General features: G+C 41.6%; 1 protein-coding gene and 1 pseudogene across 2 annotated transcripts; one reads left to right on the top strand and one right to left on the bottom strand.

The window, feature by feature from the left end:
• Positions 1 to 50344: 50344 nt before the first annotated feature.
• LOC144693734 (SPRY domain-containing SOCS box protein 1-like) lies at positions 50345 to 280258 on the top strand. Of its 2 annotated transcripts, XM_078563680.1 has the most exons (4): positions 50484 to 50501; positions 144752 to 144921; positions 160311 to 161149; positions 279073 to 280258. In XM_078563680.1, the coding sequence occupies exons 3-4, from the start codon at positions 160456 to 160458 to the stop codon at positions 279198 to 279200; spliced, it is 822 nt and encodes a 273-aa protein (XP_078419806.1). In that variant the 5' UTR covers positions 50484 to 50501; positions 144752 to 144921; positions 160311 to 160455; the 3' UTR covers positions 279201 to 280258. The 2 variants fall into 2 exon arrangements, with proteins under 2 accessions (XP_078419807.1, XP_078419806.1); XM_078563681.1 differs by lacking the exon at positions 144752 to 144921 and having other exon boundaries at positions 50345 to 50501.
• On the bottom strand, positions 103886 to 112675 carry LOC144694067 (histone H2B type 1-H-like; annotated as a pseudogene).
• Positions 280259 to 288358: the final 8100 nt, after the last annotated feature.

Below are 288358 nucleotides of genomic sequence, written 5' to 3'. Positions count from 1 at the left end.
AGATTCTGGACCATGGCACCCAGACAGTTTTTATTTATGTGAGCTTCAACAAGAAGTTCTCAGCAGACTATCTTGACAACATGAGGGTAGAAGGGGGCATCATTAGCTGACCACTGAGCCTATTTCATCTAATACCCACAAATGTATGTATTTCAGAGAAACCCTGGTTGATTTCTGAGTTCTGACTCTCAAAAGATTACATGATCTAAATTTTGCATGGCGTACCTCATGATGCAACTTTAAGTGAAATCCCCAAGTGCGTACAATCTGCTATTTGAAAGACGCTGCTAATTTCCAAAGGCATTTCTCAAAATGGTCATTAACCTATTGACCTTGTTTATTGTGCTCTTCATTTAATATTCTCAATAACATTTCTCAGTCTTTTGTGCTACAGCCTGTGTAAACTTTAGCCTGAGATTAGCATTCTGTCCAATTGAAGGGAGCAATGGCATGACATAATTTTTAATCCCGTGCACAAATAAACACTAAAATGACAATTAATGTTCCTACAGGACAAGATCGACAAGGCCTGATTATTGAAATTTCAGAATTATGGGAGAGAATGAGTGTAAAATAATTCAATAATATATTCAAAAATATATAAAGACAAATCATATTACCAAAATAATTGGATGGAGAATGGGATATAATTACAAAGTAAGACAAGATATTTCATATAATGATTTTTAAAAAATGAAGTTATTGTAAATTCTGGCTCTATCTCTCAGAGGTGAACTTTCAATTGTGAATAATACTTAGGCCCGGGTTGATTGCAGGCTCTGGAATTAATGTAAGTAAATTCACCTTGCAGGCTATAAAAAACTAAAAAAAAAATCAAACATTCTACAAGATGTAATTTAGTTGACTCAAGAGTTATGCCTGTACATAGCTCTTTTACATACCGTCACATGATCCTGTCCAGCCTCAAATGTTTTCTATCTAAAAAAAAAGTTTTAAAGGCAATTTAAGTGGAGGTTTTGTTATGTGTCATACTTCCCAGATGATTACTCATTATTGCAGAGCTACTCAACATGATTCTCTGAATTGCTGCTGAGAGCATTTTCCCGTAGTAGCGGGATTTCATGAAGTATTTGGAAATCAAGGTTGTGCCCTCAAATGCTTGAGTCATACAGATCAAAAATGTCTGTTATAAGTTAGCTAATCACAGAGGAGCCATTGTAGAAGCAACGTAATTGGCTTCAGTGCTCTCCATTTTGCCTGTGGTGAACTTTGGCCTTTGCTTTTCCTTTTTTGGCCCAGATTTTTGTTGAGTTGTGGATACTCCATGCCTTATCCAAAATGCTACCAGGACCCCAGATCCGGAAGTCCCGTCCTCATTTCTGACAAATCCTATTCTTAACGGTGGGGGAAAGAGGGCAGGATGAGATTCACACATGGGCAAAACCCAATCACAGCAGGGCTATTTGAACTCATTGCTGAGTTCATTTTCACTGGAGCGAGGTCTATTCCCCAGTGTGTGTGACAGTGTGTGTGATTTTTAAGAGTAGATGTGAATGCTCAAAAAAGGTGAAAAAGATCTGAGGAATTGTCAAGCTGTCAAGTTATTTAAATCCCCTGCCCTTTAAATTTTGAAGTAAACAGCCTGCTGTGTCTTTGAGTTGAAAAGAAAATCGGTACTTGCAACTTCAATACATATTTGTTGACATAAGCTTGAAGAATATCATTATGGTATTATTACTGCTTGACTGCTTACACAACCTATCATTATCATAGCAATGGAGGGGAGAGGGAGGTGGTGGGGGGTGGGGGGTATGGGGGTGGAAGAGGCTGTAAGTTCATAGTTTGACTGAGAGCTCCAAAAAGTTAACTGTCTTTGATGTGGGGCCATGAATACAGTTTTTTTTAAATAAAGAATTAAGTACTTGAAGGGATTTAAAAGTATTTAATGGGCTTTTATCAATGAGCACAGAAACATACATACGAACATACAAATTAGGAAGAGTAGGCCACTTGGCCCTTCAAGCCTGCTCCGCCATTCAATAAGATCATGGCTGATCTGATTTCAACCTCAATTCCACATACCCACCTAGCCTGAAGAATCTATCTACCTCTGCCTTAAAAATATTCAAGGTCTCCGCTTCCACTGCCTTTTGAGGAAGGGAGTTCCAAAGACTCTCAATCCTCAAAAAAAAAATCTCCTCACATCTGAGCTAATTGGGTGACCCCTTATCTTTAAACAGTGTCCCCTAGTACTAGATTCTCCCACAAGAGGAAACATCCTTTTCACATTGACCCTGTCAAGACCCTTCGAGGTCTTATGTTTCAATTCGGTTGCCTTTTACTCTTCTAGACTCCAGCAGATACCAAACTAGCCTGCCCATCCTTTCCTCATATGACTTCTCTGAACTGCTTCCAATGCATTTACATCCTTCCTTAAAGAAGACCAATACTGTAAACAGTACTCCAGGTGTGTTCTCACCACTGCCTTATATAACTGAAGCATAACCTTTCTACCTTTGTATTCAATTTCCCTCGCAATAAATGATAACACTATTAGCTTTCCTAATTACGTCCTGTACCTGCATACTATCCTTTTGCGTTTCATACACTAGGACACCTAATCCCTTTGCATCTCAGAGCTCTGCAATTTCTCGCCATTTAGATTATATGCTTCATTTTAATTTTTCCTGCAAAAATAGACAATTTCACCTTTCCCACATTATTCTCCATTTGCCAGGTCTTTGCTTACTCACTTTATATCCCTTTGTAGCCTCCTTTTGTCCTCTTCACATCGTACTATTCTAACTATCTTTGTGTCATCAGCAAATTTATCAAGCATACTTTCGGTCCCTTCTTCCAAATCATTTATATAAATTCTAAAAAGTTGAGGCCCCAGCACACCACTCATCATATCTTGCCAATCAGAAAATGACCCATTTATGCCTATCCTGTTTCCTGTCAGCTAGCCAATCTTCTAGCCATGCCAATATGTTACCCCCTACACCATGAACTTTTATTTTTCACAATAACCTTTGATGTGGCATCTTATCAAATGCCTTCTGGAAATCTAAATACAATACATCCACTGCTGTCCCTTTATCCACAGCATATGTTACTTCTTCAAAGAACTCCAAAAAGTTGATTAAACATGATTTCCCTTGCACAAAACCATGTTGATTCTGCCTGATTACCCTGAATTGTTACATGTGCCCTGCTATAATATCTTTAGTAATATCTTCTGACATATTCCCTATGACAGATGTTAAGCTAACTAGCCTGTAATTTTGTACTTTCTGTCTCCCTCCCATTTTGACTAAAGGAGTCACATTTGCTATTTTCCAATCTAATAAAACCTTACCCGAATCTCAGGAAAATTAAAATCAATGCATCAATTATCTTATTAGTCACTTCTTTTAAGACCCTAGGATAAAATCCATCAGGACTTTTTTTTAATATAGTTTTTTTTATATACATGCATGTTTTTTTAATATAGTGAAGCCTGGAGTAGATGCTTAGAACTTTAGTTATTTCATCTCAGCATGGATCCTAAGGTCTGTCCGTAGAGGATACTGGGTGAGTTGGTATGGTGAGTGTAAGGGCAAAGAGTGGTAGGTGGGGGGCATGGGTTGACATGAGTTGGCACTAAATTGGCATAGGGTCTGTAAAGGGGCATGGGGATGAGGGGGGAGCACAGGTTGGCATGAAAGGTATAAGGGTAATGGGGGTGAGTAGAGCAGCATGGGTTAGCCTGGAGAGTATGAGGGGCCATTGAGGGTGGATGGAGTGGCATGGGTTGTCATGGAGGGCATGAAGGACCATTGCGGGTGGTTGTGGTGGGCACAGCTTAGCATGTATGAGGGGCCATTGTGGATGGGTGGGGCATGGGTCAGCATGAGTTGGCACATATGGGGCATGGGTTGTGGGTGGGGAGATGAGGGGGTGTGAGGTTTAGGGGGCCTAATTTTCAACCATACAACAGGGAAGAAATCCCAGAGCACTAAGGCTGGCCTTTTAGCCAGCCTACCTTAGCACTCAGCAGCCCCTGTGGCTGCCTCCAAACTGTTTTCTGGGTTGGCAGGGGGTTATAGGCCCTACTCCAGTATGCACCACCACCCTCCACTGCCACTCCATCCCCAGAACAAAGATCCCATTATTTGGGGCATTTTTTCCCTAGGCAGGCATGGCAAGTCAGGAACTTTCCGACTTTGCACCTCAGGAGCAAAAACCCGGGCCTTTATCTCCTTAGTCACTCTCACATTCATTCACACACAGACTTATGCTACAGCAGAATCCCAACATGGTCTCCCAGAATTGAAGTACTTTTATTGGATAGAAATCTACGTGTGTGGTAGTAGCAGGAAAGGAAATTGGGGTAGCACCCATTTCTAGCAGCCTTACTTCCTACCATAAAGAATTGAGATTGAAGGGGAACACAGTCACTACTTCTCTCTCTATCCCGATACCGCTTTGACGACATATGTGGGAAATCTTGGACTCCTTCAGAAATACAGCCAGGTCCAACAATAAAACCAACAACTTGCATTTATGTAGCACCTTCGATATAGTAAAATGTCCCAAGGTGCTTCACAGGAGTTTAATCAAACAAAATTTGACATTGAGGCACATTATTAGGACAGTGGAGGAGGTAGATTTTAAGGAGTGTATTAAAGAAGGGAAATGAGGCAAAAAGGTTTAGAAGAGAATTCCAGAGCTTATGGGCACTGGTAGCTGAAAGCACTGTTGGTGGAGCAATTAAATTGGAGAGCTGCAAGAGGCCAGATTTAGAGGAGCATAGATATGATGGAAGGTTGTAAGGCTAGAGGAGATAACAGATAGGAATGGGCGAGGTCATGGAAAGGAATTGAAAACCAGGCTGAGAATGTTAAAAATCTAGCCATTGCTCAACCTGGAGCAAATGCAGGTCAGCAAGTACAGGGATGATATATGAACAGGACTCAGTGCAAGCTGGGATATGAGCAGCTGAGTTTTCAATGAGCTCAAGTTTGTGGAGTGTGAAAGATAGGATGTTGCCAGGAATGCATTGGATTAGTTAAGTCTAGAGGCAGGGATGAAGTTTTCAGCAGCACATGAGCTGAGGCAGGGGCAGAGTTAGGTGATGTTATGTAGGTGGAAGTAAATGATCTTAGTGATGGTGCAGACATGCATGGCTGGAAGTTCAACTCGGGGTCAACTACGACGCCAAGTTTGTGAACAGTCGGTTCAACTTTAGACAGTTGCCAGGGAGAGAGTGACTAGGAATTAGGCTTGGTGGTGGGGACTAAAAATATTGGTTATGGTTTTCCCACGAAGTTGGACAAAAATTCTGCTCAATCAGTACTCAATGTTGGACAAACAGTCAGGCAGTTGGAAGACAGTTGAGTAATCGAGAGAGGTGGTGCTGAGGTAGAGTTGGGTGTCATCAGTGTACATGTGGAAACCGATGCTGTGATTTTGGATGATGTCACCAAGGAACAGCTTGTAAGTGAGAAATAGGAGGGGTCAAGACTAAATCTTTGTGGGACAGTGAAGAGAAGTTATTGCAGGTGATTCTCAGGTTATGAGTAATAGCTAAGAATGGGACCAGGTGAATGTGGTCCCATTCAGCTCAAGGGGTGTTGGAGGAGATTGGTGTGGTCAACCATGTCAAAGGTTGCAGATAGGCTGAGGAGAAGGAGGGCTAGTTTATCTTTGTCACAGTCACATGGGATGTTGTTTGTGACTTTGATATGGGCCGTTTCAGTACTGTGCTCCCAGTTAAGTTCACCGAGTGTAGGAGTCACAGTTGTGTAATTACCTCTTTGGGGAATTGTAATTTCTACATGTAGATTATTGGACATGTCCAGACATCACTGTCTGACCACGCACATGGCTGGCAGTATATGGTTTAATCCTAAGTGATCTCCTAAATTACTTGAGAGTGAAGTTGATCTATGGTAGCCATGTGAAACAGGCTTGTAGTGAATTGGCAGCTGATTTTCCATGCAGGCTTTATTTCCATTGACTTGGAAAATATTGCAGGATTTTTAATTTCAAACCAAGTAAAGGTGACGGCCAGACCGGAAGCTGGATTTTATGGGGGGCATAGTGCTCCCTCCACCCCATTACAAAACTAGGCCTCAAACTGAGTAACTTAAAAATAAAGGCCACCCCGCAGTGATAACACGCTGACAGCAGCCTAAGTAAGCCTCTCATTGGGAGAAAATCCCAGCCTTGACTTGCAAGCAGTTCCACAGTGAAGTGAGCAATGGATCCCAGAGTCAGGTTAGGGTTAGGATTTTTAGGCGGGGAGTGACCAGGCACCCTAGGGATGGGTTGAGGGCAGGCTTTGAAGGCCAGTTGGGAGGCACAAAGAGGGAGGTAACATCTTGGTGGGGGTGTGTCACCAATATCCGATAGGAACCTCCCACAGGATGTACCACTCCTTCCGGCCTACTTTTTCACCTCCCCACTCTCCCCTGCCTGCATATGCCAGCCACATTATGACATGGACAGTAAAATATTTGGGTCAATAGGCTTAGTAACAAGCTCAATTGCCTGTTAATGATTTTTAAAAAGATAGCAGTCAGGCTGTCAACTTCAACACCCGCCCCCACCTACTGTATTATGGGAAACCATCATATTGGCATGGGGTCACAGCTCAACATCATCATGTCAGATTTTAAGGTATGCGTATGATGGCAGCAGTCCTGATTTGCAAATATAAAGTTCCAGTCTAGGAAATAAGCCTCCAGTGTATCAAAATTGTACAGCATTGCTCTTAAATGTCTAAACTTCAATGGAAAGAAGAGCGGTGTGGTGAAAATTCTGCTGCCAATTCACCAAGAGCATGTTTTATACTGCTGGCATAGACCAAATTCATCTCCTTTGTCTATCATGCATCCTCCTCCTCGACAGCCTGGAAACACAAAGGGATGCCCAAAGAAAATCTGCAGCTATGTAGAAATTACATAATAAAATATCCTGGTGGAAATGGACACAGCTGGGGTAGATGTCCAGCTTTAAATTTTCATTAATTTATTGTAAAATAGTAAAGAAGTTAGGTAAATGGCAAAATAACAAAGAAGAACTAAAATATGTACAAACAAACAAACAGCATCCACTGGCAGCAAGTTTGCTTTCTTTAACAAAAGGACCCAACATATGGGAAGGGTTTCCTATATAGCACCTGTTTCAAAACAGGTGCTGAGCATCTGAAGTGCTAGTCAGGCAATTGAAGTACATTATTGAACCATTCCTAAATTAAAATGAAATTCAGGCCCATAATGAGCCTAGTGCACAACAGATGTTCAGGCTGTCACTGGCACAAGCACTTCACGGTTGCATCATTGCTTAAAAGGCTTCAGTGCCCTATAATGCAGTTCACAACTTTACTGGCTCCAAAGCCTCTGCGAAAGGGTGAGGCAAGCTAAAAGACCAATTCAAAATAGTTTAAACACCTCACAGAATATTTTATAAAGGGAACCAGTACATGCAGGCCGGGGTCAAATCTTCAGCAGACCCATCGACCATCCTTAAATTTAAAAATATTCCAGTAGATACAACATATGTCCATGGTAAATTCTATTGATCCACCAAATAAGCACTTCATTTTTTTTTCAAGCGGTCGTCGCATCCCCACCTACTCAACACTTCCATTTTTCATGTTGTCTGGTTTAATTTTCCTGCTGTGCAAATTCACTTCATTATCAGAATGGAAACACTGAAAAATGATGGCTGTAGTGTGAGAAAACGATTTCACACTTCAAATAAAAATTATTCCCTTTTTTCCTGACTTGCGAATTTTGCTGCTGACATTTTTTTCTCCTGAAGGCGTTTGTTTACCTCAGCAGAAGTTATCATGGATGCCTGAAGTCCTCGGATTCTTCACATGACCATGCGTGAGCGTGGACAGCAAGTCTTGGTAGGCTATTTAACTAAGAAGCAAATCACAGCTGAACTCCTACCAGTTCACACATACCCTGGCATGTACACATGGTGACTTTTCAGCAGAGCTCTTTGGATAGCTTTCATGGAAAGGAGCCCAGGCCAATTTTTCTCAGTGGCATTGAGGCCTTTCAGTCATCAAGAGGGGAGGTGGAATTTTACAGCCTCCTGCCAGTGTATTTGCAGGTGGGGGGGCATATAAAGTGGAATGGGTGGCTAGCCCACTGCCTTTGAGCTGTCCCCCATAATAACGTGGGTGGATAAGGCGTCAGTGAGCCCACCCATCTTTGGGCTTATTGCAGCCCTTAATTGGCCAATTATTGGCCAGTAAGGGCTTGTTTCCACATCTGCTGCAAAAGCCACGCATATGGAGCACCGTAGTGAGCACTATGCGTTGTGGCCACAGCAAGCTCAGTTTGAATCCAAGTCATGGTGGAGCATGTTGTGCTCTCCAAGTTCTGCTCAAAGAGAACAGCTGAGCACATTATAATATGTGCAGCTGGAGAAGGTGGAATGAAGGAGGCCGGCCCACTACTTCATCACCTCAGGTGAAAATGCAGGAAGGAAGGGGGATACTTTGTTGGCTGGGGGGGGGGGGGGGGTGGGGGGCTGCGCTGATTCTCTCCTCCCCCCTCCAAAGTGGTATCCCCCTAGTGCCACCCCTGCTGGCCTCCAAACTCCAATTCCCCCATCCACCTCCCCCTCCCCCTCCCCCTCCCCCTGTCCCTAGGGTGCCCAATCCCTCGCCAATCCAAAACCATAGACATCTAGGTTTTAGCCTCCTGATATTTGGATTAAAATGCCTCATGACTATTGCCATACCTTTCGGAAAAGCTCCCATTATTTCTTTGTTTATACCCTGTCCTACCATGTAGTTACTCTTAGGGGGTCTGTACACCACTTCCACAAGTGACTTCTTGCCTTTATCATTTCTCATCTCTACCCAAACTGCTTCTACATCCTAGTTTCCTGAACTTAGGTCATCCACCTCTGCTGTGCTAACACCATTATTAATTAACAGAGCCACCCCTCCACCTTTTCCTAGCTTCTGGCCCTTCTTAAATGTCATGGCCTTTCAATATTCAGGTCCCAATCTATGTCACCCTGCAGCCACGTCTCTGTAATAGCTATCAGATCGCACATATTATCTCTATTTGCGCCAACAGTTTATCTGTTTTATTTTGAATACTACGTGCATTCAGATACAGAGTCTTTAGTTTTGTCCTTTATTTTTTCTTTGTAACATCTAGCCTCATCTGCTGATTTACTCTTAGATCTCCAGAAGCGTGGTGAAAGTGACTGCCCTTGAAAGTGACCAAGTGTGGCATCAAGGAGCCCAAGCAAAACTGGAGTCAATAGGAATCAGGGGAAAACTCTCTGCTGGTTGGAGTCAAACCGAGCACAGAGGAAGATGGTTGTGGTTATTGGAGGTCAATTATCTCAGTTCCAGCACATCACTGCAGGAGTTCCTTAGGATAGTGCCCGCAGCCTAGCCATCTTCACTTAATTCATCAATGACCATCCTTCCATCATAAGGTCAGAAGTGGGGATGTTCGCTGATGATTGCACAATGTTCTGCACCATTTGTGACCCCTCAGATACTGAAGTAGTCCATGTCCAGTGACCTGGACAATATCCAGGCTTGGGCTGACAAGTAGCAAGTAACATTCACACCACACAAATGCCAGGCAATGATGAACTCCAACAAGAGAGAATCTAACCATTGCCCCTTGACATTCAATGGCATTACCATCGCTGAATCCCCCACTATCAACATCCTGAAATTACCATTGGCCAGAAACTGAACTGGACTAGCCATATCAATACTGTAGCTACAAGAGCCAGTCAGAGGCTCTGAATCCTGTGGCGAGTAACTCACCTCCTGACTCCCCAAAGACTGTCCAACATCTACAAGGAGTGTGATGGAATACTCTCCACTTATCTGGATGAGTGCAGCTCCAACAACACTCAAGAAGCTGGACACCATCCAGGACAAAGCAGCCCACTTGATGGGCACTACATCCACTCCCTCCACCAACAATGCATAGCAGCAGTGGTGTACCAGCTACAAAATGCACTGCAGCAACTCACCAAGGCTCCTTGGACAGCACCTTCCAAACACACAACCACTACCATGAAGAAGGACAAGAGCAGCAGACACATGGGAACACCACCACCTCAAAGTTCCCCTCCAAGCCACTCACCATCCTGACTTGGAAATATAATTGCCATTCCTTCACTATCACTGGATGAAAATCCTAGAACCCACTCCCTAAAAGCACTATGGGTGTATCCACATGTGCTGTAGCAGTTCAAGAAGACAACTCACCACCATCTTCTTGAAAGCAATTAGGGATGGGCAATAAATGCTGGCCTAGCCAGCAACACCCACATCCCATGAAGAATTAATGAAAAAAAATAATTTTTACTCTGTCCTTTCCTGTCACAGTCTGTTTATCATTTCCCATATTAATACATTTGTCTCTTGTCTTGTCTCTACTCTTTGATTCACCACATCTTCCCAAATTTGATCTCTTGCCCCCCACTATTTAGTTTAAATCCCTCTACTTCCCTAGCTATGCAGCTCACTCAAACTCTGATCCTAGCACAGTGCAGGTGTAGACCAGCACAACAGTACAGCCCCCACTTTCCCCAGTATTGATGCCAGTGTCCCACAAACTAGAATCGACTTCTCCCACACCAGTCTTTGAGCCACACATTAGTCTCTCTACTTATATTTCCCCTATGCCAATTTGCATGTGGCAGACAACAATTCAGAGATTATTACCTTTGAGGTTCCACTTTTTAATTTAGTGCCTAGCTCCTCATATTCTCTATGCAGGATCTCTTTCCTAGTTCTACCTATGTCATTGGTACCTATATGGACCCTGACAACTGGATCTTTCCCTTCCCACTGCAAGTTCCTTTCCAGCTCTGAGCAGATATCCCAAACTCTGGCACCAGGTAGAGAACACAGCTTTCTGGATTCTTATTCTTGGCTGCAGAGAACATTGCCTATCCTCCTGATTATACCACCCCCTACTACCACTACATTCCTTTTAACCACCCCACCCACCCAACTTGGATGGTTTCCTGCACCATAGTGCCATGGACAGCCTGCACATCCACACTACAGCCCTTGGTCTTGTCCAACAAACTGCAAGAACCTCAAACTTATTGATCAGTTCCAAGGGCTGAGGCTCCTCCACCCCCCACCTTCTTGATCCCCTTATCTGCCTGTGTCACATTCATACCTTCCTTCCTGTTCCTGACCAAATCAGATGATGCTATCCTAAGGAGTGTGACTGCCTTCTGGAACAAAATATCCAGGTAACTTCCTCACCCCATCCCTGATGAGTCACAATGTCTACCTGTTACTCCAAACAGCTGTACTGAAGAACCCCTGTTTTTATACCTCCTTTAAAAACGGTCAAGCTCTGAAAACTAGTTCAAGCTAGCTACCTAATTAACTAGCTGCAGCTGCACTCAGAGAGCTTGTATATCCTTGTTTAAGGCTGGAAAACACTTAACTTCCCTTAACTTAAAGAATAATTTTTAGTTTATTGCTAAATTAAAGAAAAAAACTGGACTTTCAAGAGAAATTAACCCTTAAAACTCACTCATTTACCAGACTCAGTAGCACTCAGTGCATCCCCAAACCAGCACTGAGGAACCCCTGTTCTTACACTTTCTGCAAAACATTTCTTCTCATTGCTTTCATAATTCTTTACTATCCTTTTATCTGATCTAATAGCAGCCTTCATTTTCTTTTCCTGCCCCTTATACACAATTCTGTTCGGTACGAGATGTCTTTCACTTATAGGAACATTTCTGTTTACATGCTAATTGGTTTTGTATATAACTCATCAATCACCTTGGCTTTTTCTTACCACACTTCTTTCTTTTGACTTTGAGTATGTATGTCTTTTTTCATGTTGCTCTTAAAAACTTCCCATTAGTAATCTATAATCAGTCACAGCACCCAGAAAGTTAGCCAATTTACCTATTCCAAATTGTCTGCCATTTGAGTGAAGTTATTACATTTAACAGTTATTTATGCAGTCCATGTTACATTTTGAAGAAAATATAAAGTAAAGATTCTCATCCTGTTTACAGTAAACAATTGGAATAGTACTGTGCTGTTAAAATTACAATAATCACATCTGAATGCAGAATCACAATATGGGAGAAACTTAAAACCTTTCAGTTGCATGAATATGAATAAATATCCAGTTATTTATAAGATATTTATACTGGAAATTAAATTAGCATTTATACAATTATATGTAAGCATGAAGAAATTGATAGGAAATAGTTGAGAAATTTTAGTATACAGTATTGGAAATGTGATTAGCACCATCAATGGCTCAGCAAGTGTATTGGGCAAATTGCTGATCTACAAAAGACCAAGAAAGTCTCAGATTTAATCCCTATTTGTTTTAACTTAGTTAAACAGGCTTTTAAGAGAGCCATAATTGGTCTCATGCCCTTAGGGACATAAATGGGGAGAATTGGCTGGGATTCCTACTTCCAATTACTATCTTGTGTCCTCTGCTGAAAGTGTGTGTCTGGACACTGAATGAGGACTGAATCAAACCCAGCTGTGGTGCTCCTTTTGAATAAATAGCCCATGAATGCTCATTGTTAAGGCTCACATATGGATAATGGCAATTTTGTCAAGTTAATGAAAGATGACAGTGTCTGTGAAATTGTATCCCAGCAAAGAGTCAATGCTTTTAGTAATAAAATGGCAACAGTTGCAAAGTATGGTTCGCTACAGGCCCATCATTGTACCTGTCACTTATTTAATTGTTCAGTATATGCAAACACAACATATCTTGATTTTGGTTCTCATTCTTACAGCTAGCCATATGGTTAATCTTTCCACAGTGGATATTTAATTTGCCATACTCCTCAATTTACACAGAAGTGCAGCTTTCTGCTCTGTTCAATAATTTCCAAAAGGATATACTGAATCCATTGTATTTTTGGGATACCAAAGACTATTATACACTGGAGAAGTATAGGGGTTAAAAGACAAGTAATTCGCTGTTGTTGGTTTCACTCCCAAGGAATAAATGGCTGGACCTGCAGAACCTGCAATCAAAACAAATGCATCTTTTCATGCAAGCTAAATGAAAAAAACTGCTCTGATACATCTTGTATAGTGGGCAGGCAATTGGCTTTATAATCCTTACCTAAATCCATTAACCTAATATATAGTTTTCTAGCACAGTGGGTAAATGTACCATGTGGTGTAAACTGGCATTTGCAGAGCAAGAAGCTCCCAGTTTCAATGCCTGATCAATGCTGGGTTGACTGATCTCTTCAGGGTGTGCTACAATTGGGAGAATATCACAGAATCACAGAATTGTTACAGTGTAGAAGGGGGCCATTCAGCCCATCATGTCTGCACCAGTTCTCTGAGCATTTTAATTTAGTGCAAATCTCCTGCCTTTTCCCCATAACCCTGCACGTTGTTTCTATTTAAATAACAATCTAATGCCCTCTTGAATGCCCCAACTGAACCTGCCTCCACCACACTTCCAGGCAGTGCATTCCAAAACCCTAACCACTCGCTGTGTGAAAAAGTTTTTTCTCAACTCACATTTGCTTCTTTTACAAAACACTTTTAAACTGTTCCTTAAGATAAAAGCGAATACTGCGGATGCTGGAAATCTGAAACAAAAACAGAAAATGCTGGAAAAACTCAGCAGTCAGTGAGAGTCATATGGACTCAAAACATTAACTCTGTTTTTCTCTCCAAAGATGCTGTTAGACCTGCTGAGTTTTTCCAGCATTTTCTGTTTTTGTTTAAAACTGTGCGTTCTGGTTCTCAATTCGGTTACGAGCGGGAACAGTTTCTCCCTATCTGCTCTGTCCAGACCCCTCATGATTTTGAAAACTTCTTTGAAGTCTCCTCTGTAAGGAAAACAGTCCCAACTTCTCCAATCTTTCCTCATAACTGAAGTGTCTCATCCCTGGAACCATTCTCATAAACCTCTTCTGCACTCTCTCCAATGCATTTACATAATTCCTATAGTGTGGCGCCCAAAACTGTACACAATACTCCAGCTGAGGTCGAACCAGTGTCTTACATAAGTTCATCATAACCTCCCTGTCTTGTACTCTATGGCCCTATTAATGAAGCCTAGAATACTGTATGCTTTAAAAACAGCTCTCTCTACCTGTCCTGCCACCTTTAATAACTTAAGTACATACACACCCAGGTCTCTCTGCTCCTGCACACCATTTAGAAAAGTATCCTTTATTTTATACTGTCTCTTCATGTTCTTAGTACCAAAGTGTATCACCTTTTAGTAGCAGTCCCATTTCATTTCACTACCCTCTGATTCTTCTTGAAAGTGCTTGCACTTGGATGTCAAGAACTTTGGGCTCCATTGCAATGCATTAATGGTTGAACAGTCTGTTCATACTTGCTGTCTAATCTCTCAGATGAAGATGTGATTGACTTAATTGCTTTATTAAACTGAGGACTGGGTAAAAGATAAAAAGATTGAACATTAATCTCCTCTGGTAAACTTATATATGAAACATTACCTGACTGAACAAATGCTATTTAGCTAAAAGTTGAGTTGAAGCTGTTTGCAGATAGTGGGCAGAATGTAATTTGTGTCTTCAATGATGTCACTGAAATGTGATTTGGAGCAGTGGTGGTTTCATAAGCTAAATATTTAATAAAGAGCAAAGTATAAATAGTAACCCAACTGCTGATCTTTTAATGATTCAGCCAGTTCATACAGTGAGTAGCTGAGTCACAAGGACAAGAAAGGTCCAAGGTCCTGTTCCTTATGTGTACTGGGATAGCTGATTAGAGCTGCAGCAGTGGTAGGGCTTCTACAATTCACCTGAATGCCATTGAGTTAAGGAGGACAAGGGTGGCAAGAATTTACACCCCTGATTGCTATCCAGTACCCACTAATCAAATAACCTACTAAAAGTTGCTATTGTAGCTCATCAATAAATAACTGCAATGTAGGCAAGATATCACATTGGCATCCATGAAATCTAACTCAGGAAGAAGCCTATAAATTCAAGGGAGGGAGAGTGTTGACAGATCAAAAGAAACAACATTGTTTGGGTTGCAGAAAAATACTAGAGAGTATTACAATTGGATAATTGGTAGTCTGGTGCAATAACCATGCTGTCAGCAAACATTAATGGCTTTAATGTTTACTATTCGATTAAAGTTACAGGGTTGTATCACCAAATATGAGACCAGTGGGAAGAGCCTAAAGTGGAGTCTTTTCCACATAACTATCAATCACAGCATGGAATTGTTCTGAAATTCTGTTGGAGTTCTATTTTTCTCCACTATAACTCTGGCATAATGCACCAGAAAATGACACAAGAGGTTAAAAATGGCCATTTGTGTCATTTCCCAAGGTGCAATGGTGAGAGTCCAGTAAGCCCAACAGAATTGTAGGATTTGTCCTTTTATGGTAGAGCTTCCCTTTGTTCTACAACATTTGTCTGGCCTTGATTGTTCAAGAACAGCTCCTAACTAATTGGTCTGTTGTTCATGAGTGCTGAAATTCCATTAAATGTAAAGACTTGCCCTAATGTCTCATGTGGCTCAGTGTCAAATTTTGTTTGATTATGCTTCGGTGAAGGGCCCTGGGATCTTTTACAATGTTAAATATACATTATTTAGATGCAAGTTGCTGTTGAATGGCATAATGAGTTTGTCATCTAACAGCGTACAGTTCCAGTAATGACTTTTTAACTGGGTAAAGGATAAAAGAAAGTATGGCAGGTGTTTAACGGAGAGGTAGTAGCCCTCCCCACCAGCTGGAATGTCAGGCAAGAGCCTCCTTCCACTGGCCCTGGAAGCCACAATGCTATTTTGCACGGCTCAGGCAATCAGTTGCCCGAAGTCCTGTTTGCTGCCCCTCTGAGGCAGGATGTCCAACTCCAAGAGTTGGCAGCCAATCAGAGGGCCGGCAGCTCTTCAGTCCCAGCACCGCCAGTAGGGTGCGGTAGTCAATGCTGGAAATGCAAAGTTCTCAAACTCAGCCAGCGTTGGTGGCCAGAGAAGAAGGCAGGTGGGGTGGGCTTGCTGGGGCCAGTAGGCAAGGTCCGGCAAAGGGGAGGCAATCAAGAGGCCAGGGGATAGGGGTCTTCGAGTGGGTTGGCCCTTTCCACAGAAGGGGCCCTCCTTAGAGCTCAGGGGGCCTGATAGAGGAACTTTCCCAAGCCACAGACAGGCAACCAGGGTATAACTGGGGCTGAATTTTGCAGGGAGCAGAGAGTTCATTGCTCACGTTGTTCCATCTCCACCCCCCCCAACCCACACACACACACACCCTGCACCCCGCCCCCAGAAGGAAAGTCAATGCCACACTGACAGACACTCAACAAGCCCACTCCGCAGCAATAACATGCTGCCGGAGGCCTTAAGCAGGTGAAGGTTGGACTTCTGCCCCTCAGTGGTAGGAAGTCCTGTCCTCAAGAGCTGCTGGCCAATCTGATTGCCAGAACTCAGTAGTGAGCATTGCCGGACCATGAGGAAGAGTGATGGCATCCAGAGTGAGGTAAGCGCTGGGCTTTTAGGGCGATAAGAAATTGGGAACCCTACAGAGGGGTTGATGTGGGCGGGAGGGTGTGTTTTGGAGGCCAGGCGGGAATGAATAAAGGGGGTGGTAACCTCTTGGGGGGGTGAGAGTGCCTCTGATGTGCATAAGACACCCTCCAAAGGACGTATTCCCCCTCGCCCCCATTCCCTTCCCACCTTTTAATCAGCTGGGTTAAAAAAAAGGTCTACCCACACGTGCCCGCCTTATGGCATGGGCAGCGTAATATAGGGTCAATTGGCTTGTTAACAAGCTCAATTGCCTGCTAACTATCTTTTTAAAAATGGTGGGTGGGCTGCTGATTTTGGTGTCCGCCCCCCTACCATATTATGGGGAATAGGTCAGGGGTAGGTGGGGAGGCAGTGGTTAACATGCATCCCACCCCCTTGAAAATGGGTAGGCGCTGGGCACTGTGCTTCCCCCACCTTCCTACCTGATTTTATGCACCCCTGCCTGCCAACCTGCTCCCAATGGGAGCATAAAATTCCAACCTGAGAACCAAAAGGTCTAATTCTGGAGGCAATGGTATCAATGTGAAACCTGGATATTAACTTACCTGAAAGAAAGGATGAAGTGAAGAGTAATGTAGGGGTAGGGAGATGCATTTACTGGAGTTACACTGGATCGGTGTGAAGGCCATAAATGTTTTTGATCTACATAGCAATCTAGGTTCAGAGTCCTGAAGTAGAGCAGCAGATACTGGCGAAGCAAGAAATTACAGACCATAGACAGATCTATCAAATTCAATATGGATAAGGCCCAAGGTATACATTCAAAGTAAAAACACACTTGCTCCTTGAATTGTGTCAAACGAGCAGAGAAAGAGTCTTAGAAATTTGCGAGTGTTAAACTTAATACATTACTGCTCAGCTGTACATCTCTGAATGGCATCAGCAGAATATTGAGTTACATTATCAAATCAATAGCATTCACTTTTCAGGCTGTTATGCTATTCCAGAAGACTGAATTAACAGGATAAGTTACCAAAATTCCAACTTTAAATAGGAGAGAGCTTTTAGAAAAGAGAGAAGTATATTAAATACTAAGCTGAATAGAAAAGGTAAATATGACAAGACAAAAGGCTGCCAGTACAAGTTGGTAAAAAACAATTAGTTGTCAGGAAAATCTCTTCCACACACACTGAACATAAGAACAGGAGTGTGCCATTCATCCCCGCCAGCCTGTTCCACCATTCAGTTAGGTCATGGCTGATCTGTGTCTCAACTTCATCAACCTCCCATGAGTCAATAACCCTTAATACCTATGCCTAACAAAAAAATATCAATCTCAGTTTTGAAATTTTCTGTTGACCTAGCCTCAACAGCTTTATTGTGTGGTGGGGGTGGTGGGGGGGGGTGGAGAACCGGACTTCAGATTTTGTGTAAAGAACACCATGGACAACACCATGGAACAGCCTCATTCTAATTTTACGATCATAACCCTTTGTTCTCAACTCCCTCACCAGTGGAAATAGTTTCCATCGATCATATAAAATCCTTTATTCATCTTAAACATCTCAATTAGGTCACACCTCAACCTTCTATAACCATGGGAATGCAATATTAGTCTATGCAACCTGTCCTTATCATTTAACCCTTTTAGCACCAACATCATTCTGGTGAATCTGCACTGCAACTCTCCAAGGCCTGAGGCATGGTTACCCCAAACCTATATTTTATTCATTCACAGGATATGGGGTCAATACTTAAGGCCTATCCCTATACAACTGAGTGGCTTGCTAGGCCATTTTAGAGGACAGTTAGGAGTCAGTAACATTGCAATGGTTCTGTAGGTATGTAGGCTAGTGTGGGTATGAGCAGCAAATTCCCTTCTCCAAAGGGCATTAGTCAATCAGATGGGTTTTTACAACAATTCAGTAGTTTCATGGTCACCATTACCGATATTAGCTTTATATCACAGGTTTGTTTAACTAACTGAATTTAAATTCCCCAGCTGCCATGGTGGAATTCAACCTCATGTCTCTGGACCATTAGTCCAGGCCTCTGGATTAGTAGTCCAGTAATAACCACTATTCTATTCTAGCTGTTGAATGCAATACTCCAAATCACTCTGTCCAGCTGAATGTAACTTTCACACTTTTGTATCCAGCCCCTTGAGATAAAGACCAATGTTTTATAGCCTTTTAAATTATTTTTTGGACCTGCCACTAGCTTTTAGTGATTTCTGTACTTGAATACCTAGATCTCTTTGCTCATCAATAGTTCCTAGCTTCTCACTATTTTAAAAATAGTCCTGTCTATCTTTCTTTGGGCAGAAGTGGACGACCTCATACTTTACCCACGCTGAATTCCATCTAGCACAGTTTTACCACTCACTTATTCTATCAATATCCTTTTGCAACTTTCTGTTTCCATCTAACCATTTATTAAGCCACCTTTAACTTCACATAATTAGCAAAGTTAGATGGTATGGCTCTCTATCCTTTCACCCAATTCATCTATAAATATAGTGGAAAGCTGAGGACCCAGTACAGATTCCTGGGGACACCACTTGTCACATTATCCCTACTCTCTGTCTCCTACTTTCTATTCAAGCCAATAGTTGTCTTCAATTCCATGAGGTCTTATTTTTGCTATCTCTTTTAGAGTAGACATACAGGAGGGAATTCTAACCAAATAAAGCCAGGTTTTGGCCCATCTCTCCCATCCTTCTTAATGGTGGAGTGACATTGACAATTTTACAATCCAAAGGGACAAGTCCTGAAATAAGAATGTTTTGGAAAATTTTGGGTAAAGCATCAACTATTTCCTCACCTACTTATTTTGATACCCTGGGATTTAAATAATTGGATCCTGGAGGTTTGTTTATTTTTAATCTCATTGCAATCTCCATCACTTTTTGTAACAAATAATGAATCTTGTCAGTTCTTCGCTTTGATTTATTTTTTATTTTCCCTTGTACCTCTGGTAATTTGTAGTCATTGTCTATTATAAACGATATCAACAACAACAATAATTTGCATTCATATAACACATTTAGCACAGTCCCAAGGTGTTAGCTGCAGCTTTTAAGCATTAAATTACTTTGATCTGATCTTAATCATCACAGTATCTCCTAATGAAAAAGGGCAAAGTAAGCCAAAGATCTTGTTCCTAAGTATCACCGAATCACAATCACAGAATCACACAGTGCAGAAGAGGCCCTTCGGCCCATCGAGTCTGCACTGACATGTGAGAAACACCTGACCTACCTGCCTAACCCCATTTACCAGTAGTTGGCCCACAGCCTTGAATGTTATGACGTGCCAAGTGCTCATCCAGGTACTTTTTAAAGGATGTGAGGTAACCTGCCTCCACCACCCTCCCAGGCAGCACATTCCAGACCGTCACCACCCTCTGGGTAAAAAAGTTTTTCCTCACATCCCCGCTAAACCTCCTGCCCCTCACCTTGAACTTGTGTCCCTTCATGACTGACCTTTCAACTAAGGGGAACAGCTGCTCCCTATCCACCCTGTCCATGCCCCTCATAATCTTGTACACCTCGATCAGGTCACCCCTCAGTCTTCTCTACTCCAACGAAAACAACCCACGTCTATCCAACCTCTCTTAATAACTTAAATGTTTCATCCCAGGGAACATCCTGGTGAATCTTCTCTGCACTCCCTCCAGTGCAATCACATCCAACATGACCTCCCTACTTTTGTAATCTATGCCTCAATTGATAAAGGCAAGTGTCCCATATGCCTTTTTCACCACCCCACTAACATGCTCCTCCACCTTCAGAGATCTATGGACACACATGCCAAGGTCCCTTTGTTCCTCAGAACTTCCTAGTATCATGCCGGTCATTGAATACTTCCTTGTCACACTTTTACTACTACTGAATAATTTGTTTGTGAATATCGGTAAGAACAGGTTTAAGCCAACTACTGTCTTTCATATCCTGCAGACACCCTCTTGTTTAGAGACATGCATAATGAATGGCCATTGGGTAAGATACTGGAAGTCTGCTAATGGCATGTAACTGTTTGACAGCACAAGTGATTATCATCCAGCATAGATGACAGAATAAGGGATGAAATTGGAAAGAAATGTAGTTTTCACTGTAAGCTCTGGAAGTATAATTGACTGATGAAATGACTTGAACTAGCAGAACATAGAAGATAACTGAGATTATATATTGCCTCTATAAGTACTGCAGATTACATCTGTCGCAAGCTGGATTTTCAACAAGATGATTCTGGCATAACATTAAAGAATAACACAAAGGCAGTCAATGTAATGCCTTGCTTTGAACTCTTTGGCTTCAGGGCTAAATCCTAAAAGAGGAACAGTGCTAAAGTGAGTTTGTAAATTAAACTATTATTGCAGAAGCAGATCAGAGGAAAGGGATAAATGGGTCATCAGCACTGGCCAGTATTGGTATGGTGGGGTTGACCATATGACTTTACAAATTTGGGACTATTTTTGAATACACCGAATGACAGACTGCTCATTGTGCATGTTTTTGTCCATTGAACACTAGGAAATATTCTAATGCATAAAAATTGGGTGCAGATGACTTTCACCACCACTGGCAGTGTTATAACTGTGCTGGAGCTTGACTGGAGGACTGCCTGCAGTGAGTGACATAACTGTCACAGCTGTCACTGCAGTGCTGCCTCCAGATGTACTGTTCTTCAAACAAACTCTGATACAATTGCTTCTGGTTTTATTTTACGGTTTGGGAATGAGTTACAAGGTGTGGTAAATTCTCCTGTGGTGTAATGAGACCTACCTAGTATTCTTCCTTTATTCACCTTCTTTCTGCTGGGAACTTTAGTACAGTGGGATTCTCGGTAGAAAGAATTGAGGAATTGAGCTTTAACAAAATGTACGTTCAAGTGCCTGTACTGTTCATCACCATAATAAATATGAACATATTCTACAGTGGACCAGAAGTGGTCAGGCAGCATAAAAGAGTAAGAAAATCAGTGTTCCTGATTTCCAACCATCCTTCCAGTCTCTCAACATTGACTTCAGGCACCACTTCTGGCTTAAAACAGTGGAAAATAAAAGCTTTAGTGTCTAATGGTGGAATCTTCTGCTCTCCCTGGTGGTGAGCTTGGAGGTCAGAAGGGCATGTCATTCAGTGGAATGATGGCGTACCTAAACCCTGCTGCCTTCTTGCCTCCACCCAAATTAAGTTCTGCCTGCGAAGATCCATGGTCTATCTTTCCACCCTGCCACGAATTGAGGCCCTTAAGTGGCCAATTAATGACCACTTAATGGCCTCATCCAGCCGCTGCTGGTATTAACCCAACTGCAGGCAGGACTGTCGTCATGTGGCTTGCCAGCAACTAAAACCATGCAGCCAGCTTATCATGTCCGAGGTGGTTGGTCCCTTGAGCAGAGTGCCTTTGATTGAGGGTCTGGACACGGGAAGGGGGGCCTGCTGAGAAGCACCTTGCTTCTGACCCCACTACATTCCTTTCCCCATGACCCCCACCCCATGAAACCCCACTCCCCTAATGGTTCACTAATGTCCTTCAGGGAAGGAAATCTGCCGTCCTTAATGGTCTGGCCTACATGTGACTCCAGACACACAGAAATATGGTTGACTCTTAAATGCCCTATGAAGTGACCTAGCGAGTCACTCAGTTCTCAAGGGCAATTAGGGATGGGCAACAAAAGCTGGCCTAGCCAGCGACACCCCCATCCCATGAACAAGTAAAAAAAAATACTTATCTGTGGCCTGGGTTGCTCCACGATCCTGGGACTCTGGTGCCTGTCCTTCCAGCAGCAGCGCCAGTGGTGCTGTTCAGCACAGGAACTGCTGGCCTCTGATTGGCACCGGGCCTTGATTCCAAGGGAAGGCCCACCGCTGGCTTTGCCATTGCCTGATTGGCTTGTGGTTCGGCGGGTCTTCCAGAAAAGAGGCAGGACAGGTTTCTCGCTGTCTCTCCAGCCGGCAGGCAAGACCCCCAATGCCTCAACAAGATTCTGACCCAGAATGCAAAGCATTCCATTCCCCAATACTAATATTCCTCACTTTAATAATTTTCATAAAACCCACGGTAACTGGGTAAATTCCATTATGTAGGTAATGTGCCATCTTGTAGTTAATTCTGATGTGGACTTTACAGTTGAATAAATGATCATGCAGTTATTGTTTGCGCCAAATGCAGCATGAATATGAAAAGGCAAAAACAAGAATGTGTTTCCGAAAAATGAATGTTACAGATATGGCTTTCAAATTTCGAAAGTATCTTTTGCATTAAACAGAAACAATAAACATAAAAACTGAACCCCTCCCTTCTATACCATCTGTTGTTCCATAAATTGATCTGCCTAATCTGTCATTCACTGACAAGTCCAGTACATGGCACTGAGTCATTCATGAAATTACAACATGGCTTGAGGTCGGTGGACCTTTGCACTTTTGCCTTGGTTTGTGAATTTCACTTTTGTAGGACATCTATTCTAAACCTATCTGTATTCTCTTCAGAGCCATGACTCTGGTTTCTTCTTTATCCATCTACTTAGCGAAGGAACCAAACCTCAAACACCAAGAAGGGAAACATCACTTAGGATTCCTGGTCACACTTACAGCAGATTCTATCAGCTCTCTAACCCTGGAGTTCCATATAACTAATGTTCATTGTCTCCTTCAGCTAACATTTTCTACTCTTTGCAGCTGGGCTGCTCATTATTATCAGCCCCTATCTTGGCCAAATACAGTGCTGAAAATCTGTTGGATAACTCGTTCTACAAGTTTCCTTTGTCTCTCCCTACTCTTTTTACATGCCCTAGGGTTGCTTCCTGATGCTGCTCCTGTTTAAGCGTAATGTTCAGTGTAACTAGTTCACCCATAAACCCAAATTTGTTGTACTCCCTGAAAGCATACACCCTCAGGATACTTTGAAGATACATACCATAAACTCACTGTCCACAATATCTACCCCAATTTAGGCTTTACTTATACTTTTTACATAATTCCCCCCCATCTCTATCTGCCTCAATTCCAAATCTTAAATAAGAAGAACATGTCTTGTTGTGCCAAAAAAAATTCCTTTGCTGTAAGGCTTATTTATTAATGTCAGTTTGGCTCTTTTTTTGATATTTTAAAAACTTATCTGATCATTCCTACTTTACACTTCCTGTTCATTTGCACATCCTTAAACCATACAAATTCAGTGTCCTGTTCTTATGAGCTCTAATGTTCATAACAACCTATTGTGTGGCACCTTGTCAAATGCTTTCTGAAAATTCAAATATACTGCATCCACAGATTCCCCTTTAACTCCCCAGCTGGTCACACTCTCAAAAAAAACACTAATAGACTTGTCAAACTCAACTTTCCTTTCATAAAACCGTGCTGGCTCTGCCTGAACCATATTGTGGCCTATTCCTGGCCCTATTTTTTGTGTTTTGATCAAATGTTACAGGTGGAAGAGAGACAATGGATAACCTTTGCCCCTTTCTCCTCACATTTCAGTTGTCCCCAACAAGTTGTGTGCTTAGAGGCAGTGTTTTAAGCCTTATAAGTGTTGTAACATTTAGTAATAGACACGGAGCAGACGTTCAGGTAAGTTGAAATCAGAAGAAAAGATAATGTTTCTTCACACAATACCCCAAAATGTAAATGCAACAAAAAACACTCAATCACTCATGAACGCAGACACATAAAGACACATACATGTGTAAAGTTGGATTCTAGAGATGAAGCATGTATTTCAGTTATTACAGAAATGTAAGAAGAAAATCGCATGTTTAAATTTAGTTTTTTAAGATGCATGTGTTGCAAACCTGGATAGGTTCTCTCTCATGGTTCTCTAGGTGAATGGAAGTTGGAAGCCTCTGGGCTACCAGACCAAGTTGTGGCCAAGTTTCTGTAGAGATGATCTTTGTAGGTAAAGACAAATTGGCCTTTCTCTATCACTGCCATGTTTGACCAGTTGTTCAGGCAGGGGTCTATTCTACTTGCTGGAGGAATGGTCCCTCTTGTCCTGCTGGTTTCCAGGCTGCCTTCTTTCTGGCTGATTCTTGGAGTAATAAGATTTGTTATCTGAAGTCAGTTTCAATCATGTAACCACATGATCAAAACTTCTATTGTCCACACAAATGATTTGAAGTTAGAAGAAATTGCTACACAATGGGGGATGAATGGTGGCTGTTCACACCTGCTTGTGATAAATTGGTTTCTCTGCATCTCTCTTTGTTAAGTGTCGAGTTCGCAGACACTGAGTCTGGGGGAGACCATTGATTTTGAGTTTCTGGGTAAATACACAGACTATAGGAGGTATAAATTCACAAGGGTTTTTTTGTCCTCTCCAGCATGCATATTCAAGGAACAGCACCCCACCCACGGTCTTTTAGATTTTAAGAACTTTCTGGAGACCTGAGCTAATTCTTTTTCTATGCAGAAATCACAAAGGGTCACATGACACTCAGCAGCCATTTTTGCAGCACATTGTCCACTTTTGAAGTCAATTTCAAGGCGTCCAGATTGACTAAAGTCAGTATCTTGAAATTCAGGAATATGATGGCCCAGATCTTTCAGTCTCCGGATCATTGGAGACCAGACGGATGACCCAAGATGCACATCAGGACCCCATGGAAGTCCTGAAGTGCTGACCTCTATGGAAATTCACCAGGAAGTTTGAACTTCCGACGGGAAATCCCCTGCTACCCGGAGCCCTCTGCGAATGTCTCCAACTCTGAGTTAGAGTTGAAGACTTCAGACAGTTCCATGAACTTACCTGGATAGTTGCCCAGGGAATATTAGACAGAAAAATCCTAGCTGAACTCCTGGGTAACTACAGAACTGACTCCTCAAACACGGACATTGACCCCCTGACTGCCCCCACCCCCCCATCCCCTGACTACTTCCCTCAACCTGATTCACCTAACTACTCCCAACCTGACCAACTCACCCACCTCACCTGTCACCCTATCTATCTACCACCCTACCCACCTGCCACCCTACCCACATACTACCTCACCTACCTGCCACCTTACCCACCTGCTATCCTACCCACTTACCACCCTAACCACCTGCCATCAACCCATCCATCACACTACCCAGCCACCAACCTACCTACCTACTACTCTACTGACCTGCTACCTTGCCCATCTGCCACCTCTCTGACCTGCCACCCTACCCTCTTTCAGACTTACCTCACCGACCTACCCATCCTACCACCTTACCATTTTATTCATTCAGCCACTCGCGCATTCACCCATTCACTAACATTCAAACTGGTCTTTTAAACTTATTACATGACAGATAGTGTCGTACAATGGAGTGGGGGGGGGGGGGTGGGGGGGACTGTCTAGTCTTCCCCCAGACACTACAGCACTGTGATGCAGTTCTTTGATGGATGCTGTGCTCTGCATTTCTGGAGAAGCCGGGCTCAGAAGACCCAGCAAGAAATGTAGAGCAGCGCCGGGGCACGGAAAAGTTCGAGCAAAGCAACAATCTGATGATGATTACTGCTTCCTTGATGAGTCAATATCTTTACTGGACATGACACCAATAAGTTTAAAGAATGACAATACAGTAAGGTGTATTGCAACTCATTATAACATTAGGATTTGGTTTTTCAAGAGGTAGGGCAGCAGCCAATTCAACTATAGTGAGTCTTGCGGTTAAGCCTGGTCCTGTTATAACCCAACATCAGTGTACAGCTGATGTAGCTGCATAGCTATTGGTTGCAGAAACCCTGGTTTACAGTCCTTCTGTCTATTCCATTGGTTTTGAGGCTAATTGTAGTGACATTACAACCATCCAATCTGAGATCAGCTAATTCAGCATTGATCAGACATTGAGCCTTTGGCCATATGACTCAGTTCCACCTACGATTACAAATTTCATCACTAATCTTTAAAATAATATACTAAAAGGTAATACCCATCATTAAATTTTTAATCTAGACCCATGTAATGGTAGATTAATGATAGATTCCTCTGCCAAGAGTAGTGCATCCAAACCGGATTTCATTAGAGTATGCCACTGAATAAATGTTATCCCTTTTCATAATGGAACAATATATATGGTATATCTTTGCACTTTTCCATGTCATAGAACTCTCATGAATTCTACATATTGGTGGAGCATCCAAATTATCAAATGCTGTGACTCTGTGATTGATTTAATAAGTCTCTGTACTAAACTTTCATATAGAAGATTCTACATTGTAAAAATATGTACATTTCTGCTCTGTTGGTTCCAAAGAGTTCAACCAGCCATTAAAATTAAATGTCATCTGCAGAACAATCTTCGCTGTCCAAATAATAGCTCCAATTTTTTCATTAGACCTCTAGGGCTCCCCCACAGACACATTTGAATGTTATTGTTTAAAGCAGTTTCATGAGATTAATTTCCATTCTACATTTTCTAAGGATACTCTAATATTTTACCAGAATCTACTTACTGCAAGATTTTTTTTTTTGTCTCATTGTAAAGGCCTTGAGACTATTGACACCGGAGAATGGATTTCAGAATATCTTTTAAGATCTATTCATTTAAATATTATTTTTGCATTCAGTGTTCAGATTGGACATTGTGCAGACAGTATGGGCAGAATTTTTCACTCGTTGGGTGGGCGTGCACCCAACCCGAATGATCGTAAAATGACGCGCAATGACATCGGGCGAATGTCCCAACATCATCGCGCACTCACACGCACTAACCCTATTAAGGCCATTAACAATCCAATTGATTTAAATTTTTCACTGCCCGTCTAACCTTATGGTTGGCGGGCAGACGAAAAGGCCAGGCAGCCTTTGTATTTTTTGCAAAACCTCATTCACGGGCAGGACGAGGTTTCGATTCGTCATTTAAAAAAAAATTTAAATTTTCATACTAATTTCTGACAAGCTCGAGCATAAGATGATGTCAGGCGAGCATCCCGACGTCATCGCGCACTTGCGCGACATTCCGGTTGGCAGGCACGCATGGGAGTCAGAGCCGCGCCCGCCATCAATTATGAGGCCAATTAAGGCTATTAAAAAGGCAATTAAGCTAGATTTTATGTTGCCCATGCAATTTCGCGCTCATCGCACGGGCAAAATGAGCAGGAAGGCAGCTGACAATTTGCCAAACCTCACCCAAGGGCGGGATAAAAAGGATCAGCAGCATTGTCAGTGTGGATAGTGAGGAGTTTTGGAGATGGTTTGCTGCTGCTTTCTTGTTGGTACTTGGCAACTTCATCTCTGTTTTAGGCTTCATTGTTAGTATTTCCAGGCTTCGTGTCAGGACTCATTGTTGTCTGCCAGGCCCTTGGAGGATTCAGACTATGGGGACCCTTCCAGGTATCAGACAGCCTTCCGTTACCCTGGTAATGGGGATTGTGGTCTCCGCTGGTGGCACCTCCTCTGAGGAGGAAGAGAGGGGCAGAAGGGAGAGGAGGCCAGGTGTCCCTATGCAGCTTCCAAGGGAGGGACCTGTTGGGGGGAGAGACGCAGGTACAAGGGGCGCAGGGCCAGCAGGAAGCCCAAGGTGAAAGGAGCTGCAGAAGACACCACTATCCTGCTGCCAGGGTTTACAGGCAGCGATGCAGCTACCTCAATTTGTCTGAGGTGCAATGCCGAAGGAGGCTCCGCCTCTCAAGGAAGACAGTGGCCTCCATTTGTCAGATGATTGGGCCTGAGATCAGCTCCAAATGTGTGGGTGGACACCCTATGCCAGTGGCTCTGAAGGTCACAGTGGCCCTCAACTTCTACGCCTCCGGCTCTTTCCAGAAGTTAGTGGGGATCTGTGTGGAGTCTCCCGATCAGCTGTGCACAGTTGCGTGAAGCTGATGACAGAAACTGGGTATTGACCTTTATTCTTTACTGTATGGACGAGGCCAGTCAGGCTGAGCAAACCAGAGGCTTTTCAGCGATTGCTGGGTTCCCCCACGTCCAGGGTGAATTGACTTCACACATGTGGCCATAAAGGGTGCCTTCATCAACAGGGATTCCACTCCATGAATGTGCAGATAGTGTGTGACCATAGGATGCAGATTCTGCAAGTCTGTGCAAGGTGCCCTGGCAACTCCCATGACACTTACATCCCGAGACAATTCCAGGTGCCGAGGCTCTTTAGTACTCCAGCCTGACTGGATGGATGGCTGCTGGGTGATAAGGGCTGTCCGTTGAAAAGGTGGCTTATGATGCCTCTCCGCCACCCAAGAACAGAGGCAGAGCAGCGTTATGGTAGGAGTCATGCCTCCACAAGGACGGTGGTAGAGAGGACTATAGGTCTTCTCAAGATGCACTTCCAATGCCTGGACCATTCAGGGGTTGCACTACAATACCCCCCCAGAGCAGGTGTCACTTACAGTGGTTGCATGCTGCGGTCTCCCCAAACTGGCACTGACAAGGGGGGACCCACTGGAGGAAGAGGATGTTGACACAGCTGTACAGGCCACAGATGATCAATCCAGTAGTGAGTCAACAGAGGAGCACGGTGAGGAGGACGCTGAGGGCGTAGAGGCAGACCTCGGTAACCTCCAGGGAGACAGGGGCACCAGGGATGCCTTGATCCAACACTCCTTCAGCTAGGCCGCCAAAGATCTGCTTCCAGCCAGGGCTGCCACCTCCATCCCAGATGTCTGAAATGACTCTTTCATTTGAACCCAAAGTCCACCCAGTGCCTGTGCAGTAAAGTATAGAGCCACTCACGTCCAGCATTACATACTGGCGTGCCCTGCACCAAAAAAACAAGATGAAGTACTCTCAGGCCATCAGAACCAAAGCAAATTTAATGTTATTGTCACATTGAATGCATAACGACATTACCATTACTGGTGTTGATGTCCACACCAGCAGACATATAAACCAAACATAAATTAACAGAAAATTGCCCGTGAATTGTTCCTCTTGTGCTCATAGTGCCTTTAACTTACATTTCCAAGTGCTTCGTCTTGGTGCCTCCCCCAGCTCATTGACAGTGGCACTGTAGACAGCCTGCTGGCTCTGCTGTTTTGTTGGCCTTGATGACCTTGGCGGTCGTCCTCTGGCCATCGAAGCCTGTGCTGGCTCCGCCTGGGAGGGAGCAGCCAGTGCCACGGCTGGCATCACCTCAGTCGCCGCAGCCTCTTCAGATGCCACGGTCACTGGAGAAGGGGCAGAGGAGCTGTTGCCATCATCCAAAGCTGAAACTCTCACCTCTGTGCATTGCACTCTTACCTTCATCTGGCACCCCCGACTCTCCACACCCAGTTGCATGTGGACCGTGCCAGCTCCCTAGCTCGACGGCATCCTGCTCAATTCTGGTGAGCAGCAGCAGGTTGGACTGGCCTCCGACTGTATATGACCTGTCTGATTGGTTAGGGCTCAACTTCTCCTGAAAGGACATAGGAGCATTGACTAGTCCACTCTCTACCTGAAGCACCATTGCAGCCTGGCCAACCCCAGCCGAGGAACACCTCCTAGGGCACAACCGAGTCGTAGCCCTCAAGCTGCAAGGCACTTAGCCCAAGCAGCCAGGGCTCACCCCCTTGGCCAGCTCCAGTAACATTGACAGTTGGCACTCAGACTCTAGCACCCCTGAGGTCCACACCTTAACGCTTTTGCACACTGACCCATGCCAACACAGTACTCATCCTTCCTGAGCACACCAGGTCACTGAACCTCTCCTGGCACTGCACCCATGTGTGCTGCACCACGTTATAGCTGCTAACCTGCGCTGCAACCTCCTCCCATGCCCTCTTTGTGAGGCACGGTGGCTTCCTCCTCCCATCTCTGGGGACAAGGCTCTCCCTCCTGACAGCTGCCTACTCCAGGAGGACCACGAGGCACTGACCTGAAAAGCAGAGGACAGAGTACCCACTTGACCTGCCCTCCCACCTGGCGTCTCCAGCCGCACTCGACTCCATCAGGTTAGGTGATAAGAGACAGAAGAGATGTTCTTCCATGTCAGCCTTCAAGGGGCTGCCTGTGCCATTCTTAAACCGGCCACCGTGTCGCCATTGGACCTGGCGGCTGATAGATCCCAGCCCCCGCCCAGCCCTTCCCAACCTGTGGGGAGACACGTTTCATGCTGGGCGGGCCTTAACTGACCCACCAGCGTGAAATCACGGTCAGGGGCCGATCACGGGCGGTGGCCTGTTTCCCGGCTGATCCCAGGCCTGCCGACTGCGCCCGCCGGACTGAAAATTCTGCTCATGGCCAATGAAGTGCAAGCAAACAGGGCAGAAGGGAGATTTCTCCATTTACAGAAAGGGCACTGCAAGCGATGCTGTGGCAGCTGTTGAGATGTGCTCTCCAAAGTGGAGTTTAGGGAAGGAATCTGCAAATGGATCCAACTGCTCGAGGCAAACATCAGTAGCACAGTTTCAATCAATGGGTGGGAATCGAAAAACTTTCCGATTAAATCTGGAGTCAGGCAGGACTGCCCTCTCTCCCCTATCCTGTTCGTGTGTTGCATAGAACCTTTTGCCGAATCCATCAGGAAGAATTCAAGCATAAGAGGTTTGACGATCCCCAGCAGCGGAGGCATTCCTCCCTCTACATGGACGATGACTCAGTCTTCTGCCTGGATCCACTGTCAATGAGCAGACTGAGGAACATCTGCGATCAGTTCGAACTGGCCTCTGATGCCAAGATAAATCATCACAAGAGTGAGGCCATGTTCTTTGGGAACTGGACTGACTGATCCTTTGTCCCCTTCACCGTCAGGTCAGACTACCTGAAGGTGCTGGGGTTATGGTTCAGAGATTCTGAGGCATGTGCCAAAAACTGGGAGGAGTGTACAGCCAAGGTGAGACAGAAACTGGGCATGTGGGAGCGACGTTCCCTCTCCATTGTGGATAAGAACCTGGTCATCAGGTGTGAGGCTCTCTTGGTGTTGTTGTACATGAAGCAGATGTGACCCATACCCCGAACCTGTGCTACAGCAACCATTCGAGCCATTTTCTACTTCATCTGGAGGTCAAAGGTGGATGGTGTCTGCAGAGACACCATGTACAAAGCTCTAGATAGAGGAAGGGAAAATGTACACAACATTGCCCTCATCCTGATGGCCACCTTTGTGTGTGGCTGCAACAAGCTGTGCATAGACCCTCGATACACAAACATTAAGTGTCACTACGTGCTGAGGTTCTACCTGTCCCCAGTGTTGCAAAGGATGGGTCTGGCCACACTGCCACAGACTGCTCCAAGTATTTGGACCGTGCCGTATCACCTGTCCCTCATGGAAAAGTTTATGCAGAGAAACACCTTTGACAACAAGTCCATCAGGCAGTGGTCTGCACGTTACATCCTCAAGGCTCTGCAGGAAAAAGACATGGTGGATCCTGTCTGATGGTTCTCTGAGCAGACAGTCAAAGTCATTTGGTAGAATGCCTCATTGCCAGAACTTTCAAACAAGTGCCAAGACCTAGCTTGGCTGGTGGTGAGAAAGGCACTTCCTGTCAGACCCTTTATGCGTGCCCGAAAGTCTCTGTGCCTCTGCATGCTGCCCGCAAAGCAGCTGCAGTAGGGAAGAGACAATTGTACACTTCCTCCTGGATTAGGCCTTTGCAAAGCAGCTCTGGAAAGAGATGCAGTGTTTTTTGTTGAAGTCCATCCCAAGCAGCTCCGTGACTCAGGACTCTGTGCTCTATGGCTCTTCCCAGCCACGCATATTGAGACAAACATCAGCTGCAGCTGGAGGATCATCAACTCAGTGAAAGGCGCCCTTTGGTTTGCCCGAAGATTGTTGGCCTTCCAGTGCAAAGTCTTGTCCTCAGCCGAGTGTTGCAGACTGGCACATTCCAAGGTCCAGGACTACATGCTGAGGGACTCATTCAAGCTCAGCGCAGTCCCCCCAAAGGTGCAATGGGGAAAGACCAGTGTGTAAAGCCTTTCAGCCATAGTACACCAAGGGGCTGGTAACGGTGTTGTGAGCCCCTCGAGATATAAGCTCATTCTTGAATGTATATAGATGTATCTAGAATGTATATAGGTGTCTTAAGGCACCTCAAAGCGCAACATGCTCTGTGGAAAAAGTTGATTGTTTATCGCACTCCCTGTTATGACAATTTGAAATGTATTTTGTAATGTTCTTTGAGTTTTTTTTTAATAAAGTATATTTTTAAAAAAGAAAAGTTGTCATATTTGGATCTGAAAGCTGCCCTCCTCAAATGTCTATGGCAAGGCACATGTGGAAGAAGGTCACTGTCCAGGTCAGTCTGGATGAAGGGACCAAGTGTATCATAGTCAAATTTGCTGACAATGCAAAGATAGGTAGGAAAGCAAGTTGTGGGGAGAACACAAAGAGTCTGCAAAGGGATATTGATAGGTTAAGTGAGTCAGAAAGAAATTGGTAGATGGAGTATGATGTGGGAGGGTGTGAGTGTTATGTTTTAATATTGGTAGGGTCGATAACTTTTTAAAGACTAACCAATACTCACGGAGGCTGGAGGTGAACTCTTGGGAAGGCACTCAGGATCTGGTCCATGGCCCTCTGAAACAAGGCTGGAGCTGATGTTATTCCAAAAGGCAAACAGCAATATCAGTGCAGCCCCTTGTGTGTTGTGATGATAAGAAATACTTGTGACTTCTCATCAACGTGCAATTGTAAGTAGGCCTGGAACAGGTCTATTTTGCTGAATTTCTGTCCACCAGCCAGGCCAGCAAAAAAAGTTCTCAATATGGGGAAGTGGATATTGTTCAGCACACTACACAGGGTTAACAGTGAATCTGAAATCACCACAGATGTATATGGAGCTGTCTTTCTTGTGGACTGGAATGATGGGTGTTGCCCATTCGCTATGGGAGACAGGTACCAAGACTCCTATCTTGACCAGATGCTCCAGGTCAGCTTCGACTTTTGGTTGTATGACATAAGGCAATTTTGGTTGAGAGTCAGTTTTGATATTTAATTTTATGGTGATTCCCTTCATGCTTCTCAAATCTCCTTTGAAAACAACATCATGATTTTTTTATAACTGCTGTTAGACCAGTTTCTTCTTTTGCAATGCTGTATACTTCTGCCCAGTTTAACTGGATCTTCTCAAGCCATGACCATCCAACTAAAGCTGGGTAGATGCCTTTCACCACAAACAGTGGTAGCTTAGCAGTCTGTCCATTTAGTTCCACTTTAACTTCTGCTCTGTCCATCATAGGTACAGATTCTCCTGTATATGTTTTCAGAACAGTTTTGCAGGAGTCAAGGGAAGATATTTAGGTTTCTCCTTATACACGGCATCTGCTGCCCCTGTATCCAATTCCATATGTATTGGTTGGCCCTCCAGCAGCAGTGTTACCCAATAACCCTGTGAACCACCTGTCACTGACAAGATGTGGAGGGGCCCTTCTTCTTCGGACTCAGTATCACTCTGGTCCACCCATTCCTGCTGTATGACATGTAGATTTTTCTTCATTACACCAGACGGCGGGTTCCTTTATCTCTGGCTTGCCTTTCTGATTCACATTTTTTGTTTTTACAGGCACGCTCAATGTGTCCCCCCTTGCCACACTGACGGCACTCAAGGTCTCTGCACTAACATTCAGATGGATGGTGACCAGGCTTTCCACAACAGAAACATTCTCGGCTGCTTGCTATCTTGTGTGCACACTAAAACTGTCACGTTATGCACTCGAGATGATGCACTCAGCTGCCGTGTTTCTTTTGCAGCCAGCTCCATGGAAACTGCAATCTCTATGGCTTTCTACAAAGTGAGGTTAGCCTCTGTCAGGAGGCATTTCTGGGTTGCTTCAGTGCGAAGACCACAGACCGACCTGTCACGGAGGGTATCGTTCAGTACTTCCTTGAATTCACAATGTTCAGTGAGTTTTTTAAGTGCTGCAACATACTGCACAATTGTTTCCCCCTCATGGTTTTTTTTTGTGAAACTTAAATCTTTCTGCTATGACAAGTGGCTTAGGGGAAAAATGCATCTCCAGGACTTTTAAAATGTCCTCATACGATTTTGTTCCAGGTTTGTCAGGCTGCGCCAAGCTTCTTAATAAGCCAAAGGTTTTAGCTCCCATCACACTTAAGAAATTTGCCACCTTTCAATCATTTTAAATTCCATTTGCAAGGAAAAAAACTCAAAGCATTCAATGCAGGAACTCCACTGTTCCACAGACTCATCGAACTGTCCCATAGGTTCGGTAAGTGTAGTCATTTTCCACCTTTTTATTTCTTCTTCATCAGTTACTTTTTCTTTACTGTTTTTGTTTCTAAGCTTCCTTCCTGTTCAGAAAAGCGCAGCAGCGATTTCTTCCCTTTTTGTCTTTTTATCTTTGCCTTGCAGATCCCTTTTGTTTGAACTCCGGGAACGCTCTGGAGAATAGGCGCACTTTTTTTTACTAGTAATTTACTTTCAATAGTCGTTTCACTTCTCGAGGACACTGCAAAGGTCCATCATCCTTATTGCCAAGTTGTTATGTTTCAATATTGGTACGGCCAATAACATTTTAAAGACAGATCCATACTCACAGAGGCGTGGAGATGCTTGAACATCGCAGCTCTCATTTATTCTACTACAGTAACAGAACTAACAAAACAATATGGATTCTGTGATCCTATAATGCACTAGCCTGCAAAGTTCGGCAAGCCAAACAAGACATTCAATACATAACAGTGAGGTTGTCCACTGTGGCAGAAAGAATAGAAAAGTAGAATATTATTTAAATGGTGAGAGACAGCAGAATGCTGTGAACAGAGGGATCTGGTGTCCTCATACATGAATCACAAAAAGTTAGCATGCAGGTACAGCATATAATTAACAAGACAAAAGGAATGTTGTCTTTTATTGCAAGGCGATGGAGTATAAAAAGTAGGGAAGTCTTTTTACACTGTACAGTAGGACATTGGTGAAACTGCACTTGAGTACTCTGTACAGTTTTGGCCTCCTTACTTAAGGAGGGATAAATTTGTATTGGAGACAGTTCAGAGAAAGATCACTAGGTTGATTGCTGGGATGAAGGGCTTGTCTTATGAGGAAAGGTTGAACAGTTTAGGCCATATTGATTGGTGTTTAGAAGAAAGAGAGGTGATCTTATTGAAACATATAGGATTCTGAGAGGGCTTGACAGGATAGATGGTGAGAAGATGTTACCCCTTGTGTGAGATTCTAAAACTAGGGGTCACAGTTTAAAAATAAGAGGTCACCCATTTAAGACAGAGGTGAGGAGGAATTTCTTCTCTCAAAGGTTTGTTTGTCTTTGGAATTCTCTTCCACAGAGAGTAATGGAGGATGGGTCATTGACTGTACAGTATTCAAGGCTGAGCTCGACAGATTTTTAATCTACAAGGGAGTCAAGGATTATGGGGGAGAGGCAGAAAAGTGGAGTTAAAGCCACAATCAAATCAGCCATAATCTTATTGAATGGCAGAGCAGGCTTGAGGGGTTAAATGGCTTACTCCAGCTCCTATTTATTATGAGCTTATGTTCTTATCTGTGAAATTGACAGGCTGGAAAGCCTTTAAAGACTGAAGATGCACAGCTGTTCCCTTGCCTAGGTGGAACTTGTTCTGCAAATGTGCTTCCACTGTTTTACAAGTGATTTCCAACATTTTGTAAATTATTTCTGCCATCTTGCACTTCACTCAGCTTGATCTGCACTTCCCTGCTATCTGTCTTCACTTCAGCACAGGAACAGCTTGCAACACCACCTTGGACTTCTGATGAGACAAGAGGAACTGGAACACCAACAGCATCAATGGCAGCAGAAACAATACCAACAGCAGCAGCAGCTGCCTTTTCCTGCCAGTCCACAGGACAGAGGCGATGGACAAAGAGTTGCAGCTCGTAAGAGGCAATATCCCCAGTCTATTACTTGCTGTAGCCCACTGCAGCAAAATGCGAGAGCCTCTTATTCTCATTGGCCTCATCTGGGCAAATTGGACACAATTGTTGGCCCTGGCAAACATGGCATCAATCACTTGGGAGATGTATTTTGGGCATAAGGCTGTGAAATCCTGCAGATGTCACCAGCAGATCCCTGCAAGGAGCTGGAGGCAAAGAAATTCAGGGCTGTGGTGACCTTGATGGCCACTGGCAATGTATGCCCACCTGGCCCATTTGGAAGGAGGTTTTGTTCTAGGATGCTGCAGATGTCAACAAGGACCTGCCAAGAAAGCCTGAGCCTCCTGAGGATCAAAGTATCAGCTTTCTCAACATCATTAAGTAACACTGCATTAAAAATCTTTCTTTTCCTTTTTATTTAACTTTTACATAGCGTAGGCCTGTTCTTCAGCAGTGTTATGAGACAGGCTGCTCTTTCCCTGGCTCTGACAGCTGAGATGCCGCGTGCAGATGTCCTCTGGGTCTTGGGGAAAGGGGCAGACACTGCTTTTGGTGCAAGAGACAACATGTGGGGGCTCTGATGAGAGAAGTAGGTGCAAAGTATGAGAAGTGGGACCAACATGAACAGAGTCCCCACTTCCATTTGCCCTTTCTCTCCCTTCCCATTCATGGCCCATGTGCACTACCCAGTTAGACGAGAGCTGGAGAGCACTTTGTTACTCTTAAGTGAGGCACTGAATGGCCAAATCAAGACTTTCCTCCACCCTGTGTAAAATAACTGACTGAGTATTCAGGCCATTGGTGACGGTTGCCTGCCACATCTGATTCTCCATGCAGATGGCCACCCTTTCATGGAGATAGACATCAGCACAAAGGCCTGAGAGATCATGGCACTCGTGTTTGAGATGGACTCCTCCAATCTCTATCCACTGGTCTATGGTTTCCCTGGAAATGATGACAGGTCCTGATGCATTTTCCACTAATGCTCCAGAATTGTCTTCTTTATGAATGGATCTCAGCATTTGCGTCCTGTGGGGCAGAGCGTGGAGTGTCCTAAGCCCTCCTCAGGGGACTCTCTGCTACTGTCTCTGCCTCCAGAACCTGCTCCTGCTCACTTATGCATCTCACCATGTGACAACCTAGCTAACTGCTTTGGAGTTCCCACCAAGCTGTGTGTATCTGCGCTGGTGGAGGGTACGCATAAGTTATGAGGCTCTGCTACCTCAGTGTGTGTGACCGCGGACTCCTCCCACTCCAGATCCTGTGTCACACTCAAAAGACCTGTGGGAAATGAAAGACATGAATTAGAACTGACATGAGGAAAGAGCTCAAAGTCATCATTGTGCTGATGTTCACATTTCAGATAGGGATTACAGCAATATGAATGACTGTTATTTACCATGTGGCAGTGTGTTATCTATTTCTGTCACCATGTACCTGAGAGGTACCTATCTCTGCATTGTCAGTGATCATTCACTCCAGCAGCCTGCCAATCTCCAAGGCCTCCTCTTTCACAGTGGTCAGGCTGGCTACCACAACAACATCATCAGCTAAAATTTATATAGCGCCTTTAATGAAATGAAACATCCCAAGGCACTTCACAGGATCATTATGAAACAAAATATGATACTGAGCCACCTTAGGAGATATTAGGTCAGATGACCAAAAGCTTGATTAAAGAGGTAGGTTTTAAGAATTGTGTTTCAAAGGAGGAAAGTGAGGGAGAGAGGCAGAGAGGCGTAAGGAGGGAATTTGTGAGCTTGGCTCCTAGGCAACTGAAGGCATTACCACCAATGGTGGAGCAATTATGATTGGGAATGCACGAAGGGCCAGAATTAGAGCAGCACTGATATCATGGAAAGTTGTGGGGCTGGAGGAGTTTACAGAGATAGGGAGGAGCGAGGCCATGGAGGGATTTGAAAACAAGGATGAGAATTTTAAAATCAAGACAGTTCTTGACCGGGACCCAATGTAGATCAGTGAGCACAAGGATGACAGGGGAACGGGACTTGATGCGAGTTAAGACACGGGACAACAGAGCAAGGTGAGAAAGCAGAGTCATGAGTGTGAGAAATGGATTGTGTGCAGAGGATGGAATGTCAACATTTGGGGACGATGGATGTGAGGCATGGGTGTGGTTGTCAATAAGATGAGAGTGAATATGAGCATTGGCTTTTCAGATGGGGATGAAAGGAGGTGCCTCAAGAGTGGAGCAGCAAGATGAGTTGGTCTGAGGAGCGCTGTGTAGGAGCGCTGCTGAGGTAGTCAGAGTTTTGGGGTTGGCACCCGAAAGTGGGATGCCATTAACCTTTCCTGCCCTCATGAGGTCATTGACCTTCTTGTGGCACTGAATCCAGGTGCTAGAGACCACACTCCTGCTGCTCATTTCATCTACTATATCCAGGCACACATGTTTGGCCTGAGAGGCCAGACCATTCCTGCCATCTGTGGGAAACAATATTTCTCACAGTCCACAGCAGGACCTCCAGGGAAGAGTCAGAGAACCATTGTACTTCCATTCTTGTATTTGCTGAAGCCTCAGGAATCAATCTAGAATGTAGCCATTTTAACCCCTGCCAGGGTCCTTTTAAATAAAAATCCTCCCATTGACATGTGTGGTTTGGTCACCTTGCCCACACTCTGTGATTGGCCGGGAAATCCGGAAATGGGATGCTAATGATGTGGCTGCGTTAAACAGATCCAGCAATCAATTTCCCAGCTTGTTGCTGGCCCCATGCTGCAAGTGGGTCAGTTACATGAAAATCCTGCCCTTTGTTTCCCCCTCCCTCCCTTCTTAAATAATTGTGACATTTGACACCTTACAATCAATAGACACAATTCCTGGAATTATGGAAAGCTTTGGAAAATTATGAATAGTACATCTTACAATTTCCTCACCTATTTTCTTTAATAACCCGGTGAGTAAGTCATCACCGTCATGGATCTTCACCTAGCTTAATTCCTGTTATTTCCCCCATTGCCATATTTTTTTGAAAAAAAAATGCTTTATATCCATTAAGTTTCTTTCCTTGACTCAGTTTTAAGCTCCCTTGCACTATTGGCATTTTTCCCTCTTTCTCCGCTAAAAGTGATCTCTTGTGTAGGTTGTAGAGATCTATCAGTGCCTCTGGAGCCATATCCCAGGAAGAGGCAACACCTTCATCAGAGAATGAAAGAAAATTGTGGGGTTGTTGTGGGGGAGGTGGGGGGGGGGGGGGGGTGGTGGGGAGCAGAGGTGGGGGCGGGGGGGGAGCGGTTGGGATGGCATGGGAAGGGTGGTGGGGGGGAAGAGGATGAAAATTGGGTACAATTTAGACTAAAGTACCCAAGATAGAAGGAGAGTTGATCATTGATAACAATGTAATGTTTATTCTTGGATAAGATGTTAAATGAAATTAGATAAACTTGAAGAACTGTGTACTGAGCCTTGCACTATCCAATATTCCATTGCTTACAGACATTTAAAAAATAATAATGGCAATTATCACAGTTACTCGTATCATCAAAAATGCTTGGGTTTCCTCAGCGTTGCCATGTAGGCTCTTGGAGGTCTATTTGTGTTGGTTGGTTAGTTTCAGTCCCATAGCTTACTGTATTGATTGGAGGCTGTGACATTGTCATGACAACGTTCCTTCTTTGCAGGTAATTGTCTGCAATGCATGGATAGTTCTGTTAGACTATCAATCTGTTACATGACTATCGACAGAAAGTAAATAGTATTTTTGAAAATCCTATTTCATGGATGTTAGCTCATTAGACTGTGAGCAGTAGATCACAATCAATGTTAAAAATAACACTAAAAACCATTGTTTACTGAGGAGTAATACATACAAATTAATGATGTAGTTCTCCACATTACAACAAATTACTTAAAACTAAAAAACTGTTCTGTTGTCTTGTTTCTTGATAAAAAAAATACTTAGTGACAATGTACTGGAAAATGCACTACCTGAAATGCAGAGCACTAAGCTAAACAGTATTGACTTTTGAAGGAATTGCGTCCGTCTAGTCTAATGGAGGAAATCCGTCCCAAAAAATAAATTCCCCAAATTTGCAGATCAACTGCATGATGATTAACAGTTGCATCAGAATGTAAAAAGATTATGTGTGACCACTTGAGCACATATCATTGCTGCATATTTTCTGAACCATATCACACAGGCTGGGGGGAATTTTATGAAGCCCACAAGAGCAGGAAAGGTGGCATGCAGGGTGACTTAATTAGGCAGGATGTGAAATTTCAATTTCTCAATGGTGGGTTGAGATGCCAGCGGTGTGTTTGTGGTGTGTTGTGCATTACACTGGCCTGTGGTAGGTTCATACTTGTGATATATTTGCAGGCCATGAATACTCATGAGCATAAAATAGTGTTTGATAAAGTCCTCCCCTTGGGATGAAGTCAGTGGCACACGCAAATCTCATGGTACCCAGTCCACAATCGTTTAAAGGCGGTTTGCAACAATCAGATTTATCCAGTTGTGTGTAAGGTCAGCAGTTTTCCTTGTTTAACTCAATGGTACAAGGGAGGGGAGCAGAACAATGGCAGCTTGCATGGAGGCTTGGGACTGACAGAGGTGAGTCAGTGGTGAGGGGGTTGTGGAGTGGGTCCGGGGGGGCATGGAGGCCTGGAAGAGAGATCCAAGGGAAGACAAAGAGTGTGGTCGGAGACATGGAGGAGTGAAGTGGGAAGGGTCAGGCATCCTGGGTGTGATGGCTGGAGGGATGGTGGGTAAAGGGAAGAAAATGAGGGGCCTAAAGGGTGGTGTCAGTACTGTCATCTCAGGATGTTGGCTGGCAGAGTCCTTACAGGACTTTGAGTTCACCTACAGCATTTCAATAACTCCGCTGAGAGTGATCTTGGACAATGTCATTTATAATGCATAGAAGGGAGAGCCAAGTGAGCCTGCAAGTTTGGCCATGTCCCACAGAGTGGCGAGTACAACATTGGACAAGAATATGAACATTTAATAAAGAGTGAACGAAAAAAGACACAACATAGTTTCTTCCATAATAAAGGAAATGTCCCTAACTCTCCTGTAACCATCAATGGATGCCAACCATTGCATGAGACATGCCAGTGCATTTATTTCTCTGACTAAGCTAGACTCAACAAATGGCGATGATGCACACATGAATAAAATGCAATGTAATGTGAAACATTTTCAAGTGAAAATTAAATTTGAAAAACACCTGTGCCAACTTACTGCTTTCAAGTCTTATGTAAATGTAAATGTAGGTGGGCAGGAAAGTTGTGGCCATGATGCAGAGCCTCCCTGTTTGACCAGGAGGATCTTTTATAGCCCATCCATACCTGTTGCAGTGCCAGCTGACGGTGGGTTTCACCAATGAAAAGCTTCCCCCAGCGGTGAATCATATGTGTTTCCATGCACGCCACTGGCACTTCGAATTCTAATTATAATCGCATGGCAAACAGGAAATAAAGAGAGAACGTAAGTGGCACACAGTTCCGGTTACAGCATCGGGAATGCCACGTTGTTGCCAAAATTATGGCCATTCTTGCAACAATGAAAGGACAGAAACTTTGCATCATAGAGGCCAATATGCACTTTTTTTTACATTACTAATGTTTTAAAGGCAAGCATGCATTGATGGACTCAATGGATCAACAACCAATTACTTTCATCTTATGAAAGTTTCAATTAAAATGTCCTGCCAATGCCTCACCCTGGTATAGCACTGAACGAGAAGGTCTTGAGTTTGATTCCCAGTCGGTATTGAGTGAGCCTTTCTCATTTGGGATATTACAATTACTTCAGTGTTCTGGGCCAGAGAAAAGAAAGAAAGGAAGACTTGCATTTTTATAGCGCTTTTCTCCACCAGATGCCTCAAAGCACTTTACAACTAATTAATAAAAACAAAAAAACTGCGGATGCTGGAAATCCAAAACAAAAACAGAAACACCTGGAAAAACTCAGCAGGTCTGGCAGCATCGGCAGAGAAGAGCAAAGTTGATGTTTCGAGTCCTCATGACCCTTCAACAGAACTGTTCTGCTGAAGGGTCATGAGGACTCGAAACGTCAAGTTTGCTCTTCTCCGCCGATGCTGCCAGACCTGCTGAGTTTTTCCAGGTATTTCTGTTTTTGTTTTACAACTAATTAAATTTGAAGTGTTATCAGATTTGTAATATAGGAAATTCAGGACCCAATTTGTGTACAACAAAATCCCACAAAAAGCAATGTGATAATGAGTAGATAATTTGTTTTCCTGATGTTAATTGAAATATAAATATTTGCCAAGGCACCAGGGATAGCTCCCTTGCTCTTCTTCAATATAGTGCCATGGGATCTTTTACATACACCTGACAGGGCAGATGAGACCCCGGTTTAATACCTCATCTGAAAGATGGTACCTCTGACAGTGCAGCATTCCCTCAATGCTGTACTGGAGTATCAGCTTTAACGTCAGAGCCCACATCCAGAATACTGTGTGCAGTTTTAGTCTCCACATTTAAGAAAGGATATAGTTGCATTGGAGGTGGTACAGCGAAGGATCACTAAATTTGTCCTTGGATGAGGAGGTTGTCCTAAGATGAAAGACTGAGTAAATTGGGCCTATATCCTCTGGAGTTTAGAAGAATGAGAGGTGATCACATTGAAACCTACAAAATTCTGAAGGGGCTTGATAGGTTAAATGCTGATAGATTGTTTCCACTGGTTGAAGAATCTAAAGCATGGGGGCACATTCTCAGGATAAAGGGCCGTTCATTTAGGACTGAGACGAGGAGAAATAACTTCACTCAAAGAGTAGTGAATCTTTGGAATATTCTATCTCCGAGGGTTGTGGATGCTCCATTGTTGAACACATTTAAGGCTGGGATAGACAGGTTTTTGGTCTCCCGGAGAATCAAGCGATGTTGAGATTGGGCAGGAAAGTTGAGTTGAAGCCCAAGATCAGCCACGGTCATGCTGAATGGTAGAGTAGGCTCAGTGGGTCATATGGTTTACTCCTGCTTCTATCTTATGTTCTTGTGTGTTGTTTCTCCTAAATAATCTCCACGGTGCACACAAGTGGACTTTGGGTGAAGGTAGTCAGGGTCTGATGGGGTGCTCTCCGTGAACAAAGCTTGCGGACATTTATTATCTGGGATTGCACAAGTTGCACTTGAAAGAAAGCTACTTACATATTGGAGGACTACCAGCATCCGCAGAAACATAGCCTGTCAGCAATTAGTGTATTGAGACAGGGAAGCAATTGAAAATTAAGCTTACAAAAGTTTGAATTAGCACTAAAAATCTAAAGTTTTTTTAATTTGTTTTTCATTACTTTTCTTTTTCAACCTAATGGGTACAGTGTCAAACTAATTTAAGAAAGCCTATAGGGTTTGTTTCAAACTATGCTGCAAATGTGTCACTATATGATCGTATTTCACGAGAACAAATCTGTGGTTGTCTCTGGCCTACTAGATCCGTTCTCTCAGTGCACTTTTGAATTATTCATTTGTCATCCTGCCCGTGGTCCCCATAGGCCACGCAGAACATTTCATCCTGTTGGTGATGGATTATTTTATTATTCTTCAGACTCGATTCATTAGGGCTCTCAGTAAATCAGAAAGTAGGTGAAATTCCCAATAGATGACAGACATAGGAAACTCCACCTGCAGAAATGGTGAGTTGCCATCAATTACTGAGGGCACCACAGTAGCTTGGGTGGTTAAAGGCTTTCCTACAATTTAACACATTACCTGTTTGATCTGAACATGAAAAATATTTTCCAGCACGTGTTGTGAGACAACTAGGCATCATTGGTATAAGAAACTAGAGCTTGGAATTTGCCAGGTTTTTATGTTGAGCTGTCAGGGTTCACCATCAATGCGCCTCTAAATTTGACTGAGGCTTTAGGATTTAGCACAAGTCTAGATTAACGTGAAAATCCTGAAGTTGTGATCTGTCATTCACTGCTCCACAACAGGCTGTGCTGTAGACCACGCCACCCTGTACTCACCCCCACACCTCATCACTGCAGAGCCAGTGGTGAGAACTTCCTCTTTTCCACTCTCTTATCACTGTTAGAAGCCCCATAAAAAGTTAAACCTTGTTGAATAAAGTATAATTAGGTTTTTAACAGAGATGTGAATAATAATTGCTGCTGAACAACTGACCTGGCCCTGAAAAATATGTGAAATGTTGTTAAATCTATTATGATTAATTATTAGATTTTTAAATAATTTAAGAAGATTTTTCATGTTTTTTTAACTTTTACTTTCAACCCAGGTATATGTCCCAATCTTATGTTGTGCTCAGTTAGGGGATGGATATCAGTGCTGGGCAATGTGACATTCTCCCACTTTGGGCATCTAATATGAACATTGTTGTGACCAAGTGAGTTGGGGTTTAACGGGTCCCCTCTTTCCCCGCTCCTCATTTGGTTACAACAGGTTTTTTTAAAGAATGTGCTTGCTAACTCAGTGTGTCTGACTATTTACATGCTGTGACTATAAAATACACAAACGGAGAGAATTCCTTGATTTTTTTTAAAAACAAAAGAGAATAGTATTTATTGCTCTTAATCTGGCCTAAGAAAAATAATAAAGTGCTCCAACTTTCACATGCACGCAAACATACACACACACACATTCGAAGTTCTCACATACATACAAATAGATTACAGGTTGGAAGGTTAAATTAAGCAATTTAGAGTCCAGTAAAGTTAAAGGGTAAACCACTCTAGGAGGTTGGTGACTTGGCTGGCTTCAGGCTGAACTAAGTGGTCCTTCTGGGTTCAGTGATGAGGCAGTTTAAAGATGTAGCCAGACAATATAGCTGTTCTTCTGAAGATAGCAGCTGCGGGGTTGAGTTATTTTTAAATCTCTGTCTGAGGCACATGGAGAGTTAAAAATCAACAGACAGGGTTCAAAACTTGTCAGTTAGATGGGGAAAGTGAGAGAGAAGCACACAGGAATCATGCTTGTTCAGCATCTCATTTGCTTGTGCTGGTCTTCAGAGAACAGGTGCTTAAACACCCAGAGTGTTAACTGGCTTGTCACATGACCCTATCTCTCCATCTGCCCAGTGACTCTAATATGGTCATGGCTAGTGGATTTCAGTTGCCTGGCTTACATGATTAGGTTACATCTGGGCAAATTCTTTTCATAACCAGAGTCCCATTGCCAAGAGATTATGTTTAATGGTTTGTCTCCAACCAGTTGAGTGCCCAGGTGACTGTCTGGGTGCTTTGCTAATCGGATTAGAGACAGATCCCATTCATACTCCTGTGAGCCAATTGTCCATGGTGAGGCTTTGCAAACAGGTTGTATCCATTTCAAGGATCTTGGAATGTTGAAGGTACAAATACTGATGTCTTTGACTGTGATTTCAAGTCTTTGAAATGTGCTGTTAGTCTTTCTAAAAATTCAATTAATGGTTTCCAGCCAGTAAATTCATAAGATCATTTTTTTATAAAGCATGGATTCATAACAACGTCAAGAGCCACTTTTATACTGGCACTGCTTTAATTTGGAGACAAGTGTTCACAATCCATTTCTCAGCTCTTATGATATCCCAGTTATTACTAATTTAGCTTGCTTCACAAAATACAGTTTTTTTTGTAAATTTACAATTTTGTAAATCTATAATATGGTTGGCTTGCTACAGATTACATTTTTTATATTTGAGAGTTTTCCCAACAGCTGGAAACCACCTGTTAGATGCCATTGTGGCCAATTGTGGCTGTCCATGATTATACTATTGAAACTTTTCCAAATTATCATTTTAATAGAAACTGCAATGAACTTAATAACCAGTGTCATAAAAGCCCAATTAAGTTTGTGCAATTAAGCCATAACATTAAGCATTAGTTAAACCTCTAATATAACCTGTAATGCATGAATCATATGTGTTAGTCAGTGTCAGAACTGTTGTTAAATTTGTCCAAGGGATAGGATGTTCAGGGTGTTAACCAATTTCTAATCAACCTTGTAAAGCAATGGTTAGTCCACAGTTAGAGTACTGAGTGCAATTTTGGGTAGACATTATAGAAAGGATATTAAAGTCATAGAGATTGTTGGCATAAATTCACCAAGGAGGTTATAGGTATGAGAAAAGAGCTATGAGGATAAACCACTGAAAAAGAAAAGGCTTTGAAAGAGTTGGTTTTTAATTATGAAGGGGCTTGTTCAGAAGAATAGAGAAAGACTATTTCCTCTGATTGGAGTGAGCGGTGAAGGGTTATCCATTTTAAAATTGTCACTAAGGGAGTAGGGCAGGCACTAACAAAAGTTTCTTTTTGCTCAAACTTGTTAGATCATGGAATGGATTGCCATATGGAATGTTTCCCAGGCTATATTTGGATCATTAAAGTCCCCCATTATAACTATTCAATCACTCTTGCACTTCTCTATAATTTCCTTGCAAACTTGTTCCTTTACATCCTTCCCACTGGTTGGTGGCCAATAGACGACATTGAGCATTGTAATTGCACATTTTTGTTCCTTAGCTCTAGCCAAATAGATTCTATCCTTGACCCCTCTGGGACATCCTTTCTCTCCAACACTCTGACATTCTCCTTAATCAATACTGCCACCCCTCCTCTTTTCCTCCTTCCTTCCTTCCCTATATTTCCTGAACACCTTGTAGCCAGAAATATTTAATACCCAGTCCTGCCCTTTGAGTCAGGTCTCTCTTATCGCCACAATGTCATATTCTCACGTAGCTATCTGCACCTGCAACTCACCAATCTTGTTTACCACATTCCGCACATTCACATACATGCACAGTAACCCTAGTTTATACTTTATTACTTTCCTTTTACACTGAACCTACCTAATATCTTCCTACTCCAGTGCTATCTGTCTTTCCCAATATTCTATGCACCTTGGTAGTCCTCCCCAGTACCTCCTGGTTCCCACACCGCTGCCAAGCTCATTTAAATGTTGATATTTCTACTCCAGGGGCTGATTTTTATCCCCCCTCTCTGAAAGTACTAATACTGATGAAGTGGAGCTTCATGGTATTTGTGTTTCCATGGCTCTTCCAAGTGACCATTCATCACTTCTGACACTAGACAGTGAGTGTTGTTAAGCCAACTCACCATGGGATCTGACAGTAGAGCCTAATGCTGTCAGTCGCTTGTCCAAATGTGCATTTTTTTGCGGGTGTCCTAGGATAGCAATCAGCAACATGGATCTTGTCTGTTGTCCCCTTTCCTAGACCAGGATACAAAGTCCTCTTGTAGTGCTGCAATAATTGCACTTCTCACTCCCACATGGTTCCTCTGCAATCCCCCAAGGATCTATTTCTCATTTACATTCCACCTCAGCTTATCTGCTGCTGAAACCCATATGCAGGTCTTTGTTGCCTCTAGACTTGACTATTCCAATGCTTTCCTGACTGGCTTCCCGCCTTCCACAATCCATAAATTCAGTTAGTCCAAATTCTGCTGCCTGTATCCTAACTCACGCCAAATCCCATTCATCCATCATCCCTGTGCTGGCTGATCTATATTGGCTCCTGGTCCAGCAATGCCTCAATTTCAAATCATCCTTGTTTTCAAAATCCTCCATGGTCTCATTCCTCTATAACCTCCTCCAGCCCAAACTTGTTGGATAACGTGACTGTGAAGTGAGTTGCCTTGGGGTGTTGTACTATGTTCATGGCACTATATAGATGCAAGTTGTTGTTGTTGCATCATTTGCTGCTCCAGCTAAAACCAGAGATTAACTGTGAAACATTGTTGATTTGTATGCCTGAGTACGATATAAAAAAATGCATTTACCCACAAAATCAACTCTACTTTTAACGTTTTGTTTTTTTCTTGGTGTAAACAGGGTTAACATGACAGAAAAACCATTTAAACTTTTCAAATTTCAATTGTTAATGATAGGTGTAAATGCTTTCATAGTTGTTATTTTTAAACACAAAAAAGATTTGTACAAGTTAGTGCAAATTTTCATGTTAAATGTCAACATTTCATAAATGGCTAATGTAATAATCACTACATTAAATATGTAATGTTTTAATGGTTTAAATAATGTTTTGGAAATTTTTCTATTCATGTATTCCCACAAATCCTTGATGGAGTATTGCAGATTGTTATGACCCAGCAGTTGGTAAAGCTGAGTTATTTAAAAATCCCAGAAGGAAACTTTAAACAACTGTCATAACCTATATTTTTATTTTTGTATGTTTGAGGTGCAGCTCTAAATTCAGGAATCAGACCACCAGTTCTCGAGAGGTTTTATATTAAATACATGAGACATTTATTAATTTACACAAGTTAAATATATGTACATGGCTATAAATTACTATCTTAACTTTTAACAAATTCCTAAACTAATCTCCATTAAGGCAACAGCGCCCATAGACTTAACTAGACACTAGGCAAAGCATTTTCACCTTACAAATTCAAAATGTGGTTCCTTTCACTTTGGTTCCTTGCAGACACAGTGGCAGGCTTACAGGCTTTGATATTATATGCCTCTGCCCTGCACATACAAAACTGCTGTCTGTTATACCTAACACAGCTCATTGAATGTAAATTCTCATTGTATCACCGGCCCCTTTGAACTCCACCTCTTCTAACAATAAAACCCCTTTCATAGTACCAATTTTATTGGTAATATAATCATATTGCTTGGTCTCTGCTAGCTAGGTGCCAGAATTCACTCCCCTTCTTGAATGCTCTATTCAAAAAAATGCAAATGCACTGTACCTCCCTTACATCTCAAAACTAGTATACATCAAAGCACCCAGACTACCTGGTTTTAATCCAATTAAGACACACCCATAGACTAAACCTCTATTTTAAAAGAAAAATATTCTCCAATAGTATTACATACATTAATAGCTTTATGACACAGATATTGTCACTGTTAAAATACATTTATATAGAACTTTTTAAAATTGAAAAATGTCTTAGGAAAGTGGACAATAAGCCAAAAAGGAGATATTAGGTGGGGAAAGGTGGTAGATAGGTTTTAAGGAGGGCTTTAAATGAGGAAAGAAAGGTGAAGAGGCTGAATGATTTAAGGAGACAAATCAAATACTGACAAGGGATTTAATCCTGGTATTTTCTTGCCCTATACTTGCGGTAGAGTGTCTACCTATTCTGCAGTTGTTTGCATAATTGTGAGAGCTCTGACATAATTAGAGGTGTGATTTGGAAGAACTATTGAATCTAATGGTGGAAGGAAATTAAATTTACATAGAGGGTGTGGAGTGTAAGGAAATATAACTTACCTGAAATTATCAAATAAATAATTTTAGAAGGTAGGAGGGGAATGTGGAAAAATGCAGACATGCAGAAAAGCAGCCCAAAACAGCTTTTTGCATTGAAATAAAACAAATGTGAAAAGTTATCTTCAACAAATTTGCATTAGAATAAAAATACACTTCCGTTGGAGGGCACCTGACTGGAGATAAAATATCTTAAGACATTTGAAGTTAGTATGAATGATATGAAACCTGATATTTTTGCAACTCAAATAATGGGCTTAATGCATATCTGCCTGATACTAATGCGTTGGAACCCTTTGCTTTTAATCTTTTTAGGATTGCGTAAGCAAAATGTTTAAAGAACAAAAGCAAAACACTGTGGATGTTGGATATCTGAAATAAAAACAGAAGCTGAAAATATTCAGCAGCTCAGGCAACAATTGTAGAGAAACAAGAGTTAATTCAGGTCCGTGCCATTTCATCAGAACTGTAAGAAGTTACAAATTTAACTGTTTATCATCAAGTACCGAACCGGAGGGGAACTCGGTATAATCTAAAGCTGTTGCCCTTAATGTTGAGGCTGGAAGGCTATGGAATGCCGAAGTGGAAGATGAGGTGCTGTTCCCCGAGCTTCATTAGGGTTTACAGTAACATTCAGACGGGCGAATGTGTTAGCAAATGTGTGACCATATCTGCGATCCTCTAGGGGTCACAGTCTCGCAGTGACTGCTGCTAACCTAACCGGCGTTAGGGCACCGAGGATGCCGAGCCGCTCCTGCTGCAATGAACATCCAATGGGGGTTCACCTCGGGGGCATGAATGAACGGCTGGATCAATAGGACAGCAGCTGGGTGGCTTTGCAAAAGGGAAAGTCCAGAGAATGACCAGTGCCGTTTCGAGGGAGGGTGTCAGACACGGCGTACGCGCGCGCCTGTCAATCAGCTGTGTGTGCGCGCGCGTGCGTGCCTGTCAATCAGCGGTGCACGCGCGCAGTCAATCAGCGGTGTGCGCGCCGGGGAGCCGGAGCAAACGCCGAGAGAGAGCAGGAGTTGCCCGCGGTAACCGTGCAGTAAAGTTCACTTTAAACAGGCAAAACATTAAAGAGACGGAGACGATTTCTTCTTCTTTACAAGAAAGAAAAACAATCACTTGAGTAGCAGCGCCGCATCTCCTTGAACTCCTTGCCTGGTGAGTAACACGCTTGGAAGTGGATTTAAATTGTATCTAAAAATAAAAACACTGGCTGTCATCAGTCTCTCTTTTATTATACATTAGTTACTGGAACATGCATTCTACATTCTTTTTACGGGGAAGTATGACGGGTTTATGTATTTTAATGCCTCACAATTTGTGTTCGGAAAATTCTGGCTCTTTGCATCAATGGATCGTTTTTATTACATTCTTAACATATTGGAGTGAAGAGAAATCCCTATTTTAAATGTATTCTTTGAGTGATTAGCCAACTAATTACCATGAGGGATTAAGGAGCTTTGTCTCAGCCTGGCTTGCCCTTTCCAGTGTCTCTGGTGGGGACAAGTCTTGTACTTGGCATTTGAAGGACAACATGCTGCCAGTGGGGATGAGCTGGGTTTATCTTGTAAGAAGTTGGACTTGGGGCTGGGGCGAGGAATTGAGCGAAAGGGGTTCAGCTGGTGCTGGGGGTGACTAAGGGACCTGGCCAGACACCAGCAACAGCTGCTGGGTAAGAAATTGTCGAGACACATGGACATTTGCATTTCAAATGAATCGATCCGACTATCTAGACCCCTGCAGGCTTTTATTGGTAATATTTCCTCCGCCCGCTCCCCCTCTACGTCAACATTTCCAACTCACTAGGGCGAGTAAACGACTGAAATAAGTGTTTCTGAAAATAAATGGTCCTCAATGTAAAGGAAATATCGTTGGCACGTTTATAGAACGGGATGCGTTACTTCGTTGGTTTTACGCTACTTCTGCAAGCAATTGGCAAAAATTGAGTCCGTTACAGTGAAACTTGCTACATTTCAGATGTTAACAGCATCCCATTAATTAAACAAAATATACGTTGTATGTTTTTAATTTTTTTTTACACGTTTACTACAAGGTTTTAACACATGCGGGGTCTTGATTCCATAATTAGGTATTGTGGGATCTAAAACGAAAATTTATTTCCAGTTATTAACTTCTGCCCATTGGTAGTGCTGGAATGATGATTATACCGACGAATAACGTCCAGTGGTGATGCTGTTTTGATGATGATGTGAAACCCACAGGTCACTAGGAGAGAGAAAAGGAGAGACAAAAGCAAAATACTGTGGATGTTGAAAATCTGTAATTAAAACATGATGGAAATACCCAGGTCAGCCAGCATGTGTGGAGAGAGACCCGGGAAAAGTTAGAGAGGTCACAGGTTTTAAGCAAGGACAGAGGTGTAGTGTGGGGAGACGAAAAAGGAAAGTCTGTGGTAGGTTGCAAGTATTACAATTGCTGTTGTCCGAAAAAATAGTAGCAGAGGTTAGGATCTGAAATTGTTCAACTCTCTGAGTCCAGAATGCTATGAGGTGCCCTTTCTCAAGTTGCGTTGAACTTTATTGGAACGGTTGGATGCTGAGGACAGAGAGATTATAGTGGAAGTTGGGTGGAGAATTAACATGACCAGTGACCAGAAGCTTAGGGTCATGTATTCTCTTTGAACAGAGGTGTTCTGCGCAGCAGTCAACCAACCTGTGTTTGATCTCCCCAGTTGTAGATGAGAGTACATCATGAACAGTGGATACAGCATACTGAATTGGATGAACTTAATATTAAATCAGCTTCACCTGGAAGGAAAATTTGGGATCCTGGATAGTGGGAAGGGAAGAGGTAAAAATGGCAGGTTTGGTATCTCCTGTACTTTGCATGGAAAGGTGCTATGCGAAGGCATGTTGGGATGATTGAAGAGTGGATCAGGGTGTCATGGAGCAACAGTTCCTTCAGAATGTGCCTTGGGAGGGGAGGGGAAATTGTGTTTGGTGGAAGAAATGGTGGCAGATGAGCCATTGAATGTGAAGGTTCATAGGGTGGTAAGTGAGGATAAGGCAGACCCTATCGTGACTCTGGCAGGGAGGAGAAAGGCTGAGAGCAGAATTGTAATAAATGAAACAGACATGGTTGAAGACCCTGGAAGACGGAAGACACGGTGGACGGAAATCCTCGGTTGTGGAAAAACGGAGACAGCATCATCAGAACAGATGCAGCAGAAACCAAGAAACTACGAGAATGGAATGGAGTCCTTTCAGGAAGCACAGTGGGAAGAACTATAGTTAGGATAGCTGTTGGAGTCAGTGGGGTTATCGTGGATATTGATTGATAGCCTATCCCCAGAAATGGAGACAGAAGCTGAGGAAGTGGAGAGCCAATGATGGATCATGTGAAGGCCAGGGAAGGGTAGAAATTGGGAACATTGTTGATTAAATTTTCCAGCTTGGGGGCAAGGGCAGGAAATGGTATCTGTATCAATATGCCAGGGAAAAAGGAGAGGGAGGGAATCCAAGTAGAACTGGAACTAAGAATGTTTGGTGTTCTTAGGGAGTGAGTAGTGTTACCCCTGCCAAAAGATAACCAATGTTTGCTACAAGCCTGTGGTGGGCATAGCAGCTCATCTTAGGCAAGACATTTGTTACTTATTGAACTGATATTCTTTTTCTATTCCTCCTCCCAAAAGGCAATGACTTGCTCTGGGACAATTTGATGCATAGCTGCAGCCCTCCCTACCTTGTTCAAATGGGTTTTCTTCATGAACAGAAACAACAGCAGTGGTCTTTTTTTCTTCCTTTGAAAGAACTTGACTCTTTCCTTTTGAATACGCCCCCTCTCTCCAATTACAGGCACTGAGGCTAGTTCAAGTGTCTGCATTATTGTAGCTTAGATGAGTTAATTACCACCTACTTGGGACTGGATGTGGAATCTAGTCTGTGTTGTTCAGTGCCACCACTTCATTGAACCATAAGAACTGCTTATGACATGCCCTTGGGGGCAGATCAGGAGTAGCATTTTAATTTACTTTGAAGTTTCTTGCTCCACCATGGAAAGGATTATCAGTGTGATTTCGGGATGAGAATTTTAAATCTCAACAGTAAACCACATCGATGGAGCAGTTGCCTATTTTAAGTGCAAAGTTGTTTCAGTTTGTGACTAAACTTGTAAGCTGTGGATATTTGTAAATATAACATAGAACCACACTGTCAATCCAGGAAAGGATCATTGGAAATTGCTAGGCATTTAGCAATTTGAAAATAGACTTGTTTTCAGGTTAATATTCTAACACTACTGTATTTAAATTGAGGGCATTCTAACCATTTTACTCATCCCTACTCCAACCCCGTGCTAAATGACATCATAAATGGTTCACTTTCTTCAGTTTCTTCCTTTCAAAACTGTTGTCATTATCCCCTCAAAAAATACACCCTTGACATTTCTGACCTTGCACACTACCATTTCATCTCCACCACCCTTTCCTCTCCCAAGTCCTTGAATGTGTTATTGTCTCTTAAATCTGTGCTCATCTTTATCACAACTCTGGTTTTCATCCTGTCACACAACTTGAATGGCTCTAATCAAGGTCATACATGATAGCATCCTGTGTGACTGGGGTGCATGACGACTACTTGTCAGCCTCGACTATTTTTGACACAGTTGACAACTTCATCCTTTTCCAGTGCCTCTACTCTTTTGCTCAACTGAGTAGGACTGGCCTTGCTTGGTTCCAATCCTATCTATTCAACTGTAGCTAGAGGTCATCTAGTAATATCGCCTCTTCTTGCCACTGCATTGTACTGTCTGGAGTATCCAGGGGCCTCTGCTTAGACCCCTCCTCTTCCCTGTCTCCAAGCTGTAATTGAGCAACATTATCTGAAGACATGGTGTCAGGCTCTGCCGATAGAGCTAGGTGCTATGTCTCCACAACCTCTCAACCATTCCAGTACCCCTCTTGTCATTCTGTTTCATCCCTAGCCAGTTTTGGATAAGCTATAATTTCTTCTAGTGAAACACTGATTGCTTAAAGACACTGCATTTGGCTCCTACTGATTCCATTCCCTTCTCCAGCCATTGTCTTGGGTAGAGGCAACCTTGATGGCCTTTTTGACTCTTGTGGTAAAACTCCAATCTCATATCTGCCTACCTCCATTTCCAGAACATTGCCTGTCTCTGCCCCTCCTCAGCCTATTTGCTGCTAAACGATTTCAATAATCTCTTCCCATCTTCCATCCCCTATAAGCGTCAGTTTATTCAAAATTCTGCTGCCCATATCTCACAATCAGTCCCACTCATCCATTATGCTGTAGTTGTCAACCTATGATGGCTTTTGGCCCATTGCACCCCTAATTTGAAATTCTTAATCCTTGTATTTAAATCCCATCATTGGATCTACACCTGTAATTATCTCCAGCCTCTAACATTTAGAGGACTGTGTCCCTCCAACTCTGGCCTCTTGGGCATCCGCCATTCCTTCTGGTCAACCATTGGCAGCTATGCTTTCAGCCACTTAAATCCGAAGCTCTGCAAATGTGTTTGCTTCTCCATCTCTCCATCTTTAAAAGACCACCTTAAAAAAAAATCTATCTCTTTTACGAAGCTTTTATTCTTCTCACAAACCCCTTGTTTTGAGCCAGTAGGAACAGGAGTGCCCCCTGACTCTGCAGAAACATAGAAACATAGAAAATAGGAGCAGGTGTAGGCCATTCGGCCCTTCGAGCCTGCTCCGCCATTCATCATGATCATGGCTGATCATCCAACTCAATAGCTTGCTCCTGCTTTCTCCCCATATCCTTTGATTCCTTTCACCCCAAGAGCTATATCTAACTCCTCCTTGAAAACATACAATGTTTTGGCCTCAACTACTTTCTGTGGAAACGATTTCCTCAGTCTCACCACACTCCAGGTGAAGAAATTTCTCCTATCTTAGTCCTAAATGGTCTACCCCGTATCCTCAGACTGTGACCCCTGGGTCTGGACTCCCCCACCATCGGGAACATCCTTCCTGCATCTACCCTGTCTAGCCCTGTCAGAATTTTATAGTTTTCTTTAAGATCCCCCCTCATTCTCCTGAACTCCAGCGAATATAATCCTAACCAATTCAATCTCTCCTCATATGTCAGACCTGCCATCCCAGGAATCAGTCTGGTAAACCTTTGCTGCACTCCCTCTATAGCAAGAACATCCTTCCTCAGATAAGGAGACCAAAACGGCACACAATATTCCAAGTGTGGTCTCACCAAGGCCCTGTATAATTGCAGCAAGACATCCCTGCTCCTGTACTCGAATCCTCTCGTTATGAAGGCCAACATACCATTTGCCTTCTTTACTGCCTGCTGCACCTGCATGCTTACCTTCAACGACTGGTATACGAGGACACCCAGGTCTCATTGCACATTTCCCTCTCTCAATTTATAGCCATTCAGATAATAATCTGCCTTCCTGTTTTTGCTACCCGTGGGTAACCTCACATTTACCCATATTATACTGCATCTGCCACGCATTTGCCCACTCACTCAGCTTGTCCAAATCACACTGAAGCATCTCTGCATCCTCCTCACCACTCAGCCTCCCGCCCAGTTGTGTCATTTGCAAATTTGGAGATATTACATTTAATTCCCTCATCTAAATCATTAATATATTTTGTGAATAGCTGGGGTCCCAGCACCTATCCCTGTGGTACGCCACTAGTCACTGCCTGCCATTCGGAAAAAGACCCCTTTATTCCTACTCTTTGTTGCCTGTTTGCCAACCAGTTTTCTATCCATCTCAATACGTTACCCCCAATCCCTTGCGCTTCAATTTTACATGCTAATCGCTTATGTGGGACTTTGTCGAAAGCCTTCTGAAAGTCCAAATAAACCACATCCACTGGCTCCCCCTCATCAGATCTACTAGTTACATCCTTGAAAAATTCCAGTAGATTTGCCAAGCATGATTTCCCTCTTGTAAATCAATGCTGACTCTGTCCAATTCTGCCACAACTAGATTGCCAATTATTCCTTTCTCATTACACAATACCCAGTCTAGGATGGCCTGTTCTCTAGTCGGTTGCTCAACGTATTGGTCCAGAAAACCATCCCGTATACACCCCAGGAATTCCTGCTCTACGGTATTGTTACTAATTTGATTTGCCCAATCTATATGCAGATTAAAGTCACCCATAATTACAGATGTTCCTTTATTGCATGCGTCTCTAATTTCCTGTTTAATGCCATTCCCAGCATCACCATTACTGTTTGGGGGTCTAAATACAATCCCTACTAACTTTTTTTGCCCCTTGGTGTTTCTCAGCTCTACCCCTACAGATTCCGCATCATCGGAGCTAATATCTTTCCTCACTATTGCGTTAATTTCCTCTTTAACCAGCAATGCAACTCCACCCTTTTCCTTTTTGTCTGTCCTTCCTAAATACTGAATACCCCTGGATGTTCAGTTCCCATCCCTGGTCACCCTGCAGCCAAGCTTTGTAATCCCAACTATATCATACCTGTTTAAATCTATTTGCGTGGTTAATTCATCTACTAAATTCATCCACATCCTTAAGGCTTGTCTTTTTAACATTACTTGTCCCACTCCCACTACTTTTCACTGAGGCCCTGTTTGATTCTTGCTCTTGATTTCTCTGTCTATCACTCTTCTTATTCCCCTTTCCGTCTTTTGTTCTTGTCCTTGATTCTCCCTCCTCTGACTCCTTGCATAGGTTCCCATCCCCCTGCCATTTTAGTTTAAACTCTCCCTAACCACTCTAGCAAATATTCCCCCTGGACATCAGTCGTGGTCCTGCCCAGGTGTAACCCGTCCAGTTTGTACTGGTCCCGCCTCCCCCAGACGAATTTCCAGGACTTGCCTGAGGACAGCTGCTAACGAGTATGCTGATGAGGCCCTAGGAAAAATTTCTATGGATCCTCTTGCTCCCTTTCACCACACTGAGTCTAATTTCTACCCCATTGTGCTTTAAAGAACATGCAATCATTACTAAAACTGTTGTCTTTATTCTAGTATCACATGTCTTGCTAGAAGATTGATTTCTTTAGTTGTGAATTAATTTTTTGTATGCGCTAAATCACTTGTACATTTTTTTGTATATATAAGCATGAAATAAATACTTGTCTTATTTGTCATAGGTAATCATGCAGAGCAATTCGTGCAGCATTCACAAAGTGACCTTGGAGCATATAGTGTCTTCATCCTAAATAATAGTAATTGATAAAGACAATTTTAAAGCATAAGAGGACAATATTTGTTTTGAGGCAGTATGAAGCCATCTGGTTATGCACTTTGGAAACAAATGTAATTTGGGATTCATTGCTGTCAGTAAACTACACAGAATGAGCTGAGCATATTAACATGTAAAATCTGAATATCTTCTTGTTACCAGGGAGACGGAGAAATTACTATAAACAGAAGCAAAATTGCCTTGACAAACAAAGGAAATTTGCGACCTGTTATATCAACAGTTTAAACCTATGATTGTAGACCTCCCAATGGCTCAGCAAGTTTATTCAGCGATTAGCTGAGCTTCACGAACTAAGTAGGAATGCCCTGTGCTTGACTCTCAATCTATGCTGACTGAGCATAGGCTGATGGTGGAACAGTACTATTGGCCTGGGTGTCCCTGTGCTAGTGGGGAAAAATTCTCTTTTTGAACTCATCAGGCTAGCATATCAATACTTAGATTTTTTAAATATAGATGTTTTCCATTTATGCTAGAATATACCACCATACTAACTGACAATTTTCCAACATAGAATTTTGCTGGAAATTAAAACCTATGAAAACAAACCACTTCCCTTTGACCTGGTTGGGAGGAATGTTACCCTGCCCATGGAACAAACAACTTTGTGTTTTATTTATCTTGTAATTTAAAACATCTAGGTCTTTACATATTGTAGATGATGATGATTTATTGTGATTCAGTTCTGCTCAAAAGCTATTATATTCTTGCTTCCAGGCTTTATTTTGCAAAAGTGTGGTACGCGGGGAGTACATCATGTTACATTCATGCCAGGCATTGACCATCACCAATGAGAGAGAATCCAAACATCTCCTTTTGACCTTCAATGGCATTAGCCTCACTGGTTCTACCAACACCCCCCCCCCCCCCCCCCCCACCCCCCCACACACACACACACACACACACACACACATTCCCCCCGCTAACAAATATCCCGGGAGTTATAGTTGATCTGAAACTTAACGGGACCTGCCCCACTCCCAAATACCATCATGCCCGCTCCGTCGGGCTCCATTAAATCCCAGCCATAGTATCATTTTAACTGCACCAGCAAGCGACCTGGAGGAAAACATAAAAAGACTTGATCTTGTATTATTGATTCTGTATAAGCAGTATTGCTGGATGTAGCTTTGTCAAGTATGTGAAGATATAATTGTATTGTTGAAAAAAGAGACGTTGAAGCTTTTCTTGCGAAGTGTCCTGATGAGCGCAGGACAAAATGCTTTGACAGCACTGAAGAGTTCTGTACTATCAAATGATAATTGAAGTAATTTTTGTGACATTACCTTTAAACTATTTTAAATTGCATCGTTTTTTGTTGGAAGTAGAGATGTAATGAACAACAAAGTGTTTGCAGTGATGTTTTTCCTTTGTACATTTCTAATTCTTTGTTTCTTTTGTATGCTAGTGACAATGCTGTCTGAAGGTCTGTGGTGACTTCTATTTTTGTTTCAGTTCAGTAACTTCCATAAGTATACATAGATTAGAACTGGCAGCAAATGTGCTAAAATCTGTGTGGTATGGGTTCTTAAAGTGGGTCATGTCAGCACTCTATTCTACTTTATAAATGATTTCATTTTTAAACAATTTTTTTGTATGCTTTTATAGTTTATCCCATTTAAAAACTAATTCGATTTAAAATAATTTGCATATAAACTCGCCAAGCTCTGAAATTTGCCACCTATTTATTTTTGAAGCCTTTAATTCTGGCTTTTGTGTTTTGCAGTGGATACATATGATATAAAATGTGTTTTTTTTTAAGTGAGTTGTTGACTTAAAACACAACTCAGTGTTTTATAATGTACACAATTTATGAATCTAATATACACTATTAACTGAAATTGGTGAGTCTTGTTGGGAACCATATCGTTAGCCTTTTACAGTGTGTGTATGTGATGGAAAATAAATACGTATATAATTTCCCATCCATTGCACATAAGGCAGCACATTACCTGTGCTGTACTTTGGCATATGCAGCATTGGCCAATTATATGCTAATTAGTTAAATTGCACACTTGTAAGGTGACAAATGAAACTTAGCAACTTAATAGGCATACAAAACGTTTACCAATACAGTTTTTCCAGGTATTTCTGTTTCTGTTTTTGTCAAAACATTTACCAATACAGTTACGCAATGCAATGACTGTTTATATTTTCAAAACCTTTATTGTAATAAATCAATACTTAGCTGTTAACAGGAAAATCCACCTATGAATGAAATATTAATCCGACTAATTGCTCGAAATATTTTAGAATTTCTTTTTTGCCTACTTTTAATTGTCTTCAGCCTAGCAAATAACCAAGAAAGTAAGGGCACTGAAATTCCATGGGGTTTCTCCCTGTGGTTTGCTATCACTCCACTGGGAGGGGTAAAACCCTCTTCCAGCCTTCTATTCTTTTCAATCCTGAGATCCTCTGACTGGTCTTTGTGGCCCCACTATTCCCCCTCCACCATAATTGGTGGTAAAGCCTTCAGCCACCACTACCCTTCTTACTGCAGCTCCCTTCCTAAAGTTTTGTGCCCTTCCACTTCTCTTTCTCTATCAATAACACCTACTTCAACCAAGCTTGTAACCATCTTTTCTAATCTCTTCCCTCCATAGTTTGGTAATATATAAATGCAGTTTTTATCTGTCGCTTGCTTTCATCTGCCAGTTTGCCTTGGATCAACATTTGATCCTTTTGAAGTTCATTAATCTGGTAAATATAAATGCATTGCGGCATTGCTTCTTGTTAAGTAGCATTTTATTTGCTGTCTTGAAATGTGTTCAGACAGTTCTCAGCAATGCTAAACAAATGCAGGAAATGCACTTTGGTATTCTTTATTGGAAAAATCATACACATAATATTCGACTATAGTTGCTGCAATGTACAGTGCTACCACTTAATGACAGAAATTGATTTTCAAAACAATATAAGCACTTACTATGTCAAGTTTCTCAAGTATCCATTCCTTATATGCAGTTTTCGAAAAGCTGTTTTTTTTTTCCTCTTCCTTTCTCTCTCCCCTTCTCTGCTGAATACTTTGATTCCTTTGTTTTACTTTGTTTTAGTATTGACCCATGGATGTTGGTGGTCTTGCAATATCTTAGCCAATTGGTACATTGCTTTGTTTGATCTTTGATTTTTTGTTGGCAGACTATTTGGGAAAGGAAGAGGCACATGGTGAGTCATTGCAACCGAAATGGAATCCTCATTGGAACTAAGTCCTACTTGAAACACGCATGATCGAGATCAGGAGCTAGACCCTGACATCTCATTTTTAAAAATAATTGTCTTTAATCACCAGATATTGAGCCTGGTTGGTGTGTTCCAACAGAGTTCAGTCAATTCAGCATAGATTGTGTTTTGGCTGAATTTCAAAATACCAGGATAATCATTAAATTCATTGACTGCTTGGGAAAGGTACCTGTTTCTTTTTCTGCTTTTCCCAGCCTTTCCACTAGAAAACTCCTCCTTTGTATCTATTCAGTTTCAGGAAACTCTTCCACTGACTGTATATAGTAAACTGGAGTCCAAAGAGTGAAAAAATATTTTAAAGATATGTGGTCTTGGATATCTTATGAAAATATAAAATAGAATATTTGAGTGTTTTGCACTCTGAAATATTTATTTTGGTAAATGCCTAAGAATTATTGAAAAGTAACATTTAAAGGGGCAATACTTCATTTTTTCTGAATATGTAGCAATCTGTTAATTTGTTTTCACAGTTGCAATGTTCACCGTCGTAGGAGTGTTTGTTACAGCAGATGTAATATCTCTGTTCCATGAGGCTTCTTGTTTTCAAAGGTGATGTTAATTTTTCTACTTTAACCATTACAGAGCACAAGCTGTTGGTGAAATTGTGGCATTATTTGTACCTTTGTGCAAAAATCAAATGTATTAACTCATCCTTGTGATTTAATGAATCAGTTACTCAGGTATTGTATGTTATACTCCGGCTACAAGCCACACCGTGGGTTTTGCATCTCCCTTACATGTTTGCATAGAGCACCTCACCCAGTGGTTTAAAAATTAAGTAGACCAATGTCTAAACACTTAAATTAATTGCAGATGGATTGATAAAGTCCCACGTCATAGGTTAATGTATAAAATTAAAGCACATGGGTTTGGGGGTAATATATTGATATGAATTGAAAATTGGTTAGCAGATAGGAAACAGAGAGTAGGAATAAATGGGTCTTTTTTGGAGTGGCAAGGGGTGACTAATGGGGTACTGCAGGGATCGGTGCTTGGGCCCTAGCTATTCACAACACATCAATGATTTGGATGAGGGAACCAAATATAATATTTCCAAGTTTGATGACGACACAGAACTTGGGAATGTAAGTGATGAGGAGGGCATTAAGAGGCTTCAAGGTGATTTAGACAGATTGAGGGAGTGGGAAAATACATGGCAGATGCATTTTACCACGGATAAGTGTGAAGTTATCCACTTCAGTAAGAAAAACAGAATGGCAGGGTATTACTTAAATGGTAATAGATTTGGAAATGTTGATGTAAAAAGGGACCTGGGTGGCCTTGTGCACCAATCACTGAAAGCATGCATGCAGGTGCAGCCAAGCAGTTAAGAAAGCAAATGGTATGCTAGCCTTCATTGCGAGAGGACTTGAGTACAGGAACAGGTATGTCTTGCTGTAGTTGTACAAGGCCTTAGTGAGACCACACCTGGAGTATTGTGTGCAGTTTTGGTCTCCTTACCTAAGAAAGGATACACTTGCCATAGAAGGAGTGCAGTGAAGGTTCACCAAACTGATTCCTGGGATGGCAGGATTGTCGTATGAGGAAATATTGGGCCAACGGGGCCTGTATTCACTGGAGTTTAGAAGAATGAGAGGGGATCTCATTGAAATATATAAAATTCTGACAGGGATGGACAGACTGGGTGCAGGGATGATATTTCCTCTGGTTGGTGGGCCTGGAACAATGGGTCACAGTCTCAGGATATGGAGTAGACTATTTAGGACTGAGATGAGGAGAAACTTCTTCACTCAGAGGGTGGTGAACCTATGGAATTCTCTACCACAGAAGGCTGTGGAGGCCAAGTCACTGAATATATTTAAGAAGGAAATCGATAGGTTTCTGGACTCTAAAGGTGTCAAGGGATATGGGGAGAGTGTAGGAGTATGGCGTTTAAATAGAGGATCAGCCATGGTCATATTGAATGGCGGAGCAGGCTCGAAGGGTCAAATTACCTAGTCCTGCTCCTATTTTCTATCTTTCGAAGTACAGTACATGGAATCCCTTGAGTACATTAAACCCAGCTTGACAATGCCGGAGTTGTAGTGCATGTGATGTCAGGACCAAATGGTGTGAAACTACGGCCTCCAGGGGATCTCTCTCTGCCTCTATCCAGAATTAGATAAGGCCCAGGCTCTGATTGGTACTATAACTTTAGCATTGCTGCAAAGTGGAAGCCAGTTTTTAGTGATACTGAAGTTGTCGCATAGATCCTTACTTAAGCAGGATCATATAATGCAAAGAAGATAGTCACCATAAAAGGATGATGATTAACTTTGAAATTATGGTATTAGTGGCTTCGTAGCACAGACTACAGATCAAGCTGGTCAAATATACATTTCTTTTTACAAGCTAGCTACCATATCTGTTCATAAACTGAATAAGCAATTTTCCCACAGACCTGCAAAGAAATCAGCTCTTAATTCTCTCAAGCCTTCTGTTCGAACATGAATTTCTGAATTTGATAACATTGTTTTAAAAAAGGGATGCTGTTATAGGGTCACTGTGATTCACTGGTCTGCGTGTCACTTTCTGATGCATTAAAAATTATTAGAATTAATGTAGCATCTAGAGGCCTAATTTCTGAGTGAAACAAATGTAACTATTAATTTTTAAAAAAATTATTGTGAAACAAAGATAGTGATTATCACTCTCTCAGCAAAGCTCAGAAAGTAACTTAACAGTAAGGAGGTCATGTTGAACTGTATAAGACAATAGTTAGGCCTCGCCTGGAGTAATGGGTCCAGTGCTGGGCACCATGAGGAAGGATGTGAAGGCATCGGAGAGAGTATAGAGGAGATTCACAAGAATGATTCCAGGGATAAACAACTGTAGCTATGAGGATAGATTGGTGAGGTTGAGCCTGTTTCCTTAGAGAAAAAGTGGCTGAGAGGAGACGTGATAGAGGTATTCAAGATTCTGAGGGGTATGGATAGTGGGAAACTGTTCCCACTCAAGAGAGCATCAAGAACTAGAGGGCACAGATTCAAAATCATGGACAAAAGGAGTAGAAGTGATATGAGGAATTTTTTTTTCACCCAGAGGATGGTTGGAGTCTGGAACAAACTCCCTGGAAGGGTGATGGAGGCAGGTTCAATCGAGGCATTCAAAAGGCAATTGAATTGCTACTGAAAAGAGAGAATGTGCAAGGTTACCGGGATAAGACTGGAGAGTCAGATTAGGAAGAGTGCTCTTTCAGTGAGCCAGTGCAGACTCAATGAGCCGAATGGCCTCCTTCTGCACTGTAAAGATTCTGTGATTCTTTGAATGTTATGACCATAGCCGATGTAATTGCTGCACAAGCCAAACCCCAGAGGGGACCTTGGCTTAGAGGCCATACCCTTTTTTTCAGTATTCTGAAAATGAGAAGAAAATGTTGATCTCAGCAGCAAGAAATCCGGTGACACTTTGGGGGTTCTAAAAAAATTAAAAGTAAAAGTTTTATTAACAAGAATAAAAGAAAACATAAGCAGACACGATTACAGTCGCACGGTTAAAATTAGTCTTACAACACATTCCACCAAAAGACTCCCTACTTGGTTAGACCAACAAGTAAAGACCTCCCAGACAACACTCCCTTGTATAAAAACAAAAAACTACTGCGGATGCTGGAAATCCAAAACAAAAACAGAATTACCTGGAAAAACTCAGCAGGTCTGGCAGCATCGGTGGAGAAGAAAAGAGTTGACGTTTCGAGTCCACATGACCCTTCAACAGAACTGAGTGTAGTTAGGAGAGGGGTGAAATATAAGCTGGTTTAAGGTGGGGGGCGGGGGGAGAGAAGTTGAGGGTGGGGTGGTTGTAGGGACAAGCAAGCAGTGATAGGAGCAGATAATCAAAAGATGTCACAGACAAAAGGATCAAAGAGGTGTTGAAGGTGGTGATATTATCTAAGAACAGTGCTAATTAAGAATGGATGGCAGGACACTCAAGGTACAGCTCTAGTGGGGGTGGGGTGGAAAGATTGACAAGGTATTAGTTGTAGATTTAAAAATAATGGAAATAGGTGGGAAAAGAAAAATCTATATAAATTATTGAAAGAAACAAAAGGGAGGGGGAAGAAACGGGGTGGGGATGGGGGGAGGGAGTTTAAGATCTAAAGTTGTTGAATTCAATATTGAGCCCGGAAGGCTGTAAAGTGCCTAGTCGGAAGATGAGGTGCTGTTCCTCCAGTTTGCGTTGGGCTTCTCTCCTAACTACACTCAGTTCTGTTGAAGGGTCATGTGGACTCGAAACATCAACTCTTTTCTTCTCCACCGATGCTGCCAGACCTGCTGAGTTTTTCCAGGTAATTCTGTTTTTGTTTTTAACACTCCCTTATAGATGTTTAACTATAAAAATCCAATAATGTTACCCAAGGCCAAACTGTTGTAACTTTAATAGAGGCATACCACATGACTTCTTAAACTCTTTCTCACTTTGCTGTAGAAATCCAAAACTTCAGAACAAGACTACTTTTTGCAGCCCAAAGCTTTTCTAGCTTGGTCGGATGGCTGATTTAAACTGCATCTTCTCCCAGCCTAGAGCTACAGCTAACAGGTCTCAGCTACAGCTAATAGCCAACCTTAAGCTTTCCGCAGTAACTCTAAAATACATTTTTCCCCCTTTCATCTCAGGTTCCAATGTTCTCACACCTCTTTGAAACTCAAATATTTCCAAATATAAAATCTTTCAAGTTTCTATTTTGCCTCTGCTTTTGGGTTAATAAAATGTAATATACCCTCTTCTGTTTACATATGGAGCTCCTGCAAGATGCAAACACGTTTCTTGTTACCTCTGACTTCCCTTTTGATATTAAAACAAGCTCTCAACTTATCTAAAAATGCAAATGTTAGATCCAACCTATTCAGTTATACCTCAAGCCTAACACCTCTTATCCTTCCATGTTTTAAACCCCCCAGACAACCTGTCTTCTAGTAACTTTATCCCAGCTTAATTAAATCATGTACACACGCGCACATACATAGCCTTCTTCACAGAATAACACACTATTCCCCAAAAATATTTTTAAAGAAACATCCATTCTCTCAAGATGCAAAGTATAGGACACTTTTCCAGCAGTATACTGTACAACATTTTTACTTGAGTGCACCACCTGGAATGAGGAACTTTTTAAAAAAATGAGATATTTAGATGTAATGAATCATTTTAAAATTAGTAGTAGACTGTAATTCTGTGCACTCATGCACATTTTCCCTTAATTAAAATAAAAACTGCTAGATTCATTGCTTGCTATTTTTCTCTTGAAACTCTTTGTCATTGTACAATGGATTGGACTTTTTACTCAAGTATGGTGCAAAATGGGTGGACAGGATTGCAACTCACAGCTGATACTTTAGTGAATAGGGTCTTGTAGGTCATATTTACCAGAGAAAAGGCTTTATTCCAAAGGAACATGCGATATTGTTGCGCCATATGTTTACGGAATATATGGAAGCTCCAAAAACCAAGCTTTTCTGTTTTTCTGGTAAAAGGGATTCCTGCATATATTTCCATTTGCAATTTAAGTGAAAATTAACATTTATTTATTTTATGTGTTGTCTGTAATGCTTGATAGGTGTGGAAATTCTTCATTTTGATTTTCATTTTGCACATTTTATGTATCGAAGTGCTCTTTTTGAATGCTATTATGCATTTTAGTGGGGTGGGGAATGACTATATTTTGCATTTTAATGACAGACTTAACTTATCAGTCAAAATGTGGTGTTGCCATGTGACATTTAAATCCAAGTATTGTAATAAATATTGTCAGCACCAAAGGGTAGACAGAGCAATTCAGTGACTTGGGTTGCAGTAGATGATGCACATCAATGAAGATTAAATGTCTTTTTATCTCTTCATTTATGATTATATTAATGAGATGAGGCAATATATAAAAGTTTAACAAAGACAGGACACACTGATATCCCTGGGCAACGATGTTTGACTTGAAGGGCAATATTTTCTGACTTAAATGTTGTCATAAATTTAAATATAAATTGCAACCAAAATAGGAATACACAACGACCAAAACCTTCCACTGTAATTGGGTTTGAACAAAATATCTCCAGGGCAACATAGCCGTTTTTGTGTGTTGTACTAAAGCCTTTTGTTACTTTGATCGATGACCTTGCTCATCACTTGAACTGAAGCGCAGGAGACTGGTTGATTCAATAAAGGTATTAAGTACTGTATGTCATCTCTGATCAAACTTGCATTTATGTTTCTTACCCTACCTGCCCGCTCCACTCCTATGATTGATGACTTTATGCTGTTGTAGAGTTTTATTTTTACCAGTAGTAATTCCTCACTTAACATGCTAGTTGTGTTCTTGGAAGTGCAACTTTAAGCAAAACAACATTATGCAAATCAGATTTTCCCATAAGAATTAATGCATAAGTTGAAGTTAGGTTCTTTTGGACATTTTATAATTTTATATTTCTCATCAGAAAAAAAATAAGTTGAAATACTGTACATGTAGAGAACGTTTCTAAATGAAAATTTTAAAATAAAATACATTTCTAAATGCAAAAAAGATATAAATTTAAATACGTTGACACTCACCAGTGATGGCTATGGAGCTTGCTTGTAGTGATGGAGTTAATGGGATGAAGAGACAGGATGGTCAACAACCTTTTTTTTTAAAAAATGTATCCAAAGTCTGTTTAATGGCGATTTTTAATTTTGGCAAAGCTCCTTGTAACAGTCAATGTCATTATTGATCGCCTTATTCACTTTTGAACTGTGTTCTCTGTTTTGACCATCCTTAGTGAAGATTTTCATTGCTTCTTCAATAAACTGAAAAGCTTTTGAGAATTGTTTTGTTGTAACATTAGAGCAGGTGGTTTTTCACCAGTTTGGTTTTCTCCTTTAGCTTGTTGTTTTTCTAGTGTCACGGAAGTATAATAATTCTCATAATATTATTGTGATTTATTGTAAAAGTAGGTTAATATTGGGGTTTGGATAGTGTGTGCATGTGTTTTTTAATTGAATTGGAGACAGCTGGTCTGGAGGCTTTGACTCATCAAAAGAAGCCAGGTTTGAAATGCTAAATAAATAACATCGCTGAAGTTTTAGAATGTGAGATGAGGAGAATTTGCATTTTTAGATAAATCAGGGTAGTTTGAATTTCAAAGAGATGGTAGGATGTTACACCTTGCCAGAGAATCTAGGCCAAGCAGTGTGTTTATTTTTCCTAAAGGCTACTAATAGTATTCGCACCATGAAAAGATTTATATTATGAGAAAGTAAAGTTCCAAAGACATATGGGAACAATGGAATTTGCATTTAAAGGGGAAAAACATGTATAAAGGGCTATGTGTCAGGGAAGGCATTGTAAAACCTAACAGAAGCATGAAAAGCATCCAGCAGTTGTGCATTAAGCTGCTGTGTACAGAAACCGAAGCTGGGAAAAGTCACTTTGAATTCTGTTGTCCAGGGTATTGTGGTGACTTGCCTGGATCTGTTTAAAATCTATTTGGTTTTGACTGTTGCCTTAATGGGGGTGTAAAGGAGTTATTATAGTAGTAATCTGTAGACCTATGTGTGTGCTTGAAACCTTTTCTTTTGTTCTTAAAGGTTTAATTTAGTTTTCTAAAAAACCTCTAAATCTTGGTGGACTTATTACTACTGAATTCAAGGCATGCATCTAGAAATAAATACAAATTGCAAAACCATTGTAATAGCAGGATCAAGTTTCCCTCGTGGATTCAATCCACCTGGCACACATCATCTGTTGCGCCATAACACTAGTTGCATTAAATCCTCATTTGACAGTTCTTCTCAGTGAGATTCAAGCAATTCCACCGTGTTAGCCTCCTCCACCTCTTCAAAGCCAGCTTGCTTTACTAAGTTGCTTGTTCCTAAAGTTCAATGTGAAATAGTGTCATCAAATCCTGAGGCCATTGACATATTTGGGCCTTTTATGCCAGATGCCATTCATACATGCTAATGTAACTTCATCTTGTGAATCAGCAATACTTTTGATATCCTTTAGGCTATAGGCACGCCAAAATTCACTGATTGTTGGCTTATTTTCACCAATCTGTTTCCTTGTTAAGCTGGGAGAAGGTGCAACATAAATTATAAGCCTTGAACATCGCTATTGCCCCCTGATCCATGGATTGTAGCAGTCATGTTGAGTGACAGGAAAACCACCTTAACATTTTCTGATAAGTCATCAGGGTGGATGGGATGACTTGGGGCATTATCTAAGATGAGCAATATCTTGAAGTCAATATTTTCTTTGGCACAAAGCAGGGTTAGCAAGTAAAGAAACCCATTCTTGAAAGTGTCCTAGTTATCCAGACTTCTTATTCGATTGCTAACTGATGTGCAAATGTTCTTTAGAATGGCCCTTCAAAGCCCTTGGTATCTCTGACTGGTACACCATTAAGGCTTAAATTTGAGATGGTCTATGACACTCCCACCAAGCAGAAGAGCTAAGTGACCTTTGGTGGGTTTAAATCCTGGCACAGTCTTTTCCTCTTTGGAAATATATGTTTGTGGCATATGCTACCAATAAAACGCTAAAATGTTGAAGACTTCTTTCAGTGATAGCCATCTTCTTTGATAATCATCTTCAAAAAGGCAGGGAATTTTTCAAAACAAAAACAAAAATACCTGGAAAAACTCAGCAGGTCTGACAGCATCTGAGGAGAGGAGCACTGTTAACGTTTCGAGTCTGTATGACTCTTCAGCAGAACTAAGGAAAAATAGAAAAGGGGTGAAATATAAGCTGGTTTAGGGGGGGGGTGGGGGGGGTGTGTTGGGGGGAGAGGGACAAGAAGAGCTGGATAGAGGGCCAGTGATAGGTGGAGATAACCAAAAGATGTCACAGACAAAAGGACAAAGAGGTGTTGAAGGTGGTGATATTATCTAAACGAATATGCTAATTAAGGGTAGAAAGCAGGACAAGCAAGGTACAGATAGCCCTAGTTGGGGTGGGGTGGGGTGAAGGAATCGAAAGAGGCTAAAAGGTGGAGATAAAACAATGGATGGAAATACATTTAAAAATAATAGAAATAGGTGGGAAAAGAAAAATCTATATAAATTATTGGAAAAAACAAAAAGGAGGGGGAAAATCGGAAAGGGGGTGGGGATGGAGGAGACAGTTCATGATCTAAAATTGTTGAACTCAATATTCAGTCCGGAAGGCTGTAAAGTGCCAAGTCGGAAGATGAGGTGCTGTTCCTCCAGTGCGTTGAGCTTCACTGGAACAATGCAGCAAGCCAAGGACGGACATGTGGGCATGAGAGCAAGGTGGAGTGTTGAAATGGCAAGCGACAGGGAGGTCTGGGTAATGCTTGCGGACAGACTGAAGGTGTTTTGCAAAGCGGTCACCCAGTCTGCGTTTGGTCTCTCCAATGTAGAGGAAACCGCATTGGTAGCGACGAATGCAGTAAACTAAGTTGAGGGAAGTGCAAGTGAAGTGCTACTTTTGAAATGAGTGTTTGGGCCCTTTGACGGTGAGGAAAGGGGAAGTAAAGGGGCAGGTGTTGCATCTTCTGCGGTTGCATGGGAAGGTGCCGTGGGAGGGGGTTGAGGTGTAGGGGGTGATGGAGGAGTGGACCAGGGTGTCATGGAGGGAACGATCCCTATGGAATGCCACCGGGGGGGGTGAAGGGAAGATGTGTTTGGTGGTGGCATCATGCTGGAGTTGGCAGAAATGGCGGAGGATGATCCTTTTAATGCGGAGGCTGGTGGGGTGATAAGTGAAGACAAGGGGGATCCTATCATGTTTCTGGGAGGGAGAAGAAGGTGTGAGGGCGGATGCGCGGGAGATGGGCTGGACACGGTTGAGGGCCCTGTCAACCACCGTGGGTGGAAAACCTCGGTTAAGGAAGAAGGAGGACATGTCAGAGGAACTGTTTTTGAAAGTGTAATCATCAGAACAGTTGCAACGGAGGCGAAGGAACTGAGAGAATGGGATGGAGTCCTTACAGGAAGCAGGGTGTGAGGAGCTGTAGTCGAGGTAGATGTGGGAGTCTGTAGGCTTGTAATGGATATTGGTGGACAGTCTATCACCAGAAATTGAGACAGAGAGGTCAAGGAAGGAAAGGGAAGTGTCAGAGATGGACCATGTGAAAATGATTGAGAGGTGGAAATTGGATGCAAAATTAATAAATTTTTCCAGGTCCAGACGAGACCATGAAGCAGCACTGAAATAATCATCGATGTACCGGAGAAACAGTTGTGGGAGGGGGCTGGAGTAGGACTGGAACAAGGAATGTTCCATATACCCCATAAAGAGACAGGCATAGATGGGGCCCATGTGGGTACCCATAGCCACACCTTTTATTTGGAGGAAGTGAGAGGAGTTTAAGGAGAAATTGTTCAGTGTGAGAACAAGTTCAGCCATACGGAGGAGAGTAGTGGCGGATGGGGATTGTTTGGGTCTCTGTTCAAGGAAGAAGCGGAGAGCCATCAGACCATCCTGGTGGGGGATGGAGGTGTGGAGGGATAGGACGTCCATGGTGAAGAGGAGGCAGTTGGGGCCAGGGAACTAGAAATTGTTGATATGATGTAGGGTGTCAGAGGAATCATGAATGTAGGTGGGAAGGAACTGGACAAGGGGAGAGGGAATGGAGTCAAGATAGCAAGAAATGAGTTCCGTGGGGCAGGAATAGGCTGACGCGATCGGTCTGCCGGGACAGTCCTGTTTGTGGATTTTGGGTAGGAGGTAGAAGCGGGCCGTCCGAGGTTGGGAGACTATCAGGTTGGAAGCTGTGATCCAACTGTTTTAGTATCAGAACTAGCCACTTCACCCATTACTTTGATATGCAAATAGTAACACCTCTTAAAACATTTGAACCAACCACGACTAACACTAAACTTTATACTTTAACTATTCATACAATCTTTTAGCCTGAATGGCCATCATACAAAGAAGCACATTGTACTCGTCTTGGTCTTCAGATGGCCAGGAGTCTTTCTGTATTTTCCGTGAAGCTGCTTCTAATATGACTTATCTTGGTAGCATTTAAAGGTGTAATGTTTTACGCAATTCCTTTGATTTTGTTCTTACCATCGTAGAAGGTAGCCCAAGCACTCTTCTGATATTGATCGGTAATTTTCCAGCATCAAAACATTTTAAAACTTCTAATTTCATTTCCAGGGTAACAGTTTTTCTTATTAGTAACAGATTCATGAATATTACTTATTGGGTGTTTTTGACTCATGTTCGTAAGGGACAAGCTGGACTACCAGTCTTACATCTAGGATATAAAGGCACAAAAGTTAAAACTAAGATTTTAAAAATAAGATAAAGGGAATGCTATTATTCAGTAATAAGCTGAGATATTTACCCTACGGCCAAATGGACTGAATGAGATAGGTATTAAAGCTGAAAATCAGACTATGAAAATGTTCCTAGGCAATAATTTATTTGAAGCATTTATTATATCCAACAGATTTCATTCAACAATTGAGTTAATTACCTTCCTTCACGCATATGTTTTAAGTAAAAATTTTAATCCAACAAATATGAAACACACATACCTAAATTTACACAATGTTATACACATTATTTGATGATAAGTATTTATTTTCACAATGTATTTACTTTCATTTATTTTGCGTTGCTTTATTTTAGCTTAACTCTACAGGTATGTGAAGAGAAAAAGATTGGTGAAGACAAATGTAGGTCCCTTACAGTCAGAAACAGGGGAATGTATAATGGGGAACAAAGAAATGGCTGACCAACTAAATATATACTTTGGTTCAGTCTTCACAAAGGAGGACACAAATAACACACCAGGAATGTTGGGGAACACAGGGTTTAGTGAGAGGGAGGAACTGAAAGAAATCAGTATTAGTAAGGAGATGATGTTGGAGAAATTGATGGGTATGAAGGCCGATAAATCCCAAGGGCCTGATAATCTACATCCCAGAGTACTTAAGGAAGTGGCCCTAGAAATAGTGGATGCATTGGTGGTCATCTTCCGAGATTCTATAGACCCTGGAACAGTTCCTACAGATTGGACGGTAGCTAATATAACCCCGCTATTTAAAAAGGGAGGTAGAGAGAAAACAGGGAATTATAGACCAGTCAGCCTGACGTCGGTAGTGAGGAAAATTCTAGAGTCCATTATAAAAGATTTAATAGCTGAGCACTTGGAAAACAGTGGCATAATCAAACAGAGTCAGCATGGATTTACGAAAGGGAAATCATGCTTGACAAATCTACTGGAATTTTTTGAGGATGTAACTAGTAGAGGTGATGATGTGGAGCCAGTGGATGTGGTTTATTTGGACTTTCAGAAGGCTTTCAACAAAGTCCTACAGAAGAGATTAGCGTATAAAATTAAAGCGCATGGGATTGGGGGTAGTGTATTGAGATGGATAGAAAACTGGTTGGCAAACAGGAAACAAAGAGGAGGAATAAACGGGTCTTTTTCTGAATGGCAGGCAGTGACTAGTGGGGTACCGCAGGGATCGGTGCTGGGACCCCAGCTATTCACAATATATATTAATGATTTAGATGAGGGAACTAAATGTAATATCTCCAAATTTGAAGATGATACAAAGCTGGATGGGAGGGTGAGCTGTGAGGAGGATGCAGAGATGCTTCAGTGTGATTTGGACAAGCTGAGTGAGTGGGCAAATGCGTGGCAGATGCAGTATAATGTGGATAAATGTGAGGTTATCCATTTTGGTAGCAAAAACAGGAAGGCAGATTATTATCTGAATGGCTATAAATTGAGAGAGGGGAATGTGTAATGAGACCTGGGTGTCCTCGTACACCAGTCATTGGAGGTAAGCATGCAGATGCAGCAGGCAGTAAAGAAGGCAAATGGTATGTTGGCCTTCACAGCGAGAGGATTCGAGTACAGGAGCAGGGATGTCTTGCTGCAATTATACAGGGCCTTGGTGAGACCACACTTGGAATATTGTGTGCCGTTTTGGTCTCCTTATCTGAGGAAGGATGTTCTTGCTATAGAGGGAGTGCAGCGAAGGTTTACTGGACTGATTCCTGGGATGGTGGGACTGACATTTGAGGAGAGATTGAGTTGGTTACGATTATATTCACTGGAGTTCAGGAGAATGACGGGGGATCTCATAGAAACCTGTAAAATTCTAACAGGACTTGACAGGGCGGATGCAGGCAGGAAGGATGTTCCCGATGGTGGGGGAGTCCAGAACCAGAGGTCACACTCTTGAGGATACGGGGTAGACCATTTAGGACTGAGATGAGGAGAAATTTCTTCACCCAGAGAGTGGTGAGCCTGTGGAATTTGCTAACAATGTTTTGGCCTCAAATACTTTCTGTGTATGTTTTCAAGAAGGAGTTAGATATAGCTCTTGGGGCGTAAGGGATCAAAGGATATGTGAAGAAAGTGGGAGCAGGCTATTGAGTTGGATGATCAGCCATGATCATAATGAATGGTGGAGCAGGCTCGAAGGGCCGAATTGCCTACTCCTCCTATTTTCTATGTTTCTAATTAGATTTACAATTTTTATTCAATGATTTCTACTGATAATTTTCTATATTTGTATCACTCAAAATCCTCAGGATCAAAATCTACATCTAGACCTATTTTCTCAGTATTCGTTAATACTCTGAATATTTCATCACCAGTGTCAAAGGCAACATCTATAGTATCACCCTGTATTTTCAGTGTCACTGTCTGCATTTTCAGTGTTTATTGAAACATTAAACATATAAAACATTTAATGTTAGACACATTAAAAATTCTTCATTGGAGGTCTTGTGGCGCAGTGGGTAGCACCCCTACCTTTGAGGCAGAAGCTCCAGGATCGAGCCCAACCCCAAACTTGATGGCCATAGAAGGTGCGTTCATTATTTGGCCAAACAGGTTGATTTTCAACCTGTAAATCCTTCCAATATGGCTATAGCAGATGGTAAAAGCGGAAGAGTTTCCTGGTCAGCCAGAATCATGTAGTAGCTGCAGCATGATACCTCCCCATGTTAAAAGATTCCACACACAAGCTCTTGCCGTAGTGTTCTGTGATGAAATTAGATTTCATTAATAGATTATAAGGGATTGAATCGCTAAATTACCTGAACAGTTAAATTACAAGCTTCAAACAATATCAAAATGGCGCCTCTATGACCTTGCAACAAAAAGTGGCTCACCTGCAAATGATGTAATAGCGAACTTCATGACATTAAAAGGACATATGCCCCTACTGTATCAGCGATGTTATGTGAAAAAACATTGACCGAATCAATGTCAAGCGAGCAATTGCCCTAGCTGGCCAGCAGGTAGTCCAAATGGTGAATTCCCATTTGCGAACCTGAAAAGTATCAGTGGGTTATTTATTCAAACCTATTTTGCTGACAGCCATACATCACTTTTTTATTCGTTCATGGGATGTGGGCATCACTAGCTAGGCCAGCATTTATTGTCCATCCCTAATTGCCCTTGTTCAGAGGGCATTTAAGAGTCAACCACATTGCTGGGGTCTGGAGTCACATGTAGGCCAGACAAGACAAGGTCAGGATGTGGGAAATGAGGAACGCTTCCAGCGTCCCTATTGACCATGTGTGCGGAAGGTATGTCCAAATGCAGTTTCTAGCTAACCAGATTTCGGAGCTGGAGCTGCGGGTGGACTCATTGTGGAGCATCCGTGATGCTGAGCAAGTCGTGGATAGCACGTTTAGCGAGGTGGTCACACCCCAGGTGAAGATTACACAGGCAGAAAGGGAATGGGTGACCAACAGGAACAGTAAAAGACTCTGGAAGGTAGTGCAGAAGTCCCCTGTGGTCATCCCCCTCTCTAACAGATATAGCGCTTTGGATATTGTTGGGGGGGATGGCCTGTCAGGGGAAAGCAGCAACAGCCAAGTTCACGGCACCATGGGTGGCTCTGCTGCTCAGAGGGGCGGGAAGAAAACAAATGGCAGGGCTAGAGTGATAGGGGATTCAATAGTTAGGGGCACAGACAGAAGCTTCTGTGGCCACAAACGTGAATCAAGGATGGTATGTTGCCTCCCTGGCGCCAGGGTCCAGGATGTCACGGAGCGGCTGCAGGACATTCTGGGGAGGGAAGGTAAACAGCCAGTGGTCGTGGTACACATTGGTACCAATGACATAGGAAAACTAAGGGATGAGGACCTGCAAGCTCAGCACAGGGAGTTAGGAGATAAATTAAAATGCAGCACCTCAAATAGTAATCTCAGGATTACTCCCAGTTCCATGTGCTAGCGAGAGCAGGAATAAGAGGATAGACCAAATGAACACGTGGCTGGAGAGATGGTGTAGCCGGGAGGGTTTCAGATTCTTGAGGCACTGGGACCATTTCTGGGGAAGGTGGGACCTGTATAAACAGGACGGGCTGCACCCAGGCAGAGCTGGGACCAGTGTCCTTGCGGGGGCTTTTGCTAGTTCTGTTGGAGAGTATTTAAACTAGTGTGACAGGGGGATGGGATCCCAGGAGTAGGATCAGATAGGTCAGATCAGATCAGAAAAATGGAGGTACAACATTAGCTAAGGACGTTGTGATAGACATGGAGTTACAGGAGAAGCAAAGTTTAAAAAGTGTCCAGCAAGGGAACTTGACAGGGTTAAACTGTTTATACTTCAATGCAAGGAGTATTACAAACAAGGTAAATGAGTTAAGGGCACAGGTAGACATATGGCAGCAGGATGTCATTGCTATAATGGAGACCTGGCTAAAGGAGGAACAAAACTGGCAGCTTAATATCCCTGGTTATAGAGTCTTCAGACACGATAGAGTAGGCGATAAAAAAGGAGGGGGGTAGCACTAATGGTTAAAGAATCAATTCCAGTTGTGAGAAGGGATGATATACTAAATGGGTCAACAAACGAGGCTTTATGGATTGAGCTTAGAAATAAAAAAGGGACAGTCACACTACTGGGAGTATACTACAGACCCCCAAGTAGTGAAAGGGAGATAAAAGAGCAAATATGTAGGCAAATTTCTGCTTGTAAGAACAAAAGGGCAATAATAGTAGGAGACTTCAACTATCCGAATATCAACTGGGATTCAAACAATATAAGGGGCACTGAGGGAGAAAAATTCATGCAATATGTCCAGGAAAATTTTTTCAATCAATTAGTGACAAACCCAACGAGAGGAGATGCAATTCTAGGCCTAGTCTTAGGGAACGAAGAAGGGCAAGTGGGTGAAGTGACAGTTGGCGACCATATCGGGGACTGTGATCATAGTTCAGTTAGATTTAGCATTACCATGGAAAAGGACAGTGATAAGGCAGGAGTAAAAGCCTTGAACTGGGGGAAGGCAAATTTCGCAGAAATGAGAAGGGACTTGGCTGAAGTGGACTGGACAGCACGGCTGGAGGATAAAACAGTGGGAAACCAGTGGGAAGCACTAAAAAGCGAGATCCTAATTGTACAAAGTAGACATGTCTCCTACAAAAATAAGAGTGGTTCTGCCAAATCTAGACCCCCCTGGTTGTCTAGAAGAATATAGGGGAAGATCAAACAGAAAAAGAAAATGTATGATAGGCACAAAGAACTAAGCACTGCAGATAGCCTAGATGAATATAGGAAGTGCAGGGACGAAGTAAAAAAGGAAATAAGGAAATCCAAGGGCATGAAAAAAGATTAGCAAGTAAAGTTAAAGATAACCCAAAGATGTTGTACCAATACATTAATGCTAAAAGGTTAGTTAAGGAAAAATTGGGACCTATCAGAGATGAAGATGGAAACTTGTGTGTAGATGCAGAGGCTGTGGGAAGGGTTTTGAATGAATATTTTGTCTCCGTGTTTACAAAGAAAGGGGAGGATGTAGATATAGTAGTCCAGGAGGAACACTGCAAGATATTGGATGGGATAGTCATAAAGAGGGAGGGAATACTCGAAAGGTTGAAATCCTTGAAAGTTGATAAGTCACCAGGGCCAGATGGATTGTTTCCGAGGCTGCTGATGGAAGTCAGGGAGGAGATAGCAGATGCTCTGAGGATGATTTTCCAATCTTCACTAGATACAGGGAAGGGACCAGAGGACTGCAGAAATGCAAACGTAGTTCCATTGTTTAAAAAAGGATCAAAGGAAATGCCAAACAATTATAGGCCAGTTAGTTTTACATCAGTGGTGAGCAAATTAGTAGAATCAATCCTGAGAGATAGGATTAATTATCATATGGAAAGGCATGGACTAGTCAGGGATGGTCAGCATGGATTTGTTAAAGGAAGGTCTTGCCTCACAAATTTGATTGCATTCTTTGAAGAAGTGACAAGAAGGGTTGAATAAGATAGTGCAGTGGATGTTTGGACATGGATTTTAAAAAGGCATTTGACAAGGTCCCACATGGCAGATTGGTCAGGAAAGCAAAAGCCCATGGGATTCAGGGTAATGTGGCAAACTGGATAAAAGGTTGGCTTTGTAACAGGAAACAAAGGGTAATGGTCGATGGATGCCCTTGCAAAAGGAAAATTGTCTCAAGTGGTGTTCCACAGGGCTCGGTGTTGGGACCCTTACTGTTTGTGTTACATATTAACGATTTGGACGTGAACATGGGGGGCACGATTGGGAAATTTGCAGATGACACAAAGATTGGCCAAGTAGTGGAAAGTGTAGAGGATAGCCATAATCTCCAAAACAATATAGATAGGTTGGTGCAGTGGGCGGTTAAGTGGCAAATGGATTTTAACATAGAGAAGTGGGAGGTCAAACAGTTATAGGGATTACACAATAAATGGGAATATATTAAGAGGGGTAGATGAAGTGAGAGATCTTGGTGTACAAGTACACAGGTCCCTGAAGGCAGCAGTTCAAGTAGGCAAGGTTGTAAAGAAGGCATATGGAATGCTCTCCTTCGTTGGCAGAGGTATAGAATATAAAAGTAAGGATATAATGTTGGAATTGTATAAAACAGTGGTGAGGCCACAACTGGAGTATTGTGTGCAGTTCTGGTCACCACATTACAGGAAGGACGTAATAGCTCTGGAGAGAGTGCAGAGGAGGTTTACAAGAATGTTGCCAGGGTTAGAAAAGTGTAGCTACGAGGAGAGATTGGATAGGTTGGGGTTATTTTCCTTAGAACAAAGAAGGCTGAGAGGTGACTTGATTGAGGTGTACAAAATTATGAGGGAAATAGATAGAGTGGACAGGATAAAATTGTTTCCCTTGGTGGAGAATTCTAGAACCAGGGGACATAGATTCAAGATAAGTGGCAGAAGGTGTAGGGGAGACATGAGGAAGAACTTTTTTACGCAGAGGGTAGTGGGTGTCTGGAATTCGCTGCCCAAGTTGGTGGTAGAGGCAGAAACTTTAAACTCTTTTAAAAAGTACCTGGATCTGCACCTTAAGTGCTGTAAGCTGCAGGGCTATGGGCCGGTTGCAGGAAGGTGGGATTAGAAAGGGCACCTGGATATCCTCGGGCTGGCATGGACAAGATGGGCCGAATGGCCTCCTCCTGTGCTTTAACTTTTCTAAGGTTCTACGGCAGATTTCCTTCCCTAAAGAGTATTTGTGAACTGGATAGGTTTTTATGACAATCGGCAATGGTTTCATGGTCATCATCAGACTTAATTCCAGATGTTTATTCAAATCAAATTTCACTGTCTGCCAGGTCCCCAGAGCATTACCCTGGGTCTCTGGAATACTGGTCCAGTGACAATACTACGATGCCACCACCTTGTGCAGGTCACTGGCTATGAGTGGCAATCCTGGCTTTCTTTTTCCTGTCTCCTTTTTCATTCTCTCCAAACCAGGGGAAGAGCCCAATTGTAGTCCACTATTGCTGCTCTCATGCTCTGCATGAGATCAGCTCTTTCAGCATAGATCAGACATGAACCAAAGACCTTTCCACTGTATGGCTCGGCATTGCATTTGGCATTCTAGTTAAATACTAAGCCCTTTGGTGAATTAGTGTTTACGCATTTATAAATGAAAAGGTTTAGTTGTCAAACACAACTTGCATGCACCAAGCTGAATTGGAGACCTTAAGTGATGATGCATGCATCATCAAAAATTATAATGTAGCATTTACAGTCTGAATGATTGAATGCTACCTATATTATGTGGATTCTGATTTATTTTAGTGCCATTTTGTGATTCTATTCTCTAACTTTTTAAGATCTATTGCTTTGTAAAAGTTCATGCTAGCGAGGTGTTTATTCTTGCAACTGTTATATTCACAAGCAGTGTAGTGATAGGGAATTTCCATTATCCGGTGTATTAGCTTTTCTGACCCCACTCAGTACTCCCAACTTCAATTATCTAATTTAATATAGATTAGATCTAACCTGACTGGCTATGTTTGTTCACTGGTGAATATTTTAGGATTTGAAAATGGGAAGCGTATGGCCGAAATGCACCATATGTATAAAATCTTGGAAATGTTGCTACTTCTAGTTTAACCTTGTAAGGACATTGCCTTCATCTGTCGCAACAAACCATACTTCCTTGACATTGACTCTAGCTGACTGCCTGTCTGGTCCTACCAGTTAAATCAGATCTTCATAGTTTTAGCGTCCTGAGCTTGGGTTTAAAGTCCACATCCAATCAATCACAAAGATTCCTACCACTGCAATGTCACCGCCTCCGCTCGCACATTTAGTCCCTAATTGTCTCTGCAGCATGTTCCTGTCCTTATCCATCTGCATTCTTGCTGACCTATACTAAGTCCCAGTCCCAAACAGATCCTGAGCAAGAAGGGAAACATTACAGTATCTCTAAAACCCCAATATCCCCTCCTGAATGCTCCATTCTTTTGACTTTGACCTTCTGTTCATCTCCCTCCCTTTACTCAACCAGTGATGGAAAAGTGCTGAGTTCTCTGTCTTACTCCTTAGAACTCCATACCTAAAGCTCTGTCTCTATAGTTACTATGGGCAGAAATTTGCCCTTGGCGGGTGCAGCGGAGGGGCAGGCAGGACCGGGAGTGGTCGCAAAGCTGACCACCACCAGCAATCGGGCCCCGACATGGATAATTGGCCAGCCAGCGTGAATTGCACGGGGCAGCACTGCCGGGGTGGAGGCAGGAGGAGCGCGAGCACTGATGCTCGCGAGTGCGTGCAGTAAAAGCTCCCTGAAGCACAGAGCTTTCTCAGGGAGCTGAAGATTTTTTTATCAATACAAATAACGAATTTTAAAATAATGAAAACATGATCCCTCATGACTGTCACGTGAGCAGGGACATGTAAAATATGAATGCAAAATTTTTTTTTAAATCACTGGTTGAAACCTCATCCCGCCGGTGGATGGAGTTTTGCCAAAAATGCAAAGGCCGCTTGGCCTTTTCACCTGCCCGCCAACCGTAAGATTGGACAGGCAGTGAAAAATTTAATTTAATTAGATCTTTAATGGCCTTAATAGGCCTGTTAATGTCAGCGCACCCACTGACCAAAATATCGTGCGAGTGCACAATGACATCATTACATTCGCCCAATGTCACTATGCGTCATTTTACGCATGTTTGGGTCGGGCGTGCACCCGAACCTCTGAGAATGTGAGCAGATTAACCACGTGAATGTTTTACCCAATTGCTGTGTAGTGCAGGCCACAATGTAATGAGTAGTACAGAGCAGGGTCTGGTTGGAAAAGCACTAAGGTTGGAACTCACCAAGCTTCCTTAGACAGCACCCTCCAAACCCACAACCACTGCCATCTAGAAGGATAAGGGCCGCAGACACATGGGAACACCACCACCTGCAAGTTCCCCTCCAATCCACTCGCCATCCTGACTTGGAAATATATCGCCATTCCCTCAGTGTCGCTGGGTCAAAATCCTGGAACTCCCTCCCTAACAGCACTGTGGGTTACCTATACCACATGTCCTGCAGCGGTTCAAGAAGGCAGCTCACCACCATCTTCTGAAGAGCAATTAGGGATTGGTAATAAATGCTGGCTGAGCCAGCAACACCCACATCCGACGAATAAAGTTTTTAAAATGGGTAACTCCTAGGTGGGTGCGTTGGATTAAAAATTGTTTTAAAGTTATGCCATTTTGAACCCTATTTTCAGCTGCATTCATAAAACTGCATCAAGATAGCACGCTTAAAAAAAAATCAAGAAATATTTTTGCAATTTTTAAAAATTATGCTCTAAAATGCTGTGCTGATTGCATTTGGTCACGGCAGATTTAATTCAACAATATGCGAAAGAATTTGAGAGGAAATCTGAGAAAAATAACACTTCTTAAATCTAGTGCTAAATACATCCAGGTTGTCAATTGCATCCGAAATGGAATCTGATGGTGCCAGTCCTTGTGATACTGCTGATCTTAGCCAATGTAGTGAAGGAATCACCCAATTGCTCACTCTATCCCTGAGCTTCGAGTAGCAGGAAATTTTCACTGTGGCCTGAATTTCATGCTTGGCGTGTGCGCCAAGTCGGCGGGCCCGGAAGCGGACGTATAATCCGTCCTGGGGCGAGATCGGGTTTCCAACGCAATTTCACGCTGGATGGCCAATTAAAGGCCGTCCAGCGTGAAACACGTCTGCTCAATGGTCGGAAGGGCCGGGTGGGGGCGGGAGCCTGTTGGGCACCGGGTCAATTGGCAACCCGGTGGCGGATTTAAAAGCAGCAGAGGCAGCTCCCTGAAGGCTGCCAGGAGACACTTTGTAGCTTTGGAGTTGTTTGATGAAACATTTTTTTTTTTCGGCTGCAATGGCATCTGCACTGACTGGGAATAGCAGGAGGGAGGTCAAGTTCTGTGGGGCCTCCCTCCCGCCCCCCGGTTCTTGGATGAGTGTCTGGGAATCCTTGTGGAGGAGATCAGTGCCAGGCAGGACATCCTCATCCCTAGGGATGGCAAGAGGAGGGCACCGAACCTGACCAAGAAAGCATGAGCAGAGGTGGCAGCCCAAGTCAGCGGCCATGATGTTGTGCGGTGCACATGGGTGCAGTGCCACAAAAGGTTCAATGACCTGCTGCGTTCGGCAAGTGTGATTACTGAGTTGGCATGGATCTGTGTGGCGTAGCGTTAACGGCTGGCTGTCCCCCCCATGGTGCTTAGGGGCGTAAGAGTCTGAGTGCCAACTGTCAATGAATTGGCACCAGCCAAGACAGTGAACTTCGGCTGTTTGGCCTGATTACTTTGCGGGCTGAGGGTCACGACTCGGATGTGCCCTTCAGGGTGTTTCTCAGGTGGGGTTGGCCAGGCTGCAATGGTCCAATGTCCTTTCAGGAGAAGAGAAGCCATTACAACATTGAGGTCAAGGACAGGTGAAGGCCCCCAAACCTGCTCATGTTGACAAAGAACGAGATGGATGCCTTAGAGATGGCATGCCCGTGCCCAACTCATTCAAGCGGACGTGGGAAGGCAATGGTCTCTGATGAAGTGCAGTGCACAGATTTGAGAGTATCAGAGTGTGTAAACATTGTTGTGCTGTCTCACCTGTAATGGAAACCTCCAAACCTGGAGTCCCCATTGATCATTTAAAGGTGATGGCACCTTGATGCAGATCTCCATTGTCTCACCAGCCTGCCTAGCATGTACAGTGACAGTGTGATGACTAATATGAATGACATGTTTTTCTACCCTAGAATTGCTGTCCAGCAAATTATTGAAGGACCCCGATGAACCACCCTTGATGCCAGTGGACCAGTGCCCATCAGATGCACCTGTGTCACACCCCCTCTCGGAACCAGCGCAGATACCAGCACCTCAGTGGTCATTAGATCGTCAGCCATAATGTCGGTGCATAGCAGTGAGGGCATGGCACACTCGCAGGTGGAGGCAGTGTGTTTCCAGGGCGATAGCAGTTGGAGGACTGCTGGAGACCAGGACCATGCTGAGTCTGAGGCAGATGATGAGCCTCTGGAGTCGTCCATTAGGCTGCAAATGCTGGAGTCCAGCGGGATGCACGGGAGGATCTGGTGGAGATTCTTGAGGGTTTGCGTGCCATGGTCCCTGTTGTGGAGGAGTCCATGCAAAGCATGAGTACTGCGTTGACCCTCGGCACCGTGCGCACTACCTCTTCCATTGAGAGAGTTGTGACTCTCATGGAGAGGCAGCTCCAGGAACAGAATCAAGAGCTCCTGGGATTGCACTCGGACCTGCAAGCCCTCGCACAGGCAATGATCCCAGAAGGTCACTGCCAGTGTGAGAGATGGATGAGGCACCTAGTATCTCTGCTAGGTTCCCATCCAACAATGGTGAGCAGGGAGGTCCAGATTGACGCCGCGTTGGTGCACAAGCTTCTTGTTGTCTGTGCAGGCTCCTCTTGGGACATTCCGGATGATGGCAGGAGCTTCTTCGCCCCTCTGCCAGTGACTGTTGCATCTGATGAGGCTGCGATGACTGGGGAGATGCCAGCCTTGGCACTGGCCGCTCCCTCCCGGGTCATCAAGGCCAACAAGACAGCAGAGTCAACAGGCTGACTCCAATGCCGCTGGCAGTGAGGGAGAGTGGGTTGGGGGGGGTGGGGGGTGGGGGTGGTCACCAAGACGTAGCACTCACAAATGTAGGTTTAAGGCACCGTGAACACATGAGGGACTTTTCACAGGTGCTCTTCTGTTCCGCCATGTTTTGTTAACTTGTTTACTGCTGTGACCATTAACACCTTATATTGTTATGTTCATTTTCTGAGAATGCCAACATTATATAAATTTTGCTTTTGTGTTAATGGCCTGAGTATGCTTCACTTGTTTTGTGCATGGTACGCCAGTATCTCATTATTGGACGTGAGTGACTCTAAACTTTATTGCACAGGCACTGAGTGGAATTTGGAATGGGTCATTTCAAACATTCAGTAAGGAGACAGCACCCCTGGCATGAGGTAAAAGCAGTGCCTTGGCAGACTAGTGTTGAATCAAGGCCTCCCTGGTGTCCCTGCCTCCATGAAGGCTCCAGAGGTCTGCTTCCACATCCTCACCATGTTTTTCCCTGGGTTCCTCTTCTGATCCATCACTGGAGTCATCATCTGTGGCTTGTGGAGCTGCCTCAAGATCCTCTTCCTCCAGTGGGTCCCCCCTTGCCAGATTCAAATTGTGGAGAGCACAGCCTGCAACCACAATCAGTGATGCCCGCTCTCGGAGGTATTGTAGTGCTCCCCACCACCAAATGGCTGAGGCATCTGAATCTCACCTTCAGCAGGCCTGTGGTTCTCTCTATCACCGCCCTTGTGGAGGTATGCCTCCTATCTCTGCTCTATTTCTGTTCTTGGGTGTTGGAGAGATGTCATAAGCCACCTTTTCAATGGATAGCCCTTGTCACCCAGCAGCCATCCATCCAGTCGGGCTGGAGCCATAAACAGCCTTGGCACCTGTGAGTGTCGGAGGATGTATGTGTCATGGGAGCTACCAGGTTCCCACCTTACAGAATCTGCGTCCTGTGGTTACAAACTATCTGGACATTCGAATGGAATCCCTTCCTGTTGACAAAGGCAGTCTGGCTGATCAGCTGGCACCTTGATGGCCACGTGTGCAGTGGATAGCACCCTGTTTGAGGGGGAACCCAGCAATCGCTGCAAAACCTCTGGCTCACTCAGTCTGGCTGGCCTTGTCTGTCGGGAAATGAATAAGTGTCATGACCGGCCTGAACAGGGCATCAGTCACCAGCTTGATGCAACTGTGGACAGCTGACTGGGACACTCCACACACATCCCCCACAGACCCCTGGAAAGAACTGGAGGTGCAGAAGTTGAGGGCTGCTCTGACCTTCAGAGCCACTGGCATGGTGTGGCCACCCACACAGTTGGAGATTATCTTTGGTTCAATCATCTGACATATGGAGGTCACAGTTTCCCTGGAGAGGCGGAGCCTCTTTCGGCACTGCACCTCGGACATGTTGAGGTAGCTGCAGCACTGCCTGTGCATTCTGGCAGCAGGATGGTGGCATTTTCTGTGGCCCCTTCCGCTTAGGACCACCTGCTGGACCTGTATTCCCTGTGCCCGCACCCCTCCTCCCACAAGGTGCTCCCCTGGAAGCTGCATTGGGACACCTGGCCTCCTCTCCCATCTGCCCCCCTCTTCATCCTCCAAGGAGGTACCACCAGTGGAGTAGACAATCCCCATTACCAGAGGAACACAAGGCTATCTGGTGACCGGAAGCGTCCACACGGTATAAATTCTCCAGGGATCTTGGAGACACCATATGAGTCCTGAAATGAAGGCTAGCAATGCAAAGACTGAAGCACAAAACAGAGATAAAGCTGTCAATTTTCACTAAGCAAACAGCAGCAATCTCCTAAACTCCTCACTACTCACAACGGCAATGCTCTGGACCCTTTTTATCCCGCCCTTGGATGAGGTTTTGTCTGTTGCTTGCCATTTTAACACTCCACCCTGCTCTCTCGCCCTCATGTCTGTCCTTGGCTTGCTGTGTTGTTCCAGTGAAGCTCAATGCAAACTGGAGGAACAGCACCTCATCTTCCGACTAGGCACTTTACAGCCTTCCAAACTGAATATTGAGTTCAACAACTTTAGATCTTGAACTCCCTCCTCCATACCCACCCCCTTTCCGTTTCTTTCCCCCCGCCCTTTTGTTTTTCCCAATAATTTATATAGATTTTTCTTTTCCCACCTATTTCCATTATTTTCAAATGTATTCCACCCATCGTTTATTTCACCCCACCCCCACTAGAGCTACCTTGCTCGTCCTGCTCTCCACTCTTAATTAGCACATTCTTTTAGATAATATCACCACCTTCAACACCTCTTTGTTCTTTTGTCTGTGACATCTTTTGGTTATCTCCTCCTATCACTGCTTGCTTGTCCCAAAAATTCCCCCTCTCCTCCCCCCCCCCCCACCTTAAACCAGCTTATATTTCACCCCTATCCTATTTCTACTTAGTTCTGTTGAAGGGTCATGAGGACTCGAAATGTCAACTTTGCTCTTCTCCGCCGATGCTGCCAGACCTGCTGAGTTTTTCCAGGTATTTCTGTTTTTGTTTTAAATTCGTTAAAAACAGGTTGTCCACCTAACCATTTTGCCCATGCAACAAGTGGGAAATCGCAGGGGCAACGTAAAATCACGGACAATAGGGTTTTTAATGGCCTTAATTGGCCCTTTAATTGTCAGCGGGCGCAGCTCCAACTCCCGCACGTGCCCACCGACCTCAATATTGCTTACGTGCACCCAATATCATTTCGCGCAATTTCATGTGTGTTTGGGTCATGCGTGCGCCCGCTTGATCAATGTAAAATTCTGGACTCTTTCTGTTTTTCGATCATTATCCAGAAACCCTGTTGGAAATTGCGGTGTGTGGATTTTGAATGAATTCAGGCTTGGCTGTGAATCTCCTCTTTGTTTGAAATAGCTTGCTGAGAATTGCTGTTTGGGCTTGCTGATGAAAATGGCCAGGCTTGGATGGGATACAAAAGCCCTGCTAGCCCTTGTGGAACTATCCCTGCAGGAGTCACCACTTTGACAGGCAGGGGAGGCATTGAAACTTGGGCTATAAGACGGAATAGTTGAGATTATAAGCCAAAGTTCCCACTTCATAATATACCTTTTGGTTGTAGACTTTTTGCTCTATACAACATAATTCTGTTTTCTTATAGCATAAAAAAAATTGAGTTAAAAAAAACAATTTGAATTAAAAGGAGTAGACTATGTAAAGATCCCATGGCATTATTCAAATAAGTGTTGGATGCTATCATTGTTATCTGTGCGGCTTTGTTGATGAGAAGTTGCATGCTGCATTTTCCTACATTACAACAACAGTTCAAAAATACTTCATTAGCTGAGTTTAAGTGTACAATATAGATGCAGGTCCTTCCTATTTTAGTGCTTAATCCCTTAATTCTCTTAATTCCTTCCACACTATTGGTGGATTTGTTAATACTTATTTCAGCTTATTGTTTCTACAGTTTAAATGGAGTTATTAACTCATGGAAAATAAAAATAGCCCACAGAGGAAATTAAGTATCACTGTGTTTAAAATCACTTTCCATGAACCTGAACTCCAGACTTGGGGATAACGTGCTTTTGCATATCATCTTGCTGTATGTATCACTCTGTCTCTTTACCTTGACTTTTTAAACATGCTAAATTCAGCTGTTGCTACTAAATGGTTTAAGGTACTGAAGTTAAAAAATGGTTACAATTTGGGGCAACTCTGATCTGTGCTCCAATTGCCTTGGCAATCCATTGGTCAGGATACTGTTGCATGATGGTCTAGCTTGTCATCAATTTTTTTCTGTTGTGGTACTGCAGGTCATATGGGGTAATTCAGTTGCGGTTACGTACAACATTTCAGAAAATGAATTAAGGGAGTTTATAAACCAGTATTGCACATAGGAATGAAGTGATGGAAGTAAATTTTGGACTCTGTTAGACATGCAGATTATCATATTGACTGGTTCTTTTTTCACGTTGGCCGTTCTTTGATTATGTAGTGTTTCTTTTCCCCTTATCTTTCTTTCCATAACCCATCCCCTCCAACAAAGTATATTTGAATAACTTTAATTTGATGGGTCTCTGTATGTTGCAATGGACTAAGCTGAGAGGTTAACACTTTAATAACTGAAAATCTAGGATAAAGCATAAAATGGTAGAAAATTTACAACAGGTAACCCACATTTTGAGAGAGAATAGTTATTATTTTCAGTTCTTCTCGAACCAAAACTAGGGCTTGGTATCCCTTGAGCCATGATCCAATTATGATCAAACCCATTTCTTGCATGGATCGCAGCACATTCATTGGAAATGGGAACCGTGTCTGATTTGCCTTGCCCACCCTCTCTTCCCTTACACCCTGGGTACTGAGGGTAATGGGGAGGTAATTTTTTGCTAGACTTCTCTAAGTTGTATTCAGTCTGTAAATAAAAGTGCTAAAATGTGACCTTGCTGAAGGCATGAAAAATAGCTTTTGATTTGTAATTGGATGCCGCTAACATACATTTTTGTACTTGAATATCGTTAAAATTCCTTGTTGATGAGCTTCATTCAGTAAATAGTAAATAAATAAGTAACAATAAATGACACAGCTGTGTGTTACAATGGGACCATATAAGTATCTTTGTTATTTGTTGGAAAAACTATCCTCAAAATTTACTGGATACCTTAAAGATGTTACGTAGTAGCATGAACAATTATGGTAATGCAGTGTAGAAAGTGATTGCATCTCTACAGTGACCCAAGAACCATGAAAAGAATACATATGGTTAGCAACACCGAGTGTCATAGTTTTAGGGAGCAGCATCCAAGACAATTATTTAGAATCATAGAATGTAACAGAACCTACATTTTGTCCTCACAGTCAATCATTTGTGTTCTTATGTCCTGTGGTTTCCAGAAGTCTGAAATAATCACACTTCTAAACTCAGTTGGAATGCCATCAGGACTGTAGGTTTTGTTGTTTCTCATCCACATCCACAGTGTGTCTTTAGGGAAGGAAAGAAAAGGAAGCAAGTCTTGCACTCTGGATCCCACTACCTGGTGAGATGTCCTGCCCCATGTGCCCAAAGATCTGCGGGTCAAGAATTGGCGCATTCAGTCACATGAAGACACATGGCAGAAACTCAGGATCCTGAGTAGCCATCATCCTCAAATCAAGGAACTGTTGCCAATGACGACAAGAGACTAAAACATTTTAAAAAGAGATTTGAATTCCCAGTGGCTGACTCAAAGGATCACATAAGTTTTAAGACTTTTACTGCAACAAACACACTAAAAGCAACATCAACTAAATATTACTTAGGCAACTAATACACTAAACTACAGAAAACATTTTTCCCCCTTAACTTCCTAACATGACTGAAAACCCCACACCACATTTATACATTACATCGCACTCTCCTCAGAACTTTACAGGAACCAGCCCAAAGTTACTCCCAGCTTCCAACAGGTTCACTTCTTCCCATTTGGCTGACTTGTGACATCCAGTGTTTGTGGAAAGTCATTTCCCTCAGTCTTCTGAAAACTCCCAAACCAATTTCCAGCAGCAAGGCCCACTCTGGCAGTTCCTCCCAGCTACACCAGGGTGAATTTCCCAATGTCTTTAAATTTCTACAGGTCCCATCTCTTCAACCAGAGAACAGGCTCCCACCAGTATTCTGCCTGGTGGCCAACAGAACAGCTTTCCCCCCTGCTGTTCACAGCAATCTCTCTCTTGTGCACACATCCTCTTGCCCACCCTCACCCATGGTCTCTGAATTTGAATGCCTGAGAGTCTGTAAGTATGCCCACATTAAAGCAAGCTGCTCCTTTCACTGCGTGTGGGTGTGAAAGCTGGCAAGCGAATTTCAACAGGTCTTAACCTGGGCCCCTAGCCCCAGGTCACATAAGCTTATTGTTGGGCAGAACTAGTAGGAGATCACATGTCCCTCTCCACTATTCCATTTTACCTTGAATTAATAGAGAGTTTAAAACATAATCATCTTCCAAAAACCTCACACTTGTAACACAGTTATGTCTTTTACTTAGTGCGTCTCCCTGCTTTGGGTCATTCCTAGGTGTTGCATCTTAATTCCATCATGGGGTTGTTCGGTTTTGAAGCATCTTTCTTTGTGTATCCATAATTCTTTCAAATTTTCAGAAAAAGTCTTCTGGTATTGTCTGAGCAGGATGAACATGCTCTGAGCTCAAGTATTAAACTTCAGGTTCAGGTTCATGTTTGTGGTTTTATTTTCCACCTTCCTGATCTGAATGGTTGTGTGAATTTCTTTTCTCTGGGAACTGTCACATCCAGACATTTCATGTTGGTGTATGGTGACTATTTCGATTGTGTCATGAAACTCACTGATACCTTCTTGGTTATGGGTGTTTTAGTTTCTTTTCTTTCCAATTCACCCTGTTGCTCTGCCTCTGTTAATTCCTTTACCAGCTTCTTTTTTGTTCTGCACATCTTTTCCCAGTGATTGGACTGGCAGCAAGCTCTGCAGTATGATCTGTATATGGGACTTTTCCTTCTATCTGTGAACTCATGGTCATCCACAGCTCCCACATGTTTTCCACGCCTTCTGGTATGCACTCTTTTGTTGCTGCTTCACTGCATCGACTCAGCCTGCTGTCTGTGGATGGAGTTCATGCAGTGAAATAGCAACAAAGAGTGCACACCAGACGGCGATGAAGACGTGAGAACTGTGGATGACCATGAGTCTATGGACTGCAAGCTAGCCATTTTGGTAGTCAGCATCTTCATCTGTCAACTCATGGCTTCATGTGCTCTGACAGTGTCAACAGCCTACATTTTGGGAGCTTTTCTTTTCCAATCAGACCTCTTGCATATCAGAGTGTGTAGATCCCCATATGAGCTGATCCAGCAACCTTTCATCTGTTTCCTTGCTGGTTACGTTTTTCAATCTCATTAAAAAAAATTATCAACAAGTTCACCTGGTTTCTACCTCAGGCCCTGAAATTCATAATTGGTGGATCTGATAGTTTGACTTTGACTAGAGATGTGTGCTGAATTTCTCAAATTTTGCCTGAGATTTTGCTGTTGTCCTCACTCAATCCCTAGCTTTTCGAAGAGATCTAAACCTTTCTCTCCTGTCCACCGAAGGATGTAGCTGATTTTTTTCCCCTTCACTAGAAAGCTGTCAGGAACAGTTGTGCATGCGCACTTGGCCCACACTGGACAACTGCTCTTGATGATTTTCTGGTCAGCGACAGGAGTTTGGACCTATCAAAGGCTATGTAGTCCCTTTTCCTGTCACTCATTGACTAAAATAATACCCAAAATACTACTTGATTTTTTTTTTTACCAAAAGTGTCCATAAACTAAATATTACAATCAATTCTCCAACATTGGAAGTTGAGACTCTTCTTTACAGAAATATCCTGATTAAATATTTCCATCCCTTCCTGAATAATCAGAAGCATATTTCTAGAGGGAACAGTTGCTAACTGAAAGGTGGGCTTAATACAAGAACTCAAAATTGGATAAGGATTGCACAGACCTAAGAATGGGTATCTTGAACTTAATTTTTAATCTGTGTCAAACCAACTTTTTGCTTTTAATGCTGCTAGCTGATACTCTGATACTGACGCTGATATTGCAACTGGGCCTGTGCAGGAAGTACCCCCCACCACCTCAGTGTTGCGATATGAATAAATGCAGCCTTTAGAAAACTACAGAATGTCGATATGCATTTTTGTTTAAATTTCCCAAATGCCTCTATGACATCATCAGCCCTCCACTTCATCATGGGCAGGAGCTGTGCGCTCATCACTGTGGCAGAGGCAATTTCGTTTTTGCACCAGTCACTCAAATTTTTCTCTCTCTCTGGCAGTAACTTACAGGATTGCCAGCTCTGGCTGGGCATATTCTGGGAGATGTCGGCGGAAGTGACGTCACAGAACCCTGGCAGTGTGGCGCGAGTGGGTAGGCAATGCCCAAAGCTCCAGACACTGGCAGGAGGGGATGGGTTTCTTTGACGCACATAAATTAACAAGAGTACTTTGTATCCCTGTTTAGAATTGGCTAGTTCAGGCACTGCTGTGCCCCGGTGCCCAGTGGAACCTTAATTGGGTGCCCTTTGAAGTAGCCGCTGCTAAATCCTTACCTCCTCTCCAGCTCAGACCCCAGTCTTTCCACTTGCTCACCACCAAACCCACCCCGCCCCACACACACACACACACATACACACACCCCTGGGGCTCCTGAAGGACAATCCCTCGAGCACGGTCACTCTGGATGCTAACAAGCAGCTGTCTTGGGTTCTGCTCTGTGGCTGGTGGTGGCGCCCTGGCCTGCTCCCTCCTGATGGTTATATTAGAAGATTCATGCTCTGCATCCCCTGGGCCATGACCTCTTGCACCACACCTGCATCCTGCAGAAGCTCTGATTCCCCTGCCAGCTCTCACACCACACTCACCTTGGCGCCAGTGGAATAAAATAAGGCAGGGCAGCAAACAGCGATGTCCATGAGCTCAGTGCATGCGTGTGGCTGTGATGTAATGTGCCATGTCTTCACACTGGCTGGGCCTGTGCAGGAGTGCTGCCTAACCTGCCTGCAAAATGCCATACAGTGAAATGGACTCTGGTTGCCGGGTCAGGAGTCAATTGACTAATGGGGAATCCTATAATTTTAAAACCTCCTGGACTGCTTTTAATAGCTGCCAGAAGATTGGGGCTGATTCCAGGAGAGTCTCAGCCATCTGGGAGGGTTAGCAACCCTACTAATTTGGGTGAATTTTTCTCAATCTAATTCAGCATTTATCTTGTCTATAATGCTTGGCTTTTACTCATAAACACCTGCTGTCTCATGGTTCCCGGAAGTCAGAAATAATCACACCTTTTTTTACACATACTGGAGCTTTCATCAGGTGTATTTTTCCTGATCTCACCATGTGTTGTGGAATGATACACTTGCTTTGGTACACTGACTGTAATGGAGTTGAGTGATCTGGCAGTCTGGATATACATGTATACCTACGCATGATAATGTTACTAAATCATTTTGGAACAATATAACAAGTGTGTTCTCCACCCAGGACACATACTCGTGGTCTGCAAATTGCTGATCTTAAATGTTTTTTTTCATGATAGTCGTACAATTTAGGAAACATGATGAGCTATCCATAGTTCAAGGCTATATTAGAGTCGATGAAATATAAGACTTAGACTGTACTTCCCAAATATAAACAACTTCCAATTTGAGGACTCAATGGAAAATATTGATCAATGATTCTTTTTTAGTGCTGGTCCTGAGTATTTGTTTAACAATGGATTCAGTCAGCAGTTCAATACCAGGTCCTAATTTAGTGTAAATTCTGAAGACTGTATTCTCCTGAAACAACAGCAATTGAGATACTGCAATAGCTTGTGAGAGCCATTGAGTTCACTCCACCATTTTGTTAGCTTTGGCAGCTTGGGCAAGTATGGCACCCCACCTCATTTGTTTCCAAATGGCAAACTGCTGTAGTGGAGACCACAATGAGAATAGTAGAGACCTCAAGCAGATCAACCATGATCTTAATGTATGGTGGAGCAGGCTCAAAGGGCTGAATGGCCTACTCCTGCTCCTATGTTCCAATGATTATTCAAAAATCTGCTGCTCATGACCTATGCTTTGCGAAGTCCTGTTTATCCAACATACCTGCCCTCGCAGAGCTACATTTGTTCTTAGTCACCTATTGTGTCAAATTTAAAATTCTAGTCCTTATGTCTCTTTCAATGTCCTTGTCATTCTCTGTCTCACTTCAGGCATATAGCCCCAGTCACAACCCCAAATTCTTCTTTCCTCTGATTCCAGCCTCTTTTATGTGCTCTTCTACTTTTCCTTTGCTCCCCCGTCGGCAGCCATGTCTTAGTTGCCTAGGTGTCACTAGGGTTGCCAATTGTAATTAAGTGTACTCCTGGAGGTTTCATCACAATTTCCCCCACGAAGAAGGTCCAGCCATTATTTGGCCAACACATCCATCCTTGTGATACATTGCCTTCCTACGCCAATCAGAAAACAAAAAGACTCATTACCCAATTGGATGATGCTTGACTGTCAGCCAAACAGCTTTTTTCTCCATTTTCAATGTTTTTATATTTTGTGAAGAGAAATGTTCAAAGAAGATTTTTTTTTAAAAAACTATCTTTTTTAATGTCCCAATGATTTTTCTCCAGGATTACACGCAGCAGTGTCCTGGAGATTGGCCTGGAGTCTCCAGGAATTGGAAATCAATCTTGGAGACTCCAGGCCAATCCTGGAGACTCCAGGCCAATCCTGGAGTGTTGGCAATCCTAGGTGTCACTCTGGAATTCTCCCCCTAGCCTCTCTGCTTCTCTACTTCTCTCTCTTCCTTCAGAAAAAAAAAGCCTCCCTCTTTGACCAAGCTTTTGATTCCACTTTCTTATCCGTCCCTCTTTTGCACAATGTCTGTTATGTTTTTCCTTGTGCCTTGGAACATTTTTCTGCATTAAAGGCATCAATAAATACAAGTGAGATGGTAATCTGAAGTTGGGTGGTAGAGGGATGATAGAGAAAGGTACGGTACTTGGAATATTTTAAGCTATATAAGAACAGAGCAAATTCTTATTGGTTGTGACTGCGGCATGATTGTTATATTTCTCAAGGCATATCGGTAGCAATTTGTTAAATAAGACTAACGGTAACACTGCAGCACCCTGATGAGAGGCTCCTTCCTTTGCATAGTAACTTCTGTAAAGCTTTCATAAACCTGGAGGTGTAAGGGCATAGCTTTGAGCTTTGTCTCAGTTCTGAGAACAGGAGGTAAGGAGAGGAATTTAGTTGTAGGAATTTGCTTTTAATTCTTAAGTTTTTCTCCATTACTGTTGCATGATTATAGTTGTGTCTGTGTATATCCCAGTCCTTTGTAGTTGTCTCTCTGGGTTGGTAGGAATATAGTGGGTCTGTCACTGCACAATGTCTATTGGAGGGAATGTGCAGCTGCAATCTCAGCCCATCCAAATATAACATGGCAGCTTTGGTAAGCTAACAACAGTTTTGCTCTCCTTTCATAACTTTTAAGAATTTTCTCAGCATTATGTTTTGATAGTTTATCTAGAAATTTGCAATTAGAGCAATGCCAACACCAAAAATAAATTAACTGTCCTAATTTGATATTGAAGCTAAAATGTTTTTGCATACATCTGTGCCAGAAAATTCTCCTCCTACTTGCCGACCATTGCTAGCTCTTTTGCGAGAATGTATTGTCAAACTTGGGGAAACAGAATTGCAAACAGAAAGATCTTTAGATTTCTAGGATGGTATAGAAATCTTAAGCCATAACTGCTCTTATTGTTAGGAACAAAAGCTTAACCTGTTCATATACCATTTCTGTGTTCATTATTTTAATGAAGATATTAAACTGTTTATTTTATTTTAATCTAATGCGAACAGTAGGATCTAGTGTATTTGTTTTATTCTTTCATGAGATGTGAAGGCCAGCATTTGTTGGCCATCCTAATTGCCCTTCAGAAGTTGGAGACAAGCTGCCTTCTTGAACTGCAGCATTCCATGAGGTGTAGGTACACCAGCAGTGCTGTTAGTTAGGAAGAGAGTTTCAGATTTTTGACCCAGCGACAGTAAAGGAACAGTGATGTAGTTCCAAGTCAGGATGGTTTGTTGCTTGGAGGGATGCTTGAAGCTGATGGTTCCATGAATCTGTTGCCCTTATGCTTCTCGGAGTAGAAGTCATGGGTTTGGAAGGTGCTGTTGAGAGTGAATGTTTAGGGTGGTGGATGGGGTTCCAATCAAGTGGACTGATTTGTCTTAGGTGGTGTTCAGCTTCCTGAATGTTGTTGGAGCTACACAATATCCAGGCAAGTGGAGAGTATTCCATCACACTCCTGACCTGTGCCTTGTAGATAGTGGACAAGCTATGGGGAGTCAGGAGGAGAGTTACTTACCACAGGATTCTCAGTTCCTTACCTGCTCTTGTAGGCAATATTTATATGTCTAGTGCAGTTAAGTTTCTGATAACCTTGAGGGTGTTGATTTAGTGGGATTCAGCTATAATAATGCTGTTGAATGTCAAATGCTCTCTTGTTGAAAATAGTAATTGCCTGGCACTGCTATGTGCGAATGTTATGTGCTACGCATCACCCCAAGCCTTGTCCAGGTCTTGCTGCATGTGGACATGAACCGCTTAAGTATTTGAGGAGTTACGAATGATACTGAATACTGTGCAGTCATAAGTGAACATCCCCAATTCTGACCTTATGTTGGAGGAAAGGTCATTGAAGGGAAGATCAAATGTTTCCTTAATGTAGAGGGCTGTCAGTCTCACCTCACCTCTTGAATTCTGCTCTTTTGTCCATGTTTGGACCAAGGCTGTAATGAGGTCTTGTGCCGAATAGCCCTGGCAGAACCCAAACTGAGCATCAATGAGCAGGCTATTGCTGCGTAAATGCCACTTGATAGCACTGTTGATGACATCTATCACTTTGCTGGTGATCGAGAGTAGACTGATGGGACAGTAATTGTTGGATTGGATTAGCCTTGCTTCCTGTGGGCAGAACATACCTGGGCAATTTTCCTCATTGCTGGGTAGATGCCAATGCTGTAGCTGTACTGCAACAGCTTGGCTAGGGGCGCGGCAAGTTCTGGAGCACAGGTCTTCAGTATCACTGTAAGGACTTTGTCAGAGCCCATAGCCTATGCTGTATCCAGTGCCTTCGACCATTTCTTAATATCACTTAGAGTGAATTGGCTGAAGACTGACAATTGTGATTCCGGGGACCTCAAGAGGAGGCCGAGACAGATCATCCACTTGGTTCCTCTGGCTGAAGATGGTTAGGGTTAGGGTTAGGTGGTATACAAAATAATTATTCTAAGTTGGTTGAGTAATTAAATTAAGTTAACTAAATAACTTAAGTAACAGTGGAAGAACAGGTGTTATGTTGCAGCTGTGGAATGTGGGTAGTTTTGTATGTCAAGGCAATCCATCTTGTGGGTGAGTACAGAACTAGGGGGGCACTGTTTTAAAATTAGGTGTTGCCCTTTTAGGACAGAGATGAGGACAAATATTTTCTCTGAGGTTTGGAACTCTCTGTTTCCAAAGGCGATAGAGGCAGGTCATTTAATATTTTTAAGGCAGAGATTCTTGTTAGGCAAAGAAATCAAAGGCTATCAGAGGCGGATGGGAATGTGGAATTAGAAACACAAACAGATCAGCCATGATCTTATTGAATAGCAGAGCAGGCTCGAGGAGCTGAATGGCCTATTTCTTTTGTTTCATATGTTTGTAAACGCTTCAGCCTTGTCTTTTGCACTGACTTGTTGGGCTCCTCCATCATTGAGGATGGGGATGTTTATGAAGTCTCCTTCTTTGGTTATTAATTTAATTGCCCACCACTGTTCCTAGATGGATGTGGCAGGACTGCAGAGCTTTGATCTGATCTGTTGGTTGTGAGATTGCTTAGCTCTGTGGCATGCTGCTGGAGGCAGAGTGCTAACACTCGAGGTAGGCCAACAGGCCCTCCTTGCACGCCTGGGTAGGAGTACAGCCAAAGACCACCCTGAGGAATCCCCCTCTCCACCTTTACACCAATATGGCAGCCTGGCTGTTTGTTGTGTTTTTTTTTATATTAAAGTTTTTAAAAAGTGGCTGAGAGGATGAATTCTTGTCAAGGCGCCCTCCCTGTTACTTACCTTATATTGCAGGAAGGTGCTCCTCCTGAAGGTGGAAGGCCTCGGATTGGCCCTCCAGCTTCGAAAGCCTGCCGACCACAGCTTAATTGGACAGGGGACCTGTCTCCATGCAAATTAAGGGCTCACCCATGTGAAAATCTTTAATCAATTTCCCAATGGAGGAGGATTCAGGGCCAGGAAACAGAACTGACTCCTTTTTCCCATTTTCAGTGGGAAAAATTCAGCCTCATATATTTAAAACTGCTGGGATTGATTGATTAGATCCTCTAATTCTTAGATTTGAGAAATAAATTTAAGGCGCGGTGATCCTAATGATTGTAGAGCTTCCCCTTTTTAAAAAAATATTCATTCATGTGATGTGAGCATCACTACAAGGCTATGGGGTTTATTGCCCATACTTAATTGCCCTTGAAAAGATGGTGGTGGGCTGCCTCCTTGAACCGCTTCAGCCTGTGTGGTGTAGGTACAGAGCCACTAGCCACAATGGTGTTTGGGAGGGAGTACCAGGATTTTGATCCAGTGTTTATCTTTCAGAGACTTGAGGAACCATCCTGTATTAGCACAGGAATAAAACCACCTTTGTGCAACACAATTACATCCCTTGTTTCTAGCATGTTCTTGTAGTTTGGCATCTGTAAAACATTTTAGTATAGGTGACTAATGGATTTTTATGAGGCAAGGATTTTTTTTTGGCCAGATTCTACAGTCCACATGTTGGGAAAATGAAAGATATTATTATTGTAAGTAGAATGGGTCTGAATCTAATGTTTCACAATTAAATTACATTTTGGGATGTTGACATGTCTCAGTGGAAATGCACTCTCTCTGAATCAGAAGGTTGTGAGTTCAAGTTGTTTGCTATAGAAACTTGGGAACATCATCTAGGCAAGCACTTCAGTGCTGTACTGAGGGGAGTGCTGCACTACTGGAGAAACTACCCGTTTTTCAGGTGAGATTTTAAATCAAGGCCTCGTCTTCCGTTTCGGGTGGATATTAGAGGCCCCATAGAAGAGCATGGGAGTTTTCCTGGTGTGCTAGCTAGCATTTACCGTTCAACCAACACCTAAGTTGGATGAGCTTGGATTTTACAGTATTAACACCTAGAGGCAATCAGCGATAATCATTTATTAATGCTAAAATGGACAACACTTCTAGTGCCCACATGAGTAGTTAAATGTAGAAATTGGAAGTTGCTGTCATTGGTACCTTGCTCCTCCGTAGGATGCACTGTTGCAGTCTTCACAGGTGGAAAAGTTAAGCCCAGTTCAATCAGGAAAACTTGACTTTTTAACAGCATAGTAGGTCACAATTACTGCTGCACAACCTCTCTGGTCCTGAAAAAAATCATTTTAAAAGTATGGAGTCTCATTCCTTCAGGAAAAAAATAAACATTAGTTTTTTTTAAGTGTGTTCTGATAGTTACAATTCTCCCTTAACCCCATGTACATACCCCAATATTTATGTTATTTTCTGCATAAGGATTTTTAATGCAATTTATATCCCTTTTTTAATTCTTGCATTGTTGTCTAATAATCTTGAATCTTTATTGGATTGTTGTTGTTGGATGCCACAGGTCCAAACCTCCATCCCTCCTGTAATGCTTTTCATTGGTATAATTAGACATAAATGAACACTGAACCAATGTGAAGCACCCTGGGATAAATTTCTATGTATAAGGTACTGTATAAATGTAAGTTGTTATGAATTTGCATTCAATTTTGTGATACAAGTTAGCAGAAACAAGTAGCAGTTCTGATATTGCAATTTTCAGTGTTAGGGGTTGAATGGGCATTATTCCCTATAATGTGTTATTAAATAATTGGTGGAGATCAATCAGCTCTTTTTTCGTATCAGTAAAAGTTAATCACGTTTGTTTATTCACATAGCAATTGCAATTGAATGATTACTTAGATATATTTAAACCACAGCTGCAGTTTGGATTGTATTCAGGCTAATGTTCCTAAGACAGTGGTTTCAGTCTTCCCAGTGTTTAGTTGGATGAAGCTTTTGCTCATCCAGTACTATATGTCAGAGAAGTAATATGACAAATTAGAGACAATGGAGGGATCAAGAAAAATGATTGTGAAGTAGACTGGATATCATCAGTGCACATGTGGGACATGCGCAAGTCATAAAGGCAGCATTCAAACCGCTCAAAGCTGACACCCAAAGACAAATCTGGAAGATGAAGGACACGTGGTGAGAAGAGAGAGCACAACAGATCCAACAATATGCTGACCATCATGACATGCAAAGTTTTTTGGAAGCCACAGGGCCATCAAATGGGCAAAATGCTCTTTGCTCACAGGATAGCGTTTCTCCTTTTTAAGGATGACAATTCCATCCGTCAACGCTGGAAAGAATATTTTCAACAACACCTCAACTGTGAATCCACAAGGGCAGCTGATACTCTTCAGGCTATCCCCCAGTATCCTGTGGTAGCATCCATGGGTGAACTAGCTGCAACACGCAATCAAATGGATGGCTGCAGCCCTGATGGTGTTGCAGCTGAGGTCTTCAAACCTGGTGGGCTTTTCCTCTCATCAAGACTGCATGCACTCATCCTACAGATTTAGGAGGAAAAAGAACTCTCCCGACTTCTGGTATGTGACAATTGTAACTATCTTCAAGAAGGGAGGTAAATCATGCTCTTGTCCACAGAAAGGAAAATCCTGACACGCATTTTCCTGAATCGCCTACTTCCTGCGGGTGAGGAAATCCTTTAGGCCTTTCACAGGAACCTCTGACGTGGTCTTTGCTGCCAGACCTGACCAAAGCATTTGGCTCATTAAATTGCGACGCTCAGTGTGTATTGTGTTCCAAAGGTTTGGGTGTTCAAGAAATTTCATGACAATCCTGTATCTGTTTCATAATGATATGACTGCAGCTGTCTTGAGTGCGAGAGCTGAAACAGTCGCTTTCAAAATCCAGACCAGTGTGAAGCAGGACTGTGTGATAGCCCTCATTTTATTTACAATCTAGCCGATGGTGGATATTCACCTCAACAAAGTCCAGATGCCCTTTGTTGTGAGTTTTAAATACTGTCTAGATGGAAAACTTTTTAACCTATGTGCTAAAATTAAACTGACCACCATTCACTTAGATGATCTATAATTTGTGGATGACTGCAGTGTCGTTGCCCACAATGCAACAGATTTGTAAGCCACTCTTGATCCCTTCAATTCTACATACAGCAAACTTGGCCTGTTCTTAAATGATGCCAAAACAAAACTTGTGTATCAACCCATACATGGCCGGCCAAATATTCCACCTCCCATATATGTTGAAAGGGAGACTCTGGAATATATTCAGCACTTCCCATACCTTGGCAGTTAGCTCTTTCAAAAGGCCACCATTGATGAGATCCCACACTGGATCAGCTGTGCCAGCTAAGCCTTCTATAAACTATGGCAGCGAGTGTTTGACAACAAAGACCTCCACAAACAACAACAAAAATCCTAGTGTACAGAGCAACAGTCGTCACCACACTCCTGTACGGCAGTAAGACTTGAACTGTGTATCAGCAACACATAAGAGCGCTGGAGAAATTCCATCACCAGTGCCTCCGCCACATCACCCGGATTCAATGGGAGGACTGTTGAACAAATGCTAACGTCCTTCTTGAAGCCAGTTCCACAAGAGTTCAGGCAAAACTCTGGGGAAATAACTCTGATGGACTGGACACTATGTCCAGATGGCTGAAAAGTGCCTCCCCTGTCAGTTCCTGTTTTCTCAAATCACCAGCGTTCATGGGAGGACAAAGAAAATGCTTCTCTCTGGAGCTCTCCTTGAAGCACAGCAGCATTAACAATCACTAGGAGGAACTTGCTACTGTTGTAATATGCCCTTAAGGGATTGCAGCATGCCATCACTAGAAGGGAGCTGCCATGTGATCCAGTCTTAGTTTCAGTTTGGCCTCTGAGCAGAAAACCACATACACAGCTCTGTTGACGATGCCTTGAGCTTTCTACCTTTTGTATCAATGTTCTCATGAGCTTAGTCTCAACAAATGAACCCACAATATGTTTCCCCAATACCTTATGTGTGATCGGTGTCTTTTATATCATTATAAGAACATGAGCTAGTGTTCAGGGGTGGTTAAACAGTGTGGCAGAAAGATTAAGTACAGGTACAACATAGTGAACAGCCTTAAGATTGTGCTACATGGCATGAGATGACCCTCGACGTTTTGGTCAGACTGCAACGAGTTTGAAGCTTCGGAGTGTGTTGAAATTGCAGCATGGTGACTGCACAGAAAAGCTTTGAAGACAGGTTGCAAAGATAGTGCTCAACTAAAGAGCTGGTAAGCAGATGGTCCCTTCTAGTGAGGTTGCAACACACAGCCTGTCAGTTCCACGAGTGGAACAGCACTTCGAGAGGACCAGCACTGGGTTAGCTCAGTTGGGAAAGGTGAGTGAGCGAGGTGTGGGCTGGATCGATAGTGGGAGAGGAAGAGCCAGACCAAAAAAAAACTGTCATAAAAATTGGGCCAGAGAAGTTTGTGATTATAATGAGTGGCTTCAGGAGTTGCTGAACAATAAGTTGAATAAAACAAGGTGGCAGGTCAAAGGGATATTGTCAAAATGTCCACAAGATTCCCCTGTTTGAATTGGTATGCATCCGACTGACTATTGGAATTCAAATGTTTATACAATGTACAGAGCTCTGGTTTCTTAATTCAGGTATGTCTGAACCAGACAAGCAAGCCATAAAAATTCACTTAGCAATTGGGAATGAAGGCCTACACAGGCTGAATATGTCAGGATTAAAAGCAGACGAGTTAAAGGATTCCCAAAAGATAAGGACAACATTTGAAGGCCGGTTCAAAATCAGGTTAGTCTTCCGTATTCATTTGACAACCGCCGACAGAAGCCATAGACCACTTCAACAGCAGATGCAGATTTTTCAAATGCAGAACTAACAGATAGAATTGTTGAGTTTGTGATCACATCCACTCCCATGAAAGGTTCCAGAAAGATCTGCTAGACAAGCCCAAAACCTAGAGCATCGATTGGTGCCTTTATATCATTATCAAAACATAGCCGCTACCAATTCTTCAAAATGGTGGACATCTTGTCCATCAAGCTGTGTCATGCTTTGAGTCCAAACACCTTAATGATAAGGCAGGGTAGCAGCAGAAAAGGAAAGAAAAGGATGCAAATCAAAGAAAAGGCACTCCAGACCCCACTATCTCGTTGGACATCCTGACCCATGTGCCCAAAGATTTGCATGTCAAGAATTTGCCTATTCCGTCACATGAAGACCCATAACAGAAAAGATGAACCTGGATAGACGTCATCCTCAAATCAAAGGACAGCCAACAATGACAGCATATGGAACCCGATGTATTTTTGAAAGATTACTTACTGTATTCACAATACTTTGATTCTGTACTTGAAATATTATATAAATGGGGAATTTTCTAAAGTTGTGCTTCCAGTTTTGACTGGAGGCAGACGTTCTGTTGTCTAAGCATTAAACATTTATTTGAAGATTATTTGAATTGGCAGGTTTTCTTTTGCAAAAAGTAAACTGTTACAAGTTTAAAAATCCATTTTTTTTATCCTTAAATAGTTGTGATGACTTTATTGGGAGATTAGGTAGGCTGTAAAGAATTACTGAACTTGACAAAATATGAGGAGTTGATGCTTCAATTCATCAACTGTACATGTGGCTTTTTACGTTTATTGGGCTTAATATCTAAAGTTCATCCTGTTGATGCAGTTTTACATTTAGCATATGCCATCCTAAATTGGCAGTGATGCCAACACCTCAAGGATGGCTTGTGTAAGAACAGTACATTTGTGGATGTTCTTTGAACTTGCAAATTTAATCAATGTCCTAACTATGTGGATGTGAATAAAGGAAGTATATTCTATTTCATTAGCACTGGGATCTGTGCTTTGTTGATGACTCCAAGAATTCACTGGATAATTTATCATTCACAGTAATTTGATTTCAATTTGTTAACTGAAAAGTGTTGATCACAATTCAAAGTCATTGTCATTTGACTGATTGGGCTCTGCTCTGTACCAGCAGTTAAGTAAATGATCATTGTGCACTAGGCTCTGACAAAAAGTCATCAACCTGAAATGCTAGCTTTACCTCCCTCTCTTTGCAGATATTGGCTGACCAGCTGAATGTTTTCAGTATGGTTGTCGTGATTTCAGTTTGCACTGTGATTGTGCATACATCTTCTGTCTATGCGTTTTTCGGTCCATTGTGGAGTTTTACTGGGAACTTTAGTACTTGGTCACCATCTTTGTCCCTTCTGACACAGCATTCTTGGCCAGTTCCCTGGGCAGCAGCAGACGCACAGCGGTCTGGATCTCCCTGGAGCTGATGGTGCTGCGCTTGTTGTAATGGGCCAGACAGGAAGCCTCACCCGCGATGCGCTGGAAAATATCGTTCACGAACGAGTTCATGATGCTCATGGCCTTGGAGGAGATGCCAGTGTCGGGATGAACCTGCTTCATCGCTTTGCAGATGTAGCTGGAGTAACTCTCCTTCCTCGACCTTCGCCGCATCTTCCCGTCCTTTGCTGATGGTTTCTTTAAGGCTTTCTTGGCTCCCTTCTTGGGAGCTGGTTTCTTCTAACCCATTATTATGTTTACAGGTGCATGTATTTTGCAATCAATGAACCTGACTGAATCGCTCCTGTGTTTGCTTCAGATTTTTTAGAGCTGATTTTAAAGCAGCTCCTCAAAAACCTCGATATTAACTCGATGCAAGGAGTATATAGGTTTGGGAAAGTGAAAGTCTTCAGTTTAAAACTATTATATAATTATTTGTGTTGCTAGGTCAAATGGTGAGGAATTGGCTAATAGCTAAAAGTAACTCAATAATGAGAATCTGCAGCACTCACTTTTTTTTGAAAAAAGAACACATTGCTGCTTTCAGCATATGCCTAAGAGGAATATAACCAATAAGCAGGTGGTATTATGCTATTCCCATTTAACCAAACACTTAGTGCAAACACTGTCTTCTGTAGCTGAGTTTCCTATGATTTGAGATTTGTAATTCAACAGGATTGCATCAATCTCTGGGCACTTTGTTTTAGTATGTTTGCTTATACCAACATTTATGTTGCAGCAAAGTGGAATGTCACTTATATGTTTTTGACCTATAGATTTTGTCGCTTTGAGCACGAATGTCTATGTCATTGCCCACGCAAATTAGATTTTAGAGGATGCAACACAAATCAGCTTTCTCAACCAAAGTGAAGCCAAGAGCAGCAATCGAATGTTGATGGCCAATCCTGTTCCTTAGGGGTCACTTTGTGTGACACCAAAGCTGCTCTGTAGGAGTCTCCAAACCAAGCAACAGATAAATTCATACAATTTTGTTTGCACAGTATGGAGAAAACAGGCACTTCACTTTAGGGGTAAACTTCACTTGTGTAAGACCAAATAACTTTGGCACAGGTTAGAAAAGCAATGCTTGGGGCACCCAAGAATATTAAGGGTACTGCTGGAGATTGACCAACTAAAGCTGCGCTACCAACAAGTGCAGAACACTAAGAAGCTGTCTGGTCTTGAGAATGTAGAGCAATCTGGAGCTGAGCAGTAAGTATCCTGTTCCCCAATTACGAGACTACTTCTCCAGTTTCCATAGCTGACTAGTGAGCCTGGCTCATCAAACATAGTCTCCTGAAATACTGAGCATCTGCCTGGCTCTAGTTCTAAATTACTGAATCTGACACAAACAGTTGATTCGGTTCCATCAATCTTAGCTGCCATTCTGAAGCGGCAAAAAAAGCTACACAGCTTTATCTACCACTACAAAGAATAAAAAAGAGCTCCTTACATGAGGAGTGCCTTCAATCCACTGACCACAGCAGTTCAAAAAGGCAGCTCATCACCAGGCAATAAATGTCAGCCTTGCCCGTGGGGCCCGATAAGACTGAACAAAAATAATGTAGGTTGAATGACGTTCAAACCACTAAATATGACCTGAAACATAATTTCCTTGATGCAGTAATACTTTAAAATATATTGCAGTGCATGCAAATAGGTATGGGAGAGGCTTACATAAAGGGAAAGGTGAAAAAAAAATGGAGAAAAGAGGATAGAAATGCAAACAGAGTTTGCAGTGAAACTGTAAAATACCAACAAATGTGTTGGGCCAGTCAATCCAATTAAGAGTCAGCTACCTTGGGGTGGGATTCAACTTGCATATTCGCCAGGTTTAGGATAAGCAAGTGTAAGTATTTCTTACACACTTATATCAACATTAGGATGGGTTACCAGGGAAATGCGAAAAAACAGACGAACTGCAAATGCACAGACCTCTTTTCCCTACCACCCTTGTGCTTTCTTATCACCAGTGACCACTTATGTTTAAAAAAAATGAACGGTATAACTAAGGTCTGCACTGACTACTTAGACCAAGGGGCTGTGTAGTGCCAAGGGGAAGGATAGGATGCAGCTTCTAAGCCTTGCATTGATGCTGCTTAGTAATAGGTAAAAGGCTAAAGATGCTGAGGTTGCAGTGAGAATTGGAAGGGGTTTCAGTAGTGAACTGCAGGGCGCTCAGGGTTAAAACTTGTGTACAGAATAATGACATGAGGCAAAGTGTCACCTAATCTCAGTTTGGTTTATTCAATGTAGAGGAGACTTTTTCATGTGCAGCAAATATGGTATACTGGGCCAAAGGAAGGAGGTAAGAATCACTTCCTTGCATGGGTCTTTGGACAATAAAGTATGAGAAAGTGAATGGACAGGCATTGCATCTCCTGCTTTAGGAAGCAGCTGGTAGGTCTGATTGGTGGACGAATGGACTTGTAGTTATGGAAAGAACATCCTTGTCCACTTGAAGACTGGTGGTAGGGAGGAGGAAGGGGCATCTTTAGTAAGGTCAGGTCATAGTTGGTGGAATATGACCTAACAAATGGAGTGAAAAGGGTGGAACTGGATGGTGACTTTTGATTTTCTGTGGGATGAAAACAGTCTCAGAAAAGGGGCTACACAAAGTAAAGGATCCAGCTGATCACTGAAGGAGAAATGTTTGTTAGCTAATGAGAAAGGACCATATTTCAGAAACTCTAGTGTGGAAAGTGCAGTCAGTGAACCAAATGCAATGGAGATGGAGGTTCAGAGAGACAGAGAGACCTTTACAGGAAGCTAGATGGAAAGTAGCATAACCAGACAGTTGAGTAAATTATTAGATTTTGAAGAAAGGAAGAATCAAAGCTCCAGTGAGGTGCAACCCCAGCAGGATTTGCACAAGTGTTTCACATATCCTGCAAACAGATGAGCATTGCTGAAATCCCAGTTGGTTTTCATAGTGACACCTATCATTTGAAGGAAATGAGTTTCTGGAGTTTGACTTTATTTTTAATAACCTCCAAAGAATGAGTTTTGCTAATTTAGTGTAATATTTATCTGGAAATCAATTGCACCTTCCACATACTTTTTTTCTTGCCTGCCATGTAGGAGCATTGTTTCATGACCTAATTGGAGAATTTATGGGGCTCATTGTCCTTTATTTTACTATTGCAAAAGCACTAGCTTGAATCTGTAGCATGCCATTAGTTTCTAATCTCTATTGTATGGCACATAAGTTTGTTTTGGAAGTCTTGGGCTGGGGAACAATTGTGTAATTTGTAGATATGTCCATTTTTAAGCATAGCTTCATCAATGACAGATCTGCAAGGTGTGCTTCTCGCTGAAATATATCAACCTGTTCTGAGACCTAAATTTTGGGGGAAAATATGGTGTTACAATTGGTTCTGTTTCAGGTGGGTGAGTTATTCATTGTATTGACTTTGTGCTCCCACTGGATAAAATCAATAATATGCAGTTGTTTTGATCTTTCTTGAACCTCTTCTTTTGTATTAACAACCCCTCTGCTCGTAATCTGTGTAAATAATTTAGAAAGAGAATATAAACTTGTATAAAATAGCTCGGTGCTATTTGCAATGATATAAGGTATTACCTTGATTTCAAATTCCCGTGTGATTCAACAGCACTTTATAAAATGTGCAATCAAATAGTCTAAGCATAAGTTGGGTGGGGGGTGGGGTGGAGGGGAAGGAAACTTCAAAAAAGGTTGAAATGATTTTAAAACTTTCAGTTAATTGCTCTGTCACAATTAGACTTCCGAACTCTGACTGAAACCCCTTTTGTGTTCAGACCTCCTTACAAAAAACTGATCTATGTTTAATGGATTTGTCAATAGCTCTCTCTTTACCCACTCTGTCTTTTTTTAAAAAATATGAACAATGAGAGAAATTGGAACATTAGTGAATAGCTCCATTAGCTACCTATTGAAACTTCAGAGCCAGCAAACCATTAAAAAAACTCTCCTAGCTGAGATTCTTGTTCTAATTGCCTCAGAGGAATTTCTTGGATTTCTGCTCAAGTTGAGGGTGACATGAAACATTTAGACCCTGTCTGTTGCACGCTGTTATTCTCCTTACAAGTTGTAGTGCATAGTTAGAAGAAATAAAAAGGAGCCAGAATCCAAATGGTCCAACATGTTGCATACTAGAGATATTCCACAGGGAACTCTTTGATTGCTAATAATGCTATTATTATTAGCAGAAATAGTTGTTGAGTTATGTTGTCAGCAAATCTACACAACATAATTAGCGTGCTTAGTGATGAACTTATTTTGGGCATTTCAGTCCAACGTAAAGCGGGTTTGATGGGAATTTTAGTTCTAGGTCAATAACTAACAAAAAATGGGAAACATACAGTCTGACTTGCACTGTAGAAGATTACAATATGTGGTCTCAGTTTATGGAATCTAACTGCATTACAACAGCTTATTTTCATTAATTTTCAAGCCATTGACCTTTTAAGGCATTCCTGACAGCTATACAGTTAAATTAGAATGTCAAATTGCTGCGTATGTAATGTTAGGACACTAATCAGATATATGTTGAAATTATTTCATTTCTTTTGCCCTTTATGAACATTTTATCCTTCATTAGTGAATCATAGGGGTCTACAGCATAGAAAAAAGCCCTTCGACCCACCGAGTCTGCACCGGTCAAACAAGCATCTAACTATTCTAATCCCATTTTCCAGCACTAGGCCCATAGCCTTGTATGCCATGGCATTGCAAGTGCACATCCAAATACTCCTTAAATGTTATGAGGGTTTCTGCCTCTACCGCCCTTTCAGGCAGTGAGTTCCAGATTCCCACCACCCTCTGGGTGAAAAAATTCTCATCCCCTCTAAACCTCCTGCCCTTTGCTTTAAATCTATGCCCCCTGGTTATTGATCCCTCCACCAAGAGAAAAAGTTCCTTCCTGTCTACCCTATCTATGCCCCTCATAATTTTATATACCTCAGTCACGTCCCCCCTTAATCTCCTCTGCTCCAGGGAAAATAACCCCAGTCTATCCAATCTCTCCTCATAACTAAAACTCTCCAGCCTAGGCAACATCCTGGTAAATTTCCTCTGCACTCTCTCTAGTGCAATCACATCCTTCCTATAATGTGGATTCCAGAACTGCACACAATACTCTAGCTGTGGCCTAACCAGCGTCTCATACAGTTCCAGCATAACCTCCCTGCTCTTATATTCTATGCCTCGGCTAATAAAGGCAAGTATCCCATATGCCTTCTTAACCACCTTATCTACCTGTCCCACTACCTTAAGGGACTAGTGGACATGCACACCAAGGTCCCTTTGATCCTCGGTATTTCCCAGGGTCCTAGCATTTATCGTGTATTCCCGTGCCTTGTTTGTCCTGCCCCAGTGCATCACCTCACACTTATCTGGATTAAATTCCATTTGCCACTGATTAGCCCATCTGACCAGCCCGTCTCTATCCCCCTGTAATCTAAGGCTATCCTCCTCACTGTTTACCACCATACCAGTTTTCGTGTCATCCGCGAACTCACTGATCAACCCTCCTACATTCAAGTCCAAATCGTTTATATGTACCACAAACAGCAAGAGACCCAACACCGATCCCTATGGAACCCCACTGGACGCAGGCATCCAGTCACAAAAACACCCCTCGACCATCACCCTCTGCTTCCTGCCACTCGGCCAATTCTGGATCCAATTTGTCAAATTGCCTTGGATCCCATGGACTCTTATCTTCATTATCAGTCTCCCATGCGGGACCTTATCAAAAGCCTTGCTGAAGTCCAAGTAAACTATGTAAAATGCATTGCCCTTATCTACACACCTGGTCACCTCTTTGAAACATTCAATCAAATTGGTCAGACATGACCTCCCCTTAACAAAACCATGCTGACTGTCCTTGATTAATCCCGGCCTCTCCAAGTGTAGATTAATTCTGTCCCTCAGAATTGCTTCCAATAGTTTCCCCGCCACTGAGGTTAGACTGACTGGCCTGTAGCTCCCTTCATGAATAACGGTACCTTTTACAGAGACAGCATTGCTCAGCCACAGCCACGTCCACCCCAGTAACTTATCCTTTTCCCTTCCAAATCATATACGATATGTATAAACTATATACAATCTCCGGTTTAAAGTGAGCCAGTCCCAGACTTTTAACAGTCTCTCGGATAGTCTCCCTCCAGCCTCTCACGAAAGCTGCATGGTTATGAAAATAATTAGTAAATTATCAACTAAATCAATTTATAGGTGTTAGTTAGGTTACTCTGAAGGAAAATAATGTCGCAAAAAATTAATACTTTAAAGGAGATATACTATTGCAAATTCATTAACATTCAAGAATAAGTAGCTTAAACTTTAAACTTTTTATCCCCTCACTACTGCAGTTTTGTTAGAGCCATGCCATATTATATGTTAGGCTATGAGGAACAAGTAGGATTTATAGATTTTTAACTGTCACTAGCTTTGATTTTTGCCATCAGTATGGTTGTTTATATTGCTGGGAAAGCTTAATCACAGCTATAACTGGTGACTTGGAAGTCTGAAAGTATGCTGTCATATTTCAAAATTCTTTGGCCGTTTCACCATGCAAGTGACTTGGGGCATGTGATTTTTGAATTTATTCTGTGCCAAGTGTGTATTTTGAGACTGCTCTGTGCTAACTTGTGCAGGCAGCATTCTGAGTAGTATTGATATTCCAAGTCCAGGATTAGGTTCTGAGGGATGCACTGAAGCTTGGGGCAGCCCTCAATGGCTCAATGGGGAAGGTTCACAGTTATGGGCCCCCCCACCTGTGGTACACCAAGAGGCTGGAACTCATGTTAAACTGCTCATTCTCTTTGCATCAGGAATTTTTAATGTAAATGTAGACATAATCTGCACTGTAAGTGGAATGAGGCACCCCAGAGTGCCACATACTCTATCTAATTAAATTGTGTCCAAAATTGCACTTTGTGAACAGCCACATTTGAATTGTACTGTAATGTATCTTTACAAAAGTTATGAATAATATATATTTTGGGGGAAAAAATGATATGGCAAAATGTGAAGTGGTTTCTTTCAGAGACATTATAATAGACGAGTCATTACCAATATCTGGTCATTCAGAAGGATACCATCGCACTCAATGTTGACAATTTTTTCTGAAACTCTCTTTTCATCTCTGCTTTCAGGTGGGCAGTGTTTACTAATCAGGACAGACACCAAAAAGTTATGTAATGGCAGACTACAAAAGGCTGATCAGGGAGTGTTTTTGTGTTAAGTAAAGGACCCACTGAAGTGGACTAGCATTTAAGTGTTATTTTTATTTTGCAATTAGCACGGTCAGAAGTTTTACTGATTTGTACCAAATGGTTCTCATCTCAATATTCTGCGCATTCTGCCTCATATGGAATAGAGAAATTTAGGAATTGAACCAAAAATATAACGTTACCATGATCCATTTTTTGGAGAAATTGAAAAAATCCTTTCGAGTTATTAACAGTCACAGATTGCAACTCTTTCGAGTACAATCACAGTTCTTGGTTTCCGGGAGTAGGACATGAACCCACGACCCTCTGATTCAAAGGCAAGTGTGCTATGAACTGAGCCACAGCTGACACCTCAAATTGAAACTCTTTCGAGTTATCAACAGTCACAGATTGCAATTCTTTTCGAGTACAATCACAGTTCTTGGTTTCCGGGAGTGGGACATGAACCCACAACCTTCTGATTCAAAGGCGAGGGTGAAAACAAAGGAGTTTTACCATTAACATCTCGGCATCCTGCTACTGCACTAATACATTTAGTATTATGTTTTGTACCTCAGAGATATGTACAGATGACACACACCACGTTCAGTGTGTGAACAGGATTTTATTACATAAAGCTTTTAAAATATCTACAGCTAACAGCTTGCTTATATTTTCCCTTTCTTTGTAACCACACCCACAAACTTGACTAACAACACAGAGCAGTCAACAGACACAATCAAATGCCAAACAATTGAACAAAACATCTTTTCCCCCATTGAAAAACTAAAAGACTTATTTTAAATTAAACCAGCATAAACAAAAATAAACATATGCACATTGAGGCATTTCTTAAAGTTTGGCATGTCAGTTTTCTTCAAGTACAGAAACAGTCTTTGAGATGTAAAGGTTGCTGCTAATGGCACTCATATCTACAAACTTGAGGTTATGGTTCTGCATGATCATCTCAATAAAGTGGATGACTAACATCATGGTCACTCATCGGAAAAGGAAATGTACCCTCATAATCACTCTCCTCAAAATACCGTGGTCTGCTCCTTATCAAGCGTCTCATGTTCCACCTTGTGCTGTCCTCCAGTAGATAAGCATTGTTACCGAGCAACAACTTGATCTGCTTTGGCCCTGATAGAGATGATGCAGATATGAACCCAATCTCCAACTTAAAATCATGATTTCTTTGTGCGTGTTTGTTTATCTAAGTAAGCTTTGGTTTTACCTTGTCACTTTGCAATTTCTTCTGCTTTCACTGTTGGGTGGTGGTGACAGCTTGAGAAAGATCAACGGCATCCAAAAGTTACAACCAGTCATAAGTTCGGCCAGTGTCTTTCCGGTCAGAGAATGTGGGATGGATTGGCATGTGAAGTAGGTTATGAATGGATTGCTTAATTTCTGCAACACGCTGTCTATTGCTGATTCTGCATTCATCTCCTCCCACATAGCAAGATTCATAGTCACATGAAATGGCCGCAATCACTTAATCTTCAGTGTCGCAAGTTGATTCGCTGTCATTAACACTGTCTGCAATAGTAGTACGGCTACGCATTTCAGCTACTCGGTTGCGTGAACCTGCAAGATACTCAACCTCAAGTTGTCCTGATGAAGACCATCTGACCATCTGTAGAAGTGTAGAGATTGACCATTCCTGACGTAGCTAACAATATAGTCAGTGCTTGGCGATCAGTGCCAAGAGTGAACTTCCGACTATAGAGATGCATGTGTCAATGTTCATTAGCATAGAAGCAGGCTAATGCTCCCCGATCTCTAGTAGAGTATTTGTGTTGTTTTCAATAATGGGTGTGATACATAAGTAATGGCTCATTTGCTTCCTTCAATGTACTGTGAGAGCACAGCTCCAATCGCATTTCCTGATACATCTGTTGTAACATACGTTTCTGCATGCATGCAAGGATTGGCAGAGATGCCGCCTTCACCTTTAATGAATTAAACATCGTTTGCTGTGCGATTGTCCATTCCCGTTGTGCAGCTTTCTGCAGTAGCTTCCGAAGAGGTACTGTGATCTCTGTGTTCTTAGAAATGAATTTGTGATAAAAGTTGTTAGTACCAAGGAATGATGCCAACTCCTTCACATTAGATGGGTCCAAAGCACATGAATGGCTTTGATATTTTCATGTATAGGATTTATTCCAGCTGCTGTCACCCTTAACCCTAGAACAGGCGTTCCCAAACTGTAAGTCGCGACCCCCAGTGAGGACATGGGATAAGATTTTGGACTTGCGAGCTCCAAGGCAGTGTGCCAGCTGTGGAACTCAGATTGAGCTTTGACAGCTGCGAGGCCCTTTTTAGTGTTTGTTTTTCCCTCTGTTGGTGGCCATGGCTTTATCACCTGCTCTCTGAGGCATGGATTGCTGCTAGAATCACAGCCTACAAAAAGGTGGCTCTTCACTTTTTTCAGAGCAAACCCAGCAGTATTAAACCCCGCTGCGATCAAATATATCACCCTTCCCCCAACCCCAGTGAACAATTCTGAACACCCCCCGCGTCCCTGGATAACCAATTCCCACCCCCCCCACCTCAACAACTCACTAACCCCCTTCCAACTCAATAACTCCCAAACCACCCCCTTCCCCCACAACCCCTGCTATGCTCAACAGTCTGCAATCCCCCCCACCTAATTTTCACCCTGAGGTCACATAAAGCATGAGGTATTAAAATGGGATCACATCGGGGAAAGTTTCAGGAAGCACGGCCCTAGAAAGTCAATTTTGGATGCTCGAATGTGCGTTTGTCCTTGCTGAGCATCAAATTGTGTTGTACAAGTTGAGTGAATAATGTCGTTGAGTAGGTTGGTTGTTTCTTCAGCATCTGACAAGACTGAGGAAGCTATCTTCTGGCATGAACAAAGTGCTGAACTTAATCCATAGGGCATTCTGCGGTACTGAAACTCACCTCCGTGAGTAACAAAAGCTGTACAATATTGCCTTTGCGCCACTAGTGGTATCTGAAGATAGCTCCGTCACAGGTCAACCTTCATGAAGATTGTGGAGTCATGAAATGATGCCAATAGTTCTTGGATTAAAGGAACAAAGGATTTAGGAGCAGGAGTAGGCCATTCAGCCTGTTGAGGCTGTTTTGCCATACGATTAGATCATAGCTGGTCATGATTGTGGTCTCAACTCTGCTTTCCTGTCTGCCAACACTTTCCACAATGCTTGGCTCCCTTGTCTGTCAAAAATCTATCTGGCTCAGCTTTGGATACATTCAATGACCCAGTTTCCACTGCTTTCTGGGGAAGACAGTTAAAGAGACAAGCGATCCTCTGAGAGAAAAAAAACTCCTCATCTTTGTCTTAAAGGGGAGACCTCTTATATTTAAACTAATGTCCCCTAGTTCTCTTCCCCCCCCCCTCCCACCCCCCACAAGAGGAAACTTCCTCCTCGATGCCCCTTCAGGATCTTATATGTTTCAACAAGATCACCGCTCATTCTTCTAAACTGCAATGGGTGTAGGTCCAACCTGTTCAATCTTTCATCATAAGGAAAGCCCTTCATCCCAGGAATGAGTCCAATGACTCTTCTCTGAACTGCTTTTAATACAATTATATTCCTTTGCAAATAAGGTGATCATAACAGTACAAAATACTGCAGATGTGGTCACACTGAGGCCCTGTAAAATTGCAGTAATACTTCCCTATTCCATTCCCCTTGCAATAAATGTCAACATTCCATTTACCTTCCTAATTACTTTTACCTGCATACTAATTTTTTGTGATTCATGTTCCAGATCCATCTGCACCACAAAGTTCTGCAATCTCTCTCCATTTAAATAGTAAGCTGCTTTTCTATTCTTCCTCCCAAAGTGAACATTTTCCCAAATTATATTCCATCTGCCAAATTTTTGCCCGGTCACTTAACCTATCTATATCCCTTTATAGATCTTCACCTCCCCTTAACAATTCACTTTCTTACTTATCTATCTTGTATGATCAGCAAATTTAGCTACCATACATTTGGTCTCTTCATCCAAGTCATTGATATAGATTGTAAATAGTTGAGAGCCCAGCACTGATCATTGTGTCACTCCATTAATTACAGCTTGCCACCCTGAAAGTGACCCATTTATCCCAATCCCTGCTTCATGTTAGATAACTAACCCTTCATCCATGCTAATATGTTACGCCCTACACCATCGGCCCTTATTTTGTGTAGTAAAATTTGATGTGGCAGCTTATCAAATGCCTTTTGGAAAACCAAGTATACCGCATCTAACAGTTCCTCTTTATCCACCTTTTTTGTTACTTCCTCAAAGAACTCTAATAAATTAGTTAAGCACAATTTCCCTTTCATAGAACCATGTTGACTCTACCTGATTGCAATATGATTTTCTAAGTATCCTGATATAACTTCCTCCACAGAGCTACCATACTACCTTTCCCTAGCTTCCTCTTGTTCCAAGATGTCAAATACTCTTCAATATTCAGGCATCAGCCTTGGTCACCCTGCAGCCATGTCTCTAATGGCTATTGGGTCATACATAATTATTTATATCTGTGCTAGCAATCAATCTATTTTGTTATGATTGCTTAGATACAGAGCCTCTAACTCTGTCTTTTTACCATTTTTGCAATCTCTGGCCTTATCTGCTGGTGAAATCTTAAGTTTGTACTCTCTTTCCCTTCCTGCCACACTTTGGTTATCATTACCCAATTGCTACCCTGCTCTATTACCTAGTCGTTTCCCTGTAATTTACCGTATCTCCCTTCACATGATCCCTTCTCCCCCACTACTTTGTTTAAAGGCATCTCTGCTGCCTTAGTTGTACAACTCACCTGAACACTTGTCCCAGCACAATTCAGGTGAAGACCATCCCAACAGTACAGCACCCACTTTCCCCAGTACTGGTGCCAGTGCCCATGAATCAAAACCCATTTCTCCTAAACCAATCTTTGAACCACGCATTCATCTTTCTAATCTTATTTACCCTATGCTAATTTGCTCCTGGCTGAGATATTAATCCAGGGATTATTACCTTTTGAGGTTCTGCTTTCTAATTTATCCACCAGCTGTTCACCATAATCCAAAAGCATACCCTGTTCCTAGTCCTATCTATGTTGTTGGTATCCATGTGGACCAGGACAACTGGATCCTCCCCCCTCCCTACAAGTTCCTCTCTAGCCCTGGGCAGGTGTCCTGAACCCTGGCACCAAGCAGGCAACACAGCCTCTGGACTCTCACTTTTGGTGACAGAGAACTGTGTTGATCCCCCTGACTGTACTATCTTCTGCCACCGTAACATTCCAATTTACTTACTACTTAATCCCCTTACCTGCCTCATTCATAGTCACACCCTCCTGTCCCTGATCACTTACCAAGTCAGAAGACCCTGTCTTAAGGGGTACGACTGCCTTCTGGAATGATGTGTCCAGGTAACTTTCCCCCTTCCTCATCCGTTGCCGTGTCTGTAGCTCAGCCCCCAGCTCATTGACTCTGAGCCAAATCTTCTCAAGCTGTAGAAACTTACTGCAGATGTGGTTGCTTTGGATCACACTGGTGTTCACCAGCTTCCACAAATTGCAGCCGCCACACATCACCTGCCCTGCCATTTTTATTATGTTTGCTGTTAATTATGTTAATATTAATTACTTTTTTTTATAAATCCTACTACTACTAAGCTTTATTACTGTTAGTCAACCTTACTACTACTATTAAAATCTTACAATTACTAATAAGTTACCCAAGTTTTAGAACAGAAATAAGAACAATACTCACTAACCAATCACTTACCTATCTGGAATGATTATTTTGTTGACTGTCATAAGTTCGTGATTTTAGCATTGTGCAATGACTAGGTTAGATATCTATGGAGATGAGTTGATTTGCTAAATGATACCATTTTGCTTCAAACCATTCAGTTTCTGTGACACTTTGACATGGATTGCAAATGGCAATTATGTCAAATTTTGCTAAACTGGTGGAATTGATGTGTCAACACTAGAAGCATGACAATACCCCTTAATCTCCCCAAATGCAGTAAATAATGAAGGATAGATACTATTGTACATAGCTAGTCTCATTGGGCATGTTAATATGTGTTCTGGTGGAAACTTTAAGCTTGAAGCCAAGCTTATTGAAGAGGCTTACCCCTGAAAGGCGTCTGCCTTTGGCTATATAGAACTTAAGCTTGTCCAGAATGATGTATTTGTAGTGCACCGGGACTGTGAATGTTCCCAAAACCAGAATAATCAAGTTGTCGTAAACTTGAAGAGTTTGTTGCTCAATATAGATGCTTTTGTGCCAACATCAATCAGGAGTGTTAATGAAATGCCCATGATCTCAACTGAGCATTCCTTAAAATGACCTGGTACTTTGCTCTCTTCATGCTATATATATAATTCTCCTGAGAGTGAAAAACTTTTCCTCCACCTGTTGAACTGATGAAGTTGTCATCTTTGACTTGCACATCTTTGTAAAGTGATTCATTTTTGAATGAGTTACCCTTTTTCCTTGGAGCTGTACATGGTGTTGTGAATCAATGGGTACCTCCACAATTTGGGCGCATATTTGAGGGTATCAGACCATGATGGAGCAAGTGATGATTGCTGAGGTCTCTTTGTTCGTAACCCTTGCACTTGAACTGGTTGGGCAAGTTGTATCTGTGACCCTGAGTTCTGTGTAACTTCTTCGAACCCAAGATGGCAGATTCGATTTGGACGGCCAACGTCGTGGCTCTTTCAAATGTTAAGTCATCATTCTCTGTGTAGGCATTCCCTGATCTGGGAAGAGCAGTAGATTGCTTGGGGATTTAAAATTGGTTTAAGAGGTTCACTTTGTAATGGTTGCAGTCAAAATTAAGCCAAATCTGTGGGCGATTATCTGTGTGGCCTTGCACTGCTTCTGTTCAACCCAAATGTCCTGAAGATTTTGCATAAGTCATCATTTTTGTGGCTAAGCAATTATTTGAGATATAAAATCCCCATTGGTTTGATAATTTCTATGCTTACGCTGAACAGAGTTTATAATGATTGCTCAACCTACAGCATGAGGCCCTGCTATCTGCTAAAGAACTGTTCATGGCAGTAAAAGTGAACTGAAATGGTGCTGCAAAATGTTACTACTTTTGGGTGGCCTCTTGTTCAGTCTTGAATCAAATGGTCTGGTTCTGGGGTTGGCTACTTAGACATATTGAGCTTAAAATGCCACTGCAAAGGTGTGACTTTCAACTACTGCATTGCAATGTGTACAACCAGCTTTGGGCCCATCTATTCTTCTTTCATGTGCAAGTGGATTCATTTCAGAACTTGGATAGTGCTAAACAGTTCCTCTCATATACGAATATGAGTTGTGAAATAGGATGTGGGCAGGAATACAAAATGGGTGGTATTGTGTTGGATGTCTATTATACTCTTTGCCTGATTTTCAGTTCTATTGACTTAAGTAGAACAGATACTAGTGTATGATATAATGTTGTGCAATGCAATTTCACGTGTGTTACATATTTCACAATAACAACAACTTATATTTATACAGCACATTTAACATAAAATGTCCCAAGGAGCTTAACAGCGGCCTTATAAAGCAAAATTTGACACCAAGCCATGTAAGCCAATATTAGGGCAGATAGTCAAAAGCTTGGTCAGAAGTAGGTTTTAAGGAGAATGTCAAAAACAGAACTTGTGCTCTCTTACTGCCTGTAATCAGTATGTTTTGTATGGAAAGCAGTGTGTCTTACCTTAACCTTGGAGTATGTAATCATTCAGCAGCATGGGTTTGTGAATTTAAAATAAAGATTTATTCTCACACACTTACCCCGAATTAATGCAATGGCACAGACTCTCATGCTCTCACGGGCAGTCACACACAATCACACTCGCACGTAGTCACGGTCACATACAGTCACACTCGCACACTTTCACACTCATGCACACGCACTCTCACATGCACACTTACATGCGCACACACAATCTCTCGCACAGCACGCACACTCTTGCACAGTCACATACACTTGTTCATGTGCATGCACTCGCTCAGTCGCGCATGCACGCACTCAGTCTTGCGCGCACGCACCTGCTCACACTCCCACCCATTGGATAAAAATAAAAATAGCACACTTTTACAGATTAGAGTTAACTCAGCCTCTGATTAACCGTTTCCAGTCTCCCACGTGGCAGACCTGTGTTTTCTTGATTGGATTCGATGATTTAAAGTTGAAGTGAGGGTTTTGTAAAGCGAAGATTCACAGCAGGTTGCAAGGTTTCTTGTAGTTGAAAACCTGGGAGATTGGTTCTCAGGTGAACTTTAAAACTGGAATGGGTTAAGTTCTTGGCCGCTTGATGGCTTGCAGACCATTTGAGTTTTGTATTTAGACTGGCTGATGAGTGATTCTCATGGTTTTGCTGGTTTTGGGGTACTAAGGGTGCAGTCCCTGAAACCAGCTTCAATCACATGACTACTGGATTAACACTCCTGAGGTTGGATGGGGGAAGGCCATTGTGATAAAATGGGAAATTGATGTTGGCCACTGAGATTCAATCTTTCCTTTTGCCAAGTATGAAACATGGACACTGGAGAGTAGAGAGTTAATGGTTATGTCAATTAAGGAATGATGTTAATGATGATGTAAACATGGCATCAGGGTCAGATGACCAAGAGATGTCAAGTGAGCAAGACACAGAAGAGGCTGTGTCCAGATAACAGTGACCATCACGTCTTGACTGAAAATAGTTCTAAACTTTAGTTTCAAGAAAAACTAAATACTGACTATCTCCAAGTCATTCATGGAGTAAAAGAAACCTCATCGAGTCAGAAGACCATACAAGCAAAAGGCAACAAGCCAAACCATGGTGGCAACACAGACCAGAGACGGGCAGTCTGGAAACTCCATTGCCTTTAGGTGTTGGCCTCTCCTTAAGCAATGAGATGTGTAAATTTCACAAATAGCTGTGAGGCACCCTCACCTATGTCCATATTTACTTAGGTATTCTCCAGAGTCTTGCTACTGCCTGTAGTCCAAATGCCAGAAGTCATATGATTTGGCGCACCCACCTTAACAGCTAGTTTGTTTCCAACTTTTAAATAAATAAAAGGACAGTTCCAGAAGCTGCCATTCGAGCATAGTCCATGTTTAAAGTTATGAACATGACGTGCCTTTACTGGGCATGACAGAGAGTCTTAAAGAAACGTAGAGACACGGAAGGGTTTAGGGAGGTAATTCCAGAGCTTAGGATGTAGACAGCTGAAGCCATGGCTATCAGTGGTAGAGCAAATTAAAATCAGAAATGCTAAAGAGACCAGAATTAGGTGAGTACATATATTAGAGAGGGCTTTGGGGTTGGAGGAGATAATATAGAAGGGGATGGACAAGGCCATGGAGGGACTTGAAAACAAAATGAGAATTTTAAAATCAAGGTGTCATTTGAGCCAGTGTAAGTCGGCGAGCACGGGGTTCATGGGTAAATGGCACTCGGTGCAAGTAAGGACACATGCAGCCAGAGTCTTGGATGGCCTCAAATTTAATATGTCAGCATATCCTGGAAGGTAAGAACATCAGAGATTTTAGATAAAGACCATTTTGCCAACAAGATCACTCTTTTCAATTGATTTCAGCTCTTACAACTTATCTTCTCCCCATTACCTTCAAATACATCTCTCCAGAACCATCTCTTGCTGCTTCTTGGACACATTTAATGCTGTCTGTGGAACTGATAAATTACTTCACAAATCCATCACCCTTTGGATGAACAAACCTACTACTAAAACAAAAATGGCAAAAGCTGGACAATGTAGGCTCTTGTTTATCTAATAATGGAAAAGCAATGGGATTGTGCCTTGATCCATCAAAGTATATGTTTATTTCGGCTATGATTCTGCTTGCTCAGGGCTTAAAACGAACATGGCTGATATTCTTGGCTTCAGTGGTTGCTTGACTTGGTACAAGGTGTGTTTTTAGGTATGGTATAAACCATAGTTTAGTTGAAAAACCATTGAAACAAATGTTATAATTTAGCTGAAAGCTTAGAATTATTTGGAATTACATTATACTTTTTTATCCCTTTTGAACTTGCAGACATGATTTTTGTTCATAAGAGTGAGCAATAAGAATGATCAGGTATTTAAAGTGAGAAGATTCTGAATTGTTACCTATGAATTTTCTGTTTATATAAAAAAACAGAAAATCTAAAATTAAGGTTTTTGTCATGTCTTCAGGTGATACCTTTACACGTACAGTTGTAGCTCTTTTTGACATGAAGCTTTAGAGCCATCTTCATAGTGCAGTCAGGGATCCAGAAAGGTCAACAAATACTTTTTTTTGCTGTTTCTTCCTGATATCTGGTAATCTGCCAAATTTGGCCTCAAACATTGCTGACAAGATTAGCTAGTTGTGATTTTCCTTAAGATATTTTTAAAACAAAATGACTTGATAACCAGCCATTGAATTTATCTTACCCGTGTTTTGCTTCAACAATGCCTCCTAGTTCCATGACCTCTTATCACTGAAAAAGACAAAATAAGCAATATTATGTGACCACCGTCAGCTCCAAGTTGCAAACCCTGACTGTTGTTCCTTCATCCTCACTGAGTTGAAATCAGGAATTCTCTAACATCATCATGGCAGCATCATCACTCCAAGTACCGTTGTGGTTCAAGGAGAGGAGACGCCACCACCACAAGCATTATGATCTTTGATTGGATAGGGATGGGCAATAAATGTGACCTTGCCTGCATCTCCTACTTTTGAAAACAATTTTTCTCTTAAGTACTGAATTTAAAGAGGAACTCGTGAAACTGAAATTGCCTGTTATGGTATAAAGCTGAAAAAAATCTGGTGTTTAAATTTCAGTCTGTGAAAATGTGATAAGACTACAGTTTTTCCATGAAACGATACATCTGTAGTTATACCTTTTTACGGTTGCAACTGTCATGCTGATACATAGACAATGACATTCCGAATGATCCTAATGATGTATAGTCACTAGCCACATAACTGATGAGTTATCAAGATACATAGGTAGAAGGTTGTGTTGTCCCAAATGACTTTAGGGACAAACATGCTTATCTGTAAATCTATCCTCGATAATTCTATCTTGAGTTTATTTCCACTTTTTTTTAAAAACTTCCAAAAATGTTCAGTAGTATTTTGGTTGAGGAGACTTTATTGATGAATCTGCTGTTTTGGAAGTGTTTGTGGAAGCTTGCTGTGAGCAAATTCACTGCCACACTCCTACTTTATTACATTGTGTTATGATCTCCTTAGAGATGGACAGCATTAAAAAAATTAAAACTGAAAAAGACTAATAACTGAAAGGATGACATGACAAGATTTCACATTAAGACTTCTACTGTTTTTTAAAAAAACTAAAAGCACTATTGACTAAACACTTACTTTGTGGCAACTTATACTTTTAAACCACAAAACAGAACATTTCCCTTTCTCCTGTAACAAAACTGAAAGTGCATGTCACAGATATACTTTATCTGCTTCTTTAAAAAGATATTCAATTCTCCCAGAACCAATCCAAATTGATTCTTAGCTCCTAGGGGTTTATTTCTGTTCTTTCCCTTTGTCAGCCTGGGAGCTTTCAATCTCAGAACTGTCTTATGCATTGAGGTTTCCTTCCTGGAGATCCTTCCTTTAGTGCAAGCTAGGCGAATCCTCCAGCCTCGCTTTAACTACCTATGAATTCAGTTGTTTCAATGCGAGTGTGAGCTCCCACTCGCTTTCCTGCATAGTAAACCACAGCAGCATGCTGTTCTGTAGCTGCTCACCCTCTTCCAGATCCTGGCAGAATAACCTGTGTCTGAGTTTCATGGCTACCTTAGACTCTTCCCCTCTCAAACCCAATCTCAGTGGTAACATGAATGACATGAGCCTTGCATCCAGATTGAAATGCTGATTAGCTTTCCTTGAGACCCCAGCTATCTTTTATCTTGGAAGTAAATTGACAACCCAACATTCTCAACACTTTTCGGGGACTTTGAAGACTCACATTTTATCCACTGTTGTCACACAGGCTGCTGCCATTATCAACAGAAAGTGTAAACACCTTGCACCTTCTTCCCAGTAAAATGACCTGGGCCCCCTTTAATCTCTAACAATCAAACCACTCAGGCTTGCTGTCAAGCAGAATTCAGAACTGGACACACGACCCCCTTCATTTTACCTTAAATGAAAGACACTGTCCCAAAACGTCTCAAATCTTATAAACTTCATAATTATAACAATTGACTATTCTGCACTTCATTGTAGAAGGCTTTGGAATAGTTAGGTGGATGGGGATCTAACAATGCCTGTTAAGGGAAGGAGGGAACATTTTTAGAATATGTTGGGTCAGAGTGATGGTGCTGCTGACACTGATGGACTGGACAGAACTTGAGTGGATGAAGACAAGTGATGGGAGAAAAGAACAGAAAGAGAAGAGTGTACATTTGCTTTATTAATCTTCAATCACAGGATGTGATAATCGTATCTTTACCTGGAACCTGGACCCCAGAATAGGGAAAACTCTGGAAACAGAACAAAATGGCAAGTAAAAAGGGCCAGGTTAGATGGGTCATGGACCAAATCCTGTTACTGTAAGCACTGCCATTTCTAAAAATAAATAGGCTACTGTTGTTCTACGATCTCTAACAAGCTATTGAAATATCAGAACCCCTTCTCTGTTCCCAGCAAATTGTCCTGTGTACTGCCCCACCACAAATATTGACTGTTAGTCTGTTCCCACTTGCCCTCCAAAGAGCTAATGAAATCAGTGCCCCCACAAGACTTCTGTAACTCACCTTTGCCAAATTATCAGTTCTGTTTAGCTAGGCAAAAGCAGCAGCATATCACCCTTCCTCCCCGAGGTACTTACACATAAATACCACTCTAATATTTGGCAGGGCCTCTCTTCCTGTGCATTTAGCCCTTGCCTTGGATGATATAAGTCAATAACATCAGGATGTGCAATGAGAATGACCTCATTAAATTGGATTTCTCCCATTGAATTGAGAATGACTGTCCCAGCAATGTTATTCAATGCTTGAGTTAAGTGTCATGGGTTTGTCAAGAGCAACTAACTATTAAATCACAAAGAGTTTAATAATTTCTAATGAACACATTTTTCTTCACAGTATATTTTCAGTTTAAACGTAAAGCAGTTGCATATGTATGCAGTGAAATTTTCCTATGAGTGTCACAAATATTAATGTAGCATCTTCCAAAATCTTCACATTATTTTGTAATGCTATGAAATCAGGTTCAGTATTGCTTTAATTTCCAATGGATAAAGTTCGAATTCCATGCCTAGAATTGTCATTTTTTTATTGCAAAAATCAGGGTATTAGATGTGGCCTACCACTCTGGCATATATTGGGATTTACATCAAGAAACCAAAGTACATTAGCCTGAATTGGTGAAGTCAGGGCATTTGCTGCTGACCACAAAGTAAGTCTTGCTGAGATCTAACGATCACTCGGACAAAAATTTCACTACTGTCACCATGTAGTGATACTGCAACTGACTGCCAAGTTCTTTACTGGGCATTTCCAGCATGGAGCAAGAGAGATGTTCTTAGGCCTTCTTAGGCCAATCACATTAAAGAGTTTTCAAAGACACAAAGAGGAAAACAGCAAAAAGCAGTAAAATAAAATCAATTCTAATTTTTTACATAAAACAAAATAAATATTAGGAAATGTGAGGTGAAGGTAGAAACTAAAATAAAAGCAAAATACTGCAAATGCTGGAAGTCTGAAATAAAAAACAATGTGCTGGAGATACTCCGCAGAAGAAGAGCCATATTTGACTCTCAATGTTAACTCTCTTTCTCACCCTGATATCAGACTTGAGTATTAGAAGCTAAAATATTCTGCAAAAACTTATTTAAAAACTTATTTACAGCACTCCATGATTTTAAAATTTAAAATTATTTTTCCAGTGCCAGTTCTGTTGTTGTACAAATGCTGTTAACTATATTAAAAACCCAGGTACTCCCTACAGAAGAAGGTGCAACTTTTTAAGGGGTTTCAAACAGAGTGGAAAAGTTGAAACTCTCTCTGATTTCATGACTGCTGGCTCTGGGATCAGGGGGTGTGTGGACTGGGCAGCCTCTGTTGAAACCCTGAGTGTCACATTGCAACTTAAGGATTGCTGGATGTTCTAAAATTGTTGAGTTTCCAAGGAGCAATGATGGCAACTTCTAACCGCATTTGTAACCATCTTCAGCCGAAATTGTCAACCATCTTGAACCACTCCCAGCATCACAGATGCCAGTCTTCAGACAATTCGATTTACTCCATATGATATCAAAAAATGGCTGAAGGCACTTGATACTGCAAAGGCTTTGGGCCCTGACAACATTCCAGGAGTAGTACTGAAGACTTGTGCTCCAGAACTAGCCATGCCAGGAGCTCCTCAGGATAGTGTCCTAGGCCCAACCATCTTCATCTGCTTCACCAACGACCTTCCTTCCATCATAAAGTCAGAAGTGGGAATTTTCACTGATGATTGCACAATGTTCAGCATCATTCGTGACTCCTCAGATGCTGAAGTATTCTGTGCCAATATGCCACAAGACCTAGACAACATTCGGGCTTAGGCTGATAATTGACAAGTAACATTCATGCCACACAAGTGCTAGGCAATGACTGCTCCCAAGAGCAGAGAATCTAGCCACCTCCCCTCAACATGCAACGGTATTACCATTGCTGAATCCCCCACTATCAACATCCAGGGGATTACCATTGACCAGAAACTGAACTGGACCGGCCATATAAATATTGTAGCTACAAAAGCAGGTCAGAGGCTAGGAATCCTGCGGCAAATAACTCATCTCCTGATTCTCCAAAGCCTGCCCTTCATCTACAAGGCACAAGTCAGGAGTGCGGTGGAAAACTCTCCACTTGCCTGGATGTGTGCAGCTCCAACAATACTTTAAGGAGCTTGACACCATCTAGGACAAAGCAGCTTAATTGGCACACAATCCATCACTTTAAACATTCACTCCCTCAACCACTGATGCACAGTGGCAGCAGTGTGTACCATCTACAAGATGCACTGCAGCAACTCACCAAGGCTCCTTTGACAGCATCTTCCAAGCCCGTGACCTCGACAATCTCAAAGGACAAGGGCAGAAGATGCGTGGAACACCACCACTTGCAAGTTCCCCTCCAAGCCACATACCATCTTGACTTGGAACTATATCACCGTTTGTTCACTGTTGCTGGGTCAAATTCCTGGAACACTTCCTAACAGCACTGTGGGTGTACCTACACCACATGGACTGCAGTGGTTCAAGGAGGCGGCTCACCACCACCACCACCATTTTGAGGGCAATTTGGAATGGTCAATAAATGTTGGTTTAGCCAGCAGTGCCAGTGCCCACATCCCATGAAAGAATTTTTTAAAAAGCCCACCCACCCCTACAAAATCCAGTCCATTATTTGAACATCCCCAGTTTTTCCCTACATTTTTACCTTTCTAACATGAAATGTTAAGATGTTTCGTGCTAAACAAAGTGTGGAATATGATGGTCTATTTTTTTCTTCTTAATTTGATGTGCTTTGATTGAATAGATATTGATACGCCTGGGCAGAAAACTGGTCTGCTATTGTATTAAACTAAAGGATGCAATAGGCCTGATGAGTGAAATAATCCGACTTCGTATCGTGTTATACTGACAGTGACTTAAGAATGAACTGTTTTGGTGGTGATGTGTCATGTGTTCATTACTGATAATATATGAATTATTATAGTGTCTATTCTCAAATCTGATGCATAATTTGCACCTTCATGCAGGGCTATGTTTACTTTTTTTGCATTCAGAACTGCAGTATGACTTGTGTATCAGTCTGAACAGAAGACTTCTTGTATTCTTGTTTGCCCATTCCCCAGTTGGACTGAGACAACATTTCCTCCTGCTGAATAATTGGAAGACCGAAACCTAGGGCAGAATTTTTTGCTTGGGCAGCGGGCATGCGCCCGAGCCGCTCGAGCGTGAAATAGCACGTGATGACATTGGGTAAGCGTCCCGACGCCATTGCGCACTTGCACGATATTTCGGATGGCGGGCACGTGCGAGGGTCACTATTAAGAGGCCTATTAAGGCCATCAACGAATTAATCAAAGGTGATTTTTTTTTGTTGCCGGTCCAGCATTACGGTTGGCGGGCGGGCAAATTGGCCAGGCAGCCTTTGCCATTTGAGGAAACCTCATCCAAGGGCGGGATGAGGTTTCCGATATTAATTTAAAAAGAAGATAAAAATGTTTGGACAGAATTTACATCTGCCATATGTTCACGTGACTGATCCTGATGCGTGGACACTTTTTTCGGCATTTGAAAATCTTTATTTATGGCTTTTGAATTCTTCAGCTCTCTGCCTTCAGGGAGTTTTCTGTGAGTGCTCCCCCGTGCCTGCGCTGACTTCAGTACTCGCCCTCCTTCTGCCCCCACCCCAGCAGCGCTGAGCATTTCAACACACCTCTCACGTTGGCTGACCATTAATTGGCTAGGCCGCGTAAAATCGTGGTCAGGAGCCGATCGCAGGTGGCGACTTGTTTCCCGGCCACTTCTGGGCCCACCGACCGTGCCCGCACGCCAAACTCAAAATCCTGTCCATAGTTTTGGTCTCCTCATAAACTTCAGTTCCCAGCTACTGAATCCATCCACATCAATGCTGATTTACTCAAACTACATCTTATCATTTGCAATCTTTAATGTCCTGTTTGCCTTAGGGTCTGATTGAGTGTCCACCTTTAAACCTTTTCCAGTATCAAGATTGCTTAATGTCACCTCTACAACATTGAATAACTCTTCCCCTATATGTTGCCCCAACTGCCACTAAAAAACCCTTGTCTTTATCACCTCTCGACTTGATTTCTCCAACAACACCCTTCCAGGCCGCCCATCTTTCACCCTCCATAAACGCCAAGGCCAGAATTTTGCGTTCCAAGGTTGGGCACGCGGCCGGCCCAAACGCACGTAAAATTGCATGAAAAGACGTTTGGCGTGCGTCCCGACATCATTGCGCACACGTGCAATATTGAGGTCGGTGGACATGCATGGGAATCAGAACAGCACACACCGACAATTATAGGGCCAATTAAGGCAGTGGCCCAGGGACAGAACTTTAAGAGGAGAGGCACGGGCTCAGTTGATGCAGGGCCAGCAAGAAGGCCCAGGCGAGAGGGCATGCCGATGATGTCACTACCCAGCGTCTAGAGTGTTCAGGCAGCATTCCAACTATCTCCAGATATCCGAGGTCCAGTTCCGCAGGAGACTCCGCCTCTCCAGGGACAAGGTGACATAAATATGTCACATGTTAGCTCAGGAAATCGACTCCAATGGTGTGGGCGGGCACCCCATGCTGGTGGCTTTGAAGGTCACAGTGGCCCTCAACATCTATGCCTCCGGTTCCTTTCAGAGCTCAGTGGGGGATCTGTGCAGTGTTTCTCAATCAGCTGCACACAGTTGTGTCAAGCTCATGACTGATGCTATCTTTAGACATGTCCACACGTTCAACCACTTCCAGACAGATGAGGCGGGCCAGGTGGAGAAAACACAAGGCTTTACTGAGATGGCGGTTCACGCTGGGCGGGCCTTAATTGGCCACCCAGGATAAGATTGCATTCGCAGTGTGACCTTGGCCAGGAGCGGGTTTTACGTCCGCTTCCAGCCGCCCCGACCTCAGGCGCACCCCGAGGGTAAAATTCTGGCCCAAGTTGTTTAAATGCCACTCCATGTCATTCTGTTCCCATACACTTGGGATCCTCCAAGATCCTGGCCTTCTGTCCATTCCCCTCCTTCTCATTGTTGATGTCAAAGCTAGCTTTCTGAGCTCCACACTCTAGCTGACTAACCAAACTTTACTTCCCTGCTTCTTGCCACCTTAGTTATTTTAAAAAAAGCTCCTTAAACCCATTCTTTAATCCAGCTTTTAGTTAGCTTTCCTATGGTTCTTGCCATGAATTTCTATGCCTTGAATTTCCATTTATGCCTTGTATATGCTTTGTCCTACTTGCTACAGTAACTTATATATTTCTAAATCCAACTTATATACTTCTAAGTATATAGGCTATTTTTCCATTAGAGCTTCTACCTGAATACAGATTGTTGCTGTTCCTCTCATTGTGAAATAACAATGCAAGTCTTATTAATGACACCCCTTCAACCAGAATTCAAAATTGCTGGAAAAATTCCAGCAGGATTTTTTTGGGTGAGTGTTCATCAGATCAATTAATCCTTCCTAAGTATACACATTTTTTCCACTAGGGCAAGCAGACCAAACTCAGTTCCTTCTTCAAAGCGCCACTCAATAGTTTAACACTACACTGGGTGATGAAGTATAAACTCATATAATACGTTCTATTCTTCAGTCCTCATTATTTGTTCAGTCCATTGTCAGTCGCCCATGTTCACAACAAACATCAAATTAATGTATAGCAGAGTAATGCATCTTATATTCTAATCCAAGAGTACAAATATTTTGCATTTTGCTGTCATGTAGTCTACCTGGGAGCTGACCAGTTGTGTTAAATGTTCAGGAACAACGTCAATGAGATTTACTCATTTCACATCCAACAGGCTTTCACCCAATCAATTTGGACTGAATTTGAACCTAGATCTAAGAAGTGCAAGGCCAGTGTTCAAGCCACTGTGCCAACCAGTGTCCTGTGGGAATGGACTTGTATAGAAATAAAACTGCTATTCTGATGTACAAAATCAATGTTACTATTAAAATCACTTGAAAATAAATGTTTAGTTATTTCATTGTGCTTTTTAAAATTCAGTGGCTTCAGGGTGACTATATTTGGTTGATCAAACATGAGATTCAAGAAAAAGGGCCCATGCAGCTCAGAATTTGTCAGTGCTATTTTCGGTCTAAAATATTGAGCCAAAATCATCATTTGTTCTGTCATCAAGACTCCTCCCACCTCTGTAACATCACCTGCCTCTGCCCTGCCTCAGCTCATTGTCCGAAATTCTTATTCATGTTTTTATTGCTATTAGACTTGGCTATTCCAATGCGCTCCACCCTAGATAAACTCAAGCTCATCCAAAACTCTGCTGCCTGTACCCTAACACTCACCAGGGGATTAGGGTGCTTGCCCTGAGACATAATAAAGGTCAGGGGGGAAAGTCAGCTTGTGCTTGGACTGATCGTCCTACAATCATTTAATGCCAGTTGGGCCAGTTAAGGCTTGAGGTGGGACTTCAGCCCCCATCAGAGAGAAAGTCCTGCCTTCGAGCTGTCGAACAATCAAATGACCGGCAACTCTCTTGGCCCAGCAGCTTTGACCACTTGTGGGACTGCACACTTGAAGAAGAGACACCTGGGCTTTCAGGTAAGTTTGTGGTCTTGCCAGGACCAGGCTGGCAGACCCTAGGGAAGGGTATGGGAGCCAGGATCAACCGGGTTGGGTGGGGGAGAGGATTTCACCTGGCAGCCTGGATCGTGGACCTTACCTGCCAGCAGCGGAGGGAGGAGCCCCTTAAGTAGCTATTAATTGGCCACTTAAGAGCCCCAATTGACCCATGGGTGAGCAGACTTCTTGATGCCTCCCCTGCCAAGGCTATAATACCCATTTGTATGTTTGTAGGGCATTGGCATAGTGCTGGTCCCATGGTACCGAATCTGATACCTTTTCTCTCGTTCTGTTTTCAGACACCCCATGGTCTCCTCTCGCAATGCTTTTAGTCTCCCCCTGCCCTCTCCTCTGGTTCTTTTTTCAGACTCACCTTGAAAGTGGGTGGAGGTCATTATCCCATTTGCGAACCAACATTGGCTTCTAATTCAGAAACACCTCAATTTTAAAATTCCCATCCTTGTGTTAAAATCTCTCTGTGGTCTCACCCCTCCCTATCTCTGCAACCTTCTTTAGAACAACTCTCTGAAGTACCTGCGCTCCTCCAATACTGGCCTCTTGGTGCATACCTGATTTTAATCATTATACATTGATGACCATGCCTTCAGTTCCTAAGCACTGAGCTCTGGAATTCTCTTCCTAAACCTCTTTGCCTTCCTTCCTCTGCTTTCTTTTTAAGTTGCTGCTTAAAACCTACCTCTTTTAGCATGCTTTTGGTTACCTGTTCTGATATGTCCTTATGTAACTAGGTGTCAAATTTTGTTTGTTGTTGCTCCTATGAATGGGATATTTTACTGCATTAAATGCTAGCTGTTGTTGTTTTGGCCCCTTTACTTTCCAAAAAACAGAGACTTTGAAAAAGGTTCAAGAAAATCCACCAGGATTTTGCAGTCTCAGACTTGTGAGCTATTAAAAGACAAGGGGAGATGAACGTCATCATTTGGTATAAAATTAATAGGTGAAGGGAAGAAGAGCTGATGTAGTTTGAAATGATATAAGTTCATAAATGGAATTGATTAGTGGACATTTTCTACAGAACTGACAAGAAACTAGTAATGCTAAGCAATAAGTAACTAGTACAACGCCTCCAATCAGAACAGGTAACCAAAAGAAGGACATTCAAAACTTTGGAGTAGTTTATAGCACTTAAAAATGATTTCAAGAGGGATGATGCATGGGAAGTTCAAATTTAAGAATGCAGGAATAGGAGAGTTTTGCTGCCCCAGGTCACTATGACTTGCTCCAGTATACAGTAACAGTTACTCTGTGTTTCCTGTGTAGACAAATGGAAGGAGTAATATTTGGAATAGCGATTAATTCTTGCGCTTTTTTTTAAAAGTGTCCAAAACCTTTGGGGTTCCAAGGTGGTGACATTTAAAAAGGCCCTCTGCTACATAAGAACATAAGAAATAAGAGCAGAAAAATGCCATTTGGTCCCTCGAGCATTTTCCACCATTTGAGAAGGTGGTGGTGAGCTGCCTTCTTGAATTGCTACAGTCCATGTGGTGTAGGTACACGAACAGTGCTGCTAGGGAATTCCAGGATTTTGACCCAGCAAAAGTGAAGAAATATGTTTCCAAATCACGATAGCAAGTGGCTTTCAGATGGTGGTGTTCCCATGTATCTGTTACCCTTGTCCTTATAGATGCTAGCGGCCATGGGTTTGGAAGGTGCTTTCAAAGGAGCCTTGGTGAGTTCTGCAGTAGATCTTGTAGATGGTACACTCTGCTGCCACTGTGCGTTGGTGGCGGAGGGAGTGAATGTTTGTGGATGGGGTGCCAATTAAGTGAGCTACTTTGTCCTGGCTGGTGTTGAGCTTCTTGAGTGTTGGTGGAGCTGCACTCATCCAAGCAAGTGGAGAAATTCCATCAAACTCTTGACTTTTGCCTTGTAGATGGTGGACAGGCTTTGGGGAGTCAGGAGGTGAGTTACTTACCACAGGATTCCTAGCCTCTGACCTGCTCTTGTAACCACTATATTTATATGGCTAGTCCAGTTCAATTTCTGGTCAATGGTAACCTCCAGGATGTTGATAGTGGGGGATTCAGCGATGGTAATGCCATTGAATGTCAAAGGGTGATGGTTAGTTCCTGTCTTGTTGGAGATGGTCATTGCCTGGCACTTGTGTGGCATGAATGTTACTTGACACTTGTCAGCCCAAGCCTGGATATTGTCCAGGTCTTGTGGCATTTGGACGTGGACTGCTTCAGTATCTGAGGAGTCGCGAATGGTGCTGAACATTGTGGAATCGTCAGCAAACATCCCCACTTCTGACCTTATGATGGAAGGATGGTCATTGAAGAATCAGCTGAAGATAGTTGGGCCAAGGACACTACCCTGAGGAACTCTTACAGTGATGTCCTGGAACGGAGATAGTTGACCTCAAATTAAAAACTGGGTTCTCCTTAGACCAGAGAAAATAAAGAGGGGATTTAATAGGTGTTCAAAATATGAAGTGTTTTGACAGAGTTTAAGAACAAAAACAGTGGCAAAAGGGTCAATAATGAAAGTTCTCCAATTTAAGGTAACTGGCAAAAGACTCGGAATTAAGAAAGATGAGAATTGTTTGTGCACAAGTTATAATCTGGGATAGGCTGCCTGAAAGGCTTTTGGAAGCAAGTCCAGTAATAACTTTGAAAAGGAAATTTGATAAATATTTGATGAGGGAAAAGTTGAAGAACAACAGGGAAAGGGCAAGGAAGTCGAACTAATTGCCCTTCTGAAGGGAATTAGAGATGGGCAATAAATGCTGGCCTAGCCAGCAACACCCACATCCCATGACTGAACAAAATAAAAATTGGATCGCTCTTTCAAATAGCTGTACACGCATAATGGGTCAAATGATGACCTTCTGTGCTGGTGGCAAACTGTGATTCTATGAAGTAGCTGAAACATACAGTCAAGGAAGATCCTAATCTCTGCTGAGGAAACTAATTTTCTTCTAGGTTGAGTTGCTATAGTTCTCATTGGCACCACTGGGTTACAGTAGGGAAAAATTCATCCTGGCATCTTACACATGAGTATTATTCACCAATCTCTGATAGAACTCTGTGCATGTGAGAAGAACCTGGCTCGACTATCAGCCTGCCAGCACTTACTGCCAAGGCTTATACGTGAATGATTCCTCGCTTTGGTAAGGCACTAGAGGAACTGAACCCCAGCGGCAGTCAGTATCTACAGGGGAGGATGTGAACATGTTTTTAGTTTAAAAAAATTAGCTGTGAAAGTAAGGTCTGTTACTTTTGCTACCTCTATTAAAATTTCAGTCACTTCTTAAATTTAAAGACTCTCATTTTGTGCACAATGTTCATCAAGTTGAGCAATGTTCATGCTGGAGAATGGAATACATTTTCCACTTTTGGCATCCAGTATAAACTGTTCACTCACTCTCTTGGTCAGATATATTGAGGGGTACCTGCTCCTTTCTCCTTATTTTTGACTCCACAAAAAAAATTGTCCCAATATACTAGTAGTCACTTAGCAGTATGGAACTTGAGTATTGCTGAAAAAAGAGATAAGTAAAAGGAATGTTATACTATTTGTAAAGAAATAGAAATTAATTCTTATGTGAGTGTATATCTGGAATGCCACATTTTACTGCTGCACTGCAGTCATATGCTGAGCAACAACGCATCAGTCTATAGTCTACTAGACACTTGGAGTAGCAAGAGATACATTCAAAGATCCAGCATTGAGGCTAAAGTGTGATTATTTATAACTTATGGGAATCAGAATTCATAGCACTATAGTATATTAAGTATTGCTGAAAATAAGAGACATACGATTGAAGCTTTTCATCTTGCACTCATCAGGACAGATGCAAGAATGCCAAATTTAAAAGAACAACAACTTATACTGCATGAGAAAAAGATGTCACAATAGGCGCATAGTATTGACTGTACTCAACCAACCCATGCTTGCAAAACTCAGAACATAATGTCTAATGTTAGATGTGATTCCACGATTGGGCAGCATTTGCTGAACAATCCCGAGCATGCTAAGAATTAAACTAACAACCAATTTAAGATTATCAGTTGGGCTTGCAAAATAGTTCACTTGCACTTGCTAGAAGCTACACATATTCATATGCAGGATCCTGTCCTCTGCAGGCAAAAATAATATGTCCAGACATTGTACCTTTTTTTGAATAAACAAAAGCATAGGGATAATAGCTCCCTGGTGTATTCACCATGGCAATGTCTCGACCAATCAGAGCCGACATACCAGCTACTCAGCAGCCCTTTTCTCATGCAATATAAATGGTCGTTCCCTTTGAAATTTCGCATTCCTGCTTTTATCTTGATGAGTGTAGGACAAAAAACTTTTCATACGAACAAAGAGCAGGAGTAGGCCAATCAGCCCCTTGATCTGCTCCACCATTTAATAAGATCATGGCTGATCTGATAATAACTCGAAATCTTCATCCCACTTACGCTGATGACCTATCACCCCCTTGCTTTCCAGGAATCTATCCACCTCTGACTTAAAAATATTCAAAGCCTCTACTTCCACCACCTTTTGAAGAAGAGAGTTCCAAAGACCCTCGGAGTGAAAAGATTTCACCTCATCTCTGTTTTAAATGGACAACCCTTATTTTTAAACAGTGACCCCTAGTTATAGATTCTCCCACAAGAGGAAACATCCTCTACACATCCACCCTGTCAAGACCCCTCAGGATTTTATATGTTTCAATCAAGTCACCTCTTATTCTTCTAAATTCCAGCAGATAGATACAAGCCTAGTCTGTCCAACCTTTCCTCATAAGACAACCCACCCATTCCTGATATTAGTCTGGTAAACCTTTGACAGCATGTCTCTGTTTTCAACAATACTTAATATATAGATTCTGATTCCCATAAATTAAAAATAATCACAGTTTAGACTCAAAATTCTGGAGCTTCGAGTGCATTTCTTGCTATGCTCCATGTGGCTGCTAGACTTTAGACTAGTTATTTGTTATTCGGCACGTGACTGTAGTGCAGCAGTAAAACGTGGCATTCCAGACCTATGTTCACATAACAATTAGTTCCTATTTCTTTACAAGTAATATAACACTATAACCTGCCTTTTTCTTTTTTTTAAAAAATGCCTCTATATCAATTTAACCAATCATTAACTTTTATCCTGAACTAAAGATTGGCAATTGACTTTTATAAATAAACTGAACACCTTGAGAGACTTTTATAGCTTGTTTTCCTTTCTAAAACATTGCTGAATGTATTGCTTAGGTGGTTGGGTGTTGTGCCTCCATCTTGTAGATATGGCATTCATCACTGTGGTGAGTTGGTACACCACACAGGCACTGTTGTATGTGTTGCTCCTGATGTTATTGGAATCTTGCTCGTTGTTGCTAATGTTGTGTCACTTGCTGGTGAAACTATTGATTTTGCACCATTTGTTGGTGATACTGTTGAAGTTGTCTCGATGGTTAATGATGTTGCTGGTGGTGTTAATCTTTTCTGCTTTTCAAGCTCAGGTGTAAGTTGAATGTGGACTCTGTTCTTTCTCATTTGTTTACCTGTTTCAGTCTCAATGATGCATGGCCTTGGAGCCTCAGCTTCAGCAACAACTTTTGCTTGGTTTGCCTGTTCAACAGCTCAGGCAGGAATTTGGCATGTTTGTTGAAGTGTTGACCTCCTACCTGTGCATCACTGAATTGTTGTCTTACTCCAGCAAAATGACCATGGGGAAGAATCTTGCTTGTCAGGGTTGTCTTACATTTTCTTCCATTCAATAGCTCTGCAGGCGATTTCACGTCAACTTTGAGAGGTGAAGACTGGAGTAACAATAAGGCAAGGTTTGGGTTTCCCTTTGTCTCTCTGCATTTCTTAAGGGTTCTCTTGACCACCTGGACGTGTCTTTCTATAAACCCGTATCCTCTCGGGTAATGTGATGATGTTGAATCCATACTTGTTTAGCAAATTTCATAAATTCTCTGGAGGTTAATTGGGTTTCATTGTCATTTCTTATTCTTTCTGGAATCTTTTCCTCAGCGAACAGAGCTTGTACTGCTGAGATGATTGTTGTAACACAAACCTTTCACCTTTCCGATAAGAGTGAACTTTGAGTAGTAGCCTTCAACTGTGAAATTCCATTCTTGATTGTGTGTCAATAAATCAGCTCCCACAGTGTGCCATGATCTGGGTGTCACTTCAGCAGCTATGATCTTTCCTACTGTATATATCTGTATTTTTGGCATATATTGCATGTTGACACCATTCTTTCAGCATCTTTGTAAATGCCTATCCAGTACACAGCTAATCTGGCTGTGAGCTTACACTTCTCTGTTCCCATATGGCCTTCTTGTGGAGAAGTTCTTTCTGCGTTGTTTTGGATGTGATTATTCTAGATCCGGCTAGCAAGACAGCATCTTCTAGTGAGATGTCATATCTGATGGACCAGCACTGCCATATTGCTGGCCGTGCTTGCTGCTTCTTATGCCATCCTTGGGTTACTTACTGAGAGAGCATCTGTAACTCTTCATTTTTGCTGGTCTAATCTCTAATTTGACTCAGTTTCAGTGCTGTTATGTTCACTAGGTGATGGATCTTTATACCTAGATCTTTTATCTCATGGTTGTCCTGTGCCAACAGCCGAGATAGGGCATCTGCTAGCACCATTTCTCTTCCTGGCTTGTATTTTAGAATGAAATTGTAACTCTGAAGCCTCAAGGGTAGCCTCTGTAGTCTTGCTGGTGCTTTACACAGATTTGTCTTGTAGATCTGCTCCAGTGGACGATAATCACGTTCCACTATGATTTTTTCCCATAGAGATATGTATGGAATTTCTCACGTACATACAAGACTGCCAAAAGCTCTCTTTCTATGTTGGCATAGCTCATCTCAGCTGATGTTAGATGCAAATGCTATCAGTTTCCCCTCTTGTACCAGAGCTGCTCCCAATCCTTTTGTAGAAGTAACTACTTGCACAGTAACACTTTTCTTTCTGTTGTAGTATGACGGATGTCTCTGTGTATGGTACTACTTTTGAGTTTGTTGAAACTCCTCTTGTGACACTGATCAGTGGTACATGCCACCATCTTTCATCAACTCTTATTGGTTTGCTGTGTTTTCTGACATGTACAAGATTAAGCCTAGGAAACTTCTCAATTCTTTCTTGTTTCTTGGAGCTTCCAGCTTAGAGATAACTGTGACTTTCTCAGGACTCGGCTTGACTCCATTAGGTATGTACGCAATTCTGAAGATCAGGCATTCTGTCACCTTCATAATGCATTTGTCTGCATTTAACATGATCCAAGCCTCCCTGGTTCATGTAGACGGTGTTCATGATCTTCTCCATCTGCACCAGAGATGTAGTTATCATCAGTTGTACCGACTGGTCCTTTACACCGTCGGTTTGTCGTGTCTACTTTCTGCTGGAATCATCCTGGCTCAGTTTTTAAGGCCAAAAGGTAGATGCAGGATTTTGTACCACCCAAAGGGTGTGTTGAATGTTGTCAACAGCGAACACTTCTCATTAAACTTCACGTTCCAGTCACCAGTTTTGCCATCAAGCTTACTGAAAACCTTTGCTCCTGCCAGTGCTGGTGTGACCTCTTCCAGTGTTGGAATAGGGTAGTGATTCCTCTTTAATGTTCGATTAAGATCTTTGGAATCCAGGCAAATTCTTAGCCATCCCTTTGTCTTCTCTCATGCCACGATGAATTTACCCAATCTGTAGGCTCTGTGACTCTGGCGATCACCTTTTTTTCTTCCATCCTTGGAGCTCTCTTTCAAGCTTTCCTTTTAGTTCTATTGATACTTGCATGGAGGATGAAATATTGGTTTCATTGATCGACAATAATGTGATACCCAAAATCTTCAAAGCATCCAACTGTCCCATCAAAACACTCTGGTTACATTTGTTCCAGATCTTCTTTGCTTCTGATAGGAAAGTACTTTTCAATGGGTGTACTACCTCCAACCCTCAGTGTCACCTCCTTCATCTCATTTTTTTACTGAGATAAGCTGCAACCCTTCACAACTGCTCAACCTGCAGGATCATCTGCTTCAGTGACATAGAACGTACAGTTAACATCTTTTTCCTTTGTGTGTCCCTCTGATTTGGGTTGTTCCCTCATATGTCATTGGCATGATGTTGCTTGGTTTGAGAGCATCTTTCCTTGGGTAACCATTTTCTTTCAAATTTTCAGAAGAGATCTGGTATTATCTGAGACTGATGATGTCTGTGCTCCATTATTAACCTTCAACTTCAGATTTATGGTTCTGGGCTTATTTTTCACCCTCTTCCTGATCTGAACGGTTGTGAGAATTTCTTTTCTCTGGGAACTGTTGCATCCAGCCATTTCATGCAGGTGTATGGTTCCTATCTTTATTGTGTTCCCAAACTGACCTTCCAGGGCATGGATATTATGATTTATTTTCCTTTTCATTTGCTCTGTTGTTCTGTCTCAGATGACTCATTTAACTATCTTTTTTCCTTTGTTCTGCAGATCCTTTCCCAGTGATTTGGCTTTCTATAAGCTCTGCAGTTTGATCCATATGTGGGACTTTTCCTTCTGTCTGTGAACTCATGTGGGCATCCACAGCACCTGCACATCTTTCTTTCTGTTTCTGAATTCCTTTGTTGCTGTTTCACTACATCAACCCTGCTGCCTTTAACTGAATGCTAGCTGTTTGAATAGTCAGAGTCTTAATCTGTCTACTCGTGGCTTCATGTGCTGTGGTGGTGTCTACAGCCTGTATTACTATGAGATTGTCCTTTCCAATTAAACCTTTTTGTCCTTCAGGATGTGCGGAGCTCCAAATCAGCTGATCTAGTAGCCTTTCAGCTGTGTCCTTAAATTCACACTTTTCTGGCTCCATTTTTCAATCTTGTTATGAAATTTTCAACAGGCTCACCTGATTCATGCCTCAGGCCTTGAAACTCATATCGGTGGATCCAAGTAGTTGATTTTAGCTGGAGATGTGTGCTGAATTTTTCAAAAATGTCTGGATTTTTACTGTCATCTTCACTAAGCTTGCAGCTAGTTAACAAATTTAACCCTTTCTTTCCTGCCCACTAAAGGATGTAGATGACCCTTTCCTCTTCACTAGTGCCTTTGGAAACCTATCAAATGCCATTTCACACTTTTGTTTAAACTTCTCAAATGCCCCGTGACATTATCAACCTCCCAATTAATCATGGGCCATAGCTGTGTGTTCATTTCTGTGGTGGCCATTTCATTTTCACACGATTCACTCAGTTTCTCTCTCTCTCTCTCCTCTCTCTATCTATCTCTATATGTCTCTTTGACACTAATTCAGTGTTAAATCCATTTAAAATGTGTTGGTTTTTACTCTTGGCTGCCCATTGTCACTATGTTATATCTCCTGGTTCCCATAACTTAGAAACAATCGCACTTTAGACTCACATTCGTTGTTGCTCTCCATGTGGCTGGTGATTCAGGCTGATACATTGTTACTAGGCACATGACTGCAGTGCAGCAGTAAAATGCAGCACGCCAGATGTTGATTCTCATAATAATTAGTTCCTATTTCTTTACAAATAATATAACAATTAGTGTTTCCTCAACTAACCATCCTTGCATCCTCCTGAACTGTACATTGTAATTCAGATTGTTGTATGATTCATTCTGAAATGATTCGCATGTGTCTTACAAATTTTACAGACCCCAGATTGGGACTTTGTTTTTTATTGATGACCAGAGCCATCCCATTTCCTGTTTACTGCAAAACAATGTAGTCCTTGCACTAAAATGATTAGTAATTTTACAATTTGGATCATTAAGCAGAAAGGATCATGACTGCACTCAATTCTTGACTTATGGATCATCTTTCAATAGTGTATAGTGCAACTCTTTCTTTATCGTGTCCACGGACAGTCTATACATGGCCCAGCCAGAACTGGACACATTTTTGCGCCTTGTTGTTGAATTCGGCAAGATCTGCAACTAAAACCAGTTATCCTCTAAGTAGAAGAAGTAAGAAGATTCTTCAAAAAAAGCAAGATTGTGTGTCTCATGACCAGCAGAAATATTCTTTGTGACTATGTGACCTGGGGAGGAAAAGGTCTTCTAGTGATATAGTGATTGCAAAGTGTTCAAAGCATATTGTGTATACAATGTGAAATGTTCTGCAGTATTGGTACTGTAGAAAAGCAAAGTCTGTTTGAATGGTGTTAACTTTGTGTAACGAGATTAAAAGTCAATAATTGTGAACTGTGAAAGGAGCCTTCACGTACTCTGTGGAAGACTATGTAAACAAATAAAAACATTGCCTGGTAAAGCTCAATGATGCAAATTACCTCTTGTGGGTCATGAATGTGATCATTTGTTCCCCCCACCCCACCGTCCCTTCCCCCATCCTCCTCACAAAGGAGGTGTTTTTCTCCTTCTGTTTGATAGTTGTCTAATGAAAAGCAAACATCTGCGCATGTATGAACAAAAGTATATAGTTAAATCCTGCAGTCTTATATTGAATGTTATATTTTCCAGTATGGCATTAGAAGCTTGATTTTAATTTGCACGTCAGGAGCTCAATTATTGCAATATAGCTGGGCTGTCTCATAAGCATTTTGCAGATGTCGAACTACTTGGCTTGGTGATCTGAACATTAGAAGACATCCAGCAACATTAGAGAAGAGCACTCTAAAGAGGTTGTGTAATTTAAATAGGCATCAATTCTTAACTGCATTTATCTAACATACAAGAAATTCACCTAATAAATAGGAGCAGGAGATGCCTTGAACCAGTTCTGCCATTCAGTAAGATTATGGCTGAACTTAACTGCATGTTCCTGCTCTCTCTCCATATCCCTTGATTCCCTATGTTCAAAAATCTAACTGCATGTAACATAAGCTTTCTGCAAGCCAGCAAATGTAAAACCACATGGCTTGCTGAGCTGGCTTGACAGAGTAGATGCTGAGAGACAGTTTTCCCTGCTGGAAAACAGGGAACTAAAGATTAAATCTCAGGATAAGGGATGGCCATTTCAGGCTGATATGAGAAATTTCTTCACTCAGAGGGTTAAGAATCTTTGGAATTATCTACTCCAGAGGGCTGGTGATGTTGAGTTTCTGAGTATATTGAAGGCTAAGATTTGATTTTTTTTTTCCCCTCCTTTCCACCCTCACCCACCACCCCTCCCACAGCCAATGCCCCCCACCCTTGCTAGCCAAACGTTCAGAAGAGTGGTCAACTGTAGTGTGCCATTATTCCTCTGATCAGCCAAATATAGACTGGATAGTCAGGGCCTGGATCTTCCGATGGCAACAGCCGTGAGAAGTTAAGACGTTTGCCACTGTTGCACATTGGAACCCTGAGGAAGTTCTAACCAGCACACGCCTGGTACTTATCCTGGAAGTTTAAACTTCCAAAGGGCAGAATTACCTTGCCCAGTAGACTCAAAAACTATCCTTGGTGTTGGAGGCTAGGGCTTGACGCCCTCTACTTGCGCAGAAAATTACCCGAGGATTCTCCCACAGGCTTAGGATCAGGGTTGACAATGAACAGTGAGAGCTATATTGGGAATGCCTAGAAAACATCTACCGAGTTTCCCCCCTCCCCTCTTTCCCCCTCTCCGCCAATAATGCTCACCCCTCCTCGTACTTGTAACACTGCTCACCCACCACTTGCCACACCCCCTCCTAACTATGCTTGCACTTCCTGACACTGCTTACCTCCCCTGCACCCCCAACACTGATCACTTCCCACAACCCCCCTCCTGACAATGCTCACTTCCCTGACCCCAACGCTGCTCACCCTGCCCCCCCACACCCAATGTTCAACCCCCTGACCCATCCCTCCTGATAATGCTCAACCTCATACCCCTCCACCCTCCAACATAAACTCATAACATCAACTAAAAGTGTTTGAAACATTAGAAATAGCTAAAATGAAACCTTAAGACCTTTAAAAGATAACTCATCATAACACTGCAAGCATACTGAACTTAAGGGGACTTACTTGAGCTGGTGATACCAGGAGGGGGCTTGTCCTCACTGCTTCTTCTCTTTGCCAACCTTGCTTATAGATTCCTGAGACAATACCTCCCTCCTCACTTTGAGTCAAGAACTCCCAGCTACAACAGTGGAATAAAGTAAGGGCTTATTTTAATCGAGGTCAGCAAATGGCCACATGGCATCTCCACTCACCGGAAGACCTGGTACATAGCCACTGGTCTATGTGGCTCAATTATCTGCCCCAGAAGATGGTGGAGGCAGGGTTATTGAATATTTTTAAGGCAGAGGTAGATAGATTCTTGTTAGGCAAGAGAATCAAAGGTTATCGGGGTTAGATGGCAATGTGGAAATCGAGACACAAGATGATCAGATATGATCTTATTGAATGACGGAGCAGGCTCGAGGGGCCAGATGGTTTACTCGGGACCCCTGTCCCTATTTCTTACGTTCTTATGTCTAATTCTACATTGTTCCGTGCTTTGGGAATTAAGCCATTAGGGGGCGAAGAAGACATAGAATTTAAAAGAATTTTATATTCCTTGTAGTTCAAGTGATGGAAGTCATAAAATATATTTAATGCATTAAATTAATGCTAATAAAACTCTTACAGTCAGCCTAATACATTGCTTCACTGATTCATCTGAGGTTCTACTTTTACTTTATTGTTTAGAAAAGTGATGCAGACACACGGGTCTGTAGCAAATGTGGGCTGTGATGTTAAGCTTTCCAATGCAAGACAATTCCTTTCAATCCAGTTATCGTGATCATGAAAAACTGAATCGTGAGTGGTTTTGCTGCATCTTCAAAGTGTTTATTTTACAGTTGAATTGAATCATGTGTTTATTAAAGGAGTTTGGCTGGTATCTTTTATTTTGGCAGGAGAACATCTGGCTTAAGAATTTTTAAATCTTTGTTAATCCAAGCATCGGTATTGTTGTTTTGTGTAGCATCTAATTAATGATAGTTATCCATGTGCTATGCACATCGATTGGAATGGTCTATAATCCACCTGGTGACCCACTATTTGCTATAGATTTTATATCTAACCTTTCACCCATATCCCAATGACCTTGTCTTATCCTTGCAGGTGCTTTGGCATCAGCCGAAAGATTAGCTGCACATGGCAGTCAGTTTAACTGATTTGTGTTGCACCATATGTGCCGTATAACCTGCCGGCCTCAGCCTTTTTGTCCCTCCTGGTTCTTCCCTAATTGAAATTGATAAGTGGACCAACACAAATGCATTGTCTAAGAAATTTACATTGGCTATATGGCATTAAGACCTGAAATGGTATATATTCTAATACTTAAAAATATTTGCACTGTAACACAATATTTGGAGTAAATATAGGAACATTGAACAATATTTTTTAGTAGAGAACTCTAGTTCAAAAGAAACTTTTATTGCAAAGGTTTATTTTGCTTATCGAAGATGCGTGGTCATAAATTGCACAGAATCTATACTGAGGATCTTCTGACTTCAATTAATTTTTAATAAATATTCATGGTAAACAATACTTTTTTCCACTTTCTATCTTATTAAATGTGCTCTTTTTGTCTTTAAATTATTTAATAACATTTAACTGCAGACAACTTTCTATCAAGAGGTTTTAAAGGTCATAACATCTGCATCAATTTTTGAAAGGCCAACGTACTTAAAACCTGAAGTTTTAAGTAGAGTGTCCTCTTTAAAGATGAAGTTAAAACAAAATTTTGCTTTTTGCAGCTGGTGAGGGGGATGAGCCAATTTATTTTGATTGGTGGCCCATGTTCATTCTTAAACATATGTTTACCAAATTAATTAGAATCTTTTTGTTTCCGAATATAACATATTGCTACTTGGAATACTTTGTGCACATTCTGCTCTGATTTTATTGTTTGCCATCTGTCCTGACGTCTGCTGACTGAGAGCACCTCCCCTAATGTGCACTTCTGTAATTAGATGCCTGTGGCTCCTCTCAAAGTAGAAACAATGAGCGGCTTTTGTGCTGCACATCAATGTGGCCTCAAGGTGGCAATTCATACCCTTGCCAATCTGGTATGTTGCAGACAGCCCCAGATGGCTTCCTGCAGTGGGGCTTCAGTGTTGCAAGATCTTTGTCCCAGCTTTAAGAACCATTTGGTCTCCATTTTAGTAATCAGTGTGGTGCACATGTAGACTTCTATGAGCATATTGGTTTCCAGGGTGTGCATGACATAAAGAAAAATGTTCTGCCACCAATTTATTTTTAAGTCTATCTGCGGACCCGGGCAGCAAGCCCCTGTGTGGTGTTTGGAGAAAGGGGCGTCACCATCTGTTCTTCATCCCCAGATCAGTGGATTAGTAGCCCTATGTGATGTGATGAGATCAGCTAGATCAGCTTTCACGACAGGGCACTGCACTCGCTTCATCTGGCGACTTCTCCTTCTGGGCTGTCGTTCTCTCTCTAACTGAAGGCAAGGCTTTTAAACACATCAAGGCTCCTTTTACTGTGATGGAAGGTACAGGCTTTATCAAAAGTTATCTGTGAAATATACCTTGATGGCTATGTTCAGCTTGCAAGCTTTCTTTTTTCACTAGGCTGTCTGTGTCTGTCTGCCTGGCTTCACACTGAGCAAGGAAGTACTTCTGCCCTGTTTGCTGCTGATTACTGCACAGATGTGTGTTTCCCACAGCTTCTGCACTGCAAGTTAAGTTGGTTCAGAATTCTCTCTCACTCTGCCTATTAGGTTTCTCTAAACTGCTTTTCCTGGTTAAATGTGTGAGTGCTTGCTCCTAGTTAGTGGTTTTTTTCCTACAAAAGCTTCACTGACAGAAACAGCAGTATGTAAACGAGTGGACAGGCTATGTGTGCTCCTAATTCAGTTCAAAATAACTGGCTGATATGGTGAGTATTTATTTTATGCTAATCTTATCTTCTCAAAAGCTAATCTTAGTCACTCATCTACAGTTACATGTGTCTTAGAAATGTGGGCTAATTTGAGCAGTTATTGAATATAAACTGTAATGACTGTTTATCTTTTTAATCAAAAATCCTAGTGAATGCCAAAAGGTGAAGCCAGTTTCATGTCAAACCAAATCAGTAAACTGAGGGACAAACCAACACAGTCCTGCAAGGCACTATTGTCAAAGATTCATGAATCAAGCACAGTATTTATCTTTGTTAAAATGAATTTGACAAGATTTGTTTTGTTATCTCTAGCTCTTGAAGGGTATACCGATTGACATATGACTGGTGCAGCAATGTTTGTGTGCAGAAAGAAAGACCTATTTGTATCTCCATTATTTGATCTGCAATGATTGTCAGGACTATATTAGGTGTTAAAAAGGCACAAATTTAACTTCACACAAGTATTTGCAATGAAACTGGGCATTATATCTGAAAAATGATTCAAAGCCTGTGTAATAAATGTATTTTTAAACTTACTCTAAAATAAAGAACTAACTGCTGTGGCTGAAAGATATGGGCTTCTTGCCAAGAATACTGAGCTATAGAGGGCAAAAAAATTGGCTGCTGCGGTGTTTGCTGAGGTTGTGCTAGACACAAGTGATATATCTGGGGGGGGGAAAAATGATCCAAATCGTCTCTATAGTTTCTATATTTAGCCACTGTAAAATCAGCATATGCTAAATAGCAAGAAAAAAACTAGCCCCTTCTTCAAACACAGTTAAGAATACCTGAAACTGAGGGCTCCCCGAGTCCAGTTGACCAATTCTGACTGGAAGGTCATGGGTCTGATTCTCAGTTTGCACTGAATATGCTAATCTCAGGACAGTGATGTGTGTTCCAGCTTAGCTTCAACTTTCAGGTTAGGAGGGGGCAAAGTCTCCCAGATGTCTTGCTCCTTATTGATTTTGAATGACCGCTGCTGAACATTGAATTAAAGGAGAATTAGTTAAGGCCAAGTATGTCTAATTTTCTTCTAACACAGCCTACATCTAATGTTCAAATCTGAGTTTGTCTTAATTTCCATATATAGTGTATCTTAGATTACTGACACCAACATATATCTAATGTAGGATTTTGTACCAACTCACCATGGAAGATGATTTGGCCATAGGTGGAAATGATTAGAAATCTTGGAACAGGAGATGCTGGATGCCGTTAAAGTAATGCTGTGATTGGAGTTGCTAAATAATGAAATGATTATATTTGTGATGGCCACTTGGCTGAGTTATCATAGGTAAATGGTACTCTTGGGATCATTCAACAAGCAATCAACATCATCAGAAGAGAGAAATTAAAGAAAGAAACTCTTTTTGACTGTTTTTACTGTTCTACAAAACCAAAAGATTCCCTTGAATCCTGCACAGTCTGGTCAACCAAAATACTCTCGTTGATGTAATCTAAACCCATTTTTCTAGCAGAACTCCATTACAAAATTTTCTTAACCAATTGCAGTAAAATTGTGAACCTGTTTCGCATTCGCTTTGTTTAGAGTCAATCTTCTGAGTCGATAAAAGGTTTGAGCGAGCTCAATGCATGTTCTGTAGTTGGGTTGCCAACCCTTTCGGAATGGCCAGGAGCCTCCTAGAATCACACCAATCTCCCTGTGGCTATTGAAAGCAGTCAGGGAGACTTTAAAATGTTATTTTAAGCAAATAAATTAATATGCACAATAATTCATACACAAGTTCACCTTTCATTGCAAAATGGTGACCTGACGATGTACTTGGCAGCAAGATGACATGAAACGTAAACTGATACTGATGCGGGTCAATTATGCATACTGCACTCATAAACTTCATTTCCTGTTTCCTCCCGCCAAGACGTTTGAAGGCTAAGCTCTCACATGTAGTTGTAGAGAAGAGTATACATGAGTAACGGAATGGCGACCGTAGTGTCGTTTGGGTGCTGGTTAGTTCAATGGGAGGCTCAGGGGGCTGAACATCAGCTGCCCCTGAGGGGATGAGGATTCAGCAGTGGTTGCTTTAAAGGGCCACTGCCTGATCGCAGTTCCAGCGGGTGCCTGACCAAGGCAAATCTAAACAAGGATAGTAAATGAACAAAAGTACTGTGTGTTATGCACATCAAAGAAACCCATCCCTTCCCACTAGTGTCTGAGGCTTTGGACATTGACCCCCACAGGATGGGCTCACCTCGCGTGACATTACCTCCGCTGATGTCTCCAGAATATGTCCAGTTGAAGTTGACAACCCTATCTGAAGTCTCCCCTTTCTGACAGTCTACAGAAAATATGCTTGGTTACATTTCATTTAAAAATTTAAAATGATCGAATTTGAGCAATCACTTTCACTTGCAGAGGTTCTGATCAAATTTTGCTTTTCTCTTTCTGAGATTGTTTACAAAAATGTTTCATTTTTTTCTTGAACTGTCATGATGATGTTGAGTCCCTTTCAAAACTTCAGTTGGTCTGTCTGATATTGAGCTTTTCAGTTTTGCCACATTTCAGACCAATCTTCTGATATATTAGATGTAATTTATATTATTGTAGACATTTTTTAAAAAAGACCACAAGTGTGTTAAAAGTTGGGAATATTTTCGAGATTCCTGGAAGATGTGAAATATTACAGCAATGCGATTTGGCCGGTTTGATATTTTTTCTTGTTCACAAGGCGTAGGAGCAGAAGTAGGCCATTCGCACCATTGAGTCTGCTCCACCATTCAATGAGGTCATGGCTGATCTGATAACCCTCAACTCCACTTTCCTGCCTTTTCCCCATAACCCTTGATTCCCTTACTGATTAAAAACCTGTCTATCTCAGCCTTGAATATACTTAACAACCCAGCCTCTACAGCCCTCTGCGGTAAAACATTCCACAGATTCACTACCCTCCTGAGAGAAGAAATTCCTCCTCATCTCTGTTTTAAATGGGCACCCCCTTACTCTGAGATTATGCCCTCTGGTCCTAGACTCTCCCACAAGGGGAAACAACCTCTCTGCATCTACCCTGTCAAGAATCTTATATGTATCAATAAGGTCGCCTCTCATTCTTCTAAACTCCAATGAGTACAGGCCCAACCTACTCAACCTTTCCTCATAAGAAAATCCCTCTGTACCCGAGATCAACCTAGTGAACTTTCTCTGGACTGCCTCCAATGCCAGTTCACCTTTTCTTACATAAGGGGACCAAAACTGTTCACAGCATTCCAGGTGTGGTCCAACTAGTGCCTTGTATAGTTTTAGCAAGACTTCCCTATTTTTATACTCCATTCCCTTTGAAATAAAGGCCAACATTCCATTTGCCTTCCCTATTACCTGTTGAACCTGTATGTTAGCTTTTTGGGATTCATGCACAAGGACTCCCAAATCCCCCTGTGCTGCAGCCTTCTTCAGTCTTTCTCCATTTAAATAATATTCCGCTCCTCCATTCTTCCTGCCAAAGTGCATAACCTCACATTTTCCCACATTATATTCCATCTGCCAAGTTTTTGCCTGCTTACTTAACCTATCTATATCCCTCTGTTAGGCCCTTTGTGTCACCCTCACCACTTGCCTTCCCACCTATTTTTGTGTCATCCACCAACTTGGCGATAGTACATTCACTTCCCTCATCTAAGTCATTAATATATATTGTAAATAATTGAGGCCCCAGCACTGAACACCTTCGGTCTGTCCGCAAGCATGACCCAGACCTCCCTGTCGCTTGCCATTTCAACACACCACCCTGCTCTAATGCCTACATGTCCGTCCTTGGCCTGCTGCAATGTTCCAGTGAAGCTCAACGCAAACTGGAGGAACAGCACCTCATCTTTCAATTAGGCACTTTACAGCCTTCCAGACTGAATATTGAGTTCAACAACTTTAGATCATGAACTCTCTCCTCCATCCCCACCCTTTTTCCGATCCCCCCTTTTCCAATAATTTATATATATTTTTCTTTTCCCACCTATTTCCATTATTTTTAAATGAATTTCCATCCATTGTTTTATCTCTACCTTTTAGCCTATTTTGATCCCTTCCCCCCACCCCACCCCCACTAGGGCTATCTGTACCTTGCTCATCCTGCTTTCTACCCTTAATGTTACCATTAGCACATATCTCAGCTAATATCACCACCGTCAACCCCTCTTTGTCCTTTTGTCTATGACATCTTTTGGCTATCTCCAGCTATCACTGGCCTTCTATCCAGCTCTACCTGTCCCACCCCCCTTAAACCAGCTTATATGTTAACTCTTTTCTATTTTTCCTTAGTTCTGATGAAGAGTCATTCGGACACGAAACGTTAACTGTATTCCTCTCCGCAGATGCTGTCAGACCTGCTGAGTTTTTCCAGGTATTTTTGTTCTTGTTTTGGATTCCCAGCATCTGCAGTTTTTTGCTTTTATTTTTGCTTTTATCATTGACTGAGTAACTGCAGTAAACTGTAAAGCCTACTTCAGATGTAAGAGTAAATGAATTTTTCTGCAACAGCTGCATCTAGAACCAACAGAACTGTGATATTAATTTTTCTAATAATTGCTATTTCAGGTGATTAAATTGGAATTGCAACATGGATTTGTTAAAGGCAAAATGTGTCTGAGAAACTTGATTTAAGTTCTTCATTGAAATAATGGTGTAAATGAATGGACTTTCAGACATCACACGATAGACTTGTTAGCAAAACTGAAACCCGTGGGATTAAAGGGGCACTGGTAACATGGTGGCAAAATTGTCACCTGAGAAAGTGGTAGAAAGCAGAGAACCATGGTGACCGATAGCTAATCAGATTGAGGGAGGTATAGAGTGGTGTCCCCCAAGGGTCAGTATTAGGAGAGTTGCTCTTTTTTGATATATTTTAATCCCAGGACTTTGATTATAAGGGGAATAATTTCAAAGTTTGCAGAGGGCACAAAGCTTGAAAATTTAGTAAGCCATGAGGAAGATAGTGGCAAATTTTAAGAAGATGTAGAGAGATAAAATTACATTTGAGTTTTTGTGCTAACTAAACCGGAAAGTAAAATCTGTTTTGAATCAGTGCAATCATTGATCGTAATTAATTTGTAACTGGTCGATAGCCAATGGTGCCTCAAGGTGCGAGTATTGATTTGCACAGGTATTAACGGTAATGGCAGAAAATTCTCCTCTACATAAGGCTGGAGACCGCAGAATAATCTCTCCGAAAATCCAAGCCAGAGTCAAGAGATTGGGTAATTCCCCCAACAGCCAAAACTGGAGACTCCACTGCTGTAAATGGTTGGGATTGATTTCAGACACGCAATTTATATGTAAATATCCTCCAAGTTTTGCTCCACCTCCAATTCATTGGGCAGAATTTTCCCCCCATCGGGGGGCGAAGTTGAAGAGCAGGCGCGCCTCCGATCAACGCCCCCGATCGGGGCCGCACGCCATTTTACGTGGGTGGGCCCGCTGCCCAGCGTGACGTCTGCACGGAAGCGCTGTGCGCTCCCTGTGCGGGCGTGGGGGAATCCCTAAACCCAAGAGTGCGCTCTTTCACGCATGCGCACGAAAGAGCGCACTCATCTCCCTGAGACCACGTGCTGCCTCATCGGCTCTACTGTGTAAAAAAAAATATTAAAAATAGAAAAAAAAAATCCCTGACGTCCCCTCATGTGACATTGTCACATGAGTTGGGACATGTCCATAACTTTTAAAAACACTTTAATTAAATTTTTTAAAAACCTACATGAAGCCTCATCCCGCCCGTGGATGAGGTTTCATGCTTTTTCTAATTCCCGCCAGGGCTCCCGGCCTGCCCGCCAACCTTAAGGTTGGGCGGGCAGGTCCATTAATTACTTAAATGACTCTGTCAATGGTCTCAATTGGCCATTGACAGGTGGGCGGGCGCACAGCTGATTTTGCTGAGCCCCCGCCTACCTGAAAATTTAAATGGGGCGTGGTGATGTCGGGAGTTCCACCTGACATCACCACGCATTATTTTCTGCATCGGCGAGTGGGCCCCGTACCCCGCTCGACAGCGGGGAAATCCTGGCCATTGGCTGACACAGTACATTCATTTAAATCATACTGCACAGAGTCTAATGCGTTTTTAACTTTTTCCTCACTGCAGAAAAATGACCAGAAAATGTCCAGAATAACCAGAAAAAGTGTTGAAGATATATTGGGTAGCATTTTCCCATCGACGGGTGGTGGGGTGGGGGGGGGCCGGGGGGGCCGGGGGGGGCGGGGCCCGCTGGCCGACACGTAAAATGACGCGCGGTGACATCGGGCGGGTGTCCCGACGTCACCGCAAATCATATAGATTTTCAGTTTGCTGAGTCGGCTGCGCGCCTGTCGAACTGTTAAAAGCCTTTTCAGGCTATTTAAAAACTAATTAACTCAATTTAATGAGCTGCCCGTCCAACCTTAAGGTTGGCGGGCAGATGAAGAGCCCAGGCGGCCGTTGCATTTTTCATGAAATCTCATCCACGGGTGGGATGAGGTTTCATAGAGTGTTTTAAAAACCTAATAAAAATTCATACATTTTTTCTTTGACATGTCCCAGCTCACATGATAGTGTCAGATGAGGAGACATGTTTTAAAAGTTTTAAAAACCTTTATTTAAAAGTTTAACACGGAAACAAATCTCCCTGAGGCACTTCAGGGAGATTTCTGCACTATGTCACGCGCATGCACAAAAGAGCTCAGGGAACCACTTGGAATCCCGCCCCCCCCTCCCCCCCAACCCCCCCACCCCGGGCCTGCACAGGGAGTGCTCAGGGCTTCTGGACGCACGTTACACTGGGCGGGTCTTAATTGGCCCACCCACGTAAAATGGTGGTACGGACCCAATTGGGTTCACACCAACCTCCGCACAACCCCCCCAACGGGGGAAATTTCTGGCCATTATTTCTACTTCACCAGGGTCAACATGAGGCATTAATTCATTGCTGGTCAGTTGGTTTACACTGGATTCATGCGACCAAGAGCTCCTGTGCACCTGAGAATCTGGGCACAATGTAATGAGCTCCACCTCTGCCCCAAGCAAATTCAGTTGGAGTAACCCTTCGCTGTGTGCTCGGGCCATGACCAGTGTTGTGTAGATGCAGGGTTCAATGAATGTGCTTAAATATTGTGGATACTTGGGCATATTGTAGTTACAAATGTAATGCACTTATGCCCAAATTTCCATGATTGTTTTGCATTGCTTGGCTTGCTTGTGCCCAAATGTGTGTGTTTTTGGATGCAAATCAGGAGGAAATTCTGAGCCTAACTATTACCACAGTGACTACAAGGCAAAGTTAATTTGGAGTTAGATCAAGATTTCTTTAATTAAAAACTACAGAATTTATACCATTTAAAAAGTCTGACACACAGAACCTGTCCAAGGCATGTAGGATCAAAAAAATTAAGTAGCTTTTCAAAATCCCTTAAGCAAGAGCCTAAAGATTTTTGAATGTTCAAAATTTATAGTTTTATATTATATCACCAGTAGACTCACCAGATCCAAACTATATAGCAATGACATTAAATCAGGGGTTATTTCATATAGTAGCTAGCTATAGTAGATAAAGCACTCTATACTTAAGTAGAGTTTGGTGCTCTTATAAGATCATTGGAAGTAAATTTCCAATTTCCACACAATGGCAGTTGGGGTTACAATGTTGGGGGCGGAAGGTAAGGGTGAGAAAAGTACAAGCGGAAATCAGAAACTTTGAGAATGAAAAATAGGAGTGAAAAGCTGCCAAAACAATTCTCCTACACTAATTATCAGCCAATAGGGGGAAAGCAAGGACTAGATCATTAGGGTTGCTGTTTCGCTATTGGCGTGATTTCTGGGACAACTACATGAAGAAGAAATGTATATGGATACATCAAATAAGCCAGATCCTTTTGGTACGGGTATGGAATATGTACTGTTAAGAGAGATAGAAAAGGCATGCCCATCTACTTCATTGTCATTCCTGCCAAACTGGGCCAGCTCATTGAGTGATGAATCTGAGGAAAATATCTTGGAGCCCTTTTTTAAATAAATTACTGGAAGCAACCAGAACAAAAAAATATCCAATTTAGTAATTAATTATTCATGGAATATATCAAAGTTGTCCAGTCTAAATCATCCAAGTTGGAAATCTTTTGAAAGCACAACTTTTAAGTGCTTGCCTACAGACCTTACTTCAAACTGTTTGTAAGCAGTTTAAAAAAATTGCATCTTTGGGGAGCCTTGGCTGAGTAGTGCACTCAACATGAATTCAAGTCCCACTCTGGGACTTGAGCACATAAACTGGGCTGGCACTTCAATGCATTACTGAGCGAGACATTGTCAGAAGTGCGGTCTTTCAGATGAGATGTTAAGCCAAGGGCATTTTGCGCCCTCAGATGGATTTAATATGGCCCAACATGATGCACATTTTATATCTCAAATCTATGCATTGATGACACTAGTTTTATCTGTTGACACAATTCACTGGAGATAATGCACTGTAATATCAAGCCCCACTGTTCCCCGAGCCCCAACAAATGTGAAGAGTTTGACCAAACTACCAGATTGCCCCAATTATACCTAACAGTTTAATTTAGGTTAACAGAATACAAGCACCAGTTTTGTAAACTTAACAAATAAATAACTTTATTGAACAAATTGTCTTTAATTAGCGGCAGAAGAAAGAAATATGAACTGCTAATTTCTAACTCTATAACTTAAACTCTACCCCTTCTTAAACCCCTACACACACACACACACACACACCATGGATTTTAAGTGTGAGATAAACAACTTCAATAGCACCAATCCACAGCACAGGATTAGATGGGTTGATTTTGATTGATGTCTTCCAAATTCCTTGCTGTTTGTTGTTGATGACACAAGGTGGTCAGTCTCCCAGCATTTTGAGTGTGTGGTTCACTGGTTGAAAAACTTGCTTTTCAATGTCTCTACTGGTGATTTTTCCCCCTTTCCTCTTGACAGGGATTTTCAGAGAAAGCAGGTTACAGAAATGTGAGGAATAGCCAGCTAGCTACTATGGTAGAATTACTGGAATCTTACAAACACAGATGAGAGGTTTTAGGTCTTCCCTCTTTGCAGGCTAGGAGTGGTACTGTCTACACTGTTAGCGCACAAAACCCTGGTCACCTGGTCAGGAGCCAATCAGGCATTTCACCTTAGTCCAGGACCCGTTTCCAGCACCATCCTGTTCTTTTTTGGCACAGTCTGTTCCAGGATAGCAACATTGTAGACATTCCTCATTCTGTTCCAGTGAACATGCCTTTCAACTGCAACCATGATAGTTTTTAAACCCACAGTACAAGAAAAATAAAAATAGGTTCTTTATATGCCTCCGCCTTTAAAAAGGATGAAACGCCATTTTTAAAAATGCATTTCATCACAAGGTATGTGACACATGGACAACAAAACACGAGACTTACACTCATTCATCCATTCTTCCCCCTTATACTTATTTCAAAATTTACACCCAGGACCAGGCATCCACGATCACATTATCTTTACCAGCAATGTGAATAATCTTTACCTTGAATGGTTGAAACAATAGACTCTATCTAAACAGTCTCGTATTTCGAGTTTTTAATTTCTCAATGAATGCCAGCGGATTATGGTCAGTGTAGATTAGTGTTTCTTTGTTATCGTGTCGGACATAAACTTCAAAATGTTGAAGAGACAACAACAATTCTAGAGGTTATTTTTCTACTGTAGAGTACCTCCTCTGATATTGATTTAGTTTCTTGGAAAAGTACCCCACCTGCTTCTCTATCCTTAATTTATCATCTTCTAATGAACTGTACCTAGCCCCAAGTCACTAGTGTCAACTGCCATTTTAAAAGGTTTGGCAAAGTCAGGGGCAGCCAATATAGATTCATTTATTAAGACTGCCTTCAGCTTTTTAGAGGCTGTTTGGCTTTCTGCCGGCCATATCATTTTTGCCCGTTTTCTTTACAAATTGGTTAGAGGTACAGCTATTGTGCTTAAATTAGGCACAAATTTCTTATAAAACCCACACATTCCTAGACATTGTTACACCAAGTGGATCGTATCAAAGCTAGATATTCCTTTAGGCTTTGATGTTAAAGGCACTTGCCAGTACCCCTTCAATAGGTCAATTTTAGAAAGAAATGAGGCATTGCCCACCCTATCGATGCAATCCTGTAGCTGAGGAATAGGGTACGAATCCATCCTTGTTACTACATTCAATTTCCTGTAGTCTGTACAAAATCTAGTGGATCCATCCAACTTGGGAACCAATATAACTGGTGAACTCCAGCTGCTTTGGCTGGGCTCAATCAATTTATTTTCCAGCTTTTATTTGATCTCTGTTTCTAACTCAGCTTGTTTTTCTGGGCTCAACCGATATGGATATTGTTTGATCGGCACTGAGTCTCCTACGTCCATATCATGTTTAGTTAATGTAGTACATTCAGGTGTATCCCTACAAATTTCCTTAAACTTTCACTGTAACCTTATTTAAATATTCCCGTGATCCTTCCTCTAAATAGGAGAATAGTGTCTAACTGTCCCATTATTTTCGTATTGACTAGTCAAATTGTAGGTGGTTCACTTTGTGCGCTGTTTATTTCTTCCACTTGATCTTTACTGTCTTTGTCATCCTCCATTACTTCTACCACCGGGCACACTTGCTCTTTCTGATCATCTCCTCTGCAATGACACAGCTTCAATATGTTTGTGACGTAACCGTTCCTTCTTCCTACGCTCAGGAGTATCTATCAGATAAGTCACTGCACTAACTCTCCTAACTTATCTTGTAGGGGCCACTAAATTTTGCTTTCAGGGTTCACACTACAAAGGTAGCAATACCAATACTTTGTCTACTGCTTGGAATGTTCTAGTTGTAGTATTGTTTGTCTGCCCATTCTTTCATTCTGGCTTGAGAGAGAAATGCTCTCGTGTTACTTAAATACTCTTGAGTCTTTCTACAGTTTGTTTATTTTTCCCTGAGTCCACATCCAGGTTTAACCAATCAAGCACAATGAGCAACAATGGTAAACAGACTCATATTCAAACACAGAACAATTGAACACTACACAAGTCATTATTCAAATCAGTGCAGGAGATTTCTGCCAGTGCCCAGGCCAACATTTATCCATATACCAACATCACCAAAAAATTTAAATGCTGTTTGGGGAATCTGCCTGTGCAAATTATATTGCTGCATTTCCCTACTTTATTTCAAAAGTATTTCATCACTTGCAAAGCATTTTGGACCATCCTGAGTTGTGAAAGGACCTTTATAAAAGCAAATTTATTCTTCTATCTATCTTATATAAAACTAAGACATGTTTTGATTCCAGTACATGATTCTGCAGAGACCAAAACTGATCACAGAATTGTTACGGTGTAGAAGGAGGCCATTCGGCCCATCGTGTCTGCACCGGCTCTCTCAGCATTTTAACTTGGTGCCAATCTCCTGCCTTTTCTCCATAACCCTGCACATTATTTCTATTTAAATAATCATCCAATGCCCTCTTGAATGCCTCCACCCCACTTCCAGCTGTGCATTCCAAACCCTAACTACTTGCTGTGTGAAAAAGCTTTTTCTCACCTCGCATTTGCTTCTTTTGCAAAACATTTTTTAAAACTGTGCCCTCTGGTTCTCGATCTATTTATGAGCGGGAACAGTTTCTCCCTATCTGCTCTGTCCAGGCCCCTCATTAATTTGAAAACTTCTATCAAGCCTCCTCTCAGCCTTCTCCTCGCCAAGGAAAATTTTCCCAACTTGTCCAATCTTTCCTCATAACTGAAGTGTCTTATCCCTGGAACCATTCTTGTAAGCCCCTTCTGCACTTCCCCCCATGTGTTCACATCCTTCCTATAGTGTGCCGTCCAGAACTGTACACAATACTCCAGCTGAGGTCTAACCAGTGTCTTATGTAACCTCCCTGCTCTTGTACTCTAGGCCCCTATTAATGAAGCCTAGAATACTGTATGCTTTAGAAACAGCTCCCTCTACATGTTCTGCCACCTTTAATGACTTATGTACATGTACACCCAGGTCTCTCTGCTCCTGCACACCCTTTAGGATAGTATCCTTTATGTTATAATAAATAAAATAATAAATAATTAATCCCTGGTGTATTCTACTCAGCACTTTTCTCCGCCCCTTCATCACACAAGTCCTTCAACTGATACCGCTGCCTTCTGCCCCTTAGTGGATTCTATTCATCCCCAACTTTCATTTTGAATCTGATTCTGCTTCAAGTTTTAATATAGCCTTTCACATTAAATACTTTTTGGAACTCTCATTACAACACACCTTTTGGACTTTCTTCAATCCACTCGGTATGTTATTTTCTTAAAAACACTGACAGGTAGCTCATTGTGGAGGTTCATTTGATAAGATCTTGCCATTTAAATACATGGCTTCAAAGGGACAACACTCTATTTTTGTAATATGAAAGGTGCTTTTTGATTTAAATGTAGGAATAGACAAAGGTGAAAATATTACGTGGAATTTGGCAGCACAGAAACTAACCATTCAACCCAACAGGTCTATGCCAATGTTTATGCTCCACACAAGCACCTCCCCATCTTATTTCATCACATTCTTTCAACATATTCTTCGATCCCTTTTTCCCTCAGTACTTTGCCAGCTTCCCTTTAAACGCATCTGCCTTGCTATTCCAGATAGTGGTGAGTTTCAGTTTCATATTCTCATCACCTGTCTGAAACAAAGTGACTATCTCATGTTTTTAACCCCAAGTTTCCCCATAAGTGGAACCACATTCTCTACCTCAAACCTATCAAACCCTTCATAATTAAAAGCATCTATCAGGTCAGCTCTCTGTTTTCTCCTTTCTATAGGAAAGAGCCTTAGTTTGTTCAGTCTTTCCTGGTAGCTGTATCAGTGAGCACATTACCTAAACTTGACTTGCTTATTTGTAACTCCATTTAGTCTATGTGCAATAAGTTCAAGTACACAGTAAAAACGTGTGGACATTTCAGACAATCTGTTTGGATTTTAAATGGGTATGACATTTTCTCATAGAGCAAAGTTTATTTTATTATTTACCTTATAAATTTTAGTCTGTGTCAGTTTCCCTTGAATTTGATTGAGTGTAGGAGGATCTGGAAACATGTAGGCCTGGATTTTCACCCTCAAGGCGTGTAGCGTGAATCAGAAAGATTCCTGGCTCAGCCCACCCGCCACAGGAGAGAGTGCCTGCAAAGGCTGGATCTTCATTGCCATGGGTGGGTGCGGGCTGGAGTCAGGCCAGCCAACCCGGGAAAAGTTTGGATGCAGCCACAGAGGCTGCCGGGTGCTGAGGTGGGCTGTTTAAGCGGCCAACCTTGATGTTGTAGAACTTGTCCCCGTTAAAATAAAAACACACACAACCTCTAGCCCTCACCCCACAAAACCCCTCGCCCTCCAAACACTCCCACTGTCCCATCCATGCCAGCTCAAACCCCCACTCACCCCCTTTGGTTCCACATGCACCCCCATGCCAAGCTCTGCTCTTCCACCCAGCCACCCCATGTGGGCCATCATGACCCCTATGGCATTTCCATGCCGCTTGACCCGCTATTTACTGTATAAAACCAATGAACCCTATAGTGACATTAGGATGTGTTTTTTAAAAAAAGCTTTTATAAAAAGTAATTCATTAACAACTTTCTCCTACGTTTAAAAAAAAGTCATTTCACTATAAGCTAATGAAAGTGTCATTCATCCAATTCCTTTAAAGTATCAATAGCAAAAACCACAATCGCTTGAAACCACTTAACGTTGTTTAAACAAACAAACATGAAATAGAAAGCAGAAATCAAAGAACCTGAGGTGTCAGTCACGCAGCCCAGATGTTTATAACACTTATTTAAACAACTGTGGCCCAGAGAAAACATTGTTTGTTTGACAGCTCAGGATCTCTGATCTCTGCTGTCAATTTCAAAATGTTTGTTTACGTTAAGTGATTTCAAGCATTCATGGTTTTTGTTATTGATACTTTAAAGGAACTGGATGATTAACACATTTATTAGTGTGTAGTGAAATGACTCATTTTTCAACATAGGAGAAAGTTTGAATGAATTACTTTTTAAAATAATTTTTTGCACATTCTACGGTCATTATAGGGTTTGTTGGTTCTATACAGTTTATAGTGGGTTAAGGGGCACGAAAGTGCCATAGCTTAGCATGGGGCACATGAGGGGCCATTGAGGGGGTGGATGGGAGGGTAGAGCTAGACATAGGGGGCACAATGGGGGTGGGTGGAAAGTCCAATCATGCCATGGGGGGCATGCCAGGCCATGGGGTGTGGTAGCTTCTCATAGGGGGCATGAGGCAGACCTTTTAAAAGGTCCCCTGAGGCAGATCTTTTAAAAGGTCCCCTGAGGCAGACTGGGTTCACAATTCCCTTGATGGGCCGCGAACCCTGACTCTTTAAAAACCTGGCCTGACCCCGTGTGGAGGAGCAGGACATGCCAATCCCCGCAATGGAGCCGGCCAGGTTGGGAGTGCCGAATGCAGGCTTTTGACAGGAACCAGCCCGCACTCCAAAGGCACTCCTGAAAATCAGATAGCTGGGAATGGGGTCAGGAATCCTGGAATCGGGATCTGCCTGCCATTTTAAAAGGGCTCCCAAGTCATCCTGACTCGGTGAAAATCCAGGCCATAGTAGAAGTTTTGATTGGCACAGAAAAAGTGTTTTTTACTGTATGAATGGAAATTTATATTTGAGCCATCTGAAAGAATTTTTTAAAAGTGCATGGTGATCTCACCATTGACTCCTATATATGGTGTGGGCTTGAACAAGCAAAGGTGGAGAATGTCTGTATCCCATTATGAATCAGAGGAAGTTTTGTCTGAGTTTACAGTGATGTGGGAAAATTACATCCTCCTTCAGCCTTTTACTGGTTAAAGTCTAGCAGGAGCTATGTGATTTAGCTGTGGATGTACACTATATACTTTTCTTTCCCATGATCTAAAAAACGAGATTGGTTGTGAAATGTTAGTGAAGAAAAGAGGGAAAAATATATGAAAAACATCTTGTTGGAGCTTACTTGATTTTTCTTTTCATTTTAGGAGTTTTCCCTGAAGGAAGTTGTTCTCTGGCTGAAAAAGGAGGAAATAAATCAGTCTGCTTGTCATACTGTTGGCTCCCTGTGAAGTGCTTACATGAGGTAACAATAGGCCAAAACAACCTTCTCAGTGGTTTTTGAGCCAAGAAATGGGCCAGAAAATCTCAGGGAATATAAAGTCTGTGGATGTGAGGGAACCAGCCTACAGGCCAGTTAAGCGAGAGTTGCGAGGTCCTGACTTTTGTAAACCAACTCGGCTTGACATGCTACTGGATATGCCATCGGCTTCTCGAGAAGTTCAGCTAAAACATGCCTGGAACAACGAGGACCGTTCTCTGAACATTTTTGTAAAAGAAGATGACAAGGTAACCTTTCACAGACACCCAGTAGCCCAAAGCACAGATTGTATCCGAGGTAAAATTGGGTACACACGAGGGCTTCACGTTTGGCAGATTCACTGGCCTACGAGACAAAGAGGAACACATGCAGTGGTTGGAGTGGCAACAGCTGAAGCTCCATTGCATTCTGTGGGATACACCTCATTAGTTGGCAGTAATAATGATTCATGGGGTTGGGACTTGGGTCGCAACAAACTATATCACAATAGTAAAAACCAGCCAGGACTAACCTATCCGGTGTTTTTGGAGCCAGATGAATCATTTGTACTGCCAGATAGTTTCTTGGTGGTTTTGGATATGGATGAAGGAACATTGAGTTTCATAGTTGATGGACAATATCTGGGTGTGGCTTTCCGAAGTCTGAAAGGGAAAAAACTGTACCCAATAGTCAGTGCAGTCTGGGGGCACTGCGAGATAACAATGAGATACATCAACGGACTTGACCGTAAGTCACATTTAAATCCTTCTTTCGTATTTATAAGTAAATACAATTTATGGTTTGTAAATAATATGGGCATCAGCCTTTTTCAGAATCTCTTGTCAAGGCAAACTAAAATTTCAAAATGAATGTATTTTGCAAGTTTGCACAGAAACATAAAGTAAAATATGGTTTCAAACTGTGTGTATGTTCTATGGTGGAGGAGGAACGAGTCTGAAATATGCTGCAGAAAGAAATGCTTTCAGTCCGAGCCAAGGGTTCAGCTTCCCATTGTAATAATGCACAACTTTCATGTGCACTTGCAATGCCGTGGCATACAAGGCTATGGGCCTAGTGCTGGAAAATGGGATTAGAATAATTAGGTACTTGTTTGACTGGCACAGACTCGATGGGCCAAAGGACCTTTTTCTGTGCTGTAGACCTCTATGACTCTATTTTACAACTGAAGTCAGTATCTTTTTTTTAAAAAGGTGACCTGTTGGAATAAATTTTCTAGCTATCCAGTTTCTTCTGTCATCCCATCTCACCAACTCCTTCAAGCCAAAGACATTTGCCTTGGTTTCAATTTTTTTTTAATAGCTGTTCTAAAATATAACCACATGTTTAGGGAATTTATCATCACCCATTGCAATCGCTCCACTCCCCCACATCCCCTGCTCACCAATGGCGTTGACTCATTGCTGGAATACAGTTCTAGAGATGTTTTACAGCCATCATTAACTCACTGAAGAAGCATTATTTCTTTGAATTTGACAGTGTTTGGTGTGATGGGCTGTTCTATCATTTGGGCATCAGAGCTAACTATGATTCTGTCCTCTAGTGTGCATCATTCCAGTGGTAATTTCTGCATTCAAGATTGCTGACCTCCTCCTTACCACCCCCAGCTCTGGCATTAGCACTATAATTGTAGCTCACGTATTACAATCTTAATGGAAGTCAATTAATTCAGTACAGACTGGAGATTGCACCTGGGATCATCGAGGTCTCTATGACTGAGCTAATTACTGTGTGCTCCAGAGCTGTGTGCAGTGTTGAATGTGGTACTGGAGTTATTTCATGTAACATCAAATGATCAAAAAAAACTGGATCCTGTTTTTTAAGGATCACTTTTTATGTCTGTTTGTCTTGCTAAAAAAGTATTATTGCCCAAACCTTCCAGTCTCCAGATCATTGGAGATGGGAAATATGTCGGGAGATGTACGCCATGACCCCACAGAAGTCCTGACGCACAGACATATGTGGAAATTGACCCGGAAGTTTAAACTTATAATAGGCCAATTCCCTGATGCCTTGGACCCTCCAAGAATGTCTCCAACCCTGAACTCAGGGTGGAGATTTGGGCTAGATATGCAGGATTTATCTGTGTACTTACTCTTACAGACAGGGAGGAGCTGTTAGGTAAAAGCAAAATACTGTGGATGCTGGAAATCTGAAACAAAAACAAAAATATCTGGAAAAACTCAGTAGGTCAGTCAGCATCTGCGGAGAGGAATACAGTTAACATTTCGAGTTCGTATGACTCTTCATCGAGTCATACGGACTCAAAACGTTAACTGTATTCCTTTCCGCAGATGCTGTCAGATCTGCTGAGTTTTTCCAGCTATTTTTGTTTTTGAGGAGCTGATAGGGATGGCTCCCTTTATCTCCACCTCTTGACTGACCGAAGACAGTGGCCAGCATCTTCCGGTCGGCGAGCAGGGGCGGGGCCAGCTCACCAACACGGCGTGACGTCGGGCATGCGTCTTGACGTCACCCGGCGTGATTTAGATTGTCAGTTCGGTGGGCGCGCATCTTAGTCGGATGTGCGCCCGCCGACCTGTCAACAGCCTATAAGGTCATTAATGGACCTGCCCGTCCAACCTTAAGATTGGCGGGCAGGCTGGGAGCCCAGGCGGGCTTGTGAAAAAACATGAATCTTCATCCACAGGTGAGATGAGGTTTCATGAGTGATTTTAAAAAATGCAGAATATTTTACAATAAAAGTTATGGACATGTCCCAATTCATGTAACAGCGTCACATGAGGGGACATGGCAGGGAAATTTTTTTCTGGTCTTTATTAAAAGCTTTAAATCGGAGCCGATCTCCCTGAGGCAACACTTTGCCTCAGGGAGATCTGTGCGCTCTTTCGCGCTTATGCGCGAAAGAGCACACTCCCGGCTGAGGGAATCCCCCCAGCTGCCCACACAGCGCTTCCTGGTGCACGTCATGCTAGGCGGGTCTTAATTGGCCCGCCCACATAAAATGGCGGCACGCCCCCAATTGGGGGCGCCGATCAGAAGCCCGCCCGCTCGCACCCGCTCCCGCACTTCCCCAACCCGCCCCAACCCTGAAGTGAGGGAAATGTTACCCAGTGTGTTTAAAAAATTTTGAGTGCTGTAGCAGTCAGGAACAGATAAATGCCAAGTTTTCTCATAAGTTTTAAAAGAAAGAGAAATGTTTATTGTTCAACACCTGAATATATGCAACTGCACCCACTCTCACACTCATACAGATAACACATAAGAAAAGCTTGCAAGTCACATCTGTGTTGATCTTAGGATTTCAAGAGTTCTCTGTTACACTTGCTTTTCCCCGGGGTGGAGATTTGAAACGATGCAGGCCTGTAATCCTTCCTTTCCACTGGGGCTCTGGACAGATTCACTGTTGAATTATGTTCACAGTGGCAAACTTCTCTTATTCCAATCCAGTCAAGCGAAACCCTATAGCGAAGCCCTGGTATGGTTCCTCAGGTAGAGAGTTCAAGATCAACACGGGTCTCTGCCTACATGTGGCTTAAAACTGGTGTTTCATAGACAGGGTCTTTTCCCTTCGCTAGTATAGATGTTTCTGATCATGTCTGATCCGAATATGCCTTATTAAAACCCCTTATCAAACACCTGGTTTCTGTCATGTGACCAGAGCATCTCTTTCCATTGTTCTCATAAATAGTTTTTGATGGCTTGTCAGACAATGGAGTTCGAATGTCACTCATCCACACACCATCTTGAAAGAATAGAGCTTTTCACACCCATCTTCTGAATTTCAAGCTTGGAGTTGAAGAGTCTGCAGCAAAATAGTGACAACGGCCTTTTTAATTAGCTGGAGAAGTGCAGCCATTAACTACAGGAAGGGTTATTTACATTTTAATCACTTTTCAAAGCTATGTCCAGGAAGGTTGTTTGCATTTTATATTGGAACTTTAAAAACTTACCTGAGTACAGCAGGTACTACCATGAAAAGAGGGCATGTCCTCTCCTCCCCTAGTTCTTCTACACATGTTTTACTTACCCAGGAGATGCTGCTCTGCCCGTTTCTTCTTCAGCCAGGATCGGAAGATTTCAGAAGAAATGGGCACTATTGTCAGGTCGGTACAAACTTTGCGGGCAGTGGCCCAGTATTGCGGCTGACTGGAACACCTGTGCCTATACATTTAGGTATACATTTCACTTCCCTACATTAGGAACCATTTAACCCTAATAGTAATTTAATACATTAATCACTTGTATCCAATTTGCATTGGCAAATGGAAGCAAAAGTTTCACACTTTTGCCACTAAAAATGAGAGCGAATGAAAGAATTGCATTCATACTTCATGACCTCAGGATATCCCAAAGCACTTTACAGCCTCTGAAGTACTTCTGAACTATATTCACCACTGTAATGTGGGGAACACAGCCAATTTGAACACAGCATTGTGAAAATTACCAAACCTGTTTCTGCGAAGTCCACTGAGATAAATATTGATGAGGATACTGGTAATAACTCCCTTGCTTCTTTGAATAGTGCCATAGGAGCTTTTACATCCAACTAGATGGGGCCTTGGTTTACAACATCCCATCTGGAAGACAGCTTTTACAACCATGCAGCGCTTCCTCAGCACTTCCCTAGAGTAGTAGCCCTAATTTTCGACATTAATCTCTCAAATGGGACTTGAACTAACAACCTTCTTGCTCAGCTTCAAGAATGCTACCTCTGAGTCACACCTGACACTAAGAATAAATTGATTTTTATACTGTGGGGAAACTCACAACCCCACATTCAAAGAGTGCCACCCCCAACTGGATTGCCTTTGCTAATATTTTCCTACCTTCCCCACCAACCACCAATCAGCCTTATCTCCTGTAGCTTATTTGCTTTTATTTTGCCTCATAATAAGACCATAAGACATAGGAGCAGAAATTAGGCCATTCAGCCCATCGAGTCTGCTCCGCCATTCAATCATGGCTGATAAGTTTCTCAACCCCATTCTCCCGCCTTCTCCCCGTAACCTTTGATCCCCTTACCAATCAAGAACCTATCTATCTCGGTCTTAAATACACTCAATGACCTGGCCTCCACAGCCTTCTGTGGCAATAAATTCCATAGATTCACCACTCTCTGGCTAAAGAAGTTTCTCCTCATCTCTGTTCTAAAAGGTCTTCCCTTTACTCTGAGGCTATGCCCTCGGGTCCTAGTCTCTTCTACTAATGGAAACATCTTCCCCACGTCCACTCTATCCAGGCCTTTCAGTATTCTGTAAGTTTCAATTAGATCCCCCCTCATCCTTCTAAACTCTATCGAGTATAGACCCAGAGTCCTCAAACGTTCCTCATATGTTAAGCCTTTCATTCCTGGGATCGTTCTCGTGAACCTCCTCTGGACCCTCTCCAGGGCCAGAACATCCTTCCTGAGATACGGGGCCGAAAATTGCTCACAATATTCTAAATGTGGTCTGAGCAGAGCCTTATAAAGCCTCACCAGCACATCCCTGCTTTTATATTCTAGTCCTCTCGAAATAAATGCCAACATTGCATTTGCCTTCCTAACTACCAACTCAACCTGCAAGTTAACCTTAAGAGAATCCTGGACTAGGACTCCCAAGTCCCTTTGCACTCCAGATATTTGAATTCTTTCCCCATTTAGAAAATAGTCTATGCCTCTATTCTTCCTACCAAAGTGCATGACCTCACACTTCCCCACGTTGTACTCCATCTGCCACTTCTTTGCCCATTCTCCTAACCTGTCCAAATCCTTCTGCAGGCTCCCCGCCACCTCAATACTACCTGTCCCTCCACCTATCTTTGTATTATCTGCAAACTTAGCCAGGATGCCCTCAGTTCCTTCATCTAGATCATTAATGTATAAAGTGAAAAGTTGTGGCCCCAACACTGACCCCTGCGGAACCCCATTAGTCACCGGCCGCCATCCTGAGAAGGACCCCCTTATCCCCACTCTCTGCCTCCTGCCAGACAGCCAATCTTCTATCCATGCTAGTATCTTGTCTCTAACACCATGGACTCTTATCTTACTGAGCAGCCTCCTGTGTGGCACCTTGTCAAAGGCCTTCTAGCAGTCCAAGTAGATAACATCCATTGGCTCTCCTTTGGCTAACCTGCTCGTTACCTCCTCAAAGAATTCTAACAGATTTGTCAGGCATCACCTCCCCTTGATGAAACTATGCTGACTTTTCCCTATTTTACCATGCACTTCCAAGTATTCTGGAATCTCATCCTTAATAATGGACTCTAAAATCTTACCAACGACCGAGGTCAGGCTAATCGGCCTGTAATTTCCTGTCTTTTGCCTCACTCTCTTCTTAAACAGGGGGGTTACATTAGCGATTTTCCAGTGCTCTGGGACCCTCCCTGACTCCAGTGATTCCTGAAAGATCACCACTAACGCCTCCACTATCTCTTCAGCTATCTCCTTCAGAACTCTGTGGTGTAATCCATCTGGTCCAGGTGATTTATCCACCTTCAGACCTTTCAGTTTTCCTAGCACCTTCTCCTTGGTAATGGCCACCATACTCACCTCTGCCCCCCAACTCTCTTGAACTTTGGGGATGTTACTCATGTCTTCCACCGTGAAGACTGACGCAAAGTACCTATTCAGTTCCTCCGCCATTTCTTTGTTCCCCACTACTACTTCTCCAGCGTCATTTTCCAGCGGCCCAATGTCCACTTTTGCCTTTCTCTTACCCTTTATATATCTAAAAAAACTCTTGCAATCTTCTTTTATATTACTGGCTAGTTTACCCTCATATTTAATCTTCTCCCTCCTTATTTCTTTTTTAGTTGTCCTCTGTTGGTCTTTGTAGGCTTCCCAATCCCCTGGTTTCCCACTGCTCTTTGCTGCATTGTATGCTTTCTCTTTAGCTTTTATGCTGTCCCTGACTTCCCTTGTCAGCCATGGTTGCCTCGTCCTCCCTTTAGTATGCTTCTTCTTCCTAGGGATGAATTTTTGCTGTGTCTCCCAAATTACTACATTGCCCATTACTGAACAATTATCTGCATTAAAATTGATCTGGCAATTTTTGGCCCATTTAAATGTTCCAGAAGTTCATTAATACTGTTCATTTCTCTCATTTGTTATTTCCCTGGATATCACTGTTAATATTTTTAGAAAATCTATATTTTTTGAATTAGAACTTGTTTCCTCATTTTAACTGCTGCAGTGCTGTCTGTGTCTGATTATACTGTACGTACATCATCACCCCCACTCATTACTCTGTAACTTGAAGTTTTTCTTCCCTCTAGTTTTTGGGGAGGATTGGGGAGGGAAGAGCAAGTTATCCAGAACAAAGACTGTTACAAAATGGGCAAAAGTAATTGTTGAGCTGCTAACTGAAAAGGGCTTATGAAGAACATGCTGTTGGTTCTGATTTCTATCTGCAGATTAGATGGAGCACAAGATGAACTTGCCTCCAACTCCAGTATCTTGCTTGGATGAAGAGATAAAGATGTTATAAGGCAAATGCTAGACAGAGAATAATGCATACTAGTGAGTGAATTACGGCATTGTAGCCAATCGCTAGATTTAAATTAATAAACTGCCCAGAAAAATAATTCATGGCTTATAATAGTCACTTCAGCCTGATGAATGAGTACAGCTTTATTTTACTCTTTTTCTCCCCTTTCCCATTCACATTATGCATTTCATTTTTTCCTGTTTTTGATTAGTTTTTTTAATGCTGACTGATCATTGGTTGTTGGCAGAACATTGAATATCTTCAAATGTATGATTAAATTCACACTGATTTATGATTTTTTTCCTGATGAAGCCTGGAATTGATTTTGAGGAAAGTGTATGCTGTAGATACCATAAATCCTTGTGCTATGGTGTGACTGAATTTACAAAAAAAGTCAGTAAATTTATCTTCTGAAGACTTAAGTCTTGAGGTTGGTTAAATTACTATTAGTCAAGGACATTCTAATCAATGTCTTTTTACCTGAACTTGATTATAATGATTTTGGGATGATTAATTCATTCAATTCTCACCAGAGATTAAAACCATTTCCTGATCCTTCGCCATTCTATTTAGTTTTTCTTCCCTCTTCTCCCTTAAAGGTAACTTGCTACGATAAATTTCCAAGGGCACCTCCCCTAAATGGCCATTCTTCATACATTAATGATTATTAGCAAGCTATTTGGCTGTGGAAGGAATTGCAATATGACTCAATACTGCTTTTCTGACTCCCCTTGCATGTGCATATATTTCGTCACTGGACAGTGACCAGGACAATTTAGGCACCTCAACTGTCACCCTGGGCAAGGTCAACTAACATTTTTCTAAGATTAAATCACTGGTCACAAAATTTAAAATTGTCTGTTTAACATTGAATTTTAGCCTTATTTGAGCTGGTGTTAATAAAGATTTAGTCTCAATTCTCATTTTTGTCGGTTAATAAGACAAATGGCACATACTACTCAGCATATACTTTCCTCAAAATCAATTACAATGGTAAATAAAAGCGAAATGCTGCAGACGTTGGAGATCTAAAATAAAAACAGTGTTGGTAAAACTCAGCAGCTCTGGCAGCAGCTGTGGAAAGAGAAACAGAGTCGACATTTTGAGTCCAATATAGCTCCTCTTCAAAACTGAAGAGGTTGAAATGTGATGGGTTTTATGCTATTGAAAAAAAGGGAGGATTAGGTGGAACAAAAGAGAAGGTCAGGGATAGGTTAAGAGGGCTGAGGAGATTAAAACACAAAGATGTCATGGAACAAAAGTCAAAGGGACTGGTAATGGTAGTATTAAAGAAACAAAGCATTGATCCAGAGTAGGTATTAATAGCAGAATTAAGGTCAATGCTGTTTGATAGCAAAAATATGACAACAAGGTATAGACTAGTAAACGTAAAATACTGTGGATGCTGGAAATCTGAAACAAAAACAGAAAATGCTGGTCTAACAGCAGGTCTAACAGCATCTGTGGAGAGAAAAAAAAACAAAGAGTTAATGTTTTGAGTCCTTATGACTCTTCAGAGCTAAAGAGAAGTAAAAATGTAATTAAATTTATACTGGTTAAGGGCGGTGAAGCAGGTGAAGCTGGATAGAAGGCTAGTGATAGGTGGAGGCAAAGGACAGATTGCCAGAGATGTCAGGGACAAAAGGACAAAGGGGTGTTAATGATAGTGGTACTGGCTAAAGGAGGTGCTGATGGTGGCATTAAGGTCAGAAAGCAGAGTGTGATAATAGCAGGGCAAGGGTAAGCACTCTGGAAAGAACATGAACAAATGACAGATGGCCCTTGTGGGGGTGGGGTGGGGGAGGAGATGGTGGTGGGATAAAAGATTGAAAATAGGATAAAAGGTGGGGATAAAACAATGAATAAAAATGAAAATAAATAAAAATAAAAAAGTGGATAAAGAATAAAAGTTTTAAAATTAAAATGAATATTGAAAAGGGGGGATAAAAAGGGGATGAGAATGAAGGAGAGAGTTCATGGTCTGAAGTTACTGAACTTGATGTTGAGTCCAGAAGTCTGTAAAATGACTAATTGTAAGGTGAGGTGCTGTTCCTCCAGTTTGCATTGGGCTTCACTGGAACATTGTAGCAGGCCAAGGACAGAAATGTGAGCATGAGAGCAATATGGTGAATTGAAATGGCAAGTGACAAAATGTTCAGGGTCATGCTTGCAGACTGAGTGGAGGTGTTTCACAAAGCAGTCACCCAGTCTGCATTTGGTCTCCACAGTGTAAATGAGACAGCATTGTGAGCAGAAAAAACAGTAGACTTAATTGAAATAAGTACAAGTAAATTACTGCTTCATCTGGAAGGAGTGTTTGGGGTCTTGGACAGTGAGGAGGGAGGAGGTAAAGAGGCAGGTGTTACACCTCCTGCGATTGCATGGGAAGGTGCTGTGGGAAGGGGATGAGGCAAACCTTTGACTTGCCTTTGTCCTGCAACATTCAGCATTTCTACCTTTTGAGAAGTGTTGTTCAATAGGAAAATGGAAAACTTGTTTTTCACAGCTCCTCAAAAAGATTATCTGTTTCTCTCATTAGTGCAGCTGGTGCAATATTGCATCATCATTGTTGGATGTACTGACTCAAGCTATAAAGGCTGGATTTTCATGGCCTGATTCAGGGTGAAATGGAGGCAGATGTCCTGAAAAAATAGTGGTGACACCATGCGGCCGGACGTTCCATCTCCATTTCCAGTGTCTCTGATTTTCCCAAGGGCGGGGGAGAAGCACGAGCCTTGGAACTTGACATTGCTCCTAACAAGCCAGTTGGAGCACTTGAGGCTTAAGCTTGATTGTGCAACCTTTTTGGATTTTTCTGGAGGTAGCCAGCTGCCTGAATCAGACCAGCTAAAGGAAGGCAAGGACCATGTCGAGGGACGAGTCATGGAGGCAGGGAAATTTTTTAAAAAGGTAAGTTCATGTTTCTCATAGGCTAAAGGGCTTACCCCTTTTGAAGCAAAAGTTGCAGCAGACTATTACAGGTCAGAGGAGGAGCAAGTGTCTTTGCCAGTGCAGGTGGCATAGTGGCACTGTCACTGGGCTGGTATTCCAGAGACCCAGGGTAATTCTCTGGGGACCTGGGTTCAAATCCCATCACGGCAGATGTGAAATTTGAATTCAATAAAAATCTGGAATTGAAAGTCTAATGATGACCATGAAACCATTGCCGATTATTGTAAAAACCCATCTGGTTCACTAATGCCCTTTAGGGAAAGAAATCTGCTGTCCTTACTTGGTCTGGCCTACATGTGACTCCACAGCAATGTGGTTCTCTTAATGTTGGCTCTCTTAAAATGCCCTCTGAACAAGGGCAATTGAGGATGGGCAATAAATGCTGAGCTAGTCAGCGATATCCACATCCCATGATTGAATTTTTTAAAAAGCACTTGGCCATTGGAGAGAGGACACATTGTTTGGAATCCACCTGAGTACCAGGAAGGCTGCAGCTGGAAATGGATGCTGCAATCTCAGAAATCAAGGCCATTGAAAATGAGAAGTAGCAGTCTACGTAGGAAGGGCAGAGGAGACAAATGAAAGGCATGAAGGAGAAGGAACCGCCACCATGAGCACAGGATCTACAGACAGAATCAGAGACCTGGAGATGACTGAGAACCAATACTGAAGGAGATTATGGTGGTGACAGATATCTATGCCTTTGTCATTGCAGACCTCTGTGGCACCTCACCGGTGGCTGCACACCAATGTGTTACCTAGGTGACAGATGCTCTCCTCACCACTGTTAGAGAACACATCAGATTTGTAACTGATGAGGCTTCACAGGCTCGGAGAGCACTGGACTGATCAGGTGGTGCCCTTCAATACCCTCTTGTAAGTGTCTTAATCATTGTGGTGGCCTGCTGCACTCTCCATAACATGGCCCTCCTGAGAGGCGCGGACCTTGAGGCCCTAAAAGGTGCAGCTCATCGGGAGAGGAGCAGGAACAACAGCTAAGAGAGGAGAAATTGGAGGCAGATGGAGATGACACTGAAGAGTGAGGTGTCCCAGCTGTGTGATGAGGTGGCCACTTCCTGACATGCTCCAGGAAGAGGACCTCTTTCCCCTCCCTCATAGGTGCCAGGCCTCTGGTTCCTCTGTGGCATCTTGCTTCCCTGAGGTGCAGTGGCATGCTTTGGCATAAACTCTCTCCCTCAGGGCAAACTAGCAGCGTCAGTGAAACCTTCCTCCATTCCTGCCCCCACTGGCTTTACTTGGACAGGAAACCTGTCTCCATTTCAATTAAGGGCTCACTCCAGCGAAAATCTGAAATTCAGTGAGTTTCATACTGGAGGTGGGTTTCTGCATTAAAAACAGACCTGGCTCCTGTTTTCCATATCCGTTGCAAAAATCCAGCCCTAACTCTGGGTAACTTGAAGTTAAGCCTTTTCAACCCTAGAATTGGTCTTTTTTCCTGATATTAGAAGTGTTGCTTTTTTAGTTCTAACTATCAACCTTTCTCTCATTCAGAGCTAAAGATCATTTCCATTAGTCCTAACTTGCTATGAATCAGCTTGTGTCTTTGTATGCACAATATTTAGTATTCTACTGAGTCCAAGGTCAAACTATAATCCTAATACTGTGTTCATCTTATTAGGTAGATCATGGGCCCTGTCATTGTAGATTAAAGGGTTAACATCAGGAGCACCTGGCACTGAGGTAACTACTGATGAAACTATGATGCAATCTCACATGACTAAGAGACTGAGATCTGTTGGGAAGCAGAATACAACCTTGTGAAGAGTACTGAGAAATATATAGATCTGTAAATAAATGAGAATGGTTTTTACTAATAACAGCCTATGGTAGCATTCTTGGGGTAACAGGCAAACCCTAAAGATACCCCAACTGGATCCCGAACCCAAGACGAAACAGTCATGACTTTCTAGATCTCAGAGCACAGTAGGATGAACACTCCGACGGTGATATGGCATATGAACTATGGAGCGGGTTTCTTAACAGTTCTTCGGGTGTCTACTGTCTCATAAGGCGGTGGTTGGCTGGTCAACTTTGTTAAACACCGCTTGATGTTGCTCAGGAGCCCCACTCTGTCATGGTAATCTCTGTTGTATTTGCTGCAGATGAAGACAGTGGGCTAAGAAGGTGCAGATTTGCTGGCATCTGTTTTCTCTGGGCTCTCTTCTCAGCCAGATATGCTTTCTTCACTTTACTTCTCCCAATGACCCTCCAGACAGTCAGCCTCCAGAGGGCATGGCAGTCAGCGACTGTCTACTAGTTATCTGTGTCAATGTTTGTCATCTTCATATCTCACTTGCAGGTCTCCTTGTAGCAGAGGTATAGATTTCCCAGCAGATCATGACCCAGTGGCCAGTTCACCATACGGAAGGTCTTTGGTTGCATAGGCATCATGCATCCGATGAAGGTGGCTGAGCCAGTGCAGACATAATTGGCTATGTAATGAGTATATGCTGATGAAATTAATATACTCCAGGACCTCTGAGTTAGTGACCTTGTCCAGTCAAGAGATGCTCTGGGTATGTCTGAGACAACAAAGATGGAAACTGTGCAGCTTTTTCTGTGATCTAGCATATGTTGTCCAGGGTGCAGAGAGGATGTAGGCTTGGTAGACTCGCAGTTTTGTGTTTTCAGTCAGGTTGCTGTTGTTCCACATTCTCTTACTCACCTTGTACAGGACAGCCGCAGCTTTTGCAATGCACGTGTTGATTGCGTAAATCAAATGACAGATTGCTAATGATTGTAGAGCCTAGATATGTGAAGCTATCAACAACCTCCAGCATCACATTGTCATTGCTGATTGATGCTGATATGGCAGCATCATGCACCAAGACATTAGTCTCCTGATGCTGATGGTCAAACCAAATTCTTTACAGGAGTGACAGAGTCTGCCCATTTTCTGCTGAAGGTATTCCTCAGCATGGAATGCTTGAGCAACATCATCGGTGTCGGGAAACACTCTGGCTACTTAGCGCACTTTTAGGATCTCGGGTGGGCAAGGATGAACAACTTTCTATTAGTTCTGGTATGTGAGTGGACACCCTCTGTAGATTAATCTGAAGCCATATGACTGTTTGACTGCACTCTGGATCTCAAGCGGTTCCGATTTTGAGTAAAGTCAGTTATAATGGGGCAACATGTTGTCATGGAAAGAGGAAATCTCATTGAACGGCTTCAGTGGGCAGCCAATTTTCTTCAGCAACTTAAATAAGCCACCTCTGCTCACATGGTTGAATGCCTTGGTAAGATCAATGAAGGCAATATATGGTGGTCTCCTTTGTTCATGGCATTTCTCTTGCAGCTGCTGGACCAAAAATATAATGTTGATTGTGGATCTTCCAGGTCTCAAAGCACACTGGAGTTAGAATAATAATAAAAAGAAAAGTAGTGGCAAACAACGCAGTAAATCAAAGTAGTTTTCAGAGTTTTATCTACATCTCTTAGGTACATGAGCAACTGGCATTGCAACCTTTCACTAATTCTCCCAGTATTGCTAGCCTAACCAATGCTCATAACACAATGATATGAGGTATTACTTGACCATTGTTACGTTAGTGGTCTCAAGAATTGCTGCAAAGCTCTCTGAGATGCACTTTCAATCACCTTTGCAAGTTTGAAACCAGAAACTAAGGGAATTAAATTTGTGCATCACATTTGTACTAACATATCAAACCTCAGTAGGTTGGTTTTACATGACCGGAACAGATTATACTCTCATAGCCTTTGAAATTAAACCTAGGAAAACAAAGAAGAGTAAAGGTGATGGCCCAGATCTTCTAATAGAATTGGCGACGAATGTCCAGATGTTTGCCACTGTTGCTGTTGGAACATGGAGAATTTCAAACTTCCAATGGGCAGAGATACACTGCCCAAACCCCTCCATGGATGCCTTAGTACCAACTTGGGCTAGGAGCCCTGAACTTGCCCATAAATTTACTCCGGGATACTGGCACTGTTAATCACAGGTGTAGGACCTGCGTTGAAAGTGGTTAACAGCAAAAGCTGTATTGGGAAGTCCTCAAAATGTATTTTTTTAAAAATTCATTCATGGGATGTGGGCTTCGCTGGCTGGGCCAGCATTTATTGTCCATCCCTAGTTTCCCTTGAGAAAGTGGTGATGAGCTGCCTTCAAAGTAGGCTTGCTAAACAGTTAACATACTGCTTACCCACCCAAACCTCTCCACCCCACACCCACCCACAACTCATCGTCCCCTACCCTACTTGTAAACAACCCTTGTCCGCTGCTGATCCCTTCTGTAATTAAAAAAAATCAATGCATTCAGAGCTCTAATGCATTTGGGAACATCTGTATCCACTTATAATCCATTGGGCAAACAAGTAATAAAAAAAATCAATACACTCAGAGACCTAATGCACGTTGCTATTTATTCCATTTGAAGTACTTTTTCAATTCACGTCAAGACTTTTCCATGTTTACTTATCAAATTTAAGGTTATACAAACTCATAAAAGCAATTAAAATACTTTGAAAGATTAAAAATAGTTTATCAAAAACGCTTAGGAACTTCAAAACTTTGCCAAAACACTGCAAGCCTGCTGAACCTTATGGGGTGTTCCTTGTGCTACTGACATCAGGGGGCATGGCCTTAGCATACCTGCAATTTGCCACTGCCCCTTGGGCTGCCTTCACTGATGGCTGCATCCTTCAGCTGCGACAGGAAGTCCCTAAAGCTCCAGCGCAAAAAGGTAAGGCTGCAGCTTTAATTTCAGTCAGCAGCAAACGCCATAGCCTCACTGCTGGCCAGAAGAGCTGAGCTTATGTGTCTGAAAGAAGCTCAGGAAATTGAATGAAATATTCATTTGCACAAGTCATCAAATGCAAATTTCAGAACAAAGCCTACAGTTTCTAGTAAATGGTTTCTAATTGCTTTGCAATCTGAATGAATTTGCATTTAAATAATTACTTTGAAGTTATATTTCAGTTATCAGACCATAACCTGCAGTCACAGCAGCCTGGGAAAAGCAAGCAATCATTATCCAGAATTTAAAGTGGCTCAACACATCTTAAAGATATTAAAGAAAAAAAGACTTGCATTTATACAGCACTTTTTATGACAACCAGATATGTCAAAGGACTTTACAGCCAATTAAGTGCTTTTGAGGTATAACACTGTTGTAATGCAGGAAAGGAAGCAGCCAATTTGCTCACAGCAAACTCTCTCAAATGGCAATGCAATGATGACTGGATAATATTTTTCTGATTTGATTAAGGTATATGTATTGACCAGGAGACCTGGGATAACTCCCCTGCTCTTCTTTGAGATAGTGCCATGTGATCTTTTACATTTGCTTTGCATGTTAGTTTAACACCTCTTCCAAAAGATGGTCTTCTGGCGTGCACTTCTGCAGCACTGCACTGGAATGTCAGCCTTGATTTTTGTGCTCAGGTCCTGGAGTGGAACCTTGAACCTAGAAACTTGTGACTGCGAGGCGAGAGGCTACCCACAAGTAAGGTGATGCATGGAGAGGAGACTACGCCTGAGTGAGGCAAAGACAGTGTGTGTAGTTTGGAATTTGGTTCACATACGAATTTGGTGCAGAGGGGCAAGGAGGTGCTCCTTTTTCTACCTTTCTTCAGTCTCCAGCAGCTGTAGAAGACACAAGTTGCTTCCCAGAAATACAGGGCAACCTAGAGACAGTAGCGAGAGTTTGAAGAGCTTGGGGGGGTAGTGGGGGGGTGGGTTGGGGGGGGTTTGGCGGTGGTGAGTTGGTGGGTTCAGAGCATTCCAAAGAAAACTGAAGTGCAGTATCACAGAAAATAAGGCAAGTGATTGATCGGTCAGCATTTTCTCTTTCTTATTTAAGCTTGAGAATTTTAATCGGGGGAAGTATCACATTAATTGAAATAATAACAAGTATCTTCACAGAATCACATAATCTTTTACAGCACAAAAGGAGGCCATTCAGCCCATCATGTCTGCACCAGCCCTCCAAATGAGCATTATGATCTAGTGCCATTGGCCCTGCCTTTTCCCTGTACCCTTACACAATGTTTCTATTCAAATAATCATCTCATGTCCTCTGAAACTCGGACGATTTATTAGTAAGGTTTTATTAATAGTAATAAGACTTACTAGCAGTAGTAAAGCCTATTAGCAATAGTGGGGTTTATTAATTATAAATTGACCAATAAAAATAGTTAATTAGTACATAATGAAGATGGCAAGGCAGGTGATGTGTTGTGGCTGCCAGTGTGACCATGTCTGCAGTAAGCGTCTGCAGCTTGAGGAGATTCGACTCAATGGGCTGGAGGTTGAATTACAGACACTACGATGCATCAGGGAGGGAAAAAGTTAGCTGTACACTTAGTTCCAGAAGGCAGTCACCTCCCCCTTAGAATAGGGTATTCTGATTTAGCCAGTGATAGGGACTGCTAGTGAGGTAGGTAAGGGGATCAAGAAGTAAGTAAATAGGAATGTTGTGGTAGTAGCAGACAGTATAGTTGGGGGACAGACACATTTCTCTGTAGCCGACAGAGAGTCCATAAGGCTGTGTTGCCTGCCTGATGCCAGAGTGCGAGAATCTGCTCTGGGCTGGAGAAGAACTTGTAGTTGGAGGGGGAGGATCCAGCAGCCGTGGTCCACGTGGGTATCAACAACATAGCAAACTAGGAAAGGGTTCTGTTTAGGGATTATGGAAAACTAGGGGTTAAATTAAGAAGCATAACCTTAAAATTAATATCTGGATTACTGGGGAAATTGGGGGCTGTACCGTTGGAACAGTCTTCACCTGAACCATGCTAGAGCCAGTGTTCTGGCGAGTCGCACAACTAGGGCAGCAGAGATAGTGGAGGGAAGGGATCATGTGAGGGGAGATGTGGTAAATTAGAGGGAAACAACAAGGTAATAGAGCAGAGTGGTGATTTGGGTTTTGATAACCAGAGTGTGGCAGCAAGGGACAGACCATACAAACTTGAGTGCACCAGTAGATAAGGCCAGAGATTACAAAAATGGTAAAAAGAGAGTTAAAGGTTCTGTATCTGAAAGCACGCAGCATTTATCACAAAATTGATGAATTGTTAGCACAGATAGAAATAGATATGTATGACCTGATAACTGTTGCAGGGACATGGTTGTAAGGTGACCAAAGCTGAGATCTAAATACTGAAGGGTATTTGACAATTTGGAAGCCAGGAGAAGGCAGTGGAATAACTCTGTTAATTAAGGATGAGATTAGGACAGTAGTGAGAGAGATGACCTTAGATCTAAAGAACAAGATGTAGAATCAGTTTGGGTGGAGTTGAGAAACAGGAAAGGCAAGGGGTCCCCTAACAGTAGGTACACTGTAGGACAGCGTATATAGGAAAAAATAAATAGGAGCCGTAAGGAAGGTACTGCAATAATCATGGGTGACTTTAATCTACATGTAGACAGGATAAATTAGATTGGCAAAGGTAGGCGGAAAATGAGTTCATAGTGTATTTGGGACAATTTCTTACAGCAGTACATTCTAACGCCAACCAGGGAGCAGGCTATTCCAGACCTGGTAATGGGCAATGAGACTGGATTAACCAATAACTTCATAGTAAAGGAGCCTCTAGGTGACAGCAGTCATAACATGATAGAATTTCACGCTCAGTTTGAAGTGAGAAGTGTGGGTCTGAGACTAGTGTTTTAAATCTAAATAAAGGTCATTATAAGGATATGAGGGCAGTGTTGGCCAAAGTGAATTGGCAAACTAGATTAAAAGGTAAAACAGTAGAGATGCAGTGGCAGACTTTTAAGGAGATAACTCTTAGCAAAGATTTATCTGAGTTAGAAGGTATCATCCATGGCTAAATAAAGAAATTGAGGATAGCATCAAATTGAAAGAAGCACTGTATAATTCTGCGAAAATTAGTGGCAGGTCAGAAGATTGAACAGATTTTAAGAATCAGCAAAGAATGACTAATTAAAATTAATAAAGGAGAGAAATTAGAGTATGAGAGAAAGCTAGCTAGAAATATTAAAACAGACAGTTTCTACAAGTATTTAAATAGAGTAACTATAGCAAGTCTTGGTCTTCCAGAGAGTGTGTCTGGGAAATTAATAATAGAAAACAAGAAAATGACAAAAAGCGTTGGCCAGGTATTTTATGCTTGACTGCACTGTAAAAAATTTAGAAAACTTCCAAAAGATACTTGAAAATCAAGAGATGAAAGAGATGGAGGAACTTAAAACAATCTCCACCACTAGGGAAAAGGTACTGGGAAAATAATTAGACCTAAAGGCTGACAAGTTCCTAGGACCTGATGGCCTGCATCCTAGGGTCTTAAAAGAAGCGGCTGCAGAAAATTAGAGGCATTGGTTATAATCTTTCAAAGATTCTGGAAGGGTCCGAGCAGATTGAAAAAAAGAAAATGTAATACCTTTATTCAAGAACGGAGGGAGACAGAAAGCAGGAAACTAAAGGCCAGTTAGGCTAATGTCTATCATCGGAAAATTGCTGGAATCCATTATTAAGAATATTATAGCAGGATACTTAGAAAATCATGATGGGATCAGGCAGAGTCAATATCGTTTTGAGAAAGGGAAATCATGGTAAATAATTTATTAAAGTTCATCGAGGAAATAACAAGCAAGTTGGATAAAGGGGAACCTTTAAATGTGGTGTACTTGGATTTCCAAAAGCCATTCGATAAGGTGCCACATCAAAGATTACTACACAAAACAAGAGCTCATGGTGTATGGAATAACATATTAGCATGGATAAAGGATAGCTAACAGCAAGCAGAGAGGTGGGATAAATGGGTCTTTTTTGGGTTGGCAAGCTATAACTAGTAGAGTGCCACAAGGATCAGTGCTGGGGCCTGTACTATTTACAATCTATATCAATGACTTGGATGAAGGGATTGAATGTATGGTAGCTAAATTTGCCAAAGACAGGGAGGAAAGTAAATTATCAAGAGGCGGCAAAGGGTGGAATCATCCCAGATTTTCACTAAGTGCAGTAGCGGGCAGGCAGGAAAAATGTTTTTCCCACCTGCCTGCTACTGCACTTAAAACAATGTTTTCCCCACCGGCTGCAATGGCGGGTTTTCACGCCATATCGTCCCAATCCATCTTCATTAATCATGCATTTCCGGGAAACGCCGTTTCAATGGCAGGAGGGTCCTCATTCGCCTGCCGCGCCGTCACCTCGCCACTTCATTGTGCCAGGTGCCATATTTAAAGTGCAGCCGCACACACACCTCTCAGTACTTCCAGCCCAGGACTGCTGCAAAGAAGACGTGGCCCCGAAAGGCAAGAAGACTGCAGCCCCAGGTTTAATGATGCGTCCTTCGAGTGCCTTTTGGATGCAATGGAGGCTCGCTATGATGTCCTCTAACCCTGCTCTGGCCACAGGAGGGACAGCAACATCACTAATCCAGCATGGGAGGCGGTGGCAGCGGTGGTCAATGCCAGTGCCCTGCAAAAGAGGACAGCCACTCAGAGCCACAACTGGATGAATGATCTCATCCATTCTGCCAGGGTAAGTCCCTTTTCTCATCACTGTCAACTTACATATTCACAAACCTATCACACATCAAGGGACAACACCAGCTTCTGTGAGCTGCTTCGCAGCAGAGCCACGTCCATGAGAATCCAGCAAGCATGCCATGGAAGTTACTCCAGGGTCCCGTTGCTGTCGAGCTCCAGCATCTTCTGCTCCTTGGATAGCTGCGACGTGAGCAAGGCCCTGACGGTAAGTCCTGTCTTCTGCACATCACGCTTGTCAAAACGTGCCCTGCACTGCCATGTTTACCCGCCGACTTGGGTGGATAATCCAAAGTGGGGCTTGATTTTGGTGGGCTGGCCTTATAATGATATGGAGATAAGGTTCCCAACGTCCGATGGTAGGAAACGCGGCCCACCATTGAAGGGCAGAGCGGACGATTAAAAACTGGTTTCACGACGCCGTGAATGCCCAATATCAGCGGGCGCAGAGAATTCCGCCTGAATATAGCTACAAAGCTATATAAATAGGATACGTGAGTGGGCAAAAATTTGGCTGATTGAGTATAATGCGGGAAAATGTCCACTTTAGCAGGAAGAATAGAAAAGCAATATACTATTTAAATGGAGAGAGATTGTAGCATTTTGTGGTACAGAGGGATCTGGGTGTCCTGGTACATAAATCACAAAACAGGTACAGCAATTGATTAGGAAGGCAAATGGAATGTTCCAGTTTATTGCAAGGGGAATGGAATATCTAAGTAGGGAAGTTTTGCTGTAGGACAGTGTCAGTGTAGAACCTCCAGATGTTGAAGTTCTGGTTATCTTTCAGTGAAAATTAGACCTACTAAAATAGTACAAATAAGAATGTATGTGGAAACCTCCATTATTCGTCATATTGGAATGGACCCTCCTGGCGAATAATGGAAGTTCCCAGTTAATTGCGTCTCCAAATTTTTTGTCTCATATATGGTACAGGACCTTGGTGAGTCCGCATCTGGAAAACTGCACAGTTTTGGTGGTCTCATTTGAAAAAAGATATAATTGCATTAGAAGCAGTTCAAAGAAGGTTCACTTGACACATTCCTGGCATGAAGGGTTTATCTAATGAGGAAAAGTTTAACAGTTTGGGTCTTTACACACTGGAGTTTAGAAAAATGAGAGGTAATCTTATTGAAACATTAGATCCTGGGGGACTTGATAAGGTGGCTACTGGGAGGATGTTTCCTCCTCTGGGGGAGACTAGAACTAGGGGACACAGTTTAAAAATAATGGCTCTCCCTTTTAAGATGGGGAATTTTTTTCTGAGGATCATTTGCCTGTGGAATTTTTTTCCTCAGAAAACTGTGGAGGCTGCGCCATTGAATTTATTCAAGGCTGAGTAGATAGATTTTTGGTAGACAAGGGAGCCCTGGGTTATTGGGGGGATGCAGACAGGAAAGTGGAGTTGAGACTAAAATCAAATCAAGCATGATCTTATCGAACGGAGGAGCAGGCTTGAATGGCCTATTCCTCCTAAGTCCTACATTTATGAGTTACTTAACGGATGGATAGATAGATATTGTTTCAAATTGTGACTGAGCTTCTCTGTGGCAAGAACTGATAAATTACACAAGGCGTTTATTGTTTGGTTCTCTAAGAACACCAATTTATGCTTTAAATTTCAGAAGTAATTTTAAATTTTTAAAAATCATATATTCTAAATACTTATAAAGCGGAACCCAGATACATTAATTCTGCTGCAAAACAGAATAATGTTCTAGTGTTCCACATAACTTGTAATTACTGTTGAAATTGTTCCAGCTCTTTGCAGTCAAAGTCCAATTGGTACTGATGGGAGTCAGTGTAGAACCTCCAAATGTTGAAGTTCTGGCTATCTTTCAATGAAAATTAGCCCTACTAAAATAATACAAATAAAAATATGAGTGGGAGCCTCCATTATTCATCATATTGGAATGGACCCTCCTGGCAAATAATGGCAGTTCCCAGTTAATTGCATCTCCAAATTTTTTATCTCATACATAGTACAGCAGAACAAATCGAAGAAATGGAAAGTGAATTTAATCATTCTTGGCTGTGAAGTTGACTTGGGCCAGATGGGAGGAAATCATTGATTTCCTGTATGCTGAGAAGTATTTTGCAAAATGCTTTGTCTTGCATAAATTCAGGTGTCTAACTGGGAAAGCAAAGAATTGAAAACCACATTTTAAATAGAAAACTGAAATTTATTTCAGCAATACAGTGCATTCCATTTGGGTGAGGGAAAGCTGCTGAGCTACCAAAATGTTATGTGCAAGCCAGTTTATTAAGGCTAGTGCATAGTCCTATCCTCTCAAGATGTGTTTGTATCATGTTGCCTGAATGAAAATTCTGTTGAAATGTATAACCAGTTATACTATTTATAAAGCAGAGAAAACTAGGGTATTAATTTTAGGAGAATTCTGGAGTAATAGATTTGATCTTTATTTTTGGAGCAGGAACAGCTCTAAAAATACGCATAAGGATACAGGTTTACTGCGAAACTGGCCATTGTGCTGCTTCCGGCCTGGTAAATCCGTCATCTATCCAAAATACAAATGCAAGTTCATTTTAGTTTCTAGATCTGTACCGAAGAATGCATTCTACAATTGTGTATAGCAAAATATTGTTAGAGATTTTGAATTCCATTTTAATCCATATGTATGGGATAAAGTAATTTTGGTTTAATTGAATCACAGATATAATCCCCACTTCTGGTCCCTTGGAACATGAAGCCCAATAAATTAGATGATGCAGATAGATTGATAGTGAAGACATCTCATTAGCTTGAATATAGGGCAATGGCTATGAGCCATATTAGCCAGAAGCTTCATGATTCCAACCCTGGTCTGTGTTAAGTTAGCAAATCTCAACAGGGTTCTGTCTATCTTGTTTGTTTAAGGAAGCTCCACCAGTATTGCCACTACCGATTACTATTCAGGAGTCCCTAATGGAAGTGCCCTAGTCAAGGAAAGAATTGAGCTTGGCTGTGATGCTCTCCACAGTCAGGCTGCTGAAGCTAGCTGTCAGTGTTCATGCATCATTAATGGACTCTTGGATGAGAAATCTAAGGATGACCATCACCTATGTAACCACATCCTAGTTAGAGATTCAGTACATTCAGGTGACAAGTAGAAGAAAAATTGAGAAAGAAGATGTCTTTCTCAATTTGAGCACTTATCTGTTTAACACCAAGTAATGTAATGAAGGACCCTTTTCCATGCCAACGATTGAATTTAGTTTGTCAGTCAGTGATGGTAGGACAAGGTTCCAAAGGTAGTATTGAGTCTGACATAGCTTGGTTATTAGAAAGCTATGAAAAAATGTTCAACAATCTAATCACAATTCATAATTTTCATTCAAGTATTTTAATGTTTTTAAGTTGATCGTTATTTTGTTCAAATTGTGTATCAGATGTGAGGCAGAGAATGAAGTAGTTTTTCCTTTCTGCTGGGCCTCAAGCTGCACAGTTTGGGTATATTCCTTAGCAATATAAACACACAAGATTGACATCTGGAAAATTTTAGCAATTTTTAAAATCTTTTGCTAGAGAAAATATGTTTGTAAATGGATGTTTGGTGCTGTGATTGCAAACAGCCAGGTGGAGTGGTATTGAAATTTGAAATGGAAAAACCTCGCGAACTGCTGGGGGTTAATCTGATTCCAGGTGAAAGTGCTGTGCCCTGATTAATGTCCTTTTCAAAATGATGTGACTTAAAGTAATAGGGAAAAAAGTAATCTCAGCAGTTAATAAATCAATATGAATTATGTAGAGTCAAGCTAAGCAACTTCAGACCCTGTAGGTTAGGTGCTGGCTTGAATGATCAGAGTAATATAATTGCTAAGTAGAGCTCATGTGTTTCCCAAATGAAGATGTTGCTGTGTTTATATTCACAAAGCTGCTGTGTTTTTTTCACGATCAAGGTAATTAACCTGGGTAATTGACAAGAATGTGTAAGTTAAGCCACTTTTATTCTTGCTGCCTATTGAGATTGGGTTCTGGTAGGCTCATAATAAATTCTGTTCACTTAATCCGATGGCAGAATCATTTACCCACCCAAGTATGTGCCTGGCATGCTGTTGCTAAGATTGTGTTTAGTAGTATAAACTTAGCTGGCATAGGGACACTTGTCTCCCAGGATCTGACCTCAACCAATATCATTATCAAAGAGACTTTAGTGATCTAATGTTAAACCGGCATTTGTCCAGTAATTAACTACTGCAATAATCACATTCTGAATTACAATTGTGATGACCTTTGACTTGGAAGCAGTAACATAAGGAAAATTTGTAATTTCTTTAAAATGCCTGTGGAATCTGTAATTGTTTTTAAGAATGTTTGAAAAGGGCTTTTAAGAGTTTGCATCAATTGTAAAGGTATCGGTTGTAATTTTCTTGGATAATAAGAAATATTGGCCAGTGTGACCTGGTGTCTCTTGACCTGCAAGCTATACCAACAGGAAGGAAGTTAAGCAAGAAGTTGTTTGGCTAATGGACACAAAGGAGAGCTACAAGCAGAGGAGATGGAGATTTAAGGCGATGAACACACAGTTGCAATCAGGAAGAGGGACTCACTGAATACTTGTGAGGAGGAGAAGAAGCAAATCTCTGTCAGGAAGAGGTTAGTTTCTCTATTTGGAAGAAAAGGAGACAGGAGCTCTTGGAGGCAATGTGTGAGCTGGCTAAAAATGTCTAAAACCTAGCAAACTGTATGAATAGCTCAAGATGTGAAAGAGCTGGGTGTTTTCCCAGAAGTGGCCAAACCATGAACCCGGAAGTTATTTGTTGGTCAGTTGGAAAGGAACTTTAGAAAACTACAGCATCAGGACAGTCATGACCCGAGGGAGAGTGGTTTCATAAAATTGAGCCTTGCTGATGATGGTCATACCTGTGAAAGCTGTTGTTGGATAGGACTCCTGACCTTTTTAACATTTGTTCATGGGATGTGAGTATCATTTTGTTCTTGGGACGTGAGCATCACTGGCTAGGTCAGCATTTATTGCCCATCACTAATTGCCCTTGAGAAGGTGGTGCTGAGCTGCCTTCTTGAACACTGTGGTGTACCATGTGGTGTAAGTATACCCAGAGTGCTGTTAGGGAGAGTGTTCCAGGATTTTTACCCAATGACAGTGAAGGAACAGTGATATATCTATCCTACATTAATTTTTAAAAAGCAGCATATTGTTGAAATGTGCAGCTACATAGTATCACATTTGTGCAGACAGCGATGTGGGTATTTGTGGTCCTGTAAGACATATCTTTATTGACCATTTAAAGTGAAATTTACCTTTTTATTTGAAGTATCATTTGCCTGTTAACTCATGTTTTATTTGCATTGATTCTGATTAAATTAAAAATTGCAAGAAGTGAAATTGCTGAAAACAGACATACCGTCGAAGCTTTTTGTCTTGCACTTATCAAGACAGTTCACAAAAATACCAATAGTAAAGGAACAGCAATTTATACTGCATGAGAAGAGTGCACTGACTGGTGGGCAAGTGGATCTGATTGGCCGTGTCCACTTGCTAATATAAAGGGAATATCATGTTTCTTAATGCTACAGTGGGATACTGAAGCAGACTTATGGGGGCTGTGTGTGACTAATTTAATTAAACTCAAAGCTAAAAACAAAAAACTGCGGATGCTGGAAATCCAAAACAAAAACAGAATTACCTGGTCATGAGGACTCGAAATGTCAACTCTTTTCTTCTCTGCCGATGCTGCCAGACCTGCTGAGTTTTTCCAGGTAATTCTGTTTTTGTTTTTAATTAAACTCAAGACACTCAGACTGCAAGGTTTAAATCATCAAAGGGGTTAGGTGTAAAAGCAGGCATTTTGAAATGGAGATGGGAAAGCTAAGATGAGATCCCAGTAGATACAGTATAAATGGGGATTTGCATTAGGAGATAAGTGAGGAGTGAAGTGTTAGCTGTTTGAATTTCAAAGAGACATGACCTGAAGATTTACAACTGGCAAAATCGTAAATAAATAAGGCAAAGTTATTAACTTTATTTTTCCTGAAAGTGCTGGCCATCATGAAAGATTTTTATATTCTGGGCAAGGTACCTGCTAAAGAAGGTTTCAAACAATGGGTTTTAAAGATCAAAAGGGAGAAAATATATTTAAGAAAAGATTGAAAGCTGTATGGTGAGTGCCGTGTGAGACCTTGAATGGTGGGCTGTGTGAAGACAGACTTGTGATAACACAGCCTCTAGCCACCTCAGAGAAGTACTGGCTTGTTCCAGAAAGCAAGGTTTTGTTGAAAGGCTTGGAATTCCATTGTCAAGTGAGAGGAAGAGAGAAACTGTGAAATACCTCCCTTATAGCAACAGTGGGTGCCTTGTAATATTATTGGATGCTTTATAGATTAAGAATCAATTTGGGTTGTTGCCTGGGAAAAGGGTGTTTATTTGGGAGTCTAGCTAAGTAGAAATCTTTTGGGGAAATATTGTAAGAAAAAATTGAACTATGTAAGTGTAATCTTGTGTGTTTAAGTTTTCTTTTGTTAATAAATGTTTTAATCTAATATTTAAGATCTCCAAAAGGGGTAGTGGAAACTTTACTTCTGACTTCAGTGCACATACCTTCTCATAATAAAAATACAAATTGCAAATCGTTGTGATAGCTTGGCCAAGTTTCCCTTTGGGGTTTGGTCAACCGAGCAAATACCACCTGCCATATCATAACACCAACCAATTAGCACTCTTCTCATGCATTATAATTTTTTTCCCCTTTACTATTGGCATTCTTGCAAATAATCCTGATGAGTGCAAGATGAAAAGCTTTGACAGCATACCTTTTCTCAGCAATACTCAAGTTCTGTACTACGAAACAAAAAGGTGAAATTTTGTTGGGAACAACACCTTTGGGCGTCATTTGGTAAATTTGGATATTCTGGCTTAAAGTTCCCTTTTGATAATTGTAACACAATTGTCACACTCTCACAATATGAACTTATGAGCTATAAATGTGAACTTATGAATTATAAACCCAAAATGGGAATTTTCCTGTAACAAAATGGAGTTGAGAGGTCATGTAACTGGTTTTCTTGCCAGCGCATGGAGCTGTAAGAATTCTGAGCAAAGTTTCATGCTGGAACAAGACTTGAAGTCATTAAAATGCAAATGACCCTGTGATTATGGTTGCATTTCTCCAACTAATTAAAAAGATTGGGTTCACAATACTGTTGCAGCCTCTGCAACTCCAAACTTGAAATCCAGAAGCAATGGTTGTGAAGAGCTCTATATTATCAAGCTGGTATAGGATGGGTAATATCCGGATGTCATTATCTGACAATGTTAAAACCATCAGAAACTATTTATGAGGATAATGGGAAGAGACGCTCTGATCATATGACAGGCAAGGTTTCTGCTAAGGGAATTAATAATGCTGGCCAGGTAGGCAGAAATATCTATGCTAACAAAGGAAAAAGACCCTGCCTAAGAACACCTCTTAAGCCACATGTAGTCAGCGACGATGGTCTAGAACTCTGTACTTGAGGACTCATACCAAGGTTCAGTTATTGCACCTTGACTGGAGTATAATGGAAGATCAGTTACAGTGAACCTAAAACAACAGCGAAACTGACCTTCTAACCTATCAGAACTTTTCTTCAGTGGTCAAGAATTACAGGCTTACATTGTTTCAAGTCTTAACCCCAGGGGAAAGGAAGTGTAACAAAGAACTCTTGAAATCATAAAACCTAAACTCACGCTACTTTTATAATCGCAATATTTTCCTGAGAGTGTGTGTGTGCGTGCTTGTGCTTATGTGTGCGTGTGTAGTTGCATTTGTTTGGGTATTGAACAATAAGTATTTATCATTCTTTTAAAACTTACAAAAACCTATCACTTGCCTGATCGTAACAATTAAAGCATTCAGGAGTTAAAACACTTTTTAAAAAAATACGCTATCTTCGGTTATTGATAGCTGAAAAAAAGGGAACTATGCCTATCATCTCTCCCCTGTCCATAACACAATGATCCCAATTTGTAAAAGAAAGGAGGAAAGAATGGACATCTTTATATGTCTTTCATGACCTCTAGATGTCCCAAATGTTACAAATGGGGAGGTTTTATAAGATGGTTATGTTTTAACTGTCCATTAATTTAAAGTAAAATGGTGTGATGAAAAAGGAGCATGTCTTTCTGCTAGTTCTGCCCAGTGATAAACCGAAGTGATGTAAGGACAGGGAGCCTGGCACAAGTGCTATTGAAATTCATGTGCCAAGTTTGACACCTGAAAACAAAGGACAGGACATCTGACCTGCTTTTGGTAAACTTAGTGTCTCAGAGATTTCGGACAGAGAGAGAGAGAGAATTTGTGTGTCCCGGAGAGAGAGACAGGGACAGCAGCTACTGTGGTCATCAGATGGACAAAGGCTGTTTCTCTGTTAGCTACCAGACAGAATGCCGATAAGAAGACTTAGGTTGATGAGACAGAACCTGTGGAAATTTAAGGCCAGTGAAAGACTCATCTTGGCTTCGCTAGGGGAGGGAATCAGTGGAGTGAGTTGTGCTGATGGAGGTTGGTTTGGGATTTCTTGGAAGACTGAGGGAAAGGTCCTTTGATGGTAAATGAACATTATGACTTAGTAAAACAGGGAAAAGCGAGTTGATTGGAAGCTGGGAGAAAATGTGGACAGGTTCCTGTAAAGACTGAAATTCTGTGGAGAGCATGTTGCAATGTATAAATGCAGCATGGAGTTTTTTCAAGCATTTTTTAAATTAGTTCACGGGATGTGGGAATCGCTGGCTAGGCCACCATTTATTGCCCATCCCTAATTGCCCTTCAGAAGGTGGTGGTGAGCTGCCTTCTTGAACCACTGCAGTCCATGTGGTGTAAGTATACCCACAGTGCTGTTAGGGAGGGAGTTCCAGGATTTTGGAATATTGTCAGGGCCCATAGCCTTTGCAGTATCCAGTGCCTTCAGCCATTTCTTGATATCATGTGGAGTCAATTGAATTGGCTGAAGACTGGCATCTGTGATGCTGGGGATCTCTGGAGGGGACCGAGATGGATCATCCACTCAGTACATCTGGCTGAAGATTGTAACAAACACTTCAGCCTTATCTAATGGGAAAGGTACAGTATGGTCCATACCCTGCCTGTTGTGAACAGCGGAAGCCAAAAAGACATTCTGCCTATCACACAAATGAGTAATGTGGTGTATGAGTTTCAGTGCCAGTGTGATGCTAGGTATGTAGGCCATAGGTCCCAAAGACTGGTGGAGTGCATCAAACAGCATGTCCCTTCCGCTGTTTGCAGTGGGCAAGTTACAGACTGTACCCAACCAGCCCATGCTTGCAATATTCGAAACACAGTGTCCAACATTAGGTGTGATTCCGTGATTGGGCAACATTTGCTAAATAACCCTCAGTGAGCGAAGAAATACTTATTAACTAATTTAAGATTGTCAGTCAGGCTCGCAGCGTGGCGCATTTGCGTTTACTGGAAGCTACATATATTAATACAAAGACAGAGAGGATATGTATATAAATTGCGCCTGTTTCAGCTAAACAAAATAAGTGACAGCCATTCGCTGGTTTATTGCCCAGGACAATGTCTTGACCAATCAGTGTCAAGCTGCTTGATTTAAATTTCAAACAATGCTCGGCAGTTAACTCTCTGTCACCAACTGGTGCATTCTCCATGGCAATACCTCTACCAATCAGAGTCAATTTGCCAACCAATCCACACTCTCTTTTCATACAGTATAAGTATGTTGTTTCCCCTGACATTGGTATTTTCTTGCCAATTGTCCTGATGAGTGCAAGACGAAAAGCTTCAACAAAAAATATCTCTCAGCAATATTTTATAGTCATTTAACTGATCTTGCTATTCAGCTGTGAAAATTTATCAGTGTACATTGCTTCTTGCTCACACCATAGCTTGTACATCACCATCTTCCTTGTGAAGCTTTGTCACCAAGGCCTGACCATAGCAATGGTTGACTGTAGTTTAAACTTTCTGGTGAGCTAAATTTAGATATGCTGACTAATTCTATTTTCTATGAATAATTGCAGTTTGGCTTACTTCTGACATCATGTCATATGATTCAGCCAGGGTTTAATTATAATAAGAACTAAACACCACTTTGAATTGTACTAACACATGCACAACTCATGCTAAAAGTATCTAGCAACTGCTTGAGTAAATAGCAAATGTTCCAAATGGAAATGCATTCTCATCATAATCCATTTTGTTCTCTTCCTGTTTTCCATTCCATATTCCATGCCGGCTAAACCAATTATGCTCCTGTGTCCTGTTCAACCTTTCTAGATGGCATAGGAGATTTCATATGACGCTGCTCCTATCTTCTCAAATCTGGTAGTGCATACAGAGCTTCAATGATAATCATTCTGCTTTGTCTCTCATCTTTTGCCTATTATACCTGACAGCCCGGTCATTCCAAAGCATCGCAGGTTAGCCTTGTCAGCTTGTAGCTTCTGTAAATCAAAATGCTAGATGCAGCCTCATTGATAAGAGTCAACCAATTTGCTAACTGCCCAGGAAGTGCTATCCAAAACCCTCTCTCATTGAGACTCCATTCTAATGGCACATGTTCTAGGTCACCCATAACAAAATTGATCTTTACAGTTCACTTTTTCTCCTCTAACCCTCATCATGACCTTGTAAAGTACCTTGTTTCTTCACTAAGACCTCCCACCCATGCCCACCCACCCCCCGCCAGACCCACCTTTTAAGGAGAATAATCTGAACTTTTCTGGGGTCTCCACATAATCGAAGAAACCTCTGGTTCCATCCTAATAAATTTTGCTACCCTATCCAAGGCCTTGACATTCTTCCTAAACAGTGGTACAGAATTGATCACAATTCTCCAGCTGAGGCCTAACCAGTGATTTATAAAGGTTTAGCATAACTTCCTTGTCTTTTTCTCTTTTTCAACGTGCCCTGACACTTTCAAAGATTTCTACACACTTTCAAAGATTTGTATATGTAACCTGTTCCTGTGCCCTTTTAAAGTTGTACAATTTTGTTTCTATTGGCTCATCTATTTTTTCTTCCAAAATGAATTGTTCCACATTTTTCTGCATTAAATTTAATTTTCCATGTGTTTACCCATTTCACCATGTCCTTCTCTAAGTCTCCTCCCAACTATTTACTACATTTCCAAGTTTTGTGTCATCTGCTTTGGAAATATTCGCTAGCAATACAGTGTTTACAAAATCTGTCTCCCGTTTTCCAGTATCCCAACCAAATCGGGGTATCTCAACTTTCTGGTGTTCATTTCTTTCCTCAATTTGACACCATTTTTTTTTTAAAAAAGGATTGAATTTTGAGATAGTTTCACACCATAAGCACATTGGTAACACTGTCACCTTAAGGCATTATTGCAAGCTTTTTTATAAGTGAAAAATTGAGCAATTTGAAGAATTTCTTTCACTAAATCTGTAAATGATGTGTGCTCTTTTTTTTAAAAAAATGCCATTTTATTTCATTGTTTTAATTTAATTATCTTAGTGTTGTCTTTGCAGTCTGATTGAACTCCCCTGTAAAATGTCAGTGAGATGTCATGAATAAGTCAAGCTAAGCTCCATTAAAACCCACAAACAAGAGCTTAATGAAAATAAATAGTGTCATACATAAGCTTTGATCAGTGTCAGGCTTTAATGACATTAGGGACGTTGCTCTCTTTCCTCACATCCTATCCATATAATTCTGCCAATTAAGGTTGTCTGTTTATGTGTGCGGGGAAATATGTTCAGTCATTTTATTTTTCCTCATGTTACCGCGAACTACTCTTCTACTGCAATAATCTGTGATCAGCTGCTCTTTCAATGGTGTACTTTTACAGCACTCTAAGGTACTTGAATCAGTCTCTGCAATTCTGCATTGCTGCCTCGGGTAGTTATGATTTCAAAGCCAGCAATAGTATGGCAGCAAAGTAAAAACTAGCAACCATGTTGTGGGTTGCAAGTGGTCTGATTGACTCCATATATTTTCCTGTACCATACAATACGTAGTACTTACTGCAGGCAATGGAGTCTCACCCGCTGGTAAGAGCCCCATGTCACCAGTTTTCAGAAGGACCTGTCGAAATGAGTGTCTTGCAGCACTTAAGTGGCCAGTGGTGGGCCTTCCATGAGATCAAGCACCCTGGGGGTGGAAAACCCACACTCCCCCACCGTGATCTGCTGGCAATCAGAGGCCAGCGGCTGTGCATTTTAGGCAGCGTTGCTGGTGGAGAAGCGCTAACTGCCGGTAATGCACCCATCAGAGGTCTAGTATCACTAAGGGACCCAGGCCACGGGTGAGTGAGTGTGGTGTGGGGGTCACGGGGGAGGTGTGTCGGGGGGTCGGCAGCAAGGGCAGGAGAGTGGCCCTCAGCAGCGCCCCCTCTTCCTGATGCCGGGTCCCTTGATCAGGCACTGAGTTCCTTTGAACCATAGAACCATAGAAAAGTTACAGCACAGAAGGAGGCTATTTGGCCCATCTTGTCCATGCCAGCCCGAGGACACCCAGGTGCCCTTTCTAATCCAACCTTCCTGCACCCGGCCCATAGCCGTGCAGCTTACAGCACTTAAGGTGCAGATCCAGGTACTTTTTAAAAGAGTTTAGAGTTTCTGCCTCTACCACCAATTTGGGCAGCAAATTCCAGACACCCACTACCCCTCTGTGTAAAAAAGTTCTTCCTCATGTCTCCCCTACACCTTCTGCCACTTATCTTGGATCTATGTCCCCTGGTTCTAGAATTCTCCACCAAGGGAAACAATTTTATCCTGTCCACTCTATCTATTTCCCTCATAATTTTGTACACCTCAATCAAGCCACCTCTTGGCCGCCTTTGTTCAAAGGAAAATAACCCCAACCTATCCAATCTCTCCTCGTAGCTACACTTTTCTAACCCTGGCAACATTCTTGTAAACCTCCTCTGCACTCTCTCCAGAGCTATTACGTCCTTCCTGTAATGTGGTGACCAGAACTGCACACAATACTCCAGTTGTGGCCTCACCAGTGTTTTATACAATTCCAACATTATATCCTTATTTTTATATTCTATACCTTTGCCAGTGAAGGAGAGCATTCCATATGCCTTCTTTACAACCTTGCCTACTTGAACTGCTGCCTTCAGGGACCTGTGTACTTGTATGCCAAGATCTCTCACTTCATCTACCCCTCTTAATATATTCCCATTTATTGTGTAATCCCTATAACTGTTTGACCTCCCTAAATATATGACCTCACACTTCTCTATGTTAAAATCCATCTGCCACTTTACCGCCCATTCCACCAACCCATCTATATCGTTTTGGAGATTATTGCTATCCTCTACACTATCCACTACTTGGCCAATCTTTGTGTCAACTGCAAATTTCCCAATCATGCCTCCCCATGTTCATGTCCAAATCGTTAATATATAACACAAACAACAAGGGTCCCAACACCGAGCCCTGTGGAACACCACTTGAGACAACTTCCCATTCGCAAGGGCATCCATCGACCATTACCCTTTGTTTCCTGTTACAAAGCCAATCTTTTATCCAGTTTGCCACATTACGCTGAATCCCATGGGCTTTTACTTTCCTGACCAATCTGCCATGTGGGACCTTGTCAAATGCCTTGCTAAAATCCATGTACACAACATCCACTGCACTACCTTCATCAACCCTTCTTGTCACTTCCTCAAAGAATTCAATCAAATTTGTGAGGCAAGACCTTCCCTTAACAAATCCATGCTGACCATCCCTGACTAGTCCATGCCTTTCCACATGACAGTTCATCCTATCTCTCAGGGCTGATTCTACTGATCACCGAGGGACAATTCCCCCCACCCCCTCAACCGCTTCACTTGACAAGTCCCTTGGATAAATGCCAGTGGCGGAGTGATGAGTCCCTTAAGTCAGCATTAAGGGCTTCAATTGGCAGAGGAGTGGGAAAGCCATCAGTGAGCCCTCCCATCCCGGACTTAAACAGGGCAGCGACAGAGTTCCCACCTGCCACCCTCCCGCCAATTAAATGCCCCTCCCTCAGCCTCTGAGCTCGCCTTGGGAGAGGGCATTAAATTGCGCCCAATGTGCGAGTTTCTCAATTGCCACCTTGTATTGACCTTAATCACCACTGGATCACGTATTGATTGTGAGTTTGAAGTGGAACAGAGTATTTTCAAAATGGCGAGAAATGAAGTGAGGAACTGAGAATGAGCAGACAGATTTGGAGGTACAAGTACAGAAATTACTAAAAGCTAGTGGGCAGACCCAAATAAGGTTGACAATTATGATTAAATTTATTCCTGGGAGGTTTCATTTCATGACTTTCCAGCCATTCATTGGCCAACACATCCATCCTTGTGACTAACTGCTTTCTATGCCAATGGAAAGCCAAAAGACTCATTACCCAGTTGGATGATGCTTGACTGTCAGTCAAAATAGCATTTCTCCCCCCCATTTTTAATATTTTTATATCTGGTAAAGAGAAATGTTCAAAGAAAATTTTTTAAAAACTATCTTTTTGAAAATCTCTCTGATTTTCCTCCACAAATGCACACAGCAGTGTTCTGGAACTTGATCTTCAATTCTTGGAGGCTCCAGGTTAATCGTGGAGGGTTAGCAATCTTGACCCAAAAATAATTAAAAAGCCAAAGAAATACTGGCTTTTATCTCAAAGGGCTAGAATACAAAGGAATGGAAGATATGTTACAGCTGAACAGAGCTCTGGTTCGACTCCATCTGGAGTACTACATTCTGTCAAGGCACTGAGGAAGGGTTCAGTGTAGATTCACCAGAATGATACCAGAGTTAAAAGGATTAAATTATGAGGATAGGTTGCATAGACTGACCTTGTATTCCTTTGAGTATAGAATGGGCTGATCTAATTGACAAGTTTAAGTTGATCAAAGGAGTTGATAGGTTAGATAATGAGAAACTATTTCCTCTGGTGGGGTAATTCAGAGCATGGGGGGGGTCTACCCTTAAAATTGGATCTAGGCCTTACAGGGGTAATGTCAGAAAGCACTTCATGCACGGGGTGGTGGTAATCAGGAACTCTGTCTTCCAAAAGCTCTTTGGTCCAGAGGATCCTTAATCTTCTCACCATACTTACAGTTAACATGAACCTACAGGATGCGTTCAGTAGGGACCGTCATGGAGAGGAAAAGGGATATTGAGGATGCAGCTAATGCATACACACCTTTTAGCATTTGTACTTCTGTGCAGAGAACGTAAGCATTTATTATTTAGTGTACTATGTGTTCCTTCCAAAACTGTTTTGCTGTTGCAGTCCGATTCTGATTACAAATGTTTTATTTTTGATTGAATAACACATGTCCAGTTATGAATTCTGAGCTAAAGACTAATCTTTTCTTGTGGGAATTTTTGAAAGTGTTAACAATATCTGAAAATTGTAAGTTCGTTTTTATTAATCTTTTACATTTGTGTTTGTGTGTTTTAATTATATATTAGTGTTAAATTATATAACCTCTGTCTAGAATGACAAATTGCACATTGCAAAAAGGTACAAGCTCATACAAAAATTGCAAACTGTGCAACAGAGGGTCTGTTCCTTCACTGGGTTTATTTACATTTGGTGCTGTCTGTGAAGCAACAGCATGAACAGGGATGATCTCATCTGCAAGGCTTTTTTATGGTCTCCAGTGGAGAAGTGTGAATTCCAGATTTTGTTCATCTGGTATAATGTCTCATGGGTCAAAGAGCTATTTTGATAAGGTTACTTGAAGTTCCTTTCCTTAAAACTCAAGTATTTCTGTAAACAGAAAAGAAAGTTTTTGACTTTCGAAGCCCTATGCTGTTTCAGGAATGAGCCGCATTTGTGACCTTTGACCTAGTGCTCCCTAGGCCCAGGGAGCTTTGCATATTCTATTTCTGTTGGTTTAGTTTTGAAATGAAGAATTTGAAATCAAAAACAAGCTATCTATTCACTGATTATGAAACCAAATGTGACCTGAAATTGGATAAGGGCTCAGCTTTTCATGGATGTGTTTTAATTTTGGGTTGATGCTATTTGGATAAACCAGCTATACCCTGGCCTTTGCACACCGTGAGATTGAAAATTTCTCTATTAATTGGATGTAATTTGTCCAGACCACCTGAGAAATGGCACAAAAAGGTTTTCCACACCATGGCGCAAGCAGTGTTCTGGCACTGCTTCTCATGGAATTTGATTGGGCGTGCACTTGTCTTTTTCTTTCTGTCACATTAATGGCTGCTATCACTCTTTTGGGTTATACTTTTAAATCTGAAATCTGTGTGTTGACCATTTTCATCATAAAAGGGAATCCAAAATTCTTCTCTAGGTTTATTTTTAGTATATGGTGGTAAAAGAGGAGTAGGAGCTAAAAATAAGACTTACACATGGAGACAGAGGGCTTAGCTGAGGCACTAAATTAGTACTTCGCATCCATTTTTACCAGGGAATCAGATGCTGCCAAATTTTTAGTGGAAGCAAAGGTGGTTGAGGCACTGGATGTGCTAACAATTGATTAAGATGAGGTATTAGAAAGGTTGGCTGTACTTAAAGTTGACAAATCACTCGATTGGATCGACTGCATCTGAGGAAGCTGATGGGAAGTAAGTGTCGAGAAGGCGTGTAGAAAATTAAATATTTTTTTAAAGTTTCTCTTCCATATTCTCCTGTTTAAATTCTGTTTTCAAAAATGATGGCTAACTCATCAACCTCCTGGAATGTGATACCTCTTGCATTGTATGAATATTCCAGCCAGGCCAACACTAAGGACTAGTTGATGAGACATCTGCACACCAGCCAGCTCTGGACAAAGGCAGAGCCATTGTGACTTCTCGTCTCCAATGTTGAGCTAATGGTTCCACAGTTATCTGCTCAAAATACAATGGATTTTAACAAGGTTCCTTAAAGTTCATCATTAGCCGACTGGCTCAATCTGAAACCGCCCTGTCACATGACCGAGACTTGAGCTGTTTGAATTGCTTTAATTTTACAGCTTTTAGATTCTGTCTTCAGTTGCGGTTTAACCTCAAGAGAAAACCAAACTCCAGACTAGCAGCCTGCCTTTGACCTCCATCTCTCAAAGTCAGATCGCCAGAAAGAATCCTGTATTTTGCCTGCAGAGTGAACTAATTCTCAAAGTACGAGAACTTTGCTGCATCTTCGACTGCCTCAGCCAAGTTCCTAGGACAAAGACCAGGAATTCTGCCATACAAAGCCACCTGAAAGAACCTTCACTGGACATTGGCTTACTGGGCTCCACTCATGTGAATTAATGCCTTTTGATTTTAAGTACCCTGCAATTTGTAACAACTTTCCGTTTCTCTGCCTTTCCACCTTGTATGCTCACGAGTGTGAATGGTGTCGCGATCTATTCCCCAGGTTTTGAATGCGATAATAAATCCTAGTTTGGCTTCACCTTAAAGAATTTCCTGTGGGGTTATTTTTAACATTGGACCTCAAAAACTGGGGTTTGGGAATCACAGCACAGCCCATTTCAACAAGAGAAAGGATACCAAGGGAAACAAATTAAATTAGAAATTAAAACTACAGCTGTCACAGGCAGAAGAGGGAAACAATCCACCTCATCCCTGTGTGTATAACAGAATTGAGAGCTCGTGTCCGGGATTGATCCATTTGTATGAGCCACAATTTGACCAAAGTGAATGAAAATTTGACCAGAGTCCAAATTTTAAAATGACCCTGAATTGGACACACAAAGAAACCAATTGGAAGCCAAAGAGGGAAACGATGGCATGATTGAAGGTCAGGAAGTGGCATAGGCCACAAAACAGGGGGTGCGCAGCGTGAGAGAGGGTGTAAACCAATGGCAGAGGCTGCTTGAAAATGGTGCTGATTGGGTCACGTAGCCTTTGTCACACCCGGCACGAAATGACTTTAAAACAAAACTCCCAATGTGAAACACAAATACAGGCCCCATTAACTGATCAACATTAAAGTGGTACAACTTAAAATAGGGACTTACTGTTCTCAATTATTGAGCACCCACAGCTCTTCAAGGTAGAGCATTCTGGGGATTCAAAGGCCTTGGGGATGAATTTTCTGCCTGTTGGGCGGGCGGGCCTGACCCAATCTCCAGTGGGAGAGGAGATGATCCCCGCCAGCGAAGCGGGCCGCACCACCATTTTGTGTGGGCGAGCCAATTAAGGCCCGCCCAGCGTGACGCCCGCCAGGAAGTGCTATGCGCTTCCTGTGCGGGCGGGGGGGGATTCCCTAAAAGCGAGAGTGTGCTCTTTTGCGCATGCGCACAAAAGAGCGCACATCTCCCTCAGGCTAAGTGCAGCCTTAGGGAAATCGCTTCCACTTTGAAAAATATTAAAAATAGAAAAAAAAATTCCCTAACACGTCCCCCTCATGTGACAATGTCACATGAGAAGGAACATGTTCATAATCTACAGAGTACATTTATTAAAATGTTTAAAACCCTGCATGAAACCTCATCCCGCTGCTGGATGAGGTTGCATGTTTTCTCTATTTGCCGCCGGGGCTGCTGGCCTGCTGCCAACCTTAAGGTTGGACGGGCAGGTCCTTTAATTGTTTAAATGATCCTGTCAAGGGCCTCAATTGGCCATTGACAGGTCGACGGGCCTGCAGCTGATTTTGCTGCGCCCCCGCCTTCCTGAAAATTTAAATGGGGCGGGATGACGTCGTGGGTTCCGTCATTTTACGTGTCAGCGAGCGGGCCCTGCCCCCTGCTCGCCAATGGCAAAATCCTGCCCCTAGTTTCAGGCTTGACCTAATCTCACTGTCACACACAGAATTTGTGTTTTCTTACTGTCTGTGATCAATGTGTTTTGTATGTGAGCTGTGAGACGTGGGTATTTTCTTACCCTCAAAGTGATTGTCCCAATTTAAATAATTCCAGCAACAAGCTTTTTGTGAATTTAAAAATAAAGAAGGTTATTTATAATCCCACTATTGTCCCGGAAATTTAAACAAACTCGATGTCTCACTCACTTGCCTCACGCACACTCTCACTAACACAAAGATTATATGTAGATGAAGAAAATGAACAATACAATTACAAATATATAATTATCTCAATCTCTCTTTCATGGTAAGCCTGTAGTTTCTTAAATGGATTGATACTTTCAGTTGAGGTGATGGTCTTGAAAGCAGAGGTTTCTCACTAAGCTGCAAGGCTTCTTGTACTTGAATTTCCAGGAGGCTGGTTCTCAGGCAAAGAGGTTAGGGAGAGTCCTTCTTCTACTCTCAAAATATTGCTGTTTATTACCTTGGTTGCTCAATTGATTGCAGCTGGTTTGGTGGCTTCATGATGGTGTCTCTGCCTCTGCAGAGCTGATTCTTACTGTTTTAAAACAGGCAACAAACATAGCTGACTATCTAGTCCAAAGCCCTTTTCCAAATAAGCTAGATGGTCAGATCGATAAACATCCTGTACTTGTCATTTGACACTTTAAAGTTTACCCAGTCTGGGTTCAGACGAGGGACCAATATAATACAATGGGAGGTCAATGTTGTCTAACACACATTGAGTTTTGATGTGTTTTGTGCCCATGGTGAACCAGAAAGATGAGTTGGCTGGAATGCTATAGTCCTTTTGTTGATGTTCCATCCTTAAACAAAGGGATGTTTGAATTTCGTGGATGTTGTAATTATGTATTGGCTTGAATCTCAGGACTCTGTGGATTTAATACTGCCAATGATCACATGATTTGCAGTGACCATTTTAACAGTCTATTTTTGTTCAGAATTTTAAAGCATTGTCTGAAAGTTCATAATATACTGGAGCATGACAACACTCAAACTCACTATGAAAAGCTATGTTTATTGTTAATGTTTAGAATGATAAGTGTGGTTGAGGTACAACGTCAGCCATGATCATATTGAATGGTGAAGTATGCTTGAAGGGCTGAGTGACCAACTCCTGTTCCCATTTCTTATGGAAAATCCTGTTGTTATGATCACTCATTTCCAGCGGCTCCTTTTATGAAAAGTTTATTAATGAGCGATTTCTCATTTCACAATGCTAAATCGAAAATAACTTGTTCCTAATTGGTTCTTCGTAAACTATGTTGAATGCATTTCATGAACTCATCCTCTCCACTACTGCTGCAAATTTGGTTTGCCCAGTACCTATGAAGATTGAAGATTACAGGATTTCTGTATTACTCTTGTTGCATGCTCCTCTAATTTCCTGATATATACTCTACCCAACACTACTTCTACTGTTATGAGGCATATAAACTACTTCCATCAGTGGTTATTTTTGTAGTTTCTTGGCTCCACCCAAAACTGATTCTACATCTTGGTCACCTACCCTAATGTCTCTTCCTTTTACTTTGCTGCCAGTTTTTGTCAGATTACACTTCTTTAAAACTCATTGGGACCATTTACTATGGTACAGGTATTACATAAATGTAATTTGTTTTGTTAAAAGCACCCTACTAAGACAAAATATACTGCTCAAGTATGAGATGTTTCCACCAATGTCTCGTTCCACTGATACAAAAATAAGTTCAAATCTAAAATTATCCACAATTTTCTCTTTATGGTGTAACTAGCCAGTTTTGGACAGTTGATATAAACTCAGCATTGGAAAAGGTGGAGTAGCCCTTACAGTAAAGGATGACATAAGGACAGTAGTGAGAAAGGATCCTAGTTCAGAAGATTGGGGAAGTAGAATTAATATATGGGTGGAGATTAGGAATATCAAAAGTCTGAAAACACTTGTGGGAGTAGTTTATAGGCTCCCTAACAGTTATACCATTGGACAGAGCATTAAGCAAGAAATTATTGGAGTATGTAAAAAAGGCACTGTAATAAATGTAGGGAACTTCAATCTTCCCATAAACTGGAACAATGAAATTGGCAAAGTGAATCTGGAAGATAAGCTTGTAGAATTCTTTTGTGGGAGTTCCCTGGAACAACATGTTATGGAACTAACTATGGAGAAACCTAGTTTGGATCTAGAATTGAGGCAGGGTTAATTAGTAATTATGCAGTAAAAGATCTGCTGGGAAAAAGTGATCATAATACAATTAAATTCCATATTAAGTTTGAAAGCGATTTTGGATCTCCATAAGGCAACAAACATGGTGTTGGGGATAATATATTAGCATGGATAAAGGATTAGCTAACTAACAGGAAACTGAGCTGGGATAAATGGGTCATTTTCAGGTTGGCAATCTCTGGGCAGAATTTTGCCATTGGCATATGGGATCGGCAAGGGCAGGCAGTGGAGGGGTTGGGGAAGCCAACCACCGCCCGCGATTGGCAGCGCTCTGCGATTTTACACAGGCGGGTCAATTAAGGCCTGCCCGGTGTGATTCGCAAGCGGCAGCGTTGAGCGCCGCCTGTGCGGGCGGGTGGGGGGAGTGCGAGCAGGCCTAGTGCGAACTTCATGCAAAAGAGAACATAGAATAATCTCCCTGAGACACGCAGCTGCCTCAGAGACGAATTTTTTTTAAAAATAAAGAGCAGAGAAATGTAATGAAACATGTCCCCTCATGTGACTCTGTTTTTAATTAAGAAATAAAGTTTTTATTTTGTATTTGCTTTTGGAAACCCCATCCTGCCCGTGGATGAGGCTTCCAAAAAAATGCAAAGGCTGCTTGGCCTTTTTACCTGCCTGCCAACCATAAGGTTGGATGGGCAGTGAACAATTAAAGTCAATTGTTAACTTAATGGCCATAATAGGTCTTTTAATTGACAGCGGGCATTTGGGGCTGGATTTTCAGTTGTTAGTGGGGACGAGTATGAATGTGGTCACGCATTGAAAGTCATGTTCATCTGTAGGCATCAAGGCTACCATCGCCCTGAATTTTTATGCTTCTGGATCTTTCCAGGCTCCAGCTGCAAACCTGGGCAGCATCTTGCAGTCAGCAGCTCATCATGCCATAATCCAGGTCACAGATGCCTTATTCCAGAGGGTGAGGGATGACAACCATTTTGAGACAAAAGCAAAATACTGTAGATGTTATAAATCTGATATAAAAACAGAAAATGCTGGAAATACTCAACAGTGGAAAGAGAAACAGAGTTAACGTTTCCGGTCGATGACCTTTCAGAAATATCCACATTATTTCAGTTGTGTTGGTTGATGGATAAATATTAACCAGGGCACCCGAAGGACTTGCCTGCTTCGAACAGTGACATGGATTCATCTAGTCCATTCATCTAAACAGATCGTCTTATGCAGCACTCCCTTTGTACTGCATTAAATTGCCAGCTTAAATATGGGTATACATCCAGGGCCGCTTTTGATTTGCTAGTATTTTGAAGTTATTGATTAGACTTGCCTGCTTTTCTAGGTTGACATGTATGCAAAAGATGGAAAGAGTGCATTAATTAAAATTTAGCAAACTTGGTTCCCTATGATTTATCCTCCTCCTGTGCTGAATCATTCTATAATGCTATAGGTTTATTCAGCTTTGTTTAGTGACAGTGCTACTGATCAGATACTGAATAACTAGCATAAAGCCAGTACATTATACGTGGGGGGTTTTGACAGAGTAGGTAGCGAAAAACTGTCTTCATTTACAGTAGGGTTCGTAACCAAAGACACAGACTTAAAATAATTGGCAAAAAAGCCTGCAAGGAGATGAGCAAGTTATAATTTGGAATGCATTGTCTGAAGAGGGTGATGGAAGCAGGCTCTTGTCACATTCAAAAGGAAATTTGATGTCTACTGTTACAAATGGGTGGAGAAATATACTGAAACCCCTGTTTCCTTCCCTTCTGTCTGCAATTAGCGTGGTGTTTTTGAAAAGGTTTCTTTCCAAATATATGTGCATTTCTAAACCCCCTTAAGAATATGATCAACTTAAAGAAACAACAGCAGACTTTCATGGGTTCAAGAATAAAGAAGATTATTTATTCACACACTCACCCTGAAAAAGTCTAAACACTTCATCATTCATACACCACACACTCAAGAAAGATGGAATTAAAGAAGATAGTGTACTTCCACAAGTGTTAAACCAAAAGAATAGTTAGTTACCAGTTCAAATGGCTTGCTATAGGAGATCAGTGTGAGCCTGGTAAAGACAAATTTTTTCGACTCTTGAATTGTAGTTTAAATGAATTCAAATAGTTGGAGTCAAATATCGGGATTATTGCAGGATTTCCTTAAAGAGATGGCTTCTCAGCAGATCATGAAGTAGGTTCCTTGTGACTTCCTCTCAGGAGATCCAATTTCTTTACCGATGGCCTTGGAGTTTTAGAATCAGGCTGGGAGGTTTTTAAAGACTTTACAGCCTCCCAGTTCTTAAAAGGCAAAGATGATTTTTCTGTAGTTGCTGTCTCTTTGACATTTTTCTTAGGACTCCTTGGCTTCTCCCTGGGCCTTCAGATAAGCTCATTGTCTCAAGCCAGATTCGATCACACGACCTATACTGATGTCATCCAACCAGAATGGTTTGGAAGACCAAAGCCATCATCATACAATAGGAGCTAGATGATGGTCTTTCACATGTAATTTGTGGGTAACTGGTCTTGTCAGCTTTCCTTTGTTGTATTGCAAACCTGAAGACCTGAAGTCTAGGAGTCCATTGATTCTGCATTTTGAGTAAACTTCGAACAATGGCAGATGTGAATTCCACAGAGGGGTTCTGTCTGGATGTGTCCATTCCAGGGGGAGGCCCCCTACCCAGGGTGATTAAATTAGAACTTTCCAGAAGTTTTGGTAGTCTGTTGAAAAAGCTAAAGTCACCTGACCTATTGTTGGCCATCTTAGCCACCTTTGTGCATGTCCATTTTTAAAAAATGTAAAAGCTAGTTCCAGAAGATTCCACAGGAATACAGCCCATGTTTGAAGTTATGAATAGGACATGTCTTCACTGGGCATGACCCTACTTAATTTTTTTTTAAAAAGGATTGTGGGAAAAGAACAGGGGTATGGGACTTAGCTGTTTCAGGGAGCCAGCACAGACACGATGGGCCAAATGGCCACCTTCCATGTTCTAAAGTTCCAAGTGCTGCTCTATTCAAATTTGTCACTGGTGCTTAATATGATGGAAATGGAGATAATAGCTACAACAGCAACAACCACAACCTATTTATTTAGCTGCTCTAACATCAAACATTCAAAAGTGTTTCATAGGAGCATTATCAAAGTTTGACAACAAACCACTTAAGGAGATATTAAGGGAGATTACAAAAATCTTGGTTGAAGAACAAGTACCTTAAAGGATCAAAGAAAGTAGCAAGGCAGAGAGGTTTAGGATCTCTATAGTTAAAGGCACAGCTGCTAATGTTGACACCAATAACACTGGGGTTGCGCAAGAAGCCAGAATTGGTGGAGCACAGATCTCAAAAGGTTACAGGGTTGAAAGAGATTACAGAAATAGGGAGGGGCAAGGTCATGGCACGATTTGAATGCAAGGGTGAAAATTTTAAAGTTGAGGAATTGCTCAACTGTAAGCCAACATAGGTTAGCAAGCTCAGGTGATGGACAAAGGGTGTGACTTAAGATATGGGCAGCATGTTTGTGCAGGGTGGAAGATGGGAGGCTGGTTGGGAATGCATTTGAATATTAATGTCTAGAGGTAACTAAAGCATGGATGAGAGTTTTAGAAGTATATAAGCTGACATTGGGATGGAGTCATGTGATATTATGGAGGTGAAGTAGGTAAATGTGGTTAGAAAGTCATCTCAGGGTCAAATAAGGCACAAAGATGTGTGGTTCAACCTTGAACAATTGCCAGGGAGGGGGATGGAAACAGCTGCTCCAAAACAATGTTCGTGGAAGGGACCAGAAACAATGGCTTCGGTCTTCCCGTTGTAGGAAATTTCTGCTTAGTCTTGTACTGGATGTCAGACAAACAGGCTGAGGAGTTAGAGACTGTAGATGGAAAACATCAGCAAAGTACAAATGTTCAAGCAATCTTCAGCTGTATTGCTAAGACGAAAGCAAAATATTGTGGATGCTGGAAATCTGAAACAAAAACAGAAAATGCTGGAAAAACTCAGCAGGTCTAGCAGCATCTGTGGAGAGAGAAACAGAGTTAATGTTTTGAGAGCTCTGAAGAACGATCATACAGACTCGCTGCTAGACCTGCTGAGTTTTTCCGGCATTTTCTGTTTCTGTTTCAGCCTTGTGGCTCTTAGTTCAATTTTCCCTGCACTCCTCCAGTAGCAGCAATCAGTGTCACTAAAGTCTAACTTGTAAAGGGGAGGGAAGAGTGCTGTGAAATGATTTATATTTTAGGTCAAACATTTTGATTGTGTGTCAAGTGTTGACTTCAAATGTCTATTTACATGATTGTAAGAATGTCTGTGAACGGATTTTAACTGCTCATGGGTTGACATTTTTTAATCTTGCGGAGGCAGCTAATTTGAGCTCTTTTTGTACATCAGGAAATGATGTACATTCTTTTATGCCTACTAATAAAGGCTGTGTGGTATGTGCACTGCTGATTTTAAGAAAAAACAAAAGATTTCAAAGCTTAATTTGATGTGGAGAAGCTTGTTTGGTGGATGAATGTAACTGTTCTTAAATCCAGCTTTTAAAAAGCTTTTTGATGTCTTTAACACTTCAAATGTGTCACCAGCCTAAGCTTCATTAAGAACTTCAAAGACGTATTCGCAGTGAGATTTTGAAAGGGTTTGTAGTGACTTATAAATTTCCTGTCTAAAATCTCCATTAAGCTTACGTATCGATATTTCAGGCTGAAAAATCTGAGATGGCATTGCTCCGTAGCACTGTGCTTCTCCTCAGAAAGTCAAACTAGCTCCCCCAATGGGTTGATGAACAAATGGGATGCAGTATTGAAGCATATTACTATTTCCATCACCGTTGTTAGTTAATCTAAAGCAGATTATTGGCAAAGGCAATAGAATTGGCCTTAGCTAACTTGGGCTAGGGGAAGTATAAATTTGCCAGAGTTCCTGTTCTTGATTGCTGTTCCGTGACCCATGCTAGAAAATGTGCATGTTTGAGCATTAGGCAAAGACTGATTTGGATTTGGTCCCGATGCCTTTCGTGGTCAAATAGAACAATGACACTGGCTTGCTAAAATCACATGAAGAATGGTTAAAAGTTACCAGGTAACACCTTAAAATTGTCGGTGACAGTATACTAACTTCTGTTGTAGTTTTTGTTATGGACGGGAACGAGGTGTTAATTTAAACAGCCCTGATTTCTCCTTTCGCTATCCGGCCATAAACAGAAAGGTGTTTTATTTTGTTTCCCTCTTTATAAGCGGTGGTGCATTTCCCAACCCCTCAGTTTTGGTGTGATCCAATTTCCTATTAATAACCCCACAGAAAACTCTTGGTAGGACGAACTCAAATGGTTAGTTTATTTACACACTCGCAAACCTTGTGCATTGCCTCCTGTGCACTCATACAGTGAAAGAGGGATAGAGAAAAAAAGATTTACAGGGTAAAGACCACAGAGAAAAGAATTATTGTTTCATGTGGGTTCCAGATCCCAGAATCAAAGTCCAGTGAGGTATTCCTTCACAGAGGTCATCAGGTTGAAAACCGATGCTGTATAATTCACTTTTTCCAGTGGAGTTGACGTCATGTGGTGAGATAAGCATGCAGAGACGAATCAGTCTTGTAGGCAATTGTACAGAAGTTCCAGCAGAAACAGTGTAGATGGGGCCAGGTATTCAATCTGGGAAGAGCCCCTTTTCTGTGAGGCTGCTTGTAGATGGTAAAATGGCAGACTGGCAATATAACTGGTTCCACCAGCTGGAGGTTCATGTCACATGACTACCACCTCTCCACATTGTCTTTGGCAAGGGATATATCCCTCATCTGGGTTCTCCAGGTGGTTAATTTCCTCAATCATTAAGAAATGAAAGGAAGGTTGAGAGGTCCTTTATCCTAGTAGATGAATAGACTCCGGCTGACCAGCCTGATTTATGAAATGTAGATGGCCTTTGTATAGTTCTCTTTGAATTTACTCCCTGCAGCCCACAGAGGGTCGTTAGTGTATCTTCAGAGATAATGAGGTGCAAGTTTCTGTGATACTGCCATGGTAGCTCCTTTTGTTCGAGGGTCACAGACAGACATAGCTTCAGCCATTTTAAAAGGTCTTTGTCCAGTTTTGAAAATTTTAGAAAAAGCCATGAGGATATGTATGTCTATTTTGTAAAAATATACAGAATGAGGTCTTAGTCCCCTCACATTTTGTATTCCATTAAGCAGAATGTATAAGGAGATGGAGAGAGATTTTCAATGCTAGTTTTATTTAAAACCCAGTTCAGTGTTGTAACCTAATAATTAATGTCAATGCTAAGTGCTTACACCTCTGTGAAACAGACTCTAATTCCTAATACCTTTGTACAAAAGTAGAGGCAAAGATAAAGACGCATATTAGAGAGAGTTGAGAGAGACACAGAAAAGCTGTAAAGAGAATGATTTGAGGTTTCTTCACTTCGGTTTGGTTTATTCTCTGTAAATTTAAATTTTAAAATCAAGCAAAGCCTCTTTGAGAGAAACGGATCAGAAGAGAGGATAGAAGGAGGCAGAGAAACAAGTTAAGCATGCAGAAGCCTCTCTCTCCGTCCCCACCCTTGGACTGCGGTGGGTGGGGGTGGGGAAGAAAGGTTCGCTGAATGCGTGCAAGATAAATGGTGAGGTGAGAAAAAATGGAAATGAAGGACAAGATACAGGGGTTGAACACATGGTTTAGAAAGGAGGCAGGAGAGCTAGTGATGGGCATAAAAAGGAGCAGGGGGACTTGGAAGATGAAGAAATCAGGGAAACATGAGTAATTGGCTGAGGACCACACTTACCATCAGCTCCTAAAGCAACCAGTAGCCATTAGTGGCCATTTTCCTTGCCAGATTATCCATTGCCTTCCACCTGAGAGGAGAGAAGGAAAAGACAAAGCAAAAAATCAGAGTTTATAGGGGAAAACCAGAAGGGAAAGAGTGACCAAAGCAGAAGATGAGACACCATAATACAAAGACAGTAGGGACAAGTAACAGATTGACCATATTCTCCTAGTTACCCTGTTTAATGTTGCAGGAGATCAATAAAGAGAATTAGAATATATCTTAGGTCTCCTGCTTGGAAAAATTGGACTGTTCCAGAATCAAAACTGACACTCTTTTGATCACTTATTATGTTGGAAAATATGCATGACTAAATGGCAGAATGTTTTTCAAGCATTTGTTTTAAAAGCCAGTGATCTCCAGATATTGCTGTATTTAGAATTGTTTAGGCAGCACATTTCTTGAATTAACCAATGAACACTATCTTAAATAATGCTAAATCAATTTCCAAACAGATAGTTAGGTTTGGATTATTTTTGCCAATTTTTGATCATCTAGATTATTTGTTTTGAGTATTAGCTTCTTGTTTTTTGTCTTGTATTGTTTTCAGTTTGCATATTGATCAGCATATCCTCTCAAAGCTCAGAGAAGCCATATATAGGTCTAACCAATAGTATTTAATGTACAAATGTTCTTCTTCCCTGCCACCTCCTCGACCAATGTACACCCTGTCTTTGTGCTATCATTCATCTTCTCAAAGACTTATTCAAGTAATATAATTTATTGAGAAATTCAACAGCCAGAAAAACTGGAATGCAGATGTTGAGACCAAAATGATGTGCAAATTATAAGCTGAAAATGACACATTTTTGTTTTAGTAAATAACTGGACATAGATTAAAGCTGAACAGTAATGTTAAACTTAAGCGTTGACAGCAAATGTTGAGATGGAAATCAGACATGACAGGAAAGTTGGCATATTCATAAGCTACATGTTCAGCAAAAGTTATCTGTTCACTGAAATGATCTTGTGGAACATGAAGGGCACTTAGAATTTGACAAGCTGAATTTCAGAGGTGAAGTGAGAGCGCCTGCACTTGCCATCAAGGCAACATTCAACCAAGTGTGACACTAAGGAACATTTGTAAAACTAAAGTCAATAGGGATCACAGCAAAAACTCTGCAGTGTCTGTAGTTATACTTGGAATAAAATATCTTTTTAACCTCCTGCCAGTACTGAGGGGGGGGGAAGTTCCTCAAAGAATGGGGTTAAGGTGCTTGTATGGTCAGTTTGCAACTTTACCTGAGCTGTGCTGTGTCTAAATTGAGAGTGCTCAAATGGCAACGACAGGTTGGAAAATGCTGCATTTCCCAGTATTCTAATATTTTGAGCACATATTTGAAAAAACACAGAGCAACCAAGAAGTGAAGCAAGTTTTGCAAAATACCTGCTGATAAATATAAATATCTTGTGGAACCTTCAATGTTAAGTTTACTAATGAGCTTAAATTTGAGGTCACTTTTCAGAGTACTATCTAATGCTTCTTAAGCTAATTCTTAGCTTCACAAGGATTAGTATCTGAATGTGACACTATTTTACAGAGGACCCTGTAAAGAAGCATTCATGTGCTGAAACAGTATGTTGTATGAAAACAATTGCTTTGCAACTTGCTGGATCTGATTTAATTATCATTGTGTTAGAGTAGTCCAATTTTGATGGCAGAGAAAAAATGCTTTGTGAGTTGAGACCATATTCTTAAGTGGAAAAAGAAAATGTGCAAATTCTAATTTAATTTAAATCTATGAATTTTGCAATTCAGTTTTGCATTATTTCAATTAAAGCGATGAAGTTTGTTTATCTGACTCGCAAAAAAAGCCTCTTCCATAATGGATGGCATGAAAAACACAGTATTGAGGCACTGTACTCTCCTAGTTGTGGCTCGGTGGTAGGGAAGGAGAAAAAACATGTTGACGTTCGTAAATTATGACATTGTGCTAGCTTCAGTGACTAGACCACCTTGGATATACAGTGCGCAACTATAACATTAAGTGATTTTAAAAAAGCATAAAACCACTATCAACAGAATGTATTTTGACAGTTGCTTTTTGTTTTTCATAAACTGATGCAACTTTATGGAGGATATGAGGAGAAAGCATTTGTTATTAGTTATATATTACCAGTATCCTGCATTGGAATGCTCAAAAGTCTGCATAGTTAAATTGGTGTTTACATACTCAGGTGGGCTGCGCTGTGAAATCCAGTTTCGTGATGGAGTGTACATATTCAGAGAAGTGACTTAGCAGTAAATAGGGTTTGAATTTATCGTTTAACAGCATTGGACCAAAACTCATCCATCGTACAAATATTGGTGGAGAAATGACAAAAGTCATTAACCTAACAAAATGCATATTAGCATGCTGTAGACATAAGAATGATGGATGGCAATACAGTGATGAGGAAGTATTGAGAGGGTAAATGAGCAAAGAATTTGGGAGAACGTGTATATCTTAAGAGCTGATCGGAAGTGCAAAAAGTGATCTCTAAACATAATGGTATGCTGAGATTAATCGCAAGAGATCCACTTTGTTTATTCTTGTTTGATTTTGGGTGCTCCAGAATAGGTGGTTATATTAACCTTAGAGAAAGTGAGGTTATGGAAATGTTATGGCACAGCTGATGATAAATGCTGAGCTGCTCAAATCCCACAGGGAAACTTGAAATAATTACAACTGTTTTGCAGTTTGTATCTATTTCAAGATGTGTGCCCCTGAATTCAGTAGTAATAAAACCACTGAGTCTTACAGGTTTCTTACAAAACTAAATAAACCTTTATTAAATAAAAAAAATTATTTTAAGCACATACATAGGTTTACAAATTACTACAATGATAATTCCTAGCTCCCCTAATAAATCTAACTCCTAGTTACACCTCCATTAAGGCAACAGTAAAACACATAGATTAAGACCCAGGCAAAGCACACACCCTGGACAGTCGCATTCAAAGTAAATTTTCTCAGCTTCGGTTCCTTGTAGACAACAACTTGAGGCTTTGATGCTGGAGGCAGCCTTCTTTCCTTTGTACACACCCTGCCCTTTGAATGCAAATTCCCATTGTTTCACTATGTGTTTGGAATTTCCCTCTAATAATAAAAATCTACCATAGCACCAATTTTACCAGTAATCTTTGGGGAAAATAAACACACTGTTTCTTAACTTCTCCTGGCTAGGTGAAAGATTTCACTCCTCATTTTGAATTCAAGCTAGTCTGGTTTATTTTAAAATGCAAAAGTTCCCTTTACACCTCACATTCTAAAACTGCACCCATGTTTATTTACTTAACATTTCAAACCTAGCTTATCTTCTAATACATCAAAGCCTTTGGACCAGCTGTCTTTAATTCAATTAAGTCCCCCACACACATGCACACAGACATAGACACAGACCCCACTATTTCTCTACAATAAATTCCAATAACATTATGAAAAGTATTATATTTTCCTGACAGGAAGCAGCATAAGAAAGACAGAACTAAGCAATCCCACAACTAATGAATCAGATCAAAGCTCTGCTGTCCTGCCTCATCACGTCTTGAAGGAGGAGGCGGCTCCACAAATATTCTCAATGATGGGACAACCCAGCTCTCCAGTGCAAAAGATGGACTGAAGCATTTGCAATCGGCTTCAGCTAGAAGCGCTGGTTGATCCACCTCGGCCTCCTCCTGAGGCCCCCAGCATCACAGATGCTAGTCTTCAACCAATTTAATTCAGTCCATGTGATATCAAAAAATGGCTGAGACTGCAAAGGCTATGGACCCTGACAACATTCTGGCAGTAGCACTAAAGATGTATGCTCCAGAATTAGCTGTGCCCCTAGCCAAGCAAAGTGACTGCTGGTCTGATCCTTTCCATTGCTCAGTATTTAACACTGTGGCCCACAATAATGTTATAATCGCTCTTCACATATAACTTAAAGCTGAAGAAACCAGCCTTTTCTTTGAAAAGTGGAGAAGGAGATATCCCTGTGGCCTGAGTGCCTTTTTTTTTATAAATTGGAGAGTACCATATTATTTGTGTATTTATACCACTGATCTTTTCTGGCACTCTAATGGGAAACCAAAAGGAAATGAATGAAGCAGGTAGTGAATATACAATCCAAACATGATTTGAAATTCAGCTTCATTGCCAAAGTTAGCTTAAAAACAGAGGACATGATGTTATCCCAATGCATACTATTCTTTATAAATTGTCCTCACTTACAAAGCCTATCCATGGTTTCGCTCACTGTACCCATCCAACCTCCTCTAACACTGTGTCCCAGCTCAACCCCTCACTTCTATCAACTCGGCATACTTTTATTTCCAAATCGTTTCACCATTGGTGATTATGTCACTGTTATATCTCTGCTAAATCTTCTGGCTACTGATTTATCTATCTTCTTTCTTCCTTTAGTGAGCATTTTGGAACATTTTGCGATTTTAAGATGCTATGTAAATGCAAGTTTTGATGGGCTAATGCGAGGAATATAATTTGTGTGCATCACACTGAAATACTTAAATGTTTCAAGATATTTTGTACAACCACATGCTTTTGCTATTATGTTAAAACTAAGCACAATAACTTGCATTTATATAGTGCCCTTAACATAGTAATATGTGTACTAAGGCTCTTCACAGAAACATGATCAGACAGAAATTGACACCATACTTCAAGTACTTAAACCAAACCTGTACTTAAGGCTGCAGTAGAGAATGGTGAATGATGCCCTCAGCTACAAACTAATATCTTGTTGATGCTATTTTGGACATAAAATCAATATGTCCGGAACGTGTTAAGTTACGTAATGAACATTTCCAAAAAACCTGATTTGAACTAAATGAATAAAAGAAATCATAGAATAATACAGCACAAAAGTACCTTGCGGGTTCTTTGGTAGAGTTATGCAATTAATTCCACTCACCTGCTGTTTCTACATTGTCTTCTATATTTTTCCCTTCAATTAATCCAATTCTCTATTGAATGTAACTATTGAATCTGCTGCCTCCACCCTTTCAGATAATGCATTTCAGATCACAGCAGTTCACTTCTTTAAAAAAAAATCTCATGTGCCCCTGGTTGTTTTGCCTTTAAATCTATGTTCTCCAGTAACTGACATTGTAACTTGGTAGCCTCTTACATACATGAAAAGCTAATGCAGAAATCTGGTTCCATTGATGGACAATGAAAGCATGCAGATTTGATTTGATATGACCCCTTCAAATGATCACTTTGGTAAACAAAGTCGGAAGGATATGCTGATTAGGAGCTGGTCTAACATTAAATACTTTCAGAAATCCGTTATCCATTTGTGATTTGTTATATGATATGTGTTGACAGGATTGATATTGAAAATACATTTTTAAAATGACGACTATTGTCATGGCATTTATTAATGTGAGCTAGGTATTATTGTAGCTTCTGAATGCTACTTTTAAAATCCAAGGTTAATAGGCATGGCACCTCTCAATTTGCATTGCTTGCATAGTTGATCAACAAATTTATTCCAACCCAAAAACAAGTTAACTATTCAGGAATGTAGTCAAACATAGAATTTGGTATGTGAGCAGATTGAGCACATGCTAATTTAGAAGAACACTGGATATAGGAAGGGATGTAATGTTGAACAAGGTCTCAGAGATAAGGTGAGATAAGCAATGGAGAAGATTTGCAGATAACAATTTTAAAGTTGATGAACTTATGGGAAGTCAGTGTAGATCAGTGAGAATTGCACCCATGAATGATGCAACTTTTCCTGTCTTCATTTCAGATTTTGTTTGCAATTTTTTGCTATCTATCAGTCAGGTGGCAACCTGATTTGTACTATCTTCCCTGAATTAGATTGTGACCAAATGGAAAGCAAAGTTTGGAACCCCTCTGTTTTGTGCCCTAACTCTGTCATTTGGTTGTTCTAAATGTTATCCTGCCAATCACTTTTGGCTTCTGTTATGTATGTAGTTCACAGAATTGTTACAGTGCAGAAGGAGGCCATTCGGCCCATCATGTCTGCACCGGCTCCCAAGTGAACATTATGACTCGGTGCCATTGTCCTGCCTTTTTCCCATAATCCTGCACATTAGTTAAATGGAAACAATCATCTAATGCCCTCTTGAATGCCTTGATTGAATGTGCTTCCACCACACTTCCAGGCGGTGCATTTCGCTTGCTGTGTGAAAAAGTTTTTTCTCACATTGCACTTTAAACCTGTGCCCTCTCGTTCATGATCCTTTTATGAGCAGGAACAGTTTTTCCCTGTCTATTCTGTCCAGACCCCTCATGATTTTGAACATCTCTATCAAATCTCCTCTTAGCCTTCTCCTCTCCAAGGAGAACAGTCCCAACTTCTCCAATCTATCTTCATAACTGAAGTTTCTCACCCTTGGAACCATTTTTGTAAACCTCTTCTGCACTCTTTCCAATGCGTTCACATCCTTCCTTAGGTATTGCACCCAGAGCTGTACACAATACTCCAGATGAGGTCTAGCTAGTTTCCTATATAAGTTCAGCATTATGTCCTTGCTGTTGTACTCTAAGCCCCTATTAATAAAGTCTAGGATACTGTATGCTTTATTAACTGCTCTCTCCACCTGTCCTTTAATGACTTATGCACATATATACCCAAGTCCCTCTACTCCTGCACACCCTTTAGAGTTGTACCCCTTGTTTTATATTGTCTCTCCATGTTCTTCCTACCAAAATGAATCACCTCATACTTCTCCGCATTTAACTTCATCTGCCACCTATCTGCCCACTCCATTAACTTGTCTATGCCCTTTTGAAGTTCTGCACTGTCCTCCTCACAGTTTACAATGCTTCCAAGTTTTGTATCATTCGCAAACTTTGAAATTGTCCCCTGCACACCAAGATCTAGGTCATTAATATACTATCAAGAAAAGCAAGGGTCCCAATACTGAGCCCTGGGGAACTCCACTACAATTATTCCTCTAGCCCAAAAAATACCCATTAGCCATTACTCGCTGTTTCCTATTACTCAGCCAATTTTATATCCACATTACTACTGTCCCTTTTATCCCAAGATCTATAACTTTTCTCACAAGACTGTTGTGCAGCACTGTATCGAATGCCTTTTGGAAGTCCATGTACACCACATCAACAGCATTAACCTCCTCAACCCTCCCTGTTGCCTCTTCAAAAAACTCAAACAAGTTAGTTAAACACAATTTTCCCTTAAGAAAGCCATGCTGACTCTTCCTGATCAATCCACATTTTTCCACTTGACTATTAATTCTATCCCAAATAGTTGTTTCTAGAAGCTTCCCCACCACCAAAGTTAAACTGACTGGCTTGTAATTGCTAGGCTTATCCTTATAATCTTTTTTGAACAAGTATGTAATGTTTGCAATTCTCCAGTCCTCTGTCACCTCCTCTGAATCTAGGGAAGACCAAAAGATTAAGGCCAGTGCCCCTGCAATTAACACTCTCACTTCCTTCAAGATCCTTGGATGCATCTCATCCAGTCCCAGTGCCTTGTTAACTTTAAGTACCAACAGTTTTATCAATACCTCCTCCTTATCAATTTTGAACCTTTCTAGTGCCAGAGTTTCCTCCTCTGTCACCATAGCCTGGGTAGCATCTGCTTTCTTAGTAAAGACAGATGCAAAGTATTCATTTAAAACCTCAGCCATGCCCCCTGCCTCCATGTGTAAATGCCATTTTTGGTCCATTGTCGTCCCTACTCCTTTTTTTACCACCTTTTTACTATTTATATGCCTATAGAAGACTTTGGGATTCCGCTTTATGTTGGCTGCCAGTATTTACTCATACTCCCTCTTCGCTTCTCTTATTTGCTTCTCCACCTCTTCTCTGACCCTTCTGTATTCACCTTGGTTCTCAATTATATTTTCTACCTGACACCTGTCATGATCACACTTTTTCTTCTTCATCTTAATTTCTATCTCCTTTTTCATCCAGGGAGCTCTGGATTTGTTTCCCCTACCTTTCCCTTTGAAGGAATATACCTTGACTGCGCCTGAACCATTTCTTCTTTGTAGGTTAAAGAGAGTGCATAAACCCCACAACTGTGGGATGGCCATTTATGCTCAGCTTTAGCTGTGCTCACTTGTTGGTGTAAATGATTCCACCGGATATTCATTGGACTCTCGTCTCTGCTTGGGAAAAAACTGCTGAGGCTTTTCAGAAATATATGTTTGCACTAGCCTGAATGCAGAATGATTTGCATGGTTGACTAGATAAATGTGCATTGAAGCCAACAGAGGCATTAGGTCCACAAAGCCCATCTCAATCCTGAATAATGTATGAGGGGTCTGCTCATAGTTGGTTTATTAACAGCTGTTGTCAAGCATGTGCCCTTTGATTGTCTTTTTGAAACCTGCTTTCAGAAGTGACAGTATGGTTGAATTACCGGATTTTAGATATTCGCTAACTTCTGTTGGAGGTCAACTAATGGGATTATGGATATTGTATTTCATAACAGATCAATAATGTAGAATGAGGTACTCTTTGGAATTGATTTACCTGACAGTATAAGAAATATGCAATGTTGCTGGACATAGCCAAAAGCCTGAAGCACTAACTTCTTGTAAAATCTTGTTATAATCCTTCTGATTTGATGACAGAATTGGGGTGTGGGAGGTGAAGAAAAAGAGATTTATTTATATGTTCTGATAGAGTGCATCAAAATGTTTTATGAAGTATTGCAACTCTCTCTTCTGGTTAGTTTTAGAAGCATTTGGGAGTTTTTAGCATGTGAAAATCGGCTGTTTCATGAAAGTACAAAGTTATCAAACACCAGTTATTTCCCATCAACAATGGAGAGAATAATAGCCAAATTTAAAAATATTTGTCATGGATTAACTGTATTCTGTTTAATGGAATCAGTCTTCAGACTTGACTAGGAAAATAGTTTAACAGTATGCTCATCCTCTGCAGAATCTGATTTATTAAAATATGCTTTCATGTGAACAATGAGATTCATTGCAAAAACAGAAAATGCTGGGAAAACTCAGCAGGTCTAACAGCATCTGGGGAGAGAAAGACAGAGTTAACGTTTCGAGTCCATAAGGTAAAGCTCTGAAGAAGAGTCATACGGACTCGAAGCGTTAACTCTGTCTTTCTCTCCCCGGATGCTGTTAGACCTGCTGAGTTTTTCCAGCATTTTCTGTTTTTGTTTCAGATTTCCAGCTTCCGCAGTATTTTGCTTTTATTTAAATGGGTATCATTGGTTTGGTACGTGATGCATAGGTCATTTGAGGAAAGTAAACTTCAACTGCCCTTCCATAACCTCCCAAAATGCCACTGAATGATTGACTTTTACTGGGATTTCCTCTTATTAGGACAGCTTGTCTAGTTTTTAGGTACTTTGGACTTCCTGGAGTTGGCAAACTGAGACAAACTTAAAGGTGTACCCAAGTAAAATAGAATAAACAAATACTTCATTCCCATGTTGTTTCTATTAATAATGATCAAGCCTTTGATTTCTGGGAGATGAGTCCTCCTACCCAGAACAACTTATATGAGCTATTAATAATTACTGTTATAGAAGATTCTTAAATTTTTTGATACAAACATGCAAACTCATCAAGAAACACAGAGAGAAAGATGCCAATGACCGACCTATCCTGTCCCATCCAGTTGGATATCTTGTTAGTCATGCTGCAGACATGAGGAAGAGTGGTGGGAAATCTGGAACAACTGTCTTCTACCCCTTTAAGTGATTGAAATGAGTTCATGAGCCCTGACATCTATTGCAGGGTATCTACCACTTGTGCAGTGTGATATTCACTCCAGCCATAATAAGTCAAACTTTTTCTCAAAAGGATTACAGCAAATCTGCATTCTCTAATTGACTCATAAACCTATTCCACACATCTGTTTTTTTGGGAGAACCAGCACCACATACAAATGACTTGGATGTAGGGATTGAAGGGACAGTTGCCAAATTTGCTGATGACACAAAGATGGGTAGGAAAGTAAGTTGTGAAGAGGGCATAAGGAGGCTACAAAAAGATATAAATAGGTTAAATGAGTGGGCAAAGATCTGACAAATGGAGTATAATGTGGGAAAATATGAAATTGTCCATTTTGGCAGGAAGAATAAAGGAGAAGCACATTATCCAAATGGTGAGAGATTGCAGAGAGATCTGTGTGTCCTGGTGCATGAATCACAAAAGGTTAGTATGTAGGTACAGCAAGTAATTAGGAAAGTTAATAGAATGTTATCATTTATTGCGAGGGGAATTGAATACAAAAGTAAGGAGGTTATGCTTCAAATGTACAGGGCACTAATGAGACCACATTTGTGTACAGTATTGGTCACCTTATTTAAGGATGGATGTAAATGTGTTGGAAGCAGTTCAGAGAAGATTTACCAGACCAATACCTGGAATGGGTAGGTTGTTTTATGAGGAAAGGTTAGACAGACTAGGCTTGTATCTGCTGGAGTTTAGAAGAGTAAGAGGCAACTTGATTGAAACACATAAGATCCTGATCCTTGACAGGGTGGATGTGGAGAGGATGTTTCCTCTTGTGGAGGAATCTAGAACTAGGGGTCACTGTTTAAAAATAAGGGGTCACCCATTTCAAACAGATGAGGTGAATTTTTTGCAATGAAGGTCATAAGTCTTTGGAACTGTCTTCCTGAAAAGGTGGTGGAAGCAGAGTCTTTGAATATTTTTAAGGTAGAGGTGGATAGATTCTTGGTAAGCAAGGGAGCGATAGGTTATCGGGGGTAGGCGTGATGCAGATTTCAGGTTACTATCAGATTAGCCATGATCTTATTAAATGGCGGAGCAGCCTCGAGGGGCTGAATGGCCTACTCCTGCTCCTTGTTTGTATGCTCATATGCACCTACTGTTCTACACAGTTCTGCTCTTGCATAAATTATAATCCTGCCCTTTGTTCCTTCCTAACCTGTGCAATTGAAACATAGTCCTAAGTTATTTTATAAACCTTGATAAAATAGCCCTTGACTCTGTGCTTCTCTAAAGTACACAGGCCTAGCTCTTTAAGCTACCTAGGTAGCTAAGGTTTTTTAACCTGGGAATCAACCTGTGATCTTCTTTGAACTTTTTACAGAGAAAATGTACCTTAAAATTGACTAGTTACGTGTGCAGCACCTGTAAGTTCCTACCATCACTCTTCACCCTGTAATAATTAATGTACTGTGTTATCTTCAACCTCACTTTTTTGCCATTTCTGCTTTAAACGTTTCACTGTTTGGTTTGATTTAATTTTACAGTTCACTGCTCAGTTTAAATGTGTCAAAAGCTATTCTAATATTCCCCTTCACACTTGGCACCCCCCCCCCCATTTTAATTTTTCTTATTTGTGTTTTCTCCAGTCCGTCTTTTTATCACTGCTCCCCCCGCCCACTTTAATTTTCCTTATTTGTGTTTTCTCTAGTCTGTCTTTTTATCACTGCTCCCCCCGCCCACTTTAATTTTCCTTATTTGTGTTTTCTCTAGTCTGTCTTTTTATCACTGCTCCCCCCGCCCACTTTAATTTTCCTTATTTGTGTTTTCTCTAGTCTGTCTTTTTATCAATCTTTGGTTTTGCTTGTCCAAAAGTTTTTTCAGAGCTCTTGCATCATTCTCCTTCAAGCTATACGTGCCCATAACATTTAGTTGCAGGTTGTGGAGGCCCCTTAAATCAAGAAACCCACCCACAACAACCACTGATTTTACAGTTCCTAAGGTCCATTCTGTTAAAGTAATTGTGTTACTGAATTGTATAGGTCAGAAGATCATTGGTTGAATCTCCAGTCTGTACTGAACTAACTGATTTTGGCTTGGATGCCGCCAAAATACTACAGTTGGCATTAGCGCACCTGAGCTGGAAGGGAAAATCATCAAGGCTTTAGTACCCTTGTAGCGGGGTCCAGTGATTCCCACTGTAAGCATCTGTAGATGCCTGCGAAGGCCAGAATCAGGCCCTCTTGTGATGTCCAAACTAACCCATTTATCATTCTTCCTCACCCTACCCTTTCCCAAAGAGTTGGGGCAGTTTGAAAGTAAAACAAATTAATAAGGAAAGGGAGAGCATATCTGAATAACGTTATAGCTTTTTAATTGAAAATTCAACTTGTATCAAGTAGTACTGCTGTAAAACCTGCTGACATTATTGTAAAAAATTATTTGTGAGGCAAAATGGAATTCCAGCCTAGGAGTACAGAATCCTTTGGGGATGTGAGTAAAATATAATCTGCATGGATGTTGTCAGAATAATGAAATGTTTGGAAATTCCAGTTATTACACCCCTGTTTTCTAGCGAGATAATTTTATTTCGTGTGGAGCCAAATCAGTAAATTTGATGACTCAAAATATCTCCTCAAGAGGCCTGCCTGGAAGGATATCAAGACCTTGACCTGAGTCATATAATTTTAGTTTAGAATTTGTGTTTCCAATTAATGTGTTAATTGAGCTTGGACTCCTACGATTGTGATCCCTTTATTGAATTTCTACAAATTAGCATATTATAAAGAAAATATTAAACTGACCACAATTTAGCATTAATATAATATATTTTGAACTCTCTCTAGGGGTATTTCTAAATGCCACCGCCTTATGTTTTCTTGGTTTTCCTGGGGCTTGACCCACCAGCTTCTAAGCCCCAGCCCATGCAAAACTAAGCTGCCTGCTTAGGGTGTACAAAGCAGCCAGACAATGAGCCTTCCCCCTTTTCACTTTCTTCCTTCCCTTGGAAAACAATTTATTCTCTTTTGCATCAGCATGGCTGAATTGACAAATTGGAGGTTATCTATGAAGGATAACTGTTAAAACCAAAAATCATATTTTTTCTCTTTCCCCCAAATAATTAATACAGAGCTCATTTTGAATATTTGTTTAAAACTTCAATTCAGACCAAGTTGGAATTTAATAAAACATTCATAAATTGGTCACCATTATAAATAGCTAATATTAACAATTGCCAGCTAAGCAACTACCAGCTAGATTTAAAAATATCATGGGTCGTATTTTCATCTTGGAGGTGGGAATGAGACGTTGACGGATTTCCCAACTTCACGACATGACCCCGACTGCCAGTGCCCACTCGCACTATCTTCATGGCAAGAAGTCATGGACTGGCTGGAGTTGCGACTACCACTCTACGACAGCAGGCCCAAGGTGGAGACTGAGGCAGGATGATGCCGAGGCGGCCTGGTTAAAATCACCGCTTCCACTGTTTGAAACTTCTGCAAGTTCTGGAGATGAGTGTTAACCCTTCACCCCACTGCACTCCCCCGAAACCCACTTCACCCTCTCACTCCCAATACTCCCTCATCCCCCAACCTGTTCATCCACTATCCACTATAAACAGAGCTGACAAGCCCTATAATAATATTGGGAAGTTCATATCTATCAAAATAAACCAACAGTACTTGAAAATGCACTTAAGAAATGATAATTTTCTTAACAGCTTGTAGATTTGTCAAAGTAAACAAACAGTACTTAAAAATCTACTTTAAGAAACCTTTGTTCTCTTAATAGCTCATAAATGTGACAAAATAACCAAGCTCCTGGTCTTCTTGACAGCTGTATTAACAGCCCGTTAAACAGAATCCGTTCATAATGAGATTCCGTTGAACAACTATGTCAACAAAACTGGCAGGGCTGAATATATCAAAGTCTTTGAGTACAGCTGGAAGATCAGTCATCTGTCAAGGCTTTGAAATATCCAAACAGATGGCTGAGCTGAACTTCAAGGAATTATGAAAGCAAAGGGAACAATTCACAGTCAAATCTGAATTTCGCTATTGTGCAATGCAGAGTAGCATTTCATTTGATGGATAATGTACTCTAATACATCTGAAGAGTTTTTCACTTTCACAGTGCTGTTCAATTTAAGAGTCACTTTTTTTTCAAAATAGAGCTCTATCATCAGTCTCTGTACTAAAAACATATATAACTAATTATACAGTGTTTCATTATGATATGTGAAGTTGGCAACACCTTTTGAACTTGCACTCAAATAGTTCCCTCATAACTTATGACACCTCTGAACTTGTATGAACCACATTGCCTTCCAAAGGCTGCCTGATTCCTTGAAAATTACGGAAAGTCTGAAATGCCCACTTCTGCAATAGAGCCAGCAACGTTGGGATGGCCGGATGTGAGCTCGCGAGCCGCACAGTTTCTTGAGCCAATCAAAATTGTCGGCACTGGGAATGGGGATGGGAATCCTGGAATTGGTTCCCGCACACCATTTTCTAAAGCCTGCTGTGCGATTCAGGCCAATCTATCTGTTTTGGGTAAAAAAAAACTCTTTTATACACTTCTTGTCTACCTCCCATTCTTTACTAAGGTACTAAGGTACATTTTCATGGATGGTCTTTTCTGCAGAGTGCTTGCTTTTTCTTAAAACTGAGGCGTTCATTTTCTTTTCCCCATTACTCACCACTGACTTTACTATATCTGTCTAATGTGGAGGGTTATCCTGCGATTCAGTGGACCTTTCATACTGTTGACTTGTATACATGTTTATTTTCTGTTTGATAACTCCAACTAAGAATAGCAAATTAACAGAATGTTAGAGTATATTAAAGTTTTTATATTGCATAGTTTGAGTAGAGCAATGCTAAGCAACTTCAAGCATAATGTAACCCAAGCTATGTCAGTCATTCAATGGTGTCACCAGTTTGGAGGAGTAATATATCTGAATTGTGCTCTAAAGTGAAAACTAGAGAGATGTCCCATTAGCTCTAAAAGAAAAATTGGAATATTGTGGATATGTGCCACATAAATGATTAATGGTTGCAGATGTTGGTGTGAGGATAATTTGCCTAAAATTAAGACGCAGTGTCGTTGTTTTGGGAGGAATGTAATACTGTACTTGTCAAGGGTTGGTGTGTAAATTGTTTATGCACTATTAATCAAGTCATTTTTTCAAATATTTCTAAATCAATGGATAAATCAGTCATCTATTTAGACTGAGATTTTGTCTTTTAATTAGAATCTACAGCATGTTAAATAACAGTTACTGAATTGTCAGTTTAGAGTCTTAGCTTTTATTATCCTTGTGTCTGTTGTTTGAAGTAAATTCATTAATAGTGACCCACTTGTTTATTTTATTTTTTAAATACAATTGGTTTTACTTATTTTTATATACAACAGGCCATGTGGGCAGGAAGTTATCTCAGTTTGGTTGCCAGCTCCTTAGCCTTGGCCTTCTCCAGCTTTACAATGCGAGCCATGGACTTGGGGCCCAGGATCCCACTGCCCCAATGACGATGGATCTCATCGAACTGCTCATTGTAGTTTGTCTGCACAGCCTCAATCAACTTGGTCATCACTCCCTTATGGCACCAAATTTGCACAACTGTTCATAAGTGCTGATGAATTTGCATCTATTGAATAAATAATTTGTAGGGAATGTATTTGCATACAAACTCTGCTGTAGTCAGCTTATACACACACTGTAGACTAGTTACCAGACTTAATTGATGATCACAATTCTTTAAATATTAACATGAAACTGCAATAACTGATGACCTGGGTGGAACATAATGGGTCCTGCCCACTTCCCCCCCCCACTCCCCACCCCAGAGGCAGGGGTTCCATGTGATCGGACAGGAGGACGCAAAGGAGATCCAGCTACTTTCCTGCCTCCCTCCAGTTAAATCCGTGGTGGGAATGCTTGCGGGCGGCCTTCTCACCTGGAAGCCAATTTTAAAGGGCCTCTCTACGCCAATGCTGGTTCAAACATCGGCGAGTGGGGGACTCACCATCCGGCGAAGGTGCCCTGTAAACCCTGTTGGGTTTGCCTGCAGCCTTCTGGGGGCATCCCTCATTCAAAGGCATTCTGTGCCCAATTTCTTTGACCCCCAGCAAGTGTCTCCCTCCCTGGGAACCCAATCCTACTCTGCTTACCTGTCTGAAAGGATCCATCGCCAAACCTCTAGTTAGGCCCCAGTGTATTACTGGCAGTGTCCACTACTGCCAGAGGCACTGCTGGTACTGCAGAGCTGCTGGCCTCTGATTGGCCAGTAGCTCTCAGGGGTTGGATTTCCACCCTACTGGGGCCTTAATTCAGATAAATGCCTGATTACCTCAGAATAGCATCAGGCCCCCTGTGGAAAGGTTATGTGGGGCTTCCTACCAGCTTTCCAACCGGAGGGCAGGACCCATGTCACCACCACTAAATTCCATTCCTTTACTAAATAGATCATAAGCACTGCTGTCTTGCAATGAGGTTTAACCAGGCAATGGGCTTGGACCCAACTGAAGACAAATCCAGGGCACAAATTGCATTCAGTACAAAATCGGCACTTTCAATATTGTGAGGTTAGTAGAAGTAAAAATAAAAGATTCACAATGCTTGTAAAAACTCTACTAAGATTGGAGTGATCTTGCTGGAGTTCTACCCTAGATCTAACCCATGGCTTAACTGACCTGAGGGTTTTGAACAGAGACGTTGGGCTGCATTTTCCCCCCATCAGGGGGGAGGGAGTTGAAGGGCGGGTGCGTACAGGTGCACTTCCAATCAGCGCCCCCGATCAGAGGCGCGCCGCCATTTTACGTGGGCAGGCCAATTAAGGCCCGCCCAGTGTGATGTCCACAGGGAAGCGCTCTGCACTCCCTGTGCAGGTGGGGGGCTTTCCAAAATCGAGAGTGCGCTCTTTCGCGCATGCGCACGAAAGAGCGCACACATCTCCCTGTGGCTGAGTGCAGCCTCGGAGATCAGCTGTAAATGTAAAAAAGATCAAAATAGAAAAATAAAATTTCCCTTACATGTCCGCTCATGTGACAATGTGACATGAGTTGGGACATGTCCATAATTTTTACAAAACCTTTATTAAAATTTTTAAAAGCCTACATGAAACCTCATCCCACCCATGAATGAGGTTTTATGTTTTTTCTAGTTCCCGCCGGGGCTCCTGGCCTGCCCACCAACCTTAAGGTTCGATGGGCAGGTCCTTTAATTACTTAATTGACCCTGTCAATGGCCTCAATTGGCCATTGACAGATCGGCGGGCCCGCAGCTGATTTTGCTGCTTTCCCTTCTTCCTGAAAATTTAAATGGGGTGCAGTGACGTCGGGAGTTACCCCTCAACATCACCGTGCATCGGCCACCAGGCCCCGCCTTCTCTCGCCGACTCGTAAAATTCTGCCCATTAAGTGGCAAATGTAGTTCCACCTTTGAAAATACCTGAGAAGTGTTCCGTGTGATAGTAAACAATGTTCAGGGGAATGATATTGAACATCTACCTCTATGGCCACCATGGCTTAACAATTTTGTTGCTGGTCTAATGGAGACATGAGTTTACCATTTCAGGCCTATCACCTCATCTTCAACGACAAATAAGGATAGGAATTAAAAATAACTTGCACTTATGCAACACCTTTAACATTTATCACCAAGCCACCTTAAGGAGATATTAGGACAGGTGACCCAAAAGCTTGGTCAAGAGGTCGGTAACTAGCAACACCCAAATTGTGATGAATATATCTTTTTTTAGCTCCACCTGTTCCTGCACTGCATCCAATCTTTGTCAGGTCCAAATCTCAATAAACCATTAGTAAGCAGTTCTCATGGAATCATTGAATTGTGCATTTGCACAACTTCAGTTTATGCACTTGTGTCTAACTAGCCTTTTAAAAAGATATCCTGCAAACAAATGGTTCCATTGCTCTTGTGACATTTCCAACCGGATATTTACTCCAACCAAGTATATTTTCACTAATTAATAGCATGTTGCTTCAACTCAATTGTAGAGTAAATCCATTCTTCTACTATATTTTGTGTTCCAGCATACTAATAGGCGCTTTAGCTCTGATATGAAGCTGAAAAGCTGAGGTTTTGGGTACCTAAGAACAAAATGCCACATTATTCAGGATCTGAGTGGTCTGAGCATTGTATCATTGTGTTGATATCTTGATTTCCTATCATCGTGCATAGTTCAGGAGCTTTATTTGGAATTAGGGAATTGAAAGCTTTTTCCGGTATTATATCTTCAGTAATATGATTAATTAATTGTGTTCACAATTACTTGGTTCTGCCCATTGAATATTAGTACTGCATTCTACAGGCTGTGTGCATTGTTGTGTTCCAGCAAATCTCCAACCTTTCATTTTAGAATATAACATTGCAACAGAAATAAATCCCATCCAGCAATTAGAATTTTATAGGACTTGTTGCTTGCTAGGTGTACTCAAGTTTAGCCATGTTTTTTGCAAACCCTAAACATGCTCATTTTATGCTTCTGTGATGCTGATTTCTCCCAAGTCTCTATTCCCATCTCACCAAGTAGTTTACAGGTCATCTTCCAAATGGGTCTCTTGGTGAAAGTTGCACGATGTATGGGCCATAAAAGCACAACATTCCCAGTGAAAGTGAGATCCAATTCGTCACAATATTAAGTTTGGTGGTGACATTGCAGTATTATGGTGGTAATTTTAAACTAATCTGCCTAGCAGTAATCAAGCAGGTTCAAATCTGCAACACAAAAACAGAAACAGAAATACCTGGAAAAACTCAGCAGGTCTGGCAGCATCGGCGGAGAAGAAAAGAATTGACGTTTCGAGTCCTCATGACCCTTCAACAAAACTAAGTAAAATTAGAAAAGGGGTGAAATATAAGCTGGTTTAAGGGGGGGTAGGCTTTGTTGGGACAAGCAGCCAGTGATAGGAGGAGATAACCAAAAGCTGTCACAGACAAAAGAACAAAGAGGTGTTGAAGGTGGTGATATTATCTAAAGGAATGTGCTAATTAAGAGTATAAGACAGGACGGATAAGGTACAGATAGCTCTAGAGGGGGTGGGGGAATACTAAAAGGTAGAAATAAACAATGGTGGAGATACATTTAAAATTAGTGGAAATAGGTGGGAAAGGAAAAAATCTATATAAATTATTGGAAAAAACAAAAAGGAGGAGGAAGAAACGGGAAGGGGTGGGGATGGAGGAGAGAGTTCAAGATCTAAAATTGTTGAACTCAATATTCAGTCCGGAAGGCTGTAAAGTGCCTAGTCGGAAGATGAGGTGCTGTTCCTCCAGTTTGCGTTGAGCTTCACTGGAACAATGCAGCAAGCCAAGGACAGACATGTGGGCAAGAGAGCAGGGTGGAGTGTTGAAATGGCAAGCGACAGGGAGGTCTGGGTCATTCTTGTGGACAGACCGAAGGTGTTCTGCAAAGCGGTCACCCAGTCTGCGTCTGGTCTCTCCAATGTAGAGGAAACCGCATTGGGAGCAACGGATGCAGTAGACTAAGTTGGGGGAAATGCAAGTGAAATGCTGCTTCACTTGAAAGGAGTGTTTGGGCCCTTGGACGGTGAGGAGAGAGGAAGTGAAGGGGCAGGTGTTGCATCTTCTGCGTTTGCATGGGGAGGTGCCATGGGAGGAGAAGTAGGGGGTGATGGAGGAGTGGACCAGGGTGTCACAGAGGGAACGATCCCTACGGAATGTCGCCAGGGGGGCATTTGCTGCCAGACCTGCTGAGTTTTTCCAGGTATTTCTGTTTCTGTTTTTGTTTTGGATTTCCAGCATCCGCAGTTTTTTGTTTTTATCTCAGGTTCAAATCTGCCACCTGTTGTAGGATGCACCCAATTTTACTCTCCATTCAAGTGAATGTGGAGTTCAAACAGGCTGATAGCCTGACTCCATGAGCTTCCTGCCAGGCAGGTCAGGTTAAAATTAACCCTAATGAAGCAGAGCCTGAGGTGTGTTTCTCCCTCAGGGTTACCATGGCAGTTACCAGTTGCTGTGAGCAACTACTTTTCTTGTCATAAACGAGCTACATGGTCATCCTCCTTGTACGGGCTAGTAGTGATCTGATTTTTTAATGACTTTATTTTGAGCCTTTATTCCTGTTGGTCTTATGCCAGCTCATTATACTTAGATGGGATTTTTAATTTACCTATTAATGCCTGTTTGGCTATACTTTTTCTCCTTTACTGTTCTTGCAGTGCAATGTACTCATGTTAATGCATGAATCTGATTATAGGGGATTAATAACTGCCTAAATTTGGCACACTTGAACTATCTTATATTAACCAGTCAAAATTATCTTGACGTTTCACACAACGAACCACCATTTGGAGGGCTAGTACTCCATTGAGTGAATAAGTTAACTCCTCTTGCCAAAAGAAGAAATCAGGGAACAAAATTATGAACTACCATATATTTACTGATAAACGCTTTACGCTTTGCATTTTGCAGCTACTAAACCATTACACATCATAGGTCAGGTAGGGCAGAATCTTCTGTTCGGCGTGCGGGGGCGGTGAGGTCGGGCGTGCGTCCCGATGTTACCGCGCGTCATTCCGAACTTCAGTTCAGCTGGCACACACCGGAGTCGGCTACGCACCTGCCGAACTGTCAAAGGCCTGTTAAAGCCATTAATGAACTCATTAAAGTACTTAACTGAGCTGCTTGTCCAACCTTAAGGTTAGCAGGCAGGTGAAGAGTGCAGGCGGCCTTTGAATTTATCATGAAACCTCATCCAAGGGCGGGATGAAGTTTCATGAAGGTTTTTAAAGTTTAATAGAAATTTTTCATAAAACTCATTGATATGTCCCAGCTCATGTGACACTGTCACATGAAGGGACATGTCTTAAATTTTTTTTTTCTTTATTAAAATTTTTTAAAATCAAACTAGCCTCCCTGAGGCAGTTCTGTGCCTCGGAGATTTCTGCTCTCTTTCAAGTGCATGCTCATCATTTCCGGGTGTGCGTCACGCTGGGCAGGCCTTAATTGGCCCGCCCATGTAAAATGGCGGCGTGCAGCCAATTGCAGGTGGCGATCAGCTGCGTGCCCGCTCCAGCCTAATTCCCCCGACCAGAGTCGGCTGCACACCCGCTGAACTGTCAAAGGCCTGTTAAGGCCATTAATGAACTCATTAAAGTAATTGTCAGGGCTGCCCGTCCGACTGGCGGGCAGGCAAAGAGTCCTGGCGGCCTTTGCATCTTTCATGAAACCTCATCCATGGGTGGGATGAGATTTCATGAAGGGTTTATTACATTAATAAAAAGTTTGTAAACATTTGATAAACATGTCCCAGCTGTCACGTGAGGGGACATGTGTAAATGATTTTTAACTTTTTATTTTCAACTGTCAAATTCAACTTAATCTCCCTGACGCAGCTCCGTGCCTCAAGGAGATTTGTGTGATCTTTCGTGCGCATGCGCAAAGGAGTGCAGGCCCCGACTCTCTCTCCAACCCCTGCCTGTACAGGTAGCGCTAGGCACGCGTCATGCTGGGCGGGCCTTAATTGGCCCGTCCACATAAAATGGCGGCACACAGCTGATCACGGGTGGCGATTGGCTCCGCACCCGCTCCCAACTGGCTCGCCCAACAGGGAGATAATTCTCCCCATAGAATTAGCATCTAATGTTATAAATGCAGTTCAAGTGTATCACAACAACTCAACATCAACTCAGCATTACTTATTATAATCTGATATTACTCTCAATGTCCAAACTTCAGATAAATCAAGCACTTAATAATAAAGCTTTTCATTACTTGAAAAAGCCAGAGCTGTCCCACAGAGATATCGGCTGTGACTCAGTTGGTAATACTTTCACCTGTAAAGAAAAAAGACTTTCATTTATATGGTGCCTTTCACAACCACCAGACATCTCAAAGCACTTTACAACCAATTAAATACTTCTGATGTGTAGTCACTCTTGTAATGTAGGAAATTTGGCAGCCAATGTGCACACAGCTAACTTCCACAAATAGCAATGTGATAATGACCAGATAATTTTTTTTCCTCTAATGTTTGAGTGAGAAGACTGTTGGTACCAGTCCCACTCCAGATGCTTGAGCACAAAATCTGGGCTAACATTCCAGTGCAGCCCTGAGGGAATGATGGAAAGTTTGTCCTTCGGATGACAAGTGTTATGGACCGAGGAGGTATGTGGGATTATTTCCCCCTTTTCTCACTTCTCGACTGACTGCAACAAGATGTGTTTTGAGGAAGAGATGTTTACCCTTGAATGCTGTGAATTTAAAGAACAGACACAAAACAAGCTTTCTTGAAAGTTTCAATCAAAATAAATGATAAATGTTTATTTATGTAAACACATGTAAACACAACAAACACCCACTCCTAATACACACCACATTCACACACACAAGAAAAGATGATTTCTAAAGATGTAGCATGCACTTAGTTGTCCTAGAGTTAAAACGTGTCACTTCTAATCAGTCCACAAGACGGTATTTGAAATGTTGCAGGCCCGAAGGATTCTCTCTTGAAGCACTGAAGAAAAATGAAGGTCAGAAGTTTCTGGTGATGAGTTCATACTGGTTCACCCCAAACAAAACAGATTTATGGCTTTCCAGTCGAAGTTGGTTAAGCTTCTGTAGTGAAGTACTAAAATCTTGCAGGCAAAACAAATAAGCCCCAATTCTCTGCCTAAGGTGACTTTTGAAGCTGGGGCCTCTCTTGTGCTGGATGAGAGATGGCTTCCCTCTAGACTTTATATTCCAGACTGACCTGCTAGGTTGCCCTTGTGGATTAATAAGATATTGGCCATCTCCAGCCATTTTGTCATGTGACAACAGTATTATTGTATTCCATTGTCCACACAAATGACTCAATGTCATAAGCCATTATCTCACAATGGGGAATGAATGGCAGTCGTTCATACCTGCTTGTGATAAAATGGTTCCTTCACACCCCACTTTGTCAGATTTCAAGTTTGCAGACACTGATTCTGGGGCCACCATTATATTTGAGTTTCTGTAAATATCCAGACAATAGTACCTGTAATTTCCCCAAGTGATATTGCTGCACCCTGATTCTCTTCAATGGAAGGTCCTCCACAAGAATATTTACATTTTAATGACTTGACAGAGGCATGTTCAGACATGAGTTAATCCTCGCCTGTATAGAAACCACAAAAGAAGTCATCTGATTCCCCTGGAGCCCATTTTGTTAAAGTAAATTGTCCATTCCATGCTGCTTTTTTTTAAAAAAGGTAAAGTGTCCATCTTCCTAATAAACTAATATTAAGCTACTAATAGGACCAGGATTCGAACTGGGCATAGGACATGACAATGACACAAGTTAAACAGAGAGCTCATCTGCCCTCTTGGGTGATCATAAAAATGCCATGGAATTATTGGAAGAAGAATAGAGTAGTTCTGTCTGGTGTCCTTGCAGATATTTATCACAAAAACAGATTATCTGGTCATTATCACAATGCTTGTGGAATTTTGCTGTGTACAAATTGATTGCTGTGTTTCCTACATTACAACAGTAAATACACTTCAAAAGTATATAATTGGCTGTGAAGTTTGCAACATCCTGAGGCCATGAAATATACTATATAAATTAAAGTCTTCCTGCTGTGAAAGTTCCATGAAAGAGAGGGCTTTAAACTAAACAAAGGGGTTGAGGGATGAAGTTTGGGTAGATGTGGCAAATCAAGGGGTAGATTCAAGGCAGGGGAGCATAATAGTAATATGGGAAATGAGGGTCATAGAATAGCAGGAAGGGGCGGAGAGATAAAACCTAAGACTAGACCAATAGTCAAGACGAGATGTTACAAAGATAACAGAAAAGACAAGAGTAGATGTGCATAGCATTCATAACAAAGTAAATGAAATGGTAGCGCACATTGAAGTAAATAAATATGATCTGATAGCCAGTGGCTGCAGGATGACAAGGATTGAGTCCTGAATATTGAGAGGTATATGATATTTAAGAAGAATAGGAAGCAAGGTAAAAGTGGAGGGGTAGCACTGTTGATCAAGGATAGTATTGGTACAATAGTTAGAGATGACCTTGGCTCAGGAGATCAGGATGTAGAATCAGTTTGGGTGGAGATGAGGAATAGTAGGGGAAAGAAGTCACTGGTGGGAGTGGCCTACAAGGTGGACGTGGAGAGGACATTTCCTCTTGTGGGTGAGTCCAGAACTACCCTTTTAGGACAGAGATGAGAATTTTTTTCTCTGAATGTTTTGCAACTTTGGAACACTCTGCCTCAGAAGGCAGTGAAGGTGGGGTCATTGAATATTTTTAAGGCGGAGGTAGATAGATTCTTCTTAGGCAAGGGAATCAAAAGTTATCAGAGATAGATGGGAATGTGGAATTCGAAATACAAACAGATCAGCCGTGATCTTATTGAATAGCAGAGCAGGCTCAAGGGGCCAAATGGCCTACTTCTGCTCCTATTTTGTATGTTCTTCTACCTTCACAGTTTTGGTACAACAATAATGAGTCAGGACGGATAAGAATTATCTCTTTCTCTTTCAGTGCTTTATCTTATCAACGAAAACATGGCCCTTCCATTTAACTGTAACAAGCCTGAATGTACATCTCTCTGGCTACTAATTTGAATCAGATGTTGGCTTTTTCAAGATACTTTGTTCTCATAGTAATATCCTGAACTGGTGATGGTTAACTCTTAACTCTTTTAAATCAGAATTCAACTGGATTGCTACCAAAACAATTTTGAGGGTATTTTGGGGTTAAACTGGTTAAAAAGTACTGTATTTACTGAAGCTATTTACTTTTCTATGTGGGGACCACTGCTGCCAGCCATTGATGCACTCTCCGAAACCCTGAATTGTGAAAAACATCACCTGCTGCCCAAAGTAAAATAGTGCTATAATCACAAAAACTGTGTTCATCATTAAGATATGACACAAATCCATAATGTAATAGGGAGTAAACAAATATTAAAACGTTAAGAATTCTCATGACTATAGGGATTCTAGATTAAGTATGATTTGTGGTAATAGTGTTTGCAGAAATGGAGACCTGAGTTCCTTGGAATCATGCTATTTATTTGTGGCACTTTTTCCAGAAATCATGAAAGACCGGTACTCTCCTATCAACCAACTTGCAGTTTTAACATTTTTTTTATATATGCTGGTATTTGATTTTGTTAGATTTCTGTGAGACTGCCTAGAGCCAGCTTTGAATTCCACTATGGGTCTGTCTTCCATTTTCTTATTAGTAGAATCATAGACCTACAATAAACTAGGTCTATGATTTTGTTGCTGGGATAAGCATGTCAAATCATGCATATTGATCTCCCAGAATTGAACCTAAATGAGCGATTTTCGATCATTCAAATTTCTGGACAAGGGCTATGTTCTGCCCCTCACAGTCCAGCCTGACTTATTTCCTTAACAATGTGTATGCCACCCATAATATAGTTATGTGGTGTACTTAAACACAAAGCAGTGAATCTGCATGGTATTGCATTGATTTATTTCAACTAATTTTTAATAAAATTATATTGATGGTTACCTTACTCACTTGCAGTTAATCAAACTGGCATAAATCTAATTCCATCATATTAGGAAATTAACTGCCAAAGCAAGCAGATCAGTGACCTAATTTGTTAAATGTGAACTTGGAAACTATATCGATTTAAAAATATAGGTCTCTAATTTGTGTTCCTTTTTAAAATAAGTACCTAATGTAAAATAAGAGCACTTTGCGAGATCTCAAACTTTTAACATTAAATTCTTGGCCCCTGCGTCCAAGAGTGTTTCTACTTTATTTAACTCAACTTCCAAAAATGTTGGTCTTAACCCATTTACTTGTCCAATACGCATTTGTCCTTGATTACTGATGCAAAAATGTATGCTCTTTGTCTGAGTGGGATGTATACAAAATGAGGTTTTACTAACTGATCTGGATGCCCTATAAATGGAAAGTTTACGCTATGTGCAAAGAACACACAGTTAATAGTCTCATAAACCAGCTGCCATCTGCATTTACTGTTGAGTCCTGTAAGTATGTGTAAACCCAAGAGAAATTCTTTCTTGGAGTAGTCTGAATGCTGCCTAGTACAAACTGTTAGGCTGTTAACAAAGTACTGGCTTGTCTTAGCTGTGTCTCATTCAATACTGAAAAGGAAGTGAGAAAACTCATGAACATTACATCATTATGTTGTGAGCTGCTGTGGAGGAATGATTACTACAGGGTGACTGATCAGTGTGCATAAATCCCAAAAAAATGTCCTAAGTATGTATTTGGCATTACTTAACAAAAGTTGTTTAAAGGGAAAACCAGTGGATCGCAAACAATTTTTTTTGGATATTCAGGAAGCCAACTGCGAAAGGATGAGAAAGAAGTTGGTAGAATAGTGTGAAGACAGTTATTAGTTAGTACATCAATCAACCTACAGTGGTACCTACTGAAGAGGATATTTATGGATGCAATGTAAGCAATACATTTGAAAGGCAAAAAGGGTGATGAAACCAATGTCTTTCTAGAGCTTTGTTAAGATTAGTATTAAGAAAAAGCTCACTGTGTAAAAATGACTGTGGATCATGCAGAATTATACAAAGCAATAAATGGGACTAGAAAAAAAGGAGTGCGAAATGGGGGTGAGAAAATAAACTTGTAGTTTGTATCAAGGATAAAAGCAGAGATGTGAGCCTTGACAATGAGGCATCAAAAGCAAGCCCAATCCAACAGCAAAATACTGCGGATGCTGGAAATCTGAAATAAAATTAGAAAATGCTGGAGGCTCAGCCAGCATTCATGGAGAGAGGAAGAGTTAAAGCTTCAGGTCGATGACCTTACATCAGGTGTGTGATCCTGTCTTTGCCTGGTACTCACAGATACTTTCAAGAGGGGCTATTGAATAGCAATCAGGAGTGAGAACGACAGTATTTTTCTGGCTCCTTAACCCAGTGGCACCTAGGTTAATTCTAACACCACTTCTACCACTCTGGAAAACATCAGTTAATTCAACACAGACCAGAGAGCAAAGCTGGAATCTCCTTAGTTGTCAAGAACGAGCCACGCACTGTCTTAAAAGGTATACTTGTAACTACTGGGGAGCATTCAGACAGGTCCAGTTAAGTTGCTCGAATTTGGTTGTGATTGTTCTTGTGATAGGCACTAAATGCTGCAATGCATTTAGGAACATAGAAACAGGAAAAGGCCATTCAGCCCATCAAACCTGCTCCACCATTCAATACGATCATGGCTGATCAAACACTTCAATGCCTTTTACCCAATTATCTCCATAACCCTTTACATTATTGTTAATCAGAAATCTATCAATCTCTGCCTTAAACATACTCAATGATTGAGGTTCCATGACCCTCTGGGGTAGAGAATTCCAAAGATTCACAACCCTCTGAATAAAGAAATTTCTCATCATCTCGGTCCTAAGTTGCTTTCCCCTTATTTTGAAATTGTGTACCCTGGTTCTAGACTCCCCAACCAGAGGAAACATCTTACCTGCTTCTACCCTGTCTATTCCTTTAAGTATTTTGTAGGTTTCAATTAGATCACCTTTCATTCTTTGAAACTCTAGAGAATACAGGCTCAGTTTCCTCAGTGCCTCTTCAAAAGACTGTCTCGCGATCCCCGGAACAATTCTGGTGAACCTTCGTTGCACTCTCCCTATGGCAATAATATCCTTTCTGAGGCAAGTGGACCAAAACTGCACACACTACGTCAGGTGCAGTCCAACCAAGCTTCTACACAATTGAAGCAAGACTCCACTACTCCTGTACTCAAATCCTCTTGCGATAAAGGCTAACATTCCATTAGCCGTCCTAATTGCCTGTTGCACCTGCATGTTGGCTTTCAGTAACTTATGGACAAGGATACCCAGGTCCCTTTGTACATCTACACTTTCTAATCTCTCACCATTTAGGAAATACTCTGCACATCCATTCCTTCTCCCAAAGTGGATAACCTCACATTTTTCCACATTATATTCTGTGTTCTTGCCCACTCACTAAGCCTGTCCAAATCCTCTTGTAGCTGCTTTATATCTTCCTCACAACACACATTCCTGCCTATCATTCGCAAACTTGGAAATATTACGTTTGGTCTCCACATCCAAATCATTGTTATATATTGTGAACAGCTGGGGCCCAAGTAATGACCCTTGCGGTACCCCACTAGTCACAGCCTGCCAACTCAAGAATGACCCGTGTATTTCTGCTCTGTTTTCTGCCTGTTAGCCAATCCTTAATCCATGCCAGTATATTGCCTCCTATCCCATGTGCTTTTATTTTGCTCATCAACCTCCTGTGGGGAACTTTATCAAAAGCCTTCTGAAAATCCAAGTATACTTTGTCCATCGACTGTCCTTTATCAATTTTGTTAGTAACATCCTCAAAAAACTCCAAGTTTGTCAAACATGACTTCCTATTTGCCAATCCATACTATGCCAATCAGATCATGATTATCCAAGTATCCATTTATCACATCCTTTATAATAGATTCTAGCATTTTCCCTACTACTGATGTAAGGCTAACAGGTCTGTAGTTCCCTGTTTTTTCTCTCCCTCCCTTCTTAAATAGTGGGGTGACATTTGCTCCCTTCCAACCTTCAGGAACCATTCCAGAATCTATAGAATTTTGGAAAATGACCACCAATGCATTCACCATCTCTATAGCTACTTCTTTCAACACTCGGGGATGCAGAATATCAGGTCCCGGGGACTTATAAACTTTCAGTCTCATTAGTTTCTCCAATACAACCTTCTTACTTATACTAATTTCCTTCAACTCCTCATTCTCCCTAATCTCTTGGATCTCTAAATCTGGGAGCTTTCCTGTATCTTCCTCAGTGAAAACAGACACAAAGTAATCATTTAGCCTCTCTGCCATTTCTCTATTCCCCATTATGAATTCCCCTGACTCTGCCTGTAATTGACCCACATTTGTCGTAGCCAAACGCTTCCTTTTTACAAACTTATAGAAGCTTTTACAGTCCGTTTTTATGTTTTTTACTGGATTACATTCATATTCTATTCTCCCTTTCTTTACTAGTTTCTTGGTCTTACTTATAATTTTCTATTACTTATGTATTCTAAAAACCTCCCAAACCTCAGGTTTACTACTACTCCTGGAAACGTTATAAGCCTTTTCTTTTAATCTTATACAATTAACGTATTTAATTTAAAACAATGGCTACAGCAGCTTGGCACCAGACAGCAATAGCGAAACTGACAGCCCACAATGACATCTGGTAGCTTCATGTGCGGAATTTGTGGCTGAACCTGCCTCTCCAGGATTAACCTCTTCAATCATCAGCAAATGTGCCCCGTATGAAGATGACCCATCTGAAATAAATTGTTTGTTGTGTGTCCATCATCTTTTGTAGATGGAAGGATGTCAGCACAATTTAAAACAAAGTTGAGGTGCTGGTGTAATCAGCCTAGTCATAATGTGATATGTTTAACAAACCTAGATCGTAGTGCTCCTTTAAACTATTAGCACACTTATTTACAATCACAGCATCACAATATCTTTACAATGCAAAAGGAGGCCATTTGGCCCATCGAGTCTGCACTAGCTCCCTGAAAGAGCATTCCACCTAGTCCCATTCCCCTGCCTTATCCCCGTAACCTTGCACATTCTCTCTTTCCAATTCCCTTTTAAGTGTCTTAATCGAACCTGCCTCCACCACCCTTTCAGATAGTTTGTTCCGGGCTCCAACCACTCTCTGAGTGATAAAAATTTTCCTCGTATCATATTTACTCCTTTTGCCAATTATTTTGAATCTTTGCCTTCCAGTTCTTGATGTACTCTTGAGTGGGAACAGCTTCTCATTATTTACCCTGTCCATACCCCTCAGGATCTTGAATACCTCTATCATGTCTCCTCTCAGCCTTCTTTTCTCCAAGGAAAACAGTCCCAAACTCTCCAATCCATCCTCATAACTACAATTCTTTATCACTGGAATCATTCTTGTGAATCTCTTCTGTATTCTCTCCAAAGCCTCCACATCCTTTCTCAAGTATGGCGCATAGAACTGGAAGCAGTATTCCAGATGATGCCTAACTAGTGTCTCATACCAAGTTCAACATGACCTCCTTACTCTTGTACTCAATACCCCTATTAATAAAGATACTATATGCTTTATTAACTGCTTTCTCAACTTGCCCTGCCATCTCCAATGACCTCTGTACATAGATACTGACGTCCCTCTTTCCTGCACCTCCTTTAGAGGTTCTCCTTTTATTTTATACTGTCTCACCATACTTTTTCTGCCTACTTTCCCTTTTATTCCATGACCTAGAATTTTGCTCAGAAGTCTGTGGGTGGCAGTGTCAAATGCCTTTTAAAAATCCATATACGCCACATCAACAACGTTTCCCTTATCAACCTTCTCTGTTACCTCCACAAAAAACTCCAGCAAGTTAGTTAAACATGATTTCCCCTTAATGAATCCATGCTGACTTTACTTAATTATCCTGTACTTGTCTAAGTGACTATTGATCTTATCCCGCACTATAGTTTCCAGAAGTTTCCCTACCACTGAGGTCAAACTGTCTGCTCTGTAGTTGCCAGCTTTACCCTTGCACCCCTTTTTGAACAAGGGTGTAACATTCACAATTCTCCAGTCCTCTGGCACCTCCCCTGTGTCTAAGGAAAACTGGAAGATTATCACCAGTGCCTCTGAAATTTCCACTTTCGCTTCCCTCAGTACCCTTAGATGCATCTCATCCGGTCCTGGCCTTTCCAACACCTCCTTCCTCTCGATTGTAAGTTCTTCTAGTGTACCAGTTACCTCCTCTCCAACCTCGGCCTGGGTAGCATCTTCTTCCTTTGTAAAGACAGATGCAAAGTACTCGGTCAACTTTGCTATTTCTCCAGCCTCCACATGCAAGTCCCCTTTTTTGTCCCTAATCAGCCCTACTTTTTCTCTTACCACCCTTTTATTATTTACATGCTTATAGGAGACCTTGGAATTCCCTTTTATGTTCACTGCCAGCCTCTTTTCACGCTCTCTCCTTGCTTTTCTTATTAGTTTCTTCATTTCCCCACTGCTCATTCTGTATTTATCCTGACTCTCCATTGTATTTTCTACCTGACTTCTGTCATACATGCACTTCTTCCTTTTCACCTTTACCTCTCTATGTCTCTCGTCATCCAGGACACTCTGGATTTATTTGTCCTACTCTAGCCCTTCAAGGGAATACACCTTGACACTGTCCGCAATACTTTTTCTTTGAAGGTGGCCCATTGTTCAGCCACCATCTTTTCTGCCAACATTTGATTCCAACTCACTCGACTCAGCTGCCTTCTCATCCCATTGAAATTGGCTTTCCCCCAATTATTTACCCTTGCTCTGGATTGTTCCCTGTCCTTTTCCATGATTAACCTAAACCTTATGATACAATGGTCACTGTCCTCTAGAGGCTCTCCCACTGACATTTGATCCACTTGGGCTAACTCATTCCCCAGAACCAGCTCCAAAAGTGCATGCCCTCTCGTTGGACTGGAAACATACTGCTGCAGAAAATTATCTTGAACACATTCCAGGAACTCTCGCCCCTCTTGATCCTTTGTTCTATTCCTATCCCAGTCTATATTTGGATAATTGAAGTCCCCCATTATGAATACTCTATAATTCTTGCACCTCTCCGTAATTTCTTTGCAAATTTGTTTCTCCACAAATATGGCACTTCTGCTTAAATCATTCATCCTTTCGAAAAATAAGGACCTGAATTTTTCCCTTGTCGGGCACGCGCGATTAGCGGGCCTGGAAGTGGACGTGAGATCCGCTTCCGCCTGCAATCAGCCCAGACTGCGATCTTACACTGGCTTGCCAATTAACGGCTAGCCAATGTGAAACGTGTCCGGAGAAAGGCTCGGCACTGCCGTTGGGGGAAGAGGGCGGGCGCCGACGTCACCGTGGGTGCTGGTGGGCGCTTCCACTGAGTTCCCCTGAAGGCAAACAGATGCCTCAGGGAGCTGCAGACCTCCAAATAATAAAAGAAAGCACAAAAATGCTGCAAAAAATATCGATGCAGCACAATCAAGCACCTGAAAGCAGACCTCATTTTAAAAAAAAACGGTACCCAGATATTTCTCTTTATTTTAAGACCTAACGGAGATTTCATCCCGCCCTTGGATGAGGTTTCATCAAAAATGTAAAGCCCGCCTGGCCAATTGGCCCGTCCGCCAACCATAAGATTGGGCAGGCCACAAAAAATCACTGACAATTGTGCCATTAATGGACTTAATTGCCTGCTTAATCGTTGGCGGGTGCTCTTCCGACTTTTGCTTGCGCCCGCCAAGCGAAATATTGCGCGAGTGTGCGATGATGTTGGGATGCTCACCCGATGTCATCTTGTGTGATTTCACACCCATTCGGGTTGGGCATGCGCCCACCCACAGGACGTAAAATTCTGGCCAAAGTTTTTTTTTGTTCATTTTGTTGATTAATATGTAAGGTCAAGTCCTCATTGACCCCAATGTTAAAATGTAAACTGACCTGTCTAATTCACACCTGTGCCAAAGCTGTTATCATTTATTTCCACCAAGCTTTAGTCTGGTGCGTGATGATGTGTATTTTTGACCATGGAATACACTAGCAGGACAGAAGTTCAGATGATTTGGAAGCTAATGAGCTGTTATGGTTACTTTACCCAAGTTGCTCGAGGCCAGCAAATTGCTCATTATTAATGCAAGTCTGATTGCAAGTGACTTTATCTCGTAACACCAGCTGTGATGCAATTGACATATTTCAAATTAAGTAATAAGTCAACTACACATGCGGGAATGAAATGTAAGCAATATCTCTATTTCATTTTTTTCCAATTAACCATTCCTTTGGAGGTGGTGATGTAAGCTGCTAAGGTCCTCAGCTGCAGTGTTATTCCTTCTTCCTAAAAGTCTGGACAAGACTGCTAAACCTGTTCTACAGGAAGATGAAATAATTGAACATGCTGTGGAAGTTGCTGGGAAAGTGTTACATTTTGCAGCATTTTTCCTCACCAATTTTATCTCCTTCCCTCCTTTCATGAAACTGTTTGCTCCCCACTGATGCCAGGTTCTCCAATACCATGCTCAAGTAAACATTACTCATACACAATCTTTGGTTGTGAGGAAATCTGGACCTAATCCTTCTCTCACTCATAACAGTACTGAAGGAGTGCTGCAGCATCAAAGATATTGTCTTCAGGTGAGGATTTAAACTGGGGCCCTGTCTGCTACTCTGCTAAATGATTCCATCGCAATCTTAAAAGAGGTTTGGAGGGTTCTCCCTATACCTTGGCCAATATTTGACGACCAAAAATAGATCATCAGGGGCAGGTTTTTCTGGTCGGTGAGCGGGGGCGGGGCCCGCTCGCTGATGTGTAAAATGATGCGGGGATACGTCGGGCGTGTGTCCCGATGTTACCTCACGTAATCTGGATTTTCAGTTTGGCAGGCACACAGCCAATTCGGCTGCACACCTGCCAAACTGTTAACGGCCTGTTAAGGCCATTGAAAAACTAATTAACCTAATTGATGGACCTGCCCGTCCAACCTTAAAATTGGCGGGCTTCGGAAAAAGCATTGAAACCTCATCCACGGGCGGGATGAGGTTTCATGAGGGTATTTAAATTTTTAAGAAAGGTTTCAATAAAACTTATGGACATGTCCCAGCTCATGTGACAGTGTCACATGAGGGGACATGGCAGAGAAAAATTTTAAATATGTTTATTAAAAGTTTTAAATCAGAGCCGATCTCCCTGAGGCAGCACTTTTCATGCGCAAGCGTGAAAGAGCGCACTCCCAGCTCAGGGAATCTCATCCCCACCCCGCCTGCACAGGAGGCGCATAGCGCTTTCCTGGTGGACGTCACACTGGGCGGGCCTTAATTGGCCCGCCCACTCAAAATGGCCACGCCCCCCCTCCTGACCGGGGGCGCTGATTGGAAGCCCCCCCTCCCCCCCACCCTCCTGATCAGGGGATAACGTTGCCCCTGGATTTTCATTCCTTTCCTGGATATGGGAACTTGCTATGTATAAAGTGGCTGCCAACTTTGCCTAAAAATTTCGGACAGCAAGTCATTGATTGCACAGTTATGGGGCATCCTGAGTTTGTGATAAAGTGGTATTCATTCATAGAACAGCAGCTGGTATTTGTATACCTCCTTTGACATAAACATCCTAGGGCACGCTTCACAAATAGACATTAAAAAAATCATTGCTGAGTTAGAAAGAAAAACATTACTCAGAAGTGATCAAAGGTGGGTTTTAAGGATTTTTCAAAAGGGGTGTAAGCTGTTCCAAAACATAGGGTTGAAGTAGCTGATAGCACTTCCATCAATTGAGGTGCAAAACACTGGGAACAAATAAATTACTAATAGGGGTCCCTCGGATTGAGGAGGAGACTTGAGTGAAAAGAGGGAGAAAGAGAGAAAAAGAAAGGAGAGAGTGGGTGTTAGGGATGGGAGTGAAGTCAGTGCAGGGTGAAGGATGTGGAAAAGGGAAAGTAAAAAGTTAAGGGAGAAACAGCATTAAGAGGGGAAAAAAGAAAAAAAATCCACCTGGGCAGTCAGTCATTGGTCAGTCTGTGGTTGAACTTTCTCCTTGCTTTCGCATCTTTGGCCTTCATCTTCCGCTCTCCTTCAAAACCAGCTACACCTTGGTAATGCCCGGCTCACCAATGTGTGCAGTCCAATGCGTGCTCTTCTCAACTATTGAGGTCCAAGCCATTCTTCTTCAAGGAGGAAGTTCTCTGGAAGACCATGGACCGCATCGGCTATCTACAGGGATATGTCAAGGTTGTGTAACTTTCCAATGACGAAATGACTGCCATCATTCCCTGCAACGGACTGAATACTGATACCTTGCCCGTCAGAACTGGCATCAAGCAAGAGTATATGCTTGTGCCCACCCTTTTCTCCATCTTCCTGCCAATTATCCCTGACATGGTCAAGGACACGCTTCACCTGGGGTCTAAATTGAGTACAGGTTTGATGGGAAGCTTTTCAACCTCCAAAGGCTGAAAGCAAAGACCAAAGTCTCACGCAGAACCATAACAGACCTCCAGTATGCAGGTGACTGTGTTATCCTGGCACACACACAAGATGACCTACAGGACACCCTTGACCAGAGAAACATATCAAGCCCTTGGGCTGCATCTGAATGCCGATATGATAAAGGTCCCTCTCCAGCCAAAACTGGGACTGCACCAAATTCCCCAGCATCACAGCTGTGGGTGGCCACTTGGAGGCAGTCAACCACTTCTGCTATCTCAGTATCTACGTGTCCCAGTCAGCGACCGTAGACTTGGAGACCCTGCACAGGATAAATGGTAATTGTTGGGAGATCCTCCTTGGGGAAGCTGCTCAGATGATAGGCATGAATAGAAGGCAGAAGCCAGAGGAGCAGAATTTGGATGAGGGTATAAGACAGATGGAAACTATAGGATTGGGGTGCAGCAAGGCCATTGAATGATTTCTAGAAGAGGATAGAAACAGTGTATGTCAGCGAGCATGAAGTATGAGGGCTATCAGGGCAGGATGCATGAGGCAGAAATTGGAGTTTACAAAGGGTGGAAATTGGAAGGTTAATCAGTGGAATGTCAGTGTACTTGATTATGGAGGTATTAGAGGCATGTACAAAAGTCTTAGTGACAATGAAATGGAGTTTTTTTTTTAAAAACGTGTCAACATGCCAGCTAACCTGAAGTTACATTGGATTTACCATTGAATGTATCAAAAGGGTGACACAAGCGCCCTTCTAGGATCAGCGTGAAAACAATTTAAATCATGCAACCTGAAAGGTCTCCCTAATAGTTCTGTGGGTGTACTTACACAAGATGAAGTGCAGCATTTCAAAAAGGCGGCTCACCGTCACCTTCTCAACCACTCAGAATGGGCAACAAATGCTGGCCTTACCAGCGACGAGAACATCCCATGAAGGGTAAAGGAAAACACACAATGGAAAAGGAGGATGTCATGGTGCAATATGGCTTCTCTGAATTGCTGAACTTTTTTGAACATATGTGTCACACACACACATCTATGAAATGACGCTTCCCAATTATTACCTGAGAAATTGTAAGAGGTATCATAGATTAGGCATCTTTTGTCAGAAGGAGAAAGTTGGCTTTTGAGACCAGAAGCTATTAATGAATGTCATAGTGGTAGGTACTGGCCGATGTCTGAGGTTGTGCATTTACCCCCTGAGACATGGATTGCTGCATAGCACAGAGAAGGAATAGAAATTGAGAATTTTTTTAAAAATCCCAAATAAAATGATGCATTTTATGGATGTACATGCTTTTCTTTTGGAGTGGTGAGCCTAAGATGCAAAATCTTTTCTTGACGAACACAATATGATGAAATTGCTGTTAACTTACATTTTGAATCTAAAATTTTGCTTTTAAAACATCACGCTGAAGAGAAAAAATGCCCAATTTATTAAAAGATCCTTCGAGAAGGAGAGGTTACAATTTTAATGGTGAACTGACAGCCCAGCAAACTGCCACACTACAGAAAATAAGAAAAGCTGTAAATACTGGAGAGCTGAGTAAAGGCAGAAAGTGCTAGAAATATGTAGCAGTTCAGTTGGCATGAGTATTCAGAGAGGAACTCAGCTAAACCATTAACTGTTTTTACCCTTTTCTTGGAGGATGATGAGGGGTATATGTATGTTGTACTTCTGTGCTTTTTGTTTCTATATTTCTATTGCACCATTAGAGATTTTTTTGTATTTTAAACAATCTTTCTCACACATAGTAACCATGTCAGATTCTTGAGCATGATCCATGCGTGCTGCTTCTAATTCTCTCTTCAATTAGATTTGGGTAATTTCATTTTTAATTCAAGGTTCCTGAATTCCCCCCCACTACAGATGTTAAACTAGCTAATTAGCCAGGTTAACTCTGCCTCACTTTTCAAGCATTGGGCACTCTCCAGTTTTCTGGCATACATGCACACTCAACAGGACCCTGAATTTCTTTCATTCTTAATTTTCCTGAGGATTCTTGGATATATCCCCTTAGATCTTGGCACTTTGTATTCCTTTAGCTTAACTAAGTTTTCTAGCACATTTTTATTTATTATGCTACTTCGATTACTTCTTCCATTTTTAATCAATTCAGACTTACCTGCTCCCCAGTATCCTCTTCTGTAAGCAGTGATGTGAACAATTTCTAATCCTGACAATTACCATTTTCCCTTGGCTAACTCTCTATTGTCTGTTGGGAATCCCAGCTTTTATTTAACAATTCTTTGTTTGTTGATATTTTTTGTAGAATGATTAGTATTCTAAACAGTTTTCTGTAAAACTTCAGTGAATAATAAGCTAGGAGCATGACAGCAGATGGTTTATCCTCATATCTAAAGGTATTGCTATGTGAGTTTGGTTAACATTGGCTCACTTTCTGCTATTTGAGGTTTGGAATATGAACATTTACGGATGTTTAAACAGGAAATGTCATAGAATTTAAAGGTATTTTTATGTTTGTGGTGGGAGGATAACACTGAAGTAGACACCAGAAACCTCACTGCAGTTGTCATCCTTTTAACTTACCAATGAACATGGTGTAGTGGGCCAGCAAGAAAAGAAGCAGGTGTGTGGTTTCCAATATTCCTGAGCCTCTGGAAAAAGTCAGGTCTGAATGTGACTGCCGACATGAGGCCAAATTTTTGTCTGGACTTGAGGAAAACCTGACCTGCACACTTTTGTGGCTCTCAACGTGCACATCCTACCCATGTGTGTCGTTTCACGTGGGTCAGCTTCACAGTGCATTTTGTGAGCCACGATAGGGTGTGTGAGGAGTGTGGGTGTGGAGTGGGCCAGTTTGAAAGCCTGTCTCAGTTCTATAATACAGGAGCCCAGCTCCCAACATCATTTAAAGGCCCCCTAAACCTCACATTCTCCATGCCACCTCTATGCCACTTAGTTATTCTCCATAGCCACTCACCCAGTTCTCAGGAGCCATGAGAATTATTGTAAAATCATTGAAAAACCATTAAGCCTCCAACAATAAACCCTGAATTCAAACTATCATTGACACTGGATCAAAAAGCTTAAGGGGGAAAAAGTTGTAATGTTTGAAATGACTCTTAGGTTTGTAAACAAACAAAAGACCACATCCAAAGCATAATCCGCTATTATAGGTTCATAAAAGTTTCAATAGTTCTTTGATCAATAAGACCACCTGCTGAGATGAAACTTTTGAAAGCCAGCCAAGCGTTCATAATGGAACAACTATCATCATAAAAGCTTTCAGCTCCAAGAACAAAACAAGATATCCATTTCCATTTCAAAGCAGAGTTCTTGTCAATCAATGCAGTGGGAGCAGCAGCAGCCTATTTTTTCTACCTTTAGAAACAAAGTTTTTTGAAAAGAAACAGCCAGATTTGCCAGTCCAATTAAACCAGAACAGAAAAACATGACAACAGAGGACATTTTATTTTATGTATTCTTAATATAGTATGGTACTTTGAAAAGCGCTAGAATGCATATGAACAGTTGCACAATGGTGATCACTGTAAGGGTCAACTTACCTTTGCAGGGCAGATCCCTATAATAATCACTGCATTAAAATCATATTTGCATTACAATACAGCACCTAATAGCAACATTTGAAGTTGTCAAAACATTTTGTACTTACCTTTAAGAATATTCCCAACTCCAGAGCAGGCTTTCCATTTTCTTCATGAACTGTCAAACCTGGCATACTTTTAATGGGCTTCCAAAACCCCGAGCCACTAGGTAAGAACGGTGTGCGGGAGGAAATCCAATTTTCACCTCCCATTTAGAATGGGGAGCGCAATCTCAGCAGCAGCAGTTGTGCATTTTGAACACTAGATATTCCCAGCCTGCAAAAAGGCCAGAGGAAAATTGCTGGTCCAGGAATGCGGAGGAAAATTGGCTTTTCTCCAGAAAAAAAAAATCAGTATGGCCATTCGCGTACAGAAACGTGCCTCCGCACCCAGATGAAAATACGGCCCCTGGAATTCGATCTTCATTTTAGCTACCAGCAATAGTAGTCACCGGGGAACATTATACAGTGTAAAATCATCTGGATAAAAAGGGGTGAGCAAGAAATAGTTGAGGGAAAACTATATGGTGTGTTGAATGCAAAGCTGTTTTTATTGCCACTATTTAGTTGTGTCTGCTCTCATTGTGTGGGTCGCACGTAGGTGGCAACCCAGAGTAATCTTCCCAGCTTTTCTAAAACTGGCAGCACTAGCACAAGTCTTGCTGAATGTGCAAAAAAATTGAGAAGCCTCATGAAACACAATAGGGGAGAATTTATTAAACTGATCAGAAAGATAGTAGGTCTGAAGCAACAGTAATAAAACATGGACAACAGAAACATGTTGGCCATTATTTCAGAGCAAAACAGCAACCCTTTCCTGAATTATTACTCTGAAATCCAAAACTTGGAAATACAATGAGAGCTCAGCCTAGAAATAACTACCGTATTCAACTTGTACGGGGTAAAGATATTCTCCGAGAAGAATTACTGCTGTCATGCGTGATAATTAAGAGGTGTAGAGGAAAGTCAGAGGACCTCTGACAATTATTTACTGATGATGATGAAGTTCTGAACCAGGAAAATACACAGGATGTGCAGAAAAGGCAATAAAGTTCAGGTAATAACAAGTAAAACTGCAAAATACTGCATTAAAATAGAATCTGAAGGAATGAATGAAGCAATTAAAGCCGGTAGATCCTTCCTCTCTCTTTCAGCTTTTCCCATGTTATGTGGGGTGGCCACGATGCTGACTGATCACCTTCATATCAACCATCATTTTTTTTTTTTGCATTTGGTGGGTGGTGGTTTTACAGCCGAATGCCCTTCCTTTTGCCAACCCTCCCCATTTACCTGGGCTGGGGACCAGCACCAATACACCCTGCACCACTGGCTGGGTTAATGAAAAGTCTGTAGATTGTTACCAAATGCAAATACTTACCTTGATTTAAAGTCGCAGGCTGGGAACTCCAGTTCCCAGTGTGCATTGGGCCTTCTGCGCGTGCGCCAGCCAGGAAATGGCTGCACATCGAAGTTGGAGATTTTTTAAAGTTCTTCAGCCGGGAATCAGCCCTGTGAGTATGCGCAGAAACAAAGAAGTGAAATGGCACAAAACTGTAGGTCAGGTGACCTGAACCGGAGTTCCATTCCAGAGAAGGTGTCCCAGGGACCAGGGCAGGAAGGGGGTCAGGCAGAGGTTCCAGAAGAAAGTCCCAGGCAGGGGCAGAGGCAGGGATCAGAAAGAGGTCCCAGAAGTCTAGTTGAAAGCAAGGAGCAGAGCAATAGGCTCCAAGTTGGGGAGAGCTGAGAGGAGCAGACTTGAAGTGAAGCAGGCTTGAGAGAAGCCCTGAAGATCTGAGGAGGCAGCCAAAGGTTGGTGACTCCTTATTGCGGGCCCTTTGGAGCTGTAGCGTTCTGCTTGGCATGACCAAAGATCCGAAAGCGTGCTTGGAAGGTGAGGCTTCAGTGTACTCAGAAATCCAGGGGAAAGGAGTCTCAGAAGGTGAGATTGAAACCGTCGAGGTGAATCCTTGTTGAAGCCATCAGAGTGAGAGTGACATTTGAAGAGAATTTCAAGGCAAGTTCTTCAAATGTGGAGTATGGAAACCTTTGTGAGAAAGACGACGTTTCAGTGAGACTGGTTGGCTCACAATGTGACAAACACCTGGTTGAGAAACCCACAGAATCTGTTCTGGTCACATCTGTCATAATACTTTGGTGTGTGCTATATCTAACCACAGTTTGTCTGTTAATTCACATGTACCGCATACTTATTCTGAATATATGAGTACAAGATGGATATGGTAAATAGTTTCACCTTTTCTAATTTATGTGCCTGTAAAGATATAGCTAGAGTGAAGAAATAGTGAATATTTGAATCATATTCTTGTGCCCGTATTGAGATCTTTCCAACCTTTTTGTCTGTAATGTAGTCACTGTTCTTGTTTAATAAATGTTTTATTCTTTGTGTTAAAAGTTCATCAGTAGACTTCTGTGAATTTGTCCAGTAACTTTTCTCCACAATTTCAAAAAAAATATAAGTTAGGATCTACCAAGCCAGGTTTCACTCTGGGATCTGACTTGTCCAGTATTAACATCAGCTAGGATCATAACAAGATACAAATACAAAATTGTGAAATGCAGTAAATTAAAAATAATTTACCAAAACTAGTCTCAAAATATTGAATTAAACAAACATACAGGGAATGTGATTTTCGATAATGAGCTATAATTTAATTACCACAAATAATTATTTATTTAAAAATCATGCAATTAATTAATTAAATCAGCTTTTGAGAAAGGAATGTATTGCTACACTAAATCATTGATATTAATGAGTGCATAATGAAAGTGTGAATTTGATGTTAAATCCAACTGAAATTTTATTTGGCTACTTTTCTGTGTCAGTATTGTAATGATATACCAAATTTCATCATTTTAATAAATTCAAGCTTCAAACATGATTTTTCTTCTCTGTTTGTTCTTGTTGCCTGAGCAACCATGATAAACCTGCATTTATTGCCTAACCCTACTTGTCCTAAGAAGCTCGTAGTGAATTGCTAGCGATCTTATTCTAATGATGCTCCAGCAGTGTTAAGAAGGGAATCATACAATATGTGTCAGGGTGGTGTGTGAACTTAGTGGGGAACTTGAAGGTGATACGTTTTCCACAACATTCCAATTGTTTTTCTCAGGTAGGGGACTACTGTTAAAATAACCTTGGTAAATTTGTTCTGTTGAAGAGTCATACGGACTCGAAACGTTGACTCTGTTCCTCTCCGCAGGTGCTGTCAGGCCTGCTGAGTTTTTCCAGATATTTTTGTTTTTGTTTTGGTAAATTGCATCCTTTGGATTGTACAATCAACAACTACAACAATGAATGAATATTGAATCCACATTAACAAGGGTGCTAATTGAATGAACAGCTTTGTCCTCTTAATGTCGAGGTTGTATGCTGGACCCATCCAGTTGAATGGTGAATGTTCCATCATGCTCCTGACTTGCTCCTTCAACTGAATTGTTGAGGACTTTAGCTAATCCAGACAACTGAAATTTCTATTATGTATATTCTTGTTTCTGCTTCTACTTTAGTTGTGTTGGCATCACAGATGAATATCTGTATTTTTCCAACATTTATATGGGTAGCACTAGCTAAACCAAGCATGACCTTTGCCTCCACCCTTGCTCTCTCAATGTACTGTTTTCACAGTATCACAGTATCTTTAGTGCAGAAGGATGCCATTTGGCCCATTGAGTCTGCACTGGCTCTCTGAAAGAGCATTCCACCTAGTCCCACTCCCCTGCCTTATCCCCGTAACCTTGCACATTCTTTCTTTTCAGGTAGCAGTCCAATTTCCTTTAGAATAGCTCAAACAAACCTGCTCTTTCAGGAAGTTTGTTCCAGACTCCAACCAACCTCTGGGTGAAAAAAATTTCCTCACATCACATTTACTCCTTTTGCCAATTATTTTGAATCTGTGCCCTCTAGTTCTTGATGTTCTCTTGACTTGGAACAATTTCTCACTATTTACCCTGTCCATACCCCTCGGAATCCTGAAAACCTCTATCAAGTCTCCTCTCAGCTTTCTTTTCTCCAATGAAAACAGTCCCAACTTCTCCAATCTATCCACATAGCTACAGTTCTTTATCCTTGGAATCATTCTTGTGAATCTCCTCTGTACTCTCTCCAAAGCCTTCATATCTTACTCAAGTATGGCACCCAGAACTGGACACAGGCCTAACTAGTGTCTTGACCTCCTTACTCTTGTACTCAATGCTATTATTAATAAAGCCTAAGATACTATATGCTTTATTAATTGCTCTCTCAACATGCACTGCCATCTTCAATGACCTATGTACATACACACCGAGGCCCTCTGTTCCTGCACCTCCTTTAGAGGCCCACCCTTTATTTTATACTGTCTCACCATATTTTTTTCTGCCAAAATGAATCACCTCACACTGTATTGAACTTCATCTGCCACTTGTCTGCCCAATCCACCAACATGTCTACATCCTTTTGAAGTTCGGGGACTACCCCACCACAGTTGACAACATTTCGTATCATCTGCAAATTTTGAAATTGTGCTCTGCACATCACAGTCTAGGTCATTAATATATATCAGGAAGAGCAAGGGTCCAAACACTGACCCCTGGAGACCTCCATTACAAATCTTCCTCCAATCTGAAAAACAACCATTTATCACTACTCCCTGTTTCCTGTCACTCAGCCAATTGTTCTTGGTACAGAGAATAATGAATTAACAAACTACATTACTGCACTCCCAAGCGGTGTTTCATTCCCCACATTCTCTTTCTATGCTTTTGCTCTTTTGATTTCAATTTGATTTGAGAAGAGGGATTCAATCTCCAAAGAAAAAGAGCTGCTTGGAAAATCTATTCATCTTAGTTCATCATCTGGCAAATAAGAAACGTCTTGTGTAACTTCCCCCAACAGTTCAGCTGATTTTAAGACTGAGAGTAGCTGAATTTAGTAAAATTCTAGTTCAAGCTTGCCAGTAGCATGGTAAAGGTAAGTTCACTTCTGGCCCAATCTTGCCACTAACCTGGGTTATTCCTCCTGTTAGTCCAACGTTCTTCTATGTCCAAGTTCGTTGAAAATTTGCTAAGGTTTGAAATGTGTTGGAGACTGATGTCTTCCACCTTCTCCAGCTCTGGGAGATGATCACTTTCCTCCATTGATTAGGTTGCAAATCTGTCAGCCAATTTCTTTGAATAAATTTAAATTCGCAGATTGAGTTGTCTTTGAAATCTGAAAATGTGTTACTGACTCTTGCTGACATTTTTGCCAATTCTCAATCTCTGAAAACACATTCACATTTGGTGTTTCTGTAGGAGGCCAATGTGGCGTGCTAGCTGAGTTCACATTAAAAGACAACTTTTCTAGATCTGCAGTTCTGCCCTTGAGATACGTGAGCTAGTTTAGAAATATGGGAAATGCCCACTCTAGCATATTTAATATGAGGGATGTGATTTCTAAGGAAATTCAAGCCTCTCATGACCTCGCAAGTGGGTTCTGAAATCTCAGGATTTTTATCAGTGCTTCTGGGAATGCAGACCTGCTTCGGGTCTGCACCCTGATCAGTCGTGCCTGTGCCTGGACTTCAGAGGGCTGTTTTGAAAAAAAAGCTGAAATGGGGCTGTTGAAGCACATTGTCTTGCCAATAGTCTGGAGCCTAAAGTTGCCTTGTCTTGCCAATAGTCTGGAGCCTAAAGTTGCCTTGTCCCCCACCTTGTCTTTCCTGAAACCTAGAGAACCCTAAGTTCCCTTGCTGTGTTGCCTGCCTTCCCTTGCCTGGAGCCTAAAGCTGCTTTAATTACAGTAACATTTTGAGAGTTTATCGTTGCATATTAAGCTCAATACTAATCTGTGATAGCTGCTAGTAAAATTGCGATTTGTAGTGCTACACATGAGTCAATTGTAGATCGATTGATCATTGCTTTAATCACAGTGATTTTTGGCTTCCTAATAGATGCATTACTGTGATTCAGGCCCTAAGCAAAGGAAAGGCAGACGGCATGCAGCTCCATGCTTGTTGCTTTGACAGGCCCCATTTCTGGTTTCCTCTGCAATTGGCTCTTGTCTTGCGAATCTAAACACATGCTCAAGCATGACCAATCAAGTGTGCTTGCACAATCTCAAAACTGGTGCACATGTGCAAAAGGACTCACAATTACTCACTATGCCCAGTTTTAGCAAGTTTTTCTCTATAGAACGTTCAATCAGAATAGGTCATCCTCCATAAATCTGCCTCATTCACCAACTCCACAAACCAGAGATACTAGGTTGCTATTCATGACCCTCTGTTTATGGAGACAAAATGCACAATAAATAAGACACAGGATTTTTTAAATGTTTTTTGTAAAACATTTTGGATGCAGTAATATTGCTTTTGTAAAGAGCCCTGACCTGTTGGAGATTAAATAAGCCATTGATGAGCTTTGTAAACCATCTGTCAATCTGTATTGGGTTATGTCTGGGGAAAAAAACAACTCTTAATTTTTGTACCAAATCTCTTGATTTTTAAGAGTGTTTTTGTGGTTTATGAGACTGTGGAGTTGACATGACTCCAATATAAACCTGGGGAAGCTGAGCTCAGGTACTGCTCTCTTATGACCAGAAGCATCAAGTATTTCCTTTTAAATAATTTATTCTGGCTGTCATAAGTTAGAAACAATCACACTTTAGACTCAAAATGCTGGAGCTTCATTGTGTGTATCTGTTGCTGCTCTCTGTGTGGCTGGCAGATTGATACATTGTTACTTGGCACGTGACTGCAATGCAGCAGTAAAATGTGACATCCCAGATGTACATTCTCATAACAATTAGTTCCCATTTCCTCATGAACAATATAACAGACCGTGTTGAGCTTTGTTTCAAGAAAGGCATTGCGATTTTTCTCATTGTTCAATCACCAATCTCACAAGCCAGACTTCAAGTTAAAATTGCATGCTGTCACTTCGCTTTTTACCTCACCATAAGATAAAAGCCATTCCTCCTTTTTTTGGAAAGAAGAGTTTGCAACAAACATTTCCAAGCAAAGATTCATGTAGTTTTCATCTTTGTTTCACTGGTAAAATGGCACATGGAATTTTGAGAAGACTTCATGATAAACAAATGAACTGATACTGATAATATGGGTAGCTAAATCTCTTTCTCTAAAAGCTTGTTCAGAGAAGAGAATTAAATTTAGTTTTGAAAAACAACCACATCATGGATATGGTTCAAAAATGTACAACTGGTTCCAGCTGAGAAGAGGAGAAAAAAATTGCTAAGTATAAATTAATGTTTGTTCCAGTAATTCAATGTTCAGAAAATATTGTAAGCTTCAATACAAGAACAATTTGAGCTTGACTATGAATTAATGCTACTATTGTAATGAACCAAACGCAAACCATTTTAACATTACAAACCTTAGCATTAAAAGACCAATAGTTTTAGGTGTCACTGATTTTGGTTCACATGCTCTTATTTCACATCTGTTTCAAGTACGCCTAGCCTCAGTTAAAATGATTTGGGGTTTTTGTTCCTGGGTGGAATTCATGGCTTTGGATGGATTGCACAGGGGAGGAGGGTCAGTATTGGATTTAGAAATATGTTAGCATTGTGTTTCAGAGCTGGGATTCACAAGAGCAGAGTTCATTGGCGGGTTATAGCAAACTGGATACTCAGACTCAGGGTCAAGCCTTTATGGGATTTTGAAGCAATATCGAAGCAGAGGCCCAAAAGAGGGTCACTTTAGATCTTTGTGTGTTGTGAAAAGAATGAAAGCACAATGTAAGCAGCAAGGCATGTGATAATTGAAAACTACTGTGAAGGCAATTTTTCATTTTGATGACTGTAGAAGACAGTACAAGGAAAATAAGATTTCAGAAACTGAAGGTGAATGCAATTGGCAGGACAAGTTCCAGCATTACAGTGGATTATTGAAAAATAGTTTCAAAACACTGCTTGAGATGGCTTCTGTATTTGTCTATATCAGTTAATGGAAGTAGTTAATTGAGGAAAGTGCTTTTGTAATCCCCTATTCAATACACCAAAAATAGAGAGTTTTCAGCATTTCTGGATGTAAAAATTACTGAAAAGGATGGGAGTGCTGAAGAAAAAAGATTTGTTGACCAGGTTTGATTTTTTTGATTCTTTCATAGGATGTGGGCATCACTGGCAAGACCAGCATTTGTTGCCCATCTTTAATTGCCCTTGAACTGAGTGGCTTTTTAGGCCATTTCAAAAGGTAGTTACGAGACAACCACATCGCTGTGGGTCTGGAGTCACATGTAGGCCAGACCAGGTAAGGACAGCAGATTTCCTTCCCTAAAGGACATTAGTGAACTAGATGGGTTTTTATGACAATCGTGGTCACCATTACTGAGACTAGCTTTCAATTCCAGATTTTAATAACTGAATTTAAATTTCACCAGCTATGTGGTGGGATTTGAACCAGTGTCCAGGGCATTAGCCAGGCCCTCTGGATTACTAGTCCAGTGACATTACCACCATGCCACCATCTCCCCTTATATGAAACATGCCTTCCTCCAGCAAACTAACTCTTTTGTACATGGGCATTTAAAAAAATTCTTTCATGGGATGTGAGCATCAGCTGCTAGGCCTGCATTTATTACCTGTCCCTAATTGCCTTTGAGAAAGTGGTGGTGAGCCAGCGACTTTATCTGCTGCAGTCCATGTAGTGTACATGTACATCCAATGCGCTGTTAGGGAGGGAATTTCAGGATTTTGACCCAGCAACTGTGAAGGAATGGCGATTATATATCCAAACCACAATGGTGTGTGGCTTGGAGGAGAACCTGCAGGTAACGGTGTTCCCATGCACCTGCTGTACTTGTCCCTCTAGGTGGTAGAGGTCGCAGGTTTCGTAGGTGCTGTCAAAGAATCCTTGGTGAGTTGCTGCAGTGCATCTTGTAAATGGTACACACTACTGCCACTGTGTGTTGAGAAAGTGAATGTTTAAGATGTGGATGGGGTACCAATCAAGCAGAAACAAAAATAAAAATACCTGGAAAAACTCAGCAGGTCTGGCAGCATCTGCGGAGAGGAACACAGTTAACGTTTCAAGTCCGTATGACTCTTCAACAGAACTAAGTAAAAAGCAAAGCAAGCTGCTTTGTCCTGGCTGGTGTCGAGCTTGGGTGTTGTTGGAGCTGCACTCTTCCAGGCAAGTGGATCATGACTTGTGCCTCGTAGCTGGTGGACAGGCTTTGAGAGTCAGGAGGTATAGCTGGTCCAGTTCAGTTTCTGGTCAATAGTAACCCCCAAGATGTTCATGGTGGTGGATTCAGTGATGGTAATGCCATTGAATGTCAAGAGGAGATAGTTAGATTCTCTCTTGTTGGAAATGTTCTTTGCTTGGCACTTATGTGGAGCGAATGCTACTAGCCACTTATCAGCTCAAACCTGAATGTTGTCCCGGTCATGCTGTATATGGACATGGCCTGCTTCAGTATCTGAGGAGTCAGGAATGGTGCTGAACATTGTGCAATCATCAGCGAACATCCCCACTTCTGACCTTATGATGGAGGGAAGGTCATCAATTTTCTGACAATTTGAAGCTGACTGAAATTCTGAGTGTTGTAAGTCTGTAGAATTATTTTTACATTAAATAAAACTAATCGCCATTCCATTGCTAACACCATTTTATTTTCAAGTACCCACAATTTTGAAAGTACAATGAGGTGAATGTTCTAATTAAGTCATTTAATGCATTTTCACCAGTTTACCTTATCATTTCAAAAGAGCAGTTGCAGCTGGAATAAAATAAAGCTCCACATAAGACAACAGCCATGAATTCCCAAAATGTTACTTTGAGGGAAATGAAAAGATTTTAAAGTTTGCTTAGCTCAGTTGCTGGTATACTTACACCTCAGCCAGTAGCTTTGCTTAAGCCACATTCTGTCCTTGTAGATACAAACTAGGCATTAACGAAGTACTGGGAGAATGTCAGAGGCGATGTCGTTCAGATGAGATGTTAATCCAAGACCTTTTCAGAGATCCCACCGGCATTGAAAAAGAAGGATCTCCGGGTGTCTAGGCCAAAATTCCTCCTTCAATAAAGCTATAAAAAATTCAGCAGACTGACTGTTTAGAATCTTGCTGTGTGCAAATTGGATTCTAGGTTTTCCTGCAATGATTGCACTTAAAGAATAATATATTGACTATGAAGTATTTTAGTTCAGCTGTGGCTCAGTTGGTAGCACTCTTGCCTCTGAGTCAGAAGGTTGCGTGGTCAAGTCAGACTCCAAAGACATGAGCACAAAAATCTAGACTGAAGCTCCGGTACAGTACTGAGGGGATGCTTTAACGTTGAAACAGCCATCTTTTCGGATGTGATGTTAAACCAAGGCGCTGTCTGTTCTCATGGGTGGATGTAAAAGATTCCATTATGTTATTTTGAAGAATCGCAGGGGAGTTATCCTTGGTGTCCTGGTCAGTATCCCCAATAAACTCATTAAAAGCAGATTATCTGGTCATTAGCACATTGCTGGTTATAGGAGCGTGCTATGCGTAAATTGGTTACATTTCCTACTTTACAGCAGTGAGTACACCTCAAACATGCTTTATTGGCTGTAAAGCACTTTGGAAAGTCACTATATAAATGCAAGTCTTTATTTTTTTCTCATCCCATGAGCCCTATATAAATGATTTGGACACAAGAACTAGTTAGGCATCTGTAATTATGATTTATCTGAAACTGACAGGTTTTTGCTACCCTAAGTTAATGCTGAAATAATGGGAGAGACTGATATGTGATAGAGGACTTCTGATGGTCTTCAGTCTGTCCTCTTTTCCCCGCTAACTGTTACAGCCCCCCTCCCTCACCACCACCACTCCTACAAAAACTTTAATTCAGTTTCTAAAATGGTCTAATTGGTTTCTTCAACCAGTCTCCAATCTCAGTGAGAGAAAAAAGTAGATTTTTCTCATGAAACACTGACTAACTTGCACAATGGTTGAAAAACTGACGTTAGGCTTGCCTATGGATCCTGCATAAATGAGATTGGTTTAAGATGGTTGTACAGGATCTTCCACTTCTCAAATTTACATTGAAGTTGTGCCATTGGTCCCCATCAATGAAGGGAATTCACTGTGATGTTTCAGTCAGTCTGCGCTTGTGTTTCTCCTTTGTTGTCAGTTTCTTTAAGGCCAGACCTGTGCCTTATGCATTGAAGGAGAAGGTGGATGCAGAACTGTGCCGGCTAGAAAAGCTGGGCATTATCCAACTTGTCCAATTCTTGAAGTGGGCAGCACCCATAGTTCCAGTGGTTAAGCCTGACCAAACCATACGCGTTTGTGGGGACTCTAAATTGACCGTAAATAAGGCAGCAAAACTAGATAACTACCCCATTCCAATGTTAGATGACTTATATGTAAAGTTAGCTGGAGACAAGTCCTATACAAAATTGGACATGAGGCACACCTACCACCAATAGAACTGGATAGCACATTGAGAGAATGCGTGACTATTAACACACACAAGCATCTTTATCAGTACACTTGCCTACCCTTTGGAGTCTCATCTGCATGCACTATCTTCCAAAGAATATTGGAGAGTCTTTTGCAAGGACTTCCCAAAGTGGTAGTATACCTAGATGATGTTCTGATCGCAGGGTCAACCGAGGTTTGCTGTCAGATCTCATTATTCAGTGGTTGCTTCATGACATCAGTATGAAAATGATCACCACAGAAATGTGCTGTTGTCACCACAAAGGACCATTTATTAGTCAGATTGAGAATGACAATGGCCAAGAAGATACTGTGGAAAGACAGATCTAACCAGCAGGCAAACTTTAAAAATGGCTACTGGTTGTGGGAGATCTGCACTACAGCTTAAATATAAATGCATTGTAAATTAAATGTGCACTTCAAATTCTTAAAATGTATTTAGTCAGGTGGAATAACAATTTTATTGTTAAATACTGCTTTAAAAAACATAGCAGTTTGCACTTTAAAAAAAACTACAACCTGTTTATTATTGCGATCATAGGGTCAAATGTGAGTAACGGTTGCCACAAAAATCCATCAACTGTCATATGATTAGTTTTGATCTTGGAAGAGATACTTGACAGACCAAACTATTTTAACAGTTTTGCTATATCCTTCTGTGATTTATTTGCTCCAGCCTTCATCCATTCTGGATAGTTGTCTGGTGCCACTGTGATTGCTATGGGAATTGACCTATCTGTAGTGTTTCTAATAGCAAATTGCTGACCAAATTGTAAATATTCACCTAGATTCTGTGATAATTATGGAAAACATGTCAGCGTTCGCCAACATTACTATGAAACTGGCAGCAACTTTTGGAGTCTGCATATGTGCACAGTTAAATGAGGCGATTCAGATGTTGCTGTCAGTGATTTTATGCTTCTCCATAGGTGTGCTGTTGAATAGATTGCAATCAATTAGAAATTATTGAACTTTATGCTGTAATATCACTTAATCCATAAACATTACATTTTGTTAATGAGGTGTAACTGGCATTTAACAGCATATTCAGTCATAACAATTTCTGAATAACCTCTCTGGCCTTATTTGTCATGTCAAATTCTTCTATTTTGATTAAAAATTCCAAATTATTAAATATTTTTAAAGTCTGTTTATGATATTTCAGTTTCTAATGTCCCACCCTTTATGCCACTCTGAAAAATTTAATAAAAGGAGAAGTACATTAAGTGCATTTTACTTCCTAGTTTGCTGTCTATGGAAATTCTCCAGTTCTTCAAGGCTTCTCATCTTGCTTGATGAAATTACTGTTGCCGGGTGCCTGAAAATTCCCTTGGCTTGGTCCCAGATTCATATTAAAGTCGGGAAAGGTGAAACCCATGTCACAGAAATTGCTAAATTTTTGAAGGTAGCTTTCCTTGAGGTCAGTGGTAAACACAGCCACTTCGCCACTGACTGCATAATACAGGCCAACGCTTTAGCCTGTGGGCAGAGGTTTTGGCTGTAAAGCACTATTGGAGTGAGAGTTACCAGATTATTTAAGATCCAATGAATTACTTATGATTTCTGTAGTTAAAATTAATTACAGTTTAAATGCAGCTTTCTGCAGTGTTCCCTGTTGAGACAAGCCATTTTATGTCCTAAATTTGGGGATTTGTTTAATCACTAACATCCTTGAGTAGTTTCTAACAATGTAGATTGAAAGTGATTTAGTTCTGCTCAAGGATGAGTCAGTTATGATGAGCCACAGTATCTTGAAATCTGTCTGCAGCACAGCATGAATTGATACTTGTAGGAAATTGCATTAGCAACATTTGGCCAGTTAATTGCCTGTAGATCTTTAATCTTGTAATTACAGAATGAATAACAATCAGGAGCACTGATTTGTCTGTACAGGTCATTTTAGCTCATTTTGATTTTTAATTGGCAAGAGCAAATTCTGCTTTAAATATTTTAGTGAACCTGTACCTGCACAAGGATTATTTCAGTCAGAGAATGTATAATATATTTTCAGAAAAATCTGAAACGTTTGTTATAGTACTTGGATGTAGATGTGTTCAAATTCATTTTTTTCTCTTGACTGAGCATTGCATACTTAATTTCCAGAATGGTAATATGCACTCCACTTCCATGAGCTGGAGATGTCGAGAAATGGTTAATTAGATTAACTAGGCAGCTGGGCCTAGATAGTTGTTGTTAAACTGATCCTTATTTAGTTTGGATTCTAGGGGACTCTTATGTTTTCTGGTCCCCACAAGGTAGAAATAACCACACTTTTGACTCAAAGTGCTTGATCTTCATTGAGTGCATTTCTTTCTGCTCTCCATGTGACTGGAGGACTGATGGACTGATAGATTGTTACTCAGCATGGACCTGCTGTACCCACAACAGTGCATGTAACATCCCAGGATATATATTCACATAACAATAGTTTCTAGCTTTTTATGAATAATATAACAATATACATCTTTCTTTCTTTTAAAAAAATAATGCCTTCATATCAGTACAATGAATCACTAACTTGTTTCTTCTTAAACTAAAGAAGATTAACAATCAACTTTTATAAATAAACTGAATACCTTGAGAGTCTTCTATAGCTTGTTTTCTTTTCTAAAAGTATTATTCACTGTATCGCTCAGGTGGTAGGATGTTGTGCTCCATCTTGTGGATTTGACATTCTTCGCTCTCAGTGGTGAGCTGGCACACTGCATAGGTGATGTTGTATGTGTTGCTCCTTGTGTTATAGGGGTCTTGCTTGATGTTGCTAATGTTGTGTCACTTGCTGGTGTTATTTTGATGTTCCACCACTTGTTAGTGATGCTGTTGATGTTGTCTCACTATTTAATGATCTTGCTGGTGTTGTTGATAATCTTTTCTGCTTTTCCAACTCAGGTGTAAGTTGAATATGGACTCTGTTCCTTCTCATTTGCTTACCCGTTTCAGTCTCAATGATATATGACCTTGGAGCTTCAGCTTTGCCAACAACTTTTGCTGGGTTCCAGGCTTTCATGATTGGATCCGGCACATAGACAGTATGTCCTTTCAGCAGCTCAGGCAGGGATTTGGCATGCTGGTTGACCTGTTGACCTCCTTCTACCTGTGCGTCAGTGAGTTGTTGTCTGTCTTTCTCCTGGAGGAAGTATCTTGCTTGGCAGAGTTGTATTATATTTTCTTCCATTTAACAGATCTGTGGGCAATTTCATGTCATTCTTTAGAGAGTAGATTAAAGTGACAATAAGGCAGGTTTAAGTCTCCCTTTGTCTATCTGCATTTTGAGGGTTCTCTGGACAGCCTGGATGTGTCTTTCTATAAACCCGTGTACTTGAGGGTAATGTGGCAAAGAGGTGATGATGTTGAACCCATACTGTTCAGTGAATTACTTACATTCTCTGGAAGTTAATTGGGTTCCATTGTCGTTTCTTATTTTTCAACAATTCCTTGCTCACTGAATCAAACTCGTACTGCTAAAATGATCGTTGGAGCTTTCCAATCTTTCACCTTTTGTCTAAAAGGGAACTTTAATTAGGAGTCTGAAACTATGCAAAACCATTCTTGATTGTGTGTGAATAAATCGGTTCCCACAGTGTGCTGTGGTCTGGGTGTCACTTCAGCTATCATCTCTTTCTGCTAAGTATTTTTGTACTTCTGGCATACATTATATGTAGACTCTATTCTTTCAAAGTATCTGGTACACAGCTAATCTGGCTCTGAGCTTGCACTTCTCCATTCCCATGGGGCCTTCATTTATCTTCTGGAGATCCTGCATCATTTTGGATGTGATTATTCTGCATCTGGCTAGCAGAGCATCATCATCTAGTGAGATATTATCGCTGATGGACCAGTACTGCTGTAATGCTGGCTCTGTTTGCTGTATCTTAGGCCTTCCCTGGATTACTTGCTGAGAGCGATCTGTAACTCTTTGTCTTTGATGGTCTAATCTCTAGTTTGACTCAGTTTTCAGTGGTGTTATGTCACGAGGTGATGGATCTTTATACCTAGGTCATTTATTTCATGGTTTACTGAGATAAGCTGCAGCTCTTCACAACTGCTCAACCCTAGAATAGCAGGACCATTTGTTTTGGTGGTGTAGAACTTCTGTTAACATCCTTTCCTTTGTGTGTCCCTCTGATTTGGGGTGTCTTTAGCTGTCGAATCTCAGTTCCCCCATATGTTATTAGCATGACATTGTTTGGTTTCAAAACACCTTTTATGAGGTAGCCATTTTCTTTCAAATTTTCAGGAAAAATCTTCTGGTCTGAGTGGAATTACATTATTTTGAGTTCCATTATCAAGCTTCAGCTTCAGATTTATGGTTGTGGGCTTATTTCTCACCTTCTTCCTGACCTGAACGGTTGTGAGAATTTCTTTTCTCTGGGAACTTTTGCATTCAGCCATTTCATGCAGTTATATGGTTCCTTTGACAATTGTGTCCCCCAAAGTCATTGTCCTCTTTTACGGTATGGATATTATGGTTCCTTTTACTTCTCATTTGCTCTATTGCTCAGTCTCTGCTAACTCATTTACTGTCATCTTTCTTGTTCTGCACATTTTTTCCCAGTGATTTGGCTTTCCACAGGCTCTGCAGTTAGACCCATACGTGGGACATCTTCTGTCTGTGAACTTTTGTGATCATCCACAGGTCTGCATCTTTCTCTCTGTCTGGTGTGCATTCTTTTGTTGCTGTTTCACGGCACCTTTCTCTTGACTTAACTGAAGGCCAGCCATGTTCACCTGTCTACTTGTGGTTTCATGGGATGTGGTAGTGTCCACAGCTTGTGGTATTGTGAGCTTGTCTTTTCCAATTAAATCTTTTTGTACGTCAGAGCCCCAAATGAGCTGATCTAGCAGCCTTTCATCTGTGTCCTTCAATTTATTTTTCCTGGCTGCATTTTTCAATCTTATGAAATTTTCAACAGGCTTACCTGGTTCTTGCCTCAGACTTTGAAACTCATATCAGTGGTCCCAATGTTTTGACTTTCACTGGGAGTATGTATTGAATTTTTCAAAAGTTTTGTCTGGGTTTTTGCTATCATCTTCACTCAACTCCCTGCCTTTAAACAAGTTTAACCCATTCTCTCCTGTCCACAAAGGGATGCAGCTGATCTTTTTCCCTTCATTAGTGGTGCCTTTTAGAAAGCTACTGACTGTAAAGCTCTTACCTAGCTCTTCTTGTCCCAACACCCCACCCCCCTTAAACCAGCTTATATTTCACCCCTTTCCTATTTTTACTTAGTTCTGTTGAAGGGTCATGAGGACTCAAAACGTCAACTGTGCTCTTCTCCACCAATGCTGCCAGACCTGCTGAGTTTTTCCAGGTATTTCTGTTTTTGTTTTTGTTTTGGATTTCCAGCATCCGCAGTTCTTTGCTTTTATCTCTGTGTAAATGGTGGAACCCTGGGACACATATTCACATAACAATCAGTACCTAGCTCTTTGCGAATAATGTAACAATGCAACAATACACCAGTGACTGCCACCTGTGAGCTTTTTATGAAAAAGCTGAAAGCTGGATATGGTGAGACAGTGGTAACTTAGTATGAAAACTATTTGGACATTTACTTCACAAAATTATATTTCGCAAAAATCAGTGGTAGGAGCCAGCAATCTTCTATGAATCTAAAATTGCTAGGATTGATATTCATAGCACTAGGGTGTTTTACTTGAGTGTTATAAAAAATGTTACCTTATAGTCGTACATGAGTCTCCTTTTACTGGCATAATTGTAAAACTCTAAAATCCTATACTATTTGCACATTTAAGTTAGATTCATCATTTTCACATTATTTTTTTCTTTCTACTCCTGCTCTGCTTCCTCCCATCTGTCAGAGACAAAAAAAAAGAAAAGTGAGTGGGGACCCTGCAACCCAGGCAAGACATTGTGATAGGGAGTATTTTCATCAAGGCAATTAAAATATATTCCCATGGCTGGTTGTTCATGCGTTACCGAGGTGTTTCAGCAGCCCCCATTCTAATGAGTGGTGACCACATTCTTTTACTTTTCCCCTATAATGAGTGTATGCACACAACCAGTGGGATTACAATTTACGTGATACTGACAACAACAATCCAGTCTTGCTCTCTCCCAGCCCTGCCTCCCCCAATTTTAGTTGTTATTTAACTGCAGCTGTTAGCAGCAATTAATGCATGTTACTGGCACAATTAATCTTAGGCTTTTGAACAAAAGAGTTGGCAGATTTAGCAAATAAAGACAGCCTCATTATTACCTGTCAATACCAGGTATTGCACTCTGTTTAAGATATTAGGATTTTATTCCCACATTACTATGTAGCATAAAAATAACTTTTAAATGCTGTGCTGTTGCAAATGCAAATACAGCACCAAGGTCCTAATAAAAATACTTCATTTGTAAGACAAAAAGAGGAACTTAATTTTGTATTGATCAAAACATTAATACTGTGCTCAGACAGCAAGGCAAATTTGGTCATTAGTCTCAAATCAGCTGCTGGTAAGTAGGGATGGATTGATGATCCTAAAAGGCTGAATGGCACTTATGAATTATGGAGATTAAGATTTATGTCAAAATGCAGTAGAAAGAAAACCCAATGATAATTTTGACCTTTTTGTATAAAACTGAGGCTACTACAAGCAAAGTGACATCAATAATTTATGATGCCAGATGGTAACATGTCAGACATCGGGTGTACACTGAAAAATCAGCTTTAGGTCTTTTAAATGTAATGGTCCCCACAGAAAGTGGTTGGAAATGGTTTGTTTTGAGCTGACTATAATTTTAAGTTTAAAACATGGGAAGGAACACAAGAGCTGTGCAAAGATATTTACTTAGCAGAATGGCCAAAGGACTTCATGCAGACAATAATGATCACCCTGTTGAGTAAATGTTAGCATTAGGAGCACCTGATACTGATGTAACTAGTGATGTAACTGTGATGCAGTGTCACATGGTTAAGGAACTGAGATCTGGTGAGAAGCAGAAGTACAACCTCACGTAGAGTACTGAGATGTGTATATAGATCTGTAAATAAACAAGAATGTTTTTTATGAATAAAGGTCTATGGTAGCATTCTTAAGGTAACAGGCAAACCCTAAAGATACTCCAGCTAAACCCTGAACCCAAGACAAAACATAGTGGTTTCTGTTGACTGTCCACGTGCACCATCCAAAACATGGAGGCATTAGATAGAGGGCAGAATTTTCTGCCTGTCGGGCGGGTGGGCCTGACCCAATCGCGGATGGGTGCGGAGCCGATCGCCGCCAGCAAAGTGGGCCATACCGCCATTTTACGTGGGCGGGCCAATTAAGGCCCGCCCAGCGTGACGTCTGCCGGAAAGCTGAGCAGGCGGGGGGGATTCCCTAAAAGCGAGAGTGCGCTCTTTCGCGCATGCACAAGAAAGAGCGCACATCTCCCTGAGGCTAAGCGCAGCCTCAGGGAGATCGCTTCCACTTTTAAAACTATTAAAAATAGAGAAAAGAAAAATCCTTTACATGTCCCCTCATCCGACAATGTCACATGAGTTGGGACATGTTCATAATTTACAGAACAACTTTATTACAATTTTTAAAACCCTGCATGAAACCTCATCCCGTCGCTGGATGAGGTTTCATGTTTTTTCTATTTCCCGCTAGGGCTCTTGGCCTGCCCGCCAACCTTAAGGTTGGATGGGCAGGTCCTTTAATTGGTTAAATGATCCTGTCAATGGCCTCAAGTGGCCATTGACAGGTCGGTGGGCCCGCAGCTGGTTTTGCTGCGCACCCGCCTTCCTGAAAATTTAAATGAGACGGAGTGACATCGGGGGATTTCCATGACGTCATCCCGCATCATTTTGCACGTCGGCGAGCGGGCCCCGCCCCCTGCTCGCCAATGGCAAAATTCTGCCCAGAGTGAAAGACCCAGAAAAGCTCCAAAAGATGACTGAAAACCTGAGATACCTCTGAATCCTTGGAAAAGCACAGGAAGAAAGATTGAAGACTCACCTGAGAACAGAGCATCGCAGGTGCTGCAGTTACAAGCCGACACACGGAATCAGAGCCCAGACAGCAGTGAGTACAGATCACAGTCGAACTGCCAAACTACTGAAGCAGCAACAGATCCAGAGCTTAAGGTAAGCTACCCCAGAACCATTCCGAAGCATGGAAGGCTCGCAATAGTCTTGACACTGGGACAATTAGAAGAAAAGATTCTCCAGGTACAGAACAGCTTCATGTTTGCATACAAAGGAACAGAAGATGCGGGTCAGTCCTTTACTCTTATGTAGTAGGAGCCATAGCAGACAATGTTTTTGCAAGACAGGGCATTCGATGAGGCGTCAAGCTCATATGAGGAAGTCCTCCAGGCATTCGATTCATACTTCAGTGTTCAAAATAATTGATAATTAAGCAAGCGAAATTTAATAAGAGGAAAACCTAGGCAAAACTATGGACTCATTTATAAATTACCTGTTCAGACTAGAGGAGAATTGCAACTATGGAACCCTCAGAGATGAATTGATATGTGATCATACAGTGGTTGGGATCTTAGATGAAACCCTATCAGATCTTTTGCAAACAAGTGATGATTTAACTCTCACAAAGGCAGTGCAATAGACTGAGTTTAGGAAGCTAAACAGGTCAGTTGTTTGTAGGGAAAGTGATGTCTCTTGAAGAAAAATAAGTAAGCCATCAATATTTCAGACAAATAAGAGCACAGTAAAGCAAAAGCCTGTAAAATCGGGGAATAACGTGCCAACCGCCATCTTGAGATGCTCTTGGTGTAGCGGGAAAACCCTACACAAGTGGGAAGAATGCCCAGCAATGGGAGCTTAGTGCACTGTGGGAAGTTCAGACATTTTTAAATAATCGGCAGATCCAAAGTCCCTGCAGCTCATAAGAAGAAAGTGATGACAATAAAACCAAATAAACTCCAAGAAGTAGAAGAGCCACAGAAAAAACAAATAACCTTCTTAGGAGAAGTTAATGAAACAGAAAATAATTACTGGAGGATTAAATTAAAAGTTGATGGTCATCTCACAGAATTCAAGCCAGATATTGGGGCAGGTCTTTCAGTATTACCTGCAGAAGTTAAATGGTTTAAAAATATCATGTTACAGCCATTCTCCATCCAGTTGCAAGGTCCAGGAGGGACTACACTAAAAGTAATAAGCCAAGACTTGGAAATGATCCATGTATATGATCCAAGGATAAAGAAATTGTGGGACCCCTGTATGTGATAAAGAACCAAGAGTCATAATTACTGAGCAGAGAAGTATGCTTGCAGCTGAGGGTCATTTACAAGGTTGATGGAATTGCTGATGAGCAATCCAGTGAGGTATTCAGGAATGAATTATCATTCCTGTTTTCAGGCCTAGAAAAGCTGTAAACAGAATATCACATAACCTTAAGAGCAGGTGTTAAGCCTATATGTCACTACACAGCAAGGGCAGTCCCTCAACCAGCCTTAGACGAAGTCAATAGTGAGATTTAACACATTACAACAAGGGGTCATCTCTCCAGTTATCATAACGACAGTAGTGTTCTGGAATGGTTACAGCACCAAAGTCTAATGGCTCAATTAAAATCTGAAGACCTTTACTCAATTAAACAAGTCAGTAGAGCACAAGATCCACCTGATGGCATCAATGGATGAAAGTCTCGCCAAATTGTTTTTTAAAAAAAAAGCACCCTCTTCACAAAACTGGATGCTAACGGTGGCTTTTAGCAGTTGCCTCTGGACAAAGCATCCAGATTGCTAAATACTTTCATCACCCCATTTAGTCGTTATTGTTTTAACAGCTTCTGCACCTGAGATATTCAAAAGAACAATGTCTCAGACCATGGAAGGCAAGAAAGGAGTAATATACCATATGAACGACATTCTCGTACATCGTTCATCAAAGGAAGAACATGACCGTTGTGTGAGGGCAGTCCTCAAAGCCTTACAATAAGCAGGTTTGACATTAAATGGCAAACATAAACTTGCAAAGCCAATAAAATTTTTTGGGCACATTGTCCAAACTTTGGGAATTACAGCCAACTCACAGAAAACCAAGGTCTTTAGAGAGTTCCCACAGCCTAAAACATCACAGAGTTACAAAGATTCCTTCGGATGGTTAATCAAGTAGGCAAGTTCCTACCAAATTTGGCAGAAATCAATGAGCTGTTACAGTAGTTGTTGAGACAAGGTCAGCAGTGGTACTGGAACATGGACCAGCAAAATTATTTTGGCAAGATCAAAAATCTTTTAATCTCACCAGAAATTCTAGCACACTACGATTCAGAGTTGCCAACAATTGTAGCAGTGGACACATCATCTACAGGCTTGGGCATAGTGCTGTTTCAAGTTCAAAAAATGGACAAAGAAGACCAGTTTATTATGCATCAAAGAGAAATGCAACCATTGAGAAAGAAGCAGTTCTCTGATTATGTCATGGGATTAGGGTTAAAATTGAAACCGACCACAAACCTTTGGTTACTCCCCTTAACCTAAAGGAAATTGCAAAAATGCTGCCTAGAATTCAATGTTTTAGACTGAGACACATGAGATACAACTCAATTACTGAGTGTGTTCAAGGGAAGTACCAAACAACGGTGGTTGCATTCTCAGGAATGTCAGTGGAAGGAGTCAAGCTAGAAGACTTAAATTTTATTGAGGAAGCTGAAATATATACTTAGCTCATTACCAAGCAGTTAACCAGCCACTGAGAAGAGATTACAAGAAATTAAACAAGTGCAACAGCAGGATGATTGCATTAAAATAAACAAGTATTGTCAGAACGGATGGCCAAAGTGCACTCTAAATAATCTAGTACTTCGCCAGTACTTCACACAGAGAAAGGATCTCACAATCATCGATGATTTTTTTGTTTTTAATGACTGACCTAAAGCACTTCTATTTGACGTTCTTCAAAAACATCCATCAAGGTCACTTGGGAATAGCAAAATGCTGAGCAAGAGCCCAGCAGTCAGTTTGGTGGCTAAACATCAGTTACTCGATTGAAGAGTTAACCTCAAATTGCCTTACATGTGCAGTACATAGCCAGCAGCAGAGCGAACCACGTGCCTTTCCTACAAGGCCATGGGAGTGCCTGGGAATTAATTTATTAGAGTTCAAAGGCAAAATTTTCAACATTGTCATTGATTACTATTCCAGATGGTTTGAAGTGAGTAGACTGCATAGTACCAGGCGGAGGGAGTCATTACATTACTAAGAAGAATCTTCAGGACACTTGGTATCCTAAGTGTTGTAATGTCAGACAACAGTCCTCAGTTTGTACAGGAATATGGTCTCATTCATGTGAACAGTTGACCTAGATATCTTCAGTTGAATGGAGAAGCAGAAATAGGAGTTGAAACAATCAAGGAATTGATGAAAAAAGAAACAAAGATGTTAATTTAGCCCTTCTTAATGACAGAACTTCACCGCTAAAAAAAGGTTCTCATCATCAGAACTATTGATGAGAAGATGGCTGCGAATACATTTCCAGTTCTACAACAAACACTGTAACCTAACGTTACCTCTGCTGATCGAGAGAAAGCTTAGAAGCATGAGGAGCAACAAAGGGACCATCAAGCTTGGGAGCAACAAAGAGACATTCAAACTTGTAATTTTATCTTCAGGCACAGAGCACAAGACTTGAAAGTGCTACAGCCCAGGGAGAGAGTGTGGTGCAAGATGAACAGAAAGAAGGCATTGTAAAGAAAGTGCTCCACAGCCAAGATCTTATTGAATTGAGATAGACCAGGGAAATATCAGAAGGAACTGAAGAGCCTTGATATCATTGGGAAGGAAACCAATGGAACCTTGAACATACTATATAAATCCGGATGGAGACAAGGAACCAGAAACAAGCAGAAACTCTACAACCACCCAGGTGGAAGATACTCCGATTGAATGACAAGAGAGTGCAGTTCATTCTCAGTCTCAAAATGAAATCAGGACTAGATCAGGGAGATTGGTCAAAGCACCACAGAGACTAACCACCACAGAGACTAATCCTGTGAAGTCTGTGAAAATTTAGGGGAAGATGTAGGAGTATCTATATAGTTGGGATAAAGACTTGGAGGGGGTGGGGGGAAGATGTGCAGTAAAGGATTAACATCAAAACCACCTATATTGATGCAACTATGATGCAAAGTCACATGACTAAGAGAGATCTGATGGAAAGCAGAAGTACAACGTGCTGAGATGTGTATATAGATCTGTAAATAAACAAGAACGGTTTTGATGAATAACGGCCTATGATAGAATTCATAGGGTAACCGGCAAACCCTAAAGAAACCCTATCTAGACCTCAAACCCAAGACAAAACACATCCTGAGAAAGAAACCAAAGGCATGTCAATGTTCAGACTTTCATACAGTTAGTCTAATTATCCAAGCATTGTAAGACTAAATGGGCTAGTAAGAGGCATTATGGAGGAGAGATTTCAAGGAAAGAGAGGAAGGAAGAGAATATCAATGCTGGATGGCTTGAAAATTGAAGCAAATTATTGGAAAATGGGAAGGTTGGCAAAGACTGGCATAGGACAGAGAGACATGGAAAAGTCTTGTTCCAAGGACCTGCCTTTAGCCAAAGCGTACATTGATAATTTTACGATGGCTATTTGCCACCTGTGCTGCCCTGAAGGTGCTGAATCACGCTGGAGTAAATACTCTACAGGTGCCACTGCCTTCTCTGTCCATTGTTAATGAATCTAGGCAGTGAGTGTTGGCAGGCTTGCCATCTACAGGATGAGTGAGAAGGATCCAAGCCAAGCCAATCCCTGTCCCCACATCCATGCATGTGCACTTTCTGCCTGCAGTTTATGAAAATAGCAATCAGGAACAGAAACAATGGCTAATTGTTCTTTCCCCAAATCTCCTATTGTCTCTCTTCACTTTGGGACATCACTTTGAGATGTCCGGTAGTTACAAAGAGTGTTATATGCAAGTCTTTTTTAACTCTTTATCAAAAAAGGTGATGAAACTTTGCAACAGAACCTTTGTCTTAAAGGGTAAAACAAAAATATTGTCTTTGTTCATGTTTTTGGCTTATTGCACTTAGTTTTATTTTACCTTAGTGCATTGTGATACAGAATTTTGGAGTACCAATTAATTCTATGATAACTTATCATATTTTTAATATGGAACTAAACAGTTGGAGCTTCCTAATCCATGACTTTTCTCCTCCAAAATGTACATTCAAAAATGGGGAAGAAAATGCACTTTAGTTTAATATAGTCACTTCCTTTTCTGGTCTTTCTGCCCTCCCCTTTTCAGATTTATACTTCCAAGTTAAAATGCAACAGGCCACAAATTACCTTGCATGGGGATGGTTCATTCAGTTCTCAATCTTTCATTATGCTATATGCACATTTTCTATTTGGTGATTTTGTGCCTGGTGCTGGCCTTTCCTTGGTGTAACACGTGTCAAGGACTAGGGTAACGATTAATTATGGGGCTGTTCAAATGCTGCCGTAGGTACATATAAATGGCATGTTCCTAATTAAAACTTGAAGCTTAAGATTTCAGATAGTTCAGGTAAATGCATACTTGGCACAAAGCAGGGAAGTCCAATGTTTAATCCCTTGACTTTGCTTACAACTAATCTCTGGCAGTGTGGCACTACAGTTGGCATCTATATCCTTCATGCCCATTAATGTGCTGTAGTACAATACTTTCCTGCATATTGCTGCTTTACAACTCCTTATCTGCCTGGGTAAGAATATGTTAACCAATGACTAAAAAAAAACCCAAAATAAATGGCATTCAACATATAGGTTAAATACAAGGCTTCAATTTATTTTGGTTTGTAATTTTATTCAGGGAAGATTTATTAAATATAAATGGTAATTGTTGACAAAAACAATGGCAAGTGGTCTTTGTCCATGCTTCTCCTGCATTACAGCTGATCCCCAGACTCTCCGTCATTTTTTGCTGTTTTCTCATCTTGATGCGACTTTCAGCTGTTGGTATTAAATTAGATTACTTGGACACAGTACTTTTTTGTATGTGCCCCATTCTCCAGTTCTTTCCGTCAAACATAATAGTACTGAACACAATCTATTTCAGTTTCAATGAGACCAACACTGGGAGAATTTTACCTCCCGCCATCCCCAACCAATGGACAGAAACAGAGCAGGCAAGTGGCTAACCTTCATTTCCTGTTTGGCTTTGACAGATCTCCAACTTAACCTTGCAGTTTTTAGGTGTGAGTGCAGCACCATTCAGACTTGGGTGGCAACCACCTGTACAAATGATAATCGGAATCCAAAAACCAAAATATCAATAGGTATTTTAACTGGACTTGAGCGGAGAAGTCAGCACAACTTTCCCATCAGTGTTGAAGCAGTTCAGCAGCTGGTAGGAAAGACAAAGGAACCCTGTAGGTAAGTGGGGAAAAAATACCCTATGGTGGGGTTCAGATGACCAAGAGTGCTCTTCTGCAGAGGCTCTGCATTCGGGTTAGTCACTGTTTCTCTTAACCTGGTCACCATCAGCAAGTGCATTCTCCATGACAACACCTCTACCAATCAGAGTCCACATGCCAACCAATCAGGACTCTCTTCTCATGCAGTATAAATTGTTGTTCCCTTTACATTTGGTATTCTTGTGAATTGTCCTGATGAGTGCAGGACAAAAAACTTTGACAAAATTCTCTCTTTTCAGCAATATTCAAGTTCTGTACTACCAAATGACTAATTCTAAGTTAAGCTCGCATTTAATTGAGAGGGGATGCAATTTAAAATGGAACTCTATTATTGACCTTTACTGGTATTAATTCGTAGTGAACTAGCTTTTATATTTGGATGGATCTTTAGATCAGCTAGTGTATTTATTTTATTGTGTTTCCTGTGAGTTTCTGTACTCTTGGATAGCATTTTAATGTCATTCTGCGCTGTCAAAACACATTAGCAGTTATGGCTGTTATATAGCATTTCATGCATTTTATTTTCTTCTCTGCTTCCTAACACCAGTTTTCCCCTCCTCCTAACTCTGACTGCAGGGATTTGTTTCCTTAGTTACAGCCAGCTGTCTGGTATCTTGCCCAATGGTCATTTGTTATGAGCATTGCTCAACAGCTACAGAGGGCATGATCCTGTCCTCCTCCAACACCTAGTTATCAGCAGAGAGAGCCCTGGTAGATTTCCATTTTTCATCGTCCTCTCTAACCAAGTGACACTGAATCCCAAAGGGCTGTAGGATCCCTATTATTGCCTGTTAGGTTTCAAACATACTTTATTTTTTATTGGTGAATGGAACTGCTTCTAGCTCCCAAATGAAAAATGTAATTAACATTTGCACAAAGCTGCAGAAATCAACATAAACATTACATTATGTGAAAAGTCGCAAATGTCTCATTTTAATGGTTCACTGAAGCAAAACTAGATCATATTAAATGACACAGAATTTGGCTGCCAAAGAATTCCCTGTCTCAAATGAGGAAATATAAAAGCCATTTGAAATCTGCTACAGAATGCAATAGTGTGTGATCACTTGGATCATATATGGCCATATCCAGTCTGAAGTATTTTATAAGATTTTATTAAATTGCAGCACCCCATCCTGTTTTGGCTGCAAAGCAACATTCAAAGATGATTAGATGAGCAAATAGCTCGAGAAGGGGGAAGTTACAGTCAAGATGCTGCGATCAGTGGTTGTCTCGAGCACTGTTTTAGCTGAAGTTTTTGTTTACAACCCCAGCTGAGGTTCCTATGCATGCCCATCGAAGAAAAATCACACATTTCAGTATTTAGGAGGGAAAAGTTTTCTGAAAGAGTTATACTGGACAATAGTTGACCATACCAGGTTACTATGAGTAGAGAAGCATGACGGAGAAAGATTAGGCTTGTCAACACATGGCCAAAAAGGCTGATGTTGAAAGGAGGTCTTCCAATTCCTGAGACAGTGAGATCACGTTGAAGCCAGGGACAGCTGTAGAAATGTGATGGTCTTCACTTAAACTGTGGGAATACGCATGTTTTGCGCAAAGAACAGTGGTGGGAGATTGAAACTAATGTGTGTATGGAGGTGAGTGGGTGGTGGCATGGAGGAAAATCTACACAGGATGCCAAAAAAAGTAAGGAAAAAGACTAGCAGGACATACGGGCAGTGACTGTGTGCAGGCACCCAGAGAGAATATTATACACAAATGTACGGCTTAAATGTTGTAGCCATTACGGATAGTAATAGAGAAGCAAACTGCTAAGTATTTTGGTTGTACCTCAAACACAGAATATGATGGATAAGTGCCTTGGGACAATTAACTTTGTTAAAGGTGCTGTATAAATGCAGGCAGTTGTTGTTGATGGTAGGCCAGTCTTTCTTGGGCCTACCTACTGAAAAAAGCCTTGCTCCACCACCCATCACCTGTGCAGTTCTTAAGTTATTTACAGCTCATAGTTTTATGTATTTGCAAATGGAATCCCAATGCAAATTATAATCCCTAAAGTGAAACACTTTTAGGACATATATCAATTGGATCAGGTGAGTTATTGGCTTCTCTTCCTAGAGTTCTAGAAGGCCCAGCCAGTCTGTTTCCCAGAAACCTATTCTAACCAGACTGTTACAAGTGATATTAAGAATAACTCCCTGACAGCATAATTACAACGCCCGTGTAACTACTTGTTTTCACATGTTGGGGCCATTCTTTAGCTGTCACCTTTTTAGGACTATGTCAATAGCAAATTATAAAGGATTTTCTCCTATTCACCATGTAGGGCAACAACCCAGCCCTGGGAAAGCAGTGAACATTTAGAAAGACTTGGGCTAATCAATTGCAGTATGCATGGATTGTAAAAAGGTCATGCCTGACTAATTGAATTTTTTGAACAAGTCAGTGCCTTCTTTCTTAACAATAAAGGACTGTTTTTGTTTGCACTTGCATAATCATATTACTTGACATTCGTTGACATTCTGTTTTGCATGAAGTTAAATGTATTATTTATATATTTTTAAGTGGATAATGACAAAAATGCAATAGGTAGCATATCATCTCATTAATCAGTGAGACTGATGTGTGCAAAATGAGCTTCTAGTTTAGAAAACTGACATAACATAACTAGTACAGTTTAGGATACATTCTTACTCTACAATAGCAATAGTGCCATTTAGTACCAAAGCTTGTAGTTGCAATATACAGACTATGTGGCCTGAACTCACAGAGCCTATTCCAACATTGGAATGAGTCACCCTGGAGCTGATGGTGGCAATTTCACTTCCAACTCAGTTTAAGTTGAAAGTTTAGCATTGGTGCCGAGTAGTTTCAGATTTACAGCAACACTAATTTCATGGGGCAGACTTTTTCCTTCATCGGGCGGGCCCAGGAGCGGCTGCGAAACCGACCTCGGCCTGCAATCTGGCCAATTAACGGCCGGCCAGCGTGAAACATGCGCTGGGAGCGTCCACGCTGCCAGGGCGGGGACGGGAGGCGCGCAAGTGCTGAAGTGTGCACATGCACGGGGGAGTGCACACTGACAGCTCCCTGAAGGCACAGAGATGCCTCAGGGAGCTGACAGATTTTGAATCCAAAAATAAACTGTTAACATATGAGATAAACATGTCTCAACACATAACTCAGTCACATGAAGAGGGACATGTGAACAAGGAGGCTTAAATAATGTTATTGCTTTTTTGTTAAGCGTTGGAAACCTCATCCCGCCTGTGGATGAGGTCTTGTTAAAAATGCAAAGGCCGCCTGGCCTATTCACCCACCCACCAACCGAACGGTTGAGCAGGCAGCAAAAAATGCAGCTTAATTAATTATTTAAGGGCCTTAATAGGCCTCTTAATTGTCGGCGGGCGTGCTGCCACCTCTCGCGTGCACCCGCCGACCAAAAGATCACGCGAGTGCTCAATGATGTCGGGATGCCCGCCTGACGTCATCGCACACTATTTCACTCCCGTTCAGGTCAGGCGCCGCCCGCCTGCAGGATGAAGAATTCTGCCCATGGAGTTTGAATTCAGAGTTGGAAATTTCTGTACATCCTGCTCAAAAATTAGACTCTAGTTCAAGACCAACCCTACAGAGCAATCAGCAACAACAACTTACATTTATCACATTTATTAATTTGTGTTATTAGATATATTTGTGGTCTCCGAAATCTTAAGTTATTTAGCTTGGGGATTCACTTTTTTCCCACATTACATTTTTGAAAACTGTTGTTTCAATATTGTGTATGTGTTTTTTAACAGAAGACTGATTATAGAAACCAGCCCCATATTCCTTCTTCTCAGTTACTTTTGGGATTACAGTTGTAAAACATCTCCAGATTGTGAATGGTGTACAGGACATTGAAGATGAGGAGACATTAGTAGAACACATGGCTTCAGACATAATAGATGCTTTTTGTAGACTGAACGTAGTCCCAAGGCACTGGGAACATTTGTTGAAATGATTTGGTTGAAATTTCAGAGGCTTGGCCTCTCACTAATCAATCCCTCACCACTCCTTTTCTACAGACATTAGTTACATCTGCAGCAGTTGCCCTCTGTTGCCTTACCCAAATGGTCATTCTTTGTTTGTGAAGCTCAAAGCTGAGTTCCAGCAGGTGATCTGGCTGTGAAGGATATCGCAGTTAGCTCTTTGTGCACATATCCAGTAGAGATCACAGCATATAAGTCACAAGTAGGAACCCCAGCCAATTTTCCTTTCACTTGATCTGGGTATGCTGCAGCCAATTAAAGTGCCATCTGGTTTGCCATCTTTGAACCAAAGGGTGGGGCTGAGACATTACCTGATATATATTAACTCCATTGTTGATCATTTGATTGGCATATGCTCAAGAGGATTGTAGCAAGTTCCCATCCCACAGACTTTTATCAAAGAGAAAAACAGTGGGCCATGCAAGAACATTGTAAGAAATTTATTTTTGGCTTAATAGTTTGTGAATAGAATGGAGAATTTCAGTCAATGTTTTGAATGTTTCCAGTTGCTTTTTACGAATATGGCAATGTGATAGTCTAATCTTACACACATTTATGGAACTGGATTGGCCCAAAGGGATCATGCCCACATTCTTTCATGCAAAAACTTCATGATATGGCAGGTACACTGTGCAGAACTTGATTCTGATTCATTTTCTGAAGCTTTACCATCTTGCTTGCAAGAACAAAATAATGGGAGAATTCTAGGAAAGATTGTCAAAAAGAATTCCAAGCTGAGCTGCGGCAGCTAGCTATAGTTAAAAACTGAAATTGTCCTCCTGACCTTTTAGATAATTGAACCACTTAGTGTTGTAAGAAGGCCCAATGTTCAGTCCTGTTCTCTGCTGCTACATATTCTCAGTTGACATGGCAGTGATGATGCTACAGTTGACCTTAAGATGCCTGGCGTAGGAGGGGAGTAATAGGCAAGTTTCTGCTTATGAATGACCCAATGGAAAGTACATTTGTTTGGGTGTCACTGAGGCTCAGGTTGAGCTCAATGCCCCCATAGCTTAATAGTCCTCTCAAACTTACTGACCAAGCCAACCATGAGGAATGACCACTCAATTGATGTACTGCAATTCTTGTTAGCGCCCTTAGGACTATTACCTCACCATTTGATGCATTCTCCTGAAGCCAGAGATCTGAATGTTAGTAGGAATGAGCAATTACAGTTAAGCAGAAAGATTTGAACAATTGAGGCCTTTTCACTGGAACAGAAAAGGTTAAGGTAGACCTAATGGAAGGCTCATCATGGGCATTTTTGATAGAATTCATAGTGAAATCTTGCACTGGATTTTATGGCTCCCCCACCCGCCCCTAACTCCACCACCAGCATATTTGAAGGCTGGATGGCTTTTAAAATAAAGTAGATAGTTTCCCTGCTGCCTTACTGCCCAATACCGACTTTGTCTCTTAATTTGTGGTGGGCAGGGGAAGGTGTCAGGCAGACCATCTGCCCTTATGCCTATTGAGGCCCCTAAGTGGCCAATTGATAGCCACAAGGGCCTCATTCGACCTCCACTACTACTTTACATGCGTCAGGGAAAGGTGTTTACAAGGCGAGTAGCCCTGCAACTTTCACTGCGCAGACTACAGTCAGTCAAGAAGGGGAGGGTACATCCTCGGCGGGGGGTGGGGGGGGTCCCCAGAGCCCATCAGAGCTCCCCCAACCTTTAACCCTCCCCCGGCCCCTGAAACTCGGTGCCTTCAAACTCCTCCAACACACCCACCCCCTCACTGGGATCTGCCATTCAGGCCCATCCAAGATCCCAGACTTACCTTTAAACCTGAGCTCCATCAAGTCTTCTTCCTCAGGCACTGCCTGCAGTCCCAGCAGTGGCCACTGCTCACTCCTGGCACTGCTGAGATTTCTTTTTTATTCATTCATGGGATGTGGGCTTCGCTGGCTGGGCCAGCATTTATTGCCCATCCCTAGTTGCCCTTGAGAAGGTGGTGGTGAGCTACCACCTTGAACCGCTGCAGTCCTTGTGGTGTAGGTACACTCACAATGCTGTTAGGAATGGAGTTCCAGGATTTTACTCAGCAACAGTGAAGGAACAGCAATATATTTCCAAGTCAGGATGGGGAGTGACTTAGAAGGGAACTTTCAGGTGGTGGTGTTCCTATCTGTCTGCTGGCCTTGTCCTTCTAGATGGTAGTGGTCGTGGGTTTGGAAGGTGCTGTCTAAGGAGCCTTGGTGAATACCTGCAGATGGTACATACTGCTGCTACTGTGCGTCGGTGGTGGAGGGAATGAATGTTTGTGGATGTGATGCCAGTCAAGCGGGCTGCTGGTTTCAAGTTTCTTGAGTGTTGTGGGAGCTGCACTGATCCAGGAACGACTTGTGCCTTGTAGATGGTGGACAGGCTTTGGGAGTTAGGGGGTGAGTTACTCGTTGCAAGATTCCTAGCCTCTGACCTGCTCTTGTAACCACAGTATTTATATGGCTAGTCCAGTTCAGTTTCTGGTCAGCGGTAACCCCCCAGGTTGTTGATAGTGGGAGATTCAGATTGGCCGACAAATCTCTAGGTGAGAGTTCCTCCCAGATAGGAATGGAAGTCCCACTCTGAAACAATTAATGCTGCTCTCAGCATTATATTACTGCAGAACAGCCAGGTTTCAGGTGGGCGAGCTGATGACCGACTTTTCGGTCGGGGTGGTGGACGGGGAACATGGCGCCCATAAAATCCAGCCCCATGTTTCCACTGGTTGACAAATGAGTAAGGACGGGTTGAAATTAGAGACTAACACTGATAGAATGAAGGACAGACTTTATTTATGCTTGGGATTTGGGTTTCACTAGCTAGGCCTACATTTATTGCTCATAGCTAGTTGCTTTTGAGAAGGTGGTGAGCTGTGTTCTTGAGCTGCTGCATTCCTTGTGGTGAAGGTACACCCACAGTGCTATTAGGGAGGGGGTTCCAGGATTTTGAACCAGCACCGATGAAAGATTAAGAATGAGTATTACGTTTTTCAAAAGGGATTTTGCAATCGAAGACTATAAAAGGTACAGGGAAATGGGATTCGAAATTGCTTCAATTTGAGAGCTGACATCACAAATGCATATGCCAAAGTGTTTCTTTCTGAGCTGCGATTTCTGATTTCTTTACTCGGCATTTAACATTCTGACTAACTATTTTTATTTTTTGTTTCAGCGGAACCATTGCCTTTAATGGACTTGTGCCGAAGATCCATTCGCCTTTCTCTTGGCAAGGAACGATTGCATGAAATAGAGACCCTACCCATGCCTGTTTCTCTGAAGAATTATTTGCAGTACCAGTGATGAATAAACTGGGACTAAGCTGGAAAATCAATGCAAAGAGATGAAAAGCTATGGTTTACATCATATTTTAATCTGTGGAGGACCCACGGTTGTTTGAAATATTGTGACTTCCAAATAGGTGATGCTTAGATAGGAATTAGAGGAGAACCTGTCATATGAATTAAGAGGATTATTTTCAACCAGTGTTAAAGGTATTCCTATTTTAGCAGTAAAACAGTACCTCATTACAAAATCCTCTTAATCCAAGAAACTGCTTTATATGCATTTGTAATTTTAGCCTGTTGTCCCTACGAAGCCTACATTGTTCAAATGCACCCTGTAATATTCAGCAGGTTGTAGCTTGAGGATATTGCCTTGTAATTGTTTTGTATTTTTTCCTGTTTAAAACTGAACATGCAGGTTGAAGAGATTCTTGAATTCAGTAATCAGCTAACAGGGACCTCTGGGGCAATTACAGTAGTTGTTTTTAAATGCGGGGGTATTAGCTTGTATACTAGTACTGTGCTATTAATTTTAGCATGACTGTCATATTAGACTGATTGAGATCTGGTTTTCAACAGATGAAGAGAAAACATATGCCTTGAAGCCAGTATGCACGAGCTTCTACTTATTGCAAAATTTCCTGTGAAGTTCTGCATGAATTTGAAAAGAAACTACTGAGAGATCACACAATATTCACTGTTACAAAGCTCAAGTCACTTTTTATTTTGAACAAAGTTTTTCCGGAACTGTTTTACTTCATTCAACTTAAAAACTTTGTTCACTGCAATGTACTAGTACGTGTGTGGAATAGTTTTATCTGTGCAGAGACTGTATTATAACTCTGCTCCATACCAGTCCCTTCACTGGTGAGCTGCAGTCATTTTCACTTCTGCATAGGTCAGATCTTTTTAAGATGCTGCTGCTTAACTTTCTTAGACCTGTTTTAAAGTTATTTAGTTTTTAAACTGGAAATTGTTGCAGTTGCAGGGTGTCGAATGTAAGGACGGTGCTGCCTTCAGAATTTTAAATGTGAATTAACCGAATGAAGAAGTTTCTAATAAAGTTTACTGTCCAAACTAGAATTAATTTTTTCTAATCCATGCCTTGCAAATTAAGTGGGTGTATATATAACAAGGCTGCTAGTAAAACAGCAAGTTAATTCAGTACTGTGGATTAGTTAGCCATAAGGTTCACAAGAGAAATATGGATAAGTGAGGTCGTTCTGCCCAACTTGACTCATCCATCTAGAAAAAAGTACAGACTAATTCCCCAGTCCAACATCTGACTGCCTCTAAACTGGCTCCAAGAAGGGTATCTCCTTTACTGCTCTACCTGGATCTCCACTACAAGTATTGATCACTCTTTTTGTGATGAAAACCCTGTTTAAATCCCTTCATGTCCTCAGCCTGTAAACTCCTCCAGCCCAACAACCCCCACAATTCTGCATTCCATCTGATTCTTGCCTTGTCTCCGTCCCTTGATGCCCTATTGTTGGTGGCTCTGTGTTCAGCTGTTTATGTCCTACACTCTGGACTTTGCACCCTAAATCCATGTTTTACTCAACTTCCATTTCCTCCTTGAAGACTTTCTGTAAAATCCACATCTTGGACCAAGCTTTTGATCATCCCTCCTAATATCACCTGTTTTAGATCTTTAGGGTTGTCGATACTCTCAATTGCCTGGGAATCTCCCAGAATTTGGCATGGATGCCCCATGTGGAGCTGCTCTGTGGGACCTTCTATTATAAATTTCCCAACAAACGGCTCACTCCTGTGCTGTAATTTCTATCATTCTATTAAAACTTTCCTTTATTGGGTCAGAGCTCGAGGAGTGTTTAGAAATGTTGGGGCTGAGCTGGGTTTAAAACTATGTGCCATTTGAGAAGTGTCCTAAGCACTGTAGCCCGCTACCTTTTTTGGGGATATCTTGGTTTGGGTCTGGTTGGTCTTTGCCAGCTGGTTTTGACATGTGAAGTCCAAGAACAGACTGGTCCTGACTGAGGTTCCCAGTTCAGAGTTCTCGCTTTCATATGAAACCTGATTCCAAACCAGAGTCTAAGGAGATGGGGTGAGGAAGGACCAGTTAAAGTAACATCGACTGGGGAGCTGACTGCACCTTGTGCAGTGCAGAAAGATTTTGGTCATTGTTTCAGGCGAATATCAGTGAATTATAGATTGACTGCTAGTTACAAGCCAGATGTCGGAGTAAAAACAGCCTGTCCACCATCTACAAGGCACAATTAAGGAGTGTGGTAGAATACTCTTCATTTGCCTGGTTGAGTGCCATTCCAACAACGTTCAGGACAAAGCAGCTTGCTTGATTTGCACCCCATCCACTGCCTTCAATATTCACTCCCTCTACCACCGATACACAGTGACAGCAGTATGTACCATCTACAAGATACCCTGCAACAACTCACTAAGACCCCTTTGACAGCCCCTTCCAAACCTGTGATCTCTACCACCTAGAAGAACAAGGGCAGTAGACACATGGGAACATCATGACCTGCAGTTTCCCATTCAAGTTACTCACCATCCTGACTTTGAACAACATTACCATTCCTTCACTGTCACTGGGTCAAAATTCTGGAACCCCTCCCTAACAGCACTGTAGGAGCACCTTGAACACATGAACTTCAGCAATTCAAGAAGGCAGGTCAGCACCACCTTCTCAAGAAAAATTAGGAATGTGCAATAAATGTTGGCCTTGCCAGTGCCACCCCTGAACGAATAATATAAGCAAATTCAGTATGTTCCTATTAGTCACTGGTGAAATCAAAATTGCTCCCAATTCTGGTTTCCCTCTATAAGTCACTCTTCCCATCTTTGGCTTTCTCACTTCACCACCAACTGTTTCCTTTCTTCATCCTCTGTAATTCCTGACACTGAACAGCTGCACATGTGCACTTGGCTCGCAGTACATCCACTGGTGCATGCACAGATTCTCCCACCATTAACATCACTCGTGTGTGCTGGTCAGCCATTGCCAGGTTTGTACCTGTGCATTGTGACAACGGCTGCTCAGCCATTCCGCGGCGCGCCAATCACTCCTTTTCTTGCAGCCTGCAGCTCTATGAGTTGTCTTATCCACTGCTGGCCCATTCTCTCCACCACCCTGAGCCCACACTCATCCTCTCCCAAGCATTTGCCAGCCATACCCTGAGCCCTCCCCGGTCCTCTCCTGAACCCTCACCGCACAGTGCTCCGCTTTCTGGCTATTGCAAGCTAGAGTCTATCATCTCTGTCTCGCTCCCCACTGGGATTTCAGCACATTATCCTCCAACCTGGCAGGCACACTCCTTCCCTCCGCACTCAGTCCCAAACAAGAAAGGCGCTGTGAAGTAAAGGTATATTCCTCATCAGACACCCATGTTTAACATTGCCTGGTTGAGAACCACATCCACACATTAAAACATCTAATTTTCTGACATGTTTGCATCCAAAATTTAAGCACAGCGTGTACTTTGCTGCTATGGTATACAAACACACACTCCTGAAAGAAAGGACATGTTTCTCTGAGATATCCGACATCTTTGACACAGGCAGCTGAATAGGTCATCCCTGGCTTTGATGTCAAAGGCAGGACAGCTACGTCTGTTCGAAATGTGCCCTCTGCAGTGGCAGCCTCACCAAACTCAACCGTCTTCATCTGTCGGAATGGGTGGGGATGGGGGCGTGTCTCTAAGTTAGCATAGTTGAAAGCCATTCAGCCCATCATGCCTGTGTCAGATCTTTGAAAGAGCTACCCAATTAATCCCACTCCCCTGCTCTTTCACCAATTATTTTCATATTCATGTATACATCAAATTCCTTTTTGAAAGTTACGATTGAATCAGCTTCCACCACCCCCTCAGGTGGTCGAAATTCTCAGTTTTTGGAACTTCTCACATAGCTACTCCTAGCATGAATCCATTAGTGACCATGCTCAACTACAGGACATCAAACCTTTATCAGGTAAATGCAATATTTCCGGATGACACATGATCAGACCTCCAGGAATTTATCAAACCAGAGTTGGCAACCTGCTGGGCTGGTGTCCATTTTTATCTGACTCATGCCCCTGTGAAGCACTTTGAAATGATTTTGCTACATTAAAGATACTTTAGAACCAACAAGTTGCTTTGATAAACTTGCCTTTTACCAGTCTGAATGCTTATTGTATGCAAAGTTAATATCAACTCTAAAGCGATTACAAAGCAGTAACCTTTTGGATTTTAAATGCTGCCATAAATCAAGATGTAAATCTTGAATGATAGGTAGTTTAGCTCCAAAATGAAATTATAGTGAGCAAGTCTTATGTGTACATTTACTGTGGAGTTGATGGCATTGCTATGCTTCAATTTATTCTCTCTCTGCTGGTCATTGCATGCTTTGCTAACTATAAGTTACAAAGAAAGATCAATGACTCTGACAATAGTTGTTGCACATTTATTAAGTAATTTGTAGTTGACCAGAAAATAACACGTATATACATACATACTAAATGAGTTGGGGAGTACTACAAAGCAGAAATTCAATCAACCCCATTAAAATAAACTGAGATTAAATTTGTTCCTGTCATCATTTTTTATTAATCCAGTCTTTGCTTCTGGAATTTTTTTCCCACTTCTCTCATCTGCCCTCTTAAAGGTATGAACGGGACACAGCTCCTCAGGCGATACCAACTATCCAGTGTTCCAAGCAACTGGACATTCCTTAAATATAAAGTTGAATAGACAGTGAGACTATTTAACTATAGAACATATCATGTGATCCTATCACACCACATGTCCGCACACATACATATTCAACCACTCATCAGTTGTTATTTGCTGAGGAGCAGGAGGCCTGGCTGACTATACTCTCAGGACATTGAGACTTTATAAAGTGTGGATCGTTTTGGGTGCTACATTCATGAGCTATACATCAGGGAAGTTGTGAGGGTTCTTTCTCAATGGACCACAGGAGATGGTAATGCCGCTGCACCTGCCAATTGATAATGGGACAGGGTGACATTGCATCTTAGAAACATTAAGCTGATGACATAATCTGTCACCAGCCTCCAGGTGGAAGCAACCATTCTTCGATCTGTGGAATCCTTGCCAGCTGCTTGTTATCTCCAATGATGCCTCTGCCCACAGACAAGAAGGCAAATATTGAGGGTTCTTTCTCCCTGGTACGACCTCTGCCTAATTTCTCCCTCATGATTAGAAAATTAACCCTGTCTTGAATAGAATGCTGAATATAAGCAAGTGCCACTTAATCTTAATTCGCTGGAAGAGAATGGCTTGTTCCATTATTGCACACATATTGAACGAAAATGTAATTTGTAAATCATCAATGCAATTATACTGTAAAAGATTTATTCAATTTCAAACAATACTTTATGAACTTGCCATTATTATTCACTTGTCTACATTTTTATAAATAGCAACTCAAATCAATTTAATCCCGAATTCTGTCCAAGCTAATAGATTTGCATATAAACAATAAATGCCATTGTCCAAGTCTATGAAAGAACCTCATTTCATTCCTGTGTACTTACTTTTCCTTTTACGATTAGGTATTTTAAATGACAACATTCACTCTATAATTTAGAAACAACAATATTTTGAAATTACTTGCATCCATCCTCTTTAGAGTCGAATATGAAATGAAAATCTAGTTTCAGTTGGACAACATTTAATTGAAATATATAAGATCCTGAGGGGACTTGACAGGATGTTTTCCCATGTGGGGGAGACTAGAAATAGAGGATCAATTTAAAAGTAAGGAGTTGTAGTGGTATTGTCACTGGGCTAGTATTCCAGAGACCTAGCGTAATGCTGTGGGGACCTGGGTTCGAATCCCACCACGACAGATGGTGAAATTTGAATTCAATAAATATCTGGAATTAAAAGTCTGATGATGACCATGAAACTATTGCCAGTTGTCATAAAAATATCTGGTTCACTAATGTCCTGAAGGGAATCTACTGTCCTTGCCCGGTCTGGCCTACGTGTGACTCCAGACACAAAGCAATGTGGTTGACTCTTAAATGCCCTCTGAACAAAGGCAGTTAGGAATGGACAATAAATGCTGCCTGGCCAGTGATGTCCACACTCCGTGACCAAATAAAAACAACTCTGAGAAGAAATGTTTTCTCTCCGAGGGTCATGAGTCTTTGGAATTGTCTTCCCGGAGAGCAGTGGAGGCAGGGTCACTGAATATTTTTAAGGCAGAGATAGATAGATTCAAAGAAGTCAAAGGCTATTGGGTGTAGGCGAATTATGGAGTTAAGGCCACGATCAGATCAGCCATGATCTTACTGAATAGCAGAACAGGCTCAAGGGGCCAAATGACCTACTCCTCTTAATCTATATATTCCTATGTAATTGGAAGCAAAACTATTGGAAGGGCCACAAAAAGCAACAGCAGCTAAGGTGGTCAGTGCCAGTCAGTAAATTTAATATTGATTATTTTTCTCAATATCCAGTCTCACCTTGTGAAGCAGGCTCCAGTGTAATTTTGATAATAAACTCTGGTACAGGTATTCTGAGAGCCCAATGGTATGAACTTTGATGAAAGTAGAAAATGCTGGAAAGGCGCATCAGCCCATCGACATCTGAAGCAAGGAATGGGCTTAACGTTCTGGCCAGAAGTCCTTTGTGAAAATAAGAAAAGAACATAAATTAGTTCCTTTACAGAATGGATCAAAATGATGAAAGAAGGGGAGAGAACAACAAGCAACAGTCACTCGTCAAATATTTTAAATATTAGTACAAAATTATTCACTGTAGAGCTTTTACCTGTTGAAGGAGAACATAACGCTTGGGTTCATGTGTTGACGTTTACTAGTTTGACATTTTGTTACATCTTAGTAATGCTTATATCCTCCCTCTATTATACTCTTTGTAATATCAATTTGGAATTTCAGCACTATGCCTTCCAAGAGCCTTGACTATCAGAAATTTTTCAGTGCAGTACAACACTGGAACAAAGAAGCCTCGCATTGGCTTTGCTTGATATTTATTTTTCCCTCCCTTTCTCTTTCCTACATTTCTCAGAGGTAGATGAACAGTAAAATCATCTAACCTTGCTTTACTTTGTTCACCCCTTAATATCAACTGCTCAGACTATGTTAACCCCATAAATGTTACTTACTGTAATGTTCCCTTCATTCTTCATCTCCTGAAATTTAGAATTTTGTCATAAATGAGTCACTTTATTTTTCCATTTAGAGTGCTTTTTAGCCATTTAGGTTTTAAAGCTGAAGTTCAAAACTATGTAATAATAAAGATTCAGAAAGTAACTTCCAATCTATGGAGATCATTTACTCAATTATAAGCTTAATTTAGTCTAATTAGAAAACAAATCAACTCTCCTTTATAATGATCTTTGCCTGAATCCCAGTGATTTATGCCAACTTCAGTTATTTGTTGGATACCAATAGGCATGGTCATACTTGTTGAGGAAATGCAGACATCTGTTGCTGAATTTTTAATCAGGGTTGGGATTTGGAAATGTGGACTAGTTCTGCACAGCATACTTCAGATGTGCCCACCACAATTTTCAAAGCTACAACCATTTAAAAGTCAGGGAACAGAGAGTGTCCATGGGTCACCCCTCCCATCACATTGATCAACATGGTCCTGGCCAACTTGGGCTATCCGTATTGTTGACTGGAAAGGACAATAGATGATTATTTGAATTGAAACAATGTGCAGGGTTATGGGGAGAAGGCAGGAGAATGGCACTAAGTCATAATGCTCATTTGGAAAGCCAGTCATAATGGGCTGAGTGACTTCCTTTTGCGCCATAACAATTCTGTGATTCTGTATCTATAACGGGCTTATTTGAAAAAGACAATTCGCACAATATATTCACACAGTTGGTTTTGGAAAGGTTGATGACCTTTCTAGCATCAGGTTGCTTTCCTCATATTAAAAGCAAACTATTCAATCATGGTAATAAAGTCAATCACATAGCAGCTACAGACCAAGGATACATTCACTACCATAAATAAACTATTTTGGACCAACTGACTTATGAGTCTTCTTGGTACACATATTGAGCAGAAACCTTATTTCAGCTCAACACATTGTGCATTTGTGTATTGGTGTGCAGAGGGGGCAGTTGGGGTGGATGAGATACAGGACTTCAGTATAACTTCCACCATTTATATCCTGGTATTTTTCATTGCAGTACTGTCGGGGTTGCTGCACCATTGGAGGTGACATCCATTGGATGAGATATTACACTAAGGTCCTCTCTGCCCCCTCAGGTGAATGTTTAAGATCTCATGGTACCATTTGAAGAAGAGCAAGGGAGTTCTGCTGGTGCCCTTGTCAGCATTCCTCCCTCGACCAACAACTGAAACAGATATGCTCTGGGCAAATTGGCAGCTCTGTTTCCTATATTACAACAGTGGCTATGCTTCAGAAGTAGTTCTATAGTAAAGCACTTTAGGATGTCCTGAGGTTGCAAAAGATGTCTATATAAATGCAAGATTTTCCTTTTCTTTTCAGTCAAGAAGTGAAATATATGGGCAGCATGGCAAGTGATGGTATTTAGAGAGAGATGCAGAAGCTTTAGTGAGGGGGAGGTCATTACCATTCAAAAGGCGTGGCTCTGTCACGGCTAAGATGTTGCTACATTCATTTTACAATAGTGGTACCGCTCACAATGTGTGAATATTCTGGAAGGTAATAAAGCAAGCCTTAACAGTTCCCAACATAATTCTGTTACTGTATTTCATTTCTCTAGTATCTAATGTTCCTACTTTTAGCTGGCCTAGCTTTTAGATTTTATTTTAGTAGGCTTTAGTGTGCTTGTTTAACCTGGCCATTTTATACTAACATCATTCAACGGGAAAAGAAGCCATGTAGATGTTGTTAACCTTTTACTCAAACTAACCCAAAACAGCATTACGAAGCAGACTAGCAACCAATGATTTCATGAGAAGAAAGTGCCTCATTTACTCCAGGAATTAAAGGATATGTAATTAATAATCAGTAGTTCACACAGAATCATACAGAATTGTTTCAGTGTAGAAGAAAGCCATCTGGCCCATCATGTCTGCTCCAGCTCTCCGAATGAGCATTATAACTCAGTGCCATTTATGACTTAGTGTCATTCCCCTGCCTTTTCCCTGTAACCCTGCACATTATTTCTATTTAAATAATCATCCAATGCCCTCTTGAATTCCTCGATTGAACC

This window comes from Cetorhinus maximus, chromosome 19 (genome assembly GCF_964194155.1).
Source record: "Cetorhinus maximus chromosome 19, sCetMax3.hap1.1, whole genome shotgun sequence".
NCBI classification, from domain to species: Eukaryota; Metazoa; Chordata; class Chondrichthyes; order Lamniformes; family Cetorhinidae; genus Cetorhinus; species Cetorhinus maximus.
The sequence above is the reverse complement of the archived record's forward strand: the minus strand, read 5'-3'. Positions and strand labels throughout refer to the sequence as shown.

Bases quoted from the DNA above. Each gene is read 5' to 3' on its own strand.
- LOC144693734 (XM_078563681.1), top strand. From the start codon at position 160,456: ATGGGCCAGAAAATCTCAGGGAATATAAAGTCTGTGGATGTGAGGGAA. The intron at 161,150-279,072 runs GTAAGTCACATT...TTTTTGTTTCAG, and splicing joins ATACATCAACGGACTTGACC to CGGAACCATTGCCTTTAATG.